This window comes from Aricia agestis, chromosome 8 (genome assembly GCF_905147365.1).
Source record: "Aricia agestis chromosome 8, ilAriAges1.1, whole genome shotgun sequence".
Taxonomy (NCBI): Eukaryota; Metazoa; Arthropoda; class Insecta; order Lepidoptera; family Lycaenidae; genus Aricia; species Aricia agestis.
This window is the reverse complement of record NC_056413.1, coordinates 14,304,075-14,544,209: the sequence shown is the minus strand read 5'-3', so window position 1 is coordinate 14,544,209 and position 240,135 is coordinate 14,304,075. Positions and strand designations below refer to the sequence as shown.

General features: G+C 36.3%; 3 protein-coding genes and 1 long non-coding RNA gene across 4 annotated transcripts; 2 read left to right on the top strand and 2 right to left on the bottom strand.

Annotated features, from left to right (window-relative positions):
• Window positions 1–5,491: 5,491 nt before the first annotated feature.
• On the bottom strand, window positions 5,492–161,017 carry LOC121729538 (GTPase-activating Rap/Ran-GAP domain-like protein 3). Its single transcript, XM_042118078.1, has 24 exons — window positions 160,588–161,017; window positions 94,967–95,036; window positions 78,270–78,359; window positions 69,971–70,052; window positions 61,461–61,564; window positions 52,666–52,797; window positions 51,309–51,435; window positions 49,589–49,687; window positions 45,508–45,611; window positions 43,662–43,767; window positions 39,873–40,015; window positions 36,933–37,055; window positions 32,304–32,463; window positions 30,875–31,015; window positions 24,787–25,032; window positions 21,783–21,892; window positions 19,063–19,176; window positions 13,514–13,625; window positions 12,525–12,614; window positions 11,870–11,991; window positions 9,711–9,841; window positions 9,271–9,404; window positions 7,455–7,581; window positions 5,492–5,887 (listed from the first exon to the last, which is right to left on the bottom strand). The coding sequence occupies exons 1-24, from the start codon at window positions 160,749–160,751 to the stop codon at window positions 5,776–5,778; spliced, it is 2,943 nt and encodes a 980-aa protein (XP_041974012.1). The 5' UTR covers window positions 160,752–161,017; the 3' UTR covers window positions 5,492–5,775.
• Window positions 29,335–29,804, top strand: LOC121729539. The gene is made up of 2 exons (XR_006035978.1): window positions 29,335–29,399; window positions 29,645–29,804. It is a non-coding gene; the product is annotated as an uncharacterized LOC121729539 (long non-coding RNA).
• A 16,848-nt stretch (window positions 161,018–177,865) lies between the features above and the next one.
• Window positions 177,866–196,948, top strand: LOC121729662 (ZZ-type zinc finger-containing protein 3). Its single transcript, XM_042118242.1, has 3 exons — window positions 177,866–178,038; window positions 178,170–179,144; window positions 196,934–196,948. Exon 2 carries the CDS (start codon window positions 178,176–178,178, stop codon window positions 179,142–179,144), a length of 969 nt encoding a protein of 322 aa, XP_041974176.1. The 5' UTR covers window positions 177,866–178,038; window positions 178,170–178,175; the 3' UTR covers window positions 196,934–196,948.
• A 9,722-nt stretch (window positions 196,949–206,670) lies between these two features.
• Window positions 206,671–220,732, bottom strand: LOC121729805. Its single transcript, XM_042118433.1, has 3 exons — window positions 220,723–220,732; window positions 217,074–217,080; window positions 206,671–208,413 (listed from the first exon to the last, which is right to left on the bottom strand). Exon 3 carries the CDS (start codon window positions 208,394–208,396, stop codon window positions 206,819–206,821), a length of 1,578 nt encoding a protein of 525 aa, XP_041974367.1. The 5' UTR covers window positions 208,397–208,413; window positions 217,074–217,080; window positions 220,723–220,732; the 3' UTR covers window positions 206,671–206,818.
• Window positions 220,733–240,135: the final 19,403 nt, after the last annotated feature.

Sequence of the window (240,135 nt, the reverse complement as noted above, 5' to 3'; positions counted from 1 at the left end):
ACATTCCTCGGTTTGCACATTTTATGTTCATCCTAATAAATTAATAAGTTCTCTGTATGATAAAACAAACTCATTAAACAGACATTTATTTAAACTTTACATAAAACAACAGTATTAACTATACAATTATAATATGTAACTTATGACGAGTTTTAAAATTTCCACACTCAATGTCCAAATATTTTCTTATTTAAATTTTTAAGATAAAGACAAATATTAAGTGCATCTTAATTACAAAAAATATTCAAACTTTAAATGTTTCAATTTACATTTTTAACTGACTTCAAAAAGACGTCACATCTTGCACTTTATCAAGGTCATAACTCCTGTATAGAGTTATAAACACTTTTCTCATATTTAAGTATAATAAAGGTACAAGCTTAACAGTTTGAGTATTGTTATTCAGTTTACAATAGTCTGTTTATACACATACTACGTTACTAACAAAAATATTTAGGCAGCGAATAATTCTACAAGGTCTGCTGGTCGTTGTCCGACATATTGGAAAAGTCACAGGATAGAATAAGACAGAAAACCTTACATTAAACCCTACGTAAATACTTTTATTAGTAAAGGTTGCGTTCCGATCAACGCGGCAAGTGAACTCGACCGACAAAATTTCAATTTAAATGCCACTTCATGACCTAGGCGTTTCATTTTGCTGTACGCCACTACAATGCACCGGCGGCATGTGTCGCTAGACCAAAGTCAGTAGAAAATGAAATGTATAGACATACACATTTCATACATAGTCAGTGGTACTCAACCTTTTTTTTACACGGGCCGCAAACACGTTTTGGTCTTGGCGTCACGGGCCCCAACCAAAATTTTTGGGGTTAAAATAATATGAACGTTCTTTAAAATTAGCGATTCAAAAGTGGCAACATTTTTACGACTAACGACCACTTGCACTATGTTGTCGGTGGGGGTGAAATTCAGTATGGTTTAACGGTTTAACTACACGCGGGCTACTGAAAAAGTTGAGGCTGGCCGCATGGAGGCCGCATGGAGGGAGGTTGGGGATAGGTGATCTGGATTTTTTGCCGGTCGCGGTCGACTGCCTGCCTGCGACAACGATCGGAAAGCCACCTTGGGATTTAATATCTATTTGGACTGACCTATTTATATTTCAGACAAATACCTACACAAATAGGTATTATAAATATCAGACTAACTTTGACAGGATTTTTTAAACATTTAACAGTAAATAAGATATTACTGTATAATATCTTAATATATCAGAAATCGTTTCACATGCAGGTTTAAACTTTTTAAAACGGACCTAACTAGGCCTTTGATATCATAATATATAATTAATTGTATTTATCAATCAGTACTTTACAATCATAATATTTTGAGTGATATCAATTTTTACTGACACAACTTACTACTTATACACTACTACTACCAATATTTTTAGGTTTGTTATTTTTTTAATTTATCAATAAGTTCATATTATTTGAGGAGTTAATGTAAATTTATGAATATTGAAATTTTGGGCGCGTTAATACTTACACATATAAATTCTTAGGCTACGATTTTTCATGACCAATTTGTCATAAATATTTTTATATTTACAGAAATACAATTATGTACTCATTCGCCTTTAAGAAGAGTAAGAAGATAGACAATTTATTTCTTGTGTGAAATATAAGTAACCTGGCAAGGCTATGTATTATGTAACTAGTTTTTGATTATAGTATTTATATCAAAAGTAGGAACATGCTTCCAAAAAAAAAAAATAACACTAAAGTTTCACAAGGCGCTAGACTCGGTACTGAAAGAGAAAGCACGATATTTAGACAGGGACCTACGAATTACGATATCATTATTCATAAAAAGACTAATCTGAATAGGTATATTTACAACAGGAAATGGTGGTAACATATCTAATCTATGTACATTGAACTAAACCACCAGTATGTGGGTACGTTGGGGTTTAATGCCGTCTGTCGCTAACACGATACTTCACTAAGAACAGTTGAGTGTATAGAGGCGATACAAAAAAAAAAAACCACTTTGCAGGGTGTAACAAAACAAAGTGATAATACTTCCGGGGATGTATGTGTCCCTATATAAGAGTTCACTGTGAAAGTAGTAGGGCTGAAAGACAGATTTTTTTGTAATTTGTATGAGCAAGCGCCCTAGGGCCATGAATATTTGCTCTGGATACAAGTTTTAGAAAAAGTTATCTGCGCTGCTACTTTCATGTAAACTGTATACAGGGGAGACCACAGAAATAAATCAAGATGGAACGGCGACGCGCGTGCATTGCTAAGGCATCGCTCGTGTCAATTTTTGCTTTGCTTTTAGTTAGCACAAACCACTTACCCGTGGAAAGAAATACCTCCTTTTGACCGATTCACTTTCGTACTTCTGTTTTTACAATTAGTCACTGCACAATGAGACATTATTGCACAACCGCTCCGGTGTAATCAAGTCGAGACGTGCGCGCTGACTGATTGAACGTACAACGAATCTTGCACACTTGTGCAAGATTGAAACACGCGTACTCCACCCGCTTAGTTCTATCTTGATTTATGTCTATGGGGGAGACACACCCTGAAGAACTATCACTTTGTTTTGATACATTTTGTATATGAAGCATACTTCGTCATGAAATATTTATTTATTTATATAACATGGAAAACTTACAGCTAAGTAATGTCGGTGGCAATTTTATCTATGATTATCAGAGAGCCAATTACAAGTTTTCACCTCTAAGATTTTGTACAAAATTTTGTACAAATCCATGACCTTTCTTTGTAACAAATAGTTTTAATGTTTGACAGTCACTTCAACCGGCCTGCAAAAGGAGGGCTTTATTCTGAAAGGTATATTTTAAAACGCCGAATCCAAATCTTTTATTTTACCTAAAGGAAAATTATACTATTTGTTTCGGTTTGTCGCCTCTATGTACTCATCTTTAATACTATACGTGTATTAAGTTATAACATTTGTTGTATTATTCATACCTACATTTACACATTTAAGACATATTTTTCACAATAACTTTAATATATTTATCATGTATTTGTTTAACGAATTTATTTACTTAGTTATAAAATTCAAACTAATGACATCTATTCTAACAATTTGGTTCCATCATTGGTAAGTTAACATTTATATTTTACTTATAATTTATAATTACAATTTAACATATAGTTTCTTATCATAATAGTTGAAACAAGGGTTGGACATACACTTAAATATTTCAATTCTCTTGCATCGCAAAAACTTAGGTACAGTAAGCGGCGAAAATGAATACACATCACCTTTGAAATTTTGAATTGCGACCAAAATCTAAACTAATAGCGCCATCTTGTGAATAGCTGGTGCAACACTCACGCCCTCTGACAATGTCATCAAACTGATTGATGACATTGTCAACAATTTTGTGGCATTTACAATATTGTTGACGGTCTGTACAAGAAACCTGTGGCACTCGGGACAGACTACTCCGATACTGTCTCGGATGACATATTATAGTTTCGAAGGCGTGGATGCGAAACAGTTGTCACATAAAATGACTATACAGTAACAATTTATTTCAGCCACATGCATAATAATCTTCCTATAATTGAGAGTGTTAGTACTTAGTGTGAAATTGATGTGATGTAGCATGAAAAGGTAGCAGATGGTAGGTATGGAATTTTCGGAAAATTCTTATTGACAGTTTTATATTAAACGTGCCCACGGGTTCAACTTCACAAAGCACAGCATAGTGCTTTGTGAAGTTGAACCCGCCTCTTTAGCGGCAAATTAAATATTGAAAACACTAACAAATACGTCTGAAACGGTAGCTATGTTTATGTTGGACAAAGATCATGTTCAAACTTTAAACAATGTCAATTTTCTAAGGCCGGTGCGTTATTTCCGCCGTGTACTGTACACAATACTCTAGACAGCTAGATTGTTAACAAAAATGTGTCTTTCAGACAGATACCAACTAGTCTATGATACATCACTTTATGTCTTACATCATCGGTAGTATATGCCTTATTGACTAGAATATCAAATCATTAGCCAGTATTTACCCACCTTTTTCAGTTTGCCATATTGTATGGTAAAGAATACTTTTATATTGTATTGGTTAGGGTTATACTAAAGTTATATTAGGTTAAGCAAACTATGAGGAATGTGGATGGTCCTGTGTTTGACAAAACCGTGATATCCGTTGTATGGCTTTTTTTTGTGCTGAAGGCAGGTCAAGTAGCCATGATGTCACTGCGACCCTTGAGGACTTATGACTCCTTCGCAGTTGTATGGCTTATAGGCTATGGCAAATTGCTGGTGATTTTTGTGGGTAGGCTCGTGGCCACATACCCCCGGAGTGCTTCAGTATGACTGAGGCACATCCCAAACCCCAAATAAAGATTTTCCCCTGCGTAATAAAAAAAAAACTATGGTATCTATTTGAAAATCGTTCCAATAGTTTCGAACTTACACGATTTAAACAAAACCGTGAATAGTAAACAGCAAATAAACACTGACTAATAATATTAAATTTTATTAGACAAGTATTAAGTAATAAGATTAGTATTCTCAAATGGTTCCAATTATTTTTTATTTATAGTTAATTTTTCATACAATTTTAAATAGAAGGACAAGAACCCTTGACGAGATTCATTTTAATCTGACACTAATATCCAAACTCTAATATCAATAACATTTATAATTATTATTTTATTATAATTATTATTATATAAATATCGTATTGTAGATATTCCATTTTCGAAATAACACAATGGTGTCCATATTTGAGCGTAACATTAATCTTTTTATAATATCTCTTGTATTACTACTTGTATTACTACTTATACTTTACTTACTTAAAATTAAAAAATAATTTAATGTTATTTCATAACAATCTTTAAATATTCTTTCGGCATTATTTTAATAAAATATAATATTTAATGTTACAAAAATAAATATAAACTCCACGCACATAAATATAATTTCTCTGATCTATTAAGTACTGCTTTGCTACTGTCAAAATTTGTATAACGTCATAAAATTTAAAAATACAACAGCATTAAAATTTGTATTGAAAACCTGTCCAAAAATATTTAATAGCAAAGAAAGGACAAATAAAATACAATTATACAGTTATAAAATGTAGGTAGCCATGTGGTCAGGATAGTAGCAAAATATTGTTGCAATTTTTTTGAACATTGTCAAGAAAATAATTTTCTTCGGGATAAATATTGTTTCTCTTTGTTAAATAAGCAAATCTCATACTTATGTAAGTTAATAATAATATTTATTTTAGGTCACATTCTTTTTCAATTAGGAAACATGCAGCATGTGTTAAGGACATTGAGATAACACAGAGAGTAACGTCCGAGGCACACAAAACACTCACACCTACACGTCAGGCACACACGCATGGATGCACGCTCGCACACACGCACGCACGCTCGCATGCCCGCACGCACGCACGCTCGCGCGCTCGCACGCACGCAGGCAAGCACGCTTGCCTACATGCACGTACGTTATACACACAATAGACAGGCACGTCGCGCGCATACGCTCTCACTCACGCTTTCATACATATTATAATTATTATTTTACCATAAACTTGTATCCCAACTTCTCTTAGACTTTAGAGATCGGTTTGTTGTCACTTTAATAAAAAATAAGCACTGCATGTCCTCTGATTTTTCCTCGATAGAGCTCCTTAACTGAGCCCTTAACTTTAAAATATAAGTTTTTTTTTCAAGGTTATAAAATGTAACTTTTATAACTAAATAATTTAGGTCCATTTCACTGTATTCACGAGGCGGCCTCTTCGAAGCTGGAACCGTCCACAATTTCGTTGTCACCCCCGCCTCTCGACTTGCTGTCCAGCCTCAACTCAGCCATTCTCTGCTTGATGCTGTTAGGTCTGAAAAAAAGGAAAATTATCAATTGCCAGTCATGTCTATGGTTATGTGTTTCTTATAAAAGGAGGTGGTAGGGAAAGTTGGCTTGTAGGTTAGCTTGCCTCTGATGCCTGATCTAAGATTGATAGTAGGTTCAGATCTTTTTTTGTATGACATAAAAAAGAGGTAGTTTCTCCCTCTTTATCATCGATGAACAGAACTCCTGAACCTTTAAAGATAAAAGCTTGGAAATTGCAGCATCGCTTAGATAACTGCAAGCATTTACCAATGCATTTACCAAGCCCAGAACTGAGATACTTGACATAGAACTTAGCCAGTACCGACTTCAAAAGAATGAAAATTTAGTACAGAATTCGTTGAGACTTAGTCGAATTTTTAAAAAGGCACTAATGAAGAATAAGAATTATTTCATACTTTTTAGGTCATTTTAAGGATATTGTTTTTTCCTTGGAAGTCGGGTTCAATTTTTTGTTAAAAAATAATAATTTTACTCTTTTTAGTTATCTACAAGACAAGGCTTTATGCGTAGATAACCACTACGAATATTAACTATCCATATTATGTTACTGTAAGCGAAATTGTGGTAAATGCTTGCAGTTATCTAAGCGATGCTGCAATTTCCAAGCTTTATCTTTAAAGGTTCAGGAGTTCTGTTCAGTACCTTTGGACCAAGAGACACCTTCGTATGAAATTTCTCTTATTCGTAACATATGCTTAAGTTACTAGAGACAACATTATTGATGTGTTGGCTTTTGCTTTCAGTTGTTTAAGCAACGCCGAAATCCTCGAACCTGTATCTATAAGGATTCAAAAGTTCTGTTCGGTACCTTCGGATCCAGGGTATAACCTGGTGCGAAATCTTACTTTTTGGTAGCATTTACCTCGAATGCTTCTCAAAAAATCAAAATCACTATATGTTTCCATACAAATTTCAAGGAGTCCCCTCGATTCCTCATGGATTCCATCATCAGATCACCACTTTTATGAACATGGTACCAACCTCGGATTTAACCCTGTACAACAACAAAAGAATCATGAAAATCGGTTCACAAACGGCGAAGTTATGGTTGAACATACAAAAAAAAACAGACGAACATATACCCTCCTCCTTTTCGGAAGTCGGTTAAAAAAGAAAACACGTCGAACCTCCTTCTTGAATTTCTTTATTGTAAATAATGTACAATTTTACGGCTTTAACATGGAAAATTGTGCAACGAATAAAGCCGTAAATCGTACATTCATAATAATAACTCCCATACCGGTTTCGGTGCCGGTAGCCCGTTTCATTGAGATCAGGCCAGTTACGCAGGAGTAATTTTATAATGCCCAAGTGTGAGCGCAGTTCGCAAAAGCACTCTCTAATCTCTATTCCATTACTCTCATAACCCAGTAAGACCGACCGCGACACGACTGGCGAGAGATCAGGCACAGGACCAACTTTTTACACGCATAATCTTACTTGTCAGACAATCAGGTGATCAGAATCATTGTTCTAACCAAACATGGAAATAACATGTTTCCAACGCGGGCATCGAACCACTGGATCATCGTACATAATATACGTCTCACCTATCTGAGAAGTATGAGGTGACGACCTGGTCAGCGGATACGGACTGCCGCTGGTAGGCGCCGGCGCTGAGGTTGCTCTGCGGGATCTTGTAGATGCGCACGCACCGTCCACTGTTCTCTGGCAGCACTGGAATGGTTTAGCAGGAGGAATAAGAACCTCAGAATAATAAATTTTGGATAGTTTGTAATGCCAGTCAATCTACAGCGGGGCTAAAATGGTCACATTTAGCAATTCCTCTCAATCAATGCAGCAAATGAATTGTCAAAACTGTCAAACTGACAAATGTCAAATTAGTACGAATTACTAGACATGAATTGCAAGCAGGTGCCTTACTCCCGAAACTGATATCGATTTCGATTTTCGATTTCAACGGTTTTTTGACACTTTAGCCATCTAAAATATGTCTAAAAAATGTCAAAAAACCGTTGAAATCGAAAATCGAAATCGATATCAGTTTAGGGAGTAAGGCACCAGAATTGCATTTTGTGATTTAAAAAAATTTAATCATATTATGATTCTCCAAAGCGACCATTTTAGCCCCGCTGTAGATTAACTGGCTTTACAAACTATCCAAAATTTGTAATTATGTATGTAGATTCGAGCTATGGTGAATAAGTAACTTGTGACAGCAGCTGCTGCAGCTATGCAACTTGCAAGAAACTTGACAACAAATACTGTAGGCACTTATTATTATCGGCTATCTGAGAGTCTTGTATAGATTTGAATTTTTTAAGACAATATTCTGCAATTTTTTTGCAATATTGTGCAGTTTTGCTGTCGCAAGGTGAAATATCACCCTGCCGGTGCGCGGTGTGTAGGTCGTAACTCGTAGGACTAGGCACGTATGATGTATGTTTCGTGTAGTTTAGTTTTGTAGGTATGGTTGTGCTGGGTGATCTTAATTTGGTCAGACAAGTTAACCTTTTTCCCAGTTTTATTTTATTCCACCAATCTCCATCCTGTACCAATAATGGATACTGATCTCGATAATGAACTGATATTTCGAGAAATAAATACTTAAAACATCTTCTAATTTAGATCAAATTATTTATTTTTACAACCAGACTCATTTACGCTTGGGAATGTTTCATTACAATCCAACAAACTGGAATAGAATTAAAATAGGTTTACGAATTTCTGTGAATTTAACGCGAGGTGTTTTATTTCTAATACAAGATCAAAAGGACTACTTCTAATATTAATTTAGGATTTGGAAATATTATTTTTAGGTTTATAATATTTAAATACCGAAAACGAGGTAAGATACGCGTGTGAGCAGAGCTTGCAAATGCGTGCGTGCGTGAGTGCAGTGTGTACAAATTCGTGCGTGCAAGGTTGAAGACCGCATGGTTGGTAAATGCCAGCGACCAGCGTAAGTACAGTGCATGCACGCGTGCGTTTATGATTACACGCGTGCGCGTGCTAATATGGACGCTCGTACGGTAAAGGAAAACATCGTGAGGAGACCCGCACATGTTTAGTCCCAGACGTTTTGACCAGTTCATTCCTCTGGACTTGGCCGACTATGTTGCGACAGTGCCGTATGTACTACATGCCACATGGGCAATTGGGCAACCATATGGCTTTTAAAATCTTGTCCCAGGTACTACAGTTTTTTTTAATTATAATTTGGGGCCGTGTATGGGCTGTACGCCTGTATCCTTTTTATGGTAGGTACTACAGTATTTGAAGAGTGGTTACTTCGCTCTGAAAATATTGTATAAGTCATCCACAATGGATGCAAAAGGCCTTGTTTTTGTGCAGTAGTACTGAAAGTGTGAATGTGTGAGTTCGTGATATCTGTGTATGTGTTACCTTGCGGCGAGGAGGGCGGGGAGACTGGCGGCATGCGCTGCAGCGGCGGTCGCACGCTGTCCTGCTCCGACGATATGGAGCTGCTGCGGCTTGATGATGCCGTTTCTGAGGTGCGGGCATTCGGACTCGTGTCTCTGTAATTGGCATACGTGGGCATTATGGTTCATTTTACAACGGGCATAAAAGTATTTATTCATGCGTCAGACTTGCGGTATTGTGTACTAATATTAATACCTTAAGGCCTAGCGGGACGGTGGCGGCGGCGGCACGGGAGCGGGGCGTTCCAATGTAGATTTATATGGAACTGGCCTCGAAGGCAGCGGCGCGGCGAGCGGCGTGCGTCGTACTAGATGGCTTCTAGCGCCGCTCCCGTCCCGCTGCCCGCAAAATTCAAGGCTGAGGCCTAACATGTCGTAGCTAAGGTTCATAGTCATACTCACTTGTCATCGTCATCGTCGGCGGGGTAGGGGCGGCTCATCTGGCGGACTAGCTCGTAGGTGTCGTGCGCGCACGGGCCGAGCTCACGCGGCAGCGGCGCGTACTCCGGCGCGCACGCCACATAGAATATGTCCTGAATGGGTAGTTGAGAGATAAGTGATAAGTGACAATTTCAGTACCGTATGTTACCATACAAAGCCCCTAGAATATGTTCTGAAATGTGGGTAGTTGGGTGATAGGTGATAACTTCAGTATGTTACCGTACAAAGCCCCTAGAATAATATGTCCTAAAATGTGGGTAGTCGAGCGAGTAGTGACAATTTCAGTATGTAATTAGGGCCCCCGTAAGGGCTACTGGCGCCTGAGTGCAAAAAAAGGCAAAATTTTTGGGTCCTTGGTTTTGGCGCCTCTAAAGATGGCGATTTGGCGCCCCTAGAGGATGGCGCCCGTGTGCATTGCACACATTGCACATATGGTAGCGGGGGCCCTGTATGTAATACTAGTTCCTAGAATAATATGTCCTGAAATGTGGGTAATTGTGTGATAAGTGACAATTTCAGTATGTTACCATACAAAGCCCCTAGAATATGTCCTGAAATGTGGGTAGGTGAGAGATAGGTGAAAACTTCAGTACGTTACCACTTACCATACAATAGCCCCTTTAATATGTCCTAAAATGTGGGTAGATGAGCGATAGGTGACAACTTTAGAATGTTTACTGTACATAGGACTATAGAGCAGGGATGACAAACCTTTCGTATGTACGTGCCCTTTTCCGAAGAACGCCATTAAATTTTTTTTTCGGATCCGGTGCTTATTTCACAATTAGCCTAATTTACTGCTCACTATGCAGTGGTGGATCTAACCTTCATTGTTGGTAAAAATAATTATTTCGATACTAGTTTCGTGACCAGTAGCGTGCTCCTAATTTTATGTCACGTGCCATTGGTGGCACGCGTGGCATTGGTACGCCGTACCTGCTTGTCTTTTGAATGACACGCTCGGAGTACGTACAATATTCCAAAAGCTCTGTAGGTAAACTCTTCACATAAAATTCTAGCCGTGTATACGTAATTAATCGGCCAAGTGCGAGTCGGGCTCGCGCACGAAGGGTTCCATACCGTCATTGAGCAAAAATACTCGAAAAATCATTGAGATATAAGTACTAAGTACAACTTATTATTTTAATGCCAAAAATTGTGTTTTTTGTATGGGAGCCCCCTTAAATTTTTATTTTATTTGTATTATTAATTATTAAAGAAGACATAATATATTTAAGACCTTTGTGAAAATATCAAGTGGGAGCCCCCCTTAAATATTTGATTTATTTTATTTTTAGTATTTGTTGTTATAGCGGCGACAGAAAATATACGTAATCTGTGAAAATTTCAACTCTCTAGCTATCACCGTTCTTGAGATACAGCCTGGAGACAGACACACGGACAGACAGACATCGAAGTCTTAGTAATAGGGTCGCGTTTTTACCCTTTTTGTACGGAACCCTAAAACAATCAATTGAACACCCAACGCACGCGCTCGTGTCCAATTTTCAGATCTATTGTCCTATTATGTTCAATCCACGAGGCACGTCAAAAAAACTTCGTAATATTGTGACAAGCCACGAGCCCACGACCTACGGGCCACGAGGCGTGCTTTTGTAATCCTATTTTCAGTTCCATTTTCAGCTGAATAAACCAATAAACACTCAACAAGTTCAACAACTTAATAAATAAAATATAATAGTTGAAAAAAAAACTTTATTTATTTTCATCTTTAATTACAAACGAGCTTTTGCCCGCGGCTTCGCTCGCGTTAAGAAGTATTATTATATACAAACTTTCATCCCCTATTTTAACCCCTTGGAGGTGGAATTGATCAAAATCCTTTCTTAGCGAATGCCTACGTCATAATATCTACCTGCATGCCAAATTTCAGCCCGATCGGTCCAGTTGTTTGGGCTGTGCGTTGATAGATCACCATGTCAGTCAGTCACCTTTGAGTTTTATATATTATATAGATATAGATATCCGAATTAATTTTTTTATTTAACAAATATTAATAATTTTCGAATCAATAAGACTACTGGAGGTAGGTAAAAATCGTGCTCAAAGATTCCGTTAAATACATACAGCCTAAGCTAATAAATCCTGTTAATACTCACTCGTCGTCCGCACAGTATCTTGAGGCCGGGTATGCAGGCGGCGTGCACCAGGGAGCCGTTGGCCACCAGCCTGATCTCCAGCAGGTCCTCAGCAAACGCCATGATGTACGGGAACGCGCATACTGAATATTATAATATACATTTTTTGACTTTAGACCCATCTATTTCCTCTAGGGATTCTCCCGTCAAGGAGCAAGAGGCAAGCAAAATTGGTGTTTTATTATGTTTCTTTGCACAGTCAAAGGATAAAAAATTACTAACTATCGTCTATTCGTATCAAGAAGTGATTGATCAATGATACGTCCATGCCCGTACCGATGATGGCTTACTACAATAATAAATGGTAAATATGAACATTGAACACGTCCTATTAAGCGATAGCGGTAATCATCTAGATACACTCTTGTTCTTCCTCCCTGTCATGCAGCTGCCCCCCCCCCCACTACAAGAGCGATCGGTCGCTAATGCTAACGAGTTTCATTAGTATACGTGGAGCTGAGAGAGTTGAGTTGCGTTGCATTCAATACCAGTTCGCTCGCTCATATTTTGTTTTTAAGAGATGTCGCAAATGTCTCTCTCTTTTTTATAGGCATACACCTTAACAATAATAGGGATATATTATGACAATTTTGTAGCCACTTTTCTGTGCACTTACCAACGCCAGAGGGCACAGTCGTCCAATGGAAGTCGTATTCGCTGTCACTCTCCAGTCCTTTGCTCGTCAGACGTTCAAAATGGCAGGTATCTGTGAAAAGGAAGAAGTGTCAGAAGGATCTGGAAAGTGGGAGGGCAAAATACGCGCTGTTACCGTCGTGTATTGTGCGAGGGCGAGTCCATTAAGTACGTTGTGTTAGCGTTGCGTCAACACAACTGTCGCTCCGTCGTTTTACTAATTAAAAATGTACTGTGTACACGCGATGAGCTGTGCCTTTAGAATAAACGGAACCGGTAACCAATTACTATTGTCACCTAATAACTGCGTCGCAGCAACGATGTATTAACGCAACGCCCGTGTGACTTGCATCATATTGTTACCAATTACCATGTACCTATGCGTTGTGACTTGCGTCAACGCAACGTAGAACCCCGACAACCCAACGCACCGCAACGTAACGAAGCAACGTGGCTTCGCCCTTAAATCATTATGTAACTGTGCTAGGCTCGTCCCTTCCTAAATAAGGCTATAACTAGTCGAGTAAACATTTAATTGGAATTTCAAACGATCAAATCTTGTTATTTCAAAGTCCTTTGTTCGCAGCTAAGTCTAGTTTGTTTGTTCATGCTCACGTTGCGGGGCAGATTGTTTTACGTAACCGCACTGTTTGTGAAGCCGGGAAGTGGGGGTACATTGTATCATCGATGTTAAAACAATAGACTGCAGACTTCCAGGGAGTAATATGGTCAGGATAGATTTCTATTCTATTCTGATCATTACGCCCGCCATTATTGCAAACTTTTAATAAGAGAGCGTATTTCCTTGGCAACACATTTGTAACTCTTTACAAAAGTTGCCGAGGAACGACGCTAGTCAATTTCCATCTCAGTTCATCATTATCAGTTGCCACGGACAGACATACACACTGACAGTCAGACTCCCCTCTTTTTCGTTGGGGGTTAAAAAAAGAGAAGCAGAATGCTACATACGGTTGTAGCACAGTATGATCTGTCCGTCCCTCTCGTCGCCGATGCGGAGCGCGTTGACGAGCGTGCCGCGCCGCGGACCCGCGTCCTCCGACCCCTCCGCGCGCTTCACACTCTGAAATTAAAGTATTATGAGAGAGAGAAAGTGGGAGAGAGAGAGAGAGAAATAGAGGTGGAACAGAGAGTCAAAAGCCTTGCCGGGCATTATCACTTAGTTTTGTTACAGGATATAACAAAACTAAGTGATAACTGATAATACTTTAGGGTGTGTATGCTCTTTCAGCGCTACTATTTTCACAGTGAACTCTATATTATTTAGTTTTGTTACACCCTGTCGTGTTTGTAAAGTTGTGCCCTGTGTTCTGTCTTCAGTTTTAATTGCTATTGCAAAAAATACAACAGCTGTAGAGTTTGTTTGGTGCCGCGCTATGACTTAAACTTTAAAGAAACATCGACATAATATTATCATAGGTAACTAAATAGTGTGCCTCCAATGAAAAAAGTAAGTAAGATAAGCCTTCCATTAAATTAGATAAGGTACGTACACTTTATTTAGACAAAACCTAGGTAGGACAAGTTTATTTCTTTTTAATTAATCAAATCCACCTTTGAGTACGGCACGCACGTACAACTAATAATCGTAAACTCAACAGGCGTTGCAACGTAGAGGATATAAAAAGTATTCCCAACGTAAAACCGTATTGAAATAAAACGTAAATAACATTAAAGTAACGTTAACTACGATTCACACGCCCTGATAAACTCGGAGTAAATTGTTTTAGTTAATTTGGTGAGATAGAAAGTTTCTAAGTAATTGTTTCAAACCCTTATTTTATAGTCTTTTCTGACCGAAGTTAGTTTTTATTTAAAGTATCTCAATAAAGTTTGTAGTATTTGTTCGATTAGTTTGTATTGTGCTTTTAAATTGTCGTTTCAGATCTATTACTGTTCGAGCTTATTTAAAAGTCTGTATATCACGTTCAATCATCAAAATACAATCTAAAACTTGAAAGCTCTTTATGTAGATTGTAGAGACTAAAAAATCTTGAAATTGCAAAATCTTGGAAATTGCACTCAAGATTTGAAAATCGAGCACTCTCTTCACATTGACCAATTAATGGATATCCATGACCATCATGGATATCCATTGGCAACTATGGTAACGCAGCTGCTTGTTGTATTTTGTAAGCACAAATGACGTCGAATGTTGATCTTGGGCAAAATGAATTATGTCTCTTACAGTCTCATACTAGTTACCCGTTCGTAATTTTTTGTACCATCGAGGAAATTGATTCCGAGGCAGTTGACGGACCTACGTCTTTTGGTCTATTCAATGTTAGCTGTGATCGGCCGGATTCGTGACCAAATTGCTTAGATCCGCCATCTGCCTAGGAATTAACTTCTCTGATATACATTAACCCTCTTACTAATAAAAAGTTACAAAGGGTGTATAGAGGGAAAGTTACAAAGGGTGTATAGAGGCAGCGTAAGATTTTTTTCTACTAATAATCATTTTTTGACATTAAGCCTATATAACGCTGTTGTAACTTCCATACAAAACACAAGCAACGCTAACACAAGGCATCACCCTAGTATAAGGATGTAAATGGTGTTATAATGTGGTAAAGATCATAATGTCCATCATCCGAAGCATTACAATTTACAATACAACAATTTTAAGACCAATACTGTGTTGTAATTTATTTTACTCAATACTAGGAGCTTAAATTTTTGATGCCCATTTCCATTTCGTCGCTGCATGGGCTTACACTATGAGCACATATTTCATAAGCCCCAATATGTCGTGTCAAATTCATGGCCCGGGGGACAGATATTTATTATTTAGACCTCGTTCGCGCCACTATCGTGATAAAATGTAGCCTATTTCCCTCTGCACTTCTAGCGTGAATATTTATTGAATAATCTTGAGTTAAATTGTTTTTGTTTTTGACCGTGCAAAGTTGTACCTATAAGGTTTTTACTGAGGTTTTTACCCAAAGAAATCCACACCTATTATAAATTCGAAAGTGTGTACTGTCTGTCTTTCTGTCTGTTACCTCTTCATGCCGAAACCGCTGAACCAATGTTTACTGAAATTTGGGATGGATATACTTTGGGTCCCGGGAAAGGACATAAGATACTATTCATCCCGGAAAATTTTCGCACGATATATTAATTTTAGTGCAACGGCGTTGCTGGCGTCATCTAGTTAATAATAATAATCTAAGGATTATCTCTTCATCAGGGCCGGATTTATATTCTTACTAACTTTAGCTGCACAAGCTGTCCCGGCAAACGTTTCTTTGCCATATAAAGTATTTCGCCCGTATTATTTTATTGAAGTGACTAAATAAGTATGTCACCATGGCAACGTCCATCGCTATCCCGTCGCACAAACAATGGTCGCCGCCAGCCTCGAGTTTTAATAATTTACTATTATATTTTATTCAACAAATGCACTTATCAATATAAAAAGTACCCAGTAGCCAGACCCACTGAAATCTGAATATGCATATAAAATTTGGTTAAAATCAGTAAAGCCATTTCGGAGGAGTACGCGGCCTAACATTGTGACACGAGAATTTTATGAATGAATGAATGAATGAATACTTTATTGTGCACAATCACAGTTACAATAACAATATACATAAAATAAAAAGACATAAAATGGCGAGAGCACACAAAGGCGGCTTTATTACTACATAGCAATTTCTTCCAGGCAACCTTTGAAAGAAAGAAGCAAATTGCTGGAGAAAAGGGCGTTGTGCTTAAAGTATAAAAATATTAGAAATAAAAGATTAAAACTAAACACTATCAATAACAATATATAAATACAATCATAAATAACGAATAAAATACTTACATATATAATATATGTTATAATAGTAATATAATATATATTACAATATAATACAATACTACACATAAAATATTATAAAATAAATATTTTATCAATAATACTATTACATATACAATTACTGAGTATTTAATATTGTAGATAACATAAGATAAATACTAGGTATATGATTTGCGTTAAATAACACATGAAAATTATGCACAGTTCCAAATCAATTAATGTAATGCCATTACGAAGAGGTATTGAGATAGTATTCTTTCAGGGATGACTTGAATGTGTTTAATGTTTTTGATAGTCTTATATTGGTGGGGAGAGAGTTCCAGAGTAAGACGGAGTGTATGGTATAGGATGAGTGGAAATACTTGGTGTGGTGAATAGGGATATCAAGAAGGATTTTTTTTGAAGGACGCAGCTCATGCCTGTCGGGGGAACGGAAGTTAAAGATTTCTTTTAGGTATTTAGGACTGTTGGAATCAAATAGGATGTTATAAAGGAAGGAGAGTGCACGGGCATTGCGACGAAAGCGGATGGGTAACCATTTGAGCCTCTTGCGGAACTCAGATACGCGAGCAAATTTGCGCAAGCCAAAAATAAACCTAATTGAAAGATTCTGAAGACGATCAAGTTTGTTAAGTTGGTCTTCGGTCAAGTTGATGAAGCAAGCATCCGCGTAGTCGAAAAGGGGCAAAAATAGTGATTCTGCCAAGGCTACTTTAGTAGGTACCGGCAGTAAATACCGAAGTCGCTTCAGAGAATGCCACGTTGAGTAAACTTTCCTACTAATCTCCTTCAGTTGATATGACCAGGATTATTTATATATAAGATAAGTATTATAGGCCACTTTAATTTTGCCGCCCCTTTGTAACTACGAACTCAGCCCAGTGTTGCCAACTATTCAAAACGTTTCCCTCTAAAGCAACTTCAAAACCCACTAAATTTCAACAAAAACTCCCCAAAAAATTAAAATATTTAAAATTTCTTGCGGTATGTTCTACTAAGCGCTCAAAACGCTGAAATACACCTTCAACAGGCCAAACAAACAAACAGGCCGGCAGTTTTTAAATACTTCAATCTTTCTTTTTTTCATTACATACAATGACAACAAATGTAATAATCTGTCAGCCTACTGGCAGCTGGTACGACTCAAAAGACTATAGCGACATGTGCTTTGTGCGGCAGTTCCATCTTAAGCCCGGCCGCACATGGTCCGAAATTTCTGATAGAAACAGTTGTACGTCCGCGCTGTCTCTTACATTTTGTACTGAGCCGAGTGAGCTCGAACTCGTCGGAAGGATATTTTGGATAGTGTGCGGGGTGGCGGTCCGGCGAAATTCAACTGTTTCTGATCAGAATTCGGACAATGTGCAGCCGGGCTTAAGGTGGCTTTCGGATCTATGCCACGAGCGACCGCGACCGGTAAAAAATCAAATAAAATGCTACTTTATGAGTTTTATGACATAGAATATAGGTATCATTTTCTACTGACATTTACATGGCGACCCATGCTGCCGCCGGCGCGGCGGCGGTGTAAAAGGTGGTTGAGTAAAATGAAACCTATAGCCTATGTCATAAAGTGGTATTTCGTTTGAATTTTCGTCCGTCGCGGTCGCTCGCGAGTCGCGGCAAAGTTCCGAGCCACTTTAAGGCTGTTATTAAAAAAATATTCCTTCAAAATTCTTCAAAATTTTTATTCCCAAAAATATCCCCAAAATATTTTACCCCCTAAAAAACCCACAAAATAATTTTTTTCCCACTAAATTTAGTGGGAAATCCCCATAGTTGGTAACACTGACTCAGCCGCCATCCTCTGACGCTGCCGCGCCCCTAAAGACTTCGTAGGACGCTGTGGCCACGGGCCATGGCCTATACTGCCTACACATAATAATCCAGAGCTGGGTGGGCACTAGTAGCCGACGTTCAGAGATTTGAAAAAAAAATCCCGATTATATTTTTTTCAATTTGAGTTACAATTTCCTGATTCTGTGCGAGTGAGTAATGAAATATTCGACATAAGTTCTAACAAAATGAAAAAAAAGACGCTTCACACCACGTCAGTCTGGCCCCGAAGGACTACCTGAAGGACTTGTGTTGCAGGTACCAGACAACGGAGATATATTTAATATTTTTATACTATATATATATATATATATATATATATATATATATATATATATATATAAAGATTTTTAAGATTTTTATTATAAGATACACATATTTCATACACATCCATGACCCAGGAACTTTGAAAACTTTTTGTTCCATCGGCGGGATTCGAATTTCGAACCCGAGGTCGTCAGTTTATCCCTGCATAGCTTGTGGACAATAAGTTATTCTGACTTATAGGTAATCTAACCGCCGCACTCAGAGACATTTAATTACGATTAACCTTCAATTTAATGAAGAGTTTGACTGATAATGTATGGGGCTTATGTCAACATTTTGAATTAATTGCATTTAAGTAATTAATGTTCCACTCTGAGTGAGGCAGTGAGTGTCTCAACATCATGCCGAAGCTACGCGGCCTAAGTTCCGCATGAGTACGCTTGCAATGTATTTAAAATTGCCGATGATACACCATGCCGAATTATGTGGCGTCATATTGTATGCGTTTGACATTGCTGACGTAACCATGCGGAGCTTCGGCCGCGTATTTTCGGCCTAGTGTGTTTAGACACTAAGGATTCTCTCTCCATACCTGACCGGTGTTCGTCTCCAGCACCTCCCAGTGGTTCTTGTAGCCAACGACCATGATGCCGACGTCGCTCTCCATCAGCTTAATGAGGAGCGGACTTTCGCTGAGTTGGATGTCCTGAAACAACATATACTTAAATATATACCAGAGTAGACAGAACTAAGGAGTAGGTACCTCTACTAAAAACAAACGGGCGAATATATTATACGCGAGTTGGGCATAACGGTTTAATTTATTGTGGGAATATGCGAGGAGGCCGCAAAGAAAGATCTTCCGACCGAGCGAGGTGTTGTGTTCGGTCAGGCCGGAGCCCACGTGATACATCTCAGCTGTCGTATATATACCGACGCACTTAGAAAACTTCGATAGCGCGATGCAGGATTGTTAGGTGAATTGTGGGTACCGCCACCTCAATGTGGGGTATATGCGTGGTGGCTATCCAAACACTGGATGGATATTGATCATTGCGTATCTCAATTCCTGACCGGTCATGGTAATTTTAAAGCGAAACTCTATGGATTTAAATTAGTAGAATTACCCATGTGCGAGTGCTCGACCGAAGGTAACATGTTTGAACAAACCGCCCATCATGTTCTCTGGGAGTGTAACCTCTGGCATAACGAAAGATCTATAATGCTCAATAACATACTTTGTAAATCTGGAGTCCCATATAAGGAACTTCCGTGCCTTTAAGCGTTTTTGTCATAATTATTACTGGAAACAGTGTAACAAAAGAAATTCCAACATTAACTTAGATCTAGCTTCGTAGTCATAATCAACATTAATTATTCCCGTGGTGCTTTCCCTTTAGTTCTTTGACTTTCGGTCATTGCAACTTTGTGCTGTCTCCCGCTTTTTATGGGGAGGGAAAACTGTATACTTCCTACTCCTTCTATCTTCTTCTGATTAATTTCGATGCGGGTCCCAAGACAGCTTTAGCATGTCCCTCGGGCTCCCTGAGATCATATCAAAGGGTTTTTGTGGTTGGATACCGCTGTCGATCCTGGCGACACAGAAGATACAGTGGTGGGAATGTGTGGTGGGCCAAAGCCCGTATTATATGCGTGGTGGCCACAAAGGAAGATCTTCCGACCGAGCGAGGTGTTATGCTCGGCCACGTGATATTTATATAGGGTGTAACAAAACAAAGTGATAATACTTCAGGGTGAGTATGTGTCCCTAACAATATAGAGTTCACTGTGAAAGTGGCAGAGCTGAATGAGCAAATTTTTTTGTAATTTATATTGGAAGCGCCCCAGCGTCATGACGTTGCTCATACTTACAAAAGTTTAAAAAAATATACACTTTCAGCGCTGCTACCATAGTAAAAGGAGGGGAAGTAAGTTATCTTCATACAAAGGCACCGCGCGCGGCATTGTATGTGTGCGCCATAGTATCAACGAGTCGCCACGTACGGCACACAACAAAATCTCGGCGGGATTTTAGAGGCTATTACCATAGTAAAAGGAGGGGAAGTAAGTTATCTTCATACAAAGGCACCGCGCGCGGCTTGTATATGTGCGCCATAGTATCAATGCATCGCACAGTGGCGAAAATACCGAAAAACATGGCAAAAACCTAAATTCTATTAATTTGTTATGAGTACGTTTAAACTAATAAGAATAAATAGTTTATCGCTCAACGTGATAAGTTTTCTGGGCAAGGCTTTCGATTATTCAAATAATATTTAAAAAACGTGATGAATTAAGTATTTCAGTAATCTAAATGACAAAATTTTTTAGGCTATGGCTATTTTCTGTTATGTAAATGATCGAAATTCGAACGCCACGCTTTTGTCAAAAATTTTAAATTTGCACGTCTTATCTTAACAAAAAAAAACAACAATTTTTTTTTTTAAATATGGCCTATAGCCTTTTTCTATTACTGGGCTATCTAACACTGAAATAATTTTTCAAATCGGACCTTTTTACTTAAGCAGTGAGCTCTATACAAGGGACTCATATACACCCTAAATATACAACAGCTGGCCATTTAGCCAAGATTTTTCCTTATCGCTTCGTTATAGAATCGCCGATCAAATTGTAGGGAACTGACAATAAGCGTTCGTTAATATTATGACGTTGACGTACGAATCGTCTTATGTCAATGCCATACACTTGATTGGCGATTCTATATAGAAGCGATAAAGAAAAGATCTTGGCTCACTCGCCTGAAATCAATCCAGTGGGCTTCGGTCTGACCGAGCATTCCACCTCACTCGGTCGGAAGATCTTCCTTTGTGGCCACACATAATATTCCCATATTATCTAAGATATAATCAGGATATTCAGTTGAGGAATACAAAGCTTTTAAAGCACGTCGTTGCATCGTTTTGCACGCGAACTACTTTTCGTGAATAAGCTGAAGAAGATTTCCTTAAAATTTGTTCACCGGATTGAGTGAGGAGAAGGTAGCCTGGCAAATAGACACACATTAAATTTTTAATAAGTACTAGCTGTCCCAGTGAACTTCGTGTCACTTAAAAACCTTCCCTGGACTTCCAGGATTGTTTTAAGACCAACATTAGCCAAATCGGTTCAGCCGTTATCGAGTTATAGCGTTACTAACACAATTAATAATCCCTTTTTATATATATATTATATATGTATGTATGTACTAAAAGAATGAAGATAAAGTTTAAAATCATATGACACTGAAAGTGCTCGCCTCGCCGCTGCCATTCCGGTGTGACGCGGCCCTTAGTGTGGATATTTAGGGTTTACCTTTACGTGTGTGTATTCGAATCCCATTTCACTGTCTGGTTTTGCCTCCTCTGATAAGAGAAGCACTCTTCGTCCAATAGCAACCGCCAATAAAGTCGTTCCACCCTCGCCTGAAAAAGAAAAAGATTTTTAGTAGGTACTGATAAAGTGAAAAATTTAAAAACTTTTTGAAATGCAGGCTATTAAATTTATATTTATTAAATGTGTTCAATTTTATGCATTAACTCAGGTTAATGCATAAAATTGAACACATTTAATGTAAGGGTACTTTTCCCTTTAAATTCAGCATAAAATGGGTCTGCCGTCCATAAATTATTATTATTACCAATTTATTTGACACTTTCATTATTTATTAGCGTTTCTGGTGGGTACTCCATTATTTCTTTACTAAGTACCTACCTCTCGACTATCGTAAATTAATAATTTGAAATCTATCCTCTTATATTATATAAAAATGGATTTTCAAATGAGTTACTAGTCGAAAACGGCTAAACGGATTAAATAATATCTATGGACGCCTTACACCACGTCAGTCTGGCCCCGTGCTAAGTACCTAAAGGACTTGTGTTACAGGTACCAGACGATGGAAATATATTTAATACTTTTATATTATACATATATTTAAGATTTTTATTATATCATACACATATTTAATACACATCCAGACCTGGGAACTTTGAAAACTCTTTGTTCCGTCGGCGGGATTCGAACCCGCGACCTCCGGCTTGAGCTACCGACGCGCTCACCACTGAACCACAGAGGTTGTCAATTGGGCTAATTTTAGTCTTTTAAGACTAAAATTCGTTTTCGTAGAAGTCCAGGGAAGGTTTTAAATTGACACGAAGTTCGCCGGGACAGCTAGTTTAAAATATTAATTTGAAATTTTAAAGAGATTTCGTATTGCAAGATTTTGCACTCTCTAAAGCTATAAAAGTGTTATAGTCATCAAGCGAAGTGGTTTCTAGGATGTAGGTTGCGACATAATGTATTATGATAATTTTATATGCATGTTGTATGCAAAATCGCGGTTTCGAACAACCCATGAATAAAACATGTTTATGCACTCGTGTTACATGGGACGTACAATATGAAAATGACTCCTTGACTATGTTGGTAGGGTTGACAAGTCGCTGAGGGTTTAAACTCTAAGCACACCATGCTGAATATACGCGGCCGAAGTTCGGCAAGATTACACCTGCAATGTATTTTAAACAATACCGATGACACATCATGCCGAAATTTCGTCGCGTTATACCGTACAGCCGAACCTCGATCGAGCGTAAGTTCGGCAGCGATTCGGCGGTAATGGTTTTTTTTCGGCGTCAATTCGGCGGTGTTCTAGACACTGAATACTCAGACAAAGTTACGCAACAGAATTTCCGCCACGCGAAATTTCGGTTCGGCTCTTATCGTGTGTTATATAAACCGAATGCGTCGAAACGTAATATCGGCCACGGAACTTCGGTCGCGTATCTTCGGTATGGTGTATTTAGACACTAAAACTAATACCCGGATTGACAAGTTTTGCCGCACGGAGGTAAAAAAGCCGGACATTTGGAGACTACGACATATTGGGGACCTGCAAGACAAGCTGCGCCTAGTGCAGGAACCAATTTAGACACTGATTTGATATTACGAAATTATTTGGGTAAAAAAGACAGCCAGTAGACAATAGACATTAGACAACCTATAAGTATTGTTGAGGAATTTCGATTTAAAAGAGAAGGAAAAAAGGAGTAAGTAACTAGAAAAAAAAGAATCAGGAGGAAACTTTACAATCACAACATGGAAGTACCGGACACCGTTTATTTTGGCCGGACATGCCAACAAAAGTCTTCTGTGTCCGGCTTTGTCCGGACGCCTGGCAACCCTATGTAAAGTTAATGGTTTGTGATTAAAAGTTTCAACCCGAAGCTTTTGTTTGGTCTCCGTTTAATGGATTGCTTTATTGACTTCGTATTTATTGCCATTTCAAGTAACATGGAATGATGGACTTAGTGATAGAGAACTAAAGAGTAAGTAGCAATAGTGAGCTATAAATATTTTTTATTTAGGCTTTATTTTTTATTTTATACGTGGGAGAGCCTTGCTTCGGCACGAATGGGCCGGCTCGACCGGAGAAATACCACGTTCTCATAGAAAACCTGCGTGAAACAGCGCGCTGCTGTGTTTCGCCGAGTGAGTGAGTTTACCGGAGGCCCAATCCCCTACCCTCCCCTATTCCCTTCCCTTCCCTCCCCTATTACCCTATTCCCTCTTAAAAGGCCGGCAACGCACCTGCAGCTCTTCTGATGCTGCGAGTGTCCATGGGCGACGGAAGTTGCTTTCCATCAGGTGACCCGTTTGCCCCCTTATTTCATAAAAAAAAAAACGATTAAGTCTTTGTTAAATTATTATACGACTGACATTAGCTTTCTAGAACGTTGCACAGCGCGAGAGTTTTAGGGTGTTAAACAACTAATACTAATTATTCTACTTCTACAGTTTCAGTAGGTACTTCGCGGACGGTCCTATGGTGCTGCTTAATTTTTTCTTCTTGGTAGTCGCACATGTTCGTATTCCTTCAGCCTATTCCGATAAAATCCGTGCGTACAATAGGAAATACTCACCTTGTTCCAGTACATATATCGAAATAATATGCGGTTTTCGTACTCGGTAACCGCGTATGTTTGCAGTCCTGGATGTCTTGAGTCCGCATGGCCCACGCGCCAGCGCATAGCTCTGCCTATTGGCAGTGTAGTATTCTACAGCGCATACAGCCCCGCACCCCTTGCTCTGCTTAGCTACACTATTTTTAGCAACGCTTAATTGGGCCCACCATATTCCAATATACCAAAGTAGTGTGCGGTTTTCGTCCTTGGTAACCGCGCATGTTTGCAGTCCTGGAGGGGGTCGCATGGCCCACGCGCCTGCTAATGGAAGCGCGTATAGATGCGCTCCCCTTGCTGCCCTTCTTAGCCACACTATAACTTTGTCATACTACTCTTAGCTACCCAGTACCCACCTTGTTCCAATATATCGAAGTAATGCGCCGTCTTCGTCCTTGGTAGTCTTGCATGTTTGCAGTCCTGCAGCGGCCTCATCGCCCATGCGCCAGCGCACAGCTCAGCCAATGGGAGCGCGTATAGACCCGCGCCGCCCGCGCCGCCGGCTGCGCGTGCGCCGACACGGAAGACGCCCGCTCGCTCAGTTACCCTCGCGCCGCGCACGCACCCCTCCCATCGGAGGACTACCTTGGTGGTGCCGCTTTCTGTTGACAATGAGTGGGTTTAGTGGTGTACCGTGTAACTTGCCTTAAGGGGCGAACTACGCTAGAAATTTTTTCCCCCGCGCACTCCACACCCCCTGCACTCGCCCAATGCATTCAAATGTCACCGCGGCATGAACTTGTGTAATTAGGTACTCTATGTTCCATATTCTGTACTTTGAGTATCAAATTAATAATTTTTATTAATATAATATATAAATAGATCAGGGGTCACCAATTAGTTTCGATCGGGGTCCGTTTTACGAAATAAAATGACTTTCGCGGTCCACACATTAAAAAAATGAATAACAAAATATGTATTATTGCTAAATATAATATATGTTCATCAGTATGTCGAGACATGGTCGAGACCGAATTTAATTTTTAACGAAGTTCATCTTCGAACATGCTTGGTCCGCACACAATGAGTTGGCGGTCCGGATGCGGACCGCGGTCCGCCATTTGGTGACCCCTGTTATAGATAATATTATTAGATATGTTTATTTAGCTTACCACGCGACTGACTTCCTACACTTACTAGGTACCTTACCAGAAAGCTAAAGACAGCTCGGATAAAATTTAGTTATTCTAGTTTGATTGTACGCTTGTCTTACTTTAATTTATTACATTTAAAGTGCCTAGAGTTAACAATAATTCATAAGTATAATTTGAGAGTACAGCAACAGAGGTCTACAGCAAGTATAATAAAATACTACGAAACATAAGTTTTTAACCTGATAAAAAGCAGAGTTGAAACAATATTGATAGAACGGCTACTGGGCGATTCCGCTAGAGACGACCCTCGACACGAATTTTTAAATTACAGCATTTGTTACATTTTTTATTGAATTATAAATAAAAAGATGTATATTTACTAGCAAAAGAACTTTTATCAGCAAAAATTTAAATTTGAATGATTTATAACATTCTGAAGTGATATCATCTAACGGCGCGAGAAAAACTGCTTATGCCACACATGATTATTTTTGACTACAAATCACTAGCTCGAAGTTGAATTTCACTACATAATATTGACTATATAACATAAGTTTATATTTCTGCGCAAAAAAAAAACAACAATTTTGAATTGGTTTTCAAACATTATTAAACAAAAGTTGCAATTGTTGCACCCGCGATAAAAAAGGTACAAAAGTTTAGTTTTCTCGCTAAAATAAATTGTTAATAATTTGAAACTTTGTAAAAGTGAGGAGGTTTGAGAGGGAAATAGGAATTAATCGTTGGAATAAACTATTTTATGGTTTTTAATGAAAAAACAGTACCTTAAAAGTGGTTGCACCCGCGATCGAAGCAGTACAATTGCAAAAGCAACAATTTATTTTTTGACTATTATAGTAATTTTCGTCATATTTAATATTATTAAGGTAAATAATAACGTTAAATTATATTTGTTATCAATACTTTTCATGTAATTACAAGATTTATAAAAATTTCAATAGAGTCACATCGTGTTTTATATTTTTATATATATTTCATGTATTACTTAACAGATGTTTCAAATGATGATTAATCTTCTTTTATTTTTAAACATTTTAGAAGAAATGGTACAAATGACATAAAAAATCATATATATTTAATATTTTTCTTTGAAAAAAATATTTTTTCTTATAATTTTCCCATATTCTTTTAAAATTTTGAATTCAATGTTTGCTGTAGTTCGGTTTTATAGCAATACATCGAAAAACGTTTGCCTAAGTTACATTATTAAATTGTTTTTAGTGATTTAGACGATTTATTTTCTCAGATCGATAAATGACTGATAATTAAAAAATAACAAAATTTCAAGTAGTATTATTACAACTTACTAATAATATTATGTATTGCATATCAAAAATGTAAAAATTAGTCGCAGACTTATGAGTAAATTCAATTTCTTTAGACTGGTTGCACCCGCGATAATCTGATGTTGCACCCGCGATCGTGGAAATTGTTAATAATTCCTAGTACTAATAAATTAAATTAATTGTATCTAGTTAAATCATTTCTTTGTCTTATACACTTTTGAAATATGGGTTAATAAATTACTAAAAGTTTCACAATTAACAGTATTCTCAAATGAACTCGTCCGAGTTCTTAATGGAGGGCCGATTTGGTTGCACCCGCGATAGTACTTCAAACATATTTTGTGGCTTTTCTTAGATTTAATTATAGTTTTCATTTACAAATCATTATTAAACTAGTTAAAATGTATTCCTTCAAAAGATAATTTATTAATAAATATGTTTTATTTTGACAGTAGGACGCTTTAAGTGCGTCAAAATGTTGCACCCGCGATAATGGAATCGCCCTACTACGACTATATTTTTAATATCTAGACAAAGTAACGTATACGTTCAACTTTCATATTCTATTCATATTCAATATTTGAATGCGTCAAGGAACGCAACGCCAATATTGTAATTTTTGAAGTTTTGGATACGGTCAGATGTACGGTCAGTTACGGATGCGTCGCGGGCATGCCTCACGTTCGCTGTTGACTACGCTATAAGTTATAACGCATGCCCTTGACGAACAGAAAAAGGCACAGTGTGGACAAAGCTATAAAGTAGCTCGCGAACGTTATCACGAAGAGATCCCAAAGAAACAGCTGGCGTAAATATTTTAATCTGGCAACCGTCCAAAATGCCCAATTCCTGAAGTTAAGCCTGGAATATTTAAGTAGAATTTATCTTGGAAGCTTAGAGGCGACAAGCACATTACCTTCGGAAAGTTGGAGCCGATAAGATCTAATAACGTAATCTCAGCCGAGCGATTTCGACTGATGGTCTGTCATTTGAAGAGAAATTTGAAGAATATTGAGTAGGTCAGCTAGGTAAGTAAGAACGCGATAAAAGTAAAAATAGATGATGATAATTCTTTAAAAAATATAACAAATTGTAATAAAAAATTGTTATATTTTTTTAAGAATTATAACAGTGAATGTAATTTTATAATGTCGGAACAACAGTAAGGTGGAATAGGGTCAGAGAAAGCAATTAAGCTTTAATATATGTTTTTTTTTATGAAATAAGGGGGCAAACGAGCAAACGGGTCACCTGATGGAAAGCAACTTCCGTCGCCCATGGACACTCGCAGCTTCAGAAGAGCTGCAGGTGCGTTGCCGGCCTTTTAAGAGGGAATAGGGAATAGGGGAGGGTAGGGATGGGAAGGGAAGAGAATAGGGGAGGGTAGGGAAGGGAATAGGCTATTGGGCCTCCGGTAAACTCACTCACTCGGCGAAACACAGCGCAAGCGCTGTTTCACGCCGGTTTTCTGTGAGAACGTGGTATTTCTCCGTATTGTGTAATAGTAGATTTTTTAAAGCAAAAAAAAAAAAAGACTAAGCAAGATATTTGCACGCGTAAAAATAAAATAATTATTATTTATATAAAATAGAAACACAAAACATTTTATTGTACTACACTCGACAAACTGAATAGGCAATTAATTAAAAATTCATAAGTCAATAAAAATAAAGAAAAATAAAAATACTCTATGAAAAGCTTGCAAGGGTATAAAATGCGCTTTTACAACGAGCAATAAACAAAGGCTACAATTGAGTATTGACCTCATATTTGTTTATTGTCGTCATTCGTCAAAGCTTTGTTCTACATCTTCTATACAACCTTCACCTCTCAATTACATGTAAATTAATAATCAAAAAATTTTTATGTAGTAATGAATCTCAACAAAATTGTATAGCGTATGACACGGATGTAAAAAAATAACCTTTTCAGGATAATGAAAAGAGGAAATCCATCGTATATATTAAATTCTCGTGTCACAATGTTAGGCCGCGTCCTCCTCCGAAACGGCTTTAATAATAATAATAATAATAGTTTATTCATGCGTTAAGACAATACACATTAAAGATAAAGACTAACAATTTTACAAAATTTTGACACCATTACATATAAAAAATATAATATAAGTATATATAAAGATAATGTAATAACTAATAACTAAAACACACCGTCCGTCCGTCCGAAAGTCCGTCATTTCTTAAGTTAGAAACATGAAAGTTTATTTTTGTGCTACTGATTAAAATGAATGGATACGTATTTAAGTGTTTCTGCTAATTCTACCCCCAAGGGGGTGAAATTGGGGTAGAAAGTTTCAATGAAAGTCCGTCATTTCTTGAGTTAGAAACATGAAAGTTTATTGACGTTTGCGTTTGACGTTTGCTTAAATAGGGTCCGTTTTTACCCTTTGTATAAGGAACCACAAAAACAAAAAGGAGAAAACTATCCATCTTTGTTATTATACTATGTTAACGCGGATGATGTCGCGGGCAACAGCTAGTGTTGGTATAAGTACCTGACAAGTATCCGCGAACTACCTGTATCTCCCTGTTTCGGCTTAAACCACGAACGGTAAGTACTACTTAATCATATTAATTATTAATAGGTGACATTATAAGAAATTTGTAAGTATAACGTTTCAAAATTTTAACACGATACATAAGATACTATTAAATTTCAATATTAATATTAATCACTTCTAGATAAATTAACTAAAATATAACTATTGTATTAAGCCTTAATAATTAATTTAAAGATCGTTGCTCACGAAATAAGAGGGCTTTTAATTTTAATTTAAAATTATTTTTTGTTTTCAGAGCTCGGTAAGATGGCGGTAGAAGGTTGTTCCAGATCTTACTTGCCAGGTATCTGAAGCTACCTCTGAATGCAGAAGAATGATGACGTGGAGTATCAAGCAAATATGCGGAGCCTCTGGTAATAGCCTGTCTCTCACTAGCCCAGTGCAGTTTCTCAAAGAGGTATGAGGGAGTTTTTGATTTCATAACCCCAAATAATAGAGTAGCGAAGTGCAGCTTTCTGCGGCCATCCATCTTAAGCCAACGCAAGTTATTTATGAATGGCGTCACGTGCGCTCGTACCGGGATATTACAGCAGTATCTAGCACATGCGTTTTGTACTTTTTGTATAAGACGCTTGGATCTTGAAAGCAAACAAGGACCCACAGTGACATCTGCACAGTTTAGGTTGGAGAGTATTAAAGATTCACACAATGTAGTGCGTAGATGTTCCGGGATAAAGTTTCTTATTTTATATAATATTTTCAATCGGTAGATCTACTACTAACTGACTTTGCCACGTGCTTTACTGATTTTAACAAAATGTTAGATGCATATTCAGTGGGTCTGAGAATCGGCTACTGGGTACTTATTATATAGATGAGTGCATTTGTTGAATAAATAATAGTAAATTATTACAACTCGAGACTAACGACCACCATTGTTTGTGCGACGGGATAGCGATGGACGTTGGCATGATGACGTATATTTAGTTACTTCAATAAAATAATAATGGACGAAATACTTTATATTATGGCAAAGAAACGTTTGCCGGGACAGCTAGTATTTATATAAAATATGCAAAGTGTATCTGTTTCCGCTTCACGCATTAATCACTGAACCGATTTTTATGAAATTTGATATGCAGGTACTTGGCGTTCCGGAAAAGGATATAGGGTAGTTTTTATCCCAAAAAACTGTACGGTTCCCGCGCGATAAACTGTCATGCGTTAATATCGCTGACGGATTCAGATGTTTGGCATGGAGATACTACCATGAAATTGTTTGCCACATACCAACTTTTAAAAGAATGAAAAAAAAAAACTCCCCTTCATCGGTTTGACAGCTTACATTTAATTACGATTAACCTTCAATTTAATGGGGAGTTTGACAGATAATGTATGAGGCTTATGTCAAAATTTTGAATTAATTACATTTAAGTAATTAATGTTCCACTCTGAGTGCGGCAGTTAATAACCCAGAGGCAATAGACACGCTTTCACTTAATATCATAGGAAACAATTAACTGACCTTCTAGAATATACGTGTTGGAGGTGGTAGATAGCAGTAGTCTTCCTTCGGCCAGCTGTTCAGCGCAGACCGGCGTCGCAGGTAGCGGCGCAGCCCGCCACAGCCGACCCTCCCATGGCGCGCGACGAGATCCGCCTGACCCTAAACCGATAATGTTCCATTTTTGAAAATGATCTTTTTTTAAATGTGAAAAAAATGCAAAGGATGAGAAAGATTTTTTTTATTTAATTAGGTAATAAATAAGCAAGGAATAATTGAAATATTTTTCCATAACTATTTTGCGAAATTAAGGAAATTACTTTAGCGTTTGGCATCACACATCAATAATGGGTAAGACTGAGCTTGTGACATTTTCCTGTTCTGGGGGTAAGACAGTAGAATGAAAACGGAAATACCAGAATATTATAGATACTTATTTAACATTTTTGAGAATAACGTGAATTATCTGTTTTCGATATCAAGCTGGTCTTCCCTAGGGCAGTTTAGATGCCAAAAACCTAAAACGCCATTATGAAAACTTATCTACTTACAAAACTAAGATAATTTCGTTCTACGGAAAACTTTTTTAAACGACTTTTACAAATTAACTAAAATTTTATCGATATCGAATTAAGTTAACGTTGTACTAATAAATAGATCCATACTGTGTACATACTACATAGATGATAGTGATGCAATGTTTTGTACTTGTTCGTCGAAACACTTTTCTACGGTATCCGACAAAACTCCATTTAACAAGCGTCTGTATAAGTCTGTATACAGTAGGCCTACTACGAAACCGTTCTGAGACTCAAACAATCGGAAGAGAATGCCGCGTCCTGCTCTAACAACCTCATTTCACGTTTGTAAGAGTAGGACGCAACATTCTCGTGCGTTGTTTGAGTCTCAAAATCGTTTCGTGGTACAGGCCCAGAGCCGAGAGCGTAAGCCTTTTTATTAGTACCTAAGCGCTTAGAAGCCTGTGGAGCTCAAGTAGCGTAAGTTATGATTGTAGAATCATACCAGTAGATACTAAGCTGGTTGGCGCGTCTCCCTTCAGCACGGCGTCCATCTTGAACGCTAATATGTCTGCATACACAGGTTGGATCTTTTTATAACTAAGGCGCTAAGTAGCTAGTATCAAAAGTCATATTTTACCAGTGGACACCAAGTGAGAGGCGACGCCAGTCCAGCTTGAGCGTCTGTCCGGCTTGCAGGAAGCGCTTCGTCCGCGCCGCCCGACCACACGTCCGACGGGATAGCATCGTTTTTTATGCTCGTATAGCAACAGTCATACCAGTAGACACCAAGCTGGTCGGCGCGTTTCCACTCATCACGGCGTCCAGCTTGAGCGCCTGTCCGACGTGTAGGAAGCGCTCCATCCGTGCCGCTCGACCACACGTCTGACGGGATAGCATCGTTCTTTATGCTAGTACAGCAACAGTCATACCAGTAGACACCAAGCTGGTCGGCGCGTCTCCCCTCAGCACGGCGTCCAGCTTGAGCGCCTGTCCGACGTGCAGGAAGCGCTCCGTCCGCGCCGCGCCCGCCCCTGCCGCGCCCGCGCCACCCGACCACACGTCCGACAACGCCCGACGGGATAGCATTGGCTGGGGAAGACAAAGACTTAAGAATCCTCATGTACCAACTTTATAGAGAAATTGACTCATAGGCAGTTGACACGTTATGTTTTTTGGTCGGGTCGTGTCGAATCAATGTTAGTCGTGGTAGTGTCGGATGGACTTAACATAAACCGACTAAAATTCGCAGGTCCTCTAACTGCTTAAGAATCAATTCCTTCTTAGTAAGTAATAGTACTTAAGCCGCTTCTATGTCTCAGAGGACGCATTAGTTAATTAATGCTCGACTATATTCAGCATTTCTTTGACGATTTATAAATACAATTGTTAATCAGTTTCGAAACCGCGTATTTGAAACTATCTAATTAGTTTCACACAATCATGTCTAATTAGACAGTAATGGGACAGTAGACAGTAATTAGACAGAGTAGCGAAGTGCATTTAGGCGAAATTGCCTTTGACGTCGTTTAAACATCCTGTATACTGTAATTGTTTGGAAAACCTCGCTCCGTGACATTATACAGCGTGTGTCAACCTCGGCTTTTAGACAAGGACGTGAATATTCAGTGTGGAAATCTATTCAGGGGCCTACCATGAAACCGTTTTGAGATTCAAACAATCGAACGAGAATGCCGCGTCCTGCTCTAACAACATCATTTCACGTTTGTTAGAGTAGAACGCAACATTCTTGTACGATTGTTTGAGTCTCAAAACCGTTTCGTGGTATGGGGGCCGCATCATTTCCGAAGTGTCATTTCCTGAACAGAGGGAAAGTTGCTTAGAGAAGTGAGAAATTCGCGAATGTTATTCACGAATTGAAGTTACTTGCACAACTTAAATTATGTTTGCAGGAAAGTCCTTCTTTATGATTATTATGTATTTATATTTTATACTAGACTAGCGACCCGCCCCGGCGTCGCACGGGTATATAATATATAGCCACTGAAAAAGTAATTAAAATCGGTAGCCTATGATCCTTCACGTGGTCTACTTCTTATCTGTGCCAAATAACATAAAAATTGCTCTAGTAGTTCGCGAGATAAGCCCTTTCAAATGACGCCCCCAACTCCGTTGTGCCAAAATTCCTTTATCGCGCGGGAATCCTATATTTTTCCGGGATATATGGTATCCTATGTCCTTTCCCGGGACTCAAAGTATATCCATACAAAATTTTAGCAAAATCGGTTCAGTGGTTTGGGCGTGAAGAGGTAACGGACTTATACACTTTGCATTTATAATATGACTTAGTATGGATCTATACTAAAATGTTTACTTAATTTTTTTTTTATGAAATAAGGGGGCAAACGAGCAAACGGGTCACCTGATGGAAAGCAACTTCCGTCGCCCATGGACACTCGCAGCATCAGAAGAGCTGCAAGTGCGTTGCCGGCCTTTTAAGAGGGAATAGGGTAATAGGGGAGGGTAGGGAAGGGAAGGGAAAAGTTGAGGGTAGGGAAGGGAATAGGGTAGGGGTAAGGGGATTGGGCCTCCGGTAAACTCACTCACTCGGCGAAACACAGCGCAAGCGCTGTTTCACGCCGGTTTTCTGTGAGAACGTGGTATTTATCCGGTCGAGCCGGCCCATTCGTGCCGAAGCATGGCTCTTCCACGTATAAATGTGCTCAAAGTTTGTTTTCATGCTAATAACATTGTATATTCTCTTAAAAACAAAATAAAATTAATATAAGGGGGGCTCTCATACAACAAACGTGATTTTTTTGGCCTTTCTTGCTCGTCATCAATAATGGCAACAGGTAGGCACTTGAAATTTTCATACATTCTTTTGGTATATTGTGTACTTTAACATTTAATAATTATATTAAAATAAAATAAAAATTTATGGGGGGCATCCCATACAAAAAACACAATTTTTGGCTTATTTTTGCTCTATAACAGTATGGAACTTTTCGTGCGCGAGTCCGACTCGCACTTGGCCGATTTTTTAAGTTTTTCATTCATTCCAAATTTCGTCCAAATCGTTTCAGCGTAATCCCCGGTGTTGATCTTCACAGTAGTTTGTCTCTCTAAATGGCCTCATAGGAACTTGCTCAGTAAGCTGCAAATCGCGAGATACAACGCAAAATATTATTATCAAAGCGGCACCCGGCTGTCGCATAACAATTGGAAATCTATTAAGTCTGCTATTCCCATGATCGAGGTACGTGGAAAGCGGTTTAGGAATATCGACGCATGACTGTGCTTAGTTCTGTCTATTGTGATATTTATTGAAAACTGGATTCCAATGCGATCATCAATCAAACTCGATATGTCGAGTGGTGTACACACAAAGCCCTCTCGTGTGAACTAAATTACAGAATAGGTACTGGGATTTTATATTTGAATAATTTCAATTCCTTTATCACCTCATAGAAAAATATATTTAAACTATTAATCATTTCACTAAAGATTCAGGCCGGTATAAATAGTCAGTACTCAAGATACATCTCGGTCTCAAGACACGGTTCAGGCTCTGTGATTGGTTGGCTGTCAAAATTTGGACCAATCATAGAGCCGAACCGCGTCTTGAGATCGAGATGCATCTTGAGTACTGACTATTTATACCGGCCTCAGTGTTGTTATCCATTGTAAAGGTACCGGCTGGCAGCGGACGACATGAAGCAACCGCAGACAATGTCGTCGCGATACTACTGGTTTCTATGTATTTCTATGAAATACCTTCTGCAGCTAGCGACACATAGAAATTAGGAACCAGTAGTGTTACGACGACACGTCGTCTGCTGCAACTTCATGTAGCCGGCTTCCAGCTTGTACCATCGAGGAAATTCATTCCTAGGCAGACAGACCAACGTCATTTGGTCGGATTATGTCAATTCAATATTAATTGTAATCTGTCCGCTGGGTTTGACGTAACGCTATCAAACTACGTAGGTCCTCCATCTGTCTAGGAATCAACTTCCCTGATAGTACCCTAACACTAAAAACTTTCAGTCTCCTCGGCGAAAATCAAACCACGCTTAGCTTTGCTTAGTCAAAATGCAATGATTCGGCATAACGCATTACTCAGTTTATCGCACCGCAAGCGCCGTGACGCTTGCGGTGCGATATAATTAGGGGGCCACCTTTATTTTTTGCAAATAAAGTACATTGGCTACTTTAGGTGAGAAAAAAACAGTACACAATATAAAAATAAAGTACAATTTATAAAATTGTCTGTATAAATAAAAATTAATTCAGTACCTTGTTAGTTTCTTTAAAACTCGAGAGATAGGTGATACGAGGTTCATCGGGTCATCTAGTTTGAAAAATAAAGTATTTTTACGTACTTTATTATTTTCGTAAAGTACAAAGTACAATTATTGCCTGAAATAACATAAAATACTTTATAATAAAGTACGTGTGGCAACCCTAGTTATAATAAATAATTATTCCCTAAAATTGTCGACATCTAACTTCGCCAATGCGAATGCATTTTGACTATCTTGCGGCATCATCTAGTAGAGTCTATATAAGCACTTAATATAGACTCTACTAGATGATGCCGCAAAATTCGTTTACCGCGCCGTAGATACATTTTTACGCGATAAAAGGTATCCTTTGTCATTTCCCGGGATTCAAAGTATCTCCATACTAAATTTCAGCTAAATCGGTTCAGCGGTTTGGGCGTTAAGAGATAACAGACAGACATACACACTTTTGTACGTATAATATTATAGTACATGGAAGTATGCATATGTCTCTATAGCTCTATAGCAACAAGAAATCCACTTACATTTTTATTGGCAATCGTATGTAATAAAATATTACACATTATAAACCAATATATTATACAACGTGGTTGCTGAGGCGTGATATTGAAGTCTAGATTATGACGAGACACAGTTTGTTCAATACACGAGCCACGACGGTAGAGCCAGTGCAACTTTGAGCTCTACTCACACAGCATGGTGCAACTATATCTGTATCCTTTCTTTTACTATCTCTCAAGTACAAAAAAATATATTAAAACATATTTATGAAACAATAACAAAAACTTACATAAAATAGGCGTAGTTTTTCGTCATATTTGTGTGCATAAAAGCACGGCGCGGCGTAAGGAAACTTACAAGTGTCTTCGTCTAGTATGGCTATGGCTAGCAATTGAAGAGCTATATTTTAAAGTGTACACGGCGAATCGAGGCGGTAGCGGTCATTGACCCCCTGTCAAAAATTTGTCATCTTTTATCGTTTTCTATATAAAACGCAATTGACTATGAAGTGACAGAGGTTCCTAGTCTTAGGGCGATATCGTATTTTGCATACTCGATTAGAACTCACTATGGAGTAAATACTATAAAAAGCTTGGCTGGGGCACTGCCGTGCCCCCAGATTTACTAAATAACTTTGAATAAAAAAAAAGTTGGAGATTATCATTGAAAGAGTTACCAAGAGGTTTTATAAATCTATAATGCTCTTTATAAGACTAGATTAGAAAGGCTAATGACCGCTGGTGCCATCTTAGTCCATTTTGACTATATATAATTTAGTAAGTATTGACCTACCACTCTATGGTCGGAGCAGTGTTCGGCGTAGATATCTCGTATGAGCGTGTCCAACGTCCGCTGCCGTTTCAGCGCGAATGTCGGCGTCTGGAACGCCGCTTTCTCGCCGTTCATTAGCTTCACCTGGGAGAAAAAAAAACATTTTACAGGCCCTGCCTATATTATATTACACAAAAAGAACCCATATAACGCAACTTTAGTTTAAGGGCCTTATCACGGATTACGAATACGACTTGGGCCACATTCGGACCTTTCATTTGATCACAGCTACAGAGGGAGATGGATGTCATACTAAAAGTAACAGCACATTACCAGCAAACGTGTATTTATACGTGGGAGAGCCATGTCTCGGCACGAATGGGCCGGCTCGACCGGAGAAATACCACGTTCTCACAGAAAACCGGCGTGAAACAGCGCTTGCGCTGTGTTTCGCCGAGTGAGTGAGTTTACCGGAGGCCCAATCCCCTATCCTATTCACTTCCCTTCCCTACCCTCCCCTATTCCCTTCCCTTCCCATCCCTACCCTCCCCTATTACCCTATTCCCTCTTAAAAGGCCGGCAACGCACCTGTAGCTCTTCTGATGCTGCGAGTGTCCATGGGCGACGGAAGTTGCTTTCCATCAGATGACCCGTTTGCTCGTTTGCCCCCTTATTTCATAAAAAAAAACAGAATACTTGGCGCGGTGGTCATATTGTGGCGGTGGTGGTGGTAGTATAGATCATAGGCGGATTGATTGCGGCAAACACGTGGCGGATTCGTGGTGCTTATTAGATAATATTATGTACGCAACTCGATGTCCTGTCACTTTTAGTATGACATCCACCCTTTCGTTGAGACATAGCAAGTGAATTAAAGATGTAATAATTCACCAAGTCCCATACGGTCACCGGTGACCGAGACACAATAGAAATTCTATTGTGTCTCGTTTTTCCACGATCGACGTGTTAAGTTGTATCTCTAATGCAAGACGTACTTATCATAATAGGCTAAAACATATGATCATGATCAGATGCTCATGTGAGTATAAGCAGTCCTAAGTTAAAGGTATCTATGGAAAAATGTATTGTAATGTTTACTGTCAATAAACAATTACTATGTATCTCAAACACTTGTTAAGGAAAGTGCTGAAGATCTGTTATGCATATACATGCTAAAACAACATAATAATCTTTTTTAATACGAATAATAGAAAAAAAGTTCGCTTCCCTCTAGAATACTGTAGGACAAAGTTTGTTCTGTCAATATAGCAAAGAACCTTTTTAAATACAGTTCCCTAAGGTCCCGTTAAGAAAGGTCTATCGTAAGAGGTTTCTAATGAAAGACGCCATTTTCAATTTATTTTCTATCCCTTATCGGAAATAGGGTAAATCAAACATTAACTCCCATATCGTTCTTTGACCTGCAAAGTTTTATTTTTAATGGAAAGTAAGAAAATGCAAATAATCGTAGTGGTTAAAAACTGGAACTTGTAGCTTTAATATTGTTCCCCGGGCTATGTAATATAAAATACTCATTATTAAATCTTATTAGTACTCGTAGGTTTACTACGTTACTACGATTTAGTAAACATACATACATGTCAAATACAATAACAATGCCAATATTATTACCTTGTCGCTTCGTCGCCTTCGTCTAAAAATTAATTTCTTATTAAAATTATATCTTTTATTCATAGGCAATGGAATAAACTCGTATTTGGTTCTTAATTTAATATTTCGTGAAAATAATCTCATTAATAAGCGTTTAATATTGAAGATATTAAATCTTTATTATTAGGTGTTATTAAATATATTAAGTCTGTTACAATATTATAAGCCTGCAGGCTTCGAGGGGTTTTATTTATGAGAGACTCTCAGTAAAGTTCATTGTACAGTTGGCAAACCTTTTCATTTCGACCTTACAGCCTTCGCAGTAAGGTTCAAAAGTACTAAACAGTGGTGACAGTAATTAAATTGCTCAGTTCAGCACTTTATGTTTGTCAAAATACCCCGTATAAATCGGCCTACAATTATTATGTCCAACATTATTTGAACACGAAAATCGCTTTTGTATTCGTTATTAATAGGCAATTTTCAGAATTATATTTTTAATCAACCCGTTTCAATATGATTTTTAATTTTTATTTATTACTAGATGACGCCCGCAACTCCGTTGCGCCAAAATTCGTTTATCGCACTCAATATTTCAAAGGTAATTGTATTTTTTGGAGCATCATTGTAATTTAAGTGTAAAAGTTTCGGCGAGAGCGGGAAAACAACATTAGACTTATGATCATTAAATTTTCACGGATCATAACATCTCGGAATAATTTGTAAAAATTTGTAAGAGAAATGTTTGAAGTATTTTATGTTCGGGATCTTTGTACAAACATAGTTATTGTGATGTAGAACTTTGATGTTACTAGGGAGCATTTCCACTAAGTTATAGAAAGATTTGGGACTTGGGATTCATGGGAAAATAAGCGATATTTAAAAAAAATTATGCGTGTCTATATACGATAGTGCACAGTTATGTTCGGGCCACACTAACCAGAAACGCCGTTAATTATCGCGTTAATTCTAAAACATGTTATAGTATTATCGCCTTTAATTAGTGGCATGTAAAGGCGATAATGCTATAACATGTTTCAGAATTTACGCGATAATTACCGGCGTTTCTCGTTAGTGTGGCCCGAACATTACTGAATCATCTATTTCACCTTTCCATCATTTTTTAATACCATAACCAATTTCAGAAATGATTATTAAAAAGTAATAAACTGTGTATCAAAAGCAGTAATAAGATGAAAACATTGACAATTATTGTTAGGTATTCACTAGCCAACGGAGGCAAAACGCGGTCTCTATACACGCTCAGTCTCTACCCCTCGCCTTCCGCTTCTGTCACCACCGTGTATATCCTGCTAGTGTCACTATATAGACAACGAGACAAACACTTACCAGCAAGAACTCCCTGAACAGTATGGGGTCGTTGAATATCGGCGGGCACGGCAGCGAGGGACCGAACGGCGGCACCGTGTCGTCCGTGTACACGCTCAGTCTGTACCCCTCACCCTCCACTTCTGACACCACTGCGAATATATCTGATTGGGTGTTAAGGAAATCGTCTTCTGAAGATGTGGTAAAGAATGAACTACACACATCTGTAAAATAACGAAGCTTTAGTCAATAAGCCCCACGTTAAGAAAAAATGATTTTGAGCTGTTGAAACGAATAAACTTTTGATACGTTACCTTGTAGTAAATTTGTTGTAGTGAAACATTAAAGTTTTCGTATCTTTCTGCATTATGCTTTAACAAAATAACCGAGACGATGCTTAAACTCACTCAACTGTCAGTACTCAAGATGCATCTCGGTCTCAAGACACGGTTCAGGCTCTGTGATTGGATAGCTGTCAAAATTTGGATCAATTATAGAGCTGAACCGTGTCTTGAGACCGAGATGCATCTTGAGGACTGACTATTTATACCAGCCTTAGACCGCTTAATTACCGTTTATCTAAAATGTCATTTAAATTGGTAGCAGCAATGCATATGTACCTATTATATTTAGAAAGGCGTCAAGCTTTCCATGTTAATTAATATAAATAGTAACTAGTTGTTCGCCAACGCGCTTAATTATGGTCAGTGAAGCACCCTTAAATAGCGTGTTGTGGCCAGGAAGCCACAATCAGTCCTGTAATCAAATTACTCAGTTACGATTGTTAGGGTGTTAGGAAAGTGGAAACGCATAAATCTTAAAATAGCATGCCATGTTGAGTGTTATGTTTAGACCATAAAATTATATTACCAAGTTTTATATCTGAACGATATTTTCAAATTAAATGCGTTAGAGAACTAGGATATTTTAATGAAAAAAAAAGGTCCTTGCCATATTAGGCTGCCTTTTAAGTTGTGTCGTTTGTAAACTTCCAGTGATCACTGAAATAAAAACCATATGGGGTTTTAATCTCCTTTTCGTTCGATTTCAAAAACAAAATATTTTTTTTAGGTTTGTCGAATATAATACTTAATATTATACCGTCAATTCAAAGGTGACAAGTCGATTGTGATACCAGAAAAGAAAATTGCCATATTAATACGAGACAACCAGACACAATGCTATTCAATTGTTATCGCGGTCGCTGGTAACCGCTTGGGGCTTGAGGCGTTAACTTTTGATAAGTTCGGGCACGTAAAAGCGCTGTGTTACCGTGGGACACCTGTCCCACGGTAACACAGCGCTTTTTATAGCTTCATTAAACTTAGCTCATTATAACCTAAGAATTTGTTTGGAAAGATAATAAAAGAAAACGTCTATCCATCCAAACATCAATATGTACCATCGAGGAAATTGATTCCTAGGCAGTTGACAGGCCAACGTCATTTTGTCAGATCATGTCAATTTTATGTTAATTGTGATCTGTCGGCTGGGGTTGATGTTACGCGACCAAACTACGTAGGTCCCCCATCTGCCTAGGAATCAACTTCTCTAATAGTACTTTTGTTTAGTTAATTTCAAAGAAACTTGAAACTCTAACAAAATTAGCTTACCAAATTATTGCCGAGATCGATAAATTAATCCTAGTATTATCCTTCTCTTTTTTTTTTTACTTATATACGCTAGTTTTATTGTAATTTAGTTTTATTGTATTAGTTTAATAAATATTTGAATTATGTTTTTAAATAAAGTCTTTTTTCATAATCATCCTAGTATATGATCTATTTCATTTTGTATATTATGTTTTAAACATTACCTTCTCCATCTCTATCATCACATGCATCTCTTCGACGACCTCAGTGGCTCAGTTTGTGGGCTGTTGGTAGCTCAAGCCAAGGGTCGCGGGTTCGAATCCCGCCAACGGAACAAAAAGTTTTCAAAGTTCCTGGGTCGGATGTATATTAAAAATATGTGTATTGTGTATCATTTAATAAAAATCTTAAATATATGTATACTTAGTATAAAAGTATTAAATATATTTCCGTTGTCTGGTACCCGTAACACAAGTCCTTCAGGTACTTAGCACGGGGCAAAACTGACGTGGTGTGAAGCGTCCATAGATCTATCTTTAGATACACATATATTTTATTTAAAGTCAGTATCGAACAAAATAGTATTTTTCTTGTAAGGGCTCCATTCCACCGAGGCGCACGGAGAGGCTACGCACGTGCGTCAAGCGTGCGCGTGGCCGTGCACTGCGTGCGCCGCGGTGGGTTGGCGCCTTAAATACAAAATTAGGACTTGAAAAAAGTACTCTATGGGTCAACCGTACAGCCTTCAATTGCGTGAGATCTGTCAAATCTATACAAAATTAGAAATGCATCTACGCGTCGCGTTGCGGTCTGAATTGACCCTAAGTTCTAACCAAGTCTGGTACGCCACATGTTAACTAGATGGCTACATCTAGTTAACATGAAGTCTAGCATGCCACATCACACATGCTAATATGTCATGCTAGACTTCATTTAATTTCGATATTATAAATAACTAGACAACGCCCGCAACTCCGTGGCGCTAAAACTGTATTTCCCGGAAGCCAAAGTAAGTATACCAAATTTCAGCAAACCAAAGTTCAGTAGTTTGGGCGTGAAGAGGTAACAGACAGACAGACAGACACACTTTCGCATTTATAATATTAGTATGGATATATTTCACTGGCACGAGCGATGGATTCAAACGGCGATTACTTGGCGTTTTACGTAGTGCGGCGTAGCACATCTACGCTACTACGGTGCTACGCCGCGCCGCTACGTATATCCGACGTAGCGCGGCTACGGATACAACGTAGCACGCAGCTACGATGTAGCAAAGCTACGAAACTCCCAATCAAAATGTTAGTCATTGTTTTTGACAGATTCTCCATACTCTAATCGTCAAGTTAAGTTGTGGATAGCCTATCCGGCACTTATCAGGAAGTGGTGAAACAAACCCCTAAGTTTGATAACATTTTATCTACGTGTACAACAGCTGTACTTGTAACTATGTTACATTTTGGGTTTGTCAATCTCCACTAGAGTAATGATTTAGCTAAACTTTAAAATTTTTGCCAATCATGTTTAACGAGGTAAAAGTTTTGAATTTCTGTTCATGTCGAATAGTTGTAATTGTTCTATCTCTTACTTCAAGCTCAACCGATTGTGATGATATTTCATATGGCTATACAAAAACTTGACTCGAAGGTCGCGGATTCGATTCCCGCGTTGTCGATTCCCGCGTTGGATACATGTTATTTCTTAGTTTGGTTAGGACAGTGCAGGCTGATCACCTGATTGTCTGACAAGTAAGATGATCAATGCATCGGATGGGCATGTAAAAATCGTCTTTTTTTTCCAGCGCCTGATCTCTCGTCAGTTGTGCCGGTCTTCCGTCCCACTGGGTTATGAGAGGAAAAGGAACAGAGAGTGCTCTTGTTTATTGCACACACACTTGGGCACTATTACAAATTACTCCTGCGTAACTGGCTTGGTTTCAATGAAACCGGCGGAGTATAAAAAAACTATATAAAACTACTTGTTTCGTAGGGGTACCTGAGTATATTATACAATATACCCAAGCGGTATTGTAATCTATTTAAGAGTTCACATTTAGTTTAAACGTGTACTTTCAGCAATAATGTGTATATCCGGATATATTGCTATTGTTTGGCTGGATTAAAAATCTTGTGGAGTACATGTAAACCGTTAAACTTACGATATAGATCCTAAAATGCTACTGGGGTATATTATTCGTAGATGTATTAATAAAGGATACGTGTAAAGTGACTCTTGACGCACTGTGGGTTGAAGGTGTTGTGTACGGAGTCGTCCGTGAATACGATGTTCACGATGTCGTTACCGATGTGCCGCTTGCGCTCCAACTAGAAACAAAAACACTAGAGTACGTGGACATGCAGGTGTAGGGTTGCCAGGCGTCCAGATAAAGCCGGACACGGTCAGGCTTTTTGATTGCATGTTGTTGTTGTTGTGTTTTGATTAAGAGGAGTCTAGCTTTTGTAGAGCTTTGAAACAATAATTTAATATGAAATCTACTCATTTTAGAAGGTTTTAAACCTAACAAAATATAAAATTGTATGTTAAATTGTTTTAATAAAACATAAAATTACGAACGTATTCCTACACTAAGAGTTCAGATTTTTTTTTATGAAATAAGGGGGCAAACGAGCAAACGGGTCACCTGATGGAAAGCAACTTCCGTCGCCCATGGACACTCGCGGTAAACTCACTCACTCGGCGAAACACAGCGCAAGCGCTGTTTCACGCCGGTTTTCTGTGAGAACGTGGTATTTCTCATACCATGCAGAAGCATGGCTCTCCCACGTATAAAATATTCGATAGCAGGACTTTTTGTACAAATGTCCGGCCAAGCTGACTGCTTTGTCCGGCTTTTCGGTTTAGCGACCTGGCAACCCTATGCAGGTGTAAGGAGAGTGTAATTTAACGCTATGTATATTTCTTTCTAAGCTCTGCAAGCATGGAGACTGGGGAGGTGTCAAGTTTTAAAAACACGTACTTATGCTGTTATCTTTATTTTCACACGAAAAGCCATATTATTTTTTCCAGCATTTTACATAAATAAAAGATAGCTGTTGATTATTTTTTATACTTTTTTTAAGATTTCAATACAGGGCTTAGAAGGAAATATAAATTACAGAGTAATTTCGATTTTTGTACAAAAATAATAGGAATGCCAATAAAATACTTACTGTTGTGTGAAATCTTAGTGACTAAACACTCTAGGCCGAAGATACGCGGCGTAAATTCCGCATGATTACGCCCGAAATGTATTTTAAATTATCGATGACACACTATTACGTCGCGTTCCGTCCGTATTTTGTATGCGTTTGACATTGCGGGCGTAATCATTTACGCCGCGTAACATCGGCCTAGTGTGTTTAGACACTTAGAGTGCAAACAATTGAATGTTTTACCTTCGATTGTTTAAGTGTATTTCTAAATCCATCCTAAGCTTAAACATTTGGCTACTCATACTTAAGTATACGATTTATGACGGAAAACATTTTGTCGACAGACGTCGAGGAATTCTTTTAATATTAGCGTTTTAGCGATGACCTACAATACCTTTTTATTAAAGCATCGTCAAAGAACAAAAGACGTTCGACCTCAAGTTTTTTAGCTCCTACCCTCGTTCTTGGAGTGTTTTTGCATACCCTTTGTAGTTGGATTTTTATTACTCCGTGTAATATTGTCGTATAGCCACTGTGAAGTGACTCGAAGTGGTTATAGTCAAGAGCAGACATAGCTACGTTATATCACGTTATGCAAAATTTCGTAAGTGGGCGTGAAAGAATTTTATACCTTATTCTGAAACTTTTATGTGCTGAAAGGTTCTGTTATGAATACAAGATGAAAAGTTCGTGATAATCCATCTTTTTTCCAGCTTAATATATTTTAAATGGAATTATAACATATCGAGGATTTAAGAGTTACTGTTATTCTTAAAAAGATTAATCAAATTGTATCTTTCTTGTTTTTTTTTATTTATAGAAGATCCAGCATAATATTTAACAGATAATCAACAAGTCTCATGTTTTTTCAGGTGGGCTCTTAAGGGTGTGACGCATATTTTCTTCAAATACCTGTTGTTTATTATCCTTGGAGAAGGGCAGCATGGTGGAGACGTGGAACATGATCTCGTGTCCCTGGTGCATCGTGTAGATGGAGTGGCTGCCCGTCATGTCACCTGCGACATCATGAAAATTATTATTAGGTGTAACGCCTCCGTGGTCCAGTGGTTAAGAGCGTGGCTCTTGACTTGGCGGTCGAGGGTTCGATTCCCGCGTTGGAAACATGTTATTTCCAAGTTTGGTTAGGACAATGTAGGCTGATCACCTGATTGTCTGACATAAGTAAGATGATCCTTGCGTCGGATGGGCATGTAAAAAGTCGCTAGTCGGACCTGTGCCTGATCTCTCGTCGGTCGTGCCGATCTTCCGTCCCACTGGGTTATGAGAGTAAAGGAATAGAGAGTGCTCTTGTGTACTGCGCACACACTTGGGCACTATAAAATTACTCCTGCTTACCTGGCCTGGTTTCAATGAAACCGGCCACCGTCACCGAAACCGATGTGGGTATTATTATATTATTATTAGGTATGACGTCACAAAATGTTGTCAAAAGAGTATCTATTTAAACGGGCCCCTACACCTACAATAATATTGAGTAATACGTATTGCGTAATATTATTGACCGTCTAGGGTTGATATTGAACGCGCCCGCCATTCAATCTTATTGACAAATAAATTGAATGATATCAATTCAACGATATTGCACAATAAAATTGATCGTCTAGGACCTTAGTCCTAGACGATCAATTTTATTGTGTGATTATTATGTTGTGATTGTATCTTAATACAAAATAAATATCAACAAAGAAAATTTGTAGGAAAATATTGACCTTCAAATCAAGCCTTGCAGACTTTCATTCGACATTGTAGTAACATAGTTCTAAGAATATGATTGCACTCTGGCATAGCACTCTACAGGAAACCTCAAGGAATTTTTGAAATCTCATATTAAAGCTATTCTAAAAGGAAACGTAAGAACGAGAATTGCATAGAGTTCATGATTTACTAGAAAGGAAACACTACTGAAATAAATCGAGTCTTGATAGCCCAAAAGAAATGCATTAGAGCTATCAGCGGAATCGGACCTTTAGATACATGCAAACCTTATTTTAGACAATATAAAATACTGACTGTTATAGATATATACCTACATATTAGAATGCTGTGTGTTTGTGAAAAAACATATAGACCTCTTTCCGGCAAATGACGAGGATAGAAAATACATGTCTAGAGATCCAACCAGACTCAAGGTGCCAATCAGTAATAGTTCTCTGTTTCAAAAAAAATGTAATTTTATGGTCATAAAAATTTATAATAGCGTACCAAAGAGTAACAGAGAGTTACCTTTAATTACATTTAAATATAAACTTAAATTGTGGCTTCTTAGCAAATGTACGTATAATTTAAAAGAATTCTTTGATGATTTATTTTTATTATAGTGCCAATTTTATATTTTATATTATAATTTAATCAATGAATTTTTATTTTTATGACTTTTTTTTTAATGTTGATGAATTGTTATAATGTATTGTAATGTTTTTATTATATTTTCATTGACTAATTATTATTATTTGATAGATTCTATAATATTTTGTATTGATTATTTTTTATTTTATTTGACGAATTATTTGCTTTGATTTATTATGTTATTATTGACTTATTATTATTAATATTTTAATTTGAAAGGTAGTTAACTGAATTGATGTTGATAACATAAAAGTAATGCAACTAAATAAGTTTCACACACACATATTTTTAACCGACTTCAAAAAAAGGATGTTATCAATTCGACCCGTATGTATGTAATGTTTCCAGAACTACCCAGTTTTCGTATGTTTTCTATATCATATGAGCCAAATTTTAAAGTGTATGTATGTATGTATGTATGTATGTATGCATGTTTTATGTTTGTGTTCGCATATCTCCGGAACTACAAATCCGATTTAAGTGCAAGTTTCATCAAAATCGGTTTACTAGTTTTTGAGATAGGGAATTTTCAATTCTTAATTACTTACAATTTTGAAGTCGGTTTTATCTTTTAAAAATACAGTATTATCCTATTCCACTTGTATAAACAAGATCAGGATAACTGTACAGAAAGGCGATTTAATCAGCTTTTCCTAGCAAATCTACTCAAATATTATAATGAAATAAAATGCCTTTTATTGTATTTAAGTTGCCGATATTTTCAAGTATTTATCAAAAGAAGTCAGAAAGGCTTATTCTATGAAATGACCGCAAATATTTTATTATTAAAATTCCATTTCTTCTTTTCTGGTTGACTGAATCCATTGTGTTGAAGACACATAACTGCCTTTTTATTTCAACTGAAACACGATATCGAATACACCCTTTTTTCTCGGTATAGAATATGGATTTTATAGTAATATTTTATTTATGAAGTAATATTTTATTGAACAAGGATTATCCCCACAGTAAAACTTTTGTGGATACCGTTATAAATATAAAACAGAAAAACCAGGAAAATAGCTTGAAAGATTTTATCGTTCATTAAAACATTACAACAGCTCGCAGCACAAAACAAACACAACAGCTCGCGGCCTCGCGCATACTCAGCAGTCAGCTATCTCAAATTCATATGGGTACTTGCGTAAGTACATATTTGAGGTGTGAAGTGTAAATTATGTAATTATTCGATAACGAGTCATTAACCTGCACAGAGTACAGTCAAGACTTGCAAAAAGTGAAAATTTCAGCTTTCTAGCTTAACCATTTCAAGTACTTACGGTAGCCTATATCTGTGAGTATACATACTACCGATAGCGCGATGTAGGCGCATATCAGCGCCATCTAGCGATATTTTTAGGAACTACCCCACCCTTTTTCTCCTATTTCAAATTACAACGGTTATTCCGCTGTTTCAACGTTTGTGAACCGATTTTCAAAAATTTTCTTTTGGTGTTTTTATTTTGGTGTTTGGTGTATTTGGGTATCATCCCAATTTGGTACTATATTCACAAAAGTAATGACCTGATGAATAAGTAATCGAGGGAACTCTCAAAATTTATATGGAAACATGTGGTGACTTCGGTTTCGTGAGAAGTATTCTAAGCATATGCTACCAACAAGTAATATTTAGCACCGACGTATACCATGGTTCGGAAGATGCTGAGAGAACTCCTGATTCTTTATGTTTGGGAGTTTCGGCGTTATTTTAAGAACGGAAAGCATAATATTATGCTACTATACAAATTACATTCATCGTCATTATTACCATCACTACCATGTTATTAAACCATGCATCGTCCCATGATTATGGGCCTATTTAGTATTTATATTTAATTATGACCCTATTATTTGTACTTTTATAATCTTTTAGATCGAGACTAAAGTTTGTCAAGCGATTTAAAAAATGTATATATTAAGTAAGTACTTACTAATATTTGGTACTACTAATATACTTATATTCTGTGTTAATATGTATAATATTATAAACCTGAAGAGTAGGTACTTTGTTTGTTTGCTTCAGCGCGCTAATCTTGGGTCCGATTTAAAAAATATATTTCAGTGTTAGATAGCTCATTTAAAAGAGAAATTTAAAAGAGAAAGAGAATTTTGAAGAAAGCTATAATATTGTCTTGTTACGCTACGCATCGCTATTATTATCACGCTATCTTCCTCTGTTTCTTCGGTCCTATTAGTCGTAATACGACCGAAGAAACAGAAGATAATATAAAAAAAACGGGGAAAATTATTAGAAAGGGTTTATCTCACGAACTACTGAAGAAATTTTTGTTATTTGCTACAGATATATAGTTTACCATGTGAAGGGATATAAGCTATTTTTGCAGGAAACTGTACGGTTTCCGTAAAATTCCTAATTTACGCGGGTGAAGCCGCGCGGGAAATCAAGTAGACAATGATAATATTATGGACAAAAAATTTCACATAATCGAAGATCTGGAGCATTAAAAACCTATTTTATTTATTAAAATATATATTTTGTACAGATATTCTCGAAATTAAAAAGAATTTAATCTAAAAATACCTTCAAATCTTCAAATAAATTTCACGAATTTCACAAGGGGTCAATACTCCATTAGTAAATAGTAATTTGCAGTAAAAGGTTTACCTTTGACGTCGAGTCCGCCCCGGAAACGGTTCCAGCTTCTTAATCGAATCTTGTCACCCAAAAGCGAAATAAATCGGTCCCATTTCTCGTTGCCTTTTTCTGAAACAACGCTGAGTTCAGTTCTACAGGGTGCGAATTAAGCACATCCCAAACGTGTCTGGATTCCACCCCGCTAATTCATGTGCTAATACAGGGTGATTTAGAAAATTAGATGTACCATCGAGGACATTGATTCCTAGGTAGTTGACGGACCTACGTCGTTTGGTTGGCTTATGTCAATTCAATGTTAGCTGTGATCGGTCGTATGGGTTTCACTTAACGCGACCAAATTACTTAGGTCCGCCATCTGCCTAGGAATCAACTTCTCGGATCGTACCATTCCACCATACCTCGATCCAACGTCATTAGCTTTGTCCACACCGTGCCTTTTTCTGTTCGTCAAGGGTATGCGTTATAGCTCAGTCAACAGCGAACATGAGGCATGCCCGCAACGCATGCCCTCTGACCGTATCCAAAACTTTCGCTTTGTTATTAAAAATGACAATTGGCGTTGCGTTCGTTGACGCATTCAAAAAAGATGACAAAAATTGAGAAACGAAAGCGCATAGTGTGGACATAGCTGTTTGGTTGAATTATGTCATTTCAATGTTAGCTGTGATCTGGATTTGACTCAAATTATGTAGGTCCGCCATTTGCCTAGGAATCAACTTCTCTGATAGTACAATAGTCTCTGTTCTGTGAGCTCTGAATAATCGGGCTGAGAAGCGGCTAAGTGAAAGGAAAGTATTTGTGTAGTTAGTAGTAGGTTCACGTTACTCTCCTACAAAATTCTTTTTCTGCCTAAAAGTCTTAACTTAAACAGTAGGTATATCATAAAATCAAAATACCTGTTCCTAATTTGAAAACACCTTACAAATGTATTTAAAATAAAATAGTTGTGTGGTTAGCACAAAAATCAATTATTTTGCTAACCACACAATTGTTACGCAACAAAAGAATATAATTACTTAATAATTATCTAGACGTGACATAACAGAAAACTATATTATAAGACTCATACATGTTAATTTTACAGAACTAAATGATATTCAATTTTACAGAATCAATTTTAACGTTAAATAGTTGCTACAATAACATTAAACAGATAGAGTAAAATAGTTTCATGAATTTCAATTGTTTTAAATACTTTCAGCGTTTGCTAACAGTTAACGTTAGGGTCAGTATACATTGTTAAGGGCCGATTTGATGCGGGGTAATTAATTTTTATAAGAACCGAAACTAATACTTTATTTATTACGCAAAAAGATTAATTGAATTGCCGCCTGCGGTGTCGAACTACCCTACGAATAATAAAAACTATGCCTACCCCAATTTTCAATGCCTCATTTATAAAATACGCATTGCATCTCCTCGTCAAATTCAATCTCGTTCCAAATTGAACTGCGGGGCTAAAATGGTTACATTTAGCAATTCCTCTCAATCAATTCAGCAAACGAATTGTCAAAACTGACAAACTGACAAATGTCAAATTAGTACGAATTACTAGACACGAATTCCAAGCAAAGTGAACATTTTGCGATTTTCAAAAAATGAATTTCATATGATTCTCCAATGCGACCATTTTAGCCCCGCTGGTCCTTATCTTTTTAGAGGACCAAAATTAAACCGTTATTGTGGTGTAGACAGTAGAACAGTAATTCTTAAGTAATAGAGAACTTACCATTTGATAGCATTTCGTCGTCAGTTTTCTGTCCGGGTAACATTATCATAACTCCTATTTTAAAATTAACGGATCCCTCTTGTTCCTCTAATAACAGGATATCCTTTTGTAATTCTGGACACGTAATCTATAAAAACATAAAGAATTAAAATTACGAAAGGTACTGTTTTGCAAGATTTCATTTTCAGGATAACAGCCATCTCAATGAGGGAGTTTGAAATTCTATTTGCCACCTGCAGGTGCCGCTATGTAGCCTTAGGGTCTATCGTGTCAAACTGCTGTCATTTGTCACGATATAGCTGTTATGTGCCACGATAATGAACCTATTTGACACGGCACCTGATGACAAATGGAATTTAAAACACCCTCATTGAATGAATAAAAGGTCCTCTCCGCGTTAGGCCATGATGTGAAATCACGATTGCCATGACTATGATCGTGTCAGATGTCTACACTCTACAGTATGTGTGATCGACGTTAATCGGAGGCAATTAGAGACGAACACGTTCGTAATCGCTTGTATTTTTCCACCACATGACATCATAGAGAGGTAGTAGAAGATATCTTTGTTGTCCTCTTACTCCTTGTGTTTGTCAACTTGTCTGCTGAGATAAATGTGTACTCGTATTGTGTGGTGTCATAGAACTACTAGGTGGTGTTATACCGGTGCTGAGCTAAGTTGCGTTGCGAGGTATGAGGTACTAAAACCCAATAGGATCGCTTCATTTGCTTGACCTCAGCTTAAGGACGCTATCACAAAAATTATGTTTTTTTTTTTATGAAATAAGGGGGCAAACGAGCAAACGGGTCACCTGATGGAAAGCAACTTCCGTCGCCCATGGACACTCATAATTGAGATACATCTCTCCTGCGCCGGGCCTTGGGTAATTTTCTATGGAGTTTGGGTGTTCTCCTTTGAGAGCGTTTCTCATTTTTCTTTATGGAAATGTTATTTATTTTTTTATAAAATATTTAGTTAAGTATTCGTATAGGGGATTAAATAAGCAAAATTTTTTTTGTATATTTATTTGCCTTAGTTCAGTGTATTCTATAATGATACCTAATCTAACCCCATTTTAATCTTTTGCGATTATTGTGATGGTTAAAACGTATTTATGTGAAAATTTTGTATGCGGCTACAAATTTTTTATGGTATAGACGTGGAGATCATTCATCTTTCATTTAAAACTAAAATATCCTTGCAGTGTGACTCCTAATTCTTTAAAATGGTACCTGAAAATCGCTGATATTTGTGAAAAAATGTGATAGCGTCCTTAAGGATTCTATAGGATCTTAAAAATACATTCCTAGCTACTCAGCTCAGCTCCAGCGGATACGCAGCCCTAGAAAGGCTCACCTCTCTAGGCATTTTATCTATCCTCTCAATGGAAGTGAACTGTGCTAGTATCTGCTTGACCGTGGGCCTGGTGGGTGCCTGCGTCCCGCCGCTCGTCCACGCGCTCGCTGGCAGGTATATTTTGTGAGCACCCTGTACACAGAAAACATAACATACAGCAGCGGTTCTTGTCAGTCTGGCCCCGTGGTAAGTACCTAAAGGACTTGTGTTACGGGTACCAGATAAAGGATATAATATATTTAAATACTTTTATACTATACATATATTTAAGATTTTTACATATATATTTAGTGCACATCCAAGACCCAGGAACATTGAAAACTTTTTGTTCTGTCGGCAGGATTCGAACCCGTGACCCCCGGTTTGAGCTACCAAGTACCAACTCGCTCACCAACTGAGCCACAGAGGTCGTCATAGTCGTTATATTGCTCGCGGAGCCCCCTACAAGGCCTTCGCGAAGCCCCAAGGAACCGCCGAGCATACTTTGCGGATGTCGGATATACAGCAAAGTTTAAATTAACAAAAGTAATATAAGTAATAGTAATAATATTATAAGTAATATAAGAGTACAAATTTTGCTAGGTCAATTTTTATTTTTTTGTATCGAAAATGATCTGCAGGATTAAATCCTGCAGATCATTTGTATTTTTGATTATATTTTTGATACAAAAAAATAAAAATTGACCTAGCAAAATTTGTACTCTTATATTACTTATAATATTATAATATTATTACTATTACTTATATTATTACTTTTGTAAGTGCAGAATTGTATGTTTGACAATATGTTGTTAATATCGTGTTACAACATTTGTCGCATTACTAAAATAATTATTTTTACATAACAAATTTTATATGTTCCGTATGTCGCAAAACGCTGCAAAATTAATACACTTTACAAAACGGTAAGAACAACTTAATACTAAATTTACACCCAGTTACAATTTTTTTTACCCCTGTTATTAACAAATTTTATTGTTTTTTAATAATAAACAATGTTCCGTATGTCGCAAAACGCTGCAAAATTAATACACTTTACAGAACGGTAAGAACAACTTAATTCTAAATTTACACCGAGTTACAAATTTTTTTTACCCATGTTATTAACAAATTTTATTATTTTTTAATAATAAACAATGTTCCGTATGTTGCAAAACGCTGCAAATTTAATACACGTTAGAAAACGGTAAGAAAAACCTAATTCCAAATTTGCAGCGTGTTACTAATTTTTTTACCCCTGTTATTAACAAATTTTATTGTTTTTTAATAATAAACAATGTTCCGTGTATTGCAAAACGCTGCAAATTTAATACACGTAACAAAACGGTAAGAACAACCTAATTCCAAATTTGCAGCGTGTTACTAATTTTTTACGCAATGTTCTTAACTTTGTATTAAAAAGTTTCGGGAGTAAGGCACCAGGTATGTTTTATAAGATTATTTATATATTAATATAATTCTTTAGCCGGTAACCTTCGTATGAGTATCACTTCCCCCCAAGGCATATTTGCATAATATTGTGAATGGAAAGGTAACAATTACCAAGTGCTCTTAAAAAAAAAAAACCAGTAAACTTTATTCCAACTCATTTTAGTTCCCTTACAAAGCGCTAAGTTATGTTTGATTAAATCTGAAACAATATCTAGAATCAAAAGTTTAAGCTGAATAAAACAAAAGTAATTACAACATGGTAAATTATATGAATATTAGTACTGTAACATCAAACTTATTTCATCTAGAAAGTCTGTTTGGAATTTGTTTCTTGCTAAAATGTAATATTCATGATTATAATACAGGGTGTAATAAAAATAAGTGATAATGCTTTAGGGTGTGTACGTGTTCCTTGTAGACAGTTCACTGTGAAAGTAGCAGCACTGAAAGACCAACATTTTTTTTTCACTTTTGTATGGGGAAACTCGTGACGCTCGGGCCCTTGCCCATACAAAAGTGAAAAAATTTTTTCGACTTTCAGCGCTGCTAGTTTCACAGTGAACTCTCTACAAGGAACACGTACACACCCTAAAGTATTATCACTTATTTTTGTTACACCCTGTATATTTTGGATGGTATTGAAAAACAACTGATAGTTTTGAAAAATTCAAGACTACGCCTAAGATACGATATAAAAATATTCTGCGGGGCTAAAATGGTCACATTTAGCAATTCCTCTCAATCAATTCAGCAAATGAATTGTCAAAACTGTCAAACTGACAAATGTCAAATCAGTACAAAAATACAGAAATGAATTGAAAGCAGAGTTGCATTTTGCAATTTTAGAAAAATGAATCATATTATGATTCATGTCATGATTCTTCAAAGCGACCATTTTAGCCCTGCAGATGTCTGCTACTGCTCCTCACAAAGTTATTAATATTATTATTAGTAAGGGGGGATAGTCCGTTTTCTAATAATGATACCAATATTCAATCACTTACTAAAAGTGCTCCGCGATAAAATCCGTAAGTGATTAAATATTATACTTATATTATTATGAAATACTCGTGTAAACCTAAGAAATTATTAAGATACCAATTTATTCAAGGTCCACAGTCTTAGGGCCTGTTTCACCACTTCCTGATAAGTGTTGGATAGGCTATCCACCACTTGACTTGACAGATAGAGTATGGAGAATCTGTCAAATAAGTTGTGGATAGCCTATCCGCCATTTTATAAGGAAATGGTGGCCCAAAGTCTATTATGTGACAATATTCCTGACAAAGTATCATCACCACTTCCTGATATAAATACAATGTAGGTGAAATACTATACATATTATAATTCACATCTTATTATAATATAGTAAAAAAATCGGCCAAGTGCGAGTCGGACTCGCGGACGAAGGGTTTCCGTACCGTTATAAAGGAAAAATAGGCCAAATTTTTTTTTTTGTATTAGAGCCCCCCTTAATTTTTTATTTTATTTAAATGTTATTATTAATTATTAAAGTAGACATATAAATAAGGTCTTTATGTAAATTTCAAGTGCCTAGCTGTTGTCATTATTGATTACGAGCAAAAAAGGCCAAAAAATAACGTTTCTTGTATGGGAGCCCCCCTTAAACATTAATTTTATTTAGTTTTTAGTATTTGTTGTTATGGCGGCAACAGAAATACACAATCTGTGAAAATTTCAGAAATCTAGCTAGAGCGGTCCTTGAGTTACACCTGGAGACAGACAGACGGACAGACATCGAAGTCTCAGTAATAGGATCCCGTTTTTACCCTTTGGGTACGGAACCCTATAAAAGTATCTCTTGATCGTAGTCTTGAAACGACCAATACAAAGTTCGATTTTCAAAATACTTACGTGGCATTTATTAGCGGCGTGGAGAATAATCGTAGAAATAATAATTATCCCTACGAAGATAATTATTCTCCTATACATGTGATAATGACATCAACAATTATTATTATTGATGTCATTATCACATAAAAACTTATCTAACGCTGCCAGCGAGAACACAGTATACATACCATAATAATATAGTAGAGTAACTCAGCAGTATTCTTAAAATTAATCTCGTCCAGCACAGATTATAGTGTGTAGTATAAAGTATTTTTAGGTTTCGATTCCGAGTTTTACGCTTGTCATCTGGGTCTTTGAAATCCCAAAAAGTCAATTACATAAAAATAGCATGCATTTCTATATTACTTCAGTATTTAATGTAGATTACTGTTATTTAATTCAATATTAACCAGATTAAATCAATGCGTTCTCTTAAATATTTTAATTCAGGAGGCTTAGTATGAAGATGGCCTACTGTTTATTATCATTTATATTGTGATATAATTGAACCTCATGCTCACTAAATTCTTCATAAGCCGACCCCGTGAGATTGCAACTAGCCCTATTAAATAATGTGCGATTTTTTATGCGTTAGTTTCGCATGTTATTGTTTCATCAGAAATGATAAAGTCTTGTAGAGGGTTTTCTAACAGTTTTTCATTGTGCTTTTGTATCTGACACATATTTTCATGCCTATTATTATACCTACAGGCTGCGCTGGATATAAAAGAAATTGAAACAAGATAAGCTCCTACTTAAAAATACTTGTTAGAATTTTCTTTCATGCTAGGCGTTTCTAGTCAAGACTCGAGTTTCAAGACGTATAATATAATAATCACTAGCTGTTGCCCGCGACTTCGTCCGCATGGACTTCAGTTTATAGCGCGCGATGTGAACAAAATTGGTGTCAAAAGCTTTTATAAAAAAACCCTAGTAGGTACCCCTTAAATCAAATCAGCTGTGCAGTGTGTACATAATATTTCATTTTTTAAAATTAAACTTTATATTTTATGCCAAATTTTAAAGCTTATTTAGGCCCATAATTACACAACTTTACATTTTATTACTTTATTGATAGGTTTAACTTTTAAGGTTACGTCACTGCATAGATAAAGTACTGAGTTATTTAATAACGTAAAAAAGTAATAACAATCGAAAAAAAAATCGAAACTCGAATGTAAGATGATACCACCTCTTATAGAAAGAAGCCTGGGCAAGCGTCACCGCGATGTACAAATTTAAGCATTTTCACCCGGTTACAACCATTTTTTCCAGTAAAAAAGTAGCCTATGTCCTTTCTCAGGCTTTAGACTATCTGTATACAAAATTTTATTACAATCGGTTCGGTAGTTTTGGCGTGAAAGCGAGACAGACAGACAGACAGACAGAGATACTTTCGCATTTATAATATTAAGTATATATTTCAACGGCGTTCGAAAACAATATTATTATAAGTAAAACTAATAACAGCTCATGTCAAAATTTTAGGACGGATGTTTCAGTGAACATTGATGATTTCCTTTGATGAACATTTACATATTATTATGAACATTTAAATGATTTCCTTACTAAATTGTAAATGTTACAGTGTACCTATCTGTCTGTTACCTCTTCACGCCTAAACCGCTGAACCAATTTCGCTGTTTGGTATGAGGATACTTTGAGTCCCGGGAAACATAGGATACTTTTTATCCCAGAAAATTTACGGTTTAGCGCGATTAACTAATTATTGCGCAACGAAGTTACGAGCCTCAGTAAAGAAATTATTTGAAGTATACAAAAACCTTGTAAATGATAACGCAAGATACAAGAACGATAACCGAAATCTGGATACCTTTCAGTCCCTTCATTCAGGTCAAGCGAGCGAGGAGTCAAATGAACGCGAATGATTAAATGACTTCATTGTAAAAGCTGGTAAAAGGTTCCTTCTGCCGTGATTTTCCCGGATTAAACGTGTACGGCCGTTTGTCCACCGTCACAGAGAACGATATTATTTTGGGCCGATAAAATATCACTTTATGACCTAGGTTCTAGGTTATAGGTTTCATTTTCTACTGACATTGGTCTAGCGCTAGAGGTCTATCTATTTTAATACGTGGGAGAGCCATGCTTCGGCACGAATGGGCCGGCTCGACCGGAGAAATACCACGTTCTCACAGAAAACCGGCGTGAAACAGCGCTTGCGCTGTGTTTCGCCGAGTGAGTGAGTTTACCGGAGGCCCAATCCCCTACACTTTTCCCTTCCCTACCCTCCCCTATTCCCTTCCCTTCCCATCCCTACCCTCCCCTATTAACCTATTCCCTCTTAAAAGGCCGGCAACGCACCTGCAGGTCTTCTGATGCTACGAGTGTCCATGGGCGGCGGAAGTTGCTTTCCATCAGGTGACCCGTTTGCTCGTTTGCCCCCTTATTTCATTAAAAAAAAATAATAAAAAAAGCGCCTGTACCGCTGCTGTTTTGTGCCGTGTAGCAAATTTGTAAATGAAATCTAGATAGCCTAGGTCAGGGGTTCCCAATCTCTTTCAGCATGCGGCGCATTTACACGTCACAATATTTTGTCACGCCGCCCTACTCTAGTCTCTACTATCTATTAGAAAATTATACATAAACACCTTTAATGATTATAGTTAGGTTAAGCAGGTAAATGATAATTAACAAAATATATATTTTATCTATCTGCTTAACATAATTAATATTAACAATATTATAATTTTATAATATTTGTGGTTTCGGATGATAATGGATCATGGAGGATCAACACACGGTGCGCGGCGCCCCTCTTGCCTTTCCACGGCGCACCAGGGCGCCGCATCGTACACTTTGGGAACCACTAGCCTAGGTCATAAAGTGGTATTTTATCGGCCTAAACTAATCTCGTTCTCGGTGACGGAGACGGTGGCGGCGACGGCGGCGGTGGACAACGTGTATAGGTATTTCGTATTTCGCGTATTAAGGTCGCGTATTTTACATTTTTCAAGATTACGTGACTGAGGAATCATTTAAGAAGGGAGAAATTTGCTTTCTTATTCTTTAAATCAGAGGTACTCAACCCTTTTTTTTATACGGGCCACGTTTTAGTCTTGGTGTCGCGGGCCGCCACCAAAAGGTTTAAAAAAGCTAAAAAATGGAAAAAACCTACCTTCACATTTTTTAAAGTTTGTCAGCGCAGATTTTTTTTACTATCGTTAACTTTGCGTAGGCCACCGATAAGGTCTCGGCGGGCCGCGGGTTGAGTAAAGCTGTTGTAAATGGACGTGATTGAGGAAAATGAGAATAAGTGACACGATCTGAGGACTGATTGTAAGATTTTTTTCACGTTATGTAATTTTTTATGACGACGTCGAATAAGTTACTGTTGTTTATCACTAGCTAAAATCCGAGCTTTGTGAGGGCTCGCGTCATCTGACTGATGGTGACACATCTACATATAAATAAAAATTACTATGTTAAAGCACAATTCAATAGAAGTGATAGTTTTTCCGTAAAGTATACCACAAAATTCGTAGGATATACTAGGTCTCGCTTCGCTTTGTCTATTTCATGGGGGGAACAAAGCATACCTACGCCTGAACTCTGCCTTCTGCTATTTTAGCCTGACATGAGTTTTAATTGAGTTTTAACACTCACGAATTTGAGGTTTTAACACTTAACAGTTATATAAAATCATGACAAAGAGTATGTTGAAGAAATCACAATGGAAACTAAAGTCAAGCTGAGTTGTCGATAATTGGCTAGAAACCGCTAATAGTGGGTGGAAGTGTGCCTGTTCTAGCGCCACGTGACTCAACATTGTGGGTAACTCCGCCTGACGGGTAGATCGAAATAGAAATTTCAATTACCCTCTAACCCTATTTAAATAAGGTCATAAAGGACTCTATTCCTTAAGCCGGCGCCAGACATGGGCTTCAAAGTTTGAGCAAACTTTGCACAAATAGGAAAATGCCAGCAATAACTTTGCACAAATAGGCAAATGTCAGTGCCACACTTGGCGAATTTGCGTATTTGATCACATGTCTGGCGCCCGCATTATTGTTTATGTTATACTTTTCAAAAGTACAACCGCAATGACGTGTTAATGGGTGATAATATTATTATTAACATTTTAAAATTATTGTTTTTGCAAGTATCTGGGGCCTTTTGGCTCTTTCACAGTATCATTCGTTTTGGACTCGGAAATTTTGCCTCGCGGTTTTTGGTCAGATGCGTTGCCGGCCTTTTAAGAGGGAATTCGCTCTCTTCTTGAAGGTTTTCAGGTCGCATTGGTCCGGAAATACTGCTGGTGACAGTTCGTTCCAGAGTTTTACAGTGCGCGGCAGTAAGTTACGCGAAAAAACACACGGTGGAAGACTGCCATTCACCAAGGTGATGAGGATGGTATATTTTAAAAATATACCATTTTTTTGCGTGGAACGATGACGAAAAGTTGCAGGAGGCTTAGAGGACTCCCTATGATACAACCAATGTAACCGAAAGAGGATGCAGTGTGAAGCCACATCTCGGCTTTTATCATATTTTTTTGACATTCAGCATTATGAAAATACTTATGACTAAACATTCGATAGGCTAGCACGCCGCAGCTCTCTCCCGTTTCATAGCATCGATAAATAATATTATAACTTTTATAAGTATCACAAAGCAGTTCTTAAAAGTATAAGTACTGCGTACACTAGAAGTTTACTTACATAATCTACTTTCAAAGTTTACGAAACAATTCGAATACTCACAAAGCAGGCAAATTCAAAACATTTAGTGCTTACAGAACCCTGCAAAGTTCAAGTTGATTCAAAAGAAAAATGGCGCTATTTTTTCTTTTTCAAATGTCGCTATTACAAAGCATTTTACATTTTGTGTCATTTTTCTATTCTTTAAAGGTAACTGCTCCATTGGGGTATTATTGAGATCACATTAAGTACCTACGTAAAAAGTTTTCACATAAAGCTAGTATAGCGTTTCTTTTAGTAACTTTTCTTACACCTCGGTAAGCACAGTTTTCTACTTTTAAGGCTTCATAAACTAATAGTAACTGATTTTTCTTATTTATTTTTATTCATCAGAGATTGGAGAACTCGAGATGAAAAAAAGAATGGAAAATAAAACTTACTTACATAAAACCTACTTTATTATTCGTAGCATAAAACTATTTTTATTGAAAAAAATATTCATTATCATCCATACTTCCATACTTCCTATAATATTACTGTCTGTCTGTCTGTCTCTTACCTCTTCACGCCCAAACCGCTGAACCGACTTTGCTGAAATTTGGCATGGAGATACCTCGAGTCCCGGGAAAGGACATATTAGTATACTTTTGGTCCCAGAAAAATGTACTTCTTCCGCGCGACAAACGAGTTTTGGCGCAACAAAGTTGCGGGCGTCACTTGAAGATTCTGTCATAAAATTCATAGTTTTCTGTCAGGTAGTGATTATTCTCAACTTTAACTTACTTAATGATTATTAACTGTGACTTGTGAGTGTTGCAGCTGTAAATTGTAATATTTGATGTGACGTACCATCTTATTAAACAGTATCGCGCGCAGCAGGCCCGCGCTCTCCTGCACCACACTCAGCAGGTACGGTTCCCGCGCGCCGTCCACGCCGATGTAGTTTTGGTGCACTGTAACAAAGTATAATTTCGTTACTAATAAAATGTTTGTATGTGAGGTATTTACACATTACTTAAAATGTAGTTATGTACTTCAGTACAAATATTAGCCCGTGCGAGGAAGTACAACAGACTTATATTTACTACTTTACAACGCTGCCGCGCAATTTATAAACGCAGTAAAGAACATGTCAAAGGGTTCGAGAAAAACGCGGTCAAAGTTTAAATTTTATTTTTGGTTGCTTGCACTTTGTAACCATTAGTAAAAATATACAGGGTGTAACAAAAATAAGTGATAATACTTTAGGGTGTGTACGTGTTCCTTGTAGAGAGTTCACTGTGAAAGTAGCAGCGCTGAAAGATCAAAAAAATTTTTCACTTTTGTATGGTGGGGAAACGAGTTCCCCATACAAAAGTGTTTTTTTTCCAGACAGTCTGTCTGTATGTCTGCAGGCTGTAACTCAAGGACGGTAATAGCTAGAGAGTTGAAATTTTCACAGATTATGTATTTCTGTTGACGCTATAACAGCAAATACTAAAAACTTAATATTATTTTAATTAACAAAAAAATAAAACCGACTTCCAAGGTAAAAACAATAATAACATCCTTATAATATGAACTAAAAAGTATTAAATAATTTTTCTTATCTAATAGTGCCTTTTTCTGAATTCGGCTAAACCTCAACTACTTATTTCTGTACTCAATCTTCATCATTTTGAAGTTAGAGGTAACGGCACACCGCACAACTTCACCAGCATAGCTAGCACAAGCACGTAGACAAACGAAAGAAACTAAATTTTGACAGTTTTACCGGAAAAACATTGGAGTAAAAGTTTCTTTCGTATCTCGATATCTTTCGCTTTTTAAAATCTATATGTCAAGCATGACGATCCGCTTTTGACATTTAGTTTCTTGATTCTGTTTTTATTTTTATTATGGCACTTGGCTATAAAACCATGGCCAGTGTCGAGTAAATGGCGGCAAATTCAAAAAATCGATGAATAGCAACCCTGTCTATAGCCGGAATTATAGTTTTGATCTACAAACTACGAATAATAAAGTTCCTTAGTTTTTATTATTCGTATTTCGTAGATCAAAACTATAATTCCGGCTATAGACAAGGTTGCTACACGTCGATTTTTTGAATTTGCCGCCATTTACTCGACACTGGCCATGGTTTTATAGCCGAGGTGCCATAATTAAAAAAAAAGAACCAAGAAACTAAATGTCAAAAAAAATAATTGCCGTTGCTTTAATGGTTGCTATGGAAAGAGTTTCTTATCTTTGTCCACTGAAACTCAAGTCGATGGGTGGTGCCATGCTCGGGAATAAGATATGTAGACATGGGAAAGAAACTGCCATTACTTTCTTCCGAAGAATCGACTGGGAAACCCCGTGCTAGCTACGCTGATTCATTATAAAAAAATTGGACTGATGGATTCCGTACCATTATAAGGCAAAGATAGACAAAAATTATTTGTGCTTTTTGTATGGTAACCCCCCTAAATATTTATTTTATTTTATTATTAATTATTAAAGTACATTTACAATTAAAATATTTTATGCATGTTCTAATTGTCTTACTGCTGCTTAAATCTAACTTGTATTTCCGGAGATAATATTATGCGAACACAAACATAAAAACATATGTACATGGTACATACATACACTTTTGAAATTTGGAATATACGCTCAGACGCTGATTTGACTAACATATTATATACGAAAACTTGGCAGTTATGGAAATGTTAGTATGTAACACAGATTACACAGATGTCTGTGGTATGTAACATATTACATACTGGTCGAATTGATAACCTCCTTTTTTTTAGGTTAAAAAAAACTGCTGTTTGATAGGATCCAGACTGGATCGAAACTACATTGACGGATTAAAAGAGGAAGATTGTATAAAATGGTCACATTTAGAAATTCCTCTGAATCAATTCAGCAAATTAATTGTCAAAACTGTCAAACTGACGAATGTCAAATTAGAACGAATTACTAGACATGAATTGCAAGCAGAGTGAACATTTGGCGATTTAAAATAAAAGAATTATTATAATGTGACTCCAAAGCGACCATTTTAGCCCCGTAGGTCTTTGCGCATGTCAGCGAACTTCATAAACGCCATTAATAAATTCACAGTAAGTGGATATTAGATCCAGAACTCGAGACGAGATTAATTTCGAACTATCTCGAATCTCGAACTCAGGTAGCGTCTCGAGATCTGTGACTATTTGAATATTAAATCTCTTATTAAATTATTATTCATAATGCGCATTGGAAAATTTTAATAAAAATCTTTCGTTTTATTAAATTAATTGCATAAATTTTTGCGCCAAGGTTGCTTTCCATTTGTATAAAACTTGTCAAAATTCACCAATAGATCCGGTGTACGTAACACGGCCCAGTAATGGTCAGTACTCAAGACGTCAAGAGTCCAACATGTTGTAGGAGTGCCACCATAATCTAAATTACCTGATGACACCCCCAACTCCGTAGTGCCAAAATTCGATTATCGTGCGGGAACCTTACATTCTTCAGGTATAAAAAGTATCCTATGTCCTTTCTCGGGACTCAAAGTATTATACCAAAAGTAAAATCGGTTCAGCGTTTGGGCGTCAAGAGGTAACAGACAGACAGATACACTTTCGCATTTTTAATATGAGTATCGATGTTTTAACATCTTAAGGGCCTGGCCATTGCGTTGCGTTGCGGCGTCGTATCGCAATAAGCAACATCGCACAGAAATGCGATGCGATGTCGGAGCGCAAAATTTCATTGGAAATAAGTCACTATCACATCGGAAATGTACACTGTACAGTGTTGTGGCCTGGGCCTTAGTTTTGTACGACCTATACTAAGGCTGCGTTTCCACTGAAGCGGAGCGGAGCTTAGCGGTGCCCGAAGTGACCAATCGTGCTATTCCAGCGGAATGACAGCGAACATATCGAGCATGGTCAAATCGGCACCGCTAAGCTCCGCGCCGCTCCGCTCCGCTATGTTCTTGAGATATCGAGCTGGGTCAACTGATATTCGATAAAAGGTCACTTCGGCTCCGATTCTCTTTTGTTTCACTGAGTACACATCCGTGAAGAAATTCCCATTTTCCAAGTTCAAATATGTAATGAACAAGCATTTCGAAGAATTGAAATTTTATTTGCATTCGCTTCGATTTTCTCGTCAAGACTGAAAAAGGTTTTGTTTAATGAAAAGTCTTTTATAATGTTCTACCTATTTCTAATCTCTTTATTGAAAAGTAGCTTTTGCCTATTGCTTTACCCGCGTGAAATAATATTACTGCCGTAACTTTGATCCTCTTTTCTGGGAGCACCCCCACACCTCCCCCTTTAGACCTTCAGCACCCACAAGGGGGCGTTATCGCCCACTTTATGAAAGGCTGCCCTAGCCGGTTCAGCAATAAGCTGAAAGGTGGTGACGATTAATCTATTTATGTTAATTTGTCTCTCCATTAATTACGTCAGCGCCAAATTGGAGGATCTGGGGAGCGGTTTGCGAATCTCATTTCCGACCTCACGTCTAGTTTATGTTGTGAAGAGAGGATGACTTTTGGGTGTTGCTTAAGAGGAGTCCACACCGCCGTTTTTCCATACAAACGTTGTCCCCTGTTTCCTCCCTGGATAATGCCGGTAGAGTTATGATTTTTTCCTGAATATCTATGGCCACTATTAGCATGTCCCTATGTTTTCTTTTCTTTTCATAATTTTATTATTAAAAAAGATAAGAACGTCATAAACCCAAAAAAATGGCCAGATTTTCCTCTGTGTTCAAACACCCAGAAAACAAAACTTGCTAAAATATACAAAAAAAAAAAACATAGGAATACAGCTCAAGCCTTGCTTTATATTTTTAAAGCAAGGCTTGAGCTGTGTTAAATCGTACTTAAATCGGTTAAATTTTGGAGAGGAATCAGCGGACAACGAATCTAAGATTTTCTGTTCTTTTATTAGAACTTTTGTCGTGTTGTCTCTATATCGCTCTGCGGTGGGAGACTTGAGATTGATGAAATAGCAATACATTTTCAAATACCTATTTTCAATTTCTCTTGGCCCTGGTGTATCCTCTTAAGTAGCGCAGAATCTCAGAAGTAATGTGTGCATTATCTACGCTCTGGAGCTAAGGTTGAATTTGTTATGTTTACTTTTGGTAAGTCGTTGAGACGCGTTTCGTCTCTGCGCTAGTATAAATTAATATAAGGTGGCTTTCCGAACTTTGGCGTAAGCGATCGCGACCGAAAAAATTTAAGCAAAATGCCACTTAGGCTATAGGTTATATTTTTCACTGATATTGTTCTAGCAATATTGAACCTCAACAGGTTAATTTATGTCGGTCGCGGTCGCTTGCTGCGTTGATTGGAACGGTGACACTCAGACTGACTGACAGACATCGCAGTTTAAGTACGGAACCCTAAAAACGAATTCTTATACCGTTCGCCTTTTATCAACAACAAAGGAGCCTTTCAATTATTATTCTTAAAAAATACTAGCTATTTGACCGAGCTTCGCTCGGTATTCGATAAAACACGAATAAAATGACATTTTCTAAAAATGATTCCTAGCTAGATGGGTTTATCGCCCCCGAAACCCCCTATATACAAAATTTCATGAAAATCGTAATATACAGGGTGTAACAAAAATAAGTGATAATACTTTAGGGTGTGTACGTATTCCTTGTAGAGAGTTCACTGTGAAAGTAGCAGCGCTAAAAGACGAAAAATTTTTTTCACTTTTGTATGGGCAAGGGCCCGAGCTTCACGAGATTCCCCATACAAAAGTGAAAAAAAATTTTGGTCTTTCAGCGCTGCTATTTTCACGGTGAACTCTGTACAAGAAGCACGTACACACCCTAAAGTATTATCGCTTATTTTTGTTACACCCTGTATATATATATATATATATATATATATATATATATATATATATATATATATATATACAAGAATTGCTCATTAAAAGATATAAGATAATTTAAATTTTTTATTTGGAAAACGAATTTGTCATTTTGCAAGTTCACAGGCGGAAAGAATATATCATTAATTGAGGGATTCTGGACAGCCACAGAAACTCGCTGAATCTCAACAAAGAGAAACGGAATCCAAAATTTTTAGCAAAGGCATTATTATTCTCACAAATATAATATTATTATATATAGGTAGAGTAGGTACTGAAAAAAGATGCTTACTGTCTATTTTGGACACTAATAATAATATAATAACTATGTACTAAAAATTATAATAAAAATCATAACCAATATAAGGTTTTACCGATTTTGCTTTGTTTTCATTACGCAACAATAAATAATTAAATAATTATTTGCTTAACTTGCTAATTGAGTAAATTGGCGTTAATATTATAACAAATTGAAACGGAGGGATACTTGTATTCAAAGTAATGGTGGATTTGTCTGCACTGTAGCCTTACCTTAGTTGGTCAATTATTTCTCCAATAATGGATTGTCTAAAAATTTCAATGCCCCTGCGCAATGCGACTATTTTATCTATATATATATATATATATATATATATATATACATATACATATAATTGGAATCTCGCAATCGGCTCCAATTTTCATGAAATTTAGTATATAGGGGGTTTCGGGGGCGATAAATCGATCTAGCTAGGAATCATTTCTAGAAAATGTCATTTTCATCGGATACCGAGCAAAGCTCAGTCAAATAGCTAGTGCATATTATACGTTAACTAATAAATTTGTTGGAAATTCGAACCATCGGAAAGCTCTTGACAACACTACTTGAACCAAGTTTAAGTTGAGCCACTTCAAATTGACACGTGTAGGGTAATTACGAGTAAGCTTTGTTCCCTAATACGTGCTGAACACACTAATTGTTATTTAATTCGGAAAATTCGTACTTTAGTTGAATTGAAGTTTGAATGATGTTTTTCAGTGAAATTAATAAAATTCCATTTTGTTGGTAAAAAGTGGGCCCGTACGAGTTTCTTACGCCGGTTCTTCTCGCTGGGTTAGTTCCCGAACCGGTAGTAGGTCATCACGTAGACTTTTTAAAAACATTAGTTTCACTCAGAAATAAAACATATTTGGAACGAAGTTCCTTATCGAGAGTTCGGCGTATAGGCTAGATAGGCTAGACTAGGGTTGCCAGGCGTTTGGATAAAGCCGGATATAGTGAGGCTTATTGGTTGCGTGTCCGGCCAAAATTAGAGAAAGTCCGGATTTTGTAGAGCTCTTCAATTTTATATGAAAATCCTACAAATTATGTATCTTATTGAACCGTAAATGTGTACGCGATGCCGAATTTATTGATGCTGTCTTCAATAGCAGGACGTTCGGCCTTTTTATACAAAATATGTCCGGCTGTTACGTTTGGTAATCTGGCAACCCTAGGCTAGACAGAACGATATTTGACCTCGACACTTTTTTATTAGTACCTGCATGATAGGCGCAGAGGGCGTTGATAGTATTCCTGGGCGTCAACTAGTTGGCGTTTTTTGAGAATAAACCGACGCGTTGATAGTATTCCGGGGCGCCAATAGACAGCGTTTTTTGAAATATTTTTTTGAGTGTATAATTATGTAAACATACCTACAGGTTTTTTTGAACATAAGAAATAACTTCATTCCATTCGGGTGTCCCTTGACACCTCTCAAGTTCTTTATTTTGTCTATGCTGGTCTCTGATGAGATTTCTAATAACAATTTATGTATCGCACGCGGAGCTCCTGCAAAGCCTTAGCGGAGCCTCAGGGCTCCGCGGAGCATCCTTTGAGAATAGCTGCCTTAGGGAAAAAACTTTTTGTCACTCAAATATTTAATGACAAAATATTATATTTAAGTGATAAAGGGAACAGGGATAATATGGAAGTTATTTAAGTTATAAATTACTTAATGCGGAACGTACACCACCGTTTAAAGATATAAGGTTAAGGTTAAGTTTGGTCTTCAGGTTACTTCTAAATCCACAATTCCCGAGAATTCAGTGAATTTTTAAAAGTTTTTATTTAACTTGCTCTGTATGTATTTAAGTATGTATGTTCGGGTGAAATCTTGGAACTCAATTTTGAAGTAGATATATTTTTTAACCAATCGTGCTGAAATTTTGCAGGCACGTTTAGTTTGGATGACAATACATGATATTGTATGTGACATCACTCTAAATCCAATATGGCAAACGAATGTAATGTCATATTACATCCAATATGGCGGCTCATCCAAGATAGAGGTATAGTTATTTTTAATGCACTTCTGCAACATGTATATTAAATGAAAGGGCTCATTGAGAGTAACTAGGAAACGAATGTAATGTCATTCTACATCCAATATGGCGGCTCATCTAAGATAGGGGAATATAGTTATTTTTAAAGCACTTCTGCAATATGGGTATCAAACAAAAAGGCTCATTGAGAGTAAATTGAAAGTCATGTCGTGTCCTGCCGTGCCGTGTCGTGTCGTGTCGTATCGTAAAATGACGTGACGTGTCGTGTCGTGTCGTGTCGTGTCGTGTCGTGTCGTGTCGTGTCGTGTCGTGTCGTGTCGTGTCGTGTCGTGTCGTGTCGTGTCGTGTCGTGTCGTGTCGTGTCGTGTCGTGTCGTGTCGTGAAGTGCTTTTTGAAGAAAAGCTTTTATTTAAATACTTACTTTAAAAAGAAGAAAATAAATTTCCCCTTAAAAATTCTAACTATTAGTTAGAGAGATTTAGATAGAGACATTATACAATTTGCATTATAATAAAAGCTTGTCGAGACTTAACAATCTGTCAATATTTAATTACTTTAATAAAATAAAAAATATAATATCAGTTTACTCAGTTAAATTGGCACTTACTAGTTTTTTATAAACAAATCACGCGACAAGCTTTTATTATCATGCAAATTGTATAATATATTGAGGTTACAACTTAATAGTTAGAATTTTTAAGGGGAAATTTATTTTCTTCTTTTTAAAGTAAGTATTAAGTATTTAAATAAAAGCTTTTCTTCAAAAAGTTTTTGCTTATACTTTTTTTTAGTTAAATCTTTGACTAGAGTTCTTAAGTCTGCTTGATTGTAGTTTGTTTTGTTTTAAGAATTTGTTAAAATCTGATTGACTTAATTTAAGTCTTTAAGAAATTGTACTTATTATGTGATTGTTTAATGAAATTAAGAAAATAAAAATTCAAAACCGAAACTTCAATATCAATATTATAAAGTTTATTTCACGGCTTCAAGCACCATCGAATTAATTGACTCATAAGCAGTTGGCAGACCGACGTCATTTGGTCGGAATATGTCAAGATAATGTTCGTGATCTATCGGCTGGGTTTGACATAAAACGACCATATTATATAGGTCCGCCCTATGATATTATATTATAAAAAAAATTATCAATGGGTCCGCCATCTGACTATGAATCAACTTCTCTGATAGTATATAAATACTCACTTTTCCCGAGGAAGTACTTAAAGTACCATCGTGTCTGGAACTCGGGGTTCTCCAGCACCGGCGCGTTCGGCGGCCCGAACAGCTGCAACAAACAAGTATGTATAAAGCCTCTGTACATATTGGACCAACGCATAGAGCCAGGCCATTGGGCCAACGTGTAGAAAATGGAGTGTAGCTCCCAATTTTTGGCCAAGTAGGTATTTACACGTTGGCCCAATGCGTCGGCTCAATGTGTTGGCCCAATGTGTAGAGCGGGCTTTAATTAATAATACATGAAATATAATATAAATCGTACATAATTGTATAAATCGTAAAATATATAATGTAACGTTTACACGAATTATATTTTATTTTATATACAAAACTTGTATACATTTCAGCACGATAGACAGAACGAACCAGTAGGCCGACATAGAAGTGTTCGCATCATAGCTTACAGCGTTTCGTTCCTAGCTTACAGTGGTTCATTCTGTCTATTGTGGTTTCTGTTATTTTGAAGCGGCAGTGGTCACGGGTAGAGAGACTACAGTCGTCCAACATATTGAAGTCTTAAAACCAATCTACGCAGAACCAAAGAACGTTATGTTTAGCTATGTTGACTAAGGGCCTGTTTTACCATTTCCTGACAAAGTACCGGATAGGCTATTAAAACTAAGTGATAATACTTTAGGGTGTGTACGTGTTCCTAGTAGAGAGTTCACTGTGAAAGTGGCAGCGCTGAAAGACCAATTTTTTTCACTTTTGATTGGGCAAGGGCCCGAGCGTTACGAGTTTCCCCATACAAAAGTGAAAAAAAAATTTGGTCTCTCAGCGCTGCTACTTCCACAGTAAACTCTCTACAAGGAACACGTACACACCCTAAAGTATTATCACTTAGTTTTGTTACACCCTGTACCTATAGGTAAAGCTTCAGGTAACATGAAATAAATTGTCAGAACGTATTGTTACGAAAATACCGTGAAATCTTGATTGTGCAAATAATTAACTTTCCTTCGCCTCGACGCAGCGATAACTGTACGATCCCTTATCGCCCTAACAAAAGTGAGGTCAACACACTTTAGTTCAAGGTCATAGGTTTTTTTTTTTTTTCCTACGTTAGTAGCCAGTACGCCATATATTTTTATTTTTTTTAGCTTGGAGCTTTCGGGGCAATATTTTTAAAACGGACTCTGTAAATTACTCAAATGTTTTTGCTATACTGCTAGTATGACATTAAAGAAAGATTATTTTATATTTCTTTTATAATTTGCAGACATTTATTTATATTAATTTTAATATTGATAGTAAAAATTGTTTTGAATTATATTACATTTAACTTTACAAAGAGCTATGCAATAAAATAAACAGCATAATATGCATATCTTGCTTTTTAAGATTTTAAATTTCGAATACAACATTTTTTTAATTTCTTAAATCATTAAAATATGTTTTACAGTCCGGTCTCCAACTTGTCTTTTTTTACAGTTTATTAGTAAAGCTGGCTGTTGCGGTCGCTGAAAAAACTAAAACATAACCGCTCCGGCGCGGCGCGGCGGTCGCAGCAAATAAAGTGAACCGCGTCGGCGTAGTCCATTTAAAAGTAAAAAAATAAAACTTAACATTTTCCAGAGATTTTTTTCATTTTGTTACTTTCTCGTTCGTCTGAATACTAATATCAGGGCCTGGTGGCCAAAAATTTTTCACGTTCTTTCCTGCGCGTTCACTTTTACAGATTTTGATATAAGTAAAGATATATTAACAAGTGATATTTCAATTATTAAAAGTTCAATTTAAATTGAAAAAAGAAAGCTAGTTTAAATTTTAAAATCATATACTAATTTAAAATTCGATGTTCGTTTGGCGAAGGCCCTATTTTACATTAGTCTGATAGACACCAGGTTAAAAGAAAGGGACGAAAATTAAACTTAAGTACGAGGGCTGCTATTTATGTTTCCGGAACTGGCCACTTACAAGAACAATATTTAAAAAGTAATTACAACATTTGAAAATAGAACTCTTTGGTTGAAGAATACATTTTGTTTCATGTGACTGTCAATTATTTTTCCATTGTGGCGTCATTTTGAAAATTGCGTGTAGGAGACTGTTGAGTGTTTAGGTTGTGAAACAGAGTCTAATCTCTAAATGTGGAGTATCATCTCCCTTATAATAAAGTAACTTTGATGAACACGAACTTCGTTGCTTATGGGCACAATTTTGGCGTTTTAACTTTTTAAAAGTCAATTTAAAAAGTATAAACCTCAAAATACATATTATTGACACTACAACTTTTTAAACTGTGATTTCATTGACAATTGACTGGATTTCCCAAACCTCTTTTGTAGTATATATGACATTCTCTTTGCCTCTTTTTTGCGCGGCAAGGCTGAAAACTATCCTATTTTTAAAAGCTTTTATTTAACTTGCTCTGTATGTATGTAAGTATGTATGTTCGGGTGAAATCTTGGAACTCAATTTTGAAGCAGATATATTTAACCGATTGAGCTGAAATTTTGCATACACGTTTAGTTTGGATGACAATACACGATATGGTATGTGGCATCACTCTAAATCCAATATGGCCGACAATCCAAGATGGCGAAATAGTTATTTTCAATGCAGTTCTACAATATCGACCCCTCTGGGTAGAAACGTCGTAAAAGCCAAATAGCCATTTTACAGTACGGCCAAAAAACAAAAATCGTAATTTTGTTTCACGCATATTTTTTTATTCTTTGAAGTTATAATAAACCACTATAGCTCATTAAGCTTAAATTTTCGGGTAGTTTACTATAAGAAACTCAAAATATTTTACATTCGATAGTTTCAGAGATCGCATGGCTTTTACTACAAAAAATCTAGTTGTAAATGGCTTTTACAACATTTTTTTTGTTTCACGACTATAACCATGTATTCATTTGGTTGTATAAGACTTAAAACAACGTTTTATTGAAGGTATTTTTTGAATTAAAAGACAAGTGTAATAATAAGAAAGTGCAATTTGTGTATTAAATGCGACAAACATTAGTGACGAATATCAAATTATTTTATAGTTTTTCATTATTTTAATGTATAATTGTACTTTTCCGACAAACTTTAATAAAATTATCAAAATAATCGGCCAAATATAAGTCGGACTCGCGCACGAAGGGTTCCGTACTGTTATAGAGCAAAAATTGTGTTTTTTTTTTGTATGGGAGCCCCGCTTCAATGGTTATTTTATTTAAAAATTATTATTAATTATTAAATTACACATATAAATAGGGCATTTTTGAAAATTTCAAGTGCCTACTTGTGGCCATTATTGATATCGAGCAAAAAAGGCCAAAAAAATCACGTTTGATGTATGAGAGAGGGGCTCTCATATATCAAACGTGATTTAATATTAATTTTATTTTGTTTTTAGTATTTGTTGTTATAGCGGCAACAGATATACATAATCTGTGAAAATTTCAGAAGTCTAGCTTGAGCGGTTGTTAAGATAAAGCCTGGAGACAGACATTCGACCAGATAGCGAAGTCTTAGTAATAGGGTCCCGTCCGGAACCCTAAAAACATGAAAGTTATTAAAGATATCTTTGGAAATAACAGGCTATTGTATACAAACTTACCAACAAAAAATAAACGACATACGTAATTTGTTATTCAGTCAACTCACTCATCACTGCAGTAACATTATCAATATAAGATCTGTTGATCTTAGATTGTGTTCAATCTCTTAACTATGCCGAAATATTAAGCATTTAACAATAATAACATTATCTTAATAAAATCAGTTCTTTGTAATATATTCGTAATGTCTACGGTATAAATCTTTTTGAGGAAAACTGCTCAGGTACATTTTGCTCAACTTGATATAATATGAAACAATCTTAGCTTTTTAAACTAAAGTAAACATTAGAGAGAAAAGACTTATTACCAAGAGTAACAATACGAAGAACTGATTTTCCAAAGCTATTATTGTTAAATACTTACCTAGTTTTGCATTATTTAGAGGTAAAGTTTATTTTATTTCGATAATTTTATTAAAGTTTATCGGAAAAGGTCAATTTTACGTTAAAATAATGAAAAACTATACAACCAAATGAATAAATGGTTTTAGTCGCGAAGCAAAAAAAAAAATGTTGTAAAAGCCATTCGCAACTAGATTTTTTGTAGTAAAAGCCATGCGATCTCTGAAACTATTGAATGTAGAATATTTTGAGTTTCTATTTAATAAGCTTTCCGAAAATGTAAGCTAACTGAGCTGTAGTGGTTTATTATAACTTCAAAGAATAAAAAAATATTTGAAGTCGAGAAAATGTTGTAAAAGCCACATTTGTTGGTGACGTGTCTTTTACTACAAAATGTTTGATAGTATTATCTTCAATATAGTATATATTATGTAGTATTAAAAACGAAATTAAAAATATGTCGCTTACTACATAAATTTCAAAAATTATTTAAAAAAATATGCGCATTACAACATTTTCAAAGAAGAAAACTGGGTTTATAATGAGTTAAAAAATGTTGTAAAAGCCGTTTTTTTGCGAATTTGAACATGTTGAATATACAGATCGATAGAGCTCGCGATTCTGAGTAAGAAACCGTTAAAAACTCATTTTGGCCAAAATGGCTATTACGACGTTTCTACCCAGAGGGGTCGATATGGATATTAAATGAAAGGGCTTTTTGAGAGAAACTCGAAAACGAATGTAATGTCATTTTACATCCAATATGGCGGCACATCTAAGATACGGGAATAGTTATTTTTAATGCACTTTTGCAATTTGGTTATCAAATGAAAGGGCTCATTGAAAGTAACTCGAAAACGAATATTATAATGTCATTCTACATCCAATATGCCGCTCATCCAAAATACGGGAACAGTTATTTTTAATGCACTTCTGTAATATTATGGGTATCAAATTAAAGGGCTTATTGAGAGTAACTCGAAAACGAATGTAATGTCATTCTACATAGGTTCAATATGGACGCTCATCCAAGATGGCGAAATAATTACTGTTTTTATGCAGTCGTACAGTATGGATATTAAATGAAAGGGCTTTTTGAGAGTAACTCGAAAACGAATTTAATTTCATTCTACATCCAACATGGCGGCTCATCCAAGATAGGGGAATAGTTATTTTTAATGCACTTCTGCAATATGGACCTATCAAATGAAAGGGCTCATTGAAAGTAACTCGAAAACGAATACCTATTATAATGTCATTCTACATCCAATATGCCGCTCATCCAAAATACGGGAACAGTTATTTTTAATGCACTTCTGTAATATTATGGGTATCAAATTAAAGGGCTTATTGAGAGTAACTCGGAAACGAATGTAATGTTATTCTATATCAAATATGGCAGCTTAGCCAAGATAGGGGAATAGTTATTTTAAAGCACTTCTGCAATATGGGTATCAAATAAAAGGGCTCATTGAGAGTAAATTGAAAAGTAATAGTCAAGTCGTGTCGTGTCGTGTCGTGTCGTGTCGTGTCGTGTCGTGTCGTGTCGTGTCGTGTCGTGTCGTGTCGTGTCGTGTCGTGTCGTGTCGTGTCGTGTCGTGTCGTGTCGTGTCGTGTCGTGTCGTGTCGTGTCGTGTCGTGTCGTGTCGTGTCGTGTCGTGTCGTGTCGTGTCGTGTCGTGTCGTGTCGTGTCGTGTAGTGTCGTGTCGTATCGTGACGTGTCGTGTCGTGTCGTGTCGTGACGTGAAGGTATGTGTCGTGATTTTACGTGACGTCACGTGAGTCGCGACGTGACGTGAAATAACGTGACGTGACTTCAAGTCAAATCCAGCCGGGTTTCAGAAAATGCCCGGTTAAAGTCGGTCAATTTTTTTAAACGAAATTTAACTTTTTAGTCATACAGAAATAAACGGAATAGAACAACTCGCTAAATATAGATTTTTCACTAGTCAAAGTCGAGTACGATTTCTTAAGGACTTAAATTGATCAGATTTTAACAAATTCTTGAAACAAAACAAATTTTGTACTATCAAACAGACTAAGAAGTCTAGCCAGAGATAACTAAAAAACAAAAAATAAATTATAAACAAAAAACTTTTTGAAAAAATGCTTTTATTTAAATAGTCTAAAAAGAATAAAATAAATTTCTCCTTAAAAATTTTAACTTTTATGTTAAAATCCTCAATGTATTAAGTATACAATTTGCATGATAATAAAAGCTTGTCGCGCGATTTGTAAATAAACTATATTATGTAGTACCAATATGACTGAGCAAATTGATATTATATTTTTATTTTAATAAATTTATCAAGTACCGATAGATTGTTAAGTCTCGCGCGACAAGCTTTTATTATCATGCAAATTGTATAATACATTGAGGATTTTAACATAAAAGTTAAAATTTTTAAGGAGAAATTTATTTTATTCTTTTTAGACTATTTAAATAAAAGCTTTTTTTCAAAAAGTTATTTGTTTATAATTTTTTAAAATAAGGTTTTTATTTTTGATTTTAAAAGTAAAACATAACATTTGTTATAATTTGGCCCCCTCTTTATTTTTTTAATAATTAATGAGGATTTTTATCTTTATGTAGTCATTTAATATGAACAGTTTACTCTTGATAATATAATATGAATTTTATTGTACTAAATTCTGTTTTGAGTTTTTATGACTATCTCCTTGTGGCAATAATATCATGTTGTTATTTTGAATATCGGTAGAGTTTTGGTTTGTTTATAGTTAAGTTATTAATGTGTTATAATTTAAGTGCACGTAGTTTTTTTAAGATTATTTTTCTCGCAAATTCCAATTTTGGTGGGTAAGAGGGTGTGTAAAACATTATTTTCACAAAATACCATTGATTCTTAAAACATAAAAAATACGCCATTCACTTCATTCTGTCACAAGCTAACACGTCTAGGTGGTGGTTGTCGTACCAGTCTCCCGTAAACACCTAATCTCTAATTTGGTGGAAACAAAAATTTCCCCCAAAATTATATAAAAACTGCAAGTTGTTGAAATCCACTAATGTAGACTGTCAAGTTGCCAAAATTTAAGAAAAAAAAATTGTAGATCGTAGCTTTTCATGCCTATTACAAAAGCGATTGCGCAATAAAACAGTCAAACCAATGACCCCATTTTTATAACGAAATTATATTTGTCGTTCCGTGATTAATTTCTCCGGATGATTAATTAAAATAACATTGGAACGTTCGAGAGTCCCCATGGAATTCGTATTTAAGGCGAAGCCTTGATAATTTGGCTGTAGCGATATCGATTTTGCTCAGCAATGACTACAGCTAAGAAATTATTAGTTCATTGTCAGTATTCATCATGTCTTTGTCTTTGAATTACCCATATCATAACATGATTGGTCAACTTTTATAATACAGAATAATCAATGAAAAAGACCTCTGTAAAAAAGGGATTCCTATTTTGCCAACAGAGGAGAGTGATTTAAGCTTCCAAAATTTTTACATAAATTGGTTCAAGCATCTATATATTAATACGTGAGCCAAAAACTTTGTATCCCTTTTGACGAAAAATGGGGAAACGTAGGTGAATGAAATTTTGCACAGTTATAGTTTATATGGTGAAGGAGTGCATCGAGGCAATATTATTTTAAAATTAAGCTTTTATCATACATATTTTTAACAAATAAAACATTACACACACTACAACACACACACTAGGAAAAATGACAGATTTTTGAGTGACAAGCCTATACATACGAATTATACTCTTTTATTTATGGTTGAAGTCTGTTGACAACAAGGTGACAAATTGAAAATGGAATTATAGTTTTTTTTATTGAATCTTTGATACTATTAGACAATGCTTACGCAGCCAGTTTGAGATCAAGTCAATATATTTTTTTATAAAATAAGGGAGCAAAGGAGCAAACGGGCACCTGATGGAAAGCAACTTCCGTCGCCCATGGACACTCGCCGCATCGGAGAGCTGCAAGTGCGTTGCCGGCCTTTTAAGAGGGAATAGGGTAATAGGGGAGGGTAAGGAAGGGAAGGGAATAGGGGAGGGTAGGGAAGGGAAGGGAATAGGGGAGGGTAGGGAAGGGGATAGGGTAGGGGATTGGGCCTCCGGTAAACTCACTTACTCACTTACTCGGCTTATATATATATATATATATATATATATATATATATATATATAAGCCGACTAGATGACGCCCGATAACGAAGTATACCATGTCCTTTACCGAGAATCGCGAGACTCAAAGTATCTTCACGCCTTTCAGCAAAATCGGTACAGCGGTTTAGGCGTGAAGAGGTAACAGACAGACAGATGTGTTTTCGCGTTTATAATATTAGTATGGATGCTTCCTTGTTACTACATAATATTCATAATCCATACCTCATCCTTCTCCCCCAGTGAGTTGCCGTTCTCGAGTCTGTAGCGGCGCAACACGGCGTCCACCGCCGCGCCCTCACCCGGCCCAGAGAGCTGAAACAAAGCCTCTGTTATACTCCATGCAGTAATATTTAAACTTTGAGTATCTGTGAGACTTATTATGACTTAGACTAACGGCCGTTCCCAATATTTGATCTATCTCTGGTGTTGGCCTACTAGAGATAGGAATAGCTCACATTAGACATTAGAGACATATATTTTATGTTAATTCAATGTTATCTGCGACGTATGTCAAACCAGAGATAGATTGAATATTGGGAACGGCCGTTAAGAGGCCCATTCACTCGGTGTTTCCGGCCGGCAACACCGAGTGTGAACCAATCAGTGAGGCCCATTCACTGCAGAACTGCCGTGCAGTCCTGCCGTGAATGGGCCTTTTTAGCCGGAAGGGTAGGTTATATTTGAATTTGGAATATTCTTGGTGTAGCCAGCTTTATAACGTCTCTCACTTAGAACTTAGAAGGTAGGGAGTGCCTGCGCTGCCGGCGCTGGCTTCCAAAAATATCAGTAATGTGAACCGGCGGTAAGTATACTGCCGGCAGCCGAGATATAAAACAACGGCTGCCGGCGCTAGCACTCAAAATGGGAACCGGTGAAAATGAGTAAAACGCTAGGTTCCAGTGCCAATAAACAAAATTTTAAAAGAAATAATTATAATCTCAAATATTCGACTTCTCAACCGACTTCCGAAGGTGGAGGTTATGTGTTCAGCTGTAGATATTTTAGTTTTTGTAATGCATTTTCATCTACCTTAGCTTTACAACATTTTTTCAGTTACCAAAAAGTAAAATATTGCACCACAGTATTATAACCCGTGGTATACTTCCGAAGGTACTGAACAGAACTTCGGACTCCTTATACATGTAAGACTTTAGAGAGTTTCAGCGTTGTTTAAATAAGCAAAGTTATATATTATATTATGCTACTATGCAGATCACATTTATCATCATCATCAATTCATCACTACCATTAAAATATGCATCCTCACATTATGACCATAAGGTCAACATCAGTCTTGAGCTAAAGGACTATGAAAAGTACAAATAATAATATTTGTACTTTTCATAGTCCTTTAGCTCAAGACTGATGTTTTTGATCATTATTCTGTCATTTGACAAGCGATGTTTGCCGAATAGGCGCCGGCAGTCTATTCGGCAAACATCGCATGATTTCGCAAACTTCGGAAAACGGCGCCGGCAGCCATTTCGGCAACTGGCGCCGGCAGCGGAGGCACTCCCTAGAAGGTATACTCGTCATCCTTATTTTTATTATTTTATATCTCGTCCTCATAGATAGGTACTTAATTATCGTGAAAAGTTTGAATTTGATACAAAAAAAACCCTTCTGTCTGACTACAATATATTATATTAGTTGTACCAATTTACGGTAGTAATTCTGTATCAACTTATTGCCGTACTTAATTAAATATGAATACGTTGCCGTAGCTAAATATGGGGAATTAAAAAATGAAACTATTTCGAATTCTATATATCACACAGAATTATAGGTGTTATGGATCAAAATTCAAAGGGAAAATAAAGTTAAGATAAGATAGAAGTGAAACTTTATGAAAAATATTCTTTTCCGAAATGTTCTTTCTCTTAATTTCACCATTCTTCTGTTGTAGCGAAACGAAAAAAGTAAAAACTTTTAACAATTAAGCTTAATTGGGGAAACTTTTTTGGTAAAGTTTTAACGAGATTTCGATTCTCATTTTTAATTTCAATAACTCATTTTTGATTTCGTCATTTCGGTGTTTTTTTTCTTCGATAGAAGAATAAAATGTACCCCTATTGCAGAGTAGACAGAATGATACCTATTGTGTTTAGCGAGTTAAATGATCATTATATCAAAAATTTCATACCTAACGAAAAATTGACAGCATACTCGCTTATACTTGGGAAAGCCATGCTTCGGCACGAATGGGCCGGCTCGACCGGAGAAATACCACGTTCTCACAGAAAACCGGCGTGAAACAGCGCTTGCGCTCTGTTTCGCCGAGTGAGTGAGTTTACCGGAGGTCCAATCCCCTACCCTTTTCCCTTCCCTACCCTCCCCTATTCCCTTCCCTTCCCATCCCTCCCCTCCCTTATTACCCTATTCCCTCTGAAAAGGCCGGCAACGCACCTGCAGCTCTTCTGATGCTGCGAGTGTCCATGGGCGACGGAAGTTGCTTTCCATCAGGTGACCCGTTTGCTCGTTTGCCCCCTTATTTAAAAAAAAAATTATCTTATATTATAATATAAAATTCTCGTGTCACAATGTTAGGCCCCGTAATCCTCCGAAACGGCTTTACCGCTTTACTGATTTTAACCAAATTTTATATGCATATTCAGTGGGTCTGAGAATCGGCTACTGGGTACTTTTTATATTGATAAGTGTATTTGTTAAATAAATAATAGTAAATTATTACAACTCGAGACTGACGGCGACCATTGTTTGTGCGACGGGATAGCGATGGACGTTGCCATGGTGACATACTTATTTAGGCACTTCAATCCTACTAGTCCTACTAATATTATAAAGGCGAAAGTTTGTTTGGATGTATAGATGTATGGATGTGTGGATGTATGGATGTTTGTTACTCTTTCACGCAAAAACTACTGAATGGATTTTAATGAAACTTTACAATAATATAGCTTATACATCAGAATAACACATAGGCTTTAATTTTAACCGACTTTCAAAATGGGGGAGGTGTTATGTTTGTTTTCTTATGTTCAACGATTACTCCGCCGTTTGTTAACCGATTTTCAAAATTTTTCTTTTGGTATATAGGGTATCATCCCAATTTGGTATTATATTCACAAAAGTGGTAATCTGATGAAGGATCCATAAGTAATCGAGGAAACTCCTCAAAATTTATGGGGAAACATGTGGTGACTTCGGTTTCGTGAAAAGTATTCTAAGCATATGCTATCAACAAGTAAGATTTTGCATTGAGGTATACCTGGTATACCGTGGTTCGGAAGGTGCTGAGAGAACTCCTGATTCTTTATAGATACAAGTTTGGGAGTTTCGGCGTTGTTTTAAGAACGGAAAGCATATGCTACTATGCAAATTACATTCATCATCATCATCATCATCACTACCAGGATATTATACCATGCATCGTCCCATGGTTATGACTTATGAGCCTATAATGACTTTGTTATTGGTACTTTTCATATTCTTTTAGATCAAGACTCGAGTTTGTCAAGCGATAATTAAAAAAAAAATCTATACCTACCTAATATTATAAACCTGAAGAGTATGATTGCTTGAACGCGTTAATCTCAGGAAGTACAGGTCTGATTTAAAAACTTATTTCAGTGTTAGATAGCTCATTCATCGAGTAAGACTATAGGCTAAATATTATCACGCTAAGACTAATACGACCGAAGAAACTCAGGAAAATGTGGGAAAAACGGAGGAAATATAAGAAATTACCAACTACTGGAGCAATTTTTATGGCAATATTAAGCACAGATATAGAGTAGACCAAGTGAAGGGAGTAGGGACATAAGCTATTTTTCATGGGAAAATGTACGGTTTCTGTAAAATTCCTAATTTACGCGGGCGAAGCCGCGCGGGACATCTAGTAAAATAATATGGCAAAGAAACGTTTGCCGGGACAGCTAGTGTATAAATAATATTTTATATTATAATTGAAAAACCGGCCAAGTGCGAGTCGGACTCGCCCATGGAGGGTTCCGCAGCAGCAATAAGGTTTATCTTTTTGAAATTAAAATGTTTTTGATTTATTTTTATATTTCAGTTGATTTAATGATAGTTAAATTAAGGTTTACTATTTATGACGTATAAAAAAAACTTCTTGCTAGATCTCGTTCAAACCAATTTTCGTTGGTAGTTTTTATAGTAATGTACATCATACATTTTTTTTAGATTTATCATGTAGTCATTCTTCTAAAGTAGGGGACTTTAGAAGTTAGAGAGGGGGGGGGGGGGGGACACATTTTACCACTTTGGAAGAGTCTCTCTCGCAAACTATCGAGGTTAGAAAAAAGTGATATTAGAAACCTCAATATGATTTTTGAAGACCTATTCATAGATACCCCACATGCATAGGTTAGACGAAAAAAAATTTTTTTTGTTTCAGTTGTACCTATGGGGACCCCTAAAATTTTTAATATTTTTTCCATTTTTGTATCAAAATCTTAATGCGGTTCACAGATTACATCTACTTGCCAAGTTACAACATTATAGCTCTTATAGTTTCGGAGAAAAGGGCTGTGACATACGGACGGACAGACAGACAGACAGACAGACATGACGAATCTATAAGGGTTCCGTTTTTTGCCATTTGGCTACGGAACCCTAAAAATGGCCCTTTAGCTTTGTATCCTTTTGCAGTAACCAGATATTCTTCGGACTCACGGCCTGAGATACAGACGAAAAAGATTCAAGTTACAATTATATTATTTTCAATACACACGTTCCCGCGTTCACAAACTAGACTTTTACCTAGTTTTACTAATCTTTCCAAATATTATTCTCTATAATACTATAAAGTTCAGCAAAATCGGTTCAGTGGTTTGGGCGTGAAGAGGAAACAGATAGATAGACAGACGAACAGACAGACACACTTTCGCGTTTATGATATTAGTATGGAAGAATGGGTATTGATTTTGTATTGATTCACAAAATAGTTGGATATTATTATAGTAAGTATAACATGTAGTATTCAGAGGCATATAAGGTGTCGCAATTTGCAATCACTGATCGACAAACACATTAGTGTGAAAGGGGGGGGGGGGGGGGGGGGGTACTATACCATTGCCTACACTATGACCCCGTGTTGGTCAATACAGCTAATGAATTTCAAATGATCCATTTCGATACTATCGGTATTTTTTAATATATGGAACATTCTAGGTGTGGCCAGTATTATGCCTAATGTCTTTATCACAATATTATACTTAAAGCAATAGACTGGGCAATGCCTCAATTTCTTAGTCTATGGTCTTTACTCTTTACTTGTTAGGAGGGTACTTTACAGAACTCGGTTGATTTTTTCTCCTCCTCGCGTCGTGTTCCTCATTGTTGAGGGTCGTGATTCCCCTTTTGGAGTTTAGTGACGACCACATTACGCCATCTGTGGCGATCCTTGGCAGAATGGAGAGCATCATGGAGGCCGGTGTCTAGAGTTGTGCGCACTTGATCAGACTATCTAATAGGGCTTCGGCCTCTTGGGCGGCGACCGCAAACTTTGCCTGTAACCACAAGGTTATGACCATCCTTTTTGCGATGTGACTAAAGAAATCCAAAACTCTACGTAGGCAGATTGACGACAGTCTTGTTTTTATCTTTAAGTCACTAATGATGGAGACGTTGGTACGAAAGGCGGTCCATGGTATTTGGAGCATTTTTCGCCAACACCACATCTCGAAGGCGTCAATTCGATCGCAATCCGCTTTCTTTAGAGTCCATGCACGTCTCCGCTTCGTAGGTAAATATGGAAAATACTAAAAACTGGACAAGTTTGATTTTTGTCTTCCGGGAGATGTTCCGGTTTGATTCCGGTTAATTTTTAAAGTGCTTGTTTTAGGCATTTAATCAAGCGCGATTTAGAATAGGAATTTGAATCTCCAGTAAAATGTGACGAACATAAAACCGGAATAAAGGACAATTTACTACCATAAAAATATAAAATGATATTTTTCTGAACCATAAATCACAATAATCCAACTAATTCCTGATTTATTCGTCGGATTCCGTGTATAATTTAGCGTAAATGTACACGTAACTTGCCACCAACATAATATAAATATCAAACAGTACTGTAGATTTACCGTTCTCAACTTAGGTTAGGAGTGTTCTTGAACTCATCTCGCTTTACATAGCGTCTGACGTGATAATGTATTGTTTTGTTACCTCTCTAAAACTCGCGACGTTGCAATATGAATCATGTCTTATTGCAACGTCGCGAGGCGTTGCTACGAGGGCTGCCTTTTAAGTTGTGTCGTTTGTAAACTTCCCTCGATCACTAAAAAAAAACCAAATGGGATTTTAATCTCGTTACAACGAGATTAAAATCCCATACATCCAAATACATTTGGATTTCAAAAACAAAAGATTTGTTTAGGTTGGTCGAATAGTCTTATTGTATCGTCTATTCAAAAGTGACAAGTCGGTTGTGAAAATGGAAATGTTAAAGGAAAATTTGCGTGCGATAATTTTATATAACTTATGAAGGGGATTATCGCGACTTTAGCGTATCGAGAAGATCACTTCTGTGTTTAGTGATGCAGCACCATGCCTTAGGATAATAGAACGCTCGTATTTAGAAGTTTAAAGTGGAAACCCTAGCTTCGGTGACCAGCCACGTGAAGGTCGTCTAAAAACCGCCATAAAGCAAGAGAATATCGAAGCCGTTCGGCAGCTTATCCTCGAAGACAGTCATGTGATATACCGTGAAATATAATAGGCATCTGTGGGCATTTTAGAGTAAAAATGTTAATTTCTCGTTGGATACCTGGCTGTTTTGTCTCAAAACTCTGCAGTGATTCAACCGAGGAGAGTCAAAGCACGTTTATAAATTGGTCAATGGTGACAGGTCTTGGATGTATGCTTATGATCCAAAATATAAGTGGCAGTCAACTGTCTGGCTCTTCTAGAATGAGTCAAAATCGACCAAAGTCATGGGCTTACTGAGCACTTCGAAAATTTTTTTTACCTCTATTGTGGCAAATGGTGGTCACATCGTCATTATTGCACTAGAAGATTGCAAAACGGTTACCGCTTAATAGTATACTACAGCTTGTTTGCCATAAGCCTTCACCGAATTTCGAAAAAACAATTCAAAGCGTCGAATGATGCTGACCATGACAATGCATGTTCGCACATCGCCGGTCAAACAACGATGTATTTGTCGACCTAAAACGTTGAAATTTTAGATTAATTCGCCTTACAGCCCTGACTTGAGCCCTAAGGATTTTTAGAAGTTAGTAGTTTAGAGAAGTTACGTTCCACAAAATTAAACAAAGTCTTCGTGGTCAACGTTTCAGCTCACCTGAAGAAGCTGTTTACATGTATAAATCGGCCATTTTGACTACATCACTTCGGAGTGAAATAAATGTTTTTAAAAACCGGCCAAGTGCGAGTTGGACTCGCCCATGAAGGGTTCCGCAGCATCAATAAGGTTTATTTCTATGAAATTAAAAGGTTTTTGATTTATTTTTATATTTCAGTTGATTTAATGAAAGTTAAATTAAAGTTTACCATTTATATATATACGTGGGAGAGCCATGCTTCGGCATGAATGGGCCGGCTCGACCGGATAAATACCACGTTCTCACAGAAAACCGGCGTGAAACAGCGCTTGCGCTATGTTTCGCCGAGTGTGTGAGTTTACCGGAGGCCCAATCCCCTACCCTGTTCCCTTTCTTACCCTCCCCTATTCCCTTCCCTTCCCTCCCCTATTACCCTATTCCCTCTTAAAAGGCCGGCAACGCACATGCAGCTCTTCTTATGCTGCGAGTGTCCATGGGCGACGGAAGTTGCTTTCCATCAGGTTACCCGTTTGCTCGTTTGCCCCCTTATTTCATAAAAAAAAATGACGTATATAAAAAACTACTTGCTAGATCTCGTTCAAACCAATTTTCGTTGGTAGTTTTTATAGTAATGTACATCATATATTTTTTTTAATGATCACTTACCCTACTTTAGAAGTAGAAGTTAGGGGGGGGGGGCGCACATTTTACCACTTTGGAAGAGTCTCTCTCGCAAACTATTGAGGTTAGAAAAAAAATGATATTAGAAACCTCAATATTATTTTTGAAGACCTATAAACAGATGCCTCACACGCATAGGTTAGATGAAAAAAATAATTGTGTCAGTGGTACCTATGGGGACCCCTAAAATTTTTGATAATTTTTCCATTTTGTATCTAAATAATTAATGCGGTTCACAGACTACATCTACTTACCAAGTTTTAATTGTATAGCTCTGATAGTTTCAGAGAAAAGTGGCTGTGACATACGGACGGACAGACAGACATACAGACAGACATGATGAATCTATAAGGGTTCCGTTTTTTGCCATTTGGCTACGGAACCCTAAAAACTGGTTTGAACGCATGCAAAATCATATTAAATAGCGCAGAGAATTCTTAAAAACACAATTAATGGTGATTATTTATTAGATTGTCAGTATTTATTTCAAACGACAAAACTTAAAAGGAAGTAAGTATAATTATTTATTTTTAAATTAGTCATTCAAATTTGGAACAGGCAGACACCGCGAGCGGCAACACAGATAATATTATTCACCTTAAATTCTTGTATAGTAGATTAGGTTCAGTTATTAATGATTAATGAGTAATTTAAAAAATACATTTCATGCATCGACGCGTCACGTTCCAAAATATTATGTAGCTGACACTATGCGGTTTTGGCGATCTAGTATGAGAGTCTACTGTACATTATTATACTGTTGCTTAAATGTGCGTACGCAAAATGGCTGACAAAGATTGAAGCGGCGTGGCGGATGTTTCAACCCAATTTCGAACTTTTCTGCAAGTTAATATCCCTGTTTTCTGTACAATCATTTATCAAAAAGTTGTATTCGAAAATGTACTGGAAATGTTCTTAAAGGGATTTCTCGGAAAGTGTTTTTGAAGTAAAATATTTTTATGTTTATGAGTTTTAGATACGAAACGGTTTTATCAAAGCATTTTAATTAAAAAAAGGGTACCGTGTAAAAACGTTATATGAATATTCTGTTCGCATCCAAGTATGTACCTATAATCTATATAATTAAAAGTATTTCAAATCCTGATTAAATAAAAAAAATTGCGACAGGGATACTACCTATACCACAGAATAGATAATAGTACAAGATACATATACTGTACTCGGCGAAACATGGCGGTAGCGGTCATTGACACCCTGTCAAAAACTTGCCATTTTCTATATATAAATCGCGATAGACAATGAAGTATCAGATGTTGTAAATCGCGGTTTATATAGAAAATGACAAGTTCTCCCGCTACTGCCATGTTTCGCCGGGTAGGTACAAAGGCCTAAAGACACGATCCACATGAATAGAAAAAAAAGGCCAATGAAAATAAATAATACATTGAGTAAACAAAGCGGAACAATGAGCTATTTATAATATTTTCATTGCCCATAAAACGGACGTGAATATGGAATTGTTATATCCGGGGATCTGATGGAGCTATAGTCCGACCACCATAAAAATACCTTTCAATCATACTTCCTCCCTTATATCGCGGTTCCACCCTATCCGGTCGTACTGTAGCTGGTTTCATGGATGTCCATTAACCCATTTAAATGCAGTGTGTCGTATATTTTGTAACTGCTTTTACGAACGATATATTATAAGTAAGTAATTTATTTAATACTAGATGACGCCCGTAACTCCGTTACGCCAAAATTCGTCAATCATGTGGAAACTGTACATTTCACTGGGATAAAAAGAATCCTGAGTCCTTTTCCGGGCATCAAAGTATCTCCACACCTCAGCAAAATGTTAGTGGTTTGAACGTTAAGAAGTAACAGACAGACAAACTTTCGCATTTATAATATTAAATCCTTCGATCGCGGATTCTTGGAAATCTATTGTTATTCTATCGTTGTTGCGGTCACCGGTGTCCATATGGGGCTTGATAGGTCAATAATATGGATCTTCAGTTTTTTTCCCGATAAGGACTTAAATCCTATTCCGAAAAAGAAAACTCGACTAGGTCCTTTGTAAATCTTTTACTCATATTATTCTCTGATTTAACCAATTGGGAACGTTTCACAAGTCAACAAATTGAGATCGCACGTCTCAGGAATCAGTATAAAGTCAGGAATGTATCACATGCTTACTCACCTAAGTATTTTTCTTAAGACATATTTATTTGAGCAATGTCTATTTCCCTTTTTGGAAAAGAAGTTCGTTACACTTTATTAGTATTAGTTTGGTAACCTTACCGCCGTACTCAGAGACATTTAATTACGATTAACTTTGAATTTAATGAAGAGTTTGACAGATAATGTATGGGGCTTATGTCAAAATTTTGAATTAATATAATTAAGTAAATAATGTTCCACTCTGAGTGCGGCACTTAATCACTTAAAGTGATACGAATTCAATCGCCATAAAATAACCAAAGCATTATATCATAAAACCCCTTTACAGCCAACAGATATAAATATAAAAGTTATATCCAAGATGGCCGCCAAAGTTTAATTCAATTCAATTTGGTTATTAAAATGATCACAGGTTGGCAACACACTCGGCGCCAATTTATATTGCCGAATTAATTAAGTACAACGAATGAAGTCGATTCTTTTTGTAATGAAGGGTTTCAATCGAATCTCGTAAAGGGTTGTGCTTTTAATCAGCTCCGAAAATAATTGCACAAGGGGAAGGGCATTCATCCTAATTTCCATTACCAGTGTTTATCTTCAGTTGTAAAATAAAAAGTCGTAATTACAACATTTGAGTGGTAGTAGAAACGATTTTCTTCACCATCATTGATATAAACTAGAATCTAGATGATTGCCGCCATGAATGCAAGGCTCTCAACAGCATGCAAAATCGATCATGGAATATAATATACTTAATAATATTAAGGCTATAATATGTCTAGTTTTTTATCCATAATTGCCTATATTTGTCTACCATGGGCTGGGAAAGGCCATGTTAGGAACTACCTAACAGATGTAATTGATAAAGTGCCTAATAGGCTATTCACAACTTTTTTGACAGATTCTCCATACTTGATCTGTCAAGTTAATTGGTGGATAGCCTTATCAGGAAGTGGTGAAACAGGCCCTTAGTATATCATGCAAGGCCGAAGATTTTTCTTATTTTGTACTGTCAAAAGTCAAAACTCAAACGGGCCTTACTACCGAAACGATTTCGATTTTCGATTTCAACGGTTTTTGACACTTTAGAAACGTGCTTCTTAGGGTTCCGTCCCAAAGGGTAAAAACTGGACCCTATTACTGTGGTGGGATTTTACCAAACACACATAAAACTTAGTTTTATAAAACTTAGTTCCCATTGAACTCGTTCATGCTGCGACGTAAATCTCGTTTTGTTTCGATTGGATTGCACAAACTTCTGTATTAAATGTAAGTTTACGTGACGTCACGCGATTATTTTACATGTTTTCATCATTTTAAAGCCTTTTCACGTTAATTTAACTACAAAATATCAAGAACTATATATATAAAACTCAAAGGTGACTGACTGATTGACATAGTGATCTATCAACGCACAGCCCAAACCACTGGACGGATCGGGCTGAAATTTGGCATGCAGGTAGATGTTATGACGTAGGCATCCGCTAAGAAAGGATTTTGATAAATTCCAACCCCAAGGGGTTCAAATAGGTGATGAAAGTTTGTATATACTTCTTAACGCGAGCGAAGCCGCGGGCAAAACCTCGTAATACATAAACTAACAAACGCATGTATCAAAACTGTCATCTTGACATTTCTTTTGTCTATGTTTTTCGTTCCGCCATGACAGGGCTTGAACGGGTTTTATAACGTTAAACTTCGGACTTGGGCGTTCAGAAGATAAAACTCGGATTTGCTGTGAACGCGTTCAGTTTATGCTGGTGAAATGCATTTCGATGTTATAATCGCGTTTATCCGTAAACAAATTACAATTTTTGGGTGATTTTTGGGCTATTTTTGCTATAAAACGGTAAACTTTTGTGATCCCTCCAAAACTCCGTCGAAAGTTTCAGTAAAGCGTCTACCACTATGCTGAATTGGTCGACCCGACTCCTTAACTGCTTTGACTTTGACTAGACTTAGACATGACGATAATAGTAAAACGTTGATGAAAATTATTATGAGAAAAACTGACTAGGTACCTTTGTATGTGCCACATACAAAGCAAAGGCAAAGCCAACAAAAAAACAATAATACCTTATAATTACCTACATTCAAATTTTGAATATTCAAAATTCGTAATAGAATGTAATTTGAGAGGAGTATTATCGTGTAAATTCAGATTATCGAAGGCGCAGCTGACGCCACGTCTCTCGCAGATGTTCTGAAGTGTTAAACAAACTGCCTACATATTTTCATTGAATTAGTTCGACAGAGAAAAAAGCAAAAATACGTTGATGGCAAAAACATTAAACTTGCGTTGTTTGAAGTAAAATGTTAATATCTTTTAAATACATTTTTGTTGGGTTTACTGTAAACGTATTCTCTAAGTCAAGTGTTACAAAACTGACTTCCTGTGATGACACCTATAATATTATTTTCCTAATAATGATTGGTTCCTGTCTATTTAAGCTAGCTTCCGGTTTTGTTCAAATCTATAATAATAATTCATAATTATAAAATCATTTAATATAATCATAAAATATAATTTAAAATAATGTCATACTTATAATAATAATAATAATCAGAATATATTAACAATATTTAATATTTAAAAATATGAGAAGGTAATTGTTAATAATGAATAATCATAGAATGTATAAATAAAAGGGTGGTAACGGTAAAAAGGGGTTCACTCTGTTTGTGGAAGCTGACCAATAAAGGCGATATTACTAAAAGTCTATTTTTTTAATTCTACCGCTGCTGCTGCTGACCAGACTCCTGTTTCACAGGCCAACGACTTTGACATCCTACTTCCTACTAATTTTATAAAGGCGAAAGATTGTTTGGATGGATGTGTGGGTATCGACCATAGACTTAATATATTATAGGTTTATGGTATGGACTATGGATGTTACTCTTTGTTACTCTTTCACGCAAAAACTACTGAATGTATATTAATGAAAGCTTACAATAAAATATCTTATACATCAGAACGCTGAGCCCCGGCACGGCCCGTCTCAGTGTGCTCACTCCTTTAAACGACTTTCAAAATGGGGGAAGTGTTATGTTCGTTTTTTTATAATCAACGATTACCCCGCCGTATGTGAACCGATTTTCAAAAATTATTTGTTAGTTTGATTGCACATCTCAGGAACTATTGGTCGGATTTAAAAAAAAATCAGTGTTAGATAGCTCATTCATCAAAGAAGGCTAAAGGCTATTTTATCATGCTAAAACTAATAGGACCGAAGAAACAGAGGAAATGCGGTTAAAACGGAAAATTATTAGAAATATCTCACGAACTACTGAAGCAATTTTGTATGTTATTTGGCACAGATATAGAGTAGATTACGTGAAGAGACATAACTCATAAGCTAATTTGTTGCGAAAAAATGTACGATTTCCGTAAAATTCCTAATTTACGCGGGCGAAGCCGCGCGGGACATCTAGTAAGAAATAATTTGTAAGTAGTTTGATCATAAAGTTAGTATATTCCGCTAGGTATATTAACTTTATGAGTTTGATAGAAAACGGACAGGATCATACAAAGAACGAAGCAAACGATATAATGACCGACTTCCAAAAAGGAGGAGGTAATACGTTCGGCTGTAAGTATCTTTTTTTTGTATGTTCAACTATTACTCAGCCGTTTGTGGTCCGATGTTCAAAATTCTGTTTGTGTTGTATAGGGTTTAACTCGAATTTGGTACCATGTTTACAAAAAAGGTGATCTGATGATGGGATCCCTGAGGAATCGACGGGACTCCTTGAAATTTGTATGGAAACATATAGTGATTTCAATTTTTTTCTGAATTATTCGAGGCACATGCTACCAAAAAGTAAGACTTCACACCAGGTTATACCCTGGATCCGAAGGTACCCAACAGAACTTTTGAATCCTTATGATGATCCTTGATGAGGGGATCTCTGAGCAGTCGAGGTAAATCCTTGACATTTATTAAAACACACATAGTGGTTTAGAAGTTGTTTCTAGTAACTTAAACATATGTTACAAATAAGTAGTGTCCGACCGAAGGTCTATTTTTGGCCGAAGCCGAAGCCGAAGCTGATTAATCGGCAATCGCCACAATCTTCGGCCGAAGCCGAAGCCGAAGGTTTATAATATTCTTATTTCTTAATCGCTCGACTCGCAGTAATTAATTTTTATATATCGATTCGACGCGTATGTATGACTCCTTCTTTTTATTTTTATTTTACTCATGTCATGTAGGTATGTTCAGAGGATCTATATATTAATACGTGAGCCAAAAACTTTGTATCCCTTTTGACGAAAAATGGGGAAACGTAGGTGAATGAAATTTTGCACATTTATAGTTTATATGGTGAAGGAGTGCATCGAGCTAATATTATTTTGAAATTATGCTTTTATCATACATTTTTTTAACAAATAAAACATTACACACACAACAACACCTAGTGTGAACTAGAAAAAATGACAGATTTTTGAGTGACAAGCCTATACATACGAATTATACTCTTTTATTTATGGTTGAAGTCTGTTGACAATAAGGTGACAAACTGAAAATAGATTAAGTATAATTTTTTTATTGAATCTTAGATACTATTAGACAATGCTTACACGGCCAGTCTGAGATCAGCTGAGTCCCAGAGACAAGAGTTGAAAAAAATATGATGAAGTCAATATTTTTGGTCCTAATGTCGTTGAAACTAAGGTCGAATTTCGACCATTGGGCGATCTCTCGTAGTAATAATTACTTTTAGTATATTATTAATATTTGGTTATTATAGAGTATTTATTAGTTTATTATAATTATACTCATTATTTGTGTATTAGAATGTAAAATAATGTTTATGTAATTATTAGGCATATATTATTTATTATTAGAATATAAGGAATATAAGTTAGTTGTTAAGTTTCAATACTTATAGTTTTTTATTAATGAACAGTATACCCTATGTCAATTACTATTGTACTCCTATAAATACCAAAGTTTGCTTGGAAGAAATTGCCCAATAGCAATAAAGCCGCCTTTGCGTTCTTGTATCTTTGCTGAATGTATTTTATGTTTGTACAATATCTTGAACGCAATAAAGTATATTTTATTCTATTCTATGTAATATTCCAGAACTGGCCAATATTCGTATGTTAGTCTGTAATCTGTATCAGCATCTGAACAAATGTGCCGAATTACAAGTGTATGTATGTATGTATACGTATTTTTTTATGTTAGTGTTCGCATATCTCTACTATTCCTAGTATTTGACAGTGACTCCATGCGGCCTCTGCAAACACGACCAGTCCGTCGCTCTCTCACGAGTCACGACTCACTTAGTCTTTCGTAACAGTTTACAGTTCGTTCAATTTCGACGGTTGATCGGACCTTCGGCAAAGCTACGGCTTCGGCCAAGTTTTAGGCCGAAGCCGGAGGTCGGACACTACAAATAAGTGAAGTTTCATACGAAGGTGTCCCTGGATACTGAACAAAACTCCTGAACCTTTAAAGATAAAAGTTTGGTAATTGCAGTATCGCTAGATAGCAAGCATTTACCACAATTTCGCTTACAGTAACATAATGTGAATAGTTAACATTCGTAGTGGTTATTTACGCATAAAGCCTTATCTTGTAGACAACTAAAAAGAGTGAAATTATTATTTTTTACAAAAAAATTAAAAGCGACTTCCAAGTTAAAAACAATAATAATAATTAATATGAACTAAAAAGTATTAAATAACTCTTACTCTTTAATATTGCCTTTTTCAGAATTCGTCTAAATCTCAACTATTTCTGTACATACAGTCTTCATTATTTTGAAGTCGGTACCAGCTAATTTAATCGTGAGTTCAGTCAATGTCAGAATATCTGAAACTTTTGGGACTGGTACCGACTTCAAAGTAATGAACACTGTAGTATGTAGAGAAATAGTTGAGATTTAGACGAATTCCGAAAAAGGCAATATTAAAGAGTAAGAGTTATATTTAATTTAATCGTTTTTTGTTCATATTAATATTGTTTTTAACTTGGAAGTCGGTTTTAATTTTTTGTTTAAAAATAATAATTTTCAATAAGGTTTCAGTCACAGTTGTAAAAAAAATACCCTTTATCGTTCCTACTATCACAGTAAACTCTATTCAGGGTACACATACATGTATATTATAACTTTCTTTTGTTGCAGCCTGTATAATAATTATTCTATACGCTAAGGCTATTATTGTAGGCTACCGCTAAAGCTATAGGTACGGTTGTTTTGGCTCTTAAGTACCCTTAGTTACGGTCTCAATGCGGAGTGTGGTTTATTAGTTAATATGAGAACACTTCGTTAGTGTTCTCATCAACCACTAACCGCTAAACCACTAGTTGATAGGCCAAGGGCTCAAGGCAGCCAATTACTTTTGTGGCATACTCTGTGCTCGGTGTAATCTTTGAAGCTATAAATTCATACTAATATTATAAATGCGAAAGTGTTACTGTCTAGGTCAGGCAGTGGCGGATTTACAAATTTGCCGCCTGTATAACTGACCTTTGAAATTCAATACGTTAGTTTAATTCACAATCATATCCCACCAAAACCATTTTTTGAAATTTTTTGCTGAGACGACCACACAAGGTTTAACCCTATGCGGTAGCGAAACGGCAATGCCATACATATTTATTGGTAGGTAGGTAGAATTTGATTAAGTTAGGGTCAGTAGAGTTAGGCCGTGCAGATTCAGAAGCTTGGCTCTACATGCGATCACATATTATTATCTTTTTCACAGGGTAAACCGTAAAGCGAGCCTTATTAAGAAATCCTAAAGGCTAAAATATAAATTGTATAATACGTATTATAATAATATTTTGTTTGTTTGTTATTTCTCACCTGTTCGACGGAGCCATACTGTCTTCTGGAGAAGACGCCTCGCCTGGAGATCAGCTCACTCGCAGAGGAACTGTAGACAAAAAAAACGATTTTATTAAATTGCCCGCAATTAATGTTCTATCCTCTAGAAACGATTATGTTAAAGTGCTATAAATCATTTTCCCGAGAAGTGGACATCATATTTTGTGTAAAGAGTTATTTTATAATGATTACTCAATGTTTAAACAATTATTATGTTAGATCCTGTTAAAGGTTTAGCCCACCCAATGTTATTGTTTACACCCAATTGTTTTTCCGACTGAGCAGAGAAGGGCATTTTACGAGTTTCCTTGTTGAATTGTATATTATATTTATTTAGCACAATGTGGAGCAGGGGTTCCTAAACTTATTTTGTCTACTGCCCTCTTTGAGAACACATTACGTTTTAGCGCCCCCCCATTGTTTCAATTTAAAATGCATCCAGATGAAATGAAATTACAAATCACCTTCTAAGCCTCTAAACATTGCCCCCATCTTTTTCCGGGTCCCACACCGCGCCCCTTTAGACGATATTGCCCATTTTGGGAAAGGCTGATGTAGAGCCTAATAATTAGCTTATTAGTTATAACATTTCAGCTAGACATGTTTCATGGCCTTACACCGGGCGCGCACTAGCGGTCAGGCCGCAACGGCCAGGCCACGGCGGCCATCGAAAGTATGGTGTGGCCGCAGGTCGCGTTGCGGTCAGGTGCGCGTTGTCTATGGCGGTTTCATACGAAGGTATCTATCTCGATGGCCGCCGCGGCCTGGCCGCCGCGGCTTGGCCGCTAGTGCGCGCCCGGGCTTAGGCTTATATTATGCGTCTGCGCGAATGAGCGGTTTATCCACTACATTTCGAGATCAATTGCTTGTAAAATAGCCCAACTGCTAGTCGAACTCGCGCACTAAGTGTTCCGTACCGTTATTTGGAGCATAAAATATATGCCAAAAATTGTGATTTTATGATAGTCGGGAGACCCTTTTATTTTTATTCTTTATTTTGTTTTTTTTTTCGCGCGGACTCATGTAAATGGAGCCGAACTTTAACATATCCGCATTAATCTACATCAATACAATATAACAAGATTATACATGATGTATTTATTAGATCGCGTGTCGGACGATGTAACAAATCAGACATATCGGAATTGATGCCGGATGTGGACGACCGCCAGCTGACCCCATTTGTCACTTGTCACACATAACGGTCAGATTCTAGAAATAAATCGGAAAACATACAAGTGGTGTTAGAATATACACAAGTATTTGCTGTATTTGTAACAGTTTCTGTATCTTGCCTCCGTGGTCCAGTGGAGATCGTGGCTAATGGCGTCACGGGTTTGATTCTTGCGTTGGAAACGTGCTATTTCCATGTTTGGTTAAGCAAATGCAAGCTGATCATCTAATTGTCTGACAAGTAAGATGATCCATTGGTCGCGCGTCTCTCGCCTGTCGTGTTAGTACATCCGTTCCACTGGGTTATGAGAGTAAAGGAAGAGAGACTGGTCTTTTTACTGCTTGGGCACTATAAAAGTAATCCTCCGTAACTGGCCAGGTTTCAATGAAACCGGTCATCGTGACTGAAACCGGTGTGGGGTGTATTATTATTATGGGTCATTGGACAAGTTGCATTGAATAATTTCGGCAGCGAAGTTAAAAATCAAAAAGAGATTAGACAGCACATCAAGTCATCATGGCCACTAATTAGCGATGCCTAACGTCAACAAAATTTTGATTTCTGCGGGGCCCGATCAATTTTATTGTGCAATATGAAATATCACGTAATGTGCAATATTATTGACCGTCTAGGGTTAGTGTTGCCTTTCAATGTTATTGTCAAATAAGTTGTTCAATAAAATATTGATCAATATTATTGTAGGTCTAACTAGGGGCCTGTTAAGACTGTTTATCCGACGCTGCTATCCCCGGGACGTCACCGACAAAAAATTATAAACAAAAACTTTTTGAGAAAAGGTTTTTATTTTTAAATAGACTAAAAAGAAGAACACCTTTTATTTGATACCCATATTGCAGAAGTGCTTTAAAATAACTATTCCCGTATCTTGGATCAGCCGCCATATTGGATCTAGAATGACATTACATTCGTTTTCGAGTTGCTTTCAGTGAGCCCTTTCATTTGATACCCATATTGTAGAAGTGCATTAAAAATAACTATTCCCCTATCTTGGATGAGCCGCCATGTTGGATGTAGATTGAAATTACATTCGTTTTTGAGTTACTTTAAAAAAGCCCTTTCATTTAATATCCATATTGCAGGACTGCATAGAAAATAACTATTTCGCCATCTTGGATGGTCGGCCATATTGGATTTAGAGTGATGTCACAAACTATATCGTGCATTGTCATCCAAACTAAACGCGTATGCAAAATTCCAGCTCAATCGGTTACTTATACAGGATGCAACAAAAATAAGTGATAATACTTTAGGGTGTGTACGTGTACGTGCAACTTTTGCAGTGAACTATATAATATAAGGAACACTTACACATAACACACCCTAAAGTATTATCACTTTTTTTTGTTACACACTGTATATGTATATCTACTTCAAAATTGAGTTTCAAAATTCCACCGCAACATACATAATTACATACATACAGAGCAAGTTAAATAGAAGCTTTTAATTAAAATCTATATATATTAATACGTGAGCCAAACACTTTGTACCCTTTTTGTCGAAAAATGGGGAAACGTAGGTGAATGAAATTTTGCATAGTTATAGTTTAAATGCTGAAGGAGTGCATCGAGCTAATATTATTTTGAATTTAAGCTTTTATCACACATTTTTTAACAAATAAAACATTACACACACTACAACACACACACTAGGAAACATGACAGATTATTGAGTGACAAGCCTATACATACGAATTATACACTTTTATTTATGGTCTGTTGACTGTTGACAACAAGGTGACAAATTGTAAATGGATTATTGTTTTTTTATTGAATCTTCAATACTATTAGACAATTCTTACACGGCCAGTCTGAGATCAGCAGTCACAGAGACAAGAGTTGAAAAAAATATGATAAAGTCAATATTTTTTTACAAAATATAGTATTATAGGAAATGTCGTTGAAATGGTCGAATTTCGACCATTGGGCGATTACTAGTTCAAATAAAATGGCCTAGCTTCGAGATTCTGTGGTTTTTGACAGCCGCTTATCTTTTCAATAACGTCGCATTGTAGATTGGCGTGCCTAGTGGTCTAACAAACGAAAGCGCAGTGGAAAGATAAACTTCTGTCAAAACCACAAAAACTGGGTAGGTATTTTAGGCTAAGCTTTACAATTAGCCGATCAGAATATCATAATATGATTTAAAAAAAGCAAAAAATGTCGCATTTTTAAGAATTAAAAAGCTTAGTTTAGACGCGCTTAAACACACTCGCGCCGAAATATACGCCAGTCCATTGATATTGGGATGCCATTATAATACGTCACACAGCTTGTCTCAGCAGTTCCTACCATTTGAACACTGGGTCAAATTTAGGAACTCAACGTCTTTACGATTCATTTGTCATTTAACGTGACGTGGCTGCACCCTGTGCACGGATTACCTCCATTACGCTATTTGTCAGTTTCATTACAATTTAATTATGCGGCAATATAATTAATGGATAATGGATTTCGTATTGGTTCTCTGGTATCTGTAAGGTTGACTTGATTACATAGTCAAGTTAGGGTCAGGCGCGCCTTTAAAACCTTCTAATATTGTACTTTTATCTAGAAGGTATTATTTTCAACAAAAAATACGGTGGTATTGGCTAATACTATGGACTATAATAGGGGTATTGTCCTGTTTGTTTGTTAGGTACAATCCGTTTGATTGGACAAGTCCTTGGAAGGGTTTTTCGCTTGTTAGAACTTACCACTTGTCAGATTAGTGCCACGTATCTTGTAGTAGTGAGTAACGATTACTCTTATATTACCTACTGCTATCGAAAAACATACGAAGAATTTGTAGAGTATTATATTGACACGAGCTTTTGCCCGCGGCTTCGCTCGCATTAAGAAGTATTATTATAATATACAAACTTTCATCCCCTATTTGAACCCCTTGGGGTTGGAATTTATTAAAATCCTTTCTTAGCGGATGCCTACGTCATAACATCTACCTGCATGCCAAATTTCAGCCCGTCACCTTTGAGTTTTAAATATACTAGCTATTTGACCGAGCTTCGCTCGGTATTCGATTAAACACAAACAAAATGATATTTTCTAAAAATGATTCCTAGCAAAATCGATTTATTTTATACGTAGGAGAGCCATGCTTCGGCACGAATGGGCCGGCTCGACCGGAGAAATACCACGTTCTCACAGGAAACCGGCGTGAAACAGCGCTTGCGCTGTGTTTCGCCGAGTGAGTGAGTTTACCGGAGGCCCAATCCCCTACCCTATTTCCTTCCCTACCCACCCCTATTCCCTTCCCTCCCCATCCCTACCCTCCCCTATTACCCTATTACCTCTTAAAAGGCCGGCAACGCACGCGCAGCTCTTCTGATGCTGCGAGTGTCCATGGGCGACGGAAGTTGCTTTCCATCAGTGACCCGTTTGCTCGTTTGCCCCCTTATTTTTTAAAAAAAAACCCCCCTATATACTAAATTTTATGAAAATCGTTGGAGCCGATTCCGAGACTCCAATTATATACTTACAAGAATTGCTCGTTTAAACATATAAGATAGATTTGCAGAACTAGGAACAAAGATAAAATAAATTATACTTAATAATATTACGCTAGACATTTCACAAAGTATTTAAAAGTTTCTAACATAATATGACTAACATTTCCACCTCTACATGCAACATTTAGCTCCACCCATCAATGAATTCACTATAAAAAGAAGTTTGGAATAGAAGTGATATTTTTATGTCAAGGCTCGTTTTAAGATGGCGGAGAGTCAATGGGACTATGAATAGCGCGCATTCGAGTGTGAAATGCCTCACAAAGGTTACCCGTTCACATTTAGGAGATACAAAATACCACTTATTCGAACAGAGTAAATACAGTTTTATTTCTAGTAACATTGTTTTAGAACATACTAGATAACGCCCGCAACTCCGTTCCGCCAAAATTCGTTCATCGCGCGGGAACCATAAAATTTTCCGGGATTTACTAAACTTTAGCAAAATCGGTTATGCGCTTTGGACGTGAAGATGTAACAGACTGTCAGACAGACTCACTTTCGAATTTATAATATTAGTGTAGATTTTTTTATGTAACACGCGTTTTAAGGGATTCATCATTCAGAGATTGACGGGCTCCCTGAGCTTGGCGGCCCCGTCTCCTTGCAACGCAGCTATGCCGTGCGTATCTGACTTACTGGGAACCATGGGTTAAATATTACTATGTTTACCCTGTACATCCCTAACCTACCCTAACCCTATAACGGAACCCTAACGAGCTGATTTTTTGTATATTGATAGGTTATTAGTTAATTAATTTAAGAGTAACATTGTCCTACAAATATGTAGAACAATCCTTATTTTAGTACCGTCAATGCAAAGTATGAAATCCTTTCTATCTCTGTTAGCTACCACTTTCAAGATTTTTCGCAGATACAAAATATGTTGTTCGTCTTATCAAAATTAAGCTACTCACAAAAAAGTTGCTTGATAGTAATAAAAAAAATGTTTTAGGGCTCCAGTATTATTATTACACTTTAACCAATGCTTTAACTTACACTTACTTATAGTTTTCAGACAATAGCTTGAATGAGTTCGGCGGAGATTAGATCAGAGAGTCGTTAATAACGGCCCGTCATCCATCAATGTCGTCAAAAAACCTTAAAGCCAAATTGTTAAATACTGCGGACAATCAACTCTGTGTAATTAATCTCCTGTAATGCAGAGGACAGACGGTCACACGTTGGTAAATTACTGAAAGTATGAAAGGTTTTTGTTGAAAAATCTTAGTACAATGTACCCAAAGGATAAAATCCTCTTGCAGATGTAGTTGTATAATATTAGATATGTGATTTCAGTTTAAAGTACTGACTGCCATCTAATACGAAAAGAGCCCCCTTAGACGTTTTCTTTATCATTTCTTCATAGAATTGCCGATCAAAATGTACGGAATTGACATCACGTGAGTCGAGTTTCGACTTTATTTTATGGAACGCTTATGTCAATTTCATACATTTTGCGATTCTATAAAGAAGCGATAAACAAAACGCCAAACGGCCATTCCCAATATTTGATCTATCTCTGGTTTTGCCCTACTAGCGATAGGAATAGCTCACATTAGACATTAGAGACATTTATTTTATGTCAATTCAATGTTAGCTCCGATCGGTTGTATGTCAAACCACAGATAGATTGAATATTGGGAACGGCCGGCTCTTTTCGTTACGATGGTAGTAACTATAGTACCTAACTAAAATCAGATAAACAACTACATCTGCAAGAGGATTTTATCCTTTGGGTACGGAACCCTAAAACACATAAAATTCAAACAAGAAGCTTGATGAACCTTTGTAACACCAAAATGACGCAGTTTTCAGTTCGGATTTTCCCGCGAAACCCTCTCCGAGCGGAAACCCAATATTGGTTGAATATTTTAAATTACATTTTGAAACATAATTAAAAATTCTCAATTTTAAATGAGAATCCTACGTTATATGCTCGCGGCATTGCCTGCGAAAAATATACCACGGGATATACTTATTTAAAAAAAAAGCTTCTAAATTCAGTAAGAAAACAATAAATATTAAAAACATCTAAGATACGAGTATTAATACATAATTAAGTATACGAGAATTTTATACATGATCAAAGAGCAAAGAGGGTCGCGTTATAAAAAATACTGCACATAACACAAGGTCATGTTTGGTCATGTTTACAATATACATGGTTTCATCCATCCTCAGAAACTTCCAAAGTAGATATTACCTAATACCTGTAGCCTTGTGCCCTTGCTATTTACACATTCAAAGAATATGAAGTGGAAAATTTCCTAACCTACGGAAAATTCTATACAGGGTGTAAGAAAACTAAGTGATGATAATACTTTAGAGTGTGTACATGTTCCCTGTAGAGAGTTAACTGTTAAAGTAGCAGCGCTGAAAGAATATTTTTTTTCACTTTCGTATGGGGTAGCTCGTGACGCTGGGGCGCCCGCCCATACAAAAGTGAAAACATAAAAGTCACGTGAAAAAGTTTGTCCGTCTGCCTGTTACATCTACTCGCCTAAACCTTTTTTTTTTATGAATTAGGGGGCAAACGAGCAAACGGGTCACGTGATGGAAAGCAACTTCCGTCGCCCATGGACACTCGCAGCATCAGAAGAGTTGCAGAGCGTTGCCGACCTTTTAAGAGGGAATAGGGTAATTAGGGGAGGGTAGGGAAGGGAAGGGAATAGGGGAGGGTAGGGAAGGGAATAGGGTAGGGGATTGGGCCTCCGATAAACTCACTCACTCGGCGAAACACAGCGCCAGCGCTGTTTCACGCCGTTTTTATGTGAGAACGTGGTATTTCTCCGGTCGAGCCGGCCCATTCGTGCCGAAGCAGGGCTCTCCCACGTATTTTGCTGGGTATGGTATGAAGATATTTTTTATTCCGCTAAAATGAACGGTCGGAACGGAGTTGTGGGCGTCATCTAGTTTAATAAAATAATAATAATAGCTCCCACACCGGTTTCGGTGACGGTGGCCGGTTTCATTGAAACCAGGCCAGTTACGCAGGAGTAATTTTATAGTGCCCAAGTGTGTGCGCAGTACACAAGAGCACTCTCTATTACTTTACTCTCATAACCCAGTGGGACGGAAGACCGATACGACCGGCGAGAGATCAGGCGCAGGACTGACTTTTTACATGCCCATCCGACGCATGGATCATCTTACTTGTCAGACAATCAGGTGATCATCCTGCACTGTCCTAACCAAACTTGGAAATAACATGTTTCCAACGCGGGAATCGATCCCACGACCTCCGAGTCAAGAGCCACGCTCTATACCACTAGACCACGGAGGAGTTAGTTTATAATAACGTGGTAAATACTGGTGATATTTGTTTACTTTAACATCGACATGACTAGAAACGTAGCGCGCGTAGTAAGGCTATGTTTACACAACAATCGATTTGTTTATGTTATGAAGGTTCAAGGTTTTGCGTTTTTACCATAAAATCTGTGTTCTTGTGTAGTAAAGAAGATTTACTATAAAAAGTGCCTGTTGTGGACACAACGATGGCAAGGGTGGCGAACATATTTTAGAAAGTTAAGTAGTGTATTTCTAAGATATTGTTAAAGTGAAATCGCCACATGTTCGGTCCCTTTGACTGTATTAGGTTCGTTAGTTAAAATACGTTACTATTGTGTTCCTTAAAAATTAGGAACGAGTAAAGCTGTTTCTCTTAAAAAGTAATAAAGCATTGTCTTTGTCAGAACAATAAATAAAGGATATTTAGGAACAGACGTTCGGCAATATCTGAGAAACTAGCGTGAGAATAGAATTTTAGACAGCTAGCAGATGCTTAGTTTATTGTCTACGGTAGATTTATTTATTTGATTATGTGTATTGGAATATGTGTAGAGTACAAATAAATAAAGACTAGGCTATCGTATGTAATATGGGACACATTTGGGGTTAGATACGAATGTGGTTAAATGTGTTGTAGTATCTAGCTATAGGTTTTGAGTATAATAAAACGTTATGTATTCTTGTGTATTAATTTCCGCGATAGTAATTGTTGCTATGAGTATTTTTTGCCACGTATTGTGTAATTCATACGTTTGGAATCAGAGGGCAAGAAATACGAATAATGTGTATTAGTAGATGATTAATTAGTACACATCTGAATTAGATTTAATTTGTATAATGTATATTAATCTAAGACTCTGATCTGTGAGTCATGATATTATGTTACGTAGATTAAGAACATAATATCATGGTATTGAAATTGTTGTATTGCATATTATGTATTGAATAATTATTGTGTGTGCAATTTGTATTGTGTAGTGCACAGTGCCATAGTAATGGGTAGGAAAGAGATAGGTATACGCTGAAATGGTATCTCCGCGAGATAGAAATAAGGCGGGGGCTTCTGCGTATATCCTCGCACCGGGATAAGTGGGCGGGGTTTTCTCCCTCTGCGCTAGCGCATGGCGGGAGTGAAGCTTAGACGTATAAATAGGCCGGTCGACGTTGCGACGTGGCGTTGTGATAGAATAGTAATTGGGCATAGGACTCATACGGCAACTACGACTCCAGAAACTCTGACGGATCTTGGTCAGAGTACACCATTCTTATGGGACGGATATAAATTGCTCCGATAGGTCAGATTACGGGTGTAACGAGTATAAATATTGAGTAGTCCGCCCTTTGCCTTGGTACAGTGCACAAAGTTTAATTTAAATATAATAAATCGAAGTGAAGAGTTAAAAGTGATTTAATTTAAAGTCATCAAAGCTCAAATATAGATATATAAATAATATCAACAAAAATCATACAGTCCACAATAGTGCCGGTTTTAGCACTAACAGCGCCCTCGGCGAAATTTCTTCGACACCCAGGGTACTGACTACAATAATGACTCCCACACCGGTTTCGGTAACGGTGGCCGGTATCATAGAAAACTGCCTGCTTTTATATTGCCCAAGTGTGCGCAGTACACAACAGCACCCTCTTTCTTTACTCTCATAGCCCAGTAGGATGGATGACCGACACGACTATCGAGAGATCAGGGCGCAGGACCGAATTTCTACATGCCCATCAGACGCACGGATCATTCTTTCATGTCAGATTAAATCTGGTCATCAGCCTGCATGTAGCCTGGTGATCAGCCACTCTCTAAACCACCGGAACACGGAAACTATAAAATAATAAAGTAATAGCACAGTATTACAATAAAGGGTAAATATTGTAACACTCCATAGTCGCCTGTCGTGGATTGTGGATTGTTTTGTCCACAATATTCTCCAAATGCAACCATTTTATAGAGTGGTTACTTCGCTACTGTATGTGTCACCAATTAAATTTTCTTGTATCAAAAAATGCCTAATAAAATGTTCAATTCATTTAAGGAATAGGTAGATACTAGCAAAGAATTCATAGGCAGATGGACCTACATACTTTTGTCGGGTTACATAAAACCCATCCAACACATCACAGTATTCATCGAATTGACATAAACCTACCAAATACATGTCCGTCATCTGTCTATGAATATTTTCTTGATGTTACATCTCATTAAAAAATTCGTTTGTATCTTTGTGTTTGTTACATTATTCAAGAGGGGGTTCCTTGGCATCTCAAGATATCGCTTACCAAGTCATGGCTGTGGGCGTCGCGGGAAACTCTTGACTCCGCTAAACTCAATATTATGGACGCCTCTTCAATTTTATGATATTCTGTTTACCGCATTTTGTATATTTTTTCTGCGAACGAGTCTTAAGCGACATAGTTGAGTTCGCTTATTAGGTGCGATTTGGCGATACATAAAAGCAATAAAATAACCTACTCTTATAAAGAAATTATAATAGTAGGACTATAATAGTAGTAGGATTACTAAGACTCCGCTGTCTGTCCGTCTGTCTGTCTGTATGTCTCCAGGCTGTGTCTCAAGAACCGCTATAGCTAGACTTTTGAAATTTTCACATGTGCACTTTAATAATTAATTATAATATTAAAATAAAATAAAAAATTGAGGGGGGCTCCCATATAAAAAACACATTTCTGGCCTATTTTTGCTCTATAACAATACGGAATCCTACGTGTGCGAGTCCGACTCGCACTTGGCCGATTTTCCACATCGATCTCTCTCCCCATCCCCGAACAAACAAAAAAAATATAGAAAACTAGACAATGATATTTTAAGTAAATGAAACTAGACAATACATTAATCAAAGCGATGACTAGTGAAAATGTTCAAGAGAACCGCCGCGGCTGAACAAAATCGTATTGGAATTTGGAGCACGTAGCGTGCTCGTGTACACAATACGAATACCCTCGCGTGTCATAACGTGATGCAGAGGTTTTAATGTGCTTTATTTAAATATAGAACTCTTTAGAATGTATTTAAATATGGAGCATATAGAATTAATATAAAAAAGTAGATTATTACCTTGTGACATTTGAGTTTTTCTTATTGGATTTATCTACTCCCTAGCGATATTTAATTTAACGTAAAAGATGATCTTCTTTCATAAAGCCTTAGAAGCTCTAACTATAAAACCTTCCTTTCTTAATATCTAAGCTTTTCACATAAGTATTAACTAAGTACCTATGTCGTGTGACCTCTTCTATATCAGAAGAGAGACCGTGAGTTTGGGGCTGATTATCCTGTCGTGCTAGCATACGCCAACGAGATATCTCACTCTACACGTTTTCTCGATGTTAACTGGTTTATCTCTTCATCTCTATTAACCCTAACATGACATACATTTTTTCTCGTACGTCTGTCGTCAAAATTAGAGATAATTTTGTTTTTTTTTATATGTGCTATTTTTGTGTAGGTATATACTAACGAACAATATACGAACGAGAAATTTATCTCTCGAGTCTCGACGTACGCATGTTAGCGAAAGAGAGTTATATGTATATCGGTATTGACAATGTCACTACGCTCGAGAGTGAGATATCCACGAGATATCTCGTTGGCGTATGCTAGGGGGCTGTCCGTTGGTCTTTTCGATATGAGAAGAGAGAGATCCATGCCGGAAAGGAACTCGCGACATTAATCGCATTTTCATCTGGCATTCGATTTTGCTCTTTTGCCACATATTGATTAAAAAAACTAAACTAAAGTATCTACCAAAAAAACTAATACCATCTAAATAAAGTGTTTACATATTTTTATTTTACCGGTATTCTGTTTTACATATTGCTGCTCTACTTATTGTTTAGATCCCACTATTCAATTCTCATGTAAATTTACCATATTTTGTACCATAGGTACCAGTTATCATACTCAACCAACAGCAAAATATAATAATTTGTGTAAAGTTTTACGTTGAATAATTTAAGCTTTCGAATAATAATAATGCGCATATTTTGTAATGATTTCCATTTTGTTCGGCATTATTATGTTATTTAATATTTATGGAACTCCTGCTTTGAGATTTGCAAAATGTTCTTATTGTGAGGACCTCAAAGACAGAGTTGAGAATGAACTTGGTAAGTAACCAGAAAAAAATTAATCAACAAGAGAGTTTTGGCTCTGACATCCGATTTTATCCGAGGTAAAAGCTATATATCTTCTGTGGTAATTTAAGGCAAATTTAATACATTAACCCCCTTACTAATAAACGTTGTATAAGCTTTGAATTGTTATACAGTGTTTTGTTCCTGTCACACAAGTGACATTTTTAATTGGATTGAAAAAGACAAAATACTGTATAAGGCTGCGTTTCCACTGAAGCGGAGCGGAGCTTAGTGGTGCCGAATTGACCAATCACCATGCTCGAAATCTTCGCTGTCATTCCGCTGGAATAGCACGATTGGTCAATTCGGGCACCGCTAAGCTCCGCTCCGCTCTGCTCCGCTTCAGTGGAAACGCAGCCTAACTATTCAAAGCTTATACAGTGTTTATTAGTAAGGGGGACAATCTATTAAAATTTTGTGTAAGTACCTGCTTTTCATCACGCTTAAAACTGGCTTAAAACGCTGAACTAAACTGAGTTAGTATGGACCGATAGTCTTGGACATACGATTTTTTTTACGAAAACGATTTCTTCGCGAAACGAATATAACGGGTCAAGATAAAGGCGATATTTATTATTATTGCTATTAAATTAATTTGGGTATATTATGTATAGAGCTAAAACTTATCTCATCTCTGGGATTGAAATATACAGAAACTTGGCTGGATATACGGGATTTATCCAGCCAAATATCGATATCAACGTTCTTAGTGCGGTGAACGTCCTAAATACCAGTGATACGTACGTAGGTGTCTGCAGGGCTTCGACATTTAATCACAATATAAATCATTTAAGCAGAAACGTGTGTAATGGACCAAAATGCCCTTTAACGGATTTTTATATTTATTTTCGAAGATAAGATTTTGTTACAGCGTGAGGGCGAATTGTTGCTGTTGTGGCATAGAAAAATTCATACTTTATTATTATAAACGCGAAAGTGTGTCTGTCTGTAACCTCTTCACGCCCAAACCGCTGAACCAATTTTGCTGAAATTTGGTATGGAGAAACTTTGATTTCTGGTAAAGGACATAGGACACTTTAATCCTGAAAAAATTTGCGCTTCCCGCGCGATAAACTAATTTTGGCGCAGCTGAGTTGCAGGCGTTATCTAGTTTTAAATTTTGTTCTACCATGCGACATATTTTTTATTATTAAGTATATTAACCGAATTGTACCATGTAAGGACAACAGTGTGTAATTACACACTTTTGTCCTTACAGGGTACTATTATTATAATTTCGTACTCTATTTACCAAACTCAAAAGAAAATGGTAGTAATTAACTACTACCATTTTCTTTTGAGTTTGGTAAATAGAGTACGTCCAGGAAAATATATTATCTCTATATTATACGTACGTGTACGCAAGCGTTTTATTTACCCAAAAGGTAATATTAATGTGATACATTTACTAGGATCGGTGGGGCGTTTATTAATTAAGGTCAGTTCACAACAAGACACATCGCAGGATCTTTAGGTGAGTTTTATATTAGAGTGATACAAAATTCACTGGGTCATCAGTCATCAGTCATCACTCATTTAGTAGTGAGCGGCCGGCAGCTTTTCTGATGTTGCAAGGGTCCATGAGCGACGGTACTTTCTTTCCATCATGTGACCTGTTTGCACCCCCTTGTTTTATAAAAAAAGTTTTGAATAAGTAACTAATAACAATCCAAAAAAACGTAGCTTTTGTCTCCGTGTGGTACTGTCGTTCGACAGGGTGGGATAACGAGGTCCGGTCATGCACACGTTGATCAAAACCGTCACAAATTATTGCCAATTAAGTGTTTCGGTATCAATTTCATACGCGTTCAAAACCACTAACCAACAAAGAGAAATTGTTTCATTATAGGTGGATCTACATAATTTGGTTGGGTATTCTGTGAGGTCTATTCCTGTGGGTGTGTATAATAATAACTCCCGCACCGGTTTCGGTAATGGTGGCCGTTTTCAATGAAACAAGGCCAGTTACGCAGGAGTAATTTTATAGTGCCCAAGTGTGTGCGCAGTACACAAGAGCACTCTCTCTCTTCCTTTATCCTCATAGCCCAGTGGGACGGAAGACCGACACGACTGGCGTCCTAACCAAACTAGGAAATAACAGGTTTATAACGCGGGAATAGAACCCCCTACTTCCGAGTCGAGAGCCACGCTCTTAACCACTTAAGAGGATTCCACACCGCCCTTTTTGTCCATACAAACGTTGTCCCCTGTTTCCTCCCTGGATAATGCTAGTAGAGTTATAATTTTTTTCCTGAATATCTACGGCCACTAATACAATATCCCTATGTTTTCTTTTTTTTTCATAATTTAATTATTAAATAAGATATGAACGTTCAAAATCCCAAAAAAATGGCCAGATTTTCCGCTGTGTTCAAACGTCCAGAAAACAGATTTGGCTAGATTATACAAAAAAAGCAAAACATAGGAACACAGCTCAAGCCTTTTTTTAATCTTTAATGAAGAAAGTACTTAAATCGGTTAAGTTTTGGAGAAGGAATCAGGGGACAACGAATCGTTGATTTTCTGGATTTTCTGCAGTTGTCTCTATCGCGTTCTGCGGTATAGGCTTGAGGTAAGGGAGACAGCTATAGATATTACACGTACTTTTTTTCATTTCTCTAGCCCCTGTTGTATCCTCTTAACACCGAGACGTTCAAGGCGTTTAACACCTGTGTCTATAATTTGTCGGGGTACCTGTCTGGCTCACTCTTTTTCTCCTATATTAGATCTATTAGTTTTCGGCTAGCGTTAACTGTCCATTGTGAAACTGTGAAAGTTGTGAAAGTTGTGAAAGTTGTGAAAGTTGGCGGGGATCACGTTACTTTTTTTTTTATGAAATAAGGGGGCAAACGAGCAAACGGGTCACCTGATGGTAAGCAACTTCCGTCGCCCATGGACACTCGCAGCATCAGAAGAGCTGCAGGTGCGTTGCCGGCCTTCTAAGGGGTAATAGGGGAGGGTAGGGAAGGGAATAGGGGAGGGTACGGAAGGGAATAGGGGTGGGTACGGAAGGGAATAGGGGAGGGTACGGAAGGAAATAGGGGAGGGTAGGGAAAGGAAAAGGGTAGGGGATTGGGCCTCCGGTGAACTCACTTACTCGGCGAAACACAGCGGAAGCGCTGTTTCACGCCGGTTTTCTGTGAGGACGTGGTATCTCTCCGGTCGAGCCGGCCCATTCGTGCCGAAGCATGGCTCTCCCACGTCAATACTAAAAACAGACTACTTCTTACTTACTTACTTAGACAGCGAGGTCTCTGTATTGGGGTACTGTTTTTACCTTTTAGGTATGGAACCTAAATTTGTTATGTGCTGAATTCAATTTTGACATGACACTAGTTTCCTTTTACAAAAATCCAACTTCATCAGAAGTCGTCCCAGTTCAAAATAAAAGCAGTTTCCCTTTTCGTGAAGATATAAATAGAAGTTCGGTCTAGATTGAAAGGAAACATGTCGACACAAACTGACTCGGTTAATTTCCGCCATGGCATTTCACATTTTAAAACGATTCGCACTGACCATTTCATACAGTTTCGTTAAGAGTTTAACATAAAATGTTATGTAACTTGCGAGTTGCTTAAATGAAAGCAAAAATGTGTAAAAATTTTGTACAGTAGGGAATACTACGTAGAGGTGGGAGCAGAGGGCGCAACCAGCTGGCCGATTCTGTATCGTACATTTGTGAGTTAATAACTGAGTTAGTAACGAAACGGAGTGAGTAACCGAAAGTGCCACTTTTGTATACACAAATGTACGATACAGAATCGGCCAGCTGCATATAGAATAAACAATCCGACCAAAGTCACAGTATGTTGCACACGTCCAGAATATTGACAGAAAAGTATTCAAACGTCGAACAAAACTTTTTGTTTACCCTCTGTCAGAGTAGACAGAATGATATCTATTGTGCCTCTTTGTTGGTGTTAGCATGAAAATTGCAGTATTTTTTTTAATACTTTCATTGCTTCAATAACGTGAATTAATTAATGTAGTAGTACGGAGTTTCTATTATATATTCTGTGGTTGTAGTAAATACACAAAGAAGCGTTATTACAAAACAGGTCTAAAATTGAAACTAAGATAAAATCAAAAAAATATATTCAGTAATATAATTACTTATCCAATTTAGTTTTAATTAATACAACAACATCCATACTTCCATACTAATAGTATAAATGCGAAAGTATGTCGGTCTGTCTGTCTGTTACCTCTTCACGCCCAAACGGCTGAACCGATTTTTCTGAAATTTTGCATGAGATATTTTGAGTCCCGGGAAAGGACATAGGATACTTTTTATCCTGGAAAAATGTACGGTTCCCGCGCGATAAACGAATTTTGGTGCAACGGAATTGCGGGCGTCATCTAGTTGCTTTTTCTGAAAATGATTCCTAGCTAGATCGATTTATCGCCCCCGAAAACCCCTATATACCAAATTTCATGAAAATCGTTGCAGCCGATTCCGAGATTCCAATTATATATATATATATATATATATATATATATATATATATATATATATATATATATATATATATATATATATATATATATATATTTACGTGCAATACACGTAAGGTTATCGAAAATAAACTGTACCAGCCAAAAGTTAACAACTACTACGGTAAAAGGACATTAAAATTTCTAGTACCTAAATTATTTAATAAAATAGATATACTGAGACATGATATAAAATTAAACATAGGTGCGCTTAAAACAAAATTACGTAAGCATCTTATGGAGTGTAGATAAAAAATAGACACCAAGTTTTATGCATTGCATATTTGCGCAATCAAATATGCATATACATATAATATTGGTTTAGTCTCATCGATAGTTACTAGCTAAAACATAGACGGTTAAAATATAAGCTAATTGAAAGTTACATAAAACAGATAAAAATATTATATTACTTATACATGATACTCTTATATACTTACAGAATATAATATAATAGGTAGTATAGGTAGTTATAGTTGCATAATAATATTGTGTATAATCATGGAGTAATAAATTATATATATATATATATATATATATATATATACATACATACAAGAATTGTTATGAAATCATATTGCTGCGTCGCCTGTTAAGGTACATGCATCGGTACAAATAAATATTTTCACGCTAAAGGCAGCAACCTCATAGGGAATACTGAGTAAACAAAAAAATCGCCTTTATTTTTTATGCAAACTCCCTACTAAGTAGGTTTTAAAAATTCAATAACATAACCACAATATGAAAGCCGCAGTATTAATAAAAGCTTCTAAAAGCTAAAATATAATTTTTAAGCTCGGTACTTCTTTTCTTATAAATTCGTGGCTCTGTCGCCAATTTTCTTATTTTTCTCAGAATTTTCACTCTTTAGTAGCTTTTAACGAAATTGCTTCAAGCCGAGCATAATATAATTAAAACAACAAACTGTGCCTACGTCTTCGGTTTTTCGTACAGTTTTTTCTTAAACTTAGTAAAAGAGGGAGAAAATCTCTTTCGAATTTCCGAATTTGTATTTTACTAAAGCTTTGCGGTCTATAGATTTATTTTATTCAAATTGCCCAATGTAAGGCAAACGGAAACCAATGTGCTTTTAAATGGTGATGTTATGGAGCTAGTGGATACAGCTGTATTTTTAGGTATTACACTAGACTCCAAGCTTCAGTGGGGCCCTCATATTGCTGGGTTGGCCGACAGACTCAGTTCAGCAGCATATGCAGTAAGTAAGATTAGATAATTTTCAGATGAAACAACAGCACGTCTAGTGTATTTTAGTTACTTTCATAGTATTATGTCCTACGGCATTTTGCTGTGGGGCAATGCTGCAGATATAAATACAATTTTTGTGCTGCAGAAGCGAGCTGTGCGGGCAATCTACAAGTTGGCCCGTAATACTTCACTTAGAGAAAAATTTAAGGAAACTGGAATCTTAATTTTCTTAATAAAAGTTTTCTTAATAAAAGTTGCTTCTCAATATGTCCTATCAAATGTATTATATGTTAAAAAGAATATATATCAATTCACGAAAAAATGTGATACCCATGGGAGAAATACTCGTAATAAACATAAGCTTGAAATTCCGGTGACTAGACTTACTAAAGTCAAAAATTCTTTTAAAGGTCAATGTATACGCCTTTATGATAAGATCCCAGAAATCGTTCAAAATCTCTCAATTAATAGATTTAAAAAAGTTGTTAAAGAACGTTTGTGTACCAAAACGTACTATAAAGTTACTGATTTCATGAATGATAGTACACCATGGGAATAAGGTCGCCCCCTGCAGAGCTGTTTCATTATAATATGTATAATAATTGTACACTCGTTGTATTTTATTTAGTCATAATGACACTGTTATTTTATAATATATTTTTTGTAATTTTCCATCTTTTTAGAAAAAGATGGCCCCGTGCGAGTTTCTTACGCCGGTTCTTCTCGCCGGGTTAGTTCCCGAACCGGTGGTAGGCATCTGTGTAGCCCCGACGTTCAGAGAATATTTGAAAAAAATTATTCTGAATAAAAAATTTTGAGTTTGAGTTTGAGCACCTAGCTAAAATAGCAGCACTAGAGGCATCCAATAATTCTTAAATGTAAGTGAAATCTTTTTTAAATTAAAGTTAAGTAATAATCTAATGTCATCTGCGCCCGTAAGTTCTGATAAAAAAATCAACACTGTTTATCCCATAGACATATATATTATGTCTATGGTTTATCCTGAGATTTATCCAGACGTCATAATATATTAAGACGTCAGAGAAGAATGAAGAAATGTTTTGTCCATGTAATATCTAAACACAGAGCTGGATCTACCATATGGCTATTTGGGCTTAAGCCTAGGGGCCAGGGCCCCATGATTTCAAGGAGCCCCAGCTATGTCTAGTCAAAGTCAAAAATAGACGATAATGCGATAGAATTCATAATTTTATTAAATTAAACAAATCGTGTGGTTCGTACTTTGTATCCCTGCAAATCCTACGATTAAGGCACAATAGACATAACGACCTGTCTACTCTGATTGAGGTTTATTATGCAATTTAGACAGTGTTGGCCGGTGTTGGTAGTTGGTATTACGAACTGACAGTTAAAATGTTGTAGCCCTAAGTAGTTTCAGCTCAGGGCCCTCTAAGCTTACGGTCCGGCAATGTGTAAACAGTGATTACTGATCAGTGATAACTGATAAGTGATCACATACTGATTTGTGAAATTATAACGTTTGTGTACAGTCTTTTTTTTGTTTGTGTATGGGGAATAATTGTTCACTGGATGTTTGATCGGAGAAATTAATTGATTACGCTGATCAGTGTTATATTTTATTCGGGTTAAGTCATAGACATAGAACGACCAAATTACATAGGTCCATCATGTGCCTATGAATCTCTTGGTATATGACGGTACTTTATGTAAAATCTGTGTACTTGTTAGCAAACATTCAAGTAATATACGGTATAATTTGTATAATATTATGTAAAGTGGTCAGAAGTCAGAAGCTGCAGTGCTAATGCAGCGCGCGACCCAGCTGCTTACTAATTGTTGAATTACAATGCCCTGCAGTTTTGTGATCCGTACTAATATTATAAAAGTGTCGGTCGGTTAGCTCGTGCTGACCGCTCGCTGATACGGTATGTATGAAATTTTAGGAAGCGTTTTTGAATAACGTGTTGGTCTGCAATGATATAATACTCTCGTACGTTTTGGTACCGGAGCCGATAGTCGGCGAGCGGTCCAGAATCCAGATGAGGCGTTTTACGCGCGAAGTCCATACGCGCGTTTCAATTTCTATTGCACCCAGATACCGCTTTTTACGCTACAAACATGGAGTTGAAGTTGTTACGCTCCAATCAAATACGTTCATTCGCAACGGACTCGCGCGTAGTTCTGGACGCTGCAATGGCACCCGAGAATTTCGACTCGCGCGTCGCTCGCGCGTTTTACGGGCGAGTCGAGAGTCCCACTCATTGCAAGCTTTTACGCGCGAGTAACAAAACTCGCGTAGGCATCTGGACGGCGCTATATAAAATTTATGTAGCTCTAGTACTTCAGGGTCGCGTCTAAAACGCGCGAGTCGCTCACTCGCGCGTATAACGCCTCATTTGGACAGACTCTAAAATCAGGCTAGTTCCCTCAGCCTAACAAATGAAATTTGGCATAAGAATACGAGTCCCTTATTTCGTAATTGACTTATATCGTACAACCACGTACAACTATATCATGTTGTTCCTAAGATTGGTAAACAAATAATAATGAGAATAGACCAAGCAATACTGGAGATAAATTGCCTGGTTCTCGGTAGTATCAAATATTGTTTTCCAAAGACATAAAACTCGGACGAGTAAATAACAAGAAACTTATCAAGATATTTTACGAGTCCGATTTTTCTGGTACTTACATTGATGTGTTTGTCTCGCCAATCGCCATCATACAAAATATATACGAAGTGTCATATTATACGAGTCGTAGTATATCTAATATCATAACAGATCAGTTATAATCCTATAAAATAATTTGTATTTTTGTATTGACATTGTAGGACCAATAATTCTAAAAGTGATTAATTTTAACCGATTTAGAAATAAAAAAAGTTATTTCATTCCATTTTGATTGCTTAAGGGCGTGTTCATATGACTACGCGCACAATCTGCGTACACGCAGCAACCGTCTTTTCACCGCGCAGCCACCGCGCAGCAACCGCGCAGCCACCACGCAGCGTCCACTCGGTTGATATCCATAAATTCACCCTTTTTTTTTTATTAAGGGGGGGAAATGCATTACGCATCCCCCGCCCCCATCGGGGGAAGGGGCAGGGGTATGTCGGACTCCCTCCGCAGAGGTTTACCGACTAAAACCCCCCCATGCCCTCGTCAACGCTACACGCGGAGGAGCGGGATCGCAACGCATTCAACCGCGTCCTCCGCAGCGCTTGCCGCTTCCGGCACCACATTTTGCTGCGGCAGCTCTTGCCGCCGCCTGCCTTCACCGAGAGGCTCCCCGGGCATCGGGGAAGCCTTTCTCCTCGGGGCCTATGTTATGGGCGGTGATCCCCCTATCAGCCGCCCACAGATCTAGGCTTCTACCTCCATAGCGGGGGCGACTTCATTCACCCCGGCCTTATCGGCTCCAGGCCGCTTCCGCAGCCGAGCCTTGTAGGGAGCCTTGCGCTTCTTCCTCGCGCCGGGCGGCTTGCTAGCTGCTGTGATGCAGCCGTTAGCCCCCAGCACGTGGTTGCTCTCTTTGGCGAGCTCGGCGCAGAAAAAGCAGCTGGGCTCCTCCGCGCAGTCGGCGGCCTTGTGCCCCGGCTTACCGCAGCGGAAGCAATTTCTACTACGATCTACCGGGGACTGGCAGTTCGACGCCAAGTGGCCGGTGTCAAGACATCGGTAGCACCGCGATGGCCTCGCAGCCAGCAGCACCACCTTCGTCATGACCCAGCCTACCTGCAGCCGCCCAGAAGCCACCAGCTTCTTGGCAGCAGCCGTGGGGACGTGGAACCACAAACTCCGCGCGCCCCTAGGACCCACCGTAATTCTGCCCGACCGGATGTCGGTGGCCGGGCAACACTTAGACTGGCACAAGTTGACCTTAGAGCCGCACTACACTGAAATGGCAGCGGCCAGGCGAGCACTTTGGCGGCCGCCGGCGGCCGCGATTTCTCAAGCGATACTATGTATTACAATAATGAAGATAAAGTTTAAAATCATAATATGACACTGAAAGTGCTCGCCTCGAAGCTGCCATTCCGGTGTAGCGCGGCCCTTAAGAGGATACATCAGGGGCGAGAGAAATTGAAAATAGGTATTTGAAAATGTATTGCTGTCTCACCAATCTCAAGTCTCCCACCGCAGAGCGTGATAGAGACAACACGACAAAAGTTCTAATAAAAGAACAGAAAATCTTCAATTCGTTGTCTGCACTCTGCTGATTCCTTCTCCAAAACTTAACCGATTTAAGTACTTTTTTCATTAAGAATTAAAGCAAGGCTTGAGCTGTGTTCCTATTTTTTTTTTTTATATATTTTAGCCAGTTTTGTTTTCTGGGTGTTTGAACACAGAGGAAAATCTTGCCATTTTTTTGGGTTTTGGACGTTTTTATCTTTTTTAATAATAAAATTATGAAAAAAAAGAAAACATAGGGACATGCTAATAGTGGCCATAGATATTCAGGAAAAAAATCATATCTCTACCGGCATTATCCAGGGAGGAAACAGGGGACAGCGTTTGTATGGAAAAACGGCGGTGTGGACTCCTCTTAAGGTGTTTATAATTTATATTTTCTGAATAAAATTTCCGATACAATATATAAAACATCAAAACTTCTCAAGAACTACAAGAAACCTTCACTTTATAAAGTTATGCGAGCTCAACTTCTGATGTCTTTAGCGGTCTTAATTAAAAATTATAATATCTTCCGAGATCACAACAAAAACTGCATTTCAGAGAATTCATTAGGAGCAGCTTTGCTTGCAAATGTTGTAATTTTTAACCCACTTAGAAAAGGGGTTTATCATTTCGATGCCTATTACCTATGTAACAAAACTAAAGAATCTTTAGGGGTGTATGTCGTGTTCCTTATATGTATAGAGGTTACTGTGAAAGTAGCAGCGCTGAGAGAGCAAAATTTTTTAAAACTTTTGTATGGGAAAACTCATGACGCTGGGGCATTTGCTCATACAAATAACAAAAAAAATTTGCTCCTTCAACGCTGCAACTTAAGCAGTGAATTATATTATAATATAAGGTACACATACACATGACTATTATCACTTCGTATATAATACACATTCTGTATATTGTAGTATTTCCAGGGCATACACACCTTAAAGTACTAATATCACTTCTTTATGTCGCAAACTCTATTTTTTTTTTAATTTTCATCAATTAAATAATATTGATTTACTCCGAAAATTAGTAGCTTTTTTCTTAAGGTATTTTAAGAGAAAATTAATTAAGGGCAAGCAAAAGCTGGCACAGACTGGAACTCTTCACAGGTCAAAGCACAGATTTAGCTTTTAAAAATATTTTTTCGGAAAGTTAATTAAAAGTTTTAACAAGATACCAATGATAAAAAGGTATAACAATTTTCATTTTATTACATTAGGCTTTTCGTAATTGAAGACGTAAGTGGAAGAATCGAACAAGTAACATTACGTAACATACGGACAATAACTCATTTTTTTTTCTAATTATTTTAAATTTTAATAAATCTTGTAACTTATCTACTTCATAACCTAGCTAATATATCTGGCTACACATATATTCCATAGTTTTTCTATTTCAAATAATTTTTCCGGCCCTAAAGCCTCCATTTAAGTAAAAAAACGGGAAGTTTTTTAATGTCACTTACCTTATTCTTCCACTCACGTCTTGATATGCTTAAGTAAATCATGAGTTATGATCGCTTTAATAATAATAGGTCGTGAGTCGTGACTCGTGACTCGTGGTACGACAGGGCACGACATTTTCAGTTCTGAAAAACTCACGATTTTTTCAAAAAACACAGTCGCTGATTTTCCGTCGCAGCTCTGGCATAGTGTATTTAGACAGAGAGAGTACGTATAATATTATGTAGAGTAGCTACTGTGACCCGACAGACACTTCACACTCTCGGCGCGGCGCGGCGCGGCGCCTCTCGTCAGCCCTTCAGTCAAGTAGTGGCCAAGGGTTTAGCGCTATCATGATCAAATACTATCAATAGCAAAGGCTTATTCGCCAAAACATATATCAAAAACACATAAAATTACTAAAAATTATGTGGAACGGATCTATGAAAAAGTTGTTAACAATCTAGTCGACCCATTCAGTCAGTAGACTAAACTGTATGTAGTTACTCTACTCACTGTATATAGCATATTATTATTAGCATATCCCTCGGGCTCCGAAATCACATCAAATGGTTTTCGTGGATGAATACTGCTCGATCGCGGTGATATAGGGGATACAGCTTAGTAGGAATGTGTGGTGGGCCAGCCCGTTTACAAACTCTACCGGATGCCATTATGTTGTGTTTTAACGACGTAAGGCTCTGTTCAAACAGTTTAAGCGAATGTAATATGTTAACAAGGCTTAACGACCGGTTTTATGCCAGTAATAATGTACAAAAGGGTGCATTTTATTAGGCTGTCGGTACCACATGTTTGTTCTATTTAAGAGGAACGCCAAAATATTCCACTTCACACTAGGGCCGTTTTCCCCGCAAAACAGAAGTGGCATTTTATTTTAATTGTTGTCTGTGTTGTGAAGTGGCATTTTATTTTAATTGTGTTGTGACGTCCCGGTGCCGGCGGCGGTGGAAAACGGCCTAAGGGTCAATTCGGACCGCAACGCAACGAGGCGAGGCGAGGCGCGGCGCGACATAAAATATGGATTTGACAGATTTCAATTGCGTAAGACATCATGCGAATCTGTCAAATCCATACTTTAGAAATGCATCTACGCGTCATGTTGCGGTCTGATTTCTCAATCAACCCATCCATTTAGACATTTCAGTTGTCATCGTCGCGTCGTTGCAATTGCGTTGAAATCATAAAGTTAATATACCTAGCGGAATAGAGCAACAAAGGCCTGAGCAAGTGAGATGTCACTATCAGTAACACTGCGTAGTAAAAAGAGACGTGTGATATATGACAGCAGCACTCTTTTTTTTTGACGTCCAGTCGGCACGTGCCGCACGTTGACAATTTAATCTCATAGAAATCATGTTCAATCATGCTTGTGTACTCGTAAGTGTATACGTACACATATTTTTCACACAGATGAAAACCAATTTCGGTTTCGTTTGGCAGCTTGACATTGTTGCTCTATTCCGCTAGGTATAATAACTTTATGGTTGAAATACTAGTTTTACTTAGTCTTTGGTTTTAGAAACAAAAAAAAATTGGCTTGGCGGAAGTAACACTAGTTTTCTTCAAATTTTGAACTGGTAGAATAATCAAAATAATACGCAAATTGTAGCATTTCGCAGATTTTCAGAAAGATAATATTATCTTAGCATCCTTATCTGAACTTGGTACTACTACACTCCACTCGGGCTAACTTGTCGCTAGCGGTCGTTGATTCCCTGTCAAAAACTTGTAATTTTCCATATAAACCGCTATTGACAATGAAGTGTCAGATATTGTCAATCGTGGTTTTATATGGAAAATGACAAGTTTTTGACAGGGAGTCAATGACCACTAGCGACAAGTTAGCCCGAGTGGAGTATAATATATATTCTGTGTCTGAACTAACCCATTCAGTGTCATAAAATATGTCGCTCTGAGTATCTTCATGTCTGTTTGTCTCTTAACTCTTTTTTAAACTGGAATCTTGCACACATCCTACAAATTTAATTCTAATGATGCAAAACGCAAAATAGTATTTAAAATTATTTAACTCCTAATGAAATAAGCAGCTTATGTGCTTACTTAATATTATTATATAAGTTCTATGTTATAGGCACTAGTTACTACTTACTACGTTTTGCGTTCCTCTTAAATAGCGTTAATTTGTAGTATCAATAAGTTATAATGAGTTGAATAACTCCTTAATTCATGGACCAACTCGCATGAGGTCAATTAATGTTGTTAGAACTACTCTTTCATTGCGAGTTAGGAGTTGGTAAATTAATCAACTAGTTTTGCCTGTCAATACCAATACTCCATCATTAATATCACCACCCTGCGTAAATTAAATAAGTGAAAATACTAATTGTGTGTACTGTGTAAGTATACAGGGTGTAACAAAAACAAGTGATAATACTTTAGGGTGTGTACGTGTTCCTTGTAGAGAGTTCACTGTGAAAGTAGCAGCGCTGAAAGACCAAAATTTTTTTTCACTTTTGTATGAGGAAACTCGTGACGCTCGGGCCCTTACCCATACAAAAGTGAAAAAAAATGTTCGTCTTTCAGAGCTGCTACTTTCACAGTGAACTCTCTACAAGGAACATGTACACACCCTAAAGTATTATCACTAGTTTTTGTTACACACTGTATAATTTATATTATCATGTCTCTTTGAAACAATTTTCTGTAAAAGTACCAGTGCTGAAAAAGTTACTGACATTGACTAATATTTTCCTATGAGAAACGTTTCGGCGTTATGAATTTGATCACACAAAAATAATTTAAAAAAAAAAACTGTTTTACAGTGAACTCTATAATATAAGGATGCACATCCAAAAGTATTATTGACGATCTCTGTGGCTCAGTTGGTGGGCTGTTGGTAGCTCAAGCCGGGTATAGCGGATTCGAATCCCGCCGAGGGAACAAAACGTTTTCAAAGTTCCTGGGTCATGGATGAACAAATCCATGACCCAGGTGCTAACAAGCTGTAGTGCTGTAGAGTTTACTATAAAAGTAGTAAGTACTAAGTAGTGCTAAAACAATTTATTAAAAAATTAATTAATATAAGTATATTAATATTTTATATTGAGTGTTACAATAATTGAAGACATGAATGGATGAAGTGAATAACTAATAAATTGTAAACTTTAGTTTTTTTTATAAATGGAGGCTTTAGGACCGGAAAAAGACCGGGATTTGAAATAAAAAATGTAGATTCTACGTATAGCTTCATATCAGGGATGTTGCGGATCCCGATTTTTTCACATTCGTGGATGCGAATGCGGATGCGGATTTTAAGAGGCTCTCATCCACGGATGCAGATGCGGATGCTAATGTTTCGGATACTATATAAATATAGTATATAAATAAGAATTTTCTTCTGGGTGCATCGACTTTAAATTATTTTTTAAAGATGTGGCGATTCGCCCTTTGCAAGAGTAGCTTTTAAAGCATATTTTACAATCAGCCTAGTTTCGGTACTAATTACGGTACTTTTAATTAGGATGTGACGTCATGTTACTTGTATTTTTATATTTTTTATTATTTAACGCGCTGATGGGCTAGGGTTCGGGTGTTTTCAGCCATAAAGAAAAATAATGTATACTATATACGTACAAATAATAAGACTATGCCTAAAATATCTGTAAAATATATTTTCTTGTCTAATTCAAATTGGTCGGTTGCGCGAGCGGCATACGTCATTCACACTTCACTCGCCCCACCTTTTTTCTTTCTTGTCGCAACATGACATTCGCATCCACATGAAAATCGGCATTGATTTATTGCGGATGCCAAAATCTTTACGGAAGCTCCGAATTTGCGGATGCGGATATTCACAACATCCTTGCAAAATATAAGGGCGTTCGCTGCGTTTAGCGTGTGCCCGGCGCGGCTGCCCTGCCCCCGTAGACAAGTGGCAAAACGCTTACGCTAACGCTAACGCTAGCGCTACAAAATGTATGGATTTGACATTAGTATTCGCTAGCGAAGCGATGACTTATGTCAAATCGCATACATTTTGTAGCGCTAGCGTTAGCGTTAGCGTTAGCGCTTTGCCACTTGTCTACAGGCCCAGCGCGGATAGTAATCGTGCGACGGCTGACCCGCCTCAAGGTAGCGCTGCTCTATGGGATGACATGAAATAAGCACGCCTCGCGGGTGGCCGCGCCAGGTGCACGCTTAAAAGTCACAGCACACATATCAACTCGGAAAGGGATCATCACCGTATCGGCCTTTCGCCACCGTCAACCAGGCGTCAACCTAACGTATGCACGTAACCAAAGCGTATCAGTAGCGCTAGCGCCTGTACGTCAACTCGGCTACGGCTAGGCGACGCCTCGCTTACGGCTCGCCGACCGCTGTCCCCTTCCGAGGCGAGGCGATTACTTTACGGTTCCGCTTAGTGTGCGTTGCAGTAGGGAGTTTCATACAGACAACCTTCATAATTTGGTCATGTCAGGTCAAACCCAGCTGACACGATCACGACTTAATATATTGGATTGACACAATCCAACCAAATAACGTAGGTCCGTCAACTGCCATTGAATCAATTTCCTCGATGGTACATAATCAGCACCGTCTTTAGATGCGCAATTGACTGTCTGACTGAGCAGCGGTTGTGAGTTGTGACATTTTAACCAAACGCAATAAAAAATTACTGGACGACTTTTTCCAGTTTTATTCACATCAATTATTATTATTATTATGTATGACAAACTTATTTATGACTTTCTGTCGTAACTAAATCTTAGGTCACCTTGACTGTCACCTCAAATTATTGTAACCTAATCACTTATCTACGTCAGGCTTCTCTGAATATAGATCAAGATGGCGCCCCCGAACCCCACAAATAAAATTATTATTGGCGTGTGATTTGATTATGCGGGATTTCACAGCAATATTGAGACGCCCCGCGACTTGTGGAAATCATTTTATTTTATCAGAGCGAGCACTCACCTTGAGACTCAACAGATAGACTATTTTAGTACAAAATATTTGTTTATATTGTGTTTATTTCTGTCTTAAGGCTGTCGTGTCTAAAGTGAGTGCGTGCCCTTATACAGTATAATTTAAAGTTCAAACTAGATAATCTTGTAGACTACGAATAATAAAAACGAAATAAACAGAACTCCCATACTTCAACTGTTTTGAATTTGTTTCTTTTTCGCACACTAAAATATGACAATAGCTACGAATAACATTCAAAAGAAAATAAAGCCGCTGACAATAATTTTCACCAATTATTGTACACATTGAAAAGGTCTATAGAAAACTCCGCGATGGTATAATATGTCTATCTCTTATGGATATCGCACAATAACATTTTTTTTGTCATTTTCTTTTTACGACAAATAATTGCAAATTTTCGAAGCAATTTTAATAAATATACAGCATTACATCCTTATCCAATTAAATAATACATTGTTGATTTAAGGAGTGAGCACACTGAGACTAGCCGTGCCGGGGCTCAGCGTGCCGGGGCTCATCGCAAAAATCCGCCTCCATACAATTTGTATGGAAGCGGATGCGCGTATCGCACACTGTGTCGGATCGCAGCGCATTTCCGCTTCCATACAAATTGTATGGAGGCGGATTTTTGCGATGAGCCCCGGCACGCTGAGCCCCGGCACGGCCCGTCTCAGTGTGCTCACTCCTTTAATGTAGATCTATATTATGGCCCTTTTCGAAGATATTACAGATTTAAAAATTGCGGGAAGTAGCCTTTAGTTTAGTTATTAGTAGGTCGATCAATGCGGGCCACGGGGCCTACGGGTGGTAATAATGAATACAAGTCAAAACTGCTGAATCGATTTTAATCATTTTTTCAGTGGCTATATATTTTATAACCGATGCAAAGCCGGGGCGGGTCGCTAGTTATTTACAAAGCTAAAAGCCACAATACCTGCATGATAATCCTATTAAACAAAGTTATGATTCACGTAGACACACCAACTTTAAGTAGGTCGGCAGTAAACTCCGAGTGAGGATTAGTGTCCGTGCCAACTTGGAAGATTTAATTTATTTTGAATGTGCCCTAAGCACTGCCAGGTAGATTGTTGAACTTGGATAGGCGTCTCGGGTTTTTTTGATCATCTTTTAACGACTTTGAGTGAGCGGTTCGCAAAATAGAAAAGTGTTTCGGAAAATTACTTTTTGGTGACTATATTACTAAAATATAAAATTATTGTGTCTATTTTTAACCCTGGACGAAAACAGAGGGTGTATATTGTCATCGCGTGTACACGATCAACAGCGCAGTAGACTAATCATCACAATCAAAACGGTCATTTCTTTTGCGTCATTATTGTTACAATATTGTTATATCTCTATCTATAGTACGTGTTCCAGTGTCTTAAGGCGAGGTCTTATCTCAATCCAAAATGATAGCCTTGCATACAACCAAAGACCAAGCGTGTGCGCATCGCAATAAGATTCATTTTAGCTTAGCATAAAATTGTAGTTTCTAGGGTGGATCTTTTCTATTTTTCATGTGTTTTTTAAATACCTTGCGAAATAAATATTAAGAAAAAAGATTGTTCGGTTCAGACCTTTTTAAAATAGATTCATTAACAATTTAGTACAATAAAATGTAAGTTATTCTTGTTAATACTTATATTTCAATTTCAATGACAAAGAGTTTTGTCGGAGGTGAGTTTCTAAATTAATTACAGCGAAAGTATTATTTTTTATGAAAATGTTTATGGCTAAAATCCTTTTAAATATTGTGCTCTATATCTCATATTTTATACATTTCGTTATTATATTGGAACTAGGTAAATCGGGTGTCAAGAAATAACAAAATGGGGTTTAACCTCGCCTTAACGAATTAATTTGTAAACCTTAACAGCATTTATAATTACAAGACGTACAAGTGTAATCGTCGGCGGCGGTGAAACTCGAAGATTTATGGCCCAGCAATTACGCCGATTGGGCGACACACGCGATGCGTGCCCACTGCCCACTGCAGACGTTTACTAATTTACGTGTTTACGTATAAGTACGGCACTACGCTACTCTAATTGAGAGCTACTCGTTCTCCACTCTAGGGGTATAAAATGCGTTAGGCCCTTAAGGGCGGATTCGGCCAAACTGGAGTAAAATTTTACTCGAGTATAACTGTTTCCTGATCTAAGAGTAAGCTGGTTTTGCGTTTTTCCAACTTCTAATCCAATAATGAGGTAATTACACGGGAGTAAATATTAAACTGAGAATAGTTGCACAACAGGGTGTCAACTGTCACGGTCGGTCATTGTGAACTATAATCAATTGATATTTTATTTCATACTCTTTGAGTAACTTGGTAAAATGCAAACGATAATATCCTAGAGTAAATTAAAGGAGTAAAATTATTCTCATGATAGTTATACTCGTGACAGCTTCAAGTATGGTCGAATCGGGCCTCAATCTTTAAAACCGCGCAACGGATTTTTATGATTCTTTCAGTGTTAGATAGCCCATTTATCGAGGAAAGCTATAGACTATATTTTATCACGCTATGACTAATAGGAGTGAAGAAATAGAGGAACATGTGGAAAAAACGGGGAAAATTATTTGACAGGGCTAACTTTAACGCGCTAATCTCAGGAACTACTGGTCCAATTTTTAAATTTTTTTAAGTGATAGATAGCCCGTTTATTGAGGATGGCAATAGGCTATAGCTTATTAGTATAAATATATTTTATCACGCTATTATTAATAGGAGAATGTGGAATAAACGGGGGAAATTATTTGAAAGGGCTTATTTCACGAGCTACTGGAGCAATTTTTATGTTATTTGGCACAGATAAGAAGTAGAACACGTGAAGGATCATAGGCTATTGATTTTAATCATTTTTTCAGTGGCTATATATTTTATACCCGTGCAACGCCGGGGCCGGTCGCTAGTAGTAGCTATAAAAAAGTGGCACGCTCGTTTTCATACAAAAGGAGCGACATGCGGTATCTATCTTGATCTATGTCTGTGATTAGGCCTTTAATTAACCTCATTATTATAGTCAAAATAATCTATGGTGGCACCAGCGGTCATTGACCTTTCTAGTCTAGGAACTATGTGAAAAATTTAGTTTTTTAAACACAGACTATTATAAATATTCATCGGAAAACCTCTTGGTAACTCTTAGTATGATAATCTACTATTTATAAGTTTAAAATAATATAATGTTATGTACTTCATACTCAGTTCAATCGAAATTCCTAAAAGAACGCTTCCTTCACTGCCTCTACGTTAGCGCAAATAAATGTTTTAGATTACGCTATTGAAAGTCTAAATCCGTAAGTACTGCCAAATTTTATTACTTAGCGATTTGAATTGAGAATATTTTCCTATTTCTATTTGAATATTTATTTATTTATTTGAATTCCCAAAATAAATAGCCCATTCGAATTACTCGCGAATTTCTCTACGTTTCGAGAATGTTCCGTGTTCCGTAATATACACAAATTCTCGAAGGTTCCTTCTTAAGATAATAAGTAGTATTAATAGTGTGCATAAAAAAGGACAGAACGTAAAATACCCCATATTATATGCGGGGAGACCGATCGATGAGGTCAGACTAATCGCAGGCCGACCTGACTGGACTTGTTTTGACTTTTTACCGACTCCGATACCGATCCGATACCGACTACCGACAAAAGGAGAAAGTCATATTTTGGATACTTTTTTTTACTTCTGTATGTTCAATGATTAGTTCGCTGATTATTTACCAATTTTCAAAATTTCTCTTTGTATATGTTACGCTCAAAGACCGAAATCGCTCAGTGAGCGAAAAAATAGCTCACAACGCGTTGTGGTTACAGTGAAACAGCGACGACGCGAAATTCGCGTCGTGGCTCTAATGAAAACGGCCACGACGCGTTATGGCAATCACAAAAAGACCATAACGCGAAATTCGTGTCGTGGCTGATATGCTATTCGTTTTTCTTGATTTATTCTTGATTGATTAATCTTTCATAGTTATGGAACTTGGAAGATTATATTTAAATTACCACGCGTACTACCAAATATTTTTTCTTTTACTAAATCACTGCGTAACGTGTTTATCATTATTATTTATTAATTATAAAATATCCAGACATCATATAAAATATCAGACAGACAGACAGTAATAATATTAGTACGGATAGTATGGAACTATGGATATTTTATAAATAATAATTTGATAAACACGTTATGCAGTGATTTAGTAAAAGAAAAAATATTTTGTAGTACGTACACGTATTAATTACTTAATTCAAATATAATCTTCCATACCTATGGACGATTAATCAATCAAGAACATATCAGCCACGAGTCACGACACGAATTTCGCGTTATGGTTTTTTTGTAATTGCCAGAACGCGTCGTGGCCGTTTTCATTAGAGCCACGACGCGAATTTCGCGTCGTGGCTGTTTCACTGTAACCACTACGCGTTGTGAGCTATTTTTTCGCTCACTGAGCGATTTCGGTCTTTGAGCGTAACATATATATAAGGTATCATCCCAATTTTTTTTTACTTCTGTATGTTCAATGATTAGTCCGCCGATTATTAACCAATTTTCAAAATTTCTCTTTGTATATATAAGGTATCATCCCAATTTGGTACCATGTTCACAAAAGTGGTTATGACTCATAAGTCATAACTTATGAGTATTCAAGTGTATATGGACGAGTCGAGACAGATTGGCCTGCGATAATTTCGGCCGAAACGATCGGCCTCCAAGTCTATGGAGTATTTCACATCCTGTAGGGCCGCCGACAAAATGTAGACTGACTAGGACGTTTTGGCATTTGGTTGTCTGATACTAAGTAACTGTCAATCAGAGTGACGTTAGCGTCAATTACTAATAAGGCAACTATATTAAACTTGGACGACATTGATACGAGGGAGAAACTGTCACTCAAGCGATATTTTACAGTACTGCTGCTACTTCTCACTTTGGCCACAAGCTTTTTCGATAAACAGCCTTATAAGTTGTAAGTCTATATCACAAAATTTTGAGTGTCAGGAAGTCATATTATGTCGTTATACTACAAATGACGTTCATATGGAAATAATAAAGGAACGCGTTGTATATTTCAAACCATATTATTATTTGAATTCTTTTGAGCATCTTTCATATATCATTCCAATAAACGTGCAGAGAGACTTGGAAACGTTATGACTTATGACTTTTCAAGGAATTTTCTTCCATATTATAATAATAATTATACTGTATCAGTACTATTACTAGCTATTTCACCGAGCTTTGCTCGGTATTCGATAAAACACGAATAAAATAACATTTTCTAAAAATGATTCCTAGCTAGATCGATTTATCGCCCCCGAAACCCCCTATATATTAAATTTCATGAAAATCGTTGGAGCCGATTCCGAGATTCCAATTATGGTAATATTCCGTATCGCGCCACCAGCGGCTGGGCGGCCAAAACAAAAACATACACAATCCAGAAAGTCTAAAAGTAGGTTAGGTTGGAACGTAGACCACAACACCCAGAAATATCTTTTGCCAGAAATAGTCATGCGCCATCATAACAATACTAGTTCTGATGTTTACAGATTATAACGCGACTGTAAAAAAACGGCCTCAAAATCGCTGGTGGCGCGATACGGAATATTTACCCCAATGGTATATATATATATATATATATATATATATATATATATATATATATATATATATATATATATATATATATATATATATATATTTATTTATTTTTTTATTTATTTATTTATTTATTTATTTATTTATTTATATATATTTATTTATTTATTTATTTATTTATTTATTTATTTATTTATATTGGTCTCACCCGCTTTTGCTATAAACAGACACATAACATTTAGTTACTATTACCATTATTAATATCTAAAGTCGAAACTGTATTTTTCGTTATATCATTATACAAAGTTTTGATATTATCCGATTTTTTAAAAAAGTATCTTTACAGACAAGAACATAAGTATATGTACCTATTTTTATATTTTATAAATTACTCTAAATTTTCCGATTCTTATGGTAAATTATTATGACACCGCGTCACCATATAAAACGAAAAAATTTGGGGTAAATTGCTTTTATGCCTTAGATAGACGATTTTATGAATTTATAGAATATGAAGGGATTTGGGGGACTTCCCCAATAATTTATACGTCGATTTGACAGACCCTTCCACAAATCCGCGCGATTTTTACGTCTATCGCTGAATATAAATATCTCAATATCGCATACATGTCAGTCCCACGTGGTATGTAAATCAAAGTCGATAGTATAATCTCTACTGACGAGTCACAACCATAAAGTTAATATACCTAGCGGAATAGAGAAACAAAGGCCTGAGCAAGCGAGATGTCACTATCAGTAACACTGCGTGGTAAAAAGAGACGTGTGATACATAACAGCAGCACTCTTTTTTTGACAATTTAATCTCATAGAATTCATGTGTGTAAGTGTATACGTACACATATTTTCTCACAGATGAAACCCAATTTTGGTTACGTTTGACAGCTCGAGATTTTTGCTTTATTCTGCTAGGTATATTAACTTTATGGTCACAACTGAAATGGGATACACTTTTGTAGTACTTTTATACAGTCTGACGAATATTATAATTTATTATTATTTTTCCCAAGACCGACAACCCAACCAAAAAGTTTTTTTTTTGTCGGAGAGTATTTTGCACTACGATATAAAAATTGTAAATGACTAAATTTTAAAAATTTTATTTGTTAATTTTAAAACAACGAAGGTAATGTTGTCAATTGTTTTTAATTTGACCCCTCAATTACAATTAACATTCCTAATAATAACGATAAGAAAAACGTAGACGAAGTTAAAATAAAAACAAACAAAATACGAAGAAAATGCCAAATACATATAAAAACAAATTGTTTTTTCGCGTAAATCTTTTTTTAATTTGACCAATATGTCTAGAAAGTGAAAAACACCGTGTTTATCGGGTGTTCTCCAGGCCGGAGGAGGTTCATTACTTAATTCATAGAACCTTATGCCAACCACATAAGGGTCAACATCAGAAACTCCAGGGTAAAATTAAGCTGAACGGACGATAGGTACGGCGAAAAATTAATACGCGCCGGGTCCCCTCCGGGCTAAATATGTTTTCCGAAGATTTATTTTTTATGTTTCGTTAATTGAAAGCTAGGAAAGTCCTGCAGAAAGCGAATGAAATCTCGTTACGTTATATAAATTTATAAGTACATACGGGTTTTGAATAAATGTGTGGTATTTATAAATTACTAGCTGACTCGGCAAACGTTGTTTTGCCATATAAATTATTAAGGGTGAACAACCCTTATAACTTAGGGGTATGAAAAATAGATGTTGGCCGATTCTCAGACCTACTCAATATGCTCACAAAATTTCATGAGAATCGGTCAAGCCGTTTCGGAGGAGTACGGGAACGAACATTGTGACACGAGAATTTTATATATAAGATATATTATCCAGCGACATTATTTTAAGATGAAGTGATGTACCATCGAGACATTTGGTCGGATCATGTCAATTTGTGATCTGTCGGCTGGATTTGACGTAACGCGACCAAACTACGTAGGTCCCCAATCTCCATCTGCCTAGGAATCAACTTCCCTGATAGTAAGTACATTGTCTGTATTAAATACTATTGTACTATAAGTGTACAATATCTAGTATTATGTTTAATGAAGAAATTGTATTAGTTTGTATTTCCCACCTTTAAATTTCTTAAAACTTAAATAATCACAAAACATTTTTGGTTGAAACAAAAACTTAAAAACTGTAGGCATAATTTGTATTAATATAATCCCAGTGACCCGGAGAGTAATGGATATTAGGTACTCGTAATGTAATTATGAATTTCAAGAACTGATTTTATATTCTCGTCAGGAAACCTAATGGCTAAAATTTTATAAAAATTGGAGAATATTCATGAATCATGAGGTGATGCTGAATAAGTTACCTCAATTTTATGAAAGTAAATTGTTAATTTTATAATTTTCTAGTTAAGTATATATATATTAAATATCATGTGACCCGGAAAACGTTGTTTCGTCGTCATATTATTACAGTTACATTATTTCGGAAAAAATACATGTTGGCCGATTTTCTGATGGGCAAAATGAGTCCAGACTCCAGTGCCAAACACCTCTATATACTTATAATATACACATCATAATATTAATAGTTAGTATCTTATTTATTTATTTATTTATACAGTATATATTACTAGCTGTCCCGGCAAACATTGTTTTGTCATAAAATGATTTTCCCAGTTTTCCTTCTTTTCTCTTGAAGTTTTTTCTGATTTTTTTTTCTATAGACCTCCCAGAGCCCGAGACCTTTCCAACGAATGCAAAACGTCAGGAATGAAAACCCGACTTATATTTATAATATATTAGATATACATATAAATTAGGTACTAACTATTAATCATCATTAAATCATACTTAACACCAAGTCTTCACTCTTCGTCATCAAAAATACCAGTGAAATAGACAAATTGATTCCTTTAGTTTGCAGTTGACACAGGAACCACACATCAGGGGATCAACCTGCTTATTTCCGGGCTTATTCAATAAACTAAAGAAAAATATTTCCGAACTGCCAGAGAATTATATTTTGGATAAAGCAGTGATGAGGAAATCCACGTGGCTTAACTTGAGAGCGGTTAACCGTCTTAGGAGTTAGGACAGTAATTTATCTAGACGTGACCATAGAGAATGAGCCTCTTAGCCGACCTTGCATTTACTTCTTTTTGGGTTCCGTACCCAAAGGGTAAAAACGGGACCCTATTAATGAGACTTTGATGTCTGTCTGTTTGTCTCCAGGCTGTATCTCAAAAACCGCTTTAGCTAGACTTCTGAAATTTTCACAGATTATGTATTTAACTGTTGCCGCTATAACAGCAAATACTAACAATAAAATAAATATTTAAGTGGAGCACCCCATGCAAACAACTAAATTTTTTTGTCTACTTTCTCTCTATAGCGGTACGGAACCCTTGGGATTTTTTTATGTTTTTTTTTTATAAAAAATTATAGGTTAAAGTCAACATTTTCTATTCAAAACAGGAATTTTGAATAGGTAGATTTATTGAGCAACGAGTCTACAAAAATGCCCATGCAGATAAAAAAAAGTCTTTGAAAGATATAAATGCCTGGTTTCTCAGTAATGAGTATTCTACAGAGTCGTCAACGTCAAAACATTAACCAATCGAAGCGCTAATCTACACTAATATTATAAATGCGAAAGTATCTCTGTCTGTCTGTCTGTCACGCTTTCACGCCAAAACTACCGAACCGATTGTAATGAAATTTTGTATACAGATAGTCTAAAGCCTAAGAAAGGACATAGGCTACTTTTTTACTGAAAAAAAGCGTTGTAAGGGGGTGAAAATGCGTAAATTTGTTCAAATTAAGTTAGTTCCAAAAATTCAAAATAGATGGCGCCGTGCGTCTCCTACATCACGCTAACGCTTGCCCAGAAGTCGTTCTATAAGAGGTGGTATTATCATGTAGTCAGTTTTTTCGATTGTTATTTCATTTTTACGTTACTTACTAAATCAGTACTTTATCTATGCAGTGACGTAACCTTAAACCTATCGATGATAAATAGTATATGGGTAAAGTTAAATTGGGGGGCTAAATAAGCTTAAAAATTTGGCTTAAAATATAAATAATTATTCGAAAAATTGAAATATTATATGCACACTAATAGGGTTGTTGAGAAAGTGATTATGAGGAAGAGGAGGAAGAGGAATTTTCACGCGCAAATTTAGAGGATGCGGATGAGGAAGAGGATATTTTTTGAGGAAGAGGATGATAGGAAAATATAAATACTAGCGGACCCAACCCAAAAGTCTTTGTCCTGTCTATCCATAACTAGGTACATACATTACACAAAAAATAATTAAAAGGGCATTTTCCAGTGGACCCAACTATGAATCTAAACCATTCTCAAAACACACACAACAAAGAATCATCAAAATCGGTCCAGCATTTAAGGAGGAGTTCAGTAACATACAGGAACCCAAAATATTGCGGAACTTCCTCATTATGAGGAAGCGGAAGAGGAATCCTCAGCAACCCTACTGACACTGCACAGCTGTTTTGATTTAAGGGGTACCAGGGTTTTTTTATTAAAGCTTTTGACACCAATTTTGTTGACATCGCGCGCTATAAACTGAAGTCCACGCGGACGAAGTCGAGGGCAACAGCTAGTCTATCTATATATTAATACGTCTATATATTAATACGTGAGTCAAAAACTTTGTATCCCTTTTGACGAAAAATGGAGAAACGTAGGTGAATGAAATTCTGCACAGTTATAGTTTATATGGTGAAGGAGTGCATCGGGCTAATATTATTTTGAAATTATGCTTTTATCATATATTTTTTTAACAAATAAAACATTACACACACTACAATACACACACTAGGAAAAATGCCAAATTTTTGAGTGACAAGCCTATACTTACGAATTATACTCCTTTTATTTATGGTTGAAGTCTGTTGACAAAAAGTTGACAAATAATTGAAAATGGATATAGTTTTTTTTATTGAATCTGAGATAAGTAAGTACTATTATAGACCTTTAGACAATGCAATGGTTACACGACCAGTCTGTGATCAGCTGAGTCCCAGAGTTGAAAAAAATATGATAAAGTCAATATTTTTTTACAAGTTATACCTAGGTGTAGGTAGTAGTCCTAATGTCGTTGAACTATGGTCGAATTTCGACCATTGGGCGATCTCTAGTATGAGTAAATATCTTGGGCTGTAAAATTGTTATGTTTACTAAGTCTATGTAGTAAGAATTATATTTCACTATGGTCCAATTCAACCCCGCCAAGACAGTACAAGTCTGCGCGTTCACCACTAAAAAGTCACCAATGGTCGTATATGCTCGTTTTGAGGGCACCTCTTTAACAATCTCCCTTAGCATTGAAATACTTGGCGTTAATATATCAAGCGAAGTCTAGTTCCGATATCATCTAGATTCTAGAGGGTAAGGCCAAGCTAGCCTCGAAAAAGCTTGGTGTTTTAACAAAGCGAGACAGTACTTCAGTCCCTACCAACGTCTACAACTCTACAAGGCGCAGGTTCGGCCTCATACTCGTATGGAATAAGTATTGTTCTCTTCTCTGGGCAGGGGCGCCAAAATACCAACTGCTCCCTCTGGATCGTATCTAACGAAGGGCTGCCATAGTGTTTCAAACACCTCGGACTCCTTGGAATTACGCCGAGATGTAGCTTCACTCTACATATCTAGCAATCGGTTGTATCACGGGGAGTGCTCTGAGGAATTGTTTGGAATCATACCTCCTGCAACTTTTCGCCATCGCCCCACGCGAAAAATATACCATCCTCAACACCTTGATGAGTGGCAGTCTTCCACCGTGCGTTTTTCACGTAACTTTCTACCGCGCCCTGTAAAACTCCGGAGCGAACTGTCACCAGCAGTATTTCCGGACCTTTACGACCTGCAAACCTTCAACTTTCAAGAAGAGAGCGAATTCCCTCTCAAGGGGGCGACTAACCCTAAAGTGTCGATTTTATATATCATTTTTATACTTGAAAATAAGCCCCGAATTTTTTCATTTTCTAAAATTAGATACTACATTATATTTCCGAGAATTCGATCTGAGCAAAAACACGATATCTTAAAATTTTCTCGATAGAAAAAAATCACAAAGGGGCGATTCCGCTAGAGACGACCCTTGACACGAATTTTGAAATTACAGCATTTGTTACATTTTTTTATTGAATTATAAATAAAAAGATGTATATTTACTAGCAAAAGAACTTTTATCAGTAAAAATTCAAATTTGAATGATTTATAACATTCTGAAGTGATATCATCTAACGGCGCGAGAAAAACTGCTTATGCCACACATGAATATTTTTTTACTACAAATCACTAGCTCGAAGTTGAATTTCACTACATATTGACTGTATAACATAAGTTTATATTTCTGAGCAAAAAAAATCAACAATTTTGAATTAGTTTTCAAACATTGCTAAACAAAAGTTGCAATTGTTGCACCCGCGATAAAAAAAGTACAAAAGTTTAGTTTTCTCGCTAAAATAAATTGTTAATAATTTGAAACTTTGTAAAAGTAAGAAGAATTGAGAGGGAAATAGAAATGAATCATTGGAATAAACTATTTTATGTTTTTTAATGAAAAAACAGTACCTTAAAAGTGGTTGCACCCGCGATCGAAGCAGTATAATTGCAAAAGCAACAATTTATTTTTTGACTTTTATAGTAATTTTCGTCATATTTAATATTATTAAGGTAAACAATAACGTTAAATTATATTTGTTATCAATACTTTTCATGTAATTACAAGATTTATAAAAAATTCAATAGAGTCACATCGTGTTTTATATTTTTAGATATATTTCATGTATTACATAACAGATGTTTCAATTTTTTTTAATTTTTAAACATTTTAGAAGACATGCTACAAATGACATAAAAAATCATATAATTTAATATTTTTCTTTGAAAAAAATATTTTTACTTAGCATTTTCCCATATTCTTTTAAATTATAGATATTAATTTTGAATTTAATGTTTGCTGTAGTTCGGTTTTATAGCAATACATCGAAAAACGTTTGCCTAATTTACGTTATTAAATTGTTTTAGTGACTTAGACGATTTATTTTCTCAGATCGATAAATGACTGATAATTAAAAAATAACAAAATTTTAAGTAGTATTATTACAACTTACTAATAATATTATGTATTGCATATCAAAAATGTAGAAATTAGTCGCAGACTTATGAGTAAATTCAATTTCTTTAGACTTGTTGCACCCGCGATATTCTGATGTTGCACCCGCGATCGTGGAAATTGTTAATAATTCCTAGTACTAATAAATTAAATTAGTTGTATCTAGTTAAATCATTTCTTTGTCTTATACACTTTTCAAATATGGGTTAATAAATTACTAAAAGTTTCACAATTAACAGTATTCTCAAATGAACTCGTCCGAGTTGTTAATGGAGGGCCGGTTTGGTTGCACCCGCGATAGTACTTCAAACATATTTTGTGGCTTTTCTTAGATTTAATTATAGTTTTCATTTACAAATCATGATTAAACTAGTTAAAATGTATCCCTTCAGAAGATAATTTATTAATAAATATGTTTTATTTTGTCAGTAGGACGCTTTAAGTGCGTCAAAATGTTGCACCCGCGATAATGGAATCGCCCAAAGATGCATCTAATTTTCACGAATTTTACATTTATTGCCATAACCGTGCATTGAACTAAGTTAATATTTTTAACACATTGTATAAAATTTTATCATTGAGAGATCGACCTAGCGGATTTTTAAAATGTATATTTATCGAGTTATTGAGAAAAAACTAATTTGGCAATGAATTCGCTTCGTTCTTTTTCACCTGGCATATGAAAAACGGGCGTGAGTGTGAAGAGAGAAGGACGATGTTTGATTTTTGGGGTTAGTCGCCCTCTTGAAAAGCCGGCAACGCACCTGAAGCTCTTCTGATGTTGCGGTTGTCCATGGGCGGCGGTAGTTGCTTTCCATCAGGTGACCCGCCCTTTGCTCCTTTGCCCCCTTATTTCATAAAAAAAGTACCGATAAAGAAACATTATGTGGCAATAAAGAAGAAAATAAAAAAGTTTGTAAAAGCGTCAGTCGCAACTCGCAGCGTCGGTGTAAAATGTTGAAACTTTATCATAAGAGATAAGAGTAAAGTTTTACACTGTTGAGAGGGATTATCTCTGAAGGTGGCGCGTCTTTTCTTTTATGTTTTATTGTTTAATATATCTCAATATAATGTGGGCCATGGCTGCAATTGCATTTAAATCTAAACTTTATTTAGTACAGAAGAAGATACACATTTTATTGACAAACTTGCCGCCCGCGGTGTTCGGCTGGGTATTCCAATTTGAAATGGCTCATTTAAAAATGCATTAAGGGGGCGACTAACCCTAAAGTGTCGATTTTATAATTCTATAATAGTATGAAAATTATACTTGAAAATAAGCCCCGAATTGTTTCATTTTCTAAAATTAGATACGGTACTACATTATATTTCCGAGAATTCGATCTGAGCAAAAACACGATATCTTAAAATTTTCTCGATAGAAAAAAATCACAAAGATGCATCTAATTTTCACGAATTTTTCATTTATTGCCATAACCGTGCATTGAACTAAGTTAATATTTTAACACACTGTATAAAATTCTATCATTGAGAGATCGACCTAACAGATTTTTAAAATGTTGTAAATTTATCGAGATAATGAGGAAAAACTCATTTGACGATGAATCCGCGTCGTCCTTTTTCACCTGGCATATGAAAGACGGGTGTGAGTGTGAAGAGAGAAGGACGATGTTTGATTTTTTGGGTTAGTCGCCCTCTTAATACCTACATCGCGACGTTTCTAATAATTCTAATCTGTGGCCTCGTCTAGTTGTATTAGGAACTGAGTACTTACTACTGATCCTAACTGCCGCATTGCAATGAGTGTTACAACTTACAAAATATGTCTATTCAATACCAGTTAGATATTACCTATATCAGTATTTCATTTCTCTATCCTACTAATATTATAAAGGCGAAAGTTTGTTTTGATGTATAGATGTGTGGATGTGTGGATGTATGGATGTTTGTTACTCTTTCACGCAAACTACTGAACGGATTTTAATGAAACTTTACAATAATATAGCTTATATACATCAGAATAGGCTACAATTTTACCCGACTTTCAAAATGGGGGAGGTGTTATGTTCGTTTTCTTATGTTCAACGATTACTCCGCCGTTTGTTAACCGATTTTCAGAACTTTTCTTTTGGTATGTAGGGTATCATCCCAATTCGGTATTATATTCATAAAAGTGGTGATCTGATGAAGGATCCATAAGTAATCGAGGGAACTCCTCAAAATTTATGGGGAAACATGTGGTGACTTCGGTTTCGTGAGAAGTATTCTAAACATATGCTACAAGTAAGATTTTGCACCGAGGTATACCTGGTATACCGTGGTTCGGAAGGTGCTGAGAGAACTCCTGATTCTTTATAGATACAAGTTTGGGAGTTTCGACGTTGTTTTAAGAATAGAAAGCATATGCTACTATGCAAATTACATTCATCATCATCATCATCACTACCATAATATTATACCATGCATCGTCCCATGATTATAAGCCTTTTCATAGCCTTTTAGATCGAGGATCGAGTTTGTCAAGCGATAATTAAAAAAAATCTATACTTAATATTATAAATCTGAAGAGTATGTTTGCTTGAATGCGCTAATCTCAGGAACTACAGGTCCGATTTAAAAACTTATTTCAGTGTTAGATATCTCATTTATCGAGTAAGGCTATAGGCTATATTATATTATATGATCACGATAAGACTAATACGAACGAAGAAACTCAGGAAAATGTGGTAAAAACGGGGAAAATATTAGAAAGGGCTTATCTCACGAACTACTGGGGCAATTTTTATAGCAATATTTGGCACTTATAGGAATGCTATAAATACTCCTTTCACCACGTGAAAGGAGTATTTGTACGGTACGGTTTCTGTGAAATTGCGGGCGAAGCTGCGCGGGACATCTAGTGTATAATAATAATAGGCTAGGTTCGACGGGTACAAAAGATTACCATACTCATTTGCATTGCATAATAACATTTGATTCGCGTCGCTGATATTTTGCTGTATATAATGTTGCTGTTTACTTTTTAACCATTTTTTAACCTTCTTTTTACGGCCAGGTAGAATTTTTTTTGGCAAAAAGTAGCCTATTTTTTATACTGTCTTTGGCCAAATGTTATCAGATCGGTTTAGTAATTTCGAAGCATTTAAAGCAAAAACCAATTTTTGTTTATAAAACTATATGTCGCCCGTAACTACGTTGCTACCAAAATTCGTATATTTGCCGGGTTAAAAAGTATCCCATCTTCTTTCCCGGGCCTCAAAGTACTTTAATCCTTTCAGCAAAATCAGTTCAGGGGTGTAGAGGTAACAGACAGACAGATTTACTTTCGCATTTATAGTAATGTATTAGTATGGGTATTATAATAATATTATTATCTATAGGTCTTCCAAAATCTGATAGCAAAAAGTGAGAAAAGAAATTGACTCTAGCAATACTCCCCGGTATAGTTGGAATATAACATTTTGATCCTTTATTTTCCCTATAGCGGCTGATTATGTGTGTAAACATGCAATTTATATAAAAATTTATCCAATGATCAAGGATATTTTTTGAATATCTGCCATCCAAATTTGCCATCAGATCCTGGTAGACTTCTAGTATTATATGTTTAGAGTATAATTAGTTAAAATACTTGTCAACATTCTGACCTATATTATGAAATGATAATGCCCCTTTTCGTAATAAAATCATACAATTTTATATCGACAATAGGGATGACCCGGTTTTTGAGAGCTTTTCCATGTTTTGTGATTACCCACTTTATATTCATTTAACTTCGCATCTCATATTTGGTCTGTTGATGGGCGAGGAGTTGAGGACCGTCTGTTTACAAATATTTTTTTTTTTTTATTATTATAAAATTGGGGCCGTCTATAGACTGTTCGTCCATATCCTTTTTTTGTTATTTTATTATTTAGATTTTTCGCACCAAGGATAATTGAAATCATATTATGAATTTTAATTAATTGTGGTCCATCACGCCATGGACACTTTTTTTTTTTTTTTTTTTTTTTTTCTTTTTTGCTTACTGCTTTCGTCAAAATAATAGCAGACCGCTTACAACTTACTTAACTCTTATAGACGCGATGCCACATAGGCGTTTGGAATACTATATTTTTACTGCTCTTCTGTGTTAAAGTATCTAATTATATTCTTCCTATGTATTTTTTTATGTTTAAGTTCACTTAGTGTGTATTTTTTTTTGGATTAGAATCTGATTATATGCGCGAGGAAAAACTGGCAATAAAAGGCATTAAGGTAGACAACCGGAGTTTTGCCGGGAACGTGAAAGAGTGATGTTGTGTTTTTGTATTATTTTCCTAAAATAGTGATATCTGGGTTTTAATCAAATCAAATCAAATCATTTAATTCAGGCATCAGAGGCCCATATAACAAATACCTTAAATCTAACATACATATAATTGTATAATAAATACCTTAAAACTAACATACATATTTTATATATACTTAAAAACTAACACTGTCACATTTTGCCGGCGACTGTCACATTTAATGTGTAATATTGGTAGAATATTAACCATTAGATATTCGTTATTGTGTTGAAGTGTAGGAAAGTGACGCAATATCCAGAAACGTGCTATTTTGTGTTCCCTCCAAAACTCCATCGAAAGATTCAGTAAAGCGTCTACGGTCTACCACTTTACTGAATCGACCGACTTGACTCGAACCGACTTTTACTTAGACTTTGACTAGACTTTACCCTGACGATATAGAAAAACGATGCTGAAAATTGTATGATAGAAAATTGTTTTCCCGCCATAATATACTCGACACTGGCCATGGTTAAATAGCCGAAGTGCCATTATAAGAAAAAAAGGTAGACAACAAAGGGGCATGTAAGACCAAAATATGTAGAGGGCTTACCAATTACCATATTATTATCTAGAGTTGTGCGTACAGAAGAATATTAAGTTTAGGAGAGTTTTAATAACGCGAAAATTCATAAATTCCAGGAAAGCTCGATTACATATTTTGACGTTCTTTTTTAATTGAATAGAAAAATATTAAAATTCGTACAAAATTCCTATTTTAAAATAAGCCGATTAAAATTATTAAGCATGAATTCCGACCACAGGCTCTAGTAGTTTCTAAAATAAGACAATGAATGCAAATCTGCGATCATTCAGGTTTTGTTTAAAATTCAGTCTGCCACGGTCCCTTTGCAAGTTCAGCGTTTAGGGTCGAGTACACATCGACCCTCCCTTAACGGACCCTTTGGACAGTTTAATTTAGGCACACATTCATTGGAATTAAGGCATTCAAAACCGTTCGTATTTTGAATATGAATTTGGCTTCCATTGATTTGATTATGTTTGTATTATTGTATGTTAAAGGAAATTCTTGCTAATATTTTAAATGTATAATTTTATTATTATGTACCTAAGTTAGTTTTTGTGTCAAGCATATGGCGCAGCGCAGACGACAGACTATCCGTGACGCACTTTTTAGTCTGTTGAAATATAACCTATGCAGTAACGCACACGTCTGCGCTGCGCGTCGTGTTCGTTACTGCATATAATTGCATAGGTTCTATTTCCACGGACTAAAAAGTTCGTCGTGGATAGTCTGTCGTCTGCACTGCGCCTAAGGTTCACAAGAAAACTATACATAATACAACCGATATTTGTCGCAAGAAAAATGTTTTACGAAAGGACTCTTCAATACTTACGGGGTGAAAACAGAATCGCTATTTGCTTTCGAAAAGTTTTAATAGGGCATAATTATATTGCCGCTACCTTTTCACGCTAGAGGCAGCACCAGCATAGACAGTAAACAAACAGTTTAGTTCGGCGTTTGACAACTTTTCTGTCAATATTCTGTTATGACACTGACCTCCATTATACAAGTACGCTGGACTTATGATACCCTTTGAAATGACAGCTATTTTTGTGCCTATTTGAAGTGGAATCAGCGCCCTCAATGCGGGGGAAGAGAACTAAATCTGACGTAAAACGACGTTTAAAAGTCGCCATATTGGCGCTTATAGCAGTAGTGACTTTTCGTTAGTTTTTATTATTTGTAGCCTATTAACTATTACGAAAAACGGAAACTTGATTTAGCATTAAGGAACCTTTTCTAATACTCAGGGGCCACTCAAGAGGCCCATAAAAGTTTTTCAACATCGAAACTAAAGCAATTATACAGTCCCATTAGTTCGCATGAATTTATTAGACTCGAGGATAGGGTTTTATCGAAATGGAATCTCGCTATCATGGAATACTGTTGATATATTGTCTGATACACGGAACTGCTTGAAACATAAATTAATATATAATTAACGTTAAAGTCGAGTAAAATGTTTATAAATAATAACAATTATTAACGAATATATGAACATTTTACGTTTACATCAAATTGAACTCGCCTGTACTAAAGTAAAAATCTTACAAAAAATTCTCGTGTCGCGGTTATACTTTGCCAAACATCTCCGAAACGGCTGGATCGATTTTGTTAACATTTTGTTTGCTTATTGGAACGGAAAGCTGACGATAGGCATAAAGGAATGCAGTAGCTTGCCTAATTGGTAGAGTATGAAAAATGAAATGAAATGCACTGCCAATTTGGAATATGGCTTCGGAGTTCACTTCCCACCCACAGTTTACTTAGCTGTAGGTATTAGTGCTCAGTCTATCCGACTGTCAAGTGTGGGGGTGTAAGACCGGCCTTGACCCCAGCATTATCATCGCTAAGTGGGGCGGCCTGGTTCCATAGACTACTTCCCAACTTTATCAGAATCTATGAGTGCTACACAAGATATAAGGTACAGTCGCCAAATATCGTCCCCCTTTTAAAAAACGTTCTAAAAAAATAAAATTAAATACTACAGTTATAAATCAAACATCAAACTTTAGCTTCACTATTCCTTTATTCTTAAAAATAATCAAAAATGCGTTAACGTTTTCAGGAAAAGTTTAAAAGTAAATTTAACAAAAATACCTACTCATGTTTTCAAAATTTATTTTTGGGCTCCTAATTCCGTCCCGTCTCCCGTATGCACCCGGACAGGTGGGCGCGTCTAGTTTCGGAGTGGCTACCAAATGGTCGGCGTAACAGAGGCCGACCCAAGAAAAGGTGGCGCGACGAACTAGATGCGTTTGATAAAGAGTGGCCAACAACTTCACAGGATCGTGAACTTTGGAAAGAGAGAGGGGAGGCCTTTGCCCAGCAGTGGGACACTGTAGGCTGATAATTATAATAATAATAATTCCATCCCTTTAATATAAATATAATATTAAAGGGATAAATATAATATATTTATTTTTAGTATTTGTTGTTGTAGCGGCAACAGAATATACCTGAAAATTTCAGAAGTCTAGCTACAGCGGTTCTCGAGATAGAGCCTGGAGACAGACAGACAGACGGACAGACAACGAAGTTTCAGTAATAAATCCATTTTTACCCTTTGGGTACGGAACCTTATAAAAACATATTTTTCTACACTTTCAAGCAAAAAGAAGTGATATGAACGTTCGAGATCAATTCACTGTTTGAGATCCTAATACCGTCTTGGGGGACGATATTAGGTTCATGTAAGGGGAAGGGGAATATTAGGATTTTTTTTTGGTTCATCTATTTAAACAAAAAACGTGTTATAATCTCAAAATGTTACTTAATCGATTAACATCTAAAGGTAATAATAATGTTTGTAAAACTAATTTAATTAGTTTTACGAACAAATTGTATCAATAAGTCAGGCATCTCAATATTTTATGGTATCCAAGAATATTTCAATGAAAAACTGACTTTGAAAACTTTTTTTGATTTTCCAATTCCTGTCGGTACGAAAGGCGTGATGCCCTCACTTCTTCACAATGACCGGCTGATGCAACTAGCTCCTAGCTCGTGCCACTTATGATAGATGGCAGTTTTTAAATAAGTAGATATCGAAGGGGACGGAATTAGGTTTGGGGACGAAATTTGGCGACTGTACCCCTACCTTACGACACCTATACCTGCTTCTATAGTAGCAGTAACAGTCCCAACAGCTGATATTCATTATTCTTTCATAGAACGTCACGATTTAGTTAGCTGGTACCAACTTCAAAATTATAAAGACTATGTACGATACCTAGTACAGAAGTAGTTAAGGTTCAGGCGAATTTAAAAAGGCACTATTAAAGAGTAAGAACAATTTTATACCTTTTGTTCATTTAAGTATAATATTATAAATTTATACGTAGGAGAGCCATGCTTCGGCACGAATGGGCCGGCTAGACCGGAGAAATACCACGTTCTCATAGAAAACCATCGTGAAACAGCGCTTGCGCTGTGTTTCGCCGAGTGAGTGAGTTTACCGGAGGCCCAATCCCCTTCTTTACCCTCCCCTATTCCCTTCCCTTCCCATCCCTACCCTATTATCCTATTCCCTCTTAAAAGGCCAGCAACGCACCTGCAGCTCTTCTGATGCTGCGAGTGTCCATGGGCAACGGTAGTTGCTTTCCATCAGGTGACCCGTTTGCTCGTTTGCCCCCGTATTTCATTAAAAAAAAAATATTTCAGCTTGGTAGTGGGCTTAAATTTTTTGTTAAAAAATTCAAAATTAACATCTAGACCAATGTAATGTGACGTTGTTTTTGTTTACAGATTTAAGCGAGAACCGAGGAGTTTCAGAACCAGGCAACTCGCAACACCTGCATTCATAGACGAATTATGCCCCTTTTAGAAATATTATCTTCTATATATTAATACGTGAGCCAAAAACTTTGTATCCCTTTTGACGAATAATGGGGAAACGTAGGTGAATGAAATTTTGCACAGTTATAGTTTATATGGTGAAGGAGTGCATCGAGCTAATATTATTTTGAAATTATGTTTTTATCATACATTTTTTAACAAATAAAACATAACACACACTCCAACACACACACAAGGAAAAATGACAGATTTTTGAGTGACAAGCCTATACATACGAATTATACTCTTTTATTTATGGTTGAAGTCTGTTGACAACAAAGTGACAAATTGAAAATGGATTATAGTTTTTTTTATTGAATCTTAGATACTATATAAGACAATGCTTACACGGCCAGCCAGTTGAAAAAAATATGATAAAGTCAATATTTTTTTAAAATATAGGTAGTAGTCCTAATGTCGTTGAAACGAAGGTCGAATTTCGACCATTGGGCGATCTCTAGTACTTTTTGATACACATAAGTCATAACCCTAAACCAAACGGTTAATATTTTAACGATAATGGATGAAAAAAGTTCGTGCGATGTATCAACTCTTTCATATTTAATGGATTACATTTTGATGAGATAGAAGGCAATCGGTTTTTTACGTCTAGTATAATACTTACTACATTTGATTGATCATAAACTACATTGAATCAGAAACAAAAGGTATTTACATGATGACATGATAAAGTATGATACCAATTGCAATAAAATAAATTAATTGAATTATTTCACACAACTTGTAGAGAAAGTATTAATTTTTTGGTGCCAATCGATGCACGAGGTTTTATTATACTTACTATTGTTGTGTATTTAAATGTTATAATATACATCCATATTTTGTCTTTCAAATATAATATTTATTTTCTTAGCTGTGAAAGCTATCGAATGTAAAAATTTACCAACAAGAACCTTAATAGAATAAGTATGAACAATAGGCGCACGTCGGGAATATCGTTACACTAATAAAGCACCCTCTTATTTGTACGGATACGGGGTCCATTGCACCGCCTATTTGGATGACCCAATTCTGAGATAATATAGGCCGCGTGACGTAACAGATGAGAATCATTTTCCCTCCGCAAAGTAACTGCTGTATTCACATTTAATGATTACTTAACTTTAATTCAATGGAAATCCATACTAATATAATAAATGCGAAAGTGTGTCTGTCGGTCTATCTGTCTATCTGTCTGAGACTGGGGACTGGAGAGTAATAACTTGATTACAATATTAATAATCAAGTTATTACTCTCCAGTCCTCTCCACATTAATATGTGAAAGTTATTATGCCTGTCTAGTAATCATTAAATGTTTTTTAATGTAAGAACCTTTACAAACAAAATCTTCGTTCACTCTTTAAAACAGCCTGTAGATTTGGGAGGTTCCTACTAGTTTTATTTTGCTTATACAAAATAATTGCGGGGAACTGCAGCTCTAATACTTTAAATAACCAAATTAGGTAACAGGAAAAACTATCCCCAAAACGGCAATCACCCAATACCCATTTATACATAAACAGTTGTAACCCCGGCAGAGTTTAATAGGATAGTGTGTACGTGACTAAACTATAAAGAGCCGTGACATGGGTCCTTATGAAAATGGCAGATAGAAATTAGAATACAGACGAGGATTAAATTCATATCGATTCATTGAAGTTGAGAGCGGGCCGGAATCTACATTTAATGTCAATTGATTGTAAATTTTAATCATAGTTGTAAATAATAGCTTAGTTTTATTCCCTCTTTTTGTTTACACTTAGATTTAAGATTTCATATTAGTAATTCCTATTGGAAAATGTTTATCTTGTGTCTCATTTTTATAATATTGCTGTCCCTTTCGCACGGGAATGTAGTGTGTTTCACACAATTGTTATTGCTGTATCTTTCTTGCATAGTTGCACTCGAACTATTGTTGTCTCTTTTTTACATGGCTTTATTTTACACATTTTATTGTTTATTTATCTTATAAGAATGTTTGTTTACCATTGTATTAGCTTATAAGAATCCCATTTGATGTCATATTATGTGTAAAATGTTATATTTCAATAAACGGACTGCATTCGTTCGACAACAACCGATAGACCCCCACGGGCTCTAACGGTACAAATTTCCTATATAAACACGCACTTTCTCGGTGCATACACATTCACTTCCGACAAGCCAAGCAGATGCATGCGTAAGCCCTGCTCCACCACACTCCGCTCCAAGCAGTACCAAGTTTTACTCCTGTGTTTCCTTCTCGTCTCCTGCACCTCCTTCTCCAGGAATCTTCCATCCGGCATCCTTCACTTTCAAGATACAGTCCACTGCTCTACCACCCGGCGACCACGGCCCCGCCGAGTTTGTCGTGTCGCCAACAATAGTAATCCCCTTACTTATAAAATATTTCTACAGCGAACTATACAGACTCTGCTTATGTTTGTCTGTTATATTAGAAATGTCAAATGCCAGACAAAGTCTAAGGTTGGGTTGCACCAGAGGCGTGGTTAAAGTTAAAGTTAAATATGGCGTCCTTTAGCTTTAACTTTACCTCAACTTTAACCGGCGAAATTCACAGATGTCTGTTGCGTTTTTTTTTTTTTTATTGAAGCTAGAGGTAACGGGATTGAGGGTATAAAAAATTGAATTATCCGTAAAATCGACAGGAAAAATATAACACTGTAAAACATAGTAAATTTTCAGATATACGTATGAGCGGAGGTTAAATATCCTTGGACGCCATATTTAACTTTAACCGAAGATTTGACATTTTGCACTGTAGTAAAAGTTAAACTTACAGTTATAGTTAAAGTTAGTTGGTGCAACCCAACCTTAATAAGTATATTTATAAACAATTGGGGAATGCGTGGTTTTAATGAAATGTTATCACAACTTAAAGTCGTTAATCGGTATGTTACAGTCTCCATATTTTAATTTTTAAAAATTAAGCCTTATTAACAAATATTAAGGATTAATCGAAAAAAGAATAGATTATTTTAAATAAAGGATAGGGCAAAGATACTAAATGAGTTTCTTTGGTTAAAACCTAATTCTTCGCTCGAGAGCACGTGATAGTCAGTTGACGGATGGTGGAGATCAAAGCTGGAGTGGCTGGAGTGAACATGTGTCACGTATAATTACGATTTTAGAAACTAAAATACATGAGTTTCTAAAATGGTGAAAGTTCCAAGATCCAGGTTAAAGTTAACCCTGCCTTAAATTTTTACTGATGCAAGGGGGCTTAAGAATTCTTTTTAACTAAACTTTACACAAATTTACTAAACTCTACTTGTCAATAACACGCGCTATTTACTCTACTACCTGAACATTATAATATTGGAGACATTTCACAGGTAAACAAAGCCTATCTTTACGGCAGTTTTATTAAGGACCACCTAAATAATACTCGTTGCAGCATTCTGTGGCGAGCTTTACCTACATAAATCTTTTTATTTTGATAGATTGCAAGTTGCAACTTTCAAATTAATGAAAACTCTACTAATTGCACTTTTATTAAAGCTTATTTTTACAATTTCTGTCGTATTAAATAGTTTCAACTTCCACTCACGATTAGTTGTAAGTTTAACTTGTAAGAGCTATCGGCAAAATTGTCATTTGACATGTTTGCGAGTAAAATCACCTTACTTTACTTAACCAAAGTGCCAGAAAATTAAGAAAACAAAATGAAAAACTATACATACCTAATTATAAACAACTTTATTTCATCAGTAGGTCGACGACACTAATAAAACACAAAGTGGTCATCTAGATTGGCTGGCGCTGAAAATTGTTTGAGTTACAATTTTAGTTTGATATTAGGAGTTGAGTTTGCATTGTTACAACATAATAATACACAGTAGACAAACTTCATACTAGACAGCGTGACGCACGCCTACTTTAAGGCGCTGTGGTTGTTGCAACTACGTAAAATGAGTTTTTCGAATAATGTTTTTTGTAAAGAAAATGTCATTATTTAAGTATAAAAAAGTACCGTTTTAAAATTGAGAAAATTTCCTATACGCAAATGTACACAATTTGAAAAATTCTGCTCGATAGAAAAAAAATCCTAAAGATGACTGTTATAACGCTGTTTTTCATAATTAAATAATTTTACGGCTAAATTACACACTTTCTAGTAAAAACAAAAAATGTAGTACATTTGTCGTAACCTAACCTAAACGATTTGATATATTTGATTTGTGTAGTACTAAAAACAAAAGGTTTTTTCTCCTATTTCCTATTATCAAGGCACGCGGCGAGCGCGTAACCGCCACTGTACAAGGCGCGCTGATATGAATGTTATTTTAATGACCTTTACGTCGATATTCGTACTGACAGACATCGACCTGCTTATTTTAGGGACTACTGGGCCTTACAGCAGGATATAGTAGGGCCGATTGAGTCCAGTCGGATTGGTGATGAGGAAATTGCTTTTAGTCTTAGTCTTGATATTGCAAAAAAGGAAGACTAAGACGAAGATCAATTTTGCTCGTCACTATAAGTCAGACTGATCGCAAGCCGACCTGAGCAGCCTCGTGCCTACACTGGAATTCACAAAACGATCCGGCCTTGGGCTATTTCGGATAACCCAAAGTCGCTAAATAAATCTGAATCACTTCGCGTAACGATTGTATTGTGTAAGTTCGATTTGAAGCTGAAACCGCTGGGTTTTATTACTGTATGATTTTAAACTGTGTCTTCAGTCCAGAGTTATTGCACCTCTGAGCTTTATGTCGACTGCATAGGGATCAATTTTATATGACAAGTGACAAACTCCAAATCGTACTCGTAGTTATCTGGTAAGTTGGAATCTAAAATGCAATAATATGGTGTCACTTCTGAACTAGGGCAATCAGTGAATCTGAAATACTTCGAGCGTGAAATCCTGCAGTTTCTAGTTCTTGCTTTGTTTTGAGTTTTTTCGTGAGTTATACATACTAATATTATAAATGCGAAAGTAATAAGTCTGACTGTCTGTTACCTCTTCTCGCCCAAACCACTGAAACGATTTTGCTGAAATTTTATATGGGGATACTCTGAGTCCCTGGGAAGGACATAGGATACTTTTTATCTCGGAAAAAAGTACAGTTATTTTAAATAATAAGAATTAGAATAAACGGAGTTGTGGTGTCAACTAGTTATCTTTATAGTGATAGTGATCTGTGGTAGTCTCCCCTTATAACGGAACTTCAGTTGGAGGAATGTCAGGTGGAGTGTAATTTGGTACCTTAAATACCGACCTATTACAAACTTGCGTTAACAAGTTTACGGTTTGGTGGAAACCCTGCTTATTGAATAACTCCGAATACTACGCCTATGTATATTTTTACTCGTGAGTCGTGGTGAGATTCATTGGTACATAAATCTTATCTTATACATAAAAATAAATTCAAAATTTTGTTAGTAAGCTCAGAGGTTCCCAAACTTATTTTGTCTACTGCCCACTTGAGACCAAATTATGTTTTAGCTCATTGTTTCAATTTAAAATGCATCCATGATGAAACAAATCACGCATCTACACAACACCCCCCATTTTTTCTGGGTCCCACACCGCCCCCTTCAGACCTTCAGCGCCCACAAGGGGGCGGCCCACCTTGGGAAATACTGGTATTAATCCAGCCTTACGTCGAAATAAAATAAGCACATAACACGTTGCTGATTTTAGTGTGGTGCTGACCACTAAGCGTGTTTTCACACGGCGCCACAGTGGCAGCGTTTTTCGCCGCCGCTGCGGTGCCGTGTGTAAACAGCCTAACCGTCAGCGCTGAGAATAAGATGTATAAAATTATAGGAAGCGTTTGAACAACTAGAACTGTCAGTGCTGATATTTCCTTTCAAAAAAAGTATACTACATATTTTAAAAGTAAATATTAGCACTACATAGCAAGTTATTTGTACGTCAGTGGAATTATTTTTCATGGGAGAAATCATAATATTTGAAACGGGCAACACCTTTGGAATACGCGGTGTGACCTTAATGTGACGACGTGTCACAATGAGCGCGTTTAATTAAATTTCGCTCAGCAGCTGCTGCCTCCAGAGAGGAGTGGCGGAAAATCTAACATCAATTAATGTTTTCACATCCACCAATAAAACAACTGAAAATCAGAAGGAGTTTTGAGGTGAAACTTTCTGTAGGGACGTTGTGTAGGCACTCTTTTTTAATGGATAAAAAGTTATAGTAATAAATCATAAAAAAAACTACTTTTTCAGCGCTGCCATATTCACAGTAAACTCTTTATAAGGGGCACATACACTTACACGCCCTAAACTCTAAAGTATTGTCACTTTTTTGTTACACCTGTATAGTTTAGTTTTCAAATATCGCCTCGTCACAGTACGAACAAACCCTTAGACATAGTGTAAACATACTCCAACAATCTCCATGTTTAATCAACACCCCTCACATAACGCACTCAAGTCCCCACATTCGCCGACACTTGGGTCGACGTGATAACAGCTATATTTAGATACTAATAAATATTTCAAGGAAAACGTCGCTTTGGTCGCGAATACGTTAATGCAAGGCTCTACTTTTCCTTCTAAATCAGGAACAGACTTGAAACTTTCAAAATGTAATATAACAGACTTGAATGAAAATAAATTAGTATAATTAACAGTGATCACTAATCAAACTACAAGATAATTGAATTTAAGGTCGAATTTCGACCATTGGGCAGTCTCTAGTTTTAAAAATTTCAAGTTCTAACTACTGCGCGGTGGTCTGAAAAATAAGTAAAGTTATTAACAGTGTACAGTTTAGAATGAGTAACATATTAATATCAGTATGAAATATCATCTCAAGTTTGTGGTTGTGGTAGAGACTAGAGAGTAATAACTTGATTACAAAATATTAAAGTGATTTATGCCTGTCTGTCTGTTATGTTATAATCCATTATATCCATCCAAAGTGTGTGTCTGTCTGTCTGTTACCTCTTCAAGCCCAAACCTCTGAACCGATTTTGCTGGTATGATACTTTAAGGGTGAATCAATTATACTAGCGCAGAGTCGAAGCGCATCGAAGCGAATTATTAAAACTGAACTTAACAAATTCAACCTTAACTCCAAAGCGTAAACGCACTTTATTACTTCTGAGAATTAAAAAAGGCGCGCGCCCGACCAACGAGTAAATGTTACGCTCTAGAGTTAAGGTTGAATTTAATGTGTTCAGTATTTGGGAATTCGCTTCGCTTCGCTTCGCTTCGACTCTGCGCTAATATAAATTGGCCCTAAGTCCCGGAAACCGTATGTCCTTTACATGGCATGCTTTTTGTCCCGGAAAAATGTACGGTTTCAGCACGATAAACGAATGTTTGTGCAACGGAGTTGTTCATCTAGATTCTAGTACATAATATTAATATTCTTCTTCACCAATACTTTCATATTGTTACGCACGTTGATGATTTCTCATTTCGGGTAAAGCTACGGTAAGCAGGTTATATCGTACCCGCAAATCGCAACTCTGCCTTAAGCGGGGAGTGGAGCACCATGGGTTTATAGTGGGTAGACCTTACTGGGGAGTCCCACATACCCCGGCTGATGTCCCCAATTCGCCGGGAATGCGTAAAGCATATCCCCATGTAGATACAAAAAAAATGTACGTTGATGATTTAAAACCTACCAAAAATATCTTCGTAGGTAAATTTTTAACATGGCACAGCGAAATGCGATGAATTTTTCGCGAATACGGTCAAATATATTAAAAGTATATTTTATTTTGTACACTAGACAAACAAATAAACCGTGCAGGTCGCATCGATCTTGTACATTTCGGTTTTATTTCAGGTACGTGCTTCTGCAAATTGTCTGCAATACGCCTACTCTGCTAAATAAACCCAAGCCTACAAAAATGTTCCAAATAAATTTTCCTAAGCTTAGCTAAGTTATTGTTTCGCTTTCTCAGATATTTAATGATCAATTAACTTTAATATACTTAGGGCCTGTTTCACCACTTTCTGATAAAGTGCCTAATAGGCTATTCACAACTTTTTTGACAGATTTTCCATACTCGATCTATCAAGTTAATTGGTGGATAGCCTTATCAGGAAGTGGTGAAACAGGCCCTTAACTAGCTAAAACCCAAACTTTGCGAGGGCTTGCGTCGTCACACCTTGACTGACTGATGATAACACATCTACATATAAAAAACCTTAACTGACCAACACATCTACATAATATATAAATAAAAATTACTATGTTAAAGCACAAATCAACAGGCGTGATAGTTTTTCCGTAAATTGTACCACAAAATGTACAGGTTGTGGGATATACTGGGAATTATACAGAGTGTAACAAAAACAAGTGATAATACTTTAGGGTTACTTAGGGGACATGTTCATTGTAGAGAGTTCACTGTGAAAGTAGCAGCGCTGAAAGACCAAAATTTTTTTTCACTTTTGTATGGGGAAACTCGTGATGCTCGGGCCCTTGCCCATACAAAAGTGAAAAAAAATGTTCGTCTTTCAGAGCTGCTACTTTCACAGTGAACTCTCTACAAGGAACATGTACACACCCTAAAGTATTATCACTAGTTTTTGTTACACACTGTATAATAATAAACATTTCGTCAAAATCTGAAGACATTTTCTGACAAACTCTTCTCTTTTATTGCGGCTGTAAAAATCTTTAATAATTGTTCGAAGTTATCTATAATATGAATCCATGTCCATACTGAAAGCGTGTCTGTTGTAATCAGCCCCCTTAGACAAAGTATCTTTCGTTAAAAACGATAACGAAATTCGTTATCAAAATATGCGGTATGCGGTTTGACATAAGTCATCGCTAAATGACATATTTTCGCTTTCGAAGACTAATGTTAAATCCCATACATTTTGGTAACAAATTTCGTCATCGTTTTTAACGAAAGGGACTTTGGCCATAGCCTCTATTCTGACATAGGATAGTTCTTCCCTAAAACTTACGTTTCTCGGACGAGAACTTTCTGAATTTCAGAACAAAGCTAGCAACATCTACTTCTAAATAAACAACATTCAGAAAATAGCTTAGGTAAGTAAAGGTAGACCTTTATAACAATACCTAAGCCTTGTATTAAGGGCCTTGTAGGGATAAGCAGACCCTTCAATGTCTGGCGCCGAACCCCGCCGGCTTTCGCGGCGAAACCGGCCCTTTAGCCAAGACGTTTTCTTTATCGCTTCTTTATAGATTCGCCGATCAAAATGTATGGAATTGAATAAGCTTTCGATAATAATATGAAGTTGACGCCCGACTCTCCGATGTCATACGTCTTGGCTAGGGGCTCTGTAAAGAAAATGTGTCAACGATATTGTGTACCGCGGGAGGCCTATACAGTACTCTATACTTAGTATAAAGTTCTTGAAAAAAACAAGAGCCAAGTGGTATTTGCTTGAAAAATAATTGAGCATCTGAGCAGATTATATGAGAGAAATAGAATCTTACTTTTTATGAAGTTTGGTGCGTAAAAGTAAATATAATTTTTTAACAAATTGAAAAATATTTAAAAATTATAACTGTATTGCATGTTATCGGTCTTGGCCATGGCCTTTTAGTTAAGAAGCATGATATTATTAAATATTATGGCACCACGTTAGGCTATAAGACAAAATATTAGATAACAGAATTAAAAAAAAACGTCGCGCTTACAATATGTAATAATATACAATTAGTATCACATAGAGACAGCAGAATAAATTCATACAAATTTTGGTAAAATAAGAATACTCCCACCACGACTCAGTATTAAAGTAGCAAAATGTGTCTGTAACCAACTAGTTTTCATTTACTTTAATTGTTTGGGTAATTAATGATAAGTCTGTCTTGTTTTATTACTCTAGAAATTGGCAACACAAAATAACGACAGCAGAAGAGACAACTTTTGTCTAGACTCCAGACAGCATCTAAATCTTAGATGCTGTCTGGATGCTGTGTTAAGGTAATATTAAAGAATTTTAAAGTATATTGCAGAAACATAATGAATTAAAAAGGTTAGAAGACTGTTGTGAGAGTAATTTTAATTAAAGTACGAAAATAAAATTATTCTTTGGAAGTAATCACTCTCCGAATTTTACGATTCTTCAAATTTTCCTGAAGAAATAAAATCCGTTAATTACTCAGATTATATCAAAGGCGTCATTTTAAATAAATAAAGAAAATACGTAATAGTTGGGGAGGGGAAGAGGGGATTTCGGGAGTAGCTCGAGCGTGTCAGATTAAGCTTGCATAGGCTTCCGACATGTGTCTAGTAATTATCATGCTATACCATGATAATTACTAGACACATGTCATCAGATTTCTCACGTGGTGGGTAAATATTTTTTTTAAATATTGAAATGTCGTCGGATCTGTCAGATTAAGTAAGGGGATGTTTAGTATACCCCAAAGAAGCTTCCATATAAAGCACTGATGATTCAAAGGTTAGGTAAGCCTGTAGGGACATTTTAAAATATAAAAAATAAAGCTTCATATTTTCTTAACTAAGCTTCGCAGATATTTTATTTTGCTCTGAACTAAATGATTTAGTCCTTGTTGTCTAAAATATATTTATAATTTACTTAAATAATAAATTTTTTGAAAATATTTTATTTTTCAAAACTTTAAAATGGCTGCAGTTTCTGAACTTACCGCTAAAATAAAAAAAACGCTCTTATTATTTTTTTAACAGCTTTACCTAATGTACAAAACCTACTAGGTCTCCATGACGCTCGAGTGACTACAAAAATAGCACCCTCCCCCCCTCTAGGTACTATAATATTATTTAAATCTTCTTACGGACGAACGACACTTGTGACTTATCTACGGCTACTGACGCGTTAGTGCCGTTAGTCTGTAACGGCCGTTCCCAATATTTGATCTATCTCTAATTTTGCCCTACTAGAGATAGGAATAGCTCAGATTAGACATTACGGACATATATTTTATGTCAATTGTGAGCTATTCCTATCTCTAGTAGGGCAAAACCAGAGATAGATCAAATATTGGGAAAGGCCGTAAGACACATAATATATAGCTAGGCGGAAAAACCTGATTATTTGGGCAGTATTTTGTGTTTTAAAACCGTTAAATTTTGGAACTAAAAACTTATTTCTAAAGAAGTTTTTACTTCCAAAATTTAACGCCTTAAGGCGTTTTCTCTCGGCGTTTTTTCTTTAGGCGTTTTTTTTTTCAAATCTATGAAAAAGGCTCTAGAAGCGAAACCTAAGGAAAAGCTCGTCGATTTAAAAGCTTCTGTATAACGGAAAGGCTTCCTTGAGATTCACTTATCAAACAAAGAATCGAGGAATAGAAATACTTCATGTTCCTTTTATGGATTTTATTTAATCGCGTGAAGGCAACGGAATTAAGGATTTTTGTTTGAGATAGAAAATAGAGTTCTTAAATAGACTTTAGTCCGAGAAAGAATTAGGATAAACATAATTATACTTCCATACTAATATTATTAATGCGAAAGTGTTATACTATTCTAATATTATAAATGCGAAAGTCTGTCTGTCTGTTACCTCTTCACGCTCAAACCGCTGAACCGATTTTGCTGAAATTTGGTATGGAGATACTTGGAATCCCGGGACATAGGATACTTTTAATCCCGAAAAAATTTGCGGTTCCCGCGCGATAACCGAATCTTGGCGCAACGGAGTTGCGGGCTTCATCTAGTATATTATAAATCTATAACTAGTGACCGACCGAACTTTCGGTTTCGGTTTCGGTTTCGGCCAGTTTCGGCCATAAAATCTAGTTTCGGCCTTAGTTTCGGTTTCGGCCAATATATAGCCGAAACCGAAACCGAAACTCATGCATCGTTCGGTAAACTTCGCAGTTAATTAGAGCTTGCTTGCCAGCGAGGCCCTGGCTCAGTTCGCCACCATCTATTTAATCATGTTTTGAGATTATGTATTCCAGATTAGTCCCAAATCAAAAATTAGCATTTTATTTTCATTAAATTGTCTTAACTTATTTTTATCGAAATTATATTATTGAATTTTATTTCTACGATAAAAGCAGGCTTATTTAATATTTATAACTGTTGGCAAATTATGTGCTATTTTATGTAAATGCTATGATAAATTGATTATATTGTGTGTGAACTTTATTTACTTAAGAATTTTGTTTGACTGTGAGATTATAAGATATCTTAGGATATATCTTGTGAGATTTATCTAGTAAATCATCTCGCCTCACTCTTTTTTTTTGGACACGCAATCTCTTAGGACTTAGACCGTTCTTACCCTGCTAGAATCTTATCTAGCCCACTTCCCCGTAAGCTTCGCTCTTGCGGCCCTCAGTATATTTTTCAGGTTTAGTGGCAAAACGCCTTCTGGAGAAAAAAATGTGACGTCAACTGCAAGTTTGCTTAGTCATTTCCTTTTGAACTTCGACCGCAGTCGTGTCCATGTCTCCCATAAAAATAATATACTGCAATTATTGATTTTGTTTTCAGTAGTACGTCATTCAGTAGTATGTCTAAGGGAGGATTTCACCAATCGCACAACTTCCTTTTATAAAACTTAGTTCTCATTAAACGCGTTCCTACGGGGATCAACAAAAAAGCAAGAAACGGTATATAAACTACCCAAACGCATCATTTTTTTCGTCTATGATTTTCGACATGACACTACACTGGCAGGACTTTAACGGCTTTAATGAAGTTTAACCGTGCAACATTGGACGTCCTGAAGATAAAACTTGGATTTGTTGAGAACTTTATGTTAGTGAAATGCAATTTGGTGCTATAAACGCGTTTATACGTGTAGAATCAATTTAGTGTACACTAAGCGCGTTCTATTTCTTAGGTGAATCGCACCTAAATAAAATGACTTCAAATAACTTCTGCTCTTGTTTCTTAGGGTAATCCTTCGTTATAATACATTAAGGGGAATTTCACCAATCACACTTAAACGTTTTATTAAACTAAGTTCTCATTGAACAATGAACGCGTTTATATGGCGACGTGAATCTCGTTTTGTTTCAAATAGATTTTACATTCTTCATTTTAATCGCGATTAATGAATTTAAGTTTACGTTATACGTTTGATTGATGATTTTTATACATCTTTATCATCTTTGAGCCTTGTCACGTTGTTTTAGTAACAAATAGCAAGAAACGATAAATAAGCTAACGAAATGCATATCTGTGAAAACTGTCAACTTAACAATTTTTTCGCCTATGTTTTTCGATCTGTCATACACTACACCGACAGGACATGTGTTTTATGAAGTTAAAACTCGAATATTGGGCGTTCAGAAGATTAAAATCGGATTTGCTGTGAATGAGACGAAACGTATCTACTTGGAATCGTATAAAAAAACGGAATATAGTACAAAAAGTTATTCGAGTCTAAGAATAATAATATTTATATTAAGAAATGTCGCAAAAAGTAAAAAATTCAATGTGGTACTTTTTCTTTAGTTTAAAAAATTGAAATTTATGTTAAAAATCAATAAATTTCAGTAAATAATCGTAATTTTGAATGTTTTACCAAGTTTCGGTTTCGGCCGAAACTAAGAGTAAGGCCGAAAGTTCGGTTTCGGTTTCGGTTTCGTACTATCTATAACGTACTTTAGAAAATGTTTAACTCGCACTAGGACACGTGACTTGACTGAAAATTTCAGAGAGAGTAGACGCCCGTCGTTGCGGCGGCATAGGGGAGAAAAAAAAACAAGGCATTTACATCCGTTTTGGATGATTTATATAGTATTTTTCAGAGCGAAGTAACCACTCCTCAAATACTGTAGTGCCTGGGACAAGATTTTTTAAATGTCCGTATGGTTGCCCAAGCGCATACGGCATTTTCGCATCATAGTCAATCTATAGTATAAATCAATATTAATCAAAATATTAACTTCAAATCACGACAAATATTATTATTTTTGTCGTGGTTTGAAGTTATAAGTCTTTAAACCTTAAGAGGCTTGCCGCAAAAATAAGTTGAAACATCTAAATTTAAAAAGAATCACACAAAATAATTTATTAAGTATTGTCCTCTGACGAATTTTAGGTTCTGAGACGGCATTTTCATATTAAATAAGGTGTAGGTCTCATCTTTCATATTTTACAGAACATTGTTTTGAATTATAAACAAGGCAATTACATAAGTTTTTCCAAAACTTTTATTATTTACTGGGTAATATTTTTCTTGTTATACGATTTTCACAGTCTTGGTTTCAACATTTTCTGAAATAAATAGAGCTGTGATCAAGAGGAAAAGTTTTTGAAATATGCGAAAGAGTTTAAAAAATAAGTTTGTATTTAATGAACCAAAATTAGAAAATGTAAATGCGGTCCGCTTAGACCTTGAGATAACACTCAAAGATGTTTCATGGATCACTCTCAAAACTGTTTCAGGAATCACTCTTAATTATATTATGTTTCTTTGGGCGTGATCCCTAAGTCGTTCTTCCTCAAAGTCCTATCAGGCCAGACCAAAGGTTAAATATTTAATGGAGACAGGCAAAATAAATTACTGAGAAGTTTGAATATTCTTCCTATATCTTTTCGATAACAATGGGTCATTTCGACGCATAGTATCTTAATTAATAACAGACATGGCATGTTGTGGGTAAAGGCGTGTCTACTGAAAAACCCTATAGTGGGGTTGTTCTGGGGCATTGACATAAGAAACGATCTAGGGCCATTTTGACTTTTGAGTCATGTCAAATATACGTCGTTTGGTGTTATGTATATATATACATTTTTATAGTACACTAGATGACGCCCGCAACTCCGTTGCGCCAAAATTCGTTTATCTCGCGGGAACCGTACATTTTTCGGGAAAAAAGTATCCTATGTCCTTTCCCGGGACTCAAAGTATATCCATACCAAATTTCAGCAAAATCGGTTCAGCAGTTTGGGCGTGAAGAGGTAACAGACAGACAGACACACTTTCGCATTTATAATATTAGTATATGGATATGGAAGTATGGATAATATATTTCGACATCTTTTATTAAGCTCCTTTTCGCACGTATCAGAAAAGGACAAAAAATTGTTACATAGAGCTACTTCGTAGTGAAAATTCGCATTAAAATGCCATAATTATTATGCCATAATGCAATGGCTTATGCAAATTATTCCATTTCCTTTGTGTCATGACTCATGAATACCTAATTTATCAGAAAATAGTTTTTATTTCTGTTGCTGCAAAATATTCTTACATAATATTATTACGTCATGGCACTTTTAAATAGTCAGAACCCACTTTGCCCCGTTCGTTAAAGGAGTAAGAACCTGGGAGACCGAGCATGCTTTATATAGTAGTACCTATACATAATTAAAATAAAAAAAACATAGAACCTCCTCCGCTTTTGAAACTCGGTTTAAATTAACTCCAAAATAAGCTCAGGGATAAAACCATAAAAATATTATTTTTTTTAACCTCTAAACAACCACCGTCAATTTCTTTCTTTAAATTGCTTGTTTTCGCAGAGGCACCGATTATTGATATTATTATTATTATTTAATTTAAATTAATAATAATAATATTATTTTACAAAATAATATTATTATTATTATGTAACGGAAAAGCGGATGATTTAAAAAATTAAATATATAACCAAGATAAAGTATTTGCAAGACACGCTCAACGTTGAGTTTAATAAGGTCTAATTGCGGTAATTAGTAAATAAGCGGTAATCTACGTGACCTTAGGTGCTCTGAAAACTCTTTCAGTAATCATTTTTTAATTCCTTTGTTTAAAATGTATGTAAACCTAAGATAATAATTATACGTTTGAAGGTTGACCTAATTTTCCAAAAACAAAATGAATAAGTTTTTTTTTATTAAAGTACTTAGCATGTTTGACATTTAACTTACATGGCGCTGCTAGCTCGCCTGTGGAGAAGCTGCAGGAGGCTGCCATCAGCAGCGGAGGAGCACAGGCTCCTGGAGCGAGCCCGCCTCTCCCCCCTCTCCCCCCTTTCCCTCCACCTCGTCATCAGGGACTCCAAGCACAGCATCGCGCCACCATCGCACACCATTCGCACTGACCTTTGCCAACACTAGCCCGCCACAAATAAAAAAAAAGTTATGTCATCGCCGCGTTCGATTTTCAAAAAATTTTAGTTTGCACGAATTATTGTCAGATTCGATGCAATCGCTTCCGAAAATGGGGCAAACTTTACGATAAATGGCACGATAAACGGTCGTAAAAACCGTTTCCACACAGCTGTATTAAGCGAGTGAGGTATTACGTTCACGTAACTTTCCGATGTTTTGTTTTTCGCGCTTCGGCGTCGGCACGAGACGCGCCTCCGAGTGCCTCTCCGCGACTGAAACCTCCGCTAACCTTTCAGTGTAACCTACATGCTCCTCTATACAATGTGCTAGCGTTTTTTATGTCAATGTCAAACTCCTTTCAGCGCGCGATTAATGGTGTTCGGCGGGTTAAATTAGGTTATGTTACAAGTTACAACTTTCCCCCTGAAAAGCGTTATCATCGCGTTGGACGATTAATATGTTAGCGGAAAACACTTTTCGTGCTGCAACATGTCTTTCTTTTCCAATTAAACATTTGCCTTTTCTATTAGATATTTATTTTGACACTATTGTAAAACCATTTTTAATTGAACCATTTAAACATCAAAATGTATGTGCATTAAATACATTATACAGCTAATACGTTGTCAAAACCATAGACTTATTTTGAGACTTCTTAATTTCATTTTTATCCCTCTCTTTCTCATCCTCTTTTTTGTTCTCCCGTGATGCTTGGAGTCGTTCACTTGCGGAGGATGAGTTCGCCTTATTGCTGGGTTGGGACGCTGCTGGCTGATCGTCACGATTCTTTTTGAGGAAGCTTAGGTCATCCCCTCTGTTCTCGTAGACGATTATCTCATGATGTTCTGAGGCTTTTACTATTCCATAGTAATTTGCAGCCCTGCCTTTGTCCTATCCCAGTGACATTGCGTCTACGCTGATTATGCGTGGGGTGGTACTGTGTCTTATCCCCATTGCTCCCAACTCCTTTAAAGACGAACATGTCCGTTCAAAGGCTGTTTACGCGTCCAATTCGAATACTATTATCGTTTTGGTGTCTGATTTCAGTATTCTGCATGGTTGGCCAGCGAAGTTAGTTGTTGGGAGAGCTAAATATTTGCTCATTTTCATGTTCGTCTTTGATGTACTCCCGTTTAGGATTGCTGCTAGTCCTGGTGAGATGTTGACGTGGTTGGGGGCTCCATCAATAAAGTACTTCATCGTGAAAAAATAGACATGATCGAGGATAAAAACACCCTTTCTCGGATCAAGGCTTCATCACAATCAAATCGGCAGGCTTTAGCAATAGAGGCTTTTTTGAGGGAACCATCTACACAAACACCGGCAAATAAAAACAAAAGATATAGGGCCGATCTCGGGCAAGTGCTCCCGCCAAAACTGGCCCAGAACCCCGAAGATCATATGATAAATGCCTTCCTCGAGTTCCAGGCGATAATAAGAGCAAATAAGACCATAAAGCTCTTGACCTGCAATAAGATCATGCAGGCCTATCAGCGGAAAAATCAAAAGCTGTTAGAAGTGAGACTCGAGGATGCAAAAGCTGCCATATACGACAATGTCACCTCCACAATAATTGCCGGGGCGATGACAGGGCAGTATATGGCGGCATTAAGTGCCGACTGCGGATTCATGGTTCTGGACGAGGATGAGACAAAACGCACGGGAACACTCAAATTTATCACAAAATCTGAGAATCCAACAGTGGTAATAGCGGAATGTACCAGAATAATGCTGGAAGACAGGATACTAGAAATGGCAGAAGTCCTATCTGGGGACCCCGAATCCAGCATGGGCTGGGACATATTCGCGAAACCTATCAACTACTCGTGGGTCAATGGGGTTCCTGGGTGTGGAAAGACAACTTGGATCATTAATAACTTCAATGAGGAAACAGACGTTATAATAACAACGACAATCGAAGCAGCCGAGGATCTAAAGCAAAGGCTATCGCTACGAACTGGCAACAAAGTTAAAGATAAAGTTCGTACCATGACCTCTTTGCTGGTAAATGGGACAAAAGGAACCTACAAAAGGTTGATAGTTGATGAGGCCCTCATGAACCATTTCGGCTCAATCGTCATGGCGAATCAGTTAACAGGCGCCAACGATGTCATCCTCATTGGAGATATTAACCAACTTCTGTTTATAGAGCGAGAAAACCTCTTTAAACTTAATTACACTCGTCCAAACCTGGTAACCAGCATCACCCAGGAGTTGTCTTGCACACACAGGAGCCCTATAGATGTGGCATACGCCTTAAGCATGGTCTATAATAACATCTATTCATTGAAGGAAATTGTGCGGTCCCTAAAGCTAATGAAGTATACAGGAGCGAGAATACCCAAAACCGATCTAAATAACCTGTATCTTGTCCACACACAAGAGGAGAAAGCAGCCCTCACTAATACAGGCTATGGATCGGGAACGGACTCTCGCGTCCTCACAATCCATGAAGCTCAGGGATTAACGAGTCCTTCGGTGATCATCATACAGACCAAGTCCCGAAAGCTGGCAATCCATGACAGCGTTCCTCATGCAGTTGTAGCTATATCCCGGCACACTAACACCTGTGTCTATTACACTGACACTGATGAAGACGCTGTAGCAAGCTTCATAAAAAGAGCCACGGAGGTGTCAACCGAACGCATAAAAGACTACAACATAAAAATGGCTATAAAAGACAGGAACGATAAAGTCCTAAGCCACATAGCGGGTAGATTCGACACAGAACGATATCTTTTTAACACCCAAGAAACTCCACCCAGCTTGAGTGACCCCTCTCCACCAAGCCAATGTCACAACATCTAAAGGTCTTTGGGTGGAGCAGCATAAAATCTAAGGAAATCGGAAAATGTCGGATCTACTGGCCGCCACACTGACTGGGACCACACCGTTCAAAACATTAAATATTATTAGTAATTTATAAAACAATAAATATTTATTTATTATATGTATAAATTATAGTCTATCCTATTAAGTATATATATAATATATACACATACATAATATATATATTATATTAAAAAAAATGTCCATGGCGTGATGGACTACAATTAATTAAAATTTATAATATTAATTCAATTATCCTTGGTGCGAAAAATGTAAATAATAAAATAACAAAAAAAGGATATGGACGAACAGTCCATAGACGGCCCCAATTTTATAATAAAAAAAAAAAAAAAAAAACATAGACTTATTATAAAACATTTCACTGACATTATTCAAACATTGTTTGTCTATAGCAGCCTTCCCCAAAGTGGGCGATAACAGCCCCTTGTGGGCGATGATGGTCTAAAGGGGGGCCGTGAGGGACCCTGAAAAAAATTGGGGTTTTGTGTTGAGGCTTGAGAGGTGATTTATTTCATCTGGATGCATATTAAATTGAAACAATGGGGGCGCTAAAACATATTTTTTATCAAAGTAGACAAAATAAGTTTGGGAACCACTCGTCTATAGACACCTGTAAGTCCTATAGAAGTATAGATACCTCTATAAGACTTACAGGTAAAAGACGATTTTAGAACAGACTATCAAGGCATTGAACTGTAGGAGATGACTTCTTAATTAATTTATAGAGTCGTTTTATTTTTAGCCGAATTCGTTTTTATTCAAACAAATTGTTTTTACGTTGGAGCTTAAAATAACTCTAGACAAAGCCTTCCTTAAAAAGAATAATTGTAGGGCTAAGGATTGTGGTGGTGGAGATCGCACTGATCCATAAATTAAATACGTGACTACGGTCTACGGTTACGGTTGTCTACGGTTTTGTCGCTAAAGGGTCAATTCAGACCGCGACACGACGCGTAGATGCATTTCTAAATTAAAAGAGTTTGTCATAATATAATTTATAATGGGACTTAAGTCAAAACCTTCACCTAATCAACAAAACAAAGTGTTTCCTCTATGCCGCGGCCGCACATGCGTCTATCGTACGAAGCTTCGTGTTATGAGAATTGAGACGATACCATTGGACGTTACACGCAGATCGTCCAATGGTATCTTTTTAAGCACGAAGCACTCGCAGGTGCGGCCCGGGCATTAGGGTATGTATGTGTCCCTTGACCCTTCACCCTTGTATTATGTTACATAGAGTTCACTGCGAAAGTAGCAGCGCTGGAAGATCAGCGAGTAACTTTTTTTTTTTAACTTTTGTATAATTTTCCATCAACTAACAAAGTTGGAGGTAAATTCAAGCAATTACATTAAATTTATTGACAGCCTGATGCAATTAAACTTACTTTATCGTTTTTGAGGCAACTTTGTCGTTTTAAATAACTTTAAATGATTTATTTGGAATAATATTATAATTATTTTGTTAGGTTTTTTTGTTATGAAATTATGCAATAGCTCAGGTTTTCTCAAAGTGGGGTACGCGAACCCCTAGGGGTTTGCCATTCGATGGCAGGGGGTTCGCAACAAGATTTACGTAATGGTGGATAGCTAGACAGGCAGAGTATTTCGTACTCCCACGCGAAGCGGTGAATTTCCTTTTACCCTTTGCTACAACATATACTTAAGGGAGAGTGGGTTTTCACACCTGATCATGATAAAGACTAAATACAGAAATCGATTTGATACCGAGTCAGAATTAAGGTTAAAATTGTCCAAAATTACTTCTAACATTGAATCCATTTGCGACAAGAAACAAGCATACCCGAAAGACATTTCTTTTGGCACTATTTACGTGTTACATTTTATTTAAATAAAAACCTTATTTTCTCCAACAGTCAATTTTATTATTTTCTTGGAGGGGGGGTTTATTAGTAACGGGTTCGCTGTCACCCGGAAATTTTAACAGGGGTTCGTGGAGCCGAAAGATTGAGAAACCCTGCAATAGCTTAACTATCACCAACTATTTTTGTCACAATTCCAACAAAATATTATCCTAGCAAAATCTTTAATCTGTAATAACAATAAAGTTGCGTAAACATGGCTGCAGCTGCGAAATAGGTCAAAAACATAGGTCAGGTCATTGACCGCGTTATGCCAGGGGCCAGGGCGCTGCCAAATATGTACCAACTGCCAACTGCGGCCAGAGATAAAGGTGAAACGAGCTGAAATAATTAACATAATTCAAAATCTGCGCTATTGTGCCTCATACGTACGTAACGATTTATCGTAGCGATAAATCTGTGCAGACTTTGCCCAGTTTTATCGATCGTGTGTATGAAAAATCGTTGTCGATAATCGTTCGTCGGTGGCAGTTGCAAATTCTATCAGATAAATCGTTGTCGATTACATTTGCACAGTTTTATCGTTGCGTGTGGACGGCGATCGCTCAGTTCGGCAGTGCTTACTTCACGGTGCTTGCTAGTGTGCGCTAGTTGTTAGTGGAGAAACTAAAGCCAGCAGATTCAAATATGCCTCTGCATTTACCATTAAATAGTTATGCCAATCTTGCGGAGCGAATTTCAACTCACATAACAAGTTGGTATGAGAAAATTGCTTTCATTTTCATGAGCCAGTCTTACACCATAGACTCCGCTTCTTTTTTTTTCTTTAAACACACGGCCTAATATAGCAAGTGCGTCATAATCTTCCATTGTTAACATGTATCTTGCATAAACTTCTGCGGAGAGCTGCCCGATCGACGTCGATATCGGAGGCGTGTGGAGGCACTAGGAACGTTCGATTTATCTGCACAGTCTGAAATCGCTTCGATAAATCGTTACGTATGTATCAGGCTTTAGAGTCAATTCGAACCGCAACGCGACGCGTAGATGCATTTCTAAATTAGTGTGGATTTGACAGATTTGCAAGACGTCTCACGCCCACGAAATCTTTCAATGTTGCGGTTTGAATTGACCCTAAGCCAAAGAGTTAGTAACAACCAGAGGTGAGTGTCTGTTTGGTTGTATGTAAATTGTATGATTATAGCAAATTAGAAATCTTCCCCCTAGTTAAAAGCTTATTTGATGCAAACAAACTTTTCCTCATTATAGTTGGCTTAGAATTAATAAAGATAGTATAGATTAACAAATAATAATACTAGCTGTCCCGGCAAACGTTTCTTTGCCGTATAAAGTAGGTACTTCACCCGTATTATTTTATTGAAGTGACTAAATAAGTATGTCACCATGGCAACGTCCATCGCTATCCCGTCGCACAAACAATGGTCGCCGTCAGTCTCGAGTTGTAATAATTTACAATTATTTATTTAACAAAATATGCACTTATCAATATAAAAAGTACCCAGTAGCCGATTCTCAGACCCACTGAATATGTATAATATAAAATTTGGTTAAAATCAGTAAAGCCGTTTCGGAGGAGTATGCGGCCTAACATTGTGACACGAGAATTTTATATATTTGATAATAATATTTTGTAAATTGTTAAATCAAGATCTTCTTATTTTATACCATACTAGATGATGCCCGCAACTCCGTTGCCTCGTTTATCGCGCGGGGACCGTACATTTTTCCGGGACAAAAAGTATCTTATGTCCTTTCCCGGGACTCAAAGTATCTCCATGCCAAATTTTAGTAATATCATTTCAGCGGTTTGGGCGTGAAGAGGTAACAGACAGACAGACAAATTACAGACAGACACACTTTCGCATAATATAATATTATTAGTTATGGATTACAAACATTTCTCATACTCATAAAAATGCGAAGTAAACAAATCCGGCCGTGGCTGAGGCGTAAACAAATAAATATAAATATGGTAATATAGTTATTATGTATATCTCTATGTAGCGTACTGCTTGAGAAAAGTCCCTTTGATGTCCACAGTCAACACCACCAGAACTATGAATAGAAAACGAAACAGAAATACGACCGGTTTTTAGATTCGAGTTCTAAATAAAAAAATCAGATTTTATTAAAACGCCCAGTAATATTAACAACGCGTCGCTGTTTATTCTCAAAAACGATATCTAGTTGACGCGCACAGAAATATAACTATCAACGCCCTCTGCCCCTACTATCATGTAGGTAGTACTAATAAAAAAGTGTCGAGGTTAAATATCGTTCTGTCTAGCTTCCTTTAGCAATGCCAAACGCGCCATAAGGAACTTCGTTCCAATAAAGCTATAAAGTCACTACCGGTGATTTAATGTTATTATCCATGTCTCTGTTCCCGTGCCTGTCCCTTTCCTATGTCCCTGTCCGTATCTATGTCTCTGTCCCTGTTGTGTTCTGTCCTGTCCCTGTCCTTCTTCTGTCCTGACTCTATCTTTATCTTGTCCTATCGCGACGGAATATTACACTGATATTAATTAAATACTTTTCATACCTATTTTTATCGTCACGAAGAAAAGTTCTTACAAGCAGCTACGTTGTTCACTGATTTCCGTTGAGGTGTGAATTTCAGTACCGTACAAAGGAAACCTTTCATAAAGTACGTGTGCGTAATCGTGGCCTATGTAATTATAACCTATGCCAGCTATACTCAACCTGCGGCCCGCGGGACGTTATCAGTGGCAAGCGTGAAGTTTACGTGTTATTACATTTTGAAAACGCGTGCCGGTAAAATAGTTCAAAATCATCGTGATTGTCGTGACCCGCTTTTAAATCGCTCATATTTTTTAACAAAAAAATGTTGCCTGCGGCCCGCGACACCTCGACCAGGAAGGTTGAGTACCACTAGCCTATGCTAATAACTATTAATAAGCAATATCGCTGCACGATGATCAAACGCGTACCTATGTGGGTTAAACAAATCATCCAAAAAGGAGTATGTTCTCTTACAGCCAGTTACAGCTGCACTAAGAGACGTTTAATTATTAGGTACTAAAAGTTTTCTTCTTCACAAAAACTACTAAAGGTTAATAAAATAAATTGCTCTTTTAACGCTGCTACTTTCACAGTGAACTGCTTACTATGAGGGACACATACACACCCTAATTTTATCACTTTATTTTGTTAAACCTTGTATAAACCTCGTTAATTGTTAGCCGGTTGCACACTATATCCTCTGTTAAGAGCCCATATGACCATAACTTGACTACATACATTAACCTAGATCTCAAAATCTGTAAGGTCTAGAAAACTGATTTTTTGACACAAGTAACTTCAGTTCATAAAGATTAAATGCTCAAGACGAAAACACGATTACTCAAAAAATGCTCGATAGTTTCTTTTTTACAAAAAACCTTGTTTTAGACACATTTTTGTTTGGATCTTCGAAATTTGCTGTCTTTTCTTTAATATTTTTTAATATCTAAAAAGGTATTGATAAAACCTAAATTTCCTCAAAACACTTTTTTCATAATCAATATAGTTCGTCTTTTATTCAAGTAAAACTAACTCGGCGATGATTTCGCGCCGTCCTTTTTCACCTGGCATATGAAAGACGGGCGTGAGTGTGAAGAGAGAAGGACGATGTTTGATTTTTAGAGTCAGGTGAGCTCTTAAACATGAACGCTGGAAGTCATTCCCTAAGCCACAGAATATAATATTCCTCGTCGTTTATACGGGCAATATTGCCGGCAGCGCGAGGAGCAGCGGCAGTGACTGAAGAATGTAAACGTCTAACCGACCAACCAACTTTAGGTATATAATAATTTATAAACGTCATTTTATAAGTACTAGGGTGAATTTCAACAAATTACCTTTTTTTATCACATCGGTGAACTTTTTTATTTATACATATTTTATATACTTTTCAGGTTTTATGTATTAAATGTTCCCAAATTTAATATCATTAACGTATCTTTAAGACTAAGGAGAAAATTCAGTTTGAATTCAGCCTGCCTAGCATACGCCAACGAGATATCTCACTCTCGAGATAACTAATTATTATTTAGACTTCAAATAATGAAGACTGTAGTACCTATGTACAGAAATAGTCGAGATTTAGACGAATTTTGAAAAAGGCACTATTATAGAGTAAGAGTTATTTAATAATTTTTAGTTCATATTATTATTGTTTTTACCTTGGAAGTTGGTTTTATTTTTTTATTAAAAATAATAATTTCACTCTTTTTAGTTATCTACAAGATAAGGCTTCATGTGTAAATAATCACTACAAATGTTAACTATTCACATAATGTTACTGTACGTACGCGAAATTGTGGTAAATGCTTGCAGTTATTTAAGCGATGCTGCAATTTAAAAACTTTTATCTTTAAAGGTTCAGGAGTTCTGTTCAGTGCCTTTGGACCAAGAGACACCTTCGTATGAACTTTCTCTTATTCGTAACATTTGTTTAAATTATTAGAAACAACATTTAACGGCCGCCGATGATGACGTCAGAGCGAAACTTTAAAAACTTATTGAAAAAAAAAAAACTAGCCAATGAATTTCAAAATTATTTAATTTGTATTCTTAAAATACCCTATTTTAACGAAAAAAAATATAAAAAGTACGTGTGATTTTTTTTGGACAATGCCCATTGGCGTCGTGGGCCGTGGCCAGCGTTGCCAGACGTCCCGATTTTGGCGGGACGTCCCGATTTTTTCATCAAAATTAAATGTCCCGCGCGGGACAGGCTCAGTCCCGCTTTTCGGGGAAAGCCCGAACGTACGTGCAGCGTGCTGACTGGTGAGAAAGAAAGGTGCGTAATGAAGATAAAAGTGTGGGAGGTAGAGGGGTGAATTTTCTTTGGCTTAATTAGCTATCTATTGTCACGTAAACGTTATTTTATCGCAAATATAAATAAAAAAACCTTTTTAGTTTTTATACTTTGTCCCGCTTTTGACTGAAGAATCCCGCTTTTTCACTCAAAAAGTTCCAAAGTCCCGACTTAGCACAAAAAAAATCTGGCAACGCTGGCCGTGGCCCTAATGAAAACGGCCACGACACGTTCTGGCACAGAATACAATATATTACTTATTTTGGTTCTGGTAATCATAGAAAATATACCACATAGCGAAATTCGTGTCGAGGCTGACATGCTATTCTATGCTAAATGCTAAAAAATCTACAGAAAACTTCGCGATGGTACTTATATTATGTTTATTGTCTTAATGATTCCACAATAACATTTTTGTCATTTACTTTTTACTACAAAATATAGCTTGATTAGATAGTTTGGCCTAAGACTCAATATATACACGACTAAAAAGTGGGTATCCGTTCTGCAACCTTACGAAAACAATTACCAAAGTTCGAAGACCTATCTATTCACCTCAAATTACGATACCTAATGGCTAATTTTCGAAGCGATTTTAACCAATACAGCATTAATCCTTATACAATTAAATACTTTAAATACATTGTTGATTTAATATAGATCTATAGGTATGGCCCTTTACAACATAATATGATTTAAAAATGAATATTTTCGAAGATATTACAGACTAGCTGTTGCCCGCGACTTCGTCCGCGTGGACTTCAGTTTATAGCGCGCGATGTCAACAAAATTGGTGTCAAAAGCTTTTATAAAAAAATCCCTGGTACCCCTTAAATCAAAACAGCTGTGCAGTGTGCACATAATATTTCAATTTTTTAAATTAAACTTTATATTGTATGCCTTTTTAAGCTTATTTAGCCCAACAATTACACAACTTTACCCATAAACTATTTATCAATGATAGGTTTAAGGTTACGTCACTGAATAGATAAAGTACTGGTTTAACGTAAAATAGAATAACGTTAAATAGAAATAACAATCGAAAAGCGAGCATCCCGTTCCACCAAAATTATACTGGACAGCGCGGTTGTTAAAATATTAAAATATTGAAGGGGGGGGGGGGCAATATTATGTGCAAGGGCTACACTACCTACCACCTTTTCATTTTAGACAATGAGCAACAAAAAAGAGAAGAACTAATTTTCAATTGTTATGTTTTGAAATGACTAGCGTGAGTACTTAGTGCATGTACACTAAGGAAAATAATAAATAAGTATGTTATAATAGTGTGACTTTGTTCTGAAGAAAATCCGACGATAGTGACAACCTTGTAGGAGGTGACCTGGTTTCCTTTCATTCCAGGCTTCAGTTACAATACGTAACAGCTATTCTATAAGAGTAGAAAGCTCTAACCTTTTCTTAAACATTTAATGAGATGAGACACAATTATGTAAGGGAGACAATGAAACTAATAAAAATCTCTTGTCTCGGTGTTTGTTAATTGTTACCAAAGTCCTCTGTAACGGCTAGAACAATTTAGAAGTCTTTCTGTGTCTACCGTGTGAAAATCGGCCAACATAATAAAATTATTTTAGCCGATTCGCAGACCGATCGAACAGAAAAAAAATCGAGTAAAAACGGTATTTTTACTCGATTTTTTTACGATGTTACTATTGTAGTGTGCGGCTCACCTCCCTGCTATTAGCTATATAAGATAATGTAATTAGTTCTTAAGTCAGTTATTAAACATATTTCGCAGAGACAACTCTCTTTCAATCAGTCTCCCCTTAGCCGCACATTGCATGGCGACCCTGCCAGTGCTGCCTTGCGGCAGCGCTGCGCAGCAGGTACAGGGGCTATTGAAGTTAATTTAAATAAATAAATGGACTAAAATTATATTTTACGAAGATAAGACTGTTATTAAGTGAAAAGTGGAATTTAGCATTGACTCAAAAATGTGTGTGAAAATATGTACTGATAAAAATTAACGGCCGTTAGTTAGTTAAATAAGGAATAATGTAGGATTAAAAAATATTTAACTAAATAGTGTAGAGATAAATAAGAGACTAAAATAAATACAAATCTGTTAATAGTGCAAAATAAAAAAAAAAGTCAGTGGAAAAAAAAAAAGATTTTTTTTAAATCAGAGCTTTACCTAACTAAAAAAAAAAGAGTTGCAAGAATAATATTTATTAAAAACAAAAAAAAAGAATAGCTGCTAAAAAATAAAAATCGACAAAAAAGAAAAGACTGGATTGGCGATGTAAAGCAGGCAGCTGGGAGTTGATGGAGTCAGATGAGAGGAATATGCAGGCAGCCGGGAGATGTTGGAGTCAGATGAGAGGAAGGTAGAGCAGGCGGCCGGGAGATGCTCGTGTCGGAAGTGGATGGAGCCGGGAGAACAGAGAGACGAGGAAGAGAAATGCCATTCCAGCTGTTGTTTTATGTCTAAATTTTAATATATAAATTAAATGTCGTATTTGTAACTACAGCGGTATGTATAAGATTGGTAACTAATTATGTTAAAAGTTTTCAAAATTTAAATTTTATGTTGATATAAAAATATCTGCTAGTTCCCTATAGATAATGATAGAATTTGAGTAAAGTAACAAAACTCAGGTAATTGTTTTAGTACCTAAAAGGTACAAAATACATTTTCAGTTTAATAATATGACAATTTAATATAATTTTGGATAAAAGTTATTAAAAATTTTAGAAGTAAAGAATTCGATAAAAGTAAGAAAGTAAAAAATTAACAGTTTATTTATTAATGGAAAGTCAGATTGCTGTATGAAACAAATTAGTTTTTGCAAAAATTTATAATATTAGTAATATTTTAATAAGGTTTACAATTAACTGACTTCATGGAATTTTCAAATAGTTACATTTGATTTACTTAATAAGACATTTACTTGTATTTTTTTTTGTTTGCATGTTAATTTTGTTTTAATATTGGTTTTAATGATTATATTATCAAATAATTCTGCATTATTTTTGGAGAATTACGTTTTGACAATTATTAAGTATTTTTAAATATCTTTAAGTCATTTATTTATCGTTTTGAGAGTAAAAATAAATAAATAATGGTATTATTCTGCAACTTAGCAACTTGTAAATTTTTAGGTATTGGAAGATAAGTTAATTTAAAAGTTTAAAGAAAATAATGTCTAAAGAAAAATTAATTTATAGAAAATAATGATAATTGGAATAATATTCTAAAATAAAATGTGACTTTGGTGATGTTATTGTGCTTTCGTAGAGAAAAACTTAGAAATTTTAAATAGGGTGTTGACGATGAATTTTTGTATGGAAAAAGATTTGGTATAAGTAGCGCGAGAATATTTTGTTTTAAAAGTATATTACAGTATAATAATAAATAAATAATACATAAGTATGTATATACTGTGTATGACAAAAGTATTTGAAAAATAGGAAATTGTGTAGAACAATGTTAATTTTGTAGAGTTGAAGGGTTCTTAATTTTGTTCTTGGAATAGAGGAATACATAGCAACTCATAACTAATCAAATATTATACGCAGTTGGTTAAAACAGGTAGGTAACACCTCAGGTAAGTTTCCACGGTATGCAACGCCTTTGCGGGAAAAGCGTCAAATGTCCGCGGTGCCAACTCAGCATTCGCGCAACGAAATGTAAGTAGATACTTTTCTAACCGACTTTACAAAAGGAGAAGCTTGTTTGTCCGGCTAAATATATTTTATTCATTAGGGTTCTTGGTACAAACCAAGTATAATTTTGTTTAAATGGTTTTAATCAACATAAATTCCTTAAAAAAAGGTATAGATTTCGTAGCAACAGGTTCTTTTATGAAAGATTTTAGCGATTTAAACTTTTCACAAAATATTTCATTTTAAATAAGTAATTAATTGAACCAAAATAGCTTTATTTTAAATCATTTTTAAATTATTCAATAGTTAACAATCTTGTCTTTTGTGCGTAATTTCTTATTTTTCAAATTTTAGTTAAAGTAGTCAAAGATTCAAATAGGTCAGTAGTTATGTAAAATGTTAAATTTATTTTGTTTTTATTTGCAAGCTGCAAAGATTATTTTTTTTTATCACAGGAACCAAATTTAGGTTATAATAATATGTATTTAACTATTTACATTTACAGTATAGTGTACAATATGGGTGGTCCAAAAGAGATCATCATATTTTGGTATCGCATAACAATATCAAAACATTTCGTGCATCATATTTGGTACAAAGGTAAACATAAGAAACGTGATGCAATGAGTTTATGTATCCAAATATTATGTCATGTAAGCGCAGTCTATATTTATGTTTGAATATGATTCCAGTAATTTATTTCCAGTACTTTGTTGCTAAATTTACAATCATCATAATTAGCATGCATTCCAGGGCATGAATTTTATTAAATCTTCAGAACTAATAGTTTCACAAGTATGTTTTTAAATAACATATCATATTTTAAAATTATTAAAAGAATAAAATTAACTTTCTGTAAGATAAAACATTTAATTTTCTAAAATGAATTTTGTTTTTGGTCGCAGACAATAAATATAAGTATACGTTACGTAGTTGATAACATATTTCCAAATTAAGTAGGTAAGTAGTTTAAAATTATTTTTCAAATTTAATAAAATTTCTAATGTAACTGAGTATTTTAAAAAAAGTCAGATTTTTTCAAATTAAGTAAATTATGTATTAATAAACTTTATTTTTGAAATTTTATACAATATATAATAATTGAATATAAAGTCTTTTTAAATACTTTCTTTTTCCAAATTAAATAAAAAATATGAGTTCATTTTTAAAATTTATTTTCAATAGTAGAAGTAGATAGGTAAATCACACACTGCTTATTTTCAGTTGTTATTTCACATTAAGGAACTGAAAAAGCACAAGAACATATTATTTTCACGTAAAAAATACTAATTTAAAGAATAATTAATATAATATTTTAAAATGTAAAGGATATATTAAGGTACTTTTTGAAATAGCTATAATAATAATAGATGCATTTAATTAACGTTAATAAAAAATTATAAAAAGGTGATAATTTAATAAAGTGATTAATAAAAAAGTAATGTTGCTATGTACCTATATCAATTCAATTTAATTCGAACTTAGAAGTTAATGAATAATTTTGTAATTAAAGAAAAAATAATAATAATTAAGTAAATATTTTATTTAAAGACAAAAGAGGCATTTGTAAAAAGAAAGATAAAAGGTAGGTATAATAGTATAAATAATTAATGCGCGTAAAATAAATTAAGTGATAGAGATTATTATGTTATGATTTAAATAGAATGTTATATTGCTTTGTATTCCAACACAATTAAATTCAGTAAGATTTAAGAAGTGAGAAATAAATTATTATTAAAATTATTTTGAATTGGTTCCATGGTTACTTTGTATATCTTAATGTAAAATATTTTAGAAAAAATAGAGTAAGAAAACAAAAAAAATAATAATTAGGAAACATATTGATAGATATATACTATTTCATATGTGAAGTTAAGAGATAGAGAAAATGAGAAATAATTCTTGGGAATGTATTAAATTCTTTTTAGCTACTTTAGTAAGTTGATTAGCTACATTTTCTAAGAAATTACACTGGATATGACTTACACGGATTTACTTAAAAATATTTACGTTCATACGAGATATGTCGTAATATTATAGTGAGAAAGGATTAGGAATGTGATATTTGGGTTGCAAAATAGCTGAAAGCTATTATTTAGGTATAGAAATGGTTATTTTGAAGTTAGGAATAAAGGTTTTAGTGTTTTAGCAGGTATTTGATTGAAAAGGATTGTTTTTAGGTCGATAGGGTTGCATCAGTGTTTAAAATGTTTAGTAGCTGTTGGCCTGATCACCCAATGGTTATGGATATTTTAAATATTGATTGCATAAAATTATGGAATGGGTATTTTTGATAGGTATAGAATAGGTTTAAAAATGCCATAGAGCATTAGGTACAAAATACTAGCTAAAATGCTACGTATAATATTGCGAAAAAAAATGCCGAGAGCATAAAAAAAATACGCAAGGGAATCCTTCATTCGATCATGGTGTAAACGAGTTTTCTCTGTGAGAATAGTTGGAGGTCATAAGTAGCCTTAAAAGAACCTTGGTATTAAATATTATGGTACAAAATGGTACAAAAATAAAAGGTACTTAGAGCATGCTCGACGGGAACAATCCTTCATTTAAGTAAAATGGTTGGAGACATTTTTTTTTTTTTGGTGGTTAATCTTAAAAAAGGTCCCGTTTAATGGTGTAAATAAAATGTATTGTACCAAATAAAAGTGCGCACATAAAGTATATTAAAAAAAAAATATGTACCATTTAAATAAATAAAAGAGTTGATTATAAATAAAAATATTATTAAATATAATGTACCAGTAATATTGTTATAAAAGTAATATAAATAAATGAATAGGCATGCATGCATAATAAAATGACAAAAAGAGTTAAGTAAGAATTAAAGGAATAGGTACCTAAATATGACATGACAATTTAAAATGTAAGTGACTGGCCAGTCCATTAATCAAGGGGGTTAGTAAAATATGAATGAGTTAATAAATGAATAATTATGAATATAAAGTTAGTAATAAGGTGAAATATTAAGAAAATGAATTTTTGAATGATAAAAAAAAAAGAATTTGGTGTGTTACCGAAAGAGGTTTTATAGAGTTTCATAAAATATTGAGCCAAAGAGGTTTAGAATTTACATTTTAAAAAGCATAAAAAAAAGCAAAGTAACCATGAGAAAAGTATTATTTTTAAATTTTTGTTAAAAATTAAGTACATCGTCAACCACCCCTCTCTGAAGTAAAAAAAAAATGTATGTAATTTTTTTTATTAAAAATATTTTCTTCAAATAAACAGATATAATATAGAGTATACAGATTTGTATTTATTGTAATAATTTAGATTAAGAAAAGTTAGAGATAAGAAAAAAAATACAAAGTTAAAGTTTTTGATATTTATACCTTATTGTTATGAAATGGTTCGTATTATATAATAGTAGAGTAAATAATAGTAATAAATAACAGAGTTAAAAGTGTAATAGAGTAGTATTTAGTAAAAAAAAAGTTGTTTTTTTTTTTTTTTTTTCAAAAAAACGGGGGAGGTGTAGTGTGCGGCTCACCTCCCTGCTATTAGCTATATAAGATAATGTAATTAGTTCTTAAGTCAGTTATTAAACATATTTCGCAGAGACAACTCTCTTTCAATCAGTCTCCCCTTAGCCGCACATTGCACTATTAATGCCATCTATTGTAGCTTTTAAGAACAACTAGTACACAATTTCTGTCGATGTCGCTGTCTTCATGTTCAACTAGTATCATGCATAGTTGATAGATGGCGCTATTTTAAGTAGCATAATTTTTAAGGCTTCAATTTCTAGCAACTTAACAATATGAGACTGCAGAATTCAAATTACCCATCATTTATTTGCAGACATATTTTATTACATATTATAATCAATACAATTAAAACTGTGTTAAAAGATTGATTGTGATTTAAAAACTAGCAACATTGCGTAATGTCAGTGTCAAAAAGAGGTGTTCGTCGAATTTAGTGTCAAAATTTTCACACAAAAGTCAAAACAAAACTACAGAGGTACCTACAGAGTTTTTTTGCTTTTTAATTGATTATAATATAATGAGAACATTAACCTAACGTTATGAACAGTTTTTGAAACAATAAATCCTACTTACCGATTATTATTCCCTCCCTCCAGTGAACTGCTTCTATATTCAGGTTTGTATTTCTTGTTGTGTACAATGTGGAACTTATTCTTAATCTTTACGCCTAATCTCTTTGGACTCTCGGGTAATTTTACACTCGATAGCATTTTGGCGTTTCCTTAATTATTCTCTATTTTTCTGTAGGTAATAATGGATAACCCCGAGTCTCCCATTCCCGAGGCGGACGGAGAATTCGCTTTCGAAACTGATCCCCTAGCACTAAGAAGTAACACAGATTACTGTGATTTATTAAAATATATCGTGAAGCTTGAGGCACAAAAAATGCAGGCCCTGAAAGACATTGAAGAAATTTCCCATGCCGAGAGCAAAGCTTTAGAAGATCCTCTAGGGTTTGTAGACAGTTTAAAGAGTGGAAATGTTAATTTTCCGCCGCGCCAAGATGTCGACGATTTACCTAAAATAGAATGGAGTAAATACAATATTGATACTTCACCGAGCAAAAATAATTCATTGGACACTAAATTGACAAAAGAAGAATTTGACTATAGCATTAAAGTTAGAGGCCGGATCTTTAATAATAGTAAACCTGATACGTTTAACCAATTGTGGTCCTGTGAGGAACAGAAAAGGCTGGAGGAATTGTTAGAAATGTACCCAGAGGAACCCGTCGAGTTGAGAAGGTATAAAAAAATTTCTGAAGCTCTCGGAACTCGAACTCCAATGCAAGTAGCGAGCAGAATCCAGAAATATTTTGCAAAACTTGCTAAAGCTGGCATGCCGATTCCTGGCAGAGCGCCTAAAAATGTAGCGCGAGACAGGAGTAAATCAATGTTTTACAAAAAATCTACTTTCTTTCCTCAACTTCACGTGCCAGTTAAAATGGAAGATCCCTATGACAGCGAACCCCAAAGTAGTTCATGTTTGGATACCAAGATTGAAAGCAAGGATGTTATAGAAATGCTCAAAGCAGCAAAGGAGCAGCGTATGCTGGATGAGCAATGTCCAGTGTACCAGTCGAAGACCATGTGTGTTGGGTGTCAAAAGATAGGATTTTTGGGGGCCCGATGGACAGACAATGCTGGTACAGACTACTGCACTGATTGTATTGTTAAGCTCATGCCAACTGAAAGACTAATTCCTATTCGACAACCTTTATAAATGCTTAAATTATACCTATGTGATTCTTTGTTCTAATTGTATTATTACATCAACAAATCAGTATTAAATACTACAAATAATAAAAACTAAGGAAACGTAACTCCCATACTATTACCGTTTTAAATTTGGTTCCTTTCGAACTGTCATGTAACGTCTGCCTAGTACCGCTCGAGGTCACCTAAATATTGCAAATGTATTGAAATGTGTACCTAAGATACACTTTTTTGACAAGTATTTTGGAGCATGTTTTTTTAACGGAGTTAGTCTTCCTTAGTTTTTATTATTCGTAGAATAAATAGTTTAAAAGTATTTTTACACTGTTGTCACTGTCACAAATTCACTATTTCCGAAACATGTCCTTAAACATTATACTTTTCAGTTCACTTTCCATCAATTGCTTTATAAATACTGACGCTAGTAACAAATACATGAAACAAACGGTTAAAATGATAACTCAATCGGGTATCTAGCTCGAGTGGTGATGAGGCACTGGTATGGAACATTGAGCACAGCGCACACTATCATAGATATACGGATACGAGGGTTGCTGCTACTATTTATAAGTTGGGTTAATGTCCGTCTTGACATTGGAGTCCTTTTTGTAGAAGTTATGAAGTAAATCTTACATTATTTACATGTTTAATGCTTTCTATGATTTTATTTGGCACATATAAATTTTTTGTGTATGAGAATTAGGCAAATACCTCTATTTTCTACTTGTATGATATTTTTTTGCGAAGTAGATAACAAAATATAAGGAATGAGGATGTGTATCAAACTATCAATCCTTTGGACTTTTGTATGAATAACATGGTAATAACTAATAAGTGACTTTACAAAAGTATGTAACAACGTGCCCTTTACACTACTTATAAATAAACATTAGATTGATCACTGTGTGAAGGTAGGTCAGTTACGATTAGGATGTGCTGCATAATATGTAGAATATTCAGCGTTATAAATTATGACGTCATTTTTGTGATTTCGCCGTGATGGTAAAAATTACAAAAAAATTCAACAACAGTAAAAAAAATCTTTTTAGATAGATAATTCAAAGTACAAAGTTACAATACTTATTATGTTACCTTATAATTAGCTGCACCGACGAAGCACTTGGAACTCCTCTGGTGTTTTTTTGGCGTTCCGTTTACGAATCAGACGAATACATAATTTTGAGTTAAGTTTAGGAGTAGTATTCAGAGTAATTAGTAGATTTTGAAGTAGTCTCATATAATATCATATTATCCATAGAATTATAACCTTATATTATCAGATAAATTGATTCATAGGAAGATGGCGGACCTACGCTATTTAGTCGGGTAATATCAAGTCAATTTTAGTCGCGATCTGTGAGTTAGACCTGACACCCCGACCGCATTACGTAGTTCTCAATCTGCTATCAATCAATGTCTCCAATCCATACAAATAATATTATAAATGCGAAAGTGTGTCTGTCTGTCACCTCTTCACGCCCAAACTGCTGAAATTTGGTATGGAGATGCTTTGAGTCCCGGGGAAGGACATAGGATTATTTTTAACCTGGGAAAATGTACGGTTCCCGCGCGATAAACAAATTTCATCTAGTAGCCCATATTGTCATGAATTTTACAACCCTAGATGATGCTGATGAATGATAATTGTTGACGGTGACAGCCCTGAACTCTTCAATTTCCGAGAAGCCACAGTTGAGTTGTCAGCAGTGTTTATGTGATCACATACACAAGATTCTTTAATTGATATTTTCTGATATTGATTGATTCTCTGATGGCTAGTTTTTAGCACAGTAGGTACCTATGACACATTCGAAATTAATGAATAAAAATTATAGTACCTATTTGGACGTCTGTTCTCCTGAATCCTGATTATGCCACGATTAATAATTAGGGCGAGCGAAGCGCATATCCCACGGTGACCTTCTATCATCAGTCAGTTAAGGTGTGACGACTCGAGCCCTCAAAGCCTTTAGCTAGTTATAAAATAGGACACATAGGTAGGTGTATTATTTTATCACTACATCGTTTTAAAATACATTGCTTACTATTATAATACTCTGACCACTTAAGAGGATTCCACACCGCCGTTTTTCCATACAAACGCTGTCCCCTGTTTCCTCCCTGGTTAATGCCGGTAGAGTTATGATTTTTTTGCATGTCCCTATGTTTTTCTTTTTTTTCATAATTTTATTAATAAAAAAGATAAGAACGTCATAAACCCAAAAAAATGGCCAGATTTTCCTCTGTGTTCAAACACCCAGAAAACAAAACTGGCTAAAATATACAAAAAAAAAATAAAACATAGGAACACAGCTCAAGCCTTGCTTTAATTCTTAATGAAAAAAGTACTTAAATCGGTTAAGTTTTGGAGAAGGAATCAGTGGACAACGAATTGAAGATTTTCTGTTCTTTTATTTGAACTTTTGTCGTGTTTTCTTTATCGCGCTCTGCGGTGGGAGACTTGAGATTGGTGAGACAGCAATACATTTTCAAATACCTTTTTTCAATTTCTCTCGCCCCTGGTGTATCCTCATAAAGCGTGACTCTCGTGGCATATTTACATTTAGTATGCTACGATGCCTACGAAGGTCGCGCCTAAACGGTCGCACAAAATGCGGCCTAGGGGTTGGTAATTATTTAATTGATAATATTTAAAACTAGGCTAAGATGTTAATATCTACAATTAGCAGTAGTTACCTATAGTTTCTCGATGTAAACTTGTCTGGTTCTTGCTATTTAATGAGTTTAATTAGAGTCAATGAGGGTTTTTGTTATTATATTTGCCAATTAATTCCTATGAGAAGCCGCGACCTCTCATAGAAAATAATTAGTGATCTAAGGCCGATATAAATAGTCAGTACTCAAGATGCATCTCGGTCTCAAGACACGGTTCAGGCTCTGTGATTGGTTGGCAGTCAAAATTTGGTTTAATCACAGAGCCGAATCGCGTCTTGAGACCGGGTCGCATCTTTAAAGTACCGACTATTCATACCAGCCTAAAACATATTATTCAAAACGATATTTTACTTTAACGCGGCGTCACCTTAACACGATAGCCCCCTAAGGCTACATAGCGGCACCTGGTGGCAAATAGAATATCAAACACCCTAATTTCTTATTTCGCTCATTAATAATATTATAATTTGTAACTGCGGTCGCGGCATTAGGAGCTTACGCAACGAAGGTGCTGCCAACTTGTGTCGCTAATCGGAAACTTGTGCTCAACTGCCACACTTTCGACGACCTCTGTGGCTCAGTTATTGGGCTGTTGGTAGCTCAAGCCAGGGGTCGCGGGTTCGAATCCCGCTGACGGAACAAAAAGTTTTCAACGTCCCTGGGTCGTGGATGTGTATTAAATATGTGTATTGTGTATCATATAATAAAAATCTTAAATATATTATGACGTATAGGGACCGTGCAGAGCGATGACACTGCCACTAGTGACGAGTAGCCGAAATTTTATTGACAAGCTCAAGTCAAGCTACGGAAAATTAAAGGATTTCTTGAGAAATTTGAGTATTACCAAGCATTGTTGTATTCCCGGATGTTCTAATACATACAAGAAAAATAAAGGCAAATCGAACGATCTAAAATTTTACTATTTTCCTGCCAAAAGTATTCACATGCCATGGCTTATTGAAAAACGAAAGAAATGGATAAAAGCCGGTAAAACATACGTAAGTACTTAAAAAGTTCCATGAATGTTAGGTATGTGTAGACTCGTAAAAACACTGAATTTTGTGGATTATAACCGTAAATTCATTTAGATGAACACAATATTTCAGTAAACATCCAAACTGGCTTCCAAGTTCCATCTAAATTTTACATACCTATGCACCGCTCATTTAATTGGCCAAGAATCAAGATCTGAAAATCCTGTACACCCGGCATATAATATACCTACCTACAATTTTTCCTGGAGAAGAAAATAAAAAAAAAACTCTTTTAAAAAAGAATTTCAAAGACATCAACTAGAATACAACAAGTTGCATCAAAAGTAAGGATAACTTGGAGAAGTCCTGCCAGGAATTCAACACTGAGGCACAGAACATAATATAATAGTACTCCATAATAGTGTTTATCTTGAACCATCTTGTCAAAGTGTTGGTTCTCAAAAGGATGATTCTTCAAGTAGGAAAACTATTAATAGTGCAGTCTTTGTGTGTTATTTAAAGAATACTTATATAGTGTTTGCACTGATGAGGTACACTAGTTAAAAATAGTGACAGACAAAAGTTGTAAAGATGGTATCGAGCGAATCGCAGAAGGTTGATGAAATAAAAGCATTTATTTTAGTGAACTTGTTTTATTTTATTAATCCACAAGCATTTTCAGTAATTATTATAAGTATTTTTGCATCTTCATTATTTTATTGCAATATTTATCAAGTTTTTACTTTCTATGCTGATGGATGCTACTAATTACTTTTTCAGATGTTTTCTTAGATAACTAGATAAGCTTTAGCACTTCACGCCCAAACCGCTGAACCAATTTTGCTGAAATTTGGTATGGATTTACTTTGAGCCCCGGGTAAGAACATAGGATACTTTTTATTCCGGGAAAATGTACGGTTCTCGCGCGATAAATGATTTTTGGCGCAACGGAGTTGCGGGCGTCATCTAGTCTTTTACTTTAATCCTTCGATCGCGGATTCTTGGAAATCTGTTGTTGTTCTCGCGGCCGCTTGTGGCAACTTGGGAGTGTATTAAATAATATTGTCCCTAACTCCCTAAGTCTACCTCGTGCCTGAGTCCTAACAGTATACGCCATTGTTGCAAAAATCATGCTTCTTTCACGAAAATGAAAAACTTCATTAGGGCGCCATCTTTTGACCGCTAGTTGAACTATTATACTCGTGTTTCGTCCTCGAGATTAGTATAATTAGAATATGAACACCTTGTAGTTGCGCCAGTGACTCCACTCGAAGCACTATGTTTAGAGATTATAACTCTAAAAAATACAAATAAAAAAACTTACAGTTGCTCTCTGGTATATACTCTATGGTCCGCGGCTTCCTGTTCCGGTGTCTTACCTTGGCCAACCGCCATGATTCGACTTCATTCCTTGAGAGATATTTGTGATATTTCATCTATGGGATAATATACCTGTTAGGGAGGGTGAGTTATACTAGTGTAACTCACCCTCCCTAACAGAAATTTTATTGACAATGTGTATCCATTGTCAATAAAATTTATCAGTTATTGTATTTTTTTTTTAATAAATTACCGTGAAGGCAAAATAGGCTGGAAAAAGTTTTAAATGATTTATATGAAAGTGAAATTCTATCTTGAGGTCAATTGCTGCTAGCCCTTTGATCTCCACAGCTGGAACCTTACCCCATAGCACCCCATAGTTGAGGCGTCAGAGATATTTCTAGACCGCAGTTATTGTCATCTTTGATACTGTTATTTGAATAAATTATGTACCTAATTAAACCCCAATCCAAATTCAGCAAAAGTGAACTTGTCATAACAGATTAAGTTATAATATATAGTAGACTTGTCATGTATTTATTTGTCATAACATTCTACTAAATTAATATACTTAGTTTATACATATTCTATGGCTGGAAATGCTGAAAGTAAGAAACTATTAATCAACAGAGATTAGGGTACTTATATATTAACCAATTATTAACTTTGCAGTTTGCAAACTTAAATTACAGTTGTGTTGTGTGATGTGTCAATCACATATTATTATAAACATACCTTAATCTGTGATTAATGATTATAAATATCTTACTGTCTTTGATGGATATATTTAACCCTTTTACCTCTTTGTTTATAATAAACCCCAGTAGGTTTACAAGTAACTTTTGTGTAATATCCATGTTTCTAATACCTTCGTCATAATTAGCCCCAATCAGCTAAATATCGAGATAAATCGAAGACAGTTACCATTAGATCCAAAGACTTCATTATAGTTTTGAAAATAATATGGGGCTGTATATACATGATATAAACCAATTAGTGTCAAGACATTGATCTCATACATTGTTGGCCAACATAGAGATAAGTTTAGACTGGATTGCACCAACTAACTTTGACTTTAACCTTAACTATAACCGGAAAAATTGACAGATGTCGTATGAGAATATGGGGTGTTTGGACGCCATATTTAACTTTAACTATAACCACGCCTCTGGTGCAACCCAACCTTAATATCTAGAAGAATGGTGAACAATTATAATTTATAAGTACTTAAATAAAAAATATTAAATAAGCATCCTTCAAGTGTAATGTTGCTAGATAGAGTCATTTTGTTATAATCAGATTTAACACTGCAAATCTCATTGTGAGTATAGTATTCGTTGGTGTGAATATCCTTGAATTTAAATAGTTTATTATTAATATTATTCTTCACGTTTCAAAAATGTATCAAATCCAGATTGGTTTAGGAAATACCCTTGACACAATTAAATGACCAGCACAAGGATAATAATATATGACTATACAGCACTCATTGATGTTAACAATTTAATTATCATGTTCTTATAACACTTTTACATCTAGCATGTATAAATTGAAGAAGTTTTAAAATATTTTTTGTTGAAGAAACTGATTAAATTTATTTTTGTAGCTCTTTATTTAAGATAATAAAAGTACTAAATACTAATATAGGGGATTAAACTCCACTGCTTATAAAATTTAGTGAGTGCACCTGCATAATGGGCCTAGACTGGATGCAGTTCTGATTGGATGTCCCCAAGTAAGGTTGACCAGTCCTTTGGCACGGGTCTGGCCTGGCCGCAGCAGGCTGTTGTTGGCGTGGCATTTTTTGCTAATATGCTGCTTACGTGCAATGGGCCTCGCCTTGAAGTTTAAAATTACCTCATAAGGAACTTGCTGAAACAAATTTGAGGAACCCTCCATGCTTTTGGTTTCAAATCGGAGCTTGAATAAGGCACTGCGTTTGCAGTTTTTATGGTTTCTTCTACATAATATTATAGACTGCTGGGTTGATTATCACACAACAACCGACCTAGGTCCATCATAAACTTTGTATAGGCTATCATTATTGTTACAAATAATAGCCCCCAGCAATCTGTTGCTATTTCACATTGTCTAAATTTAATTGACATGTCACATTTTACTGCCCTTTTGATTATGACCTTCAGCTTTGAGCTTTGTGCGGCTATGATTTTGCTATTATTGGGCATTTGCAATTTTTCTACTACATTTTTGAGCTTTTATATCTAGCCCTTTCGTGGCTGTATAGGTAAATTTTTTACTCTGAAGCAAGGCATCGAAATTTATTAACACCTCTAACTGAGGCGCTAAAGCAGGCGTAAGACGTCTGAGGAAGTACATTTTGGATAAGATCATAAGCCATATTATCTGAAATAAGTTAAAACCGTCGTAAACGGTAAAAACATCAAGTCTTTACTAGTCCAAGCGACTGTTGTGACGTGAGAACCGGTTATAGCCATAATATTACCTGAAAACCGTTGTAAACGGACACACCACGTCTATACAGCGAAAATCCACTGTTCTGACGCGAGAAACCGGTTATAGGCTATAGGTATAAGCTACTGCATGCTGTTGCTGTCGGGAAGACCGACCACGTGCTCCATTAAATTTCATGCGATTGAAAAGCGCTGCATTGCAAGAATCCGTTATAAATCACCACGTCTATACAGGCCAAGCGACTGTTGTGACGCGAAAAAAGTTATTTCGTAAAAATATATCCAATTTATGTACTTAAGCTGAAAATATTTCTACCTGTCAAAGCAACACGTGGATGCTGGAAAAAAATTATGTCCCGAAGGACGTTATGCTTAGCTATTACGTATAAATGCATACCATCCGATGCTACTGGTAATTCATCCATCGTAGACTCAGAAAAATTAGGCGAAGAGCTGTAACTGAAGCTAGAAGAATCTTGTTGCCCATAATGGCGATTCCGCTATATATTATGTTTTTCCAACTTACGTAACTTTCTGATTATTAACTCCAATTTATCTTGATTTCACCTTTTTGGCATTTTTAATAGTTTTGTGTACGAACGCGGAATTACTTGGAGTAGACGGGCACTAAACGCGTAATGAAGTCGAATCATGGCGGTTGGCCGAGGTAAGACACCGGAACAGGAAGCCGCGGACCATAGAGTATATACCAGAGAGCAACTGTAAGTTTTTTTATTTGTATTTTTTAGAGTTATAATCTCTAAACATAGTGCTTCGAGTGGAGTCACTGGCGCAACTACAAGGTGTTCATATTCTAATTATACTAATCTCGAGGACGAAACACGAGTATAATAGTTCAACTAGCGGTCAAAAGATGGCGCCCTAATGAAGTTTTTCATTTTCGTGAAAGAAGCATGATTTTTGCAACAATGGCGTATAGTGTTAGGACTCAGGCACGAGGTAGGCTTAGGGAGTTAGGGACAATATTATTAACATAATATAGTCATTAATTTGTGGCATAATTTGCTGTTGATACATTTTTAACCACATTAAACTAAACCAAACTGTAGTTACTAATATAACTAACTAAACCAAATCATTAATTTCGTCATTATCTAGTTTCTACTGTATATTATATATTTGTCATATTATCATGCTCTTTAGGTACGTACGTGTACCTAAACAGCATGATAATATTCCAAATAGGTCACACGGCAATCAGAATTTCACAAGTACGTGACTTTAAACTGAACGAGGGGAGTTAGGTCGAACTACCCTCCGATTTTATCGTCACTCGCTATCGTGTCATTTGCAGTTCAATTTTAGTTGATCAGAACGTGAGTGGTACATACGGGAATGTGACAAAGATTTGGGAATGTGGAATGCGTTTTAAAAGTACCTAAGTTCTTAGAAAAATAAATACTTAAATATTTAGAATTATGATTGATAAGAACTTTTTATCACCTTTTATAAGAGTTGGAACCACCTATGTCTGTGGTTCGCCGTTCGAACCTTTTTGTATGGAGCGTGGCTTTTCGTGTTGTGGCTTTCACCTATGAAACATACGTGAAGCAGCCTCTGTTGGCCGTGTTTGCCGAACAGAAGAGGACGGCGCTATACTAAAAAAGAGATTGAATTATTTGCGTCTTTCTTTCTGGTACAGCGCCGTCCCCTTCCATTCGGCAAACACGGCTAACGTGTAGAGGCCGCTAACGCCGAGCCAGCATCGACGCTCAGTTTAACTTGAAGTCGAATAGAGACCGCGCGTACGTATAGCAGCCTCCACACGTTGGCCGTGTTTGCCGAACAGAAGAGGACGGCGCTATACTAAAAAAAGAGATTGAATTATTTGCGTCTTTCTTTCTGGTATAGCGCCGTCCCCTTCTGTTCGGCAAACACGGCCAACGTGTGGAGGCTGCTTTAAGTTTGCCCGAGACCACCATGAGGCCGCCCATTCGGAAAGCTGTCGCCAGTCGCCACCACGGTCTTTTGATTTGCTCAGTCGTTTGCAGGCAGCATCGCAAGGAACGCAAGGCAACGAGATATTTGCCGCGCGAGTGGATTGCCTCGCGAGGCTGCTCGCTCTGTGTGGACTCCACGAGGCTAAAACAAAGCTTCGTAGCAAACACACGTAACAAAGCTCTGTATTAGCTTCATGGTGGACCCGCCTATGAAAAGTGCTCCGCGACAAAATTAAGTTTAAAATTCCATACGTTATAACTTATCAGATAGGTTTTATTTTTAATTTGCTATTATACAATGAAACAAAAGACAAATTATTAAAGATGAAATTTCATTAAGTAATATAATATTATCCAATGATGAAATACTCAAAGCAGATATTATGTTACTACCGCGCGCGTTGTGAAGATTCAAATACGACCCAATTGGGCCGTCTGTTGTTTAGTCTGCATCGAGCGCAGTCACGAACGTGCCGCGTCTTGTCTTACCTAATTAAATTGAAAATTACGTCGTGCGCGTTTCGAAAATGTACCAATTATGACTCAAAAAAAAACAAAACACATGGAATCTCTTATCACATGTCTTGATTGATATAAATACCTCGATTATTTACATTTTCAATAATTTTTTCGAACAATCTGGAAAAAATCGAATTTTCGTCATAGCTCAGGCGAAGAAAGAGACAGCGATACGATTCGACGCTTAAAAATAGAACTGTCTCTTTTATGTAATATGGTTTTTCGTATCTTTTGTTTCACTTATCTGTCAAATTTGTCAATGTTTGCAATTTTGAATTTGAAAATTGTTCGGAAGAGATTTAAGCCGGAAAATAGTATGGACGTAACAGATCTGTATAAGTAGAATATCATTGATATTATCTATTAGTAATTCTGTCACGTAAAAACTTCGTTAATTCTTCTATCCGTAGTCAGTATAGCTAGAAATTCTAGAAAACAAAACTAATTAAAAAACAAGTGAACAGTGTAGCAAACGTGTACTAATCTAAAACTATAAAGCTTTGTAAAGCTGCTTTCGTGCGCAGTACTAATCAACGCCGATCTCCATAATCTTATTTTTTATTCATTCTGAATTTAATTCAATGATGCTTAAACTTAGAATAAGTAACTTTTTTAAATTCGATAGTTGTCAGTAGTATGTCAAGTGTCAACTTTTTTGGAATTTTGAATTTGGAATCATGTTAATATTTTGTTTTTTTTTTCGTGCATTCGTGTAAGGCAAAGCCCGCGCACTAGTTTTGCATTCAGTCTACATTGATCACTTACCTAGTTCCGCTTTTTTGATACACTGAAAATAATATCATGTTAATTAAATTCATCATTACACTATGATAATTTAATGAAACCTTAAAATAAAACCTTAAAAAGAAACAATATCATAAAACTAGATAATACCTATACTTATTTTAATAGAAGATGATGAGATACCTAAATAGGTACCTATTACTTATATTTTTATATTAGTTCGTGTACTTTAACTATGTAGATCATATTATATATTATCTCATTTCACGTTGTTTAAATTAACCTACTTATAAGTTATAACCACCGAAACTTACGATTGTAGTGTAGTTTTTCTCTGACAAGAAATAGGTAAGTACTGTATTATTATATTCCTATTAGTCTTATATACCTAATATCTATTTTATACCTTAATAGGTTTTATTTTTAACCACCGAGTAAAAACAAAGAATTTAGGAATTATCCTAAATTCTTTGTTTTTACTCGGTGGTTAAATTCTATGAAGATTTAAGAAAATACCTTGAAAAAATGTTCAATTAAGTACCTGATGATTATATTATAGGCGACGGCGACGTAGAGACGCCAGACGTTGCCATGGTAACGTCACTGGCCACGTCGCTGAGGCATGGCCATGAGGTATGGGCGGATGGCCCTTAAACTTAATAATGCCTATATATTTAACCCGGCTCAAAGACGTGAAAATAATTACATGGATTATGACGTCGGGTCATTTTGACCCGAACTTTGTATATACATTTTTATTGAAACTAAGTAAACTACCACAATTTTGTTTATAATTTATTTAAAAAGGGGACTTAAGTAAATAAAAAAAAACCCTGTGTTATATAAAAAATATTTTTGTTTCTTGGCTTTCTTCACGGCAGACACAAAATCAATCTTGAAAACTTAACGTGTACGTTAATTTTATATTTTTGCAAAATTTTCTTACCTATGAAGTAAAAAGAAATCAGTCTTCTACTTACTCATTCAGAGTTATAGAACTACTACAGTTATCACAATATGTAATCATGCTCTAGCACATAAAAATTGGACATGCTGGGCATGTGTGAAGTGTTTTTTTTTTTAGATGAACAGACTTCACATCTTTTGTAAGTACCAGGAATTTTTTCACTTTTACCAAGATACGTGGTCTACAAGTTCAATGCCCAAAGCAGCTTGAGACTCGTCTTCTTCAAAGTCTAACTCTTGTAACAAATCTTAAATCCTTTCTGGGCTATTTGTCAATCACTTTTTTTTTAAACTTAAAAAAATTAGGCAAAACATTATTTTAATACTAATAAAAGTGAGTCACGAAAATACTACACCGACGATGACGCCGGGTCATAATGACCCGTTTTAACTTGACGCGCAAGTATCTTGCTGCACACGAGGTATGGCTCTAGCCGTAACAGCTAGGCGGATGAAAGGGGGTTGTATCTCGATTGGCGCAAAGACAAAATATATACAATTAAACATGGCTCGGGTTAATATGACCCGGCGTCATTGTCGCCGGGTTAAGAAAATATTTTATTTGTTACGTACTTAGTTTATATCCTCTTCATCACACGAGTTGGCTGACGCGTCAAGTTGCCAGGTGTGTGGGATTTTTCTTACAAAATTCTAGCCTATAATGTAATTATTAATTACAAGATATTCATCCAACTCTAACACCTTGCTTTGTACATTTTTGTTAATTAAAGAGAATTAATACCCCAATTTCTGAGAAAGATTAAAATTATTTACGACTACGAGGGAATTTTTTGCGAGATTTAATCAGCGTAGATACCTTGATCTAATTTATAAGCGCCAACCTAATAATAATTATAATCCTACGTTTGCTAGGCTATGTTTGCTATGCTAGGTATATATACGTATTAGTGATGTAACGGATATTCGCATTCGCATTCGCAAAAATTATGCGAATATTTAGCGAATGTTTTAATAATCAAAAAGGAAATTATTATATGCATGCATTTGAAATAATATAATAATACAATAGATAACACTTACATTTTTTTATTAAATCATACTTCTACATTCTTAATTAAAGCCTCATTAGTTATTTATGAAAAAATAACTTCAGAGATCTTATCAAATCTAACATTAATCAGCCTTGTTGGTATACTATGTAAGGTTTTCATTCATTTAGTAGTATATTATTACTTTACTATCATTTTAAAATAAAGTTTACAATTTCTATTTACTAAAAAACTAAACAATTAGGTACTTGAAACATAAAACATAAAACTAACCTCAAAACAAAATAAAACTTTTAGAATGAACTTTCTGTGACTAAATTCATTCAATTATAGTCTGTCAAGAAAGTGAAGAAATTAAAAAGTGGCAACATCGTAGTGTCTTCCCTTTCAAATCAATCTAAGAAAAAAGGGGTGACACTACGATGTTGCCACTTTTTAATTTCTTCACTTTCTTGACAGACTATAAGCAATATCGGTTCGGCCATAGCCGAATTTTCAATTTAAAGATGGCCGACACGAAACGTCAAACCTGTCGAACATTTTACGCGCGCTTTTTTTTTAATTTTAAAATATTCGCATTCGCATTCGCGAATGTTGAAGATAAATATTCGCAATCGCATTCGCGTTCGCGAATGTGAAAAATCCAACATTCGTTACATCACTAATACGTATACTTACAAATATGGAATAAACTCTATTAAAAGTGCCTTATGTTTTTATAATAGGTACAGGTGCTTTATAAAAATTACCGTAGATAATGATGATTTCAAAATTAATAACAATGGATTATATTTTAATACAGTTCTAAAAATAAATGCATTCAAGTTTTAGCCTATTCATTATTTTTTTTATGAAATAAGGGGGCAAACGAGCAAACGGGTCACCTGATGGAAAGCAACTACCGTCGCCCATGGACACTCGCAGCATCAGAAGAGCTGCAGGTGCATTGCCGGCCTTTAAAGCATTAAATTATGTAGTGGTTTACGGCTAATCTAATAAATCTTAATTGTAGATTATTACCATAATATTTCTCATTGGATTGAGCACGCAATAGCACTTTAGAATTCGCTAAATTGCGACTTACGTTTATGATGTACGATATCAAAATACTCTAAGTAGTTCTAATTCTATGTTTATGATCAATAGTGTTAAGTCAAGGAAACTAAAGGTACCTACTATCAGAGAAAATTATTGACAAGCAAATGGCGGACCTACGTAATTCTGTCGGGCTATGTAAAACCAAGCTGCTGACAGATGGCGGCAAATACTAACGTGATTTAACGCGTCCCAATAACGTAGGTCTGCACTCTGCCATCTACCTATGAATCTATTTCTCTGATAGGTCACTATACTGTACTCGGTGAAACATGGCGGTAGCGGTCATTGACTCCAAAATCAAAAATCAAATCAAACTATTTATTTCTAAATAGGTTAACATAGTTAATACTTTTAGAACGTCGTGTCTATATGTATTGAGGCCTACCACCGGTTCGGGAACTACCCCGCCGAGAAGAACCGGCGTAAGAAACTCGCACGGGGCCACATTTACCAAAAAGGTGGAAAATAACAATGATACTCCCCGTCAAAAACTTGTCTTTTTCTATAAAAACCGCGATTGACAATCATTGAAGTGTCAGATGTTGTCAATTACGGCTTTGTATAAAAAATGACAAGGGAGTCAATGACCGCTACCGCCATGTTTCGCCGAGTACATTATAGTGATAAGTGATTGTAAAAAATAATTAACAAGTTATTATAAAACTTTAAGCAAACGTGTCGCATTGACACTATGTTATGTTATTCCCTAGCTAGCTTCATGTACAAATATGAAAGAAATTTCATAGAAATTCATAGAAACAGTAGAGTATCTATAATGTACATCTTTTACTGCAAAGCTTTTTGACCGCTACTAACTCGAACTTTAATATTAAACAATTAGGCATAATTTGTAATTATTCGTATTATAATTTCTGGTCGGAAGGTAAAGGTGGTCGTACCAAGTCATTATAATGCGAACAAATTATGAATGCGAACTGTTAAGAATACTTTTCGGTCAGTCAGGTCAATGGCTATAATTTATTTTTCGTGTAAAACGCAAAGATTGGTGGTCATTTAGATTAAGGGAACGATAAAGGTAATACCTTTTTGTCACACTGCTCGCCCTGAATAAAATCGTATAATTTTTATTACCTGTACCAGGGATTTCCAAACTTTTTACGGTGTAGCCCTTTTAACAATTATTATCTCATGTAAAAAGAGCGTGTACTCTTTTTTAACGGCCGTTCCCAATATTTGATCTATCTCTGGTTTTGCCCTACTAGAGATAGGAATAGCTCATAATTGACATAAAATATATGTCTCTAATGTCTAATGTGAGCTATTCTTATCTCTAGTAGGGCAAAACCAGAGATAGATCAAATATTAGGAACGGCCGTAAGTGAGATAATCTATCTAAAATCGTGACAGCTTCGTGACGCAATATTATTTAGTACGGTAAGTATATCATTAAGTTAATATACCAAGCGGAATAGAGAAACAAAGGCCTGAGCAAGAGAGATGTCACTATCAGTAACACTGCGTGGTAAAAAGAGACGTGTGATACATGACAGCAGCTTTTTTTTTTTGACGTCCAGTCGGCACGTGCCGCACGTTGACAATTTAATCTCATAGAAATCATGTTCAATCATGCTTGTGTAAGTGTATACGTACACATATTTTTACACACAGATGAAACCAATTTCGGTTTCGTTTGACAGCTCGAGATTGTTCCTCTGTTCCATTAGGTATATTAACTCTATGAAGTATATATAGTTTTGACGCTCTTTTTGATGACCTTGAAATTTTAGTCACAACGCGCCTAAACAAGTTTTACTTAAAAACATATATTATGAAGATATTTGAGTTACTATTATTCACTCTGTCGTGCTGGGTCGCGTTCCATGGCTGACCCAAAAACTCAAGACACTTTCAATAGCTTGTGAGCTTCGATATGTAAATTTCCTTGCATAAATGGCTGTTAGAAATCCAGCTTGGACAACTAAATTAGGCGAAGCGCTGTTGGACTTGGGAAAGCTTTCAGTCTCTCAAATCGCGTTTGTTTATTTATACTGTTCGAATAAATAAAACACTGAGTAAAGAATAGGAATTTCGTTGTGAGGTGGATAATAAAACAACGGGTTTCAATCCGGTGGGGTGATTTTGTATTTTGCGACAGTAATGCAACAGGCAAAAATATATACTCACAAGAAGTCCCGCGCGGCTTCGCCCGCGTAAATTAGGAATTTTACATTTTCCCGCAAAAAATAAAAAGTGGTCCGAAGTCACCACGTCATGTTCCCATATAAATTTTGAGGAGTTTCTTCAATTACTTATGGATCCCTTCATCGGGTCACCTCTTTTGTCAATACAGCACCAAATTGGGATGAGACACCAAAAGAAAACTTTTGAAAATCGGTTAACAAACGGCGGAGTAATCGATGAACATAAAAGCGAACATAACACCTCCCCATTTTGAAAGTCGGTTAAAATTGTAGCATATATACGTTATTCTGATGTATAAACTGTATAATTATTGTAAAGTTTCATTAAAATCCATTTAGTAGTTTAGTAGTTTAGTGAAAGAGTAAAAAGCATCCATACATACATCCATTCATATATATGAGCCCATGAAAAAATAAAATAGCTACCATTATACAACCTTGAGAGACAGAAAAATGTGAGAGATTTTGTCAATAAAATATGCCATGCACAAGGCTCGTCAACAATAAATTTGGTGCCTGAAAACTAAAAGCTGTTTCTGTAAGAACTTTGTGTCCTGATGTTTTTAAGATATTTCATTCCAAAGTTTCAAGAATCTCGAATTTTAGTCTATTTCAGAATCGCTTTACAAATTTACTATTGAAATAATTTATTTTCATGAGTTTTGATAAAATATGTTTAGTAAATATACACAATATCTATTATTTAGATCTCAATTTAAATTGCATATTATATTTTTTTATTAAAAGAGAGTTGTAAACTAACCTTTATTTTTTCATACAAAAATTGTTACTCCACGTAGTAGCTAGGTAAAGCATTTTGAAAACCGTCATAACATTGGGGAAATTAGTCATAACTCATTGAAACAAGTTACATTCTCAATAAGAAGTGTCTCCCTCTGGCATACATATTACAAAACTAATAAAAATGAATACTTTCAACTGCAATGTGATTCTGAAATGGGTTAAAATGCGAGATTTTTTAAACTTTGGAATGAAATATTTTAAAAATCTGAGCTGATAGAAAGAAATCTTCATAGAAACATACATCGTGCACACAAAACTCTTATAGAAACTGCTATTAGTTTGCAGGCAACAATTTTTTTTTCGATTTTGTTGACCTGAGTTATTGGTGTCGGGACTCGGGACACATTGTATATAATAACAGGAATTATTATTATGTTCAACGTGTATTTCGCTCCCGTTGTTTCGTTTTCACTTTCTATCATTCTATCTACACTCTGGCAGGCGAGGTATATAATAAATATCATACAACTAGACGTTCCGCGCGGCTTCACCCACGTTAATTAGGAATTTCCCAGACAAATTAGCCCACAAAAAATAGCCTATGATCCTTCACGTGGTCCACTTTTTATCTGTGCTAAATAACATAAAAATTGCTCCAGTAGTTCATGAGATAAGCCCTTTCAAATAATTTTCCCCGTCTTTTTCACAATTTCCTCTGTTTCTTCGCTCCTATAGTCTTAGCGTGATAAATGATAATATAATAAATAGCCTATTATAGCTTTCCTCGATAAATGAGCTATCTAAAACTGAAAGAATTCTTCAAATCGGACCAGTAGTAGTTCCTGAGATTAGCGAGTTCAAACAAACAAACTCTGCAGATTTTTAATATTAAATAATCCTACTAATGTTATGAAGCCGAAAGTTTGTATGTGTGTATCTTATATCTTTAAACGAGCAATTCTTGTATATATATAAATATATAATTGGAATCTCGAAATCGGCTCCAACGATTTTCATGAACTTTAATATATAGGGGGTTTCGGGGGCGATAAATCGATCTAAATAGAAATTATTTTTGGAAAATGTCATTTTATGCGTGTTTTATCGAATACCGAGAAAAGCTCGGTCACATAGCTAGTGGATATATTATGTATGGATGTATGTAAGGATGTTTGTTACTCTTTCACGCAAAAACTACTAAATGGATTTTAATGAAACTTTACAATTAAATAGTTTATACATCAGAATAACGTATATATGCTCTACGCTCCTGTTACACTTAGCGCGATAAAATATAGCCTATAGCCTTCCTCAATAAATGGGCTATCTAAAACTGAAATAATTTTTCAAATCGGACTAGTAGTTCCTGAGACTAGCGCGTTCAAATAAGCCCTTTTAAATAATTTCCCACCGTTTTTTCCATACTTTCCTCTATTTCTTCGCTCTTATTAGTATTAGCGTAATAAAATATAGCCTATAACCTTTCTCGATAAATGGGCTATTTAACACTAAATATTTTTTCAAATCGGACCAGTAGTTCCTGAGATTAGCGTGTTCAAACAAACTAACAAACTCTTCTACTTTATAATATTATTAGTATAGATTTTGCCCCCTCCCCTTTTTTCATGACGCGACCTTGCGCTCTCAACATGCCAAAAAACCGTAACCGTGTACGACGCGCTTAAACCGGTAATGATAAAATGACAACGTGCACTATTCATGCAATTTCCCTGAAATGCAATTTATGAAAGTGGTCTTTTCGTGGTTACCTAATAATTAGATTATTAGATTTTCTTAGCAAGGTAGCAAGATAGGTAAGGTACCTACGAAAAATAGTAAGTTTTGCTTTTAATTAAAACTTTTCCGGATAACAGGAATACATTTTTTAAGAAACAGCTGCATTGGGAGTTTTAGTTTTCAGTCAATTCTTTTCAACATTTTTAGCTGTTCCCTATAGTTTTAGATTTCACCCCATGTTAAAAATTCACCTGTATACTACAACGAGCTTTTGCCCGCGGCTTCGCTCGCGTTAAGAAGTACCTATTATTATATACAAACTTTCATCCCCTATTTGAACTCCTTGGGGTTGGAATTTATCAAAAACCTTTCTTAGCGGATGCCTACGTTATAACATCTACCTGCATGCCAAATTTCAGCCCAATCTGTCCAGTGGTTTGGGCTGTGCGTTGATAGATCACTATGTCAATCAGTCAGTCAGTCACCTTTGAGTTTTATATATATATAGATGTCTGCTATTTCCATACAAAAAAATACATTTCATATTATACTATAATTATATACGTGGGAGAGCCATGCTTCGGCACGAATGGGCCGGCTCGACCGGAGAAATACCACGTTCTCACAGAAAACCGGCGTGAAACAGCGCTTGCGCTGTGTTTCGCCGAGTGAGTGAGTTTACCGGAGGCCCAATCCCCTACCCTATTCCCTTCCCTACCCTCCCCTATTCCCTTCCCTTCCCATCCCTATCCTCCTCTATTACCCTATTCCCTCTTAAAAGGCCGGCAACGCACTTGCAGATCTTCTGATGCTGCGAGTGTCCATGGGCGACGGAAGTTGCTTTCCATTAGGTGACCCGTTTGCTCGTTTATTTCATTAAAAAAAAAAAAAAATAATAATAATAATGAAATAATATACTTAGTAAAAGATGGCCCCGTGCGAGTTTCTTACGCCGGCAAAATTGCTCTTATATATTATGTAATAACGTATGAAAGGCGGGAGTTATTTAAAGGTAAGGCGGAATTGTCTATAAAAGTATCATAAAATGAGTACAGCTATTCATTTTATAGGCACAGGAGTATGCGAAATATTTAGTGTTATTATGTTTATACGGATGTTTTAGGCGTGTAGAAGTAATACATAGACAAACAGACAGAGAGAAAAAAAACTTGAGGGGTGTCAAGGGACATCCGAATGGAACGAAGTTATTTCTTATGTTCAAAAAACCTGTATACCTATATACTCAAAAAAATATTAAGAAAAACGCCATCTATTGACGCCCAGCCCTAGTAGACAAGTGGCAAGTGATTATCGTAGACGCTAACAAAATGTATGCGATTTGACATAAGTCATCGCTTCGCTAGCGAATACTAATGTCAAATCCCATACATTTTGTGGCGTTGGCGTTAGCGTTTACGATAATCGCTTGCCACTTGTCTAGGCCCTCAGGAATACTAACAACGCGTCGCTGTTTATTCTCAAAAAAGGCCATCAAGTTGACGCACAGGAATACCATCAACGCCCTCTGCCCCTACCATGCAGGTTCTAATAAAAAAGTGTCGAGGTCAAAATATCGTTCTGTCTAGCGTCCTTTACGCAGAACGCGCGATAAGGAACTTCGTTCCAAATTCCAATATCAAAAAAAAAAAAAAAAAAAAAAATCAAAATATTTTTTATTCAGAGTAATTTTTTTACAAAAATATTTCTGAACGTCGATACTAAGGTGCCTACCACCGGTTCGGGAACTAACCCGGCGAGAAGAACCGGCGTAAGAAACTCGCACGGGGCCATCTTTTACTAAAAAGATGGAAAATTACAATTTGAACATATATAGTGCACCAAGGCTTTAAATGAATATGTCAATGGGCGCTGCTGGTAAAGAAGAACTGTCAAAAATGACGTTTTTGTATGAAAACAGCGCTAGTTCCCCCTCTCGCTACGTTCATTTAAAGCCTTGTCGAACTGTAACAATATTATGACTTAAATCTATTTACAACAGGAATTATAAAGAGTATTCAAGTAGCCTGTAAGAACCACCCTATTCCCAAGGTGTGTTGTCGTCGATGAAATCATTGATTTTATAATAAGCTTTAGTACACAAACGTTCTTTTACAACTTTTTTAAATTTATTGATAGAGAGATTTTGAACGTTTACTGGGATTCTATTGTACAGGCGTATACATTGGCCTTTAAAAGATTTGCTGACTTTGCTAAGTCTGATTACTGGTATTTCTAATTTGTTCTTATTCCTAGTGTTAAAACAATGATTGTCGCTATTCTTTTTGAAATTATTTAAGTTCTTTCTTACATACAATACATTATCCAAGACGTATTGAGATGCGACGGTCAGAATATTTATTTCCTTAAACTTTTCTCTTAAGGATTCACACGATGACATCTTATAAATAGAACGTATCGCTCGCTTCTGCAGCACGAATATTGCATTAATGTCCGCTGCATTTCCCCATAGAAGGATTCCATAGGACATAATGCTGTGGAAGTAACTAAAGTAAACAAGTCGCGCTGTTTCTACATCAGTTACCTCTCTGATTTTTTTAACAGCATATGCTGCAGAACTGAGCCTATCCGCCAGATTTGCAATATGCGGACTCCACTGTAATTTACTGTCTAAAGTTATACCTAGGAAAACAGTGGTGTCCACTAATTTCATTTTCTCATCATTTAATAGTACATTGGTTTGTACTTGCCTAACATTTGGCAAACTGAATTTTAAACATTTCGTTTTATTAGAATTTAATAGTAAATTATTAGCATTAAACCATTGTACTATTTTTGAGAGAGCACTATTTACCTCGTCGTAATTATATTGTTGTCGCTTCACATTAAAAATTAGTGAAGTATCATCAGCAAAAAGTACTATCTCATGCTTATCTCTAACTAGATAAGGTAGGTCATTTATGTAAATGAGAAAAAGAAAGGGACCTAAAATAGATCCTTGTGGAACACCTAGCTTTATTTTACTACCATTAGACCTTTTAGAATTAACTTCTACTCTTTGCGTTCTATTTGCAAGGTACGAACTTAACAGTTTTAGGGCCGTGTCCCTTATACCATAATGATACAATTTTCTGATTAATGTAGCATGTTCGACACAATCAAATGCTTTGGATAGGTCGCAGAAGATACCGAGTGCATCCCGCGACCCCTCCCAAGCTTCAAATATACTACATAGAAGACTGATGCCTGCATCTGTTGTGGACCTACCTTTAGTAAAGCCAAATTGATTGTTATGTAACAAATTATTACAGTTAAAGTGAACTAGTAATTGAATTAGAATAATTTTTTCAAATATTTTACTAAAAGTTGGCAAAATAGATATTGGTCTGTAGTTGGCTGGGTCAGACTTAGCCCCAGCTTTGAAGAGAGGCATCACCTTGCTATGCTTCATTAGGTCAGGGAACACACCATTTTTAATACAATTGTTGAAGACTAGAGCTAAGTGCGGGGCAATGATGTCAATTATTGATTTAATAACTCTTGTGGACATACCCCAGAGATCAGTTGTACTTTTAACATTCAGCGATTTAAAAGTCTTAATAATATCCCTGGAGTCGATTTCTTTAAAAATAAAATTGACATCACATTCCTTGACATTTTCTTTAAGCAACCTTTCCGCAACTGCAGGTGAGGAATTTAAGTCTTTTGTAGTTGAGATCGGAATGTCAGCAAAAAACTTCTCAAAGACTGTCGCAACCTCAAGGTCAGAGTTGACCTTTTTATCATCAATATAAAGTTCAAGTTTCGAGTTACGACAGTTGACTCTTCCAGTCTCATCTGCAATAACTTTCCAGGTGGTTTTCACTTTATTTTTAGAGTTCTTAATTTTTTCTTTTATGTGGAGGGCCTTCGCAGCTTGACAGACTTTTCTAAAAATTTTTGAATATTTCTTCACGTATATTTTAAAGGATTCACTAGTATTAATTGTTTTTTCATCATATAACTCATACAGTCTTTGCCTACTTACAATAATACCTGCAGTTGCCCAATTTCTGAAATTATTTTTTTTATTATTTATGTTGACCGTTTTAGAAGTAAACACAGACTTAAATTGATTTCTTATTACTTTAAACAATGTATTAAAAGCTTCATCTGGTTTATTTGACATATCTAAGCGCTGAAGACTTGAAACAAGTTTACTTCTAAATTTCTCAATGCGTTTTGTATTTACAGGAATAAACTCAATCTTTTCTTCAGTATTACTATCACATTTAATGTTAAAAGAAGCTAACTGTCCACGATGATCAGAACTCAGAGCATTAATTATTTCTTTTTTACAGGGAGTAACATTTGTGAAAATATTATCAATGCAAGTGGCATTTGTTTCGCAAACTCTAGTTGGTTCATTAAATAAATTAATTAGGTTATACGATTTTAATAAGGATGTGAATCTAATAGTGGTGGAGTTTAGGTCTAGCAAATTAATATTGAAATCACCACATACAATAACCTTTTTTTTAGATGCACATACTTTATTTAAGACTTGTTCCATTATTTTTTCAAAAGAGTCGTATAGACCTGATGGAGGCCTGTATACGCCCACAATAATAAGGTGGCTCAACTCAATACAGGCCACTTCAATTATTCGTTCAGAAGAGAGTTTTACAATATCTTTTCGTTCTTTAAACTTAAACTTTTTATGAATTATTATTAAAGAGCCACCTCTAATGGCATTTTCTCTGCTGAACGAACTAGCTTTCTGGTGATTACAAAAGTTAAATATTAATTCGTGATTTCTCAGCCAGTGTTCTGTTATACACATAATATCTATGTTATATTCATTTAGAAACAGTTCAATATCTAATTCTTTTCCTATCATCCCTTGCAAATTCTGATGTATAAGGTTAAAATTAAAATTACAGTAACTCCCATTATTTTTGGTGGTTTCCCGGTGGTGGGCATCTGAGCTATGAATGTTATATACATTGCTAGAGTGAGCCTCTGTTGTCTTAGTAACTATAATATATTATGCAGACACACTTTTGTATTCATAATATTATTTAAAATGTAAAATAAAAATTCAACAAACACAATTATTATTTGTCTTTTTGTTTTGTTGGTAATCGAATACTGTATTTCTGCATAACAACTGATAGACATCGATTTTTCATGTTTAAAAATTCAGTCGCGTCGGCCGATGTCTTCGTGGGATATTTTTAGCCGATGGAACAATTTATACCACCGGGGAGGGAACGGATGCGACTTTTTGCAACGAAACTGTACATAGCATAATGAACTTCATATCAACAGTATAACACACAAATTAAATGCGAACCAAGAAATTGGACGCGCGTCTTTCGCGGAATTTTCCGGGGCCGTCTATGGAATCCGCGGGAAGTGGCGCAAGTTAGTCAAGTAAAAGATACAGACGATACAATGGGGTGTCCTCATCATGCGGGAATTCGCGGGAATGCTTGAGGATTTGCGGGATTCCAGCGAATTCCCGCGTCATGAGGCGCTGATGTAAATTAAGCCTATAATTATAAAATGAAACTGTCGCAGCATCCATCCTGTATCTGACGAATGTAGAGCTCTAACCCTACCATTGTGGGCTTAAAATCTTTCAACAGTCTAGCTATCGCGGTAAATAAATGCTTTTCCAATACTTTTCTCTGTTTTAGTTTTAGGCACACACAAAATAATATATATATCGGATCGTCGAGCGGTAAAATAAACTGATTCAATGACTATGGAATAACATTGCATTCATCCTCCATGATTGTGGGCGTACATTAGGTGCTGAAATAAAGCTGTGATTAAAATAAATAAAATAAAATAAAAATAAAATCATTTATTTCAGGCTTCTGCGACCCATAACATTACATTTAAAAAAAAAATTGAAATTTTCGTTACATTACATTTATTCGTTACGTTACATTACATTACATTACATTATAGATTAACCAGATATCGTCAGATTTGGAGCCGATGGGTTTGGAAGCGTACTTCCCGACATTCCATCATCTGGCCATTTTTCAGATGATGGTTGTCACCTATCAAAATGTCCATCGTCAGTTAGACAGCGTCACTCAAAACCCCATCCGGTACTGGCCGCTCCAACAGAAAACATTCATTATAATAATAAAAAATAAAATAAATAAAAAATGTTTTATTTCTGAGTAAATTTGAATCAAATTTTTTCAGAATGTCTACCTGATGCCTACCACCGGTTCGGGAACTACCCCGGCGAGAAGAACCGGCGTAAGAAACTCGCACGGGTTCCACTTTTTACCAAAAAAGTGAGAGAAAAATTATTCTTTTAAAATAAAGTTTACAATTTTGTAACTTAATATTATATACAATGTCAACATACATAATTGTAAGTCATAATATAATAATGTAGAAGTAGCCTTGCAAGAAGCCATCCTACTCCCAAGATGTGCCATCTTCTATGAAATCATTGACCTTATAATAAGCTTTGGCACACAAACGCTCTTTGACTACTTTTTTAAATTTATTAATGGAAAGATTTTGAACGTTTTCTGGGATTTTATTGTAAAGGCGTATACATTGACCTTTAAAAGATTTACTGACTTTACTAAGTCTGATCACTGGCATGTCCAGCTTGTGCTTATTTCTAGTATTTCTACAGTGAATGTCACTTTTAACTTTAAATTTATTTATATTTTTTCTAACATATATTACATTATCCAAAATGTATTGAGAAGCAACAGTTAGAATACCAATTTCTTTAAATTTATCTCTCAGAGATTCTAAAGCAGACATTTTATAAATAGAACGTATGGCTCGCTTCTGCAGCACAAATATTGTATTAATGTCGGCAGCGTTTCCCCATAAAAGGATTCCATATGACATCCTACTATGAAAATAACTAAAATATACTAATCGTGCCGTGTCTTCGTCAGAAATTTCTCTAATTTTTCTGACTGCATATGCTGCAGAACTGAGCCTACCTGCTAGATTAGCAATGTGAGGACCCCACTGTAATTTACTATCAAGTGTAATACCTAGGAATACAGTGTTATCTACCAAATTCATCTTCTCATCATTTAATAGCACATTGGTTTGGACTTGCCTAACATTGGGCAAAGTAAACTTTATACATTTAGTTTTACTAGAATTTAAAAGTAAGTTATTAACATTAAACCAATGTACTATTTTTGAGAGAGCACTGTTTACCTCGTCGTAGTTCGACTGTTGTCGCTTCACTTTAAAAATAAGTGAAGTGTCATCAGCAAAAAGCACTATCTCATTATTATTATCCTTTACTAGATAAGGTAAGTCATTTATATAGATGAGAAAAAGAAATGGGCCTAAGATAGATCCCTGTGGGACACCTAATTCTATTTTGGTTCCATTGGACCTTTTACTATTTACCTCAACCCTTTGAGTCCTATTTTTAAGGTAAGAAGTCAAAAGGCTGAGAGCAGAGTCCTTTATGCCGTAGTGGCGCAGTTTCCTGATCAATGTAGCATGCTCAACACAATCGAAGGCTTTGGAGAGATCGCAAAACACACCTAAGGCATCCTGCGACTCCTCCCAAGCTTCAAAAATACTACAAAGAAGTCCTATACCAGCATCCGTTGTGGATCGACCCTTAGTAAATCCGTATTGGTTATCGTGCAGCAAATTATTTGAATTAAAATGCACTAGTAATTGTTTTAAAATAATTTTTTCAAATATTTTACTAAAGGTCGGTAGAATCGATATAGGCCTGAAATTAGTGGGATCCGATTTAGTCCCGGCTTTAAATAAAGGAACAATCTTGCTATGCTTCATCAAGTCAGGAAAAACACCATTTTTTATGCAGTTATTAAAAATCATTGCTAGATGAGGAGCTACGATATCAATTATTGATTTAATAATTTTTGTAGACATGCCCCAGAGATCTGCAGTATTTTTAATATTCAACAATTTAAAGGTATCAATAATATCTCTGGGGTTAATTTCTCTAAACTTAAAATTGACATCACACTCCTTTACATTGTCTCTGAGTAGCTTTTCGGCAGCTTCAGGTGAAGAATTTAAATTTTTAGTCGTTGAGACCGGAATGTCAGCAAAAAACTTTTCAAAGACCGTCGCAACTTCTTGATCATTAGTAATCTTTTTATTTTCAAAGTATAGTTCAAAATCAGAGCTGCGACAGGATACATTTCCAGTCTCACCAGCTATAACCTGCCATGTTGTTTTTATTTTATTTTTAGAGTGTTTAATTTTGTTTTTTATGTACAGGGCTTTAGCAGCTTTGCAAACTTTTCTAAAGGTTTTTGAGTAGTTTTTAACATATGCTTTAAATACTTCACTATTGTTAATACACCTTTCATCATATAGTTCATATAATCTTTTTCTACTAATTTTAATCCCCTTTGTTGCCCATTCAATAAATTTAGTTTTTTTATTACTGTTTCTAACTGTTTTAGAAGTAAATATTGAATTAAATTGAGTTCTTATCACCTTAAATAATTTATTAAAAGCTTCATCAGAGCTATGTGACCTATCCAATAAATGGATATTTGAATTTAATTTACTTCTAAATTGCTCAATACGTTTTGTGGTCACAGGAATAAACACAAGATTTTTCTTCGCGTCACTGTCACATTTCATATTAAAAGAAGCTATTTGTCCACAGTGATCAGAACTTAGCTTATTAATTATTTCTTTTTTATCAGGAATAAGATTAGTAAATATGTTGTCAATACAAGTGGCTGTAGTCTCACAGACCCTTGTAGGTTCCTGAAACAAACTGTAAAGGTTATACGATTGAAATAAAGATGTGAATCTAACAGTAGTGGAGGTTAAATCTAATAAATTAATGTTAAAATCACCACATATAATAACCTTTTTATTAGATGCACATATTTTTGACAAAATTTGTTCCATTGTTACTTCAAAAGAATCGTATAACCCTGATGGAGGCCTGTATACGCCCACAATGATTAGATGGCTCAGCTCTATGCAGGCCACCTCTATTATTCGTTCAGTAGAGAGACTCACGATATCCTTACGTTCCTTAAACTTCAAATTGTTTCTGATTAAAATTAGAGAGCCTCCTCTAATGGCATTTTCTCTACTGAACGAACTTGCTATCTGGTGATCATTGAAATTGAAAATGAGTTCATGTGATCTGAACCAATGTTCAGATATACACATAATATCAATGTTAAATTCCTTTAAAAATAACTCAATTTCAAGTTCTTTACCTACCATACCTTGTAAATTCTGATGCACCAGATTAATCAAATTACATTTATTTTTCCTCAGTTTAATTGAGTCTATCAAGTTATTGGTAGGATTTTCAACATTTAGACTTGAACTTAATTCATTTGTGCAAGAGATGTCCTCCATTGTCTTATTATCTAATTTAAATAAATATTTGGAACATATTCCAAATCGTTAACACTATGACTAATATTCTGCTCAATAAAAGCAGTAGTCGGGGAAGCCAAAAACTTGGCTGGGTTTATATATAAAAAGTTAAATAGCAACTTGGCTATACGTCGTTTATAAAAATTAGATAAGAAGAACTTATCTCTTTTCATTGTGGATACCTTAAAATCTAAATTATTGATATCTATAACCTGACATTCCTTATGTGAGTCATTCAAAATTATACAATTATTATTTACAGCAGTATACATAAGGCTGTTCAGCTGATATCTAGCAAAATTTTCTTTATTATCACTCTTTGGCAACATTCGTATATAAGGAAAAGTAAACAAGATAACTTTTTTAAGATTTTCAATACTAAATAACTGGTCCAAAAATTCAGTCATCTGTTTCCTATTTACCTTTCCTTTCCTCCCAACTAAAATTATTAATGTAGTATTCGGACAATAATTCATAGTTAAGGCCCTTTTTAAAATTTCACTGTATGTAGCTCCGGGCATACAAAAATTAGAGATAGATTGTCCGATACACATTCTATTCAAATATACACCCAAATCTTTACCTAACTCGTCACTGAACAAAGTAATGTGTGTTGGGCATTCAGTATGCACCTTCTGACTGGAACATATATCTGCTACTTTATTTAAGACAGAGCGATCTGTTTTATTTGAGAAGCCGTTGACCCTCAATAGAGAGTAAACCCGCTCCTCATTGTAATGAGTCACTTCCAGCAGATCATTCATAGCTGATATATGCCCCTGCATTTCTTGCTGTGACAATTCATATTTCTTTTTCAAATTATCCAAGGAGTCGAGGAGTATTGAAATTTCGGCCTGAAGGTTGCATACATCGGCCTCATAGCTACATTTAATTTGCTCTAAGTCAATTTTACAATTTAGCAAATTATTATTCAATTTTTGGTTTTCTTTAGCAAGTTTTGATAAGTTATTTATACATTTTTTATTTTTCAGTGACAGTTTACAGTATTGTTTGATGCACTTTCTGATTTTAATGTATTTCTTTAATTTTTTCTTACTATTCATTTTACACAGTGGTAATGTATCGTCACCCGTCAAATCAATAGTAGAAATGTCAACGTTACATGATTTTCTGTTAGAATCAAACTTACTTTTGTTACAAATGAGTTCATCAAATAAAGTTTGTGTTTGGGTGGCACTTTGAACATGGATTTGTTCTTCAAGCTTTAGAATATAGTCCTCAGCATTATTCAGTTTGATTTTTAAGTTAGCCGAGTTCTTGAGAGTGTTTTCATACTCCTCCCTGCATTGGTCGAAGCCGTCGACGATGCTCTGTAGTTCCATGTTTTGTTTCTGAATGTCATCAAAGTCCAAGCTTAACTTGTTAAGTTCTAATTTTAACTCTTTATTCTTTTGTAATACAGATAGCATTTCTTTTTCATTATCATCTCTCTCCCTTAACAGCATTTGGCACTGGTCCTTATATTGTTTTAGTTCTGCGAGGGCCACACGAAGTTGCTCCTCAGTACGGCGGGCCACGGCTGAGCGAGTCATCATTTTGCTGTCCATTCCCAAGCACTGAAATTGTTTTTTTTTTTTGGTATGTTAGGCTTAAACGACTTTAGTAGTTAATATTGCAAGTCACCTTTTACTTTATAAGCAAAAGCCAGCCTCAATATTTTAATGTAAGTAATGTAATTTATGTACAGTTACAAAGGAAATTGAAAGACTAAGCAAAATGATAAGAAAGGAATAGAATTGAAATTGAGAATTACTAATAAACAAAGAAACAAAGAACAAGGTGCGGAAGACAGTTATATAGACAAATTGAATAGTTTATATGAATATAACTGTACAACTCAGAATTTGCAAACTTAAATTCTGAGTATTTTTGAGGATGTCTCTTTGCTTGTATAATGTATGTAAAGTATTTGGGGTTTCTGTTTGTCTGAGCTTGTTGTTTTTATCTACAACTTCGCTTCCACGACTTGTCAAGCCAAGAGAGAAATAAACTTAGCCAAGTGTGATTGTGGACGTATCTCACTGGGGTGAGAGGTGTGGAGTGGATTTATTGTTACAATTATCGTAAAAAGTGACTTAAAGATTAAAAAAAAAAGCAATACTCCCCGGGATTAAGCAGTCCTTGAGAATAATCCAGCTCCAATTATTTGAATTCGTCCAGTCGTTGACAGGTGCACTTGACTTGAATTTTATATTACAAAATTACACAGTTTTACACAAATACTGCTAAAGGTTGAAGAGTAACAATAGTTTTTAACACTTAAACTTTTGTTTTTAAGTATTTACAATGCAAAATATAGCTTAAAACCTAATTATTTTGATTAAAATAGTCGGGAGGTGATAATTATGAAACTTATCTCAAAATAAGTTGCCAATAGACAAGTTAATCGCGCACGCCGTTATATATATTTTTTGTATTTTCTTGATCCTGTTTTGTAATTTATGTAATGCCTGAGGCTTGACTTTGTCCAAAGTTTTCTTTGACCACGCATGTTGTGTTTCAATGTATAATATTTTTGGGAGTTCTTGAAAACAATAATAATACATACGTGTATATTGTATAATGTGAAACATAAAATAATATTTAAACAACTTTATTGAGTTACTCACAAATAATATTTGTAGAAAAATCATATTCAAAGTCAAATTTAGTTCTCTTCCCCCGCATTGGGGGCGCTGATTCCGCTTCAAATAGGCACAAAAACCAGCAGTCATTTCAAAGGGTATCGAAAGTCCAACATACTTGTATAATGGAGGTCAGTGTGCTCATCTAATGTATGGAATGCAGCATATTTTCTGTAAAAAGAAGTTTTGTTCGATGTTTGACAACGTATCTGTCAATATTCTGTTAAGCTGGTTTGAGACTACGCTATAATAATAGAATAGTATACATAGTATATTATAATAGCTCATAGAACAAGAATATCGCTCACCATATATATCGTATAGTACAGTACAGTATGAACGTGTCCGTAACAATGTATGGCGCTATTCTTGTGCTATGATCTACTAGCTATTTGACCGAGCATTGCTCGGTATTATTTACGCTATACGCCCTCTGATCCGACCTTTGTTGTATTAATATGAATACTCCATATTTCGGATTTTTTTCTTAAAGGTTGGTTAAGGAACTCCAATTAATCAGCAACACTTCGAAACCTGTCGATATCCCGAAACCCAAGCTTTATCTGAGTACTCGTTATAGTTGTCTAATGTTACCGGACTAATTCATTATTTGGCGTTCCTTCTCGAATTTTACTTCGAATTCACAAAGTATTAGGATAGTTGATCGTAATTATAGTGGACGATAGTAAAGAGTAACATTGATTTAAAATTTAACTTAATGCAATGCAAAAGTAAAATATATTTATCAAGCTGAATGTTCGAAATAACTTCCATTGATTAGACTTATGTACTTTAATTATTTTCTCTCTCTTGACTAATATTTGAATGTCAATTGAGGAAACATTCTGTAACTAAGATTCTATATAATATCAACCACTATGTTTCTTGTGAATAAATGTATTTTAATGAACACATACATTATTTTGCTTAATTCTAGTTTACTAAATACCATATTGCATTTTAGGATAATAATTATACTCGTAGTTCTATACTACACACATATTTTGCGTAGACTACCAACATCATTTTTTGGCTTTGCCTTCAGTAGAAATAAACTCATTTATTTTATTCTAACGATTTTAAATTATAGTAATCTCGTCGCGATCGCACATTTTGTTTAAGAAAAAGTCATCATATCGTTATCAGAATTTTCCCAATAGACAAACATTAATGATACCCCTTTATAATGTTATCATAGATAAAAGATTAAATACTAGTTCCATTATTCTCAAAATTAATGGCTTAAAAGCCATATTATAGCTTTAATTAGCTATCCTGGCTGCATAATGGCTTAGCGGTTTGACGTGAGACAGCCCACTTACCATAAACTCGACAGAAAATGACTTACATCATGCGTGGTGCGAGATGGGACGTGTGTCGTGACCCCTTCCTGCCCCACGCGAATCTTTTTACAAAGTAATTGAATTGAATTTTGTAATTGCTTAAAAATTAACTCTTTTAGAATGTTATTGAGGCCTACTACCGGTTCTTTTTTCATGGTCCAGTTGCATGATTTTGGCTATTAGACCTTTTATTCGAACTAGAAATTCGATTTCGATTCCATTCTATTATGTGGCATGTATCATTGAAATAGTTTCGTGTAGGGTACCTACACGAAAAGATCGCAGAAATTGATTCAATAGATGGCAGACCTACTGCCATCTATTGAATCAATTTCTGCGAATATGTCTATTGAATTTTTGTGGTAATCGGTTGACTGAGTTTGATACAACGCGACCAAATTACATAGGTTCGCACTCTGCCTATGATTCCACCTCTCTGTTAGTACCAATGAGATATTTTCCGATGCCAACACATGTTGCGACAATCATGCGAAAAATGTTATTCCGAAAAGTATTGACTAGTTAAACCTCTTTAGGTACACGAAGCTGACTATGTTTTTTTTTTTAATGGGACTTGGGACCTCTTGTTCCCCCTTAATATTATATTAATTTACATTATGTTTATACACTGTTTTTATACATTGCTTTTCCATCCAACTTTTTTACATTGACTATTTACATTTGACATTTTGTTCATTCACGGTGTTACATTACTTTTCCATTTATATCACAGCTTTTGCATTAACTACTTACATTTAAGCTGACTATGTTGTTTTTAACCTCTCCCAGGCTGTGTTCGAAAAGTTGTTACTTCACTTAAAGAATGCTACGTAAGGGCCTGTCCACTCGGGCGTTGCGTGATGCGTCAGCGTTGCGTCGACTCAGCGCTGCCGTTTGACGCATAGCCGACCACACCGGTGCGGCGTCATCGCAGCGTTATTACCTGTGGTTATTACGAAGCAGTCTCAACGTCAACACCCCCTCCTGTTTCGTCTCGGGGGCTGCTGTCCGTCATGTGGTGTGCGTTGCGCGCTGCTGTCACGACGGAGCGCGCCGTGTGAACACCTGGGTTATTTGTATGTAAAACAACGCAACGGCAACGCAGCGTCGACGCTACGCGACTTGTGGACTGGCTTTAAAGACTTCTTTAATCAATATACAGATTCATAGACAAAAAGCGGACCTACGTCATTTGGTCGCGTTATATCAAACCCAGTCGACGCGACGCATTAAATTGACATAACTCGACCAAACGACGTAGGTTTTCTAATTTCCACCGTGTTTAGTTCTAGTTTCAGAATTCTAAAGTATAACTCACAAACTACAAAGTTCCTCACAATGCTGTCTGTAGTGGAATGTGGCAATTTATTTACCATTTTAAATCACTCCCTCTGCCTTTTAGTTTGCAATTTCGCTTATTAATGTGCGCTGTGCTGTAATTGAAGTTCTTGTAGGCTTTTGAAACCTTGCTTTTTCTACGCTAATATGCTACGCCGTGCCGTGCCGTAGGGACAACAGTAGTGGCATGCTACGCCGTAGTGGCATGCTATGCCGTATAAGTATGCTACGCTGTAGTGGCATGCTACGCCGTATAAGTATGCTACGCCGTATAGGTATATGCTACGCTGTAGAGGAATGCTACGCCGTAGAGGTATGCTACGCCGTAGAGGTATTCTACGCCGTAGAGGCATGCTACGTTATCTAGATCATAATATTATGTTACGCCATAGAGGCATACTACGCTATTTTGACATGCTACGCGGTGTCAAAACTTTTTTATCTTTTATATGGGAAAGTTGCTGACGCTTGCCCATTTAAATCACAAAAAGAAATTGCTCTTTCAGCGCTGCTAAATTTCACAGGAAACTCTATATAAGGGACACATACCTTAAAGTATTATCACTTAGTTTTGTTACAACCTGTATACGTTTTTGCTTACAATATTATCTTTACTGTCGCCAGGAACAAAACAGTTTCGTACCTCTATTGTTCTGGAAATTTCAGTCTTGGAGGCTATAACAATGAACCCTATGCCTTCTACATAAGAGTTATTGTATGTAAAACTATACGGTCTGTATACATCATCGCAAATGGAAACCTCGTTATGTTGTGACATGTGTCATAGAGGAATAAATTGGGAGGAATATCTATTGTCCTGCTATTTTGTCTATAGGTAAAATGGAGAAACGAGCCACTGGTGGTCGCATCTCGCAACCGGTAATTGATTTGAGGAATCATTTACTGCAATATTTTATGTGCGCTAAATACGATGTCGCCTTGTCTATTGTCAGTCGAGGTATAAAATGATAGAATGCAAGTTTTATAACAAAAGGTCAATAGATATGTCCACACTATGCAATTTTATCGTCAATTTTTGTCATCATCTTTTTATTCAACTTTCGTTTGGCATATTCAATAATCGAATGCGTCAAAATCCACCCGCTCCCAAAGTGATAATGCGCATAGAAATTTTCAAAATTTTACGACAACGGTCGTATTTCCCGAGCGACGGTAGACGATATTGCATTTTCTAAATGCATTGCGTTTAGTCAAAGTTCGACACGATATCCTTGTAGCTTTTGTTCATTCGTTCGTTCATTATTCACGGTCATTCATGCGCATTACTAATTTGGGAGTACTGTACCTTATATTATTCTAAAAGTAGCAATGATAATGATTCTCTGAAAATATTTCTGCTGATATCACATTTGCAAGTCTAATAAATACGTCTGGGACTAACTATGTGCGGGTTTCCTCATGTTGTTTTCCTTCAACCGTATTATGTACTTGCGATCTGAAAATGTCTTATTGATTCACGCCTCCACCCGGGATGGAACCCACACCATCTCTACTGTGAACCAAACGTCTAATCCATAGTCGGTCGCTACGGACGGTCATGCAAAATAAATTGAATTCATACGTGGGAGAGCCATGCTTCGGCACGAATAGGCCGGCTCGACCGGAGAAATACCACGTTCTCACAGAAAACCGGCGTGAAACAGCGCTTGTGTGAATAGGGTAGGGGTTTGGGCCTCCGGTAAACAGTGAGTTTACCGGAGGCCCAAACCCCTACCCTATTCCCTTCCCTACCCTCCCCTATTCCCTTCCCCTCCCATTCCTACCCTCCCCTATTACCCTATTCCCTCTTAAAAGGCCGGCAACGCATCTACAGCTCTCCTGCGAGTGTCCATGGGCGACGGAAGTTGCTTTCCATCACGTGACCCGTTTGCTCGTTTGCCCCCTTATTTCATTTAAAAAAAAATGCTCTATGGATTAGGATAGTATTGTACGGAACTGTACTAATAACGTATTCTTGAAAATTTAAAAATCAATCAAATGGGTTCAAATGTGTGATTTTTTGCGAGCAAAGGAGTGTACTTTTGAGAAAAAAATACTAGTAAGATCGAGTTTCCATATTTACAGTAGGATATCACAGTAAATATCGTTTTCCAACGTATTGTAATGAATTACTGTATATTGAACTTCAGGAAATACAGACCCGTTTCATCTTTATTGCATATCTCTACCACAGTATTATTACATACAGTATGTCATTTTCTTACTAAACAGCCTCAATCAAACTCCATTAGTGTGATAAGAGATAATTACTTAAAGTAGCAAAACACTACCGTCGTATACGTTATTACTTATCTCCGAGCTTAATGGAAGCCGATTGATGCGATCGCACTGATCGCAGGCCAACCCCCTTATTAAGTAACTTTGAAGAATGTGACCTTGATTGCTTATGTTCACGATATTTTTGACATTTAAACTTTCAAAGTCAATTTAAAAAGTAAAAAAGTCAAAAATATTGACATTATAACCTTTTAAATTGTGTCGCAAAAAGTTCGAGACAACGTCAAAAATGTGGCCATAAGCAATAAATGCTATGTTCATTGTTCTAATCAATCAAAGTTATAATGCCTCGTTTTCGCATTCCCTTCTTGACTTGTACACACACACGTGTGCACTGTTCTAGTGTGACCGGTCTAGTCACCTTATGAGCCGGCCGAGTTACTCTACTGCATGATATTTACATTGTATCTACTATTCACGTTATTTTCGCGACAACATTTACGGTTTGTTTTTACATGGACACCTTGAAATACTCTTGAGAATATGACAGTTACAGCTCCGTTTATCGTTTACTGTCGAGGGAATTTATTGTTGGGTAGAAATTGTTGAAGAAAAATTCATCTATCTTAGCAAAGATTTCTTACGCTAAAGACGTTATCGAGTGAAATTGTTTTACCCTTTAAAAATTGTTTTACCCTTTTTTAATTTAAGCTTTAATTAGAAAATTCTGCTAAATGATTTAAAAAGACGCCATAAGCCATTAGAGGTGTCCGTAAAAGAAAAATATTTTAATTGTTTTCATTAAAAAAGGAGTCCCTTTGCACTGGATATATTTTATGCCTTCATTCTTCTCGTTATTATTAAGGGCGTGATGACACAAAGTGATAATACTGAGGGTGTGTACGTGTTTCTTATATTAAATAATTCATTGGGAAAGCAGCAGCGCTAAAAGAGCATTTGGACGCTGAGACACATGCACATACAAATCACAAAAAAATGCTCTGTTAGCCCTGCTACTTTCACGATGAACTCTGTTTAAGGTACACACCCCAAAATATTATCACTTAGTTTAGTTACATTCTGTGAAATACCCTAAAATATACGTGGGAGAGCCATGCTTCGGCACGAATGGGCCGGCTCGACCGGAGAAATACCACGTTCTCACAAAAAACCGGCGTGAAACAGCGCTTGCGCTGTGTTTCGCCGAGTGAGTGAGTTTACCGGAAGCCCAATCCCCTATTCCCTACCCTACCCTATTCCCTTCCCTTCCCATCCCTACCCTTCCCTATTCCCTCTTAAAAGGCCGGCAACGCACCTGCAGCTCTTCTGATGCTGCGAGTGTCCATGGGCGACTGAAGTTGCTTTCCATCAGGTGACCCGTTTGCTCGTTTGCCCCCTTATCTCATAAAAAAAAAAAATAACTTTGTATTGTTACATACTGCATAAGTCAATAAAGTAAAACATTCAATCAATAACTTTTTACCCGACTGCCAGGAGGGTTATTAAGAGTTCTGAATATAACAGCAAGTCGTATTATTTTCAGTAATTTCTTCGTAGACTCATTTTAATTCTTCTAGTAACTTCAAACTATAATCTCAATGCCAATAATAGGATGACTGTCAACAATTGGATACTTTACCCTATACATAATAATATATTCGTACACGTGCCCGTACCTCGTGGAAGCGGTACGCAACGTTGCACTCGACCGGGCTGTATGTAATTGTATGGAAGCCGTTCGCAAACTCGTATGAGCTGTATTTACATACGCAAATACGAATTAAATTGGAACACCCTGCAAACACGATTACATAGATACACACCGAGTAAATACAAAAATGTATTATTAATAACGTTAATTGTACTTTGTGAGGGATAAATAACTCTTTATGAAATACAATTAACAACAATGAAATATATTATATACAATAATTATTATGTAATTATTTAAATGAATCTGTATTACGAATGTGAAAGGGAAAATGTTTAGTGCTTTATGACTAAAGCCGTTAAATCAAATGACACGTTTGGTGCATCCGCATTACTACTTTTAGTATTGGATCCGACCGTAAAATTCTGCAGGAATCGTTTTTTTCGGTCAAATATATTTTAAAATAATCTTTAGAACGTATAGAATGGATTTATGTTGGTCATTCCTTCTTAATTCTCTTACTTTTCTATTGACTACACGCAAGTTTGTATTACGGGCTTTCATTTTGCTCAATCAGAGGTACTTGCGGCTACTTTTAACAAGGCAACCCAACATTAATCCATTCTATACGTTCTAAAGATTATTTTAAAATATATTTGATCGAAAAAAACGATTCATGCAGAATTTTACGGTCGGATCTTAGGATATTTAAGTTTTGGGGAAATATAGGATGTTTTTTGACACATAATATTAACGTTTCTTGCAAAATTTTGTTCACTAACGGCCGTTCCCAATATTCAAACTATTTCTGGTTTGACATACGACCGATCGTAGCTAACATTGAATTGACATAAAATATATGTCTCTGTCTAATGAGAGCTATTCCTATCTCTAGTAGGGCAAAACCAGAGATAGATCAAATATTGGAAAAGGCCGTAAAAGTATCACATTATTAAGATGCTTTTTGTCCCGGAGAATCTTCGGTAGTCACATACATAATGCTAAGTACTCACATATGGTTTCAGTCGATAGTTTTACTCCAAATCGAGTAAAAATTACCGTGTGGATCGCAAAACTCATAGCTCGAAGGCTCGCATCGAGCCAGCTCGATGGAATTAAATAAATATAATTTCCTTCGAACTTACCCGACGCGAACTCAAGTGTGAGTTTTGTGGTCCAGACGATAATTTTTACTTGATTTGGAGTAAAACTATCGAGTAATGCCGAATGTATTTACGAAAGCCCGAGCCGTGGTTTTTACTCTACATGATTGCTCGATCGAGTAAAACCGTATGTGAGTACTTAGCCTAACAATAATAGGGAATATGCGATATTTTTATTTTTGTGTTTACTTTTAAGAACTCCATGTAGAATAGACCACAAGTATATTAAAAAATTAAAACACTGGAATTTACTGCAGAAAATGCGGTTTAAAATTGTCAATTTAAATTTTGGCACCAAAACGGATCTATAGTCTATATGACGTCATTACTGTTTGACAATCATTGACAATGGCCCCACCTGATCGTACCCATCAAAAAGTTGTCAATTTAGGATGGAGGCATTTTGATCGTTTTACGGCCGTTCCCAATATTTGATCTATCTCTGGTTTTGCCCTACTAGAGATAGGAATAGCTCACATTAGACATTAGAGACATAATATATTTTATGTCAATTGTTACTTTTAATTCGTAATTTTTGTAATAAAACAATATTTTATAAAATACTAACCTTGCAGTGGCCCTTCTTTTATATTTTTTTAACGTTTTAATAGCAAAATTGTCATAAATGTTATATTCCCTATTATTGTTAAAACACCTGCCTATCATAGACAGTACTGTTGATTAAAATATCTCGTGAAAACGTATTCTGTGATTTTAAGGGTTCGGGTGTTCGGTTGATAGAACATTTCACTATCTCATTGTTCTAGTTAATTGAGAGTGTGCTTTAAATTTAATTATAAAAGTGAATTCCTCTCAGCTATTGTCAAATCTTTGCTTTGTTTTAATTAAATGGTTTTTCGGTACAGAAGGGTAAAATTATGAATAATTGACAAAATCTTGGCAAAATTGAATTGTGAAATATAAAACGATTATTTAGGTTATGAAAAAATTACCTTAGGAACTATATCAATAAAACGGATAGGTTTATTTACAAGTTTTAGTTTCAATTTTTTTAAACGGGCTTTGGCTCACCACACATTTCCATCGCTGTATCTCCTGTCGCCAGGATCGACAGCGGTATCCAACCACGAAAACCCTTTGATATGATCTCAGGGAGCCCGAGAGCTATGCTAAAGCTGTCTTGGGACCCGCAGCGACATTAATCAGAAGCAGGTAGATGGAGTAGGTAATAGTTTTAGTTTCAATTATTTTTTAAGTACTTTTTACTATTAATTCAATAATAATAATTAATCAACTGCATACTCTGTAGGACTCTCCGTAGAATTTCACAACACAAATGAGAGAAGCCAATAAATAAAGCTAAGTGCTAACTAAACGAACAAATTTCATCCGAGTACCGTTTAAATTGCCGGCAATTTATACGTTCGGCGCGGGGAGATAAATGAAGGTACCGTGTGCGGTCGATGCGGAATGAATTGACCGGAACCCTCTGGTACTTTCAACAATAATTAACTGATCTCTAAATACTTTCATAATCGTAGAACTTGTGAGAATGGACGGATGGAAAACTGCTGATCGGATTTGATGTTTACTATGATAGTTGAGGTTTCGGATAGCGAACGGCTGTTCCGATGAACATTATAATATTTTTATAACTGGAGATGAAGACTAAATGTATTGCATTTTTTTTTGCAAGTTACATTATAAAATAGATGAATATATTATATAGAATCTTCACTTTATTTAGGAAATCGGTTAAAAAGAAAAGTCATTGATCAGTATTCAGTATAAATTAAAAATCTTCATTTTTATTTTAAACGCAAAATATAAGCCAAAATCGTAGGCATTTTTGATTAGTCACCTAAAATTAGCGTTTAATGTGTAACAGGTATCTCAAAAAATTAAGAGTTTCTTTAACAAGAATTTAGTGTAAACTGTAACAAAAATTATTACTTTTATTAGTAAGTAATTAAAATAAGTAAATTATACGAGTGTCTATAAATTCTAATTCAGGAAAATGTTCCCGAAACGAGGGAAATATTCCAGCAATTTTCGTAAAAGGTTTTAATAATTGATGAATTTTGTTTATTCGGGATTTGTAAAAGCATGCCGTAGTCGTTAGATACCTTGTAAAAAAATGATATAAATATATTATTCATAGTACGTTTACACGTGTGTCCCGCCCCGTAAAATCTCCTAAAACACAACACTGTAAAGGAACTGTTTGGCTTAACTGGTGTAAGTTTATGATTTCTTGGACCCAACCCGGGACAGTTTCGGTTTTTGGACACGGATCAAAGTGAGCGTGCCCTCGCCTTTCTCGCAAATGCGTATGGTATTTTAGAGTTTATTTAAAGTTTATTTAAAATTATGAATTTTGCGTGACTGCCAAGTCTTCGCAGGTGTGCAAGTTTGGTTTTATATTTCCCTTGGATTATGAGGAGCTTTGATAATATTACATAGAACAATATGACAAATAATGATGAACGACGATGATGAATAAACTTACTGATGGTCGACGGTGAGGGCTCTCCGCGGCGGCGGCACGAGCGCGACCGGCCACGCCGCCTGCACCAGCGATTCCCGCACGAACTGCTCCCACGACGGGGAAGTCCCTGGAACCACAGATCACGTTAGTCACATAGACACTGCAACAATAGTTTATGCCAATGTCAAAGTCACCGCGATAACAGTTCATGTTAGTGGCAAAGTTTCTGCAACAGTTCGTGTTAGCGGCTAAGTCACTGCAACAACAGTTCACGTTGTGCAATAAAAGATTGTGTAAGTCGCAACATTACTGCAACAATAGTGCATGTAAGCGGCAAAGTAAATGCTAAAAGAGTTCATATAAATGGCAAAGTCACTGAAATAACAGTTCACGTGTTAGTGACAGAGTTACTGCAATAAGTTCATAACCTATTGCAGTAACTCTGTCTCTGCAAAAAGATTTTTGAATGGTCAACAAAAAGTCAACAGTTACTGTTAGTGAAAATGACCCAGCAAACAAAGTTAGGTATGATTAAGTATATTTAAGCATCATAAAATTATTTATTATTAATTATTCTTCCTGGATATCTAATTAAATTTTATTATGAGAAAGAAAATTCACTTTCTTTTACTGGAACTTATTTAATATTTTAAGACAGAATTTTATTTGGACTAAGTATTAATTAGATATTCCTTGAGTGGTACTTAAGTATCTTCTATAAAATTTCTTAAGCGTATTAGTGCTTTAATAATTTAACTGAGAATATTTAACAATCTGTTTATTTTTTTATTATTCGTAGGTTTATTTACAAGTTCTATAATTGGACTGGATTTAAGGACACTGCGCTGTTATTAGTCAAAATTAAGTTGCAATTAACCGTCGACTATAGCTTGACCACTGTAAAGTCGACCCTCGTAGCATACTCGTAGCATACTAAATGTATGCTACGAGTATGCTGCGAGGGTCGACTTTACAGCGGTCAAGCTTTAATAACCGAGCAGTAAGTTTCTGAATTTGATTCGAATACGATTCGGGAATTTAATGCATGAGTGGATGAAGTGAGTAACTAAAATGTTACATCATAATATGGGCAATTGAGTATTTCAACATTTTTTGTTGATAAATGGAAATATCATATAATATAAGTTTTATAACAAAACATTTTTGTTTTATTATTTTTTTCGCAATAATTCAAAAGTTATTTTAAAATAAAAATTGGAAGACACGCCTACAGCTCCGTGTGCCGGCACTAATCCAAGGGCGTGTGACGTCATAATGTTTTTTTCACCACAGAACAATAAAAACAGTAGTACTATCATACCACGAATTGTTTAACAAACTATGTTTTAATAGATGCGTCTAAACCCAAATGCTTACATCTAGAGCCTTAAATTTATTAAAACTGAAAACCAAAACACACCTTCAGTACTGAAAATAGATAGAGAAAATAGATAAATAGATTTGAACTTTTTAGTAAATAAACAAAACGGGTGCCCGTTTTGTTTATTTACTAAAAAGTTTAGCTACGTACATGGCATATTAGAGTTAGCGCAAACAATTTTGACCTTAAAGGTAAACGAAATAAGGGTAATATTGCCGTATACTATTGAAATGTATTTAACATTGTGACGTCACATCTCAATCATGGCGCGTTTATAAGTCACATGACTTTATTTAAATTTCATGAATTTTTAATTGTTTATAATTAATTGAAAAAGCATTTTTAGGCCCAATTCACACCGGATCGGCAGCGGCCGGCAGCGGCGCGAAGAGCACTTTTAGTGTGAAATAATTTTAAACTTTATTTACATACTTATAACTACTAGTATCGCTTGAAAACTTCAAAAGTGCTCGAGGCACCGCGGGCGGCCGCGCGGCGCCGCTCGACCGTCGGCGGAAAGTGCTCGCGGCTTACCGCGACCGCGCGCGACGTCGCGAGTTGCCGCGAGCACTTTCCGCCGACGGACGCGCGGTGCACAGTGGATCGAAAATCGAGTATCATAGACATAAGAACTTGAATTTCCAGATGTCATTTTTTTGGGCTGAAATATGGTCTCCTAGTTGTGATTACATAATAAAATGTAAAAAGACGCAGCTACGTGTAATAATAAGGGAGTTAAAATCATTTAACAAAAAAACAATAGAATATGTCAAGTAGTTTCAGACAATTTAATTTAATTCAGTTGGAAGTTTTAAATTGTTACTGGGGACACTGGAAAAAGAGAGGGTTGATACATTATATCATCATAATAATTTCTTTCCTTTTTGAATTAAGTTTTTAATTAACCAAAATAAAGTACCAATGGACAGATTTTAATTAACCAAAATGAAGTACAAATGGTGCCGTAATACAAAATATGCCAAAATGTGAGTAATAATTAGTACTATAATAGTGTGTGAGGATATAACGGCCAACCATGCGATTCCAGAGATATTATGCTCATTTTTCATGTCGGCTCCATACTAAAATTTCTTAAAAAATATATTACTCCCTTATTATTACACGTAGATGAGTCTTTTTACATTTTATTATGTAATAACAACTAGGAAAACATATTTCAGCCCAAAAAAAGACATCTGGAAATTCAAGTTCCTATGTCTATGAAACTCGATTTTCGATCCACTGTGCGGCCTTCTGAAGGTAGCGCGCGGCCGCCAGCGGCCGCGAGCGTCCACAAGCGCCCGCCCGCGGCGACGCGAGCCGCCTCTGCCGGCCTCGCCGCGCCTCGCCGCGCATCTTCGCGCCGCTGCCGGCCGCTGCCGATCCGGTGTGAATTTTTTTGAAATACACAATTACTCATTTTTGCTCGCATAATTTGAACAAACCTTGTAACTTACCTACTTCATCATCTAGCTAATATATCTAGCTGCATAGAATCTACATTTTTAGGGTTCCGTACGAAAGGGTAAAGGACCGCGATGTCTGTCCGTCCGTTTGTCTGTCTCCAGGCTGTATCTCAAGAACCGCTATAGCTTGACTTCTAAAATGTTCACAGATTGTGTATATCTGTTTCCGCTATAACAACAAACACTAGAAACAAATTAAATTAATATTTAAAGGGAGGCATCCCTTTAAATATTAATTTAATTTTGTTTTTATACAACAAATGTGATTTTTTTTACCCTTTTTTGGTCGATATTAATAATGGTAACAGGTAGGGACTTTATATTTTCAGGAAAGCCTACATCAATAATTAAGAATAATATTAAAATAAAATTAAAATAAAAGGGAGGTTTCCATAAAATAACACAATTTTTGCCTATTTTAGCTGTATAACAGTACGGAACCCTTCGTCATTTTCCCGGTCCTAAAGCCTCCATTTATCCAAAAAAAACGTCAGTTTTCAAACTCTTACTGACCTACTTTATTCACTAATGCCTTCAATTGTGAATCCTCCCACAGAAATACATTTCAGTTAATTATGATAGATTGTAAAGCGGTCTGATTTTAACAGAGGTAATATACCTAGTCTAGAAACTCTTCTAATTTCTGCAATAAATTAAGCTTTGTTACTATGACATTAATTTTATGAATGCGATTTCAGCTTGTGTTGCAATGGTTCTTTGGTTTTTAGGGTTCCGTAGCCAAATGACAAAAAACGGAACCCTTATAGATTCGTCATGTCTGTCTATCTGTCTCTCCGTCCGTATGTCACAGCCACTTTTCTCCGAAACTATAAGAGCTATACTATTGAAACTTGGTAAGTAGATGTAGTGTATATAAACCGCATTAACATTTTGATACAATAAATTATATATTAAAAAAACTTTTTGAAAAAAAGCTTTTATTTTAAAAACACTCTTAAAAGACGAAAATAAATTTCTCCTTGAAATGTATATTAAGGTATAACCACAATATACTGTACAATTTGCATGATAAGAAAAGCTTGTCCATATTGCAGTAGTGCATTAAAATAACTATTCCCCTATCTTGGATGCGCCGCCATTTTGGATGTAGAATGACATTACATTCGTTTTTGAGTTACTCTCAAAAAGCCCCTGCATTTAATATTCATATTGTAGGACTGCATAGAAAATAACTATTTCGCCATCATGGATGGTCGGCCATATTGGATTTAGAGTGATGTTACATACCACATCGTGCATGGTCATCCTAACTAAACGTGTATGCAAAATTTCAGCTCAATCGGTTAAATAACCGTAATATATTTATATCTACTTCAAAATTGAGTTCCAAAATTCCACCGTAACATACATACTTAAATACATACAGAGCAAGTTAAATAAAAGCTTTAAAAAAATTGAAAAATTATAAAAGTTTTAGGGGTCTCCATAGGTACAACTGAAACAAAAAAAAATCATCTAACCTATGCGTGTGGGACATATTCTATAGATAGGTCTTCAAAAATCATATTAAGGTTTCTAATATCATTTTTTTCTAACCTGAATAGTTTGCGAGAGAGATTCTTCCAAAGTGGTAAAAGGTGTGGCACCCCCCTGTAATTTCTAAAGTATTCATGATAATTCTAAAAAAAATATATGATGTACATTACTATAAAAACTACAAATGAAAATTAGTTTGAACGAGATCTAGCAAGTATTTTTTTTATACGTCATAAATGGTAAACCTTAATTTAACTTTCTAAAATCAACTGAAATATAAAAATAAATCAAAAACCTTTTAATGCTGCGGAACCCTTCATACGCGAGTCCAACTCGCACTTGGCCGGTTTTTCGAAGAGTAATTGCCTTTTTTCCCTAGTTCTTTGTTAATAAGAAGCAGAAGGTTTTAACTAATATTTAATTGTTTTTGCTTCCTATTTTTAACCCGGCGTCAATGACGTGAAAATAATTACATGGACTATGACGTCGGGTCATTTTGACCCGAACTTTGTAGATAAATTTTTATTGAAGCTAAGTAAGCTACCACAATTTTGTTTATTATTTATTTAAAAAGGGGACCCTAATTATGCATAAAATTAAAAAAAAACCCTGTGCTTTAAAATAAATATTTTTATTGGCTTTTTACGGCAGATGCAAAATCAACCTTGAAAACTTAACGTGTAGGTACGTTAATTTTATATTTCCGCAAAATTTTCGTACTTATGAAGGAAAAAATTTACTGATGAATTTAAAGAGAGGTTAACTTACTAACATGAAAGTAAAAAGAAATCTACTTCCTTATTCAGAGTCATAGAACTACTACAGTTATCATAATAATATGTAATCATGCCCTAGCATATAAAGATTAGACATGGTGTGCATGTGTAACGTGTTTTTTAATCTTTTTTAGATGAACAGACTTCACATCTTTTGTAAGTTCCAGGATTTTTTTCACTTTTGCCTAGATACGTGGTCCTCAAGTTCAATGTCCAATGCAGCCTGAGACTCGTCATCGTCAAAGTCCAACTCTTGTAACAACTCTTAAATCCTTTCTGGGCTATTTGTCAATGATATTCTCCTTTAAAACGTAAAATATAAGACAAAACAATATTTTAATACTAATAAAAGTTAGTCACGAAAATACTACACCGGCGATGACGCCGGGTCATAATGACCCAATTTAACTTGACGTGCTTGTATCTTGCTGCACACGAGCTATGGCACAAGGTGTAACAGCTAGACGGATGGAAGGAGGTTGTATCTCCAGCTATACGAAGATTGGAAAACATTCGATTGGCGCAAAGACAAAATATATCCAATTAAACATGTCGGGTAAATATGACCCAGCGTCATTGTCGCCGGGTTAACAATAAATTTTCCTTTTCTGAAATAAGCTTGTGATAATAATTAAGTTTACATTTAACGAGAGAGAAACGTTGAGAAATTATCTTGTTTGGCGAAAAAATGCCTTGAGGAGTTGTTTTGATGAGTGGGCAGATTTTATTTACTTAATTAATAATTGAAATAAGTTTCCCTAAAGTCTGGCTAAAAATTCCATCCTAATTTCAAGTTACTCGAGAATTGTTTAAGAAAACTTTACGGATTCTGTGAAATACAATCTCGTTGTAAGACATTGTTATTACTATTTGAATTAGATAATTCGAGTCCTGTAGTTTTTCTTACCGGACTATAAAATGTTCTTAATTTCATCGGGTTATAATAGAAAGTCGTTTCACTTCAAGTCTTAGGACAAAAAAGTCTGGATTAATGTTATAGTTTCTCGCGAAGATTACGAAATTGAAGATAGACTACGACGTTTGTAAGGTGTAAAAATCAACTACAAATATTTTGTGTATCATAATAATAATATTCTATTGCTTACATGAAAATGAATTTACATAAAAATATTTATTTGTTATTTTTTTTTAAACAAAAATATAATTGTCGTACTCAAAATAAAAAAGTTATCTCATTTATGCGTGACTCTCCTCAAATGCAAACTCTAAAGAGATTTTTTTTCGAGAGCGACCACGAATCGTCTGTCTTGCTTACAGGAAATACCTCTAGTTCATTCATACCCACTGGATTTGACAGAAATAAAAAGTAAAATTCATCAAACAAACTGGGGCCTTGTGATGTCTTTACTTCGACATACTTCTGTGGCTCCAATTTCCTACCTACTTCCTCAGGGAAGTATATAATAATAACTCCCACACCGGTTTCGGTGACGGTGGCCGGTTTCATTGAAACCAGGTCAGTTACGCAGGAGAAATTTTATAGTGCCCAAGTGTGTGCGCAGTACACAAGAGCACTTTCTATTCCTTTTACTCTCATAACCCAGCAGTGGGACGGAAGACCAACACGACTGGCGAGAGATCAGGCGCAGGACCGACTTTTTACATACCCATCCGGCGCATGGATTATCTTACTTGTCAGATAATCAGGTGATCATTCCTTATATTCCATATCCTGCATTATCCTAACCAAACTTGGAAATAACATGTTTCCAACGCAGGATTCGAACCCCCGAACTCCGAGTCAAGAGCCATGCTCTGAACCACTGGACCACGGAGGCGTTTGAGACCCTACCGCACGGGCCATACGTAAAACTACGAAAGCGCAACTCTCTGCTTCATTATGATAACACGAATACATTTGCCCCAGATTAAATACATTTAAAGTGGAGCAGAAAATACCCAAAGGGGCTATTATTTATCCCACAGAATAAAGTTTCAGCATAAAAGCTAATTGCCATGAAATGCTAAACGCTAAATGTGATGATTCATTAAATTAGATGTTAGAAATTCTGCTCTATTCATAATGACCTAAATTTTTTAAACTTTATTATTAAAGTATTTAGTCGCTACATTTATGTAGTCAATCTTCTTTACAAAGCGTAAACTTAAAGGCACAATGTTTTTTGACTAGCCACACAAAGTGTGAATTACAAGACTAGGTATCATGGGCGTACCGAGGGGGGGGGGGCAGGGGGGGAGGGCGCCCCCCCCCCCCCCTGGATCATGTTGACGTCCCTACAAAGTATATTATCTAGTACTTTTATCTATAAAAATTAAGAAAACTGGCTCAGAACCTGGGTACGCCCATGCTAGGTATATTAATATTTTTTGTCGTTTACCGGGTTTTTAATTTCGTAATCCGGAATCCCACGACGCATGAGGCATCTAGTCACGATGTTATCAAAATCTAATGAGATTTGAGTAGTTTCAGGGAAACGAATTATTTATCCGTCTATTCTTCCAAGTTTTAAAACTTTTAATAGTAAATGAATTATGATTTATGATCTACCTTTCTAACTTACGTTTATATTAATATATTGGTATTATGAATTATAGTTCAGTATTAAACTGAAAACAAAATATACTTTAACCCCCTTACTAATAAACGCTGTATAAGCTTTGAATAGTTATACAGTGTTTTGTCTCCTTCAATCCAATTAAAAATGTCACTTGTATAACGTTTATTAATAAGGGGGGTAGAGTTTAGACAGTTCATTCAGAATTATACACGAATTAGTGTTTAACTAGTACGGCGCGTATAATTTGTCTGTGCGTATAATTTTATCGATTGATACCAATCATTGAGATAGAAAATACGATTAGGCGCTAGGGAAAATTGGAACAGAATTTTAATAAAGGTAACAATTTTAATGAGTGTAAAAAATAATTTCAAGGTATGATAATAAGCCCCCTGAAGAGTAAATATTATCATGCCACCAATTTTGCTTTAATTTCAGGTTGTGTTTCTTTTTTTTTGGAGTCATAGTGTTACGGTACACGGTATGCGGACATGTGGTGCCATCTAGCGGCAAACCAGCGAAACTGATCAGGAGACACACTACACATAAATCCCCTACTCGAAACTAGATGGCGCTAGGTGGTACATGCTGGAGCTTCCTAGAAAGTTCCCATACTTGTTTACGTGAATCGGGAACTTTCTGGAATTCGTCTCGCCATATAAAAAGCCGCAGGTAGACGGCTCGGCAATTCAGTTCAGTTCGAGCGATCTTCGAGGCGACAACAAGTGATCAATAGTAAGTGAACCAGTGAAACCTGCGACTTGGCTACGACCTAGGACAGTGATAGTGCTTAGTGATTGGACCTAGTGATTAGTGTTTGGACTTAGTGCTAATGTTGTGACCTAGTGTTTAGTGCAGTGTTAATAAAGTCTTCAAGAGAGTCACCAGGTCTTTCTCTCCAAATCCTCGAACATTAGCACGTAACAACTGGTGTCAGAAGTGGGATTTGGAGATGTCATTGACTCCGAGAGAGGACTTCAAGGGGAGTGTCAGGACAAGGGCACAACGAGCTGCGGAGGCCGCGCACACTGGGGACCAAGCTCAGCCCACTGAGGGACAGGCTCCACCCACTGGCCCCGCCCACTTTGGGTGAAGCCACGCCCACTGGCTCCGCCCACCGTTACCCGCCCACTGGACACGCCCCGCAGGCTCCGCCCACCAGGCCACGCTCACTCAGGCCACGCCCATTGGCCCCGCCCACCGGGGCCCGCCTGCTCAAGCCCCGGCCACTGGCTCTACCCACCTCGACTCGCCCGTAGCTTCTGCGACCCCTCAAGTGGCTCTTCAATTAGAATGCCTAATTGAATTAATCCAGGCTTTGCAGGAGTCACAAGACCGCAAGCTCGGCGCATTGCAGGAGTCACAAGACCGCAAGTTAGGCGCTTTGCAAGATTCTCAAAGAGCTGAAATTCACGCTTTGCGAAATACTCAAAGGGCTAAAATTCAGGCAATGATGGAATCACAAGACCGCAAGCTCGGCGCTTTGCAAGAGTCACAAGAGCATCAAAAGGACCTCCAAGAGAAGGCGCTTCTGGCTATAAAGGATGTCAGTGACACGGTGACTAAGCTTCGTAAAGATGTCGACGTAATGAAAGAACGAGTTACTGGGTTAGAGTCGGTTGTGGAAAATTTGAAAACCGGATTCACTGAACTGCAGAAGAGAGTAGTGCGCCTTGAAACTACAGGAGTTGGGGTGTCTAGTGGAACTACCGGAGCAGTGCAGGTGGTGCACGGACCAAGCGTGAAAGTACCGCCATACGACGGCACTGCTTCTTGGAACGCTTATCGTCGGCAATTTCAGACTGTTGCTACCGCAAACGGATGGACGGAGGAGCAATGTCTGACCGCTCTCACTGTTGCACTCAGAGGGCAAGCTTTGTCGGTCCTGGAGGCACTGCCACATACGGGAAATGGGTTCCAAGACCTGACGGAGGCACTGGAATCCAGATACGGGGAGCAACACTTGGAGCACGTGTTCCGTGCCCAACTGCGTGACAGAGTTCAGCGCTCAGAAGAAGGGCTTCAACAATGGGCGTTGGAAATTGAAAAACTCGTCAGGAAGGCATACCCAGAAGCTGACAACAAGATGGTCGACACGAATATTGTTCAAAGATTTGTCGACGGAATCAAAGACCTAGAGGTCAGAGCTGCAGTAAGGCTTGGTCATCATACCTCGCTGAAGGAAGCGTCGGCACACGCTTTGGAGGTCGAGGCTGTTCGCCACGACATACGGCAGCCCCATAAGATCCGTAAGGTCTTTAAGGAAGTCAAAGAAGCTAAGGCTCCCACAAGGAAAAGATTTGAAGTCATGTGCTATAAATGCGGTGAGAGGGGCCATCTTCAGCTCAACTGCCCGCAGAAGAAGACCCACATGGCAAGGATGGAAAGGGTCGAGAAACAAATAGAATAGCTGAGGAAGCAAGCAGTTTCGTCCCGTGCCTGGGATAAGAGGAAACGAATAGAATCCAGGACTAAAGGGCGAGTACTGGATGACGTGGAGAAAGCCCCGGTAACTGTTACCTCCCAGGCACGGAGCGGAGAAACAACTAGAACAAGTCCCTTGGGTTTCTTGAAGAATGATGCTTTGAGAAAGGCTCAAGAAAGAGATGACGACCTTCGGCATATCATCACATGGAAGAAACGGGGTGACGTAAAGCCAATCTGGAGTGAGGTTGCACCCAGTGGCGCTGTCACTAAGGCGTACTGGGAGCAATGGGACAGTCTGATACTTCAGGACGGAATACTCTACCGGAAATGGCAGAAGGCTAACGGCAGAGAGTTCTATTTTCAGATAATTGTCCCGAGGGCGAGAGTACCAGATGTTCTCCGCGAGATACATGAGGGCGTATCAGGGAGTCATCTAGGTATCAAGAGGATGCTAAGGAAAGTGCGAGAACGATTCTTCTGGTTGCATTGGAGAGATGATGTGCAGGATTGGTGCCACAGATGTATTAATTGCGCTGCTGTAAAGGGACCACAGACCAGGAGTAGTCGTAGGAACAGCGTGGTGCGTTACCATGGCAGTAACAATGATGCTCGGGACGAGCATCTCTAAGAGGGGAGTAGTGTTACGGTACACGGTATACGGACATGTGGTGCCATCTAGCGGCAAACCAGCGAAACTGATCAGGGGACACACTACACATAAATCCCCTACTCGAAACTAGATGGCGCTAGGTGGTACATGCTGGAGCCTCCTAGAAAGTTCCCATACTTGTTTACTTGTTTACGTGAATCGGGAACTTTCTGGAATTCGTCTCGCCATATAAAAAGCCGCAGGTAGACGGCCCGGCAATTCAGTTCAGTTCGAGCGATCTTCGAGGTGACAACAAGTGATCAATAGTGAGTGAACCAGTGAAAGCTGCGACTTGGCTACGACCTAGGACAGTGATAGTGCTTAGTGATTGGACCTAGTGATTAGTGTTTGGACTTAGTTCTAGGTGTTGTGACCTAGTGTTTAGTGCAGTGTTAATAAAGTCTTTAAGAGAGTCACCAGGTCTTTCTCTCCAAATCCTCGAACCCTAGCACGTAACAATACTTACACTATTTTAACCAACTGCGATTCCACGCAAAGAAGCGAGTTCTTGCTCAAAACTTATCCGAACTCATAATAATGAAGTCAAAACGAAATTGTGTCTGTCCCTCTGCCTATTAACTATATTTTACGCTTAAACTGCGGAACCGATTTATTGGTATAGAGATACATTTTATATAGGTTTTTTACCGCGAAATTTTACTTTTTCCATTCGAATTTCTGTGAAGTTGCGCCAATATCTAGTATGTATGAAGTACCATACTCCCAAATTAATAATGTGCATGGAAATCTTCGCTAATTGTCATAATCACGAAAACACCCAAATCTATGAAACGTAAGAGCCCCAAACAATGCATTTGCATTTTGCACCTTGTTCAAAGGAAATAGAAGTAAATATCATATAGCCGGTGGCTGTCCGCTGTCGCCGGTCTGTCAATAAAAGCTATAACTCACCGGGAAGCCATCGCAGCATTACCATGGTAACGTCCAAGCAACGTCAGACGCCTCTACGTCGCTGCAAAGCGCTGTTTTTCTTAAAGTTTAAAACAGCGCTTGCAGCGACGTCTTCCGACGCTCGGTAAATACGACCGTTGCCGAAAAATTACGAAAATTTCTATGCGGTTATCACTTTGGGAGCACTGTATTTTGTGTGAACAACATTTATATTAATATGTTTGAATAAATTATAATAATTTTATGTAAGCATAGTAATAGTTAGTAATTAGTTTCAAGGACAAAATGTAATTGCGTCACTAAACCCAAAATAGTCTCTTTAAATGCATTCGATGCAAATTATTATTGGAACAAAAGCTGTCATATGCAAAACGTCCACAATAGCATAGATATATGGGATAATATTATGGTAATATTTTGGTAATGTATGCCGATATTCACACTTGACACATATTCGTGACATGAAAACGTGACGTGACGTCAGGTGCGTGACGCATCCGGCCCGTCATGACTCATTGTTGATGTGCTTATCACTTTATGGAACCCTCGAAAAGGGGTTTGTTTACATCTATCATAATCGTATTGCGATTATAAACAAAAGCTCTTTTGTCCGTGTTTTTTTTACATTATCAAAACGTTTTAATATAAAAAAAATACCAAATTAAAAGCGCAACAATGAATGTTTGCTTATTATTGTGTTAATACTGATATTTAATTTGGTAGTACTTTAACCGTATTTACTTTTATTTTTATTTAGATAAAAATGTATATTTAAATGGCGTATATTCTCGAGTAAAATGGTTTGTTACAAGTACCTTAATTAAGGGAAATCTTAAACACTATCATAATATTAATACGTGAACGAAAAACTTTGTAACCCTTTTTACGAAAAATGGGGAAACGTAGGTGCATGAAATTTTGCACAGTTATAGTTTATATGGTGAAGGAGTGCATCGAACTAATATTATTTTGAAATTATGCTTTTATCATACATTTTTTTAACAAATAAAACATTACACACACTACAACACACACACACATGAGAAATGACATTTTTTTTATTGAATCTTAGATACTATTACGGCCGTTCCCAATATTTGATCTCTGGTTTTGCCCTACTAGAGATAGGAATAGCTCACAATTGACATAAAATGTCTAATGTGAGCTATTCCTATCTCTAGCAGGGCAAAACCAGAGATAGATCAAATATTGGGAACGGCCGTTAGACAATGCTTACACGGCCAGTTTGAGATCAGCTAAGTCCCAGGGACAAGAGTTGAAAAAAAAATTATAAATTCAATATTTTTTACAAAAATATATAGGTTGTAGTAGTCCTAATGTCGTTGAAACTAAGGTCGAATTTCGACCATTGGGCGATCTCTAGTTTTAATATCCCACGGTCAAATAAAGTTGAAACTACGATGATAATAACATAATTAACTTCTTGGTATACTGTCACAGTTATAATTTTAAATTTTGTGATATTAGTATTAGTTTTATTTCAAAGTATTATTTGTTTAAAAAAAGAGATCTTTTTTGTTACACACATATTTTATCATTATCATTTATCACCATATTCCTACGAATAATAAAAACTACCATATTCACTACATTTCATCTCGTCTAATTTCTGTCGCTGGCTGTATTTCACCTGTCATTAGAACTCATTTTATCTATAAACAAATTTTATGTACAAACTTAAAATGTCACAAATGCTGTTCTGTTGGGTGAGTCTATAATATAAATAAATTAATTAATTAAATTATCTAGTAACTCAATCACTTTTGTGGACTCTACATATTGTGTAAAACACACTTTATCAAGGTATTCTTTTAAATTACTTTTCATACACCTGGGACCCTTAAAAACACTTTACGAGTTCATAATGCTCTCCGAAAAAGAGGAAACCCAGCATTGGAAGGTATTAAAATAATTGCCACGTTTTACGCCGGAAAAATTATGGATATAAAATATCCAGTACGTTAAACTAAAATACTCTAGAGAAAATTTACTTAATGCCCGGGCCGCACCTGCGTAGTGCTTCGTGTTTAAAACGATACCATTGGACGATCTGCGTGTATCGCCCAATGGTATCATCTCATAGCACGAAGCTTCGTACGATAGACGCATGTGTTTAAGCCTCAAGGTGAAGCATCACAAGCGATAACAAAGTAGCAACGACAATATCTATTCTCTAATAATAAAAAAAATAAATAAGTGGAATCATTCTCCCCTATCGCTAAGATTAGCGATAGGGGAGAATGATTCCACTTATTCCGACGTCGATTGTGCGTGTTACATACATTTTTAGGGTTCCGTACCCAAAGGGTAAAAACGGGACCCTATTACTAAGACTTCAATGTTTGTCTGTCCGTCTGTCTGTCTCCAGGCTACAGCCTGGAAACAGACAGACGGACTCTCTAGCTTTCATTTCTCTAGCTATCATCGTTCTTCAGCAGCGTTGCCAGACGTCCCGATTTTGGCGGGACGTCCCGATTTTTTTATCAAAATTTAGTGTCCCACGCGGGACAAGCTCAGTCCCACTTTTCGTGAATAACTCGTACATAGTACGTGCAGCGTACTGAGAAAGGTGCGTAATGGAGATAAGAGTGTGGGAGAGAGAGAGGGGTAGATTTTTTATGGCTACTTTTGCCTATTGTCACGCAAATATAATTTTAAGTCAAATAAAGTCTTCAAATAAAAATTCGAAAACTTTTGATTTTATACTTTTTTTTTACTATGTCCCGCTTTTGACGGAAGAATCCCGCTTTTTTCACTAAAAATCTATCTGAAGATTTCACTTTCGTTGTATCAATGTCGGTTGTATCACGGGGAGTGCTCAGAGGAATTGTTCGGAATCATACTTCCTGCAACTTTTCGCCATCGATCCACGCGAAAAATATACCATCCTCATCACATTGATGAGTGGCATTCTTCCACCGTGCGTTTTTCGCGTAACTTTCTGCCGCACACTGTAAAATTTTGGAATGAACTGTCACCATCAGTATTTCCGGACAAATACGACCTGCAAACCTTCAAGAAGAGAGCGTATTCTCTCTTGAAAGGCCGGCAACGCGCCAGCAGAACTTCTGATGTTGCGAGTGTCCATGGGTGACGGTAGTTACTTTCCATCAGTAGCCCTAGCACGACCACCAGTAGAAATGCGAAAGTATGGACAAAATGTGGAGATAAACTTAAGGTATCGTTCCAATATTTTTTCGTTCCGAAAAATTCAATTAAAATGCCACTTTATGATAGACTATAGTCCTAAAAATCAAATAATATCCTTTAGTTTATGTCCACAGTTTGTCTATACTTTCGCATTTCTACTGGTGGCCGTGCTAGGGCTACAGGTGATCCGTTTACTCGTTTGCCCCATTATCTTATTAAAAAAAATGACGAAAATCTGGCTATCGCTAGCTCTTGGGCTATGTAAATGTAAAATACAGTACAGTGGGCACTTACTCTAAGATTTTAAGCCGTACAGAACAATTAACGTTTATGTTAAGGAATATGGTTAATACGCCCACGCCCACCCACGCCTGTCTACATTAAGAAAGGAAACATCGCATTAGTGTGAATGCCCAGACACAGAGAACCACAATAATTAAGGATATTGTAATTTACTGGTATATTAACAGAAATATGTTAGGCATATTCATGTAATAGTTTTTACATGACAGTATCCTTATATTACAAATGCGAAAGTGTGTCTGTCTATCTATCTGTCCTGTCTGTCTGTTATTCCCTCATGCCTAAACCCCTGAACCGATCTGAATTCGGTAAGGTGATACTCGGAATCCCGAGAAACGAGAAAGGATACTTTTTTATCCCATAGAATTATACGGTTCATAAACTAATTTTGGCACATCTAGTAAAAATACAAGCTCGGCTCAATGAAAGTTTTTGATGATTTATGCTTGCATTGGTTATATTATATGTGTACAACAAAAGCTGGTACTAAACTACGGTTTTTTTTAAAGTCAGATATAACGCTTAAGAACGTTAAAGTTAGGTGTAGTTTATATTAGATTAATTTATGTGCTGTACATTAATGTAATAATGTACACGTAATAGTAAATGATTATGTAACTGCAAAGAAATACTTAATAATATTATTTATTTGTAAAGGCGCGAATTTATTATTCAAAAAGGAATGTGAATCGATGTAGAGACGTTAATTTGGGAGAATATATTGCTCAGTCGGGGCGTATCGGTTATTCGGGTTAACCGCTTACATAATACTCATGACATTTTTATTTTAATACGTTATTTCAGCAATTCTGTTCGCGTAGACTATTCAACACATGAAATATGAATATTTATTCTACTAAACTAATTAACCAATTTTCGTAAACTAACTAGTACTACCTACTAATTTTAGTTTGAAAAAATTTATCCTTGAAATACGTAGTTGAAATAGAATCAAAGATTCAAAGACTTTATTTTCAAAAGTAGCCTTCAAACAATTATTGCAAAAACAAACTCTGTGCCCTGTTCAGGCTTTTCCTTAAAAAAATAAAAAACTTAATAATATAATGTTTAAAATTAATATAATTAAATAAATATAATATGTATAATATCAATCAAGATCATCTTAATTCATTATACATATAATGAATTAAGATGATCTTAACAGATTTAAGGCTATTCATAAGTTTTAAAAGACATAATAAACCTAAATTAAATATTATTATCCGTTACATAAATATATTTTTATAGTCGGTAATGTATAATTAGTAATTACACAGTGCTCATGTAACGTTTTATAGGCGTTTAGAGTTATATATACTCATTTCATTGAGCTTCTAAAGCGCGAGAGCATATAAACAAAATGGGTTTTCTGGAATAGTATTTTGTGCGAGCACGAACTCACAAAGGACAATGGAGTGGATTCCAGCTCTATTTCACGCAACTTAGAAACCTAATGTTATGAGATGGATTACGTACGAAACCGCCTTATAAAACTCATTTCATTCGAGTATTATTTTCGCAATAAGATCCCTATTTATATACAAAATGTAAATGTAATTACATTATTTCAGTGTGTATTAACATTTGAGTAATTTATACCTTATTGTATGGGATAATGGTGACGCATGTTATTTTAAGAGTCAAGGAGTAAGAATTATTATTCTAAAATTAAAGGCTAGCAACGTACCTGCTACTTTTATAATCTTGCGAGTGTCCACGGTCTTTCCCGGTACTCGAAAACCTGGAAAAACCAGGGTTTGGCGGATCGCAAAAAACCCAGGTTTAAAAATTGATTTCCGTTTCTGTAACTTTCATTATATTTTGTGAAATTTAAAGCTTTTGTCCTTTTATTGAGCACTAAAGTATAATTGTTACAAAACTTTAAATAATATTTTAAAAGAATAAAAAATATAGGAGGGGTGAAATAGTCGCTTTAATAAAAGTATGATACGGCCGCGTGTCCGTTTACTAGAGATTCGGCTGGAGCATTGCCGTGACCTCAGTCAGACTGACAGACAGATTAAAAAAGTATTTTTAATTTATAATGAAATTTCCATGCCTTTATAATTATTTTAGGTTCGGCAATAAAAAAATAAGGTTTAAAATTATTCCCCAAATTTTTGTCGTAAAAGTTGTTGTAAAATGTAATTTTCCTTTATGGCTCTGTGAATGCCCGGTGTGCCTGAACAACAAAAAATGGCCGCTCATTTAAAAACGGAATTGTGGTAAAATGTTTTAATCCCCTAAGTGGTTGAGGCGAAATATTATTAAAACCTCAGCTGCGCCGCACTAAAGTACAATACAGTACACGATAAATAACATACCAAAAAAAGAAAAAATACCTACGTATGGCTATAACAATAACTTTAACTTTCCAACATGCAACAAACGGCCGATACTACAAAGTATATAAACTAGTTAATGTCCACTCTGTTGCACAGAAATTCGAATTAGAAATTTAGAAGTATTTTTTAAGGGATAAAAACTATCCTATGTCCTTTCCCGGGACTAAATACCCCAGTACAGGCATGGAAAGTGTCCTATATGAAGGATATATATGTTATTTTTTGTATACCTGGGATGAGTCCCTCCATCTCCACACAAAGTTCCAAAATTGACAGACCAATTATAGACTGACACACTTTCATATTGATAATATTACTACAAATTAAACAGCGAAGAATGTGTTTTTGAGAACCAATAGAATCGTTTCATTGACGTGAGCTTGTCATGACATCGCTCAGCGCGGCAATGCTATTAGATCTTAATTAAGATTAATTTTTTATCTAACTTTTTTTGGTAAAAAAGTGGGCCCCGTGCGAGTTTCTTACGCTGGTTCTTCTCGCCGGGATAGTTCCCGAACCGATGGTAGGCACCGTAGTGGCAACATTTTGAAAGCATTTTCTTAAAATCTACTCAGAAATAAAACATTTTTTTTAATACACATTCCTCGCAACACATCTCTGGTGGAAACGCAGCTTTAGCCCGGCCGCACATTATCTGCTGATCAGAAAAATTCGGAGGCCCGCCGGAATGCACTCCGTTCATACATTTTGTTGTAGACACCGCACACTATCAGAATTTCTTACGTGTCAAAATGTATGAGCGGGGCGGGGCATCCGAATTTTTCTGATCAGAAATTCGGATAATGTGCGGCCGGGCTTAGACTGACCAGTGACCACATATATCTTTAATAATTTTCTGTATACATGATCTAAAATTCATAATCTAAATTTCAGTACCTCGCCCCAGGACAGGCTCACACAGTCGGAAACTCTCGTCGTTTTAAGTAAATTAATAATGTGAAAAAATCTTAATATTGATATTTTATCGCGGTGTTCCAGAAATTTTGAACTAATTTATATACATAGACGACCTCTGTGGCTCAGTGATGAGCGCGTTGGTAACTCAAGCCGGGGGTCGCGGGTTCGAATCCCGCCGACGGAACAAAAAGTTTTCAATGTTCCCAAATGGGTCTGGACGTGTATTAAATATGTGTATGATATAATAAAAATCTCAAATATATGTATAGTATAAAAGTATTAAATATATTTCCGTTGTCTGGTACCTGTAACACAAGTCCTTTAGGTACTTAGCACGGGGCCAGACTGACGTGGTGTGAAGCGTCCATAGATATTATATTATTATATTATAGGCATCCATTAGACGGTAGGTTTCGCAGTCAGTTTTAACCACAGTCATGACTGTGACTGATGGGTAACCTACCGTGTAAGGACGGGCCCGGACGACCTTCCTTCCTTCAACCCCAAAAAGGCCCCCGGGGCGGACGGTCTCACGTCCGACATCTGCCAGCACGCTGTAAATTGTAACCCGGAATGGTTCCTTGCCTTGTTAAATAAGTGCCTCACTGTCGGCTACTTTCCCGAAAAGTGGAAGCAGGCGACAGTGGTGGTGTTGAGAAAGCCGGGCAAGGAATCATACCGGGTACCAAAAGCCTATCGACCGATCGGCCTTCTTCCTGTTCTCGGCAAAATCTTGGAGAAGATGCTGGTCTCCCGACTTAGGTTCTACCTGTTGCCCAAAATAAGCCCCAACCAGTATGGCTTCATGCCCCAAAGGAGCACCGAAGACGCCCTCTATAGGTTGGTGAACCACATCAGAAAGAAGAGGGAGGAGAAGAAAATTTCTGTTGTGGTATCACTGGACATAGAGGGGGCCTTCGATAGTGCTTGGTGGCCGGCCATAAAGGTTCGGTCGGCTGAAGTTGGGTGTCCGGGGAACCTGAGGCGGGTAATCAGTAGCTACTTAAGTGGAAGGAGTGTGAATGTAAGATATGTTGGTGTGGAAGTGAGTAGGGATACCGACAAGGGGTGCGTGCAGGGGTCCATCGGTGGACCCATCCTGTGGAACCTCTTGTTGGACCCCCTGCTATGGATGTTAGAGGAGATGAATATTTTTAACCAAGCCTTTGCCGACGACATTGTGATGGTGATAGATGGCGATACTGCGACAGAAATAGAGCGTAAAGCGAACGCAGTACTTGAAAAAATTAGAAAATGGGGAATAGAAAATAAGTTAACCTTCGCTTGACAAAAAACTTGTGCTCTGATCTCCACCAGGAGACTAAAATATGATAGACCGAGACTCGCAATGGGGGGTGTTGATATCCAGTATTACGAATCAATAAAAATACTAGGATTGACAATAGACAGCGGCCTAATTTTTAACAACCATGTCAAGAACGTGTACCAAAAAGCAATTGTTCGCTACAAAATGCTGCCAGAGCAGCCAGAGTAGGTTGGGGTCTTAACCCCCAAATAGTTAAAATTATATTTACAGCGGTCATAGAACCGACTATTTTGTATTCATCAGCAGCGTGGGCACCCACCGTGGAAAAGATGGGGGTCCAAAAGAGGCTCAACTCCGTCCAACGAAGTTTTGCCTTGAAGATCTGCAAAGCATATCGGACCGTCTCCCTGAACTCCGCGCTGCTGTTGGCTGGGATACTCCCTCTTGATCTCAGAATACTCGAAGCATCAAGACTTTATGGGATCAAGAAGGAAGGTTCATACCCGGCATTGGGGGACAGGGAGGGGACAGGGAGGTGAATGGCTTCTGCAATTGAGGACCCACATCCGGCAGAGCAGGTAGAGCTGAGGTTTGGGATGGTAGATGAGGACTCATATGCCGATGTGGTTGATAGCCACATCCATAGGATCTATACGGACGGCAGCAAGATTGAGGGTCGAGTCGGAGCCGCATTCCCCGTATGGAAGGGTGAGGCCAAGACAAAGGCCGTCAAGCTTGCCTTGTTGCCTTGTCGCCGTATTGCACCGTCTACCAAGCCGAACTTCTAGCGCTCCAAGAGCAGTAAGTATAGCCTGCAAGAGTGGAATG

What these genes read in the sequence shown, in the direction of transcription:
- LOC121729538 (XM_042118078.1), bottom strand. Translation starts at nt 160,751, where the DNA reads ATGGTGTGCGATGGTGGCGCGATGCTGTGCTTGGAGTCCCTGATGACG. An exon ending in CTTCGATATATTGGAACAAG is followed by an intron (nt 21,893 to 24,786) that starts GTGGGTACTGGG and finishes TTTCTTTTTCAG; the next exon opens with GCGAGGGTGGAACGACTTTA. An exon ending in CCCGCCCTCCTCGCCGCAAG is followed by an intron (nt 7,582 to 9,270) that starts GTAACACATACA and finishes AAACCATTCCAG; the next exon opens with TGCTGCCAGAGAACAGTGGA.
- LOC121729662 (XM_042118242.1), top strand. Translation starts at nt 178,176, where the DNA reads ATGGATAACCCCGAGTCTCCCATTCCCGAGGCGGACGGAGAATTCGCT.
- LOC121729805 (XM_042118433.1), bottom strand. Translation starts at nt 208,396, where the DNA reads ATGGACAGCAAAATGATGACTCGCTCAGCCGTGGCCCGCCGTACTGAG.